Source organism: Dipodomys spectabilis, unplaced genomic scaffold (genome assembly GCF_019054845.1).
Source record: "Dipodomys spectabilis isolate Male_0828 unplaced genomic scaffold, ASM1905484v1 ptg000095l, whole genome shotgun sequence".
NCBI classification, from domain to species: Eukaryota; Metazoa; Chordata; class Mammalia; order Rodentia; family Heteromyidae; genus Dipodomys; species Dipodomys spectabilis.
In genome coordinates this window covers 10,450,623-10,738,980 of record NW_024870772.1, presented here as the reverse complement: position 1 = coordinate 10,738,980, position 288,358 = coordinate 10,450,623, and positions in this window count along the sequence as shown.

The window sequence follows — 288,358 nt, the reverse complement described above, 5'->3', positions numbered from 1 at the left end:
GTGGTTTCTTCTGCACACTCACTCTAAGATTGCATTTACCATGAGGTTCTTATTAGAGATAAACAGAGTAAGCAACATGTCCTTGAATTTCGAGAACTGTGAGCTAAATAAATAGCTCTTCTTTAGACATTTCTCAGATACTTTGTTGTTCGACAAGAACAGGAATGAATTCACTGAATATCCATGATGTATAACAGCTAGACATATATAAATGATCCATCAAAAGATATGTACACGTGCTTCGGAAATGTACGTGGAATTGGCGTGTTCATATATATTATTAGTAATATTTAAAAACTGAAGTCAGACAGAATATCTTTTCAAATATAATAGAAAAACAAAATGAATTGAAATCAGTAACCAAAACAGCCTGTAAAATATTAAGTTGTACAGGTTAAAACTCATTCTTAACTATTATGAATAAAACATGGATTAAAAATAAATTATAAAACTTCAGTTATATTAAAACAAACAAAATTTGTGAGCCAGATAAAATGATCCAAGAAGAGATTTTAAAGAGGACTCATCTACCTAAAATTAAAAAAATAAGACCTTACTTAAATTAAGCAATTAGGCAAAGGAAAATAAATTGAAAGAAAAATTCTATTATGAAAGATTGAAACCATAGGAAATCATAGAAAACCGAAGGAAAATAGGGAATTGATGAAAACAGATTTATTTTTAGAAAAGATTTTTAAAAAATGATATTTAGGTACTCTGTCAAAAAGCAAAAAAGAGAAGGCATACAAATGTCAAACATCAAAATTGATATTAGAGAAAAGTTTAAGTAGAGAACAGAACACTGGTCTACCCAAAAAATGAGTTGCAGAAATATATCTTTCTACAATGTTTTGTAAGTTGAAAAAGGAGGCATCAATGATGAGAAAAATACGTATTTATCACTATCAGTCTAACCCAATGTGCCTATAGCATTTTTTAGAAGGAATATAGGACAGGCTTTTAAAATATCATGTTCTCTTGTGATTTTTCAGGCATATGACCTTGGGAAAGTAAAAGCTATCCATTCTGTAGAGAAAATAGATATTATAATTCATATTCATGAAATTCTAATACCTACTAGAACTTTTCGTTATTTTCAGAAAATTCATTTGTCTTTCCTCCTCCATAGATTATTCTAGATCCTCCCCTACCCCTTGCCCTGTTTGACTCAGACACTTGACATTTTCAATCAAGCCACAAGTTGACATCTCTAAAAGTTTTACTTCATTGACAAAGTGCTTTAAAAAGATCTCTTCCACCTGCCTCAAGCTAGCTAAAATAAAAGGAAGAAAAAAAAAACAACTGAAATTTAAAAAAATCCTATGTTTCATAGTTTGACTATATGTGACTTATATTACCTGAACCATTGCATATCATATTACCTAAGCTATCATACATATATATGAATATGTAATATGTTCTGACATATGATAAAATCATTACGATTTAAATACCTAGAAGACTTCAGCATAAAAAGTTACAGAATTAAAATTATTTTTGTTGTTGATATAATATGTAATTCACTTTTAAATATTTTCCTCATTGATATATATATCAATGTATGAATACATAAATATATATAAAATGATGCAGAGAATGAGCATATTCCAATTGTAACTTTCTGCTATAATTGATAGGTACATGGTTGGACATAGTCCTCATTGTAAAAAGAAATCTATTTGAAAAGGAGTATTTTGGTATGAAAATTAAGCTAAATATGGATCATGAATCTCGGGAGCCATTTTATTACCTTTTTTTGCTAAAATTGACACCGTTACTCAGAATAAAATTTGTGAGAACACTTATCTTAATATTTCATATTTAATTATAGAATCATGTACTTTGTACTCAACTAAATCTCACTTTCACATTTTATTAAAGGGATTTTTATGACTCAGTTTTTCATTCTGATAGTTAAATTAATAAAATATGAAGAAGTATTTTTAGAGAGATTTTTTTAGTATAGAGAAAAACTATTAAACTATTTTTAACAAGTTTGACCATAAAAGCTTAAGTGTCAAGTTGTGACCCCAATTTTCCTCATTTAAATTGTTAAACTGCTTCTCATATATGTTAGCATGTGGTGGGGTGTGTGTATACGTATGTGTATATATAGAGAGAGATAGAGAGAAACAGAAAGAGAACTAATAACTAAAGTATGATGTTTACATGGGAGAGTTTCCATGTTATAATTCTTTGAACAATAATATTGCATTCTAACAAAATGAATACCAAGAAGCTTGAACTTGAAATGTTAGGGAAGGCTGAGTTCAAGGGAAGGGGCAAGACAGAAGAAGAGAGAAGGGTTAGTAGAATGTACTGAATAGATTCTTAAATATGTGTAGGAAAATTGAGATGCTTCCATCTGAACTGGGGATGGAGAGATGGGAGAAGGAGGAGGGGTGGCATCAAATAGGATACAGTGTAGTCATAAACAAATATGTTGAAACCCTTAGTGCAATTAAAGATAATAAAATAATAAAAACATTGCTAAATTTATTTTTACTGATACTTCCATGTTTAGGAGTAAGAACAAGCATAAATGTAATCTAAAACCATAGTCTGGTTCAGATTCTTGAAGACACTTCTGTTAAGGTACAGATGTTAAATATCTTAGACTTTGTACAATATAATGTGCTTTCCTTAAAAAGTTCATATACCAAGGATGTGCTATTGTTATAAGAAACTAGTCATAGACATGCACAATGGAATGAATGATTTTTTTCTAATAAAATTTTATTAGTAACCCTAAAATTACTTGTGAATGCTGTTCTGAAACATGACCAAATCAGTCTTATGTAAGACTCCTTTTAGTACAAGATTATAGAATTAGTACATTTTACGTGATTGATATAATATATAATTACATATATGTCAATGCTATTAAAATAATATTAAAATTGATATCAATGTTAATACTGACTTTCTAATTCATTAAAATGATGGAACCCAGTGAAGAAAAGCATCATCCAACTGTTTTGGGCCAGCCCAGTCCTGTCCAATTGGTTGCCACTATCCAGGAGAGGGTTTTGAGTTTTATTATATCCCAGGCCAGCCTTCCTATCAGCCAGGGAAGAGTTTTGAGTCCCGCCATCACTCAGACTGTGTCTACCATACAGGGGCAGTTTCTAACACACAAATCACTATCTGACAAATTGACAAAAGGGAAGGGAAACAGATTGGGATGGGGGATTACAAAATTGCCAGTCCCTGACCACACATGGTTTCTTGGTTGCACTGATTACTCTCCTGAGTGGCCTTCACTTTCTTTTTATTAAATAAACTCTACAACTAAACTCAGTTTTTCCCGGTTTTTTTTTTTTTTTATACTACCAGAAACAACAATCCACCACACTTATGCATCACCAGAAAAGAGTCATAATGGGGACATCTTTATGTTGGTAGATTCAGAATAGAATATGATGTACATAAAGTTATTATTTAAAAATCATTGAGTGCTATAAGTATGACTTAAATGGTAGAGTACCTGCCTAGTAAATATGAAATTGTATGTTCAACCTCAAGTAGCCATAAAAATTTATATATGTCTGATCTGTTTTACATATTCTAGGCTTGATCCCCTGGTACCTACAGTTAAATTCTTAAAGAATGTAATCATATTTGAAACAAAAGGGTAGGTTGTATACAGTCTCTATTAGAATCTAATATTCAGTCTCAACAGTGGATCCAATCAATCAAGTATAGAGATAGTTTTCCAGTTTAGTTTCTGGTTTAGAACAACAACCAAAGCAAATCAAGTTAAAAATAAAAGGTGCATTTTCTTTGTGAGAAAATAGGTGAGAATTTTGCTGTAGAAAATCATCATTAGTTCAGGTTGTGTTAAAATAAAAATTGTACTCCATGTCCAGTGTTAATGTATCAAGTTAAGATGGAAAAGAAATACATTGAAAATAGACCACAAGTAATAGTTACTTGATTATTAATGGTTGCTGTTAAATACAAAATGGCTCATATAAAAGTTTAAACATGGGCTAGGAATGTAGCTTAGTGGTAGAGGGCTTGCCTAGCATGCATGAAGCCCTGGGTTCGATTCCTCAGTACCACATACACAGAAAAAGGTGGAAGTGGTGCTGTGACTCAAGTGGTAGAGTGCTAGCCTTGAGCACAGAAAGGCTCAGGGACAGAACCCAGGCCCTGAGTTCAAGCCCCAGGACTGGCAAAAAAAAAAAAAAAAAATTTAAACATCTGTCAGAATTGCACTAGAAAACAAAATAGGAGAAAGACAAAAATCAAATAATAAAACCTGGATTGAGATAAACAAATTGAAATTCTGAGTAGAAAGTATATTTTAATATTAAATTGTAAGAGAACAGATTAGTGAGCTGGAGGAAATCATAAACTATTGTAATTGAAGTAAAGAGAGTGAATTGGTTAGAAAAATGTAAGATAAGGACGTAAAGAAGAATTTTTAAGTGTCCTTGGAGTCAAAGATGACAAAAGCAAGAACATGTCAAAAATACTATTTCAAAAATTAATGTGTGTACCATCTGATCCAGAACCTTTAGAATATACAACCGTAACAATTCATCCAGGCCCATCTATTATTACATTAAACTTCATGTCCAATCCCATGTGTGTTCAGTTTTTCTTTTGTCAAAATACATTAGGAAATTCATTACTATATTATTAAATTATTTCCTCTTGGGTTGTAGCATATGCACACATGTATATACACACATATGTATGTATGTGTATATATATATATATAAAATCCTCCAGCACATGCTCATCTTTGAGCAATAGCTTTGGACTCTTTTTTTCATTCAGGATCTTGAGAAAATGAGCATCACTTTCTTTGGCATCTTCTGGAAGTAAAAACGCAAATGTATTTTTATAGCAAAAGGCTCATATGTTATCTATTCATTGTATTTAATGCTCACACATAATAGATCTAAGTACTGTACTCAAACTCAAAAATGCAAAACCATATTCTAAAACCACTCTAGCAGGTTCTCTTTTTGCAAGGACTCTTAATGCTAACTTTGTATCTGTCTCAGTTCAATAAAAAGATTTAAGACAGTGGTATTACTGAGCTTTCCAGTATAAATACTGGTCAAATGATAATAAAATAAATATTAAGATTTGATAAAAATATTTTATCCTGTTTTAGAGCAACAGAAGGTAACCAGGGAGCGTCATACTTACTTTTACAAGGCTATATTCAGTCCTACATAGAGATAGTAAAGTCACAAGCCCATCTGACAAGAAAAGTGTTCTAAGGTTTGGCTGGTTTATAGTTTATCCACAGTTGTGGTGAAATATAAATTGTGTGTAAATAGAAAAAAAAAACCTTAGTTTATCATTCAAAAACAAACCACCAAATTTATACTGAAATCTTTATTGCATTTAACTGTATAGTTTTGTGATCAACTACATTTATTAAAAGTTCTAAAAAGTTTTTACTCAAACATGTTTTCAATATGTAGATACAATTTGTTTGGTACAGCTGCTCAGCCAGCATGTGGCCACTAACACATCGTCTGCTTTGTCACAAAAGGTGACATGATTTAGTGAGAGAAGAGATTATTTCTCTTAGGGAATGATGTGACTAGGTCACCACTTGTCCCTTCTTAAAGCTTTTATTCAAAAACGTCTTTAATAAATATATGTGATTGGCCTGCTCTAACTATTGCTGATCTTGAAAGGAATAACTTACCACCTTATTTCAAGTAAAAATAGTTGTAGAGTTTAAGCCATTTTTGAACATCTTAAAATAAGTTGTAAATTTACATTTCCTTAATATTTGAATGTACATTATCCCCCTATATTTTTGAGCTCTTGTCCACTTACCCTTATCCTGTGTCCTAATTTTAGAGGTGAAAATACTGTAGCTGCTCTTCATATAGCTTCAAATCATTGATAAAATATTTCAAAATCATAATAAAATCCCAGACATCCAAAAGTACAAGAGGGTAGGATGGAACAAATTGAGGATGTTTTGTATTTTAGATTCATATTTTTACCATTAAAAAACTTGAGAATTTGCCATATATTGTGGGAAATTTCGAGGCAGAAGCAGTCATACAGATGTTTATGAAATGTTACCATTGTAAGTGAATATTTGCAATCCACATAATGTGAAACTCCATTACTTCGGTACGTAAATTGTTTTTTAAATTTTTTTTTAATTGTGAAAATACTGTACAGAGGGGTTGCAGTTACATGGGCAAGGTAATGAATACATTTCTTATCAAGCATTGTTGCCTCCTCCTTTGATCTCCCTCTACCATCCCTTCCCTCCCACCTCCTCAGCTACACCAGCCCCTCATGCAAATTGGAAAGTTCGTATTTCAATATAGCATCTTGTACTTCGAATCCCTATTTAAACTTTTTTTTGTTGTCAGTCGTGGGGCTTGAACTCTGGGCCTGGGCGCTGTCCCTCAGCTCTACAGCTCACTGCTAGCACTCTACCACTTGAGGTACAGCGCCACTTCTGGTTTTCTGGTGGTTTATTGGAGACAAGAGTCTCACGGACTTTCCTGCCCGGGCTGGCTTTGAACAGATCTCAGTCTCAGATCTCAGATCTCAGTCTCCTGAGTAGCCACGATTAGCTCTCAGCTTTTCCCTCCCCCTCCCCAAATTATACAGGCATCAAATACAGTGAAAACAGGAGTTATACCGTTGGGGAGGAACATACAAAGAAACAAAAGGAAAAAAAAATCACCTTATAAATACGTTAGAAATAATAGGAAGAAAGAAAGAAAGAAACAAACTTGTGTCCCTGTCTTGGGGTTCATTTCGCTTAACATCATCTTATCTGGTCATATGTACATAGCTCTTGACCTTTTCTGCTTGTCCCAGACATATACTAATTATTGCAAATAAGGGAGACCATGGGACCTGTGTTTCTTTGGGCCTGGCTTACTTCACGTTATATATTTTTTTTCCAAGTCTGTCCATTTCCTAACAAATGGAGTAATGCCATTCTTTCTAAAGGAGACATAGAATTCCATTGTATATATATATACATATATATATATATAAACATTTATATATATATATGTATATATATATATATCACATTGTCTTGATCTATTCATCTACTGAGGGGCATCTGGGTTGGTTCCATATCTTAGATATGGTAAATAATGCTGCAATAAACATAGTTGTGTCTTGTTTGTGATCATTTGGGTAAATGCCCAAAAGTGGGATTGCTGGGTTATAGGGGAGCTCTATGTTGGGTCTTTTGAGGAACCTCCATACTACTACTTTCCAAAGTGGTTGAACAAGTTTACACTCCCACCAACAATGCAGTAGGGTTCCCTTTTGGCCACATCCCTTGCGTCAACTATTGTTATTAGAGTTCTTGATTATAGCCATTCTATCTGGGGTGAGGTGGTATCTCAATGTTGTTTTGATTTGCATTTTTTTTGTGGCTAGAGAACTTGAACATTCTTCAAGTGTCTATTGGCCATTCTTATTTCCTCTTCACAGAAGAGCCCACTTATTTGTCTGGCAGTTGTTTCTTTGAGAATTTGTTGTTGGGGGATTTAATTTTTTGAGTTCCAAGTATATTTTAGATATGAGACCCTTATCCATTGTATGGCTAGTGAAGATCTTCTCCCAATCTATGGGTTTTCTATTGGTCTTGTGAACTATGTCCTTTGCCATGCAGAAGCTCTGTAGCTTCATGCAATCCCACTTGCAGGTACATAAGTTTTAAACATATTTTGTTATGTAAGAACCTTTCCAAATTTTAATTAAGATGGACTTTCAAGTGGAAATTATTATTCAAAAATGATATCTAAAAAACTCTACATAATTTTCAGTCTTCTATGAGGAGTATAAATTTTATTAAAGCTAATTGCTGTTTCTATTGGCATCTAAACTTATTGGTAATATCAGTTATATCCTAGAACTACTAAATTTGGCAAAATATTAATCAAGTTAATATGTGAGGTACAATAATTTAATTTGATGTGTAGAGATTAAATTTAAAGTGTTCCTTAGTTAATCAGTATACAGTATTTAAGACCTAAAAAATAGGCCCATTAAATAATTACCTTAGAAGCTTACGTTTAGTTTGATTTATAGTGAATATACCTGTGACAGTAAGATAAGTAGATAAAGAGAGAAATCATTGGGAGAATCATAGGATGTACTGGCTGAATTCTAGAAGAGGAGAAAGTCAAAGAAAAATGACATCCTACTTAATATGAAAATAAGAGGGGCTGAGATGGTGGCTCAGTGGTAGAGTGCTTTCCTTGCATGCATGAGGCCCTGGGTTTGATTCCTCAGTACCACATAAGCAGAAAAAAAAAAAGCCGGAAGTGGTGCTATGGCTCAAGTGATAGAGCGTTAGTCTTGAGCTGAAGAGTTGAGGGACAGCGCCCAGGCCCAGAGTTCAGACCCCAAGACCGTACCCAAGAAAAAAAAAAAAGAAAAGTCAATAAGAATATATAATAAATAGATATAGGAAGTAAAATTAGACTTCATCTGATTTTATAGAGATTGGCAGGTCAATCATGAAGGATTGTAGGAGTAAAATATTACTATTTGAAAAGTAAATAGGTTTATTTAAAGACAATGCTAATTATTGGTATTATTGAATTATGAAATAAAGTATAATTTATGGGGTCATTTAAAAAATAATGTAATTTATTATTTTCTTAATTAAATGAAACAAATCAAATTGTCCAAAGGGGTAGTAGATTTTTTTAACATGGACATGCATGTTTATCCAAAAATGGAAAAAAATATGCTCCAGACAGTATTTGATGTGCAGTGTTTGAAGGAAATAGCTTTAAATTTTCATATAATCTATTCATTTTGTTTATATAAGTCTCATTTACTTATCTAACATGATCAGAACAAAAGATGAATGAATAACTCAGAAAAGCAAAATGGGAACTTGGTTTTTATAAGAATAGGGTATGCTTAATATACAAAGTTATTATAGACATATGAAAAGTAATCAATGTAAGACAAGAAAAATTCACCTAATTCTTCAAAAACCTCAATATACAAGCAATGCTAGTTTTGATATACAGAAAGTATAGGCCATAGAGAAGAATATGTGTTTAGTGACCCTAACCTTATAAGAGGAGTTAGTGCTTATTTTCTAAATATACTGGAATATTAAAATGGATACAAATTGAGTGAGGACCAGATAGAGTAATGTCGGATAAAGTCACCGATAAGATAGTTGCCCTGACTTATTTTGCCACACCTGACACTCTCAGTTTTATTCCTAATGTAATAAAGAAAGTGTAACTATGAAGTGACATAATCTGATTATTCTTTCCATACTATTATTTTAGGTGGAAAGCTCTCTATACAAATAATAAGAAAGATTCTATGTTATAGTTGCCTTAGAAAACTATGCCATTTTAAACTGTAGAAAACTCTATTCAAAGACACTTGATTAGACTTAAAAAAAAAAGTTAAAACAGTGAAACACAAGTGGGTGCCTGCAATAGAAATTCCAGCAGATACTTCTGAAGAAATGCAGATAATGTAATTTAATCTGAGCAGAAGAATTAATGGAATCAGATAAAGGCAGTCATTTTGGAGAAGCAGATTTTTTCCTGTTATCATTCTTTATTATTTTTGTAAAGATGATATACAGAGGGCTTACAGTTATATGTCAGGTAATGATTACATTTTTTTTCTGAATGCTGTCACGTCTTCTCTGTTTTTCTCCCAGATTTTCCCTCCTGATCCCCACCCCAACAAGTTATATAGTTCATTTTCAATATAGTGGCTAGCAAATATCACTGCTGAATTAGTCCATGCTTGGTCCGACCATTTCTGTCTTCTCCCTTACCCTCCCCCAAACAGATAAACTTATATGCAAAACAAAAAATAGAGAAATCAAAAACAGTGATGAAGTTGGGGGGGGGTAAAAAACAAGAAAGCCTTTGTTTCTTTTTCTTGAAGGTCATTTCAATAAACATAATTTTATATGATCATATGGCACATGACTATTGAGCTTTTGTGATCCTCTCCTAAGAATATTTTCTCTGGTTTCACTGTGCGAATGTCTAAAATATGCCTATAAATCTACAAGGAACCACAATGGATGGTAAAAGACAAAAAAAAATTACACTTGGACATGATAAATTAAATGAAAAAGCAGATTTGACCTAGCAAGCACTGTGTTTTAGAGTAAGGTTAAGTGTTGGACAACGTGGGAAACATGTTTTCCAACACTTAACAGCTTTAAGGAAGGGGATAGCCTCTTACTGAAAACATGAAGCTGTTTGAACACACTGAATTTTAGTTCCAGGTAGCAAGTAGTTTTAGATGGAATGAGAGAATCAAGAGTACCACTTCTGAAGTTATTATGATTGTCCACTTGAGAGATGTAGTGAAAGCAAAGTAGAAAACCAAAAAGTTATGTAGTGGGCCATTTAGAATAAATTTTTGGTACACTCAGAGGATATAAAAATAGATGTTATGTTAATATTAGGTCAAGATAACTTTTTTTAACCAATTGATATATTTATTGTTTTTTTATTTTGAAAATACCATACAGAGGGGTTACAATTACATGGGCAAAGTAATGAGTGCATTTCTTATCAAGCATTGTTGCCTCCTCCTTTGTTTCCCCTTCCCATCCCTTCCCATCTTCACCCACCTGGCTTCCCCCTTCCTCACCTCCTTCCCCTCCCAAAGTTGTAAAGTTCGTTTTTCGACATAACATCTTGTACATCTCATTGTTACAGTGGGTCCACCTGTATCCCTATTTAAACAATTTGTTTTTTCCCTTCCCTCCACAAATTATACCAATATCAAATACAGTGAAAACAGGGGTTATATCGTGGAGGAAGGACATACAAAGCAACAAAGAAATCATCTTATAAATGTGTTAGAAACAATCGCAAGAAAGAAAAAAACATTTGAATCCTTATCTTGGGGTTCATTTCGCCTAACATCAACTTATCTGACCGTTTCTGCTTGTCTCAGACATATACTAGTTATTGCAAATAAGAGAAACCATGGGTCCTATGTTTCTTTGGGCCTGGCTTACTTCACTTAATATAATTTTTTCTAAGTCTTTCCATTTCCTAACAAATGGGGCAAGTTTTTATAAGTATAGATAAGCTTATTTTAAAATTTATGTGAAAGGACATAGGTCAATACATTTTAATTTTGCCTTTCAACTTTTAATTTCCAAATTTCTGCTTGTAATATTATTGTTTTATTTACTTTTTTTTTAGGTTATGGGACTTGAACTCTGGGCTTGGGTGCTGTCCCTCAACTCTTCAGCTCAAGACAAGCACTCTACCAATTGAGCACAGTGCCATTTCTTGTTTTCTTGTGGTTAATTGAAGATAAGTGTCTCACAGACTTTCCTGCCTGGTCTGGCTTTGAACTGTGATCCTCAGGTTTCAGCCTTCTGAGTAGCTAGGATTACAGGTGTGAGTCACTAGTGCCTGGATATTGTATTTCTTAAAGGCCTATTTTTCAGGAACCAGAGTGAAAGAGAAAAATAATAGATCCCTCTTTAGCTCCAGCTCTTACTTTCCATGGTGATATTTTGTTTTTTCTTTTTAAGATATACATGTATACTGCTGCACATAATTATACATTTTGGCTTGAACAAAAAATAGAACATTTGATGCCTGATGAGTATCATAATACATTTTCTTATAAGCAAACTTCCTTGCAGTGCCAGACACAAAATGTCAAGGCGTTCTTTAGCACTTTTCTACAGACATCAATGTTTTTATTCCCTGCTCAGCTGAGTTCTATATTCAGTGACTTTACAAAGTCATTTGAAGGGAAGTTGCCTGGTGAGAGAGAAGATGATAGACCTCTCCATCTTTTAAGTAACTGAAAAATGCTTCAGCAAGACAAATTTCATAGCATTCTCATTCTTTCTCCCTGCCCTCCTCTTTTTGTCAAGTGAACAAGTAGAGACAGGAAAAAGAAAAAAAAAAGAAATTCCTATTCGTTGAAGATATTGAAACTGGAGAGAGACAATAGTTGATTTAAATCAGACAAATTTATATTTTCAATTTTATTTATGTACTATACAACAAATACTGTAAAATAAAGTGAGCAGTTTCCTTTTTCTTCCTAATTAAATTTCAGTTGAATTCCTTGCACTCATATATAAAATGCTTTCAGTATATATCTTAAAGAATAATTAGAATTTCATATAGAGGACACAAAGGGACAGGGGAAAATGAAAGCAAGGAATAAATGTTATTTAAGACAAAAATAAATCTAACAAAATAAAGTATTTCATGAAATTTTTATACAAGATTGTTAATAGTAGAGTCAATTCTGTTGCAATAGAACTGAGAATTTATCTTCCATGGGAAAAATGTGAAAGAATTTTTATATATTTTAAGGGTCAGGGTGATCTATTGAGTAAAATACCAAAGGCCATCAAAATGGAGTTTGATCAATTTTGTCAGACTTTCTGTTTATTCATTCATACTAGTGAATTTAAGTTCTTTCTTGTCTGTAGAGGCAGTGAGAGGCACACTATTTCCTTGATTGCATTGTAATAAGAGAGCCTCCAGTTCTCAAATATTGTTGGGTTTCAAAAGTAAAAATAAGCTGAAAGAAGACTTATATCACAGTGATGTAGAAAAAACATTCAACTTTGATGTTTCTAATGTAAAAGCTGTGAGCACAGGGAGGGCCAAAGACGTAGAGCAAGAAAGCAGCTGTCTCAAAGTTTAGTCAAGCTGAGGATAAACACAAGGCCATTTTGATTGGTACCAAATGGAAACTTCAGAATGTCACTAGTGGAAGGCCCAATGTATCAGTTTAGGTAATCCTACGAAGCCATTACCTAAAGGCAAGACATGTGGTATTAGAGGTCATGCAAATGATCCCTATTGGTTTTTTCTTTTAGACTTTTAGATTTTCTTTCTGATACTAAATTCAAACATTTTTAGATCAACTTTTTGTCATTTAAACAGCATTGTTGTTTTGATTCTTTTGCATCTGTTGGCATTTTTAAAAAATATGCTCAGATTAACAGAAATCCATCAGTTAAGATAAAAGGCAAGTAAAACTTTTTAGCATTGAGTTACTGAAGACTGTAATTAGTGTGGTGCTAGGGTCCTTATAGTCATTTGATATTCCTGCCCATCTGTGTATGGTTATTTAATAACTTTTCTTCTGACATGGAAAATGTTCTTTCTAATAATGTTCATGGATCAGGAGAGAAACTTGAGAGTCATTTTACAGTCAAGGATATTAACAGTCTATTCTGGACAATTTTTGAGGTTTTAGCATAGCAAACAAAGAAACAAAAAAACTTTATAGATTGGTGCCACCATGTTTTCTGTGGAGTTTAATTTTATTTTTTGTGTCTGACTATATGATAAATAACAAAACTACAATGGAACAAGAAATAGATATGCATTGTGGCACATTCAGAAAAGTTTATTTAGGGTTTTGAAATGATTAGCATTGTCCATCTTTATTTACTATAGAAAGAGTAAAAGGGTAGATTTCACGACACCAAAAATAAATAGCTTAGTCATCCTAACTGCTATAATTTTATCTTTTATTTTATTCAAAATTTATTGGACTTTTGAACAATTAATCTCTTTTATAAAAATTGGCTTTATATTTCTTTCTTATAAGCAACATCTAAATACAATTTCAGACTTAGGTTAGAAGTAATATTTTTTTCTGCAGAATATGTATATGGCTTTACCAAATTTGATATGAATCATTTGCTATTTCCTTTTTCATTTTTGCATTGAAATGGATCATTCAACTGGGATATGCTAAGACTACATAAGTGGTTGGAAACATATGAGTGTGTACACACACACCCCCATACACATACATACACTCTTCCTCCAAATTTGAGAACATTGAAATATTTTTCCAATAAGCAAGTTATAAATTAGACCTAATTAAAATACAATCTAGTTAAAATTAAGAATAATTTAAAAATATGGAGATGTAGAACCCTTGACTTTTGCCATCTTTTAAATGAGTGAGCAGAACTTCAACCAGTCAGAATAAACATGACAATCACAAAACAGAGTTTTATTTAAAGAATATTATGTAAATAGTACTCTTGTAACTTGTAAAATTATGTATATATCTATCTCTTTCTCTGTTTATATCGTAGATATATGTATGTATCTATCTAGATATAAATATTGAGATATCTATAGATACAGATCTATATATATAGATCTATATCTATAGATAGATCTTTTTATGTACTATAAATATTTAACAATTATATATAATATATAAATAGATATCTATAAATGTAGATAGATCTATAGATATCTATATCTATAGATAGATAATTTATATATTAATAAATATATCTATAGATATCTATATGTATACAGAGATCTTTTTTATATACTATAATATAATATATATAACATATTTATATATTTTATATATTATATATTTACATAGTTTATATATTATATAATGCATTATATAATATATCATATATTATATATAAAATATAAAAATATATATTTGTATATAAATATATAAAATATCTATCTATAGGATTACATAGCTATAGATAGATCTATCTCTAGATCAGATATAAATATTTATTTACGTAAATGTAGATATCTATAGATATCTATATCTACATCTAATGATACATCTATGTATAGATCTATATAGAATTATATAGCTAGATATTTATATCCATATTCATGTAGATACAGAAAATATAGATATATAGTAACTGTTTAGTGGTATAACTAAACCTTGCATTTTATTTCATTTATCCCATGTGTGGTGGAGAAATTATGCAAAACAAAACAGAATTTTGTGAACAATTTTATTTTAGACAATATTCACTTTAAATAGACTATAGAGTACTGAACTAATAATGTAGTATATGCAGGACTGCAGATTTTATCTCAGTTGCCTTGGAAATAAGTATAAATGTTTCTGAAAGCGATAGAAGAGATTAATTTATTATACATATGTGCTTTGAGCTTATGTACTACTTTAAGAGATATATATATGTATCTTTTCCTTATAAGAATATCCTTTTTAATATGATGCTTAATATAATCTGTATTCTCATTTATTTTGCATTTTAATACTATGTCCTTAATTTTTTTCTTTTTTTCCTTTCTTTTCTTTTTGTTTTTGGCCAGTCTTGGGGCTTGAACTTAAGGCTTAGGAACTGTTCCTAAGCTTTTTTGCTCAAGGCCAGCATTGTGGCCCACAGAGCCACTTCCAGCTTTTTCTGTTTATGTGGTACTGAAGAATACAAACTCAGGGTTTCATGCTTGCTAGGCATGCATTCTATCACTAAGCCACATTCCCAGCCCAATATGTCCTTAATTTCAAACCAAAGATTCATATAAACTTATGGTAATACACATTATGATTAATGTATATATTTGATTTAATTTGTGTTAAAAATTGAAGGAATGAATTTTTCAATGATTTTTTCGACTTGTGTGCTCCAGTTCAAGGTCATCAAAAATACAAAGTAAATAGTTACTAAAAAAGGATTTAAACAGGAATTACATATATTTCAATTTACATTAAACAGTATGTTTCCATTAATCAGTATTAATGAAAAGATTAAATGACCACTGCAGCTATGGGCTTACTTCTGAGTGAACTTTTAAAATAAAGTTTAACAGTTGTGTTGATAATATATTTTACTGTATTATTCAAGGAAATCACATGAGTAAGAAATTTATTTGTATATTTAATAAAGTCAAATTACTCTATGAAACAAATAGAGGATAGTTATACAATTCATCTCTTGAGCATTCTGAGCCAGTAAAAATGTGTTATGATTTCTGTTAATCAACCAACTATTGTTATTAGAATGTAAAGTAATAAAACAACAAAAATCATAACCCTGATCCATATATGTAAATTTTTTGAGCATTGAAAAACTCCTGCTTATTTGACTATAATTGACACTTTTAGAGGCATGACATTATTTTGTATTAAAAGCCATATATTATTATCAAATGCTATTAGAATGGCTAAAAATATAACTTCAAGCGATTTTGAAAGTTACATGTAGCTTCATACTTAGATTGAAACATGATTGTTTTCACAGCTTGATTTGTATATATTTACTATCACTTTAAATTTCATTTTATTTACCTTAATTTAGTTATTCGTTTTCAGTTCAAGCACACTTTGGTTAAACATAATTAGGAATATATAAATATATATACAGTTATATATGTTTTAATCACATGATTTAAAAATAATTGCAAATGAATATTAAATCAAAAATTATAGTAGAAAGGAAAAATTGAGAGTTCCTTTACCCTGTACATATTTGGCTTGGTAGTACATGTAGAAGAACAGAAGAGGGTTTAATTTCAAACTCCTGCAATATCAAATTAATTAATTGATTAGTTAACTAATATATGTACTCCTTCAATTCATAGGATTCATAAAACTTGAGAACTATGCTTCATTTTATTCATGTTATTTTTGTTTTTTCTTGCTTGTTTATCCTACCAAATTAACTAATGGAAACCTTAAATGGCTCAACATGTCCTCTTAAATCTCTCTCTTTCTGTAATGTGTGTTCATGATATTAAACAAATATGTTAATAAAGCTGCATGGCGACTATATCCCACTCATCAGGTAGTAAAGCACAGTGATTAAGCTCAAATGTAAATGTTTTGTAGACAAATGACATTATTATCATCTCAATATGTACTTTTTGAAAAAAGTCATTTGTAGTATTACAATTTTCCCGCTTTAGATTTCATTATAAAATATTATTTGGCTGGTTTTGAATTATATAATTTCATATTCTCACATAAAATATGCTTGATTTCCTTTATCTACTTTTTGTGTATAAATATTAACAACATGCAATTATTTCTCTCTAAAGTTCATACATACTTAATTCTGCCTACATTTTAATATACAGTAACCTGTTCATTTGGAAACAAGAAGGTAAAAACATTTATCAAGGAAATAGACAAAAAATAGTAAACACTGAACCTAAATAAGCCTATAAACAAAAAATAGTAAACACTGAACCTAAATAAGCCTATAAACAAACCATTAAAAAAATAGGTCAAGGTGTAGCCCATGAAGTGGGATCAAATGGGCTACATTTTCGCTTATAAATAGAAAGCAAAGTTGATTGCATTCATCTTCTATTTATTTATTTTTATTTTATTTTATTTTATTTTTTGTCAGTCTTGGGACTTAAACTCCGGGCCTGGGCGATGTCCTTCAGTTCTTCAACTCAAGGCTGGCACCTCTACCACTTGAGCCACAGTGTCACTTCCAGTCTTCTAAATGGTTTAATGGAGGTAAGAGTCTCTTGGACTTTCCTGCCCACACTGGCTTTGAACAATGAACCTCAGATCTCAGCCAGCCTCCTGACTAGCTAGGATTACAGGCATGAGCCACTGGCTCCCAGATCATCTTCAAATTAATCAGAGAACCATCTCAAATTAGCAGTTTATACTGTTATATTGTACATTTACTGAAGCACATTTATTGAATCAACTTTATTTTGTAATATTACAATCCTATGTTTGATGGAAACTTTCATGTTAGTATTCAGAGAATATATAGAAAGCTCTTGACTACTAAAGCTCTAGAAGATCCTATATATATATATATATATATATATATATATAAATATATTTTCTCCCCATTGTCTCATAGCTAAGACACAAATATGGTCATAACTTGTTTTTAATTGTTGGATGTCCATTCAATGCTATCAGAGAGGATGGATTTATGTGATTATGGAGGGTGTGTTTGCAGCAGGAAGGCAAAGATTGTTAGAGATGTTTAAGAATGTCTTGTAACTGGCTTTTCCTCTCTGATAATGAAAAAGGAAGAAAACACTGTTCTCATTTCCTGGATGTAGACAATGCAACCTCTCTGACTTTCTTATTTTCCTCTTAGTTTTTGTTGTTGAAGAAATATAATTTGCTTTGTGATAACTCATTTAAGCTCCTGTGATAAGAAGTAGACAATCCTCTGGATTTTATTTTACAAAATATATTTTATGCTTATTTACAATATAACAATATGATATAGAGCCTAGAAACCTTCCATGTGTAGATAGATGCTGTTTAGTAGGGTTACTAGACTGTTTAATATTTGGTTATTTTAGAACTACTTTTAATTAGAATTGGTGGTAAAGTTCAAACGTATTTATTCCTCTGGAATAATTATCATCTGTGGTTGAGTAAATTACTTTTTGCTACATAAACCATTAATTGATGCAAATTATAGGTTTGCAACTGCTTGTGATAAACTTGTACACTTGTTCATTTTTATTCTTTCTTCTTTTTTTAATATTTAGCAGTACTTGGATTTCAACTTGAGGTTATGAGCTTCTCCTGCAACCTTTTCCAACTTAAACCAAGTCCTCAAGCACTTAGTTCATCTCTTGTTTACCAAAATACCCAGGACATGCAGATGGTTTTTGTTGCTATATGTATCAATTATCCCCATATGTGTGAACTTTAAAGTCTAGAATCTGAAATCACATGAGTCTTAACTTGATATAGATCTGAAGAGAGACAGAAAAAAAAATGTAGCTTTAGTGATAAGCTATGCTCCTTAGTGTCTGAAAGTCTGAGGAATAAGATTGTTTGCTGGGCATTTCATGGTGGAAGACGTGTTTGTGAAGGGGTGCAAGTGTTTATGGTCAGACTCTTGTCCCTAAGAATTTTTATCTAATAGAATCTATGGATGTTTTTAAAATTCTATTTTTTCTACTGTTTCTCAGATTGTAAAATACATTGCTACAGGATTCATTTTAAAAAGCAAGAATTATAAACACACATACCTCTCCACTTTGACTGCAATTTTATATCCTTTAAAAAATGTAGTTTTTTTATACCTTTTATCTTTTATGTTTTCTTTGGTTCACTTGTCTTTCATAGGAGAATAAAAAACTGTTTCTTCGAGTAGATCTTTCAAATAAGTGAATCAAAATTGTGTTGCAATGTGCAATTTGTTGATGACAGTGCCTTTGAATGTGTATTGGTTCTCTGAAAGGGTATTGTGAGAAGATAGCAGGCTATATTTACTTCCTGTTTCTCTATTGTATAACTTTCTTCTCATATTCTACTGAAAATATATTAGATTGAACTGGGAAATCCAGCCATAACAACAAAATCCACTTCTGCTTATTTTTTTTCAGAATTGTTACATACTCTTGTAATTATGTAACTATAATTTGGATATTTTATTCTTTTAGCAACTCAGTAATGCCAACTATTTATTAAATATTTGTTTGAGGAGATGTACTCAAGTTATATTTCTATCCAAAATTTAAATGCATATTACACAAAATGTACACTTATGCCCATTATTTTAAAAAATGTTAATTTTAATCTTTGCTTGTTCTGTGTCTCTTAAATTTTGACTCTCAGTGACTTTCATCCTGACAATTCTACTTGTTTTTCAGCTGGGTGACAGGGGCTCACTCCTGTAATCCTAGCTAATCAGAAGGTTGAGGTCTCAAGATGGCAGACTATAGCCATCCTGGGAAGGAAATTCTGTGAAACTCTTATTTCCAATCACAGAAAAAGCTGGAAGTGGTGCCTTGGCTCAAGTGGTACAGTGCTAGCCTTGAGCAAAAGAAGCACCGGGACAGTACCCAAGCCCAGGGTACAAGCCTCACGACCAGCAAAACAAAACACTTGTCTTTCCTTTTCCTATTAGAACTTAACACTTTCTAGTCTAACTGCCTTGTAATATAAGATAATTACCTTATATCTACAGTTGTTATAATGTATAGTTTTAGTTGTATAGTTACTCCTCAACTCCAACAGCACAGTGGTCTGACACTGCTTGATTTACCAATGTACCTATAGTTCCTAAACCACTAACTAAAAATGTCTGTGCAACATTAATCTTTCAAGTTTAATGGAATTATTATCCTACAAGAAAACTTTGTGAATTAAGAGGTTTTTATCTTGGAAAAAACAAGAGAGGAGGTGGCACTGTTCAAAAAGAAATGTATGAATTATGTGACCTATGTAACTATAAGCCCTCTGCATATTGCCTTTACAATTTAAATTAAGAAAAACATAAAAATACAAAAAGAGAATATTATAATATTTCTAATTTTCTCATCTTATTTTCTTTTTATGTCATCCCTTTCCTTTTGATCAATTACTGAGTGCAGTAGTCCATTCTGTATTGTCTTCCCTCCAAAATCTAAGCCTAGATAATTTTTACAGAGTTTAAGGGTCTCTGGATTTAGGTGAGTAGAGAATCCAGTTTGGTTCATGCATTCTAGCAAGGTCTGAGGCTGTGGCTCTACATCATGAGAAGTGAAAAGTTACCTGGCTGACTACAGAGGGCTTGGCCCTCATCCTGTAACAGCTTGTTCTCACCAACTTTACTTAACTACCAGGATATCTGACTCACTCCTGAATGACTACATTAGATCTTCATGATTGTAGAATCTAGGTCTATGGTTCAATTATTTTCCATTATCCACTACATATTAGTGGTCCACTCTGTCAACGGAAGGCTCTGTGGTTGACAAACCACCTTGAAATTCAAACCCTTAATGTTAATGTTTTTATCAGTTTAGCTATAAAATGCTGAATTCTGAAATTTTATTTTCTTAATTTAGAAATATTTTTTGATTGTTCTTTCTGAGTAAATATGTTATCACTTAGACACATACATATTTTTCCAATATTTACATTTGTTTCCCATCTTTATTTTTTCTTATTAGTAGCTTTGATTTCTCATTTATATTGTGTTTTATCAGCAATTACCTCATGATCCTTGAAAGTTCATCCACCTTGGAAAAAATCAGAATCAATTTGAAGACTCATACGTTGCTTCTTCATGCATTTGTGTCCCTGTAGCAATTGCCTTATACATGTTGAGTTTTTACTGAAACTCCAGAACTCAGCCAGTTTGTTCTGTTTAAAGTAAATGTCTGTTTGTTCTGTTTAAAGAGGAATTTGATATTGTTCAGACTATTGTCAGAACTGCATAAACATGGCTATGTTAGAGGATTTGAAATAAGAGGTACCCTGAGCACTGGATATGCATACCTGATTTGCAGACTTACAGGTAATAATTTTCTTTTCTCTCCCAAGTTAGCTTTACAATATACGAACCTCCTTATTGTAGAGAAAGTCTGGAATCTCTATCTTCAGTTAACTGATCCAGCTATTGAATTGTTTGGTAATTTCAGCTGCATTTTATATGTATATTTCAGCTACTACATAAGTTTATATATCTGTATATATGTATATGTTATCTATCTATCTATCTATCCAAAGTCTTACAGTCTTTGAGTAGTTTCACCTTCCCAAAGTGTTCCAATCAATGTTGTTGTGCTATAAAGAAAACATGAGCAGTGGGACCACATGCTGTTCCAAAGGGAACAGAAGCTTAAGTATATTAATCATCTTCCTTGGTTTTAAATAAAATGCTTATAATATCTTCCTAATTTCCTAAGAAGCTAATAAACAATATAATTCTACTGTTCCTTAAACTTGCAAAATTAAGAAACATTCCATTTTCTGACTTTGGTTGCACTTTTTTCTATAATCTATTTTTTCTTTTCTGTAAAATGGCTCCATCACATTTGTCTGGAAGAGCTAAGTATTATCATATAAAGTAAAGATTAAAAATTATAATGCAAAGAAAAATGAAAATAAAGAGCATATTATTCATGTAAGAAAATATTTGAATTACCTACTTTACTTTTGTTCATTCTCAGATAACCAACCATGTTTTTCTTAGCTTTGCATTTTTGTTGTTGGTGGTGGTGGTGGTGGTGGTGGGGCTTGAACTCTGGGCCTGGATGCTGTCCTTCAGCTCTTCAGCTCAAGGCTAGCACTCTACCACTTGAGCCACAGCAACACTTCTGGCTTTTCCTGTTTATGTGGTGGTGAGGACTCAAACCCAGGGACTTATGTATGTGAGGCAAGTACTTTACCTCTGAGCCACATTCACAGGCCCTTAGCTTTGTATTTTTATATTTATTATAAAGATAAGGAAATAAAAGTCTATTTAAATAATTTATCTAAAATTACCTAGTTTTTTTAATACAGTATTTGATATTTTCTCTTAAGGATTTTGTAAAGCGAGCTATTCTTACATGCTAAACAACCTTTGTACAAAGGGAGCCCTCATTTATCTACTGAGCAGGATTGTTCTCTTCTTTTCTTACTTCTTTAATAAATCACTGCTCAAGCACTTTTGGCAAACTTTTCCTGAAAAGACTTCAATTCTTGCTTAAGAATTTCACAGCAATGATGTATAACATGTAAACCTGAAGAGACATATCAACAAATCCAGACAAAATCCACACTTGCTAAATAGAAGGATCAAGATGGATTTTGCATGTACCTGACACTAACACAGTTTGACTAAGGTATTCATTTCCACACCTTTTCTATTCAATCAAAATAATTCATTGATTTCACAAATAACCTACTAGTTATACCATCAAGGTTCAAAAATAAGGAAATGTTTAATTCAATCATAAATATATTTCTTGCCATTTGGTTTCAGTTACATGAAAAATCTTGAGTTTGTGTACATTCAGCATTGTAATGCTGAATTGCTTTGTCTTATCCTAATTCTGATGTTAGATTTTATTATTGTTAATTCACAGCAGCTTTCAATATATTATTCTATTTGAAATATCTCTTAATAGCATTGTGATAGTCAAATTTGATATATCCTACCATTTTGGAAATTTGGCCAGTAGATATTTAAACTTCCATTTTAGATAAGTGATAGCTATGTCTTAGAAAGTATCATTAGAATTACTTTTTCAAATTGAGGAAATATTTTTAATAAATCATAAATAAAATCTCAATATCATGAAAGCAATTAAGATTCATCTTCAAATACCTTTTGGTATATTACACGTTTTAAAAGGAAAAGCAACAATTCATCTCTTTGATCAATGTTATTGTACCAAACACCTTTTTATTTGAAATCACTGTTTTATCAATTTGTTCTCTGGAAGTTATCTAAACATCCAAATGATTGTTATACCTGACACTAATATTTTGTCTTGATAGACATTAAAGGAAGCTCAGAAGCATCCATTATCCATTACTAGTAGAATATTTTTTTAATTTCCAAAAGTTCCTTTAGTCACCCCTCTTCCCTACTTTATACATTGTATTTTTATTTCACCAACCTATATGCAAATGTCACTTATCATATTTCAGTAAACATCTTTAGATTATTTGCTTAATAACCTTTTAGTGCATTATTTTTTAGATGAAAAATTCAGAATTTTCAGTTATTAATTTCCTTCTTATTATTTCCTAGATACTTCACACTTAGTTCAGACTTATTCAGAAAAATGTTCATAATTTCACTTTTAGTAAAATATATCTGTATTTCCAATCTGTACAAAAATTTCATAAATCTAGACAACATAGAAATAAAAATTCTACTATACTCCTTTTTTCATTATTTTGGATATTCTTATATATGCATGAAATACACACACAGGCACACACACACACACACACACACACACACACACACACACAGCTTTCCATATCTGTGGGACATAACTTCTAAGAATAAGTCCAAGGTGCTCAAGTCTATTATATTAAATTGCACAGTACTTATAATGTAAATTATGCATACCTTTAGTTATATTTCAAATCATTGCAAGAATACTTCTAATACCTAATGCAATGTATATGCTACACACATTCTGGATATACTGTAGTACTTCAGAAATAATATCAATACAATAATTTTACATGCTCTTTGTTCTATGATGTCTTTTTTCAACTGTTTTCAATCTATTATTAAATGAATCAACAAAATGAAGAATCCAAAGATACTGAAGACTGATAGTGTCCTACACAAGCATTTATCCATATTGCACACTCTTCAGTTCTATGTGCCTCTTTCCAATAGACAATCTTACTGAAAAAGGTCTCATTCACATCCATACTAGTTTCTTACATGATGAGTGGTACAGGAGAGCCATGTATGGGAGGAAGGGAATAAGGGAATGAAAATGAGCTGAGAGGTAAGGATGGGTTTACTCATTCCAAATGCTTCAAAGACATCTTCATTTGTCATCTGTCAAAAGTCTTTTCCAACTACATTCTCTCCTTTCTATTTTCTATACTTGACTCATAATGGAGCTATCTATGAAATAGTGAGGAAAGCTTTCACAGTATCAGAACCAAAGGTTATCTCTCTGACCCTCTTTCACATTCTGCTAGCTCTGGTCTTTCCTCTTCAGTTAAACTTTTTCTCATTGCCTTGTTGACTCTTTCAGTGGGAAGGCTCAGTAAAGAGACCGTACAGGCTTTTATTAAGTGGAAATTATTTGTGAAACTCCTTGGATTTTGGTTTAACTTTGTTATTAAATAGTCTATCAGAACTGAAAGTCTAGAAAAATGAAGGCAAGGCTTACCTTAACTTTTCTAGTTCTAAAACACAGTGCTTTGTTTTTGATATACAATATTATTTTGAAAAGATTAGTTAGAATCATATGTATTGCCAAAGCAGACAACTTATGCTTAAAAATAGAGATTTGTTACTCATTTTTGACTTTTTATTTTCAAGAAACTTGATGAAATATCTCTAAGATGAAATCATTGTTCTTTTTAGTTATACAGGAGGAAGCAATGATGCTTGATAAGAAATGTACTCATTACCTTGCTCATGTGATTGTAACCCCTCTGTACAGTATTTTCACAATAAAAAACAGTTAAAAAACTTACAGGATTTTAAAAAATGGATCATATTCTTTAGGCTTAAATCTAGTAAGTAGGTATTTTCTTTTCTTCAAGCAAAAATTACGTAAACCCATTTTTATCCACTATCAGTGCTGAAATATTTTAAGTTTTTAGATTCATTAAGATCAACTTATGTAACTTAAAAATGTTCATCTTTAAGCATTTATTTGTGATTTCTCTACATTGCATTGTAAAACAGATTAATATCTGATAGACAAACTACAGATATTCATGAAGTCACTATAAGTAAACTAAAATGTACATCCACAAATTTTCCTTTCACTCAACATTTTTTGACAGCAAAGTAAGATCAGTTTTCTAATGGACTAAATATTGAATTCATACCTTTAAATGATGTGTTTACTATCAAGAAATAATAATATAGTGGAACTTTAAAAAGCATGCATATGTTAAAATTATAATTAATGAAATAGAAAGTGTAATCCTGAAAATTTTAGCTTCATTTTGAGGTATTTGGGGGGAGGACAAAAATGTGTTAGAAGCCCAGCTGTGTTTTCAAAAATGACATTTATTTTAATTTAAACTCAATCTATTTTTACTTTAATGACATTGCCAATGGCTATTTTATGAACAGTTGCTTAGATGCAAAGTACATTGTAACTTTATAATTAAAAAGTTTCATTTCTTTTAACTACAATAAAAATAATTTCATTGTGTGAGCTGTTCTGAAAGTTGTTAGTTTTTCTGTACATATTCACTGCTGAATACTCATTACAAGAAAAACGCTGAACACAAAAAAGGGCACATATGCAGATATCTATGGAATTTATTATTTTTATATTCCTAAATATCATTCCATTTAAGATTGTTTACAAAAATACACATTTGGAGACATAGATTTTGTGTCATCCTAATTATATGGTTTTTAAAAAATGTTTTTAATATATATTTTTATTGTATAGATACTGTACAGAAGAGGTACAGTTACATGAGTAAGGTAATAAATACATTTCCTCTCGAGCATTATACCCCTTCCTGTGTTTTACCCCTACCATCTCTTTCCTCCTCACCTACTAAATTTCTCCCACCCTCCCCCCACTCTGAAACTGTCAAGTTTGTTTTCAAAATAATGTCTTCTACATCTCATTGTTACAATGGATCAACCTGTTTCCTTGTTTCAGCATTTTGTTATTTCCCTTCCCCTACCCAAATTAGAACAATGTATATACAGATACAGGGTACCAGAATCAGAGTGGCAACAGGGGTTACACCATAGGGAAGAACATATAAAAGAAACAAAAAAAATCATAGAGTACATAATAAGTACTTTAAAAACAACAGCAACAAAGAAAAACCCTCTTGTGTCCCTATCTTGGGGTTCATTTTGCTTAACACCATCTTATAGCTTTTGACCTTTTCTGTTTGTCTGGTAAGATTATCCTAGATGTATACTAGTAATTGCAAATAAGGCAAACCATGGGACCTATGCTTTTTGGGCCTGGCTTACTTCACTTAGTATAATTTTTCCCAAAGCTTTCCATTTCCTAACAAATGGGGCAGTGCCATTCTTTCTGATGGAGGCATAGAATTCATATATATATATATATATATATATATATATATATATGTATATGTATATACATAAGTGTATATATATGCCACATTTTCTTGATCTATTCATATACTGAGGGGCTTCTGGGTTGGTTCCATAACTTAGCAATGGTGAATAATGCTGTGATAAACATAGTTGCTGGTAGCTTTGGTAGGGCTTCTTTGTGATATTTTTGGGGAAATGCCCAAAAGTGGGATTGCTGGACCATAGGGGAGCTCTATGTGGAATCCTTTGAAGAACCTCCATACTTCTTTCCAGAATGGTTGAGCAAGTTTACACTCCCAGCAACAGTGCGTAGAGTTCCCTTTCGCCACATTCCCACCAGCATCTGTTGATTATAACCATTCTAACTCAGATGAGGTGGAATTTCAAAGGTGCTTGATTTGCATTATTTTATGGCTAGAGAAGTTGATCATTTCTTCTTGTGTCTATTGGCTATTCTCATTTCCTCAGAGAGTACCTCTTTAATTCTTTAGCCCACTTATTTATCAGGCAGTTGTTTCATCGAGGATCTGTTGTTGGGATATTTCACTTTTTGACTTCTAAGTATATTTTATTTTTATTTATATATTTTTTTGGGGGTCCGGTCGTGGGGCCTGAACTCTGGGCCTGGGCGCTGTCCCTCACTCTTAGCTCAAGGCTAGCACTTTACCACTTGAGCCACAGCACCACTTCCGGCTTTTTTCTTTTTATGTGGTGCTGAGGAATCGAACCCAAGGCCTCAGGCATGCAAGGCAAGCGCTCTACCACTGAGCCACCTTCCCAGCCCCTAAATATATTTTAGATATGAGACACTTATCCATTTGATGGTTAGTGAAGATTTTCTCTAACCCATGGGCTTTCTATTGATCTTGCTAGCTATATCGTTTACCATGCAGACGCTCTTCGGTTTTATGCAATCACATTTGTCCAACCCTTCTTCGATCTGTTGTGTTTCTGGGTCTCTATTAAGAAAATTTCAGCACTTGCCAAGGAGCCCTAGAGTTTCTCCTATTCCTTCCTGTAATGTTTTCAGGATGTCTGCTTTGACTTCAAGGTCTTTGATACAATTGGAGTTGATTCTGATGCAGAGTGATGTAGAAAGATCTAGCACAAGTTCCAACCCCCCTTTATGATGAAAGCTCTGGAAAAAACTAAGAATCGATGGAACATTCCTCAATATAATAAAAGCTGTATATGACAAACCTACAGCCAGTATTATACTTAATGGTGAAAACTATAGCCATTTCCTCTAAATTCAGGAATGAGACAAGGATGCCTACTCTCTCCACTACTCTTCAATTTAGTATTACAATGTTTAGCTAGAGCAATAAGATGCAAACATAAAGGGGATCCAACTAAGGAAAGATGAAGTAAACCTTTCCCTCTTTGCAGATGACATAATCTTCTGCTTAAAGAACCCCATGGACTCCACTACCAAGTTATTGGTGATGATCCAAAATAGCAGGCAAAGTAGCAGGGTATAAAATTAACCTTCAAAAATCAGTGGTTTTCTTGTATGACAATATCAAGAAGAGCTCAAAGCAGGAGCTGAAATCAGGAAATCAACTGCTTTTTATAATAACCCCACAATAAATAAAATACCTAGGAGTTAACTAGATAAGTGAAGGACCTCTACAATGAAAACTTTAAAAACCTGAAAAAGGAGATTAAAGCAGAGCTTAGGAAGTAGAAAAACCTCCCATGTTCCTGGATTGGGAGGATATTTAACATTGTGAAAATGTCAATACTACCAAAGGCTATCTAATGGGATACTTATCAATATCCCAACCTCATTCTTCAATGAAATATAAGAAATAATAAAAAAAAACTGGAACAATAAAATACCCCAAATAGCATAGGCAATCTTTACTGGAAGAACAGTGCTGGAGGAATAACAACACCAAATTTCAAATTCTACTACAAAGCCATCATAATCAAAACAGCTTGATACTGGCACAAGAACAGACCTGAGAACCAATAGAATAGGACTGATGACCCAGAAATGAAACTACAGACTTATAGCCACCTAATCTTCCACAAGGGAGCTAAAAAAAAATAGAATGGAAGAAAGACAGTAAATCGTGCTGACAAAATTGGCTAACCACCTGTAGAATACTTACATGGTTTTGACAGCAACCTAAGCTATTATTTTAAAATAGTTTTAAGTGTTTTGAATTTTTTTCTTCAAACCATTCTTAGTGAAGTTGTTATTTCTATATTTACAGGTTTAAATAATTTGCTGCTAGAGAAAGGCTCTTGTTGCAAGGATTATAGTTAATCATGCTAGCAGAATGTCATATACACATTCCTAAAAAAATGATTATCAGTGTGGAGTAACATGCACACCTTTCTAATGCCACTCTACTAGCACTTATGATAAATCACTTAGCATTTTTCATTTTAAAGTGAAGTGTTCTCTCCTATTTATCAGTTACATTGTAGGTATAGATGAGATTTTCTCCCCTTTGTGAGACAATTATGATTTATCAGGCTACAGATTAATAATTGTGTTCAGGCAGAGCAAGGTGTAAGTAGAAACAAGAAGTAAGATTGATCTGCTTGGCTGAGATGCACTAGATATGAGTGAGAGACCTGTACAGAGATAATGTGTAGAGAACATACATTGTGTTCATTAGGTGAAAACAGAGTTCATTAGTAGTTTTGATATAAAGTAAGTATAAGCAAGATTCAGGATATAATAAAGAGAGGGTAAAACAGTGATGGTGAACTGAGAATTGATAATATTAGATTTAATCATTTGGACAGATTGTCTGTCATGAAATCATTAGTAATCAGTGGCATTCCTCAACGGCCTTAATCTCCACTGACTGCACAAAATAGCTGCTGGTCCTTCAAATGAGAAGTGATTTGATATTCCTGAAAGAGGGTTTAGTGCTACATGCAGAGGAAAGTATTAACTTAAAAGGTCGCAAAGTCAGCCAAAAGGGAACATTTATAATATTAAGATTAGTCTTAATGTGTTGATACCTTTATTTACACACAGAGTAGCAGGTTGTTATTCTATGGCAATCCCTTTCCAAGTGTGTAAAACTTCAGTTGTGTGATTCAGAAAAATATTCTGGGAACACTAAGGCTTTTTTTTTTCTTTGAAACTCTGTTATTAGTTCTCATTCTTATAGGAACTCTTTCACTTATTCTCAGTGGCAAATTTCATTATTTTTGCTAAGCACCGATTTAATTAACCACTGTGTTAAGAAATGGTGTATATCTCCAGTTTATTTATTTATTTTTTGATTGTGTTCACTTCCTGACCATGGCAAAACTTTGTTAGTAAAATGACGTGTTCCCATCAGATTATTCCAGTTTTAACATAACTATAATTATACATGGTGTGTGTGTTTATTTATGTGTGTGTGTGATTGAGATATATCTATGGAATTATTTTTACATATATGGTAAATTAATTCCAACTATTAATATAAATATACTTTCAGATATTTTGCTTCATTCTCCAAGAAAGTCAAAATTAAATACATCTACTTTACCCTGAATGTTCAATTTAAAATTTTAGCATTTTAGAGATTATAATGAAAAATATCATTCCTTAAGAAATAAACTTGTGACTTATTAAAATTTTTGTCCCTAACTGTGACACAAATTAGAGAGGCATTTTAGTATAGTATTTATTGAGGTTAAGAGAATGCTTGCCACACAAAATACAGTAATATCAGACTAATTTTTATGTGGCCTTTTGTCACTTTGAATCATGTTTTTCTGTTCTTTTTATAGGGCACCACAGTGTTATTCATTTACACTAATGCAATATCCTTACATTTTTCTTCAACTCTTATAGATAACTCAATATACCTGCTTTTAGCAGATATCTACTTTTCAAAAGGTGAGTATTTGCCCATTTGAAGCAATGTGTCGCATTTCTGCTCCACTGGCTAGCATTGCTTTAAATCTCTTGGATCCCATCATTTTGTGTTATGTCAAATCACATTGGCTTTTCGATGTGACAAAATCTGCAGTGATGGAAGGTGACAGAAGAAATGTAATGCAATATGACACATCAGAAATTTAAAGGGTAAAGAGATTAGCTCTTTGGTGTCAAAGTATATAGGGGATGTCAAATCCAAAATGAATCTGGCAGTTGCTAATGGAGTGAAAGTTATAGTATTCACCATATCTATGAAACAATGAGCCCTCAGTCTCCTCACACCATATTTTGCAAACTCAGAAATACAGTCTGGATCATTAGAAAGAGTTTTTAAGATCATGGTCCTGTACAGCTCTTCCAAGTTATTTTATGATGATGATTTGAACATATGGAACTTCTACATAGAATGCAAATGTTATTAATATCACTGAAATATATATATTGTTACATTCAAACATGATATTTAAGTTATCATTTGGGAAGAGAAATGGTAAGGCTATAGCTTCATATTGTGATTGGCCCAAAGACTCTTTATCACACAAATAAGCAATGACATTTAAAAGATTGATAGTAGAATACTACATACTGAACATTTACCATCATAATATGATAGGTAGACAAAATTATTAATATGGTCATGACGAAAGAAATTTGAGAAATTATTTAAAATTAATCTTCCATAAATCTTATTATTGTAATATTTAACAAATTTTCTATTATTGCAATATTTAACAAATTTTCTATTTACCTGTTTTCTTATTCTTTTTGACAGAAATCTTGCCTTTGTCTATAAGCTGCATTATTCGTTTTAAAATTATTATATTTTAAAAAGAAATGAAAAAGTTATATACTTGCTTAGCCTTATGGGATGATTTTTCATTTTATAACTGTTATCTTTATTATGACATTTTGAAATAAAGTTTATTGCAGAAGTATAACAACATAAAATACGTAAGTACTTTCCTCATATATAAATGGCACCTACTCTCAAACAGAATACTATGGAGAAAAACAAATATTAAATTAGAAAAAAAATTGTCTCATTCATTGTTGAATTTTACCTTTATTAACTCATGATTGTTGACCCAAACAAATGATTATTGCTGCTGACCTTGAACCCTCTGAAAATCAGAAAAAAGACACTGAAGCTCTAGAACTCAACCAGAGCAAACTCGAAACTGTTTTAATTTACTTTCTCTGCATTGGTTAATAGTGTGCAAGTATCTAATGTGAAAAGTTGACTGTAAACAACACAGATTGATTACTTCAAGTCAGCTATTACTGCTGTCTGCTTTTCTTTATTCGAAATGTGCTGTTTTAAACAACTAGGGAGTTTCTGAGGAAGAAAGTTATGAAGAAATCTAAAGTCTAAGCAACTAATTGCTTTGTGACTCTGGGTAAATAATGACTTTTAAGGCTGTTAGGATAAATTTACCAAAGATAAATGAAGTATTGAGAGTTTACAAAATGAGACTGTTCTATTATTCCCTGCCTTTTTTCACTCAGATTAAATATATCATCATAAAATTCTTATTATTTTATTTAAAAATTCCCTGTTTGTTCATAATAATTTTAAGGAAATTTATATTCTAAAAAACTCATTAAAATGTATTCAAAACTTCTAAATATTTTCCAAATTAAGTATTTCCTTAAAGAAATTAAAATATTGGGTTGATATTTTATTCCCATCAGTGCCTGTTCCTCCCCCCAAAAAAATCAGCAATGGTGGAAATTGAAATCTGAAACAAACCTGAAAAAGATAAGTTGCTCAGTTCATCTTAAAAATGGAAATTATAACTGTATTTTAATGTACTATCATCATTTGTAGTTCCAGTTAATTTGACATGGTATAATTACAGTTATAAAATTTTAGTTTGCACAAATTATACTTAAATATACATTGTTACATTTGTTAGAATGAGGTTAAATTAAACAAATGGAATATTAATTAGACCAAGGAAAAATAAATTTTAACTGGGACAAACAAGTCCCCGGTAACCTGAGAAACCTAAGTACAGACACTAGGAATAGAGACCTTGCATTTACTGAAATTTGCAAAGTGAGTAAGAATAGGGCCAAACTTGCCAGGCAGGATCTCTTGGGAGAGAAAAACTCCAGGATAGTCACTAAAAGGAAAAATTCCAAAGATAAAGGTTTGAAGTAAATTATAAACTCCAGGTTGCTGGAATTCAGTAAATAACAGTGAAACTTAGAAAGAACCAGAAAACATGGAAAGTGGTTTGATGTTGGGGTGTGATAAGTAAGAAATTTGGATTGTGTTTTTTGCTTTCAGGACTTATTACTTTGCTTATTGAGACTGTAATTGCTATTTCAATAACTTGCTTCTTTGATGGTGATATGGTGGAGGAAGTAAAGATGGAATATAATATTTGACTTGGATTGTGTAAAATGGATAATGAATGACTTTAAGATATAAATGTAAGTGTGTTGTGGATAAGACTTCCCTAGTAACTAGCTATTTGAGCTAGTAACTGTAATTTTAATTCTCTAACCCTGTAACTCTGTAACTGTAAACCCTGTAACTATAACTCCGCTTCTGTTTTTTTTTCAACAATGCAAACACTAATCCAGCTGAACCATCACCATCTTTTGTTCTATACCCCTGCTTCCCACCAGCAAAACCATGGAAATTTAAATTTAAGGTGCAAATGTCTTGTAACAATCATTGGCTAAATCCAGCACCCAACCCCACCCTAGCCAATGTGATTAAAAGCTGATGTGGGCTGGCACTCTTGACCATTTCCTGGAATCTGGACTCCAGGTGGTTTCTGGCCACATCAGCACTCTTCACTCAACAAAATCTTTTTTTTTATAAATAATTTCTTTATTGTGAAAATACTGTACAGAGGGGTTACAATTACATGGGCAAGATAAGGAGTACATTTCTTATCAAGCATTGTAGCCTCCTCCTTTGTTTCTCCTTCCCATCCTTTCCCATCCTCCCCCCCAATCCTCCCCGCTACCCTTCCCCCCCACACACCAAAGTTGTAAATTTCGCTTTCAACATAACGACTTGTACTTCTCATTGTTGCAATGGGACCACCTGTATCCCTATTTAAACGATTTCAACAAATCTTTTACATCTTCACTGGGGATTGAGTCGTCTCATTGCACCTCCCCACTACAATGGGAAGATTTGGGATGAGGACTTTGCCTTGTGACTTCTGGACTTGGTTATTGGGATGACACTGGCCACCTGAGAGTGCTCCCCCCGCCTCCATCTTGCCTTTAAATACCCTGAGCTATTTGACTTTATTCTTGTTTTTCACTGTCTTGGTATAGTGAGGAGGGCAGCCACTGCAGCAATAAAGAGTCCTAACCTATTTGTCCTAGTGTTGGGGTGTCTTGTTGGGAAATCGGGGTACTACAATATTGTTTGGGCTTATCGCAATAGTTTCCTTTATTAATGTGTACATTAAAGATGTAAATATAGCAGCTGCACTGGGGACGCAGGTAGTCATGCGCTCTGTCCTCCCCTCGCCAACTCTCTGTCTGTGCCAGGCTGCCCGCCATGGATGTCCTGAAGCAGGTGGTCAACTTCGGCCTGGGGCCTGCCAAGCTTCGGTGCTCAGCGTTGTTAAAGATACAGAAAGAATTATTAGAATACAAAGGAATTGTCATTAGTGTCCTAGAAATGAACCACAAGTCATCAGATTTCGCTATGATTATTAACAACACCGAGAATCTCGCACTAGAATTGTTAACCATTTGGGACAGATCTTCTAACTTCCTGTCCAAACCAGTGGGTTTTTCCAAATTTGGTGTGATTTTTGCTGGTTCCCAGAAGAATGTTGGCTCAGCTGGGGTCACGGTGGTGATCAGCCAGGATGACCTGCTGGGGGTTCTCCCTCAGAGAGTGCACCTCGGTCGTGGAATACAGAGTGCAGGCTGGTAATAGCTCACAGTCCAACATGCCTCCAGTGTTTCAGCATCTATGTCATGGGCATGGATTAAGAATGGTGGGATGGCAGCCATGGAGAAGCTGAGCACCATCAAATCTCAAATGACCTATGAGATTATTGACAATTCTCGGGGATTATACGTATGTCCAGTGGAGCCTTGAAGTAGGAGCAAGATGAATATTCCTTTTCATATTAGCAATGCAAAGGAGTTGACGCATTAGAAAAATGATTTCTGGATAAAGCACTTGAACTCAACATGGTCTACTTGAAAGGGCACAGGTCAGTGGGCGGCATCCGGGCTTCTCTGTATAATGCTGTGACAGTTGAAGATGTCAAAAAGCTGGGCACCTTCATGAAAAACTTCTTGGAGATATATCAGGTATGAACACACCGCCCAGCATATACTCTGCCTTTGACCAATGTACAGAGTTTAGAGTAATGTGGGAATGGCTACAGAAACTTAACTATGGTTTTTGTTTTGTTTTGTTTTTTTCTAAGTGAACATACTTATGATAGCGTCTTCTTTTCAAAGAATAACAACAAAATAACCAACTATGAGACCACTAGCCAATGGCTACCTCCCCATTCTAACTTGAACTGGAAGCATTTAAGAAAACAACAACCAAAAAACAAAACAAAACAAAACAAACCTTCTAACCAATTCCCTTTGCTGGTCGTTTTTTTCCCCCCTAACTAGATCTCAGTCTTTGAACTTGTCCAGACTTAATTCTGCCTGGTGCAGTTAGTTCCAATTCAAGTCATGTGAACTCACCACATGAAGGGTGGGGGGGGCTCTTAAGTGCTGAATATAGACAGCAGTGGGTCTCCCCAACTATTGTGTGGGGGGGAGCATCCCAACTATTATTGAGGCTGGCGTTGACCATTTGTGAGTTTAGGAAAAAAGTGTAGATCTTTTTACTGTTATAAAGATATAAACGCAATTTGCTACGTACATATTTATATAGCAAGGTCTTTTTTAAATCCCTGTTTATATGTCTCAGCCTTTGTATTTCTTTCTTTTTTTTCTTTTTTTCTATTTCTTATAAAGCCGTTCTCTGTGATGAATGTAGAGACTTCCTTCCAAGTGAAGACCCAGCCTCTACTTTCTAAGCTGCTTCATAGACAGTCCACAAGTTACACCTTCTCCTTTCAATAGGTAGAAGAATTGGCAGGTTTGTTCATTTTTTTCCAGTATGGCTCTGCACTAAACTGTGTGGACTCCTTTGTGCTGCCATCACTCAACTGGTTTCTATGTAGAGTTTGACAATATTGCCATTTTAGTCTTTCCCCCATTGTGTATCTGTTGTTGGTATTTTATGTTGAATATGTAAAGAAAGTTAAAGTCCTAAATCATTGAAAAATGTATATATATATATATATAAAAAACTCTCTCTATATATTATTCAATGTATACATATATTATCCAATAATTATTCAGTGAAAATAATAAGTTAAATCTGTTTGATAAGCTAAATCAGTGTAGTGTAAAGAAACAACATTTCTTTTCTATTGTTTGGAACAGGAAAAATAGAATTCTTGTGACCAGGATAATGCATACAGAACATTTGCTTTGCTTCTTGTTTTCTTCCATTTGCACTTAGGGTAGTTTCTGGTTTAAACATTCTGATGTCTAGACTCACGTAACACAACATTATTAAAGTTACCCAGAAGACTAGTGTGCAGGTTGTGCACAGTGGGTGCAATGGAATAATGTTATCCCACATTGTCTGGTTTCCAGGGTTGATTTCTCTCTCTCATTGATGCTGCCAAGGCCTTTGCAGCTTTGTAGATGGGAGGTGTTTCACTCTTACTAAGCCTGAGCCTTGAGGAATGTTTAGCATCCATTTCAACTCTGCACTACTAAAAGCAAAGTAAGTGGGTGGATGCAGACTTGCTCTGCAGATTCTGTAATTAGAAGAAATAGGTAAGTTGTAGGATTGAAACACCCTCTTAAAAAGTACCTCTGACAAAGATTTATGCAAATTGCTTTCATGTGGCAAAAATGGAGAATAAGTGGAATAAAATTGGAATAATAAAAAAGTGGAATAAAAAAAAGTAGAATAAAATTGAGGAATAATGTACCTGGCTGGGAAATTGGGTTTCTGCTCAAGGTATGTACTAAGGATGTGGCAGCATTCCTTTGGTAGTGATGGAAGCATTCTACCAAATGCAGCCATAGCCATAATCTTAAAAAAAATGCAGTGATATGGATTTTGATAGTTACATTACTTAAATATTCACCCTAGGTATATTAATCTCTGTTACATTTCTGAAGTTAACTAACCATTGCTAAGATATAGATTTATTATTAGAATAATCAAAATCAAATAACTGAGCTTGGCATACATTTTTAAAAGCACAAATTAGTCTGTAGAGAAGAAATTTTAATATAAATTATAGCAGACAAGGTGAAAACTATAGTATTGATGTGTAATGGGCTTTTTATTTAAAAAAAGGTCTAGAGTGATTCAATGAATATATATTATTGACTGATTGCTCTTTAAACATCTTAGTAAATGTGAGAAGGGTATCAGCATGAAGGAATTGTAGACACTTATTTTGGTAGATAAAGTAAGCTTTTCAATCTAAATACCACAGAATAGCCTTTGTAATTACAAGGAATGAAAGGAAGGATTTTCTCAGCTGGAATCCTTTTTATAATACAATTGACAGAAAACTATTGGGACTGAAAATTCCACTCTATTCTTACTTTGTACCGAATAATTAAAATTTTAAAGTCATATCAATGTCTGAAATTTAATTTTGATGGAAAAATAAAAATCGTAAGTGAAATAGTACGTTCTCTCTACTATATCATTACAATTTGATTCAAATATATACACACTAGTCAAGAAAAGTTGTCCTTCAAATGTTTGTAAAAAAAACCCACTATTCCAGTTTTTCTTCAGAAGATAATACATAATTAGGCACCTGTGTTACTATCTTCTCAGCCAAATTTAAGGCAAGGCGTTTCTTCATTGGCATGTCATACACCAGACATTACTGAACCTTCTAAAGGGTTTCCAAAATTTATCCCAAATTCTGAACTATATCAATTTCTGAGTTTTAGGTAAATTCAAGTTTAAGGAAAACCATTAGTAATTTTATTTTGCACAATTAAAGGCAAGCTATGAATCTGATAATTTAGCTCAGTGGTAGAGTAGTCCCTAGCATGCACAAAGTCAAAAATTTGATCACAAGCAAAGAAAAAAAACATGGCAGAAAGAAACAGAACAGGGGGTGGGGGAGGGAGAAAAGGAGAGAGGGAGAGAAGGAGAGAGGGAGAGAGAGAGAGAGAGAGAGAGAGAGAGAGAGAGAGAGAGAGTTTCCTGAAGTATGATATAAATCAACACAAAACAAAAACTTGAATCAAATACAATGTTAGCAAACTCAGAATTTACAATAATCTTACATTAAAATGGATTTACATTCTAACTTATTTTGAAAATCAATAATTTATTTTTAACCCAATAACATATTGATGAACCTTTGCAAATAAGTTTTAAATAATAAACATTTTGAAACATGAAAAAAATACCATATTGATAAATTTATAAGCTTTTTATAAACATGCATTCATTTTTATTAAATTCTTTTCACTAAGTAAAAAGCCATAATTAATTTCATTGCTGTTTACAACATGTTTTTGTACATTGGAATACTTTATATTTGATATTATTAGGATCTCATATGTAAATTTGATTAAGAGATCACTTACGGATATTGTAATAATTATAGCAGCATTTGATATTTCTGAAGCATCTAACATTTCAACATTAAGGCAAAAACTGATAACATTGTTTCTAATTTGAGTTCAGTTTGTTTTCAGAAAAAGCTGTGGGTGTATTTTGTGTATTTTCAAAAATTTACAATGACAGCATCTGCTATTTTTTCATTATCAGACTATTTGACTTGCTTTGAAAAGGTTCTTGAGCAGCCTTTTATACCATCTGCCAGTGAGATGGGAATGTTTGCCTAAAATTATTATTTTATGCACTCATTACAAAGTGGGTAGTATGTCACCCTTATCACTTGCATGAGGACATAAGAGGCTGTTAAATAGACTATGCTGCAAATATATGTAATTTACATAATGTGATAAAGTAATATTTAAAATAAACAAGGCTAAAATGGATTTTAAATCATTTTAATTTTCCATTATTTTGGTCAGTGTCATAGTCCTAAAGGGCTTGAAGCCCTTGAAATTGATTCTGATTACAATCATTATCGTTTTACAATGAAAAGTGACTTTGCACAGGAACACACCATCCATCACCACTGAAAATGTAATTCTAATAGACTAGAACCCAGCAATGCTAATTCAATCACACAGATATTTTAAAGATACTATATTCAGTTGGCAGCATTCAGAGCTGCCAACTGAAAAATACCACCAGATTTTCTGTTTATATTGTCTAAATGACATGTAGGACGCTATACTGAATAAGCAAAATATAATTTCTGAGGAATTATGTATTGTAGGGAGCTAGCAAATCAATTAACCTACCTGCCTTTATTCCCTTATGAAGAATTTATAAGTTTGTTTGATGGTTATAGAAATGAGAAGACTTTTCTTGAATGCCAATATGATTAAGGAGTTATTGTTCTTTGAAAGGCGCATTTGAAGTTTACCCTGAAGACAATCAAGAAATGGATCAACTTTTTGTATTTACTGCACACACACACACACACACACACACACACACACATTTTCAAAAAGATAAAAATGCATATATTAAGTCTATGATTCTCTGGAAAGAGGTTATGTTTTGTTGTTTGTTTAATACTTCAGTTCCCATATGTGTAGTTATATAGTTACTGATATTTTTAGTTATCCCAAAATAAATAGTACAAACATATTTTTTTGTAGTAAGCTTCTTTTTGAGGTCCATTATCAGAATGGCTTTTGACAGTTTCATCTACAGCCTAGCAATCTGAAAGCCTCACTTGTGACGGAAGTGAACAGCACAGAAAAGTCAAGTAAAATAAAGGGGAAGGAATATGAGAAAAAAACCATGGTTCAACTCTGAAATTCTATTTATAAAAGCCTAGGAAATCCAAGCTTTTGTTTGTGACATTTACACCAAGATCTTCCTAGTCTTAATCTCTTTTTATAGGTTACATTTAAAGTCTACTTTCTATTTAAATTCGGATAATTTGGATTGGCTCTAGCTTAAGCTTATTCCATTCAGCAGGATATTTACATGGAAGAAAGCAGTAGGAATGGAGTTGCCCTATCTCATATCTAGTTTTAGACCATATTTTTGGGGACCCGTTGCAACAATGAGAAGTACAAGTCGTTATGTCGAAAACGAACTTTACAACTTTGGTGGGGGGGCGGGGAGGATTGGGTTGGGGGGCGGGCGGGGGGGGGGGGGGGGGGGGGGGGAGGGGGATGGGAAGGAATGGGAAGGGGAAACAAAGGAGGAGGTTACAATGCTTGATAAGAAATGTACTCATTATCTTGCCCATGTAATTGTAACCCCTCTGTACAGTATTTTCACAATAAAAATTAAATAAAAATTTTTAAAAAGGCCATACAAAATATATTTGCTCACAAAACTTTTATTTTCAAAGTGAACTTAAATGAATTTGTATGGAAATCTTGTTCGTTTTACATAGCTGTTGATAGTAACGATTACAACATATTCAATACCAAAAATATAAGTGAAAGGACATTCTCTAATATTTAAAAAGTGATGATTATTAGTGAATGTGACTGGAACGCATATTGCTACATTATAGGAGCTGAGATCTAGGAAGATAATGACTTTTTTCAAAAACTAATCATAAATATAAAAAGTATTTACTGTCTGTTGAATAATTTAACGATGGATGATTCATTTTAAATACAATCACATTTGTAACAACAGAATTCCTAATCAATAACAAGGCTTTCCTGGGGAGGTCAGCTTGTTGATATTATACAGAATAGCAAAAATTATTCCCATTATTATAAAAATCCTCAAGAAAATATGTTCTTAACTTTCCCATAAATTCTACATGTACTTTATTGTGTGTGTCCTGTGTTCACATATATTTGCTAGCATTTTTCTTAGTTTAAATATTTTTAGCATATATACTTATCACAACATAAAAGGTCAAACATATTTTTATGATTATTAATATTCATGGATTTTTTTTATTATCTTCAGTAGCAAGCACACTTTTGATTTAGATCTACATAGGGCTTAAACTTTGCATTTTATACATTCTTGTTTTTTCTGCCTGGGATTACTTCTGAATTACACTGGAGTGAATTATATTGCTTACTTGATATTTTCATTGTTGTTATCTCATGCCAGCTTCATTTCAACCCAAGAAGACCTGACAGCATGAATGTAGAAATAGTACATCCAACAAGACGGAAGCTTACCAGCACATTTATTTAACATCACTCTCCTGTATTGCATTTTCATAATACTGACAGTTCTCATTGCCATTGTACTCCCTCACACCCAGTGTACTGACCCTGCTGCGAAAGACCTTCTGTTATCAAAAATTGATGCTAAATCCAAGCTGTTAGCAGCAGCTTTTTATGTAAGTGCAGTAAATTGAACAAACAGTTCCAGTGCCCTAGAGCCATGGAAAGGTCAGAAACAGCACTGACCATTAAGTGATATCTATTAATTTTGCTCTGGAGAACCAGCTGCCCACTTAGGCAGTGATAAAGATAATTGCTTTGACTGTGGGGCCATTAAAGGAAGTTTTAAAAAATTTAAACAGTCGAAAGTGTGATAATATTACTTAAAGTATTAAGGTAAACATTAGGGTTCAAGTGAAAAGCAAGAAGGCAGGAAAGGGTGCATCTCTCTCTCTCTCTCTCTTTCTATCTATTTTCACCTGTGAAACAAACTCTCATGTGATTTGTGTCATAGAAACAGAAAGTTAAAATCTCATAGACTTAGTTTTCTGTTGTGGAAGCAGTTACCAAAAATTGTCATTTGAACATTTGGTGTAGAGTATGTTGAAATAGATTTACAGCCAGTCGTCGGTGGCTCATGCCTGTAATCCTAACTATTCAGGAGGCTGAGATCTGAAGATCTCGGTTCAAAGCCAGACCAGGTAGGAAAGTCCGTGAGCATGTTCTCTCCAATAAACCACTCAGAAAATTGGAAGTGGCACTGAGGTTCAAGTGGTACAGCACTCGCCTTGAATGCCCAGTCCCAGAGTTCAAGCCCCACGAGCTATATACACACACACACACTCACACACACATTAATATCTATAAACTATATATTAGAAAAAAAGAAAACAACCGAACAACAACAGCAACAAGCTACTTGTTTTCTACAATGACAAGTATATCAATTCCATCCTCAGAGCACATGAATTAGACATAATTATGTCTTCCAATTTAATGATAATCTAAATACTGAAGAACTCTCCATTTTTGTTTTTCATAGTGGGGACCAAACTCACAGTCTATTATATACCAAACAAGCACTCTGACAAAAAAGAAATAAAACAACCCTGTCCCTCATCTTTTGAAAGAGCAATATGTAATTAGAAGAAGCTGAATTGTCAATTGCCATTCAATCATGAAATAATGGAATTACATTTGAATACAGCTAATATTGTTTTAAAAACTTAAAGCTTAAATACTGTATTTTATTGCAGAATGGAATTTAGTGGTTTCTTTCATCTATCTCCTGTCTCTTCTTTATTCCATATATATACATATATATATATACACATATATATACATATACACATATATATACATATATATGTATATATATATATACATATATATGTATATACTCCTTTATCCATTTGCACCTGAATTCCCCTCTTTGCTCTCTATTCTTTTCCTTATTTTCATCTTTTCTTCTTTTATTTATTTTCAACATTGCATTACAGATTCTTTTGATATGATTTTGAATTTATGGACAATCTGCAAAATTTTTCAATGGTACATATGAACCTAGTAAATTATAAAATATTAGAAAATTGGCCTTGTTTTCATTCATTATTCTTTGGAGCACCAAAATAAAATCCCTTGCACAAAGAAAACAGGAAATCTACCACCTTCTCAAAAAGACAACATTAAATAAGGTAGAAATGCATTCCTTAGGTATAAAGCAGACAATATTTGTCATTCCTCTGAGGAATAACCCAGGAAGTGTAATCTTTTTGAGTATAAGTAATTTTCCATCTCTGTTGACTTTGCCCCAGTTCTGTGCATGAGTGAAAAAAAAAAGTATAAGGTAATGCAAAGAGAGAAAACAAATGTATTTGCTTTACTTTGTTTGCTTTGCATACAATCTATAAATTCTATTAGTAAAAATGATTTCCTCAGCATGTCAAACCAATTAAGTCAGCCACAAATGGCAGGGTGAGAAATAATCCAGTTGGAAGTGATGTCCACTAAAATAATGTTTGCTGACAACATTTAGTGCCACAACAGGATGGGGAAAACATGTGGCTTTCATGTCTCATACCCCTAATTATAACTAATTAGGATTTGATTGTTCCAAATGTACTCACAATATTAGCTGACTGCCTTCCCCAACAATAAAAAGTAGCTATAATGGGAAGTAATGCTTCTGTTTCATAAGTTTCTTCCAATAAGTGTCTTGGGTGAACAAATATTTTAGAAAAATTAAACATGCAGCATCTCTACTTGACAAGATTTATCTCTGGAGAAATCAATATATACAAGATGCCATCGGATTCATTTCACATTTGAAAAAATATGTAATTGTTTTTATTCTTGGAAGCTTAAGTGTAGTTACCAAATAATATACATGGGTACCTTATAGAATATAACTATTTTAACATTTCTATAATCTTAGTATTTGCATACACATGCATAGTAAATACCTATTGTGATTTTCAATTGCTCTAAGGCAAAGAGAAGGTCCTTCCTAAATTGTAAATGCACAATAGAGTACTATTTACTATATAGTCTTGCAAATATTCTGCAGTAATTTTCTAGTATTTACTTAAAACAAACTGAAACTTTGTTCCACTTGTAAGCAAGTCCTCCCTCCCCCTCCTTTAGCTCCTGAAAACCACCATTCTACTACTGGTATATAAGTATGACTCTCTTAGATAGCTCATGTTAAACAACATTTGTTTCTGTGACTACCACACTATATTTACCATAAGCATTTCCAGGCTCCTCCATGATGCTGACTTTGACAGAATTTCCTCATTTTTTAGGATAAAATAATATTCCCTTATATGTAAGATTTTCATTCTTCACACATAGTGTACGGGCATTCTTTTGCTTCCTTTGAGTTTTTATTTCCTTAGGGATATCAACAATATTTTCTTGTCTTTCAGGACTATTTTATATAGAAGAAATGAAGTAGGAATTATTGCCTTACTCTGATCTTAGCTTCTGTTTTGACACCATGAAGTATGATGTTAATAGTGAGTTTTTCTTATATATAATTTGTTGTGTTGAAAAACAGTGGCTTCTGTACAGTGATCCCTCACCTACCACAAGAGTTACATTCACTCTGTGATAGGTGAAAATTCGCAAAGTTGCAGCATTAGATAGTCATTTGCAGTTCACTTATTATTACTTCAAGGATTTTCATCTTTCTCTGGAATGAATTCTCATGATAGGTGAGGCATAACTAATTACTTTTTTTTAAACTCCCCATACAGTGAAGCCTCAATAAGTAAGGGACGGCTGTATTTCTTTAGTTATGATCTACTGTTATTATACAAACATTAAACTTATGATACTTTTTCTGACTCCATAGAGATGATGAGGTGATTTATTTCCTTCATTCTGTAATTTTGTTTTACAGCACAAGTTGATTTGTATACATGGAACCATCCTTGAATCTCAGGAATAGGTCCCACTTATTCATGATATATGACTCTTCTACTATATTGTTAAGTTTGTCTTGCAAGTGTTTTGCCAATACTATTGGCATGTAGCATAATCTTCTTTTAGTGTTTGTTTCTAACTGTGGAATTACTCTGTGTGCATGATTGTTAATTATATTACTTGATATATGGTGTTTTGGGATGCAGGTATTTTGCTAGTATTTAATTATTCTGTAAAAAAATGAAAAGGTATTCTAACCATCTTTTTTTTTTTACCTTTGGGTCCGGTCATGGGGCCCGAACTCTGGGCCTGGGCGCTGTCCCTCAGCTCTTCAGCTCAAGGCTAGTGCTCTACCACTTGAGCCACAGCGCCACTTCCAGTTTTTTTCTTTTTGCTTATGTGGTGCTGAGGAATTGAACCCAGGGCCTCAGGCGTAGAAGGCAAGTGCTCTACCCCTGAGCCACTTTCCCAGCCTCCTATTCTAACAGTCTTAATGAATGTTCATATAGTTTTATTGAATTTCCATTGATTCTTTGGATTATAGATTACTTTATCTATAGCTGTGTTATAATTATATTTGTTAGCACATAAATGTTCCTAATAACAAGTGAAGTTGCTATGTTTCATGGAAGAGAAAAATCAGGTCAATGCTTAATACACCAATCTATCTTTATACATTATTTCAGTTTGCAGTGTAAAAAATGATTTATTGGGGGCACCATTTTTTCATTTTCTTAAAAAAATTCCAAATCTGCATGAAAAATGTATCAACTTATTTTTAATAAAACCTGAAAGTTTTTAAAAACAGCTCCATATCTTTTTTATTTAGAGTGTACATAAAAATATTTTTTCTTGGTCATAATAATTTAAAAACCTAATTTAGTACACTAGATTTCATGAAGGTTACACATGATTAAATGCAGTTTGTCAGTACCAGGCTACTTTCAAAAACGTATTTAGACTTCTCACCCTGACAGCTGTTCTCTTTGCACTCTGCTTTTTAAGTAATACACTTGAGGCAGGGTGACACGAGTCAAGCCATATTTGAACAGAAGAGACTTCCCTGTGTTAGAATTTTCACATTGCATCATTGAACTTGGAATGATGCATAAAGCATGGGTTTAAAAAATCTTAAATTGTGCAGTCTTGACAGTATTCTTTAATTGCATGAAAGCAATCACACCCATGCCATGCATTACTCATTCTTCTTTAGCTTAGATAGGCAAGAAATAACTAATAAGTAAGGACATTTTTGATTAAAAAAATCTGTAATAGCCTTATGAAACACAATGCTCCTTTTCTCTTTCTCTCTTTTCCTCTCTCTCTGTCTTGATCAGTCCTTCCATCCTCTTTGCTTTTTCTTTCCTTCTTTTATTTACTTTAAATCAGGATTCATTGATATGTGGCATAAAAGCATATATTAGTCAAATAATATACAAGAACTATAAAAACTTCATTTACCTTGAGCTGAATAGCTGAGGGACAGCGCCCAGGCCAAGAGTTCAAGCCCCAAGACCAACCAAAAAAAATCCCCCAAAACAAAACAACAACAACAGCAACAACAACAACTTCATTTAAAATTTCACTAGTATTTAAGAAAATCAGATTAGGTTAATATTTAATAATAATGAAAAATTGTTATTTGTTTTGTTTGCTTTTGATTATAAGTATGTTTGAAAATGATGCCAGTATCAATATCAAGATATGGATAAAGAGAGTTAGTCAAGAGAGGGGAAGCCAAGCAGACACATCTGAGCGCCTGCCAGCAGCTGCCGCTGCAGCGGCAATGTCGCGGCAACGACCACCGCCGCGGGGGCATACCTGAGACACAGTCAGGGTCGAAGGAACCAGATGCAGCTGGCAAGCAGAATCTACTCAACACCAGCAAGAACCGAAAAGGAGCGGACAACTTCATCCTGCACTTTGCAGACCAGAGACGACCCAGGATCCAAGACTCAGCGTGAGTAGAAGCCCGACTTCCTCACTCCTTCTCAGGGAGCAGAGGAGGGAAGGCCACCCCTCCCCCCCAGCACAGGTGATCTCCATCTTGGATACCGACAAAGCTCGGAGGAGCGGCTAGCTCCAGCTCAGGCCTTGGAATAAAACGAGTCATTTAGCAGGTCACAAGAACTTAACGGCGAAGTGACCTCACAGACTCAGTTTCATCCAGGGAAAAGTCACCCAGCTCAGGCACCAGCCATTGGAGTGGCTCTCCTCACCCGGTAACCAGAGCCAGAGGCTACCCCTCCCTCTAGCAGCAACCACAATCAATTGAAAAACAGAAACCCTGAGAATGGCTCCAGGCTGGGTGCTGTGAGTTTTTTTCAAAAAATAGCCCCAGGGAAAAGCTACTGTTTGTTGAAAGGCCTCAACTCTACCCAGAACCTAGCCTCATCACTGCATCCCCCTATTTTGTGATTCTCAAAGCAGATCACCCTCCCAGTAAACTAACCTGGGAGGGGGATCTCAAAATCTTGGGTAAAGCAGAGCATTTTTCTGCCTGTTCCAACAAACTGACTTAAGAAACCAATCAAGCCACAGGACCTCAAGCTGACCAGAGACTCCAACCAGACTCTGGTTACAGACAAAAGGGAGATACAGGACTCTTCCCACCCCTTCCAAAAAAAAAAGAACTTTTTTTTTCTTTTTCTTCTTTTCTTTTTTTCTTTTTTTTGTTTTGTTTTTTTTTTTTCGTTTTTTGTTACCTTATATATATATATAAAAATTTCCCTTTTCTAAAACTTTTATTAATCTTTAAATTTTGCCTCTTCTGAAAAAATAATTGTTTTCCAGTAACTTTTTTTTTTGTTCTCCTCTTATAATTTTTATTTTAGGAATATGTGAATGTGTGTTTTCCTTTCTTTTCTTGTCTTCTTTCTCTTTTTCTTTCTTTCTTAATTATCTTTATGTTTTTTGTCTAGCTCTACTGAACTTCTGATCTTTTCTTCTCACTTTCCTATCCTTTCCACCTTTTCCTCTTTTGTTCTTCTTTATGTGACTTAACTCTTGTCCTGCACATCCTCAGATAAACCCGTAGTTAACTAGTAGACCCTATCCCCCATTGTGTACACACTTAATCCACAAACTTATTACTCAATTCAAAACCTCTGAGACTTAAATTCATTAATAGCAGTACTACCTCTTTATACCTATATAATATTTTAAGCATTTTTTTAAAGTTTTTCACATCTCCTCTATGTCCCTCCCTTTCTCTCAACATATTCACATTCCTCTCTAAATAGATGGTCTTTTAATCTCTATAATAACATTAATTTTTACGTTTCTATTTTTTTCTGGTCTCTTTTCATTCCCCTTTCCCTTTCTTCTTTTTCTCTCTCTCTCTACTTGCATCCTACCCAACCTATTTCCTGCATTGTGATTAGGACATAGTTAACTCTCCCTGTGCCACCCCACACCAATCTATTCCTATTTGTTACCCACATCTCTCCCTAACCCTAATAATTTCTGGTTTTCCAAATTCTTCTCTGCGGTTTGAAGTCCTTTAACATATAGTTGTTTGATGTCGAATAGATGTATCTGTTGAACTAGATTGTATCTGTAGACTATTGACTGTACAAATGCAAACTTTGGTTGATGGTTGCCTTAAGATAGTGTTCTAGCACAAAACTGGTGCTATCTTCATCTCAAATGGGCAGAGTAAGCCGGAAAAACACAAGAAAAATGGCAAATTTGGGTATCTCAATTCCCAATCTTGATAATCAGGGGTTAGAACAGATAATGAATAATCCACCTCAGATTTCTCAGCAGAGACAATCAAAGCAAGAAGAGCCTGGAATGATGTATGCCATGCCCTAAAAACAAACAACTATCAACCAAGAATACTGTACCCAGCTAAACTCTCCTTCATAACTGAAGGCCAAATAAAAACCTTCCATAGCAAAGAAAAATTGAAACAATACATCTCCACCAAACCAGCCCTACAAAATATTCTTAAAGATGTCCTACACATAGAAAACCAACAAGACCGCAATAAAGGCCAAGAAACTACACCCAAACTGAGAATCCAAGAACCATAGGAAGAACCCAGTTTTCGCAGCCCCCAAGAAGGTATATAACATGGCAGGAACTCCCAAATACCTCTCAGTCCTATCTCTTAATGTTAACGGACTGAACTCTCCAATTAAGCGACATAGACTCTCTAGTTGGATTAAAAAACAAGACCCTTCTATCTGCTGCCTGCAGGAGTCACATCTTGCCCGTAAAAACAAATACATTTTCAATGTTAAAGGCTGGAACAAAATCTACCAAGCAAACAACCCCCATAAACAGGCGGGAGTTGAAATCCTAATACCAGATGAAATAGACTTCAAATTAAAATTTCTGAGAAGAGATAAAGAAGGTCGCTACATACTAATTAAGGGATCTCTCCTTCAGGAGGATATTACAATTCTAAATATCTATTCGCCAAACAATGGAGCACCCAAATTTATCAAAGAAACACTACTTTCCCTCAAATCCCATATAGACCCAAAGACATTAATTGTTGGGGATTTTAACACACCACTCTCCCCACTAGATAGATCAACTCGGCAAAAACTCAACAGAGAAACCGCAGATCTAAACAGCTGCATAGATCAACTAGGCTTAACAGACATCTACCAAACATTTCACCCAGCAGCATCAGAATACACGTTTTTCTCAGCAGCACATGGAACGTTTTCTAAAATAGACCACATTTTAGGCCACAAAGCAAACTTGTCTAAATTCAGAAACATTGAAGTTATACCTTGCATTCTCTCTGACCACAAGAGAATAAAATTAGTACTAAACACCAAAAGCCACCAAAGAAAGTCCGGTATCACATGGAGGCTGCACAACACACTGCTGAATCATGAGTGGGTCATGGAAGAAATTAGAAAGGAAATTCAAATGTTCATGCTATTCAACAAAAATGAACACACAAAATACCAGCTCCTCTGGGACACAGCAAAGGCAGTACTCAGAGGCAAGTTTATAGCTCTGAGCTCCTACATCAACAAATTGGAAAGATCTGAAACTAACAATTTAATGACACATGTAAACCTCCTTGAAAAAAAGCAGCAAGATAAACCCCAATCCAGTAGAAATAATCAAAATTAAATCAGAATTAAATGAATTAGAATCCAAAAAAACTATAGAAAGCATCAACAGAACAAAGAGTTGGTTCTTCGAAAAACTTAACAAAATTGACAGACCCTTAGCAAATCTTATCAGAAAAAGAAGAGAACACACCCAAATTAATAAACTCAGAGATGAGAATGGAAACATCACCACGGAAACAACCAAGATTCAGAACATTATAAGGGAATACTTCTCAAAACTTTATGCTAATAAGTTTGAGAACTTGACGGAAATGGACCTCTTCCTAGCAAATATTGACATGCCAAAACTAAACCAAGATGAGTTAAACTATCTTAACAGGCCCATATCAAGCATTGAAATAGAAACAGCAATAAGAGACCTCCCAGCTAAGAAAAGTCCAGGACCAGATTGTTTTACAGCGTAATTTTACAAGGCCTTCAAAGCAGAGCTCACACCAATTCTCCTCCAACTCTTCAATGAAATTGAGAGAGAAAGCTCACTACCGAAGACATTCTATGAAGCCATCATAACCCTCATCCCAAAACCAGGCAGGGACTCATCAAAGAAAGAGAACTATAGACCCATTTCTTTGATGAACATTGATGCAAAACTTCTCAACAAAATTTTGGCCAACCGACATCAACAATTCATCCAAAAAATCATACACCACGATCAAACAGGATTCAATTCAGGGATGCAAAGCTGGTTCAATATATGCAAATCAATTAATATTGTTCATCATATCAACAGGAGCAAGAATAAGAACCACATGGTTATCTCAATAGACGCAGGAAAAAGCATTCGACAAGATCCAACACCCCTTTATGATGAAGGTTTTGGAAAAATTAGGAATGCATGGAACATTCCTCAATACAATAAAGGCTGTATATGACAAACCTACAGCCAGCATTATACTCAATGGTGAAAAACTAAAGCCATTTCCTCTTAACTCAGGAACAAGACAAGGATGTCCACTCTCTCCACTTCTCTCCAATCTAGTATTAGAATGCCTAGCTACAGCAATAAGACAAGATGCAGACATAAAGGGGATCCAAATAGGGAAAGAAGAAATAAAACTCTCCCTCTTTGCAGATGACATGATCTTGTATTTAAAGAATCCCATAGACTCCACTCCCAAATTACTCAAGCTGATTCAAAACTTTGGCAAAGTAGCAGGTTATAAAATTAACCCCCCAAAATCAATGGCTTTTCTGTATGCCAACAATGAGAAAAGTGTGGCTGAAATTAGGAAAGCAACTCCATTTGTAATAGCCCCACAAAAAATAAAATACCTAGGAATTAACTTAACTAAAGAAGTCAAGGACCTCTATGATGAAAACTTTAAAATCTTGAAAAAGGAAATCAACACAGAATTAAAAAAATGGCAAAGCCTCCCATGCTCCTGGATTGGAAAGATTAACATCGTGAAAATGGCAATACTTCCCAAGGCTATCTACAAATTCAACGCAATACCTATCAAAATTCCACCCTCATTCTTCAAGGAAATAGAAGAGGCAATCCAAACATTCATATGGAACAATAAAAGACCCCGAATAGCAAAAACGCTCCTCAACGGAAAGAACACTGCTGGAGGAATATCAATACCAAATTTCAAACTCTACTATAAAGCCATAGTAATCAAAACAGCTTGGTATTGGCATAAGAACAGACCTCAGGACCAATGGAATAGAATTGAAAACCCAGAAATGAACCTACAGATCTATGGCCATCTAATCTTCGATAAGGGAGCTAAAACAATAGAATGGAAGACAGACAGCCTCTTCAGTAAATGGTGCTGGCAAAACTCGTTAACTACATGTAGAAAACTAAAGCTAGATCCTTATATATCACCTTGCACCAGAATCAACTCCAAATGGATCAAAGACCTTGAACTCAAAGCAGACACTCTGAAAACATTACAGGATGGAATAGGAGAAACCCTGGGTCTCCTTGGCTCAGGCCGAAATTTTCTGAATAGAGACCCGGAAACACAACAAATCAAAGAAAGGTTGGACAAATGGGATTGCATAAGGTTGCAGAGCTTCTGCAGGGCAAATGACATAGCTAGCAAGATCAATAGAAAGCCCACGGATTGGGAGAAGATCTTTACTAGCCATACAATGGACAAGGGTCTCATATCTAAAATATACTTGGAACTCAAAAAATTAAACCACCCAACAACAAATCCTCAAAGAAACAACTGCCCAATAAGTAAGTGGGCGAAAGACTTAAAGAGAAGCTTCTCTGAAGAAGAAAGAAGGATGGCCAATAGACACATGAAGAAATGTTCAACATCCTTAGCCATAAAAGAAATGCAAATCAAAACAACATTGAGATATCACCTCACTCCAGTTAGAACAGCAAAAATCAAGAACTCTAACAACAACAGATGCTGGAGGGGATGTGGACAGAAAGGAACCTTACTTCATTGTTGGTGGGAATGTAAACTTGTTCAACCACTTTGGAAAGCAGTATGGAGGTTCCTCAAAAGACTTCACATAGAACTCCCCTATGACGCAGCAATCCCACTTTTGGGCATTTACCCTAATGTTTACAAAAAAGACCACACTAAAGCTACCAGCACAACTATGTTTATTGCAGCATTATTTACCATAGCTAAGATATGGAACCAACCCAGATGCCACTCAGTAGATGAATGGATCAAGAAAATGTGGTATATATACACAATGGAATTCTATGCCTCCATCAGAAAGAATGACATTTCCCCATTTGTTAGGAAATGGAAAGGCTTGGAAAAAATTATATTAAGTGAAGTAAGCCAGGCCCAAAGAAACATAGGTCCCATGGTTTCCCTTATTTGCAATATCTAATATAGGTATGAGTCAAGCGGAAAAAGTCAGAGAATGTGATGTTAGGAAAACGAACCCTCAAATATGTATCTTAATGTTTTTGTTTCTTTCATGCATGTGTTTCTAACGCATTTATAAGATTATTTCTTTGTTGCTTTGTATGTCCCTCCCCCACAGTGTAACCCCCGCTTTCACTATATTTGATGTCAGTATAACATGTGGAGGAGACGGGGACAAACAAGTCGTTTAAGGATTCAGGTGGACCTGTTGCAACAATGAGAAGTACAAAATGTCATGTCAAAACCAGCTTTACAATTTCGGTGTGGGGGGGGTTATGATTGGGTGGGGTGAGGGGGGAGGCTGGGAAGGGAGGTGAAGGGTAAACAAAGGAGGAGGCTGCAATGCTTGGTAAGAAATGTATGCATTATCCTGCCCATGTAATTGTAACCCCTCTGTACAGTATGTTCTCAAATAAAATAAAATAAAATTAAAAAAAAAAAAGATATGGATAAAGTCATAAGAAAATCAGCATACATCAATAATAATAATTTTGAATAGTAAATGTCCATTTTATTCATCCATCACTTATAATGAAGTAGATGTTTACAAACACAAAATTAAAATGTTAAACTAAAAAAATGATAAGAACAAAACAGCATTTTTATCTACAGATACAAATTATTCCATATATATTTTATAGAAATAATAGAATATAGATAGACATTAGAAGACCTATTTTCATGTTATTTGTAGTATTTATATATATAATTTTAGATATGTATTTCTTTAACTCATCCATATCTTCACAACAACAACAAAATCAGCTTCCCACCCAATAATATGTATACCACAAACAAAAAATGGCAAATATAGAAAAAATACTTCATATACAAGTATAAAAATAATTTTGGGATACTTAATGGCACAGTACTGGGAGGGGTAATAAAACTATTTGGTGTCACAGTATAACCCCTGTTTCACTGCATCTGATTCCAGTGTCCTACATCTTGTATGTATATTTTTATAATTTGGGGAGGGGAAGGGAAATAACAAAAATTTTAAATAAAGACACAGGTTGATCCATGTAACAATGAGATGTACTGAAAGATTAAAATTGAGGCTATGTCTATTTTACAATATGCTAACTGCTAATTCTGCTTCTGTAAATCTGCTTATGCTAACACTGACCCTTCCCCTCCCAGAAATAAGTAAAAAGTTACAAAGTCCAGATGCAGGCCCAGGGACAAGGTCTGCAAACATAGATAAAGAACAAAAGAGTATGTTCTTCTAAATTCCTGTTTAGAAGCTCTCAGCAAGGGGCTCAAAATAAAGACCATCTGGCTAGCCCAGCAAACTAAGGAGCCTGTAACTATGTGGACACTTGTTACAAAACTTCAGGCGCAGAGCTGAGCCAATCCTGGGGAGCCTGGGGTCTTATGCTAATCCTGTGGTTTTTGTCTTTAAAAGTGCCTGTAACCACTGCTCGGGCTTCCAGTCTGCCTTGGACAGGGAGCCTGTTTGCTGCAAACGCCTAATAAAATCCTCTTGCTTGTTGCATCTGCTGGTTTGGAGTCTTGGTTCTTGGGGTGCCTTCCCGTTGAAGAAAGCATCCCAGTGGGTCTGGGGTCTTTCAGTACAAGACACTATATTGAAAAACGAAGTTTACAATTTCAAGGTGGGGGAGGAAGGAGTTAGGGAAATAAGGAGGGAAGGGATGGTAGCGGGAAAAACAAAGGAGGAGGTAACAATGCTCGATAGGAAATGTACTCATTACCCTACTCATGTAGTTGTAACCCCTCTGTACTATATTTTTACAATAAAAAAAATGAGGAAAAAAAACAGCAAAAAACCCAAAAACCATGTGGTGTCAATGTATTTTTTTTTCAGTCAAACAGTGCAAGATCAAAGATGTGATTACATTCTGAAAACATTTTACTTTCCTCAATAACATTAATTATGATCCTGATTATTTAGTGTGTCCAGCTCAGTTATCCTCAAAACCAGGTTTATCATCAAACTTGTTTGTCATTTTACTTGGCAAATTTATAACTTACCATCTAAAAAGAAACAGTGCTATAGTTGAACATAACTTCATAAATGTTCTGTTGTAAATATTATTTGCTGTAAATTGTATATATGTACATGTATATGTATATACATATATATGTGTAACTATATATGTATATATCAGAATTGGGGCTTAAACTCAAGGCACAGGCACGGTTCTTAGCGTTTTTGCTATAGGCTAGCTGCTCTACCACTTGAGCTATAAGCTTTACTTCTGGCATTTTGGTGATTAATTGGAAACAATAATCTGATGGGCTTTCCTGTCTGGACTGATTTCAAGCTGGACTCACAGATCACAGCCTCCTAAGTAGCTAAGATTACATGCATGAACCCCTGGTGCTGCCTTGTTTATTATTACATTTTTAAATAAAAAGTTAATCTATCAGCAATTAAATAATATTTTAAATCCCCATATCTTCATTCATAATTAAGTATAGATAAATGAAAAAATAATATGTTTATAATTTTGCATTTCACAGGATTCTTGTTTCTGCTTAGCCAACATAAAAAAGAAGATAACAGCAGAACCAAGAAAAATATTTTTCCATAGACATGTTAGAAGAATTAATTTAAATCTAAATTCCTCTTATCTATGACTATTCCATATCCCATGTCAAAATGTATTTATATAGTGCAGCCACATACTGACTAAAACAAATGTCATAGTATTATAAAACATAAATTAGTTAAATATGGTATTTCAAAAATGTTATTAGAAATGAACCATATTTAGATTGTAGTCAGTCAAGAGTATCATAATGTTGTCAATGATGTGTTCTCATACCATTACTAAAAATGTGTTATTTTATATATTCAAAATGCTAATCCAATAATAATGAAGAAAAATATCCATTATCCATTGTTAAAGCAGAATTACAGATATGTCAGACATGTTTCCCAGAGCAATATGCACACATATCTCATTAAATTAAGACTAACATTTCTTTGAAATTGCCATATTTTCCTTCTGTTTACATTTCCCTCCCATGGCAGTGGTCATAAATTATGAAATTTAGGAAGTTATGATAGCTATTTATTTTCAGATCTCTGAGGTAAGGCTTGTTAATATATATTATCTATTTAATTTCATGTATAGGAAAATTAAATATGTTCAATTCAATAAAGTTCAATATGATCAGTTTACGAATGATACCACCCCTTCTGTTGGTATATAGAAAGACTTGGAAAAAATTATATTAAGTGAATTAAGCCAGACCCCCTCAAAAATAGGTCTCATGGTTTCTCTTATTCGCAATAACTAGTAAATGTCTAGGATAATCTTATCAGAAAAGCAGAAAAGGTCAAAATCTATGTACGTATAACCATATAAGATGATGCTAAGTGAAATGAACCCCAAGATAGGAACACAGAGGTTGTTTCTTTGTTGCTGTTGTTTTTAATGTATTTATTATTATTATTATTATTTTGGTTTGTTTCTTTTGTATGTTCTTCCCTTTGGTAAAACACCTGTTGTCACTGTATTTGATTCCCATACCCTGCATCTTGTATATACACTTTTATAATCTGGGAAGGGAAGGGAAATAACAAAATGCTGAAACAAGGATGCAGGTTGACCTTTTGTAACAATGAGACATACAAGACACTATGTTGAAAATGAACTTCACAACTTTGAGGGGAGAGGGAGGAGCTGAAGAGGTGGGGCAGGAAGAGATAATGGGGGGAAAACAAAGGAGGGGGTAACAATGCTGGATAGGACATGTACTCATTACCTTACTCATGTAACTGTAAGCCCTCTGTATAGTATCTTTACAATAAAAAAAGAAAACAAAAAAGAATGTGAATTTAAAATTTACTATCCTCATCATCTTCAACTTCTGATTACATGAATAGGCATCTCTTTTCATAAATTTTATATTAAAAAACAGAAATACATAGGGAACAAAAGTCATCAATTAAAAGACCATTCACTATGATTATGATAGTTACTACTCATTTATCTTTTTTAGACCCTGCAGTATGGAAGTTGGGCTTTGAGACCATAGTTAATCTCATTTGAATCACTGATTTTGCATCATACAAAGGCAAGATTTTAACCACAATATTCCATGATTTTTACTCATTATGAATAGTCCTTGTACTTGCAATTTATTTCAGGAAAGTTTGGCGTTGGTGTGTTTGCCAGTCCTGAGTACGCTCCTTGAGCTTTGTTGAGCCACAGTCCCATTAAAGAGCTCTTTGGTGGTTGGAGATGTCTCATGGACTTTCCTTCCAGGGCTTGGCTGCAAAACCATGTTCTCAGATCTCAGATTCCTGAGTAGCTAGACTTACAGGTGTGAGCCCAGCATATGGATATGTGGGGGATGGAGGTTGCACACCAGTATCAGGTCTTAAACCCAGGATCTCTAGTTCTCATTCCCCTAACTTGCTCAGGACTGCTCTCGATGCCTCCAATCTAACATTTACATGGCTTATTAGAGAGGCATTTTCACAGACTTTTCTGCCCTTGCTGACTTTGACCACTGTTCGCTAACCCTCAATCTGTGAAACAGTCTGATTACAAATGTGAGTAATGTACATGTCAAATTTTGTCATTTTAAAATCCTTGATGTTGCTTAGTTGATAAAAGAAACAGTTACTTTTGCCAAATGGATATTTTATTTCACATACTCAGTTCCATTTTTAATAATTTCTTAAATATATTATTGTTAAAAGCCAAATGTCCTAAGTTCAGTCATATTTGATGAAGGGAAACAATGTGTATGTGCTATTTGAAGCAGGACTGGCTATAAATCTAACATATTAATTCTGAAATTTAAAAAAACAATCTTATAATAAAAATAAACTATGAACTTTCAAAGAAATTTTGAAAAAAGAGTTTGCTTTTTATAAAACAAATTTTTAATGAGAAAATATATTAAGAAAAAGCAATTACTCTGCTTTTCTGTTACACTTACATTTTTTAAGAACTCCATTTTTACATAAAATGAAAGATTCACAAGAGAAAGGATCTGTCAATAAATTTTCTGCCATAGAAGGGATATTCTAATATGCCATTTAAATGCTGCATTCTATTCATTGGGTTTAAGCCAATTACTGTCTGCTAGTCACAACAAAGAAATTCCTTTGAATTTTCCCTTTTGGGTTTTGTTTTTATTTGCTCATTGTGTGCTGGAGTTGAGAAAACATGCATTTAAAGAATTTGTTAGCTCGCTAAGCATAGACTGTTCTTGTAAATCAGAGTCACGAATCCTTATATATAAAACCCTCAGAGCCATAAATACATTAGAACCTTAGGAAATTCATTTTATGTATATATCTTCGTTTCCAATAGAATGTAATATGATGTTTTAATTTAAAAACGTGATTCTACTGTAATTGCTATAGAAATATTTGAGCAGAGATTAAAAAAAAAAACAGAAGATTAATCTGTGTCCAGAAATGACTTTTAAAACTAGCTAACTGACCCTCAGGATATCTAATTTCATCTATTTGGTGAGTTTAACTGGGTAGTGGCTATTTTGAAATATAATATATAACCTTAGAGTGAGGACACAAGTCAGTAGACAGAAGACCTACAATGTGATAGTTGCTTTCTAATACTGTCCTAAAAAAAGAAAAGTAGCCTAAGAGGCAAACCTAATTTTAGATTCACACACTGTTGAAATATAGTAACAACTAATTAACAACAATGACTACCACAGCTTAAATTCCTTTAGAGGAGTAATGGAGTACAGGAAGTATTAGGTTAAGTTTAACAATATTAATTATTAAGGGTAACAATGATGGATTTAAAATGAAGCACTAACACTAATGAAGGAGACAAAACCTCATGAAAAGTAAATGGGAGGAGGTATCAAATAATGAATGAGAGGTAAATAAGGCAAGAACAAAGGAAGGTAAAGTGACAAATATAAATATAAAATAACAGCAAGACTAAACAACATTAACCCCAACAACTATAATCCCAGCAGCATGTAAACTAAGTATAAAGAAGAATTTTAGAATCACAGATAGGGAACAAAACAGAAAGATCTGCTGATGACAGAATAAGAATGAAAATTGAAGTAGAGAGAAACAAGAGAATGAATAAAGGGAAGATTAAAAAACTTTCAACCTCTTAGAAGGATGTTAACCTGCATACAGTTGACATAAGTAGGGGTTCTGTAACTCTCAGGTCAAGCTGTATGATGAGTCCATGTTGGTGACAGAATAAAATATACAACTAAAACATAAATGATATAAATATAAATCATGTAATAAAATGAAACCACAATATCAACATTAATTACAAAGAAAAAACATAAAACAAAGAACATAAAAGATATCAAAGAAATTCAATATTAAGCAAATAGATGACAGAAGGAAAATATAAAAGCAAACAAATAGGAAAATCAGATTCTATCAAAATTTTCTCTTAATATTTAATCCATTGAAGTTTATGTCTTTATATTGCTTGAGCATAGTGGCTCATGCCCGTAATCCAGTCTGAACAAGATAAAGAAGTAGGAAGATAATATTATGAGGCTAGCAAAAAGTAGAAAAAAGACGAAAGTTATATATCATTTACCTAGCAAAAATTCAACTGGACCTAGACTTCACAAACGTCACTTCTGTTAAAATAAATAAATAAATAAATATATTAAAGGGAAAAATGTACTGTCCAAGTAAAGAAGAAATTAATTAAAAGAAACAACAAACACAACTAAAGGAAAACAGATTTCCATTTCTCTAGGATATTAAGCTTGTGGAGTGTAGCAGAAAATGCCAGCTGGTTTCTGTTTCTTTGGCAGATTTGATACCAGATAACTAGTGCCAGTGTGGGTTAGGTTGCCTTGTGTTATTCATCCCTCAACAATCAGACACATTCATTAGAGCAGGACATATTTATCAGGCACACTGACAACTATAACCCACCAATCTGGATGAGCAGACTCCAAGTTTTGCCTTCAGGTCCTCATCTTTGGTAGCGTCTCACATGAGATGAAAATACATACTGATTTGGAGGTAGCTGTGAGCTCTGTCTTTCAAGTCTCCTATCCACAATGCTGTTGTAGTTGGAAACTGACTTCCGCTCCTCAGTTTGACTGAATGAGAACTTTATGACTTTCCTCTGTTGATAGGCAGGTCTGTTGGTCAAAAAACTATGCATGAAAAAGTACTTACATTTTGCTGTCTATCCCCTCAGATAGGATGGCTCAAAGAATTTTAACACAAAAAGGTCAGTCTTACCACTGTTTAAACTCAGAGTTCCTTAAAAATGTTTCCACACATTTCTCAGAAGAGACAACTTTTCCCAGAGATTGATGCTGTGAAGTCTCCAGTACCCCTGTCTGTCTAACGTATTAATCTGTCAGTATTCAGTCCAAGGTGTTTGTTGAGTATCTCATTTTTATTTTGTTTTATCTATGCGTTCCTATTCTGTTATGCAACTTATTTCCAAATCTTTACAGATTTGTGAAAGTTCATCCCCTTATTAACTACATAAAACATTCCTTTATTTATATATTCAATTATTTATTTGTTTGTGTCTCTTCAGATCTGAAACCCCAGTACATGTTTGCTGAAGCTTTTCTTGATCTTATTCCACAGTTCCCATACTCTGCGGTTGTGTGTGCTCCTCCAGGTTGATCTATACATTCTCACGCCATCCATATCTTCTCTGTCCAATCTGCAATGTCTTCACCTCCTGTTTCAGATGTGACTCCAATTATTCACTACTGAAACTTCGCACATCTCACTATCACGTGCATTGAAGGTTCTCTGGCTTCTCCTAGCCACTTCATGAAATATGCTAGGTTGCTTTCTTATCCTCTACAAACATATTCTTATGTGTCATATTTTCCTATACTCAGTATGAGGAGTTATTAATAATGACTGTGTTAAAGAAGTTAAACATCATTTTGAGTAACTATTTGTCTTAATCTCATGAATCCGGTATGTAAAAATACAGCAGAACTATAAAGAGATTATTATTGATTTCCCTTCTCTGCCATTGGGAGAGCTAAGATCATTAGGTGTGGCATTCTGTCTTGGTCTGAGGCATGTACAGGACTCTTTTTCAAGATAGCCATAACAGCCTTCTCCTTTCCTCAATTCTTCATCACTTGGGTCATCAGAGGTGTCTTCAGTAATAGTTAATTGGCTGCACAAAAAAGTGAATTGTGGCTTTGACTTTGTTGTATTCCTAATGAAAGATATTAACAAGATTGAGTCTAACTTCAAATTTTCCAAAGATCTTTCATTGATTAGAGCTGTAGAAATTAATTTATGAGAGCAAATTAACAGACTTTTTTTTTTTATTTTTGGTCGGTCGTGGGGCCTGAATTCTGGGCCTGGGCGCTGTCTCTCAGCTCTTCAGCTAAAGGCTAGCACTCTACCACTTGAGCTACAGCTCCACTTCCGGTTTTCTAGTGGTTTATTGGAGATAAGAGTCTCACGGACTTTCCTGTCCAGGCTAGCTTTGAACCGTGATACTCAGATCTCAGCCTCCTGAGTAGCTAGGATTACAGGTGTGAACCACCAGCGACTGGCTAAATCAACAGACTTAAAAGAGGGAGAAATCCATCCACAGATGGGTAGAGGATGATATAAAGTCAATTTATAAGTTTTGGAAATTAAATTTCTGTATTGCTTGAGTTAGTTTTCTTAAGCCTCTTCATGAAATGATACTTCTAGTCACATAAACTCTTTAAGAGATTGTGTGGCTGGGTGTGTCTGTGCATGCATGTGCGTGTATGCACGCATGCACATATATTTCCATACATTCATACTTATTATATTTCTTTTTCTCTCTTGGAATTCAAAATATGTATTTCATATCAACTATAAAGTATACCAAGAATTTGTCTAGTTATTAGTTTGTTTTATGTTGTCTAGCACATGGTGTATTTTCTTAAAGTTTTTAGATGTATAATTGCAAAAACTATATGTAATCAATAGTACTGTTTGAGTGAAATATCTACTTAGTGTAAATATATTTAAATACAAATGATGATTTAATAAAATGTCTTTAATTATTGGTTAAAACAGTCTGATTGCCAGTGGGCCATGTTTGTGATCGTATAATCAGAAGGAAGAGATCTGAAGGAATATGGTTCAAAGCTAATCTGGAGAGGAATGTCTGTGAGTCTCCTTCTCCAAAATATATATAACCAGTGAAAAGCCGTATTGGAGAGTTGGCTCCATTGTTAGAGCAGTAGCAAAGCAAATAAGCCAAGCAAGCATGATAAGCCCTGCACCCTGATAATATCAAAACAAATAGCACAAACAAAACCTATATATGGTATATAAAGCATGGGAATAAACTTTTTATTTATTTATTTTTTTCTAGGACTGAGGACCGAACCCAGGGTCCTTGCGCGCGCCGGACGGGCGCCTTTCTGCTGGGCTAAACCTCCAGCCTCGCTTTTTAATTTTTTTTTTTTGCCCATCCTGAGGCTTGAACTCTAGGACTGGGTGTTGTCCCTGAGCTCTTCTTTTTCAATGCTAGCTTTCTGGCACTTGAGTCTCAGTACCATTTTGCTTTTTTGTGTGTGCGTGATTTAATTGGACATAAGAGTCTCACAGACTTTCCTGCTTGGGCTGGATTCAAACTTCAATCCTCAGACCTCATTCTCCTAAGTAGCTAGGATTACAAGTCTGAGCCACTGGCTCCTAGCTGTGCATAATCTTTCAATGGCATTAATGAGACATCTATGAAATGGAACATGAATATAGAGTTAGTATACATTTGAGTTAGTATACATTTTCTGATCTCAGTTTGTGTGTCTTTTGCAGTGCTTTGTACGGCTGTTTTTATTATCTCTTACAAATGAAAAAAATTCAAGAAGAAAAACTAACTTTACAAAGGCAACAAATGAAACAGAGTTAGAAAATGGGTTTGAATCTTGTTAGTGTTCATGAATTCTCAGTCAGTGTTCATGTATTTCTCTATGGAATCATTTTGAGTACATTTGTACACATTAGTACATAACACTTTGAAATAATCTCAATTGAAATTAAATGTTTTCTACCAAAGCCAAAAATTTGGCTGGGTTTCCTTGTAGTAGTATTTACCATTTATATTCACTTCATGTTATAAAAAATTATTTCTAACTTTTGACTAAATGCTTAATCTTTTACCTACAATGTTTAACAAGAAATGTACTCATTACCTTACTCATGTAACTTTAACCCCTCTGTACAGAATCTTTACAATAAAATAAAGGTTAAAAATTATTTCAAAATTTCCTTAATGAATTATCTATTCCCCAATGCTGTGCTATATGCTGTGCTAATAGGAATCCTAGAAAATTACAACCTCGACATTTGCTGCATGAATTGATGAGGCAAAGCAGGGGAATGAGACATTTTTCCCTTCACTCCTTGTTATATCAGTATCATATTGACTAATTCCTATGTGCCAGTAGTCAGAATAGTGGTACCTCCAGAATTCCCCAGCTACCTAAATTAAAGCCAGTGGAAATTGCACTGTGTATATCACAATAGTATTTTGGCAGTGTCGGATAAAGAGATAACACAACATAAATAAGGTTTCAGAAAAGTGCACAAAAAACATAATATGACTATCACATATGTTATCCTTTTTACTTATCAGCTTTCAGCATGTGGTTGATTTAAAATGTTGTAAAAGAGTCAGAAAGTTTATTTATAGATTTCTTTAATAAGAAAGCCTCCTGTTATGGTAAAATATGAAATATGAGAGACTACTTTTGCCTTCATACCAATATGTTTTAAAATGTAATATAACAGAACATTCTGACACAAGGTCACTATTTTCATGAGACTAAAGCTAGAAAGTATTTCTTAAAGATAATATTCATTTTTTAATTAGGTAGATGTTCCATGAATGATTTTGCTATTCCTCTAGTTACTAGAAAATATATTGGTGTTTTAAAATTTTGACTTAGGTTGAAGGCAAAAAAGTTATTTTTGACATATACTTTTATGTGGAAAGAAATCAGGTTTGTTGTTATAATCAATATTTATATGATAGCCAATTCTTCAAAATGAACAATTTTAAAAGCTCCATTTTAATGTATTCATTGCCTACTTACAATAACCAACTCACTCCAAATTTAAGGATTTTTTACTAGCTTTGTTTACAGTGGAATTCACTGTGTATATACTCCAATAAAATAATTTTATTAACATATTAAAAATGTGAAAATCTTTTTCAAATATAAAAATATATGAAAGCTTTTTCATATATGAAAAGTTTTTTTAAATATATTAGTTGAAATATATTCTCTTGAAGTGATTTATTGGGTGAAAATGCTCATGAGCTATATTATTCTGTATAATAGTATGCTGCTTTATGATTCAAGTGATTGTCCATATATATAATACTTAGAGATCTCACTTATTAAAAGCCAGACTACATAGCTGAGAGGAAACAACCTGAAGTAATAATAATATTCTGAAGGCAAGATTATAGTTTTATTAAAAAAGCAAACAAATCTATAGAGGAAATATGAGCAAAATATTCTATTATACAAATTTTGAAAGAAAACATGATTAATAGCTTTTAATTCTAAACTAATTTAAATAAGATGAAGTTTAAGAAGTAGTTATTAGATTTAGAAGTATAGAGGTCATAGTTGATTTTGTTAGCTACTTTTTCAGAGTTTCATACATGAAATTTTAGTTAATGATTTAATCATAGAAAATGTTATGAGATAAAATTTACAGAGAATATAAATAAAACTCAGTTTCAAGTGTAAATCTTAATGTCTAGAGAAAAGAACTAGGCTACCACAGGAGATAAAAATAATCAGAGAAAATAGTTTCTATTTTTTCAAGAAACAATATGAATGTGTATATATATTCAAAAGTAATCTAGCAGGAATTGAAGAACATCATAAGATATTAGGATATGCATGAGAAGAAAAACAGTAAACTGGAACAAGGGGTGGGTCATTTTAGATAACAGCACAGACAATTAATATAGATATCTGCCCGGGCTGACTTCAAACCATGAGTCTCACATCTTAGCCTCCTGAGTTGCCAGGTTGATAGGTAAGCTACTAGGCTGTAGCTATACAACATTTTCAGAGCTTTTGATAAGTATTGGCACATGTGTAGCTACTCATATTTTAATGTATTTTTATTTTCTTTAGGTAGTTGTACAAACGAGTTGCCATTCAACAAAGCAGTTTATTATTGCAGTGCCTCCTGTTCAGTGTCACCCCTCTTAACATTTTACTCACCTGACATACTCCACCGCTTCCTTCACTTGTCTTGATTTTTAGGTATGTATTGAATGCTTTTTTTGCCACTTAACAAAGCAACTCATGTATATAATTCATCTTGATCTATGTCACCTTTTCAACATCTAAATCCACCCTTCCCACCTCTGCCTTTACTTTTTTTGAATTCTGTGGCAGTTACAATGAATTTGCCTGCATCTTAGTCATTTCCCATATACATTATACTACTCTTCTCTTGCCCCTTGCTCCTTGCAAACACCCATTTCCTAGTACTTATTTTGTTGGGCTTTGAGTTCGGCTTTCTAAAGAATTATAATGTTTGTGTTCTCCAGGGATTCTAGTACATGGCAGTTAACTCATTTATAACCACTAGAGTGCCACTCAGTTTGTTTTCTTTTGGATTTATAGGCACACTGTAGTTCCCACTAATGAGAGAAACCATGCTACCCCTGTGTTTCTCTGGGTCGGGCTTACTTGGCTTAACACAATCCTCTCCAAGTGTTTCCTTTTCCTTAAGAATGGTTCAGTGTCATTCTTTCTGATGGATGAGTAGAATTCAATTGTATATACAATTTTTTGATCCACTCATCCATTCAGGAGCATGTGGATTTATTCAACATCTTGCCTATTGTAAATAAAGCTGTGGTAAATGTAGTTGTGGTAGTGGCATTAGTATATCCTTATTCATGTTCTATTGAATAAATGCCTAGAAGTGGAATTGCTGGGTCATAGGGTAGTTCTATGTTATTGCTTTCCAGAATAGTTGAACAAGTTTACATTCCCACCAACAATGTAATAGAGTTATCTTTTGGCTATATCCAAACCAGCACTTGTTATTGTTAGTTTTCTTGAAAATGGCCATTCTATCTGTGGTGAAGCTGAATTTTAGTGTTGTTTTGATTAGCATTTCCGTTAGCCAGAGATGTTTCAAAGATGTTGCAATTGCCTCAAAAATTAAAATACCCAGGAGTTAACCAAAGAGATGAAGGATATTTATAGTAAAACCTTTAAAAAATTGAAAAAAATGAATTAAAGAAATGGAAAGATCTTTCGTGTTCCTGGATAAGAACATATAACATTGTGAACATGACAATGTTTCCCAAAGCAATTTACCAATGTAATGCAATACTGCTAAAATTCCCAAAAACATTCTTTAAAGGGATAGAGTTATCAGTACAAAATTTGTATGGAATAACAAAAGACCCCGAATAGCAATAGCAATCCTTAACAGGTGTAGAAGAGTGTTGGAGAAATAATAATATCAAGTTTTAAACTCTATTACAGTGTCATAGTAATGAAATCAGCTTGTTACCTGCACAAAAATAGACCCGAGAATGAATGGAACAGAAGTCCCAGAAATGAACCCACAGACCTATAGCCATCTAGTATTCAATAAAGGAGCCAAAGTATATGCTGGAAGAAAGATAGTTTCTTCAACAAATGGTCCTTCCAAAACTTCAGATACCCATATATCACCTCACACTGGCATCAATTCAAAATGGAATAAAGACCTCAAATTAAGGCCAGAAAATGAAACTTCTACAGGAAAGTGCACAGGAAACACTAGGGATCCTGTGCACAGATCAAAACTTTCTAAGTGAAAATCCAGAAACACAACAACTGAAAGAAAGATTGTTACATGGTATACCTCAGTATTAAAAGTTTCTGCATGGCAAAGGTCATAGCCAAAAAGTTAAATAGATCACAGAATGGGAGAAAAATTTTAACAGCTATCAACAACATAAGGGCTTAATACCCAAAATATATTTAAAGGTTAAAAAAAAACCTGAACTCTCAAAAAATAAATTCTCAAACAAACAACAACCCAATCAATTTATGGTCTAATGACCCACAGAAAGACTTTTCAGAAAAGTAAATATGGGCAGTAGACATATGAAGAAATGTTGTATAACATTTACGAACGCCATATTATAGCTATTTCTAGAAATTATTGTATTTTGCTATTTGTCTAAGAGTTTATATTATTTTAATATACTAATAATATTCCTTCTATTTGTTATGAGGTGTAAGTATTGTTGTATTTCTTTTTTATTTATGTGCTATAAGTTAACTTGTAATAACATGGTGGACTTCATGATCCAAACCCTTATTTCTTTGAAATTTCTCTCTTACCCAACTGGTCCTAATAATGACCATGAGTTACAAGTCCTTATTTAATTTTATATTTTATTCATGATATCTTCTTTTACATGAATGGCACAAAATTCAGAATTATTTTAAAAATGAATTATTGGCCCTAACAATAAAATTTACAATGATAATAATAATTCTAATAAATATCTTCTTTTTTACTGTGAAAATACCTTACAGAGGGGTTACAATTACCTGGGCAAGGTAATGAGTGCATTTCTAATCAAGCATTGTTGCCTCGTCCTTTCTTTCCCCTTACCATCCCGTCCAATCCTCCTCCCGCCCCCGCTCCCCCACGCAAAAGTTGTAAAGTTCATTTTTGACATAACATCTTGTACACCTCATTGTTGTAATGGGTCCACCTGTATCCCTTTTTAAACGATTTGTTTTTTCCCTTCCCCTCCATTGTAAATAAATGTTTAAGAGGCAATAGTTTAATAAACTTCCTTTGCTTATCATAATTCTCTATTATTAAATTTGGTCACTATCTTCGTCAGGCTTTTCATATTGGATATTTATAATCAGGTTTAAAAATTAGAACTTATGATTTTTATATACATGTAATTATTTTCAGTAAGCTAAATGTTCATGGATGAAGTTTGTTGGCATCATCTAGTGTGATTTATTAAAAAATGCCAAAGTGGAAATTCCAAAGACTACTTGAGAATTTTATGTGCTCTGCATTTTTGCAAACTCTGCAGGTGATGTGTCAATTCACTAAGGTTTGAATTTTACCATTAGAACATTCACGGACATATTTTCAAAAGTCAATTAGGTTAGAAATTGTGAGAAAATGGTGTACCACCTTTTATTTCTCTAAGAAGGGATGTCAACATGTGCACTGATACACATTGAGAGGAATAGTTAAAAATAAAGTCTCAGTAATACTCATTTATATGATATGTTAAGAACTTTCCAAGCCATACAACAGATGGTAAATGCTTTACTCATGAAACCTGGGGAATTCAGCGATCCCAAAGCAAAGATCCCTGGAAAATAATTTGTGTCACTCAAACCAATGAAAGATTGATGAATTGTACTCAATCTTCATGAAGAAGACAGGATTCATACTGAGAAGCTTGAAATGTGGCAATCAGGGCATAATTTAGTCATAAATAAATATCTCTCACAATTATCCCATATTAGAGAGTCAAATAAATACTAATATAAAGGTTTCATTTAAGTTTTGTGTGTCAAATGATACATACATTCATAATTGTATATACATATATGGGTTATTCTTTTCATCTATTAGAAATGAACATTAAGTTTAAAAATTTTAGATGTTCAAAATCTACTTGAATATTTAGGTAAGATAGCACCGAATAAAGAATACTATATTGTCTGTTATTAATAACACTTTAATGTGAGGCACTGACACTTTATTTTAGTGGTAATCATAGATTTTATCAAAAATTAATTTTACAATGCATTACTTTAAACTATGTAATACTCTAAGGGTAAAACACAATTTTATACAGAAACTAATATTTATTGGACATTGCTCTAGACATTTAACGTAGATTTTTTTTTTCTCATTTGTTTTTGGAATCGAGATAGGGGATCAATTAAAAAAAACAATTGATGAGTAAAAACTTTAAATAATTCCAAGTTAGGGGCTGGGAAAGTGGCTCAGTGGTAGGATGCTTGCCTTTCATGCATGAGGCCCTGGATTCGATTCCTCAGCACCACATAAGCAGGAAATAAAAAACCAGAAGTGGCGCTGTGGCTCAAGTGGTAGAGCGCTAGCCTTGAGCTGAAGAGTTGAGGGACAGTGCCCAGGTCCAGAGGTCAAGCCCCACGAATTACAACTAATAATAATAAATTTAAAAAATAAAAATAATTCCAAGCCCATGTTTCGATAATTATAAACAAATTTTACACTAAATATCATAAAATATGATAATCAATTTTATCTTGTATCTTTTATGTATTCATTTGGAAAAATATGGGGAATCCAGAGGAGAGACCACGCAGACAAAAGATATAGCCAGTAGAAAGTCTCCATTAGCCAGCCAGCGACTACACTCCTGTATCAGGAACCCAAGTGTGATGCCTGCCTTCCAAAAGGTTAACACACCTCTAACCCCAGGTTTGGAAATTCCTTTTTTTCCTCATTCTATAACTGCAGGCAAGCAAGCCGGAAATATCCTTATCAAATCTAGGTGCATTGTGTTCATCTACCCAAACCAAGCCATTTCCTAAAACTAGGCTCTGTCTAAAGCTATCAATACCAAGCAAACAGGAACTCAAATGTTTCCTGAAGCTTATTATCCCCGGGAAGCAGGAACTAGCAGGAAGGAAGAAGCAGAGTATTTGTGATGAAATGGTGCTTAGTTATAAAATGGAGACATTGTGTTCAATATGCTATCACAATAGATATTTGTGTGTGGGTGCATGTATCTATCTACCATTTAAGTATATTTTTATTATCAATAATCTGTCAATCTCTTACACACTTGAATATCATTTACAGTCTTTGTATTTATGTTTATTTGATATTGGTTTTAACCATATTTTTTTTCTTTTTGGAAAAAGCCCAATGAAATAATGTATTATCTATCCAGATATAAATTTGTGATGTAACCATTCTTAAGTGACTCCACTATTCTAGTAATGTTTAAATAGTTTCATGGGAAGAAAATGACCAGTTTTCAGAACGAATATAGAAAAATTCATTACAAGTAGTAATTATAAATACAAGAATTGTCTTACCAAGTGGAGAAAAACTGCATATAATAGTTTGGTAAATACTATGATGCATATTGTATTAGAATGTTGCACATCTCTCTTAATTTAATGCCATTTAATCATGAATGAAATGTCATAAATTGTTTTTGAATTCTGTTGGAAAAAAATCTACGTGAAGAAAGGAAAATACATAATACTGTGAATTGCACATTTATAAGGATCTAACTTGAATATTAACATTCACTATAAACTGATAGATTTGACAGTTTTCTCAAACACCTATTTTTTTCTTTTCAAAAATATTTTTAAGTAGTTCTACAAGGGAGTTGCCATTTAACAACAAAATTTATGAATACAATGCATCTTGATCAGTGCCAACCCTTTCAGCATCCATGTCTCCTCTACTCATCCCTTCCCTCACTCATCTTAATTTTGTAGGGAATCCATTGTATTCTTGACTACATTTTCTACCTCTTCATCAAAGCCTATCCCCTTGACCCTTCCACATCCCTTTCAAATACCTGTTTTCAATATGTATCTTCAAGGGGAAAATTGAGAGAAAGTAGCTATTCATTCCATACCATTCCTGTTGCTGCACAAAGTTTCCCTACACCATATATCAAAAGTGACAAGAAAGGTGGAGCACATCCATTTTTAGAAGGGATCGTTAATCTTCACCTTAAAAACCTCTAAAATGGTTTTATTGATCAGTCTCAACTCAGTGAACTATAACAAGAAACGGTTTTAGTTTTCTGCAATCTCTACTTTCATTATTGCTTTGTAGAAGTTTCCTTTCCCCTCTACAATTACAACTTGGCTGAATTCCATGATTTTTTTTTTTTTTTTGCCATTTTTTCATTCTACTAGTTAGTTTACTTGGACTTTATGTTTTATAGTTTTTTTTTATTGTAAAGATACTGTACAGAGGGATTACAGTTACACGAGCAAGGTAATAAGTCAATTTCCTATGGAGCATTGTTACCTCCTCCTTTGTTTTTGATTAAAATTTTTTAAAAAAATATTGAGCTAAAAAAATAAAATAAAAAATATTGAGCTACTTTTAAGCTTAATTTTAAGCTTAATTGTATGTTAACATAAAATACAATATGAACAGAATTCTTTTTCTTCAAAAATTGTTTTGTATAATTATGCATTTATACAAATTATACTTGTATACAATTATATACTCTAATTTCCATAAGCTTATACTCCAAAAAATATGTTCAAGGGGTTGGGAAGGAAATAGCGCCGTGGCTCAAGCGGTAGAGCGCTCGCCTTGAGCTGAAGAGCACAGGGACAGGGCCCAAGCCCAGAGTTCAAGCCCCAGGACCGAAAAAAAAGAAAAAAGGGTGGGGGGGGGGGCCTGGGAAGATGGTTCAGTGGTACAGTGCCTGCCTTACATGCGTGATTGCTCAGCACCACATAAGCAGAAAAAGCCAGAAGTGGCACTGTGGCTCAATTGGTAGAGCCCTAGCCTGAGGGACAGTGCCCAGGCCCAAAGTTCAGGCGCCACGACCCACAAAAAAATTAAAAAATAATAATAATAAAAAATAATAATATACATATGTTTAAAAGGAAGCTAAAGATTTTTTCATGAAATTTCATGGATGCAAATTATTAAATTAGACAATGCACAATGAATATATACACAATCTGATATCTTTGATTGTGTAAGTTGTAAATATTTTATTACTGGAATATGGTTGCAAGTGTTCAATTATCAACCCAACACCCAGGTCATTGTAAATTTATTCAGTAACTAACTTAAATTAGTTTAGAAGTGTGATGTTGGGAATGTCATTTTGGTTTTCACAATCTGTGTTGAAAATTTTGGATCCATGAAAGTATAATAGAATATTGATGAATTTTGTATTTCTTACCTGAGGTTAATTTTATTTCCTATGTATAGACATAATTAATATTGAATGAATCATTGATTAATTGACTGATTTTTGGATAGTAGGGTTGGAATTTAAGGCCTTAGGCTTTCTTGGGTTTCCCTGCTTGGTTGGTGCTCTACCACTTGATCCAAACCTCCAGTTTTACATTGTGTTGGTTATTTAGGAGACAGAATCTCAAGAAATTTTCTTATTTCAAACTATTTGTTCCAGGATGACCTCAGGATCTCATTATCTTAGTCTCCTGAAGAATTAGGCTTATAAATATGAGCCATTGGTGTACAGCTATTTATTTTTTTCTTTTTGGTATTATTCTTCTTTATACAGTGGCCTACAGAAATTCTATATTACAAAACTATGACTTTTGAGTAATATTGCATTTTTGAACTGCACATTTTTTATTTTTTTCTAATATATCTTTTCATTTTAATTCTATAAGTCAGCATTTTATCAATAATTAATTTATCTCAAATTCATAGGTTTTCTACACATAGTTTTTTAAATTGTTGAACACTTAATTTATTTGCACAAAATTTATTATGAAATATTTTAATTTTATAAATTTATTTTTAAAAATCAAATTTTCTCCCAAGATTTTAAATATTATTTATATATCATTAATGTACCTACTTATTTTTGTTTTAAAATTTTTATTATGTACATACAAAAGTATATATCACATTTTTATTTTATTTTTATGTATATTTATATGTCACATTTTACTACCAAATTTTTATATAACTATTTTTTAAATGTGTTGGTTTCTATTTTAATGTTAGTATGGTTACTTAATTTTCAAAGACATTTCCTCTTTAATTTTATATTTCTATATGAGACATTTATATAATTGACTTGTGTTGTTAGTGGCGCTGTGGCTCAAGCACTAAAGTGCTGGCTTGAGCTGAATTGCTGAGGGACAGTGCTCAGACCCAGAGTTCAAACCCATGACCAACCAAAAAAAAAAAAAAAAATTGACGTGTTATTTTATGCCATGGACAGTTTAATACTTGAGCTATGCCTCCAATCTTGCTCTTTGGTTATTGTTTTGAAGATATAGTTTTAGAGACATTTCTACCCAGGCTAGCTTATAACCATGATCCACTGGTTCTTAAACTGCTGAATAGTTAGGTTTGCATGACTAAGCCAAAACTTCATCCATTATGATTTTATTATTCTTAATGACTGTCTAATATTCTGTTGAGCACATGTGAAAATGCTGATTTCATCTATTTATCTACTCAGAGACATAACTATAATAAATAAAACCAAAATGAACATGATGTGTAAGTATCTCTATTTTATGTTAGCTTTATTTCCATCTGGTATATAACTGAGTATGGTCTAACTAAGTCATCCATAAGTTCTATTTTCAGTTTTGAATTATTTCCAGACTGATTTCTATACTGTGTGGATGAATTTATATTCACACAAGGGTTCACATATAGCTGAATCCTTGATATTATTTTAGATTCCTTAGTTACCATTTTGATGGGAGAAGTGGAATAATTTTGATTTATATTTTCCTGATGATTGAATGTTTTGAATATTTTTACAAATACTATTAAATAATTTTCATTTTGTCATTTGTAGAATCTTGACAGTTCATTTGCATCTTATTGACTGGATTATTGCTCATTAGCACTGTAAGAAAATTGTAACAATGTAGCTTGGATTGCCTTCAGTTGTGTAACACAAGTTGGCTTCAACCTCATGATTCTTCTTTCCCATCCATCCATCCATACAAAGGGATTAGAGCCATGATTATGTATTGTATACATTGTTTGTATTTGTCATCAATGAAGTTTTGCAGATTTATTGACATTATATCTAAATATATTATACATGTTTATATTATAGTATATATAAATATAATTAATACTTAAACATATAGTTACATATTTATATAATATAAATTAGTATATGTAAATATATACATATGAATATAAAATATATTTATGTCATATACACTTATAAAATTTATATATTCTATATCAAATATTATTTATTATATTACATACAATACATATGTATATAATATCTACAATATTATGTTATTGCATAATACATTATATAATTTATGCTTATTTTCATCATTGTTTTATTATAATTTGTCACAAATGATAATTTTCTCTTACTTTTGATACTTTTACTCTATTTCTGAATAACTGAGTACTGAGAAAATGACAAATTTTATCTAACAATTCAGAAATAATTTATTAACAAAGGACCTTACATATTAAAGATATTTAGTAAGTACAATAATATTTTCAACAACAAATACACATTTGACAAGTTAGATAATGTCTTTGTACTTTCAGATTCAAAATGTAATGAAGATTCAGTTACTGATTATAGTAATAATACACATGAATATTTTCCCATATTATTAAAAACTCAGATGCAATACATGCAAGTTTGAGTTGACCTTCAAAACATGAACATTATTTTATTTATAAAAAATGGTGTTTTTAGATGAATAACTCATGCCTGTGGTGTTTCTATTAAATTAAGGTCTTGAATTGCAACATAATCATTGTGATACCATCTGTGATATTATCTGTTTAAAGTGATGATTTTGGTTTGTCCATTAGAAGATATTGGCTGACAATTTTTTATTTCATTTCATAAACATTGAGAGAAAAACTGCATGAAAAGATTTCTTCTTTAATTGTCAATTCAGAATTTTTAAAATTTTACTATAAAGATGACTTACAGAGGCATGAGTAAGGTAATGTGTACATTTGTTGTACAGCATTGTTTACCCCTCCTTTGTTTTTCTCCTAATATCCCTTCCCTCCCCCAATGGGGATATTTCTTATGCATCACTAGGTAATTAACACAAGTAAAGTATTATACTGATTTTAACATATATTCATTTGTTTAGCTACCAATACTAGTTTGATATCAGGAATGACTGGTCTCATATCTAGAGTATCAACATTTTTGTCTCTGAAATGAAAATTTGTGGAGTTTACTAAGACCTCTCGCTACTCATGGCATTTCCCTCTGGCATTATCTGATGAATGTTCACCTTCTGGAACTCACAGGTATACATTATGCTTAGAAAACTCTTCAACAAATGAAATCTCTATTTGAGGTTCACCTATTTCTTTTTCTTTTCTTCTTTTGTTTCAGCTCTTCAAGCTCTCACTTCTTTCAAAGATGTATGTTAGTGCATTTCTTTATTAGTTATTCATTTGGTAACAAGCTATTCAGCCAATACTGAAAGTAAATTTTCTCAGTGAACATTTCACAAATATCCATCTCCTTTTCACTCAAACTTGTCTATTGAGTTAAATCAGCATGAAACAGATAGGGAACTCTGTTTTGACCTACCTTAATTATCTCATTTATATCTGATGATTCTCTTTATTAAAGAAATCATAGGAGTTTGATTGGGTTCCCAATAAGAAAACATCTTATTTTTAATTTTGAGCCTCAGCTCTTCCATTCATTCATAAACATAATACATTGTTTTAATTCTCTTATTTTTCATCATAGGGTAAATTGAATTATTATGTCAATATTAAACATTGTGAGAGAAATGATATTTTTCATAAACACCTTTGAATTGTTTATCTTTATATTCTTGATAATTTCAAATTATTTAGTATTCTATGGATATTTCTTAGTACTTTACTGCTCACAAGATTTCCTGATGCATTTTGTGGTTTCTACCAAATTATTTCTCATATACAATTAATTGAACTTCTCCTGTGGGATTATATTTCATTGACTCCCTATATGCCACATGAAACAGTATGTAAAATTTGGTGTCTAGGAACAAAATACATTACATTTTAAGCTGTGAAACATGTCAGCTTTCATCAAATGTTTAATAAAGACTGAATTTATAAAGGAGAATACCTTTAAAGAAGGTTATTGTTTTTGTTACTATTGTTTAGATGTAAACAATTAGTCCTTTGAACCTAAAGTATTTTTCATTTATTTCATAATGTTAAGATGTAACTCGTGTTATATTAGGTTGAAAGGGATTTAAATATTGAAATGACTGTGTACTTCTACACACACACACACACACACACACACAAACACACACACATACACATACACACCACATATGCACGGATAATGTAGCCGTGAAAAAAGAGCCATCATTAAACATCGCTCTAAACATTATCTATCGCAGTGAGAACAAAGGAGGATATTCTTAGCAAGTGCTCAATAGCTTTGTGCATATGATCATATAAAATGATGCTTAACTCCAAGAAATGGAAGCTTTTTGCACTATTTAATTTTTTTCTTTCCATTAGTCTTTAGTTTATTCCTTTCTGTCACTGTTTTTGATTTCTGTACATTTTGTCATGTAAAAAATTTTATCTGTTTTGGCAAGGGGAGGGGAAAGCACAGAAATAGTGGGACAAAAGGTGAATTAATTCAGCAGTGATGCTCATTAGACAGGATGTTGGAAATGAACTATACAACTTAGGGCATCAGGGTCAAGAGGGGAAAACTGGGAGAAAAAAGGGAGGGAGTGACACTGTTTTAAAAGAAACATACTCATCATATTTGTATAAATATAAACCTTCTGTACATCACCTTCACAATAATTATTTTTCAAGAAAATGTGGTACATATACACAATGGAATTCTATGCCTTCATGAGAAAGAATGAGATTGCCACATTTGTTAGGAAATGGGAAGACTTGGAAAAAATTATATGAAGTGAAGTAAGCCAGGCCCAAAGAAACATAGGTTCCATGGTTTCCCTTATTTGCAATAACTACTCTATGTTTGAGTCAAGCAGAAAAGGTCAGATAAGTTGATGTTAGGCAAAATGAACCCAAGGTAAGGATTCAAATGTTTTTTTTTCTTTCTTGTGATTGTTTCTAACATATTTATAAAATGATTTCTTTGTTGCTTTGTATGTCCTTCCCCTACGGTATAACCCCTGTTTTCACTGTATTTGATGTTGGTATGCTTTGTGGAGAGGAAGGGGAAAAACAAATTGTTTAAATTGGGATACAGGTGGACCATTGCAACAATGAGATGTACAAGACATTATGTCGAAAGAAGAACTTTACAACTTTGGCTGCGGGGATCTGGGAGAAGGCTTGCGGTGGGGGTGGGGGAAGGGGGAGATGGGAAGGCATGGGAAGGGGAAACAATGGGAAGGGGCAACAATGCTTGTTAAGAAATGTACTCATTACCTTTTCCCATGTAATGGTACCTCCTCCTCTTTTCACAATAAACAAACAAACAAACAAAACAAGTTAATAAATAATAGTTTATTCAGATGTGGAGAGGATCTCTGATCATCTGAGTATCTTCTATCACCATATGATAATGTTTTTGTTTTGCTCATTTACAGCCTATCTCTTAAGCATTGTTTGTCTTCAAGGGAATACAATACACCTTTTCTTGCATTCTAAGCAAAAAATTTTATTTATTTATTTATTTTTATATTTATGATTTTTAAAATTCTATTGTAAAGGTGATGTACAATGAGGTTATACTTACATAAGTCAGGCAATAAGTACACTTCCTTTGGAACAGTGTCACTCCCTCTTTCATTCCTTTCCTGTTTATCCCCTCCCAACGTTCCTCCCCCCAATTTTATAGCTCATTTCCAACAGTTTTTAGTGGCTTTCACAGCTGAATTGGTTCTCCTTTAGTCCCAAGTTTCTGTTCTTCCCCTTCCTTTCCCCAAATCAGATAAACTTATATACAAGATAAATGGTACAGAAATCAAAAACAGGGACAGAAGGGAATCAACCAAAGAAAAAAGAAAGAACAAAAAAAGAAAAAAGAAGAAAGTCCTCACAAACAGTACAACAAACAACCTCTTGCTTTCATTTCTTGGAGTTCATTTCATTAAGCTTCTGATCATATTCACATAGCTATTGTGTCCTTGTGATCCTAAGACATACTACATATAGAAAACCATCAAATAACACAATATTGGAAAAGAATAGCTCCCTTATCAGAGAACCCATAAATATAGTAAGAAATGATATACAGTCCCTAAGAAGGAGAGTAACATGACAGGAACTACCAAACATTTCTCAGTCCTGACTCTCAATATTAATGGACGTCACCTTCCAATTAAATGACATATATTGACTAGTTTGATCCAAAAGCAAAATCCTTTTTAAAATTGTGTTTATTTTTGCAGTATTTTTTTGATAAACCTTTTTTTAAAATTTTGGTTGCACGTATATATGTATATATACATATATATGTATATATATTTGTGATATATGTATATATGTATACAGATATTTGTTATATATACACATATATGTGTACACATATATGTGTATATACACATATATGTATATATTTGTATATATATATATACATACATACATACATATTTGAGCTGGTGCTAGTGGCTCATGTCTATAATCTTAGCTACTCAGGAGGCTGAGATCTGAGGATCATGGTTCAAAGTCAGTCTAAGCAGGAAAGTCCATGAGATTCTTATCTCCAGTAAACCACCCAAAAAGCCAGAAGTGGGGTTATGGATCAAATGGTAGTAAACAAGCCTTGAGCACAAAAATTCTGGGACAGCAACCATGACTTGAATTCATGCCTTAGGACTTTACACACACACACACACACACACACACACACACATATGCACACGCACACGCACACACACACACATATGCACACGCACACGCACACACACACACACAATGTTTTAATTAAAAGGATGATTTTCAAGACAGTAGGACATTTTGAATCTTTAATATATAAGTCTTTATGAAGAGAACTGAAGATACTTTTAAGCCTAGGAGCAAAGGTCCAATTTCTCAGGCTGTTAGATGACATCAACATATTTAAGGAAAAGAAACAAAGATGTTCTTTAAAGTGTGAAGAATACTACCTCCTTAACTAGATTTTATTGAACCTATCAGAAAGCAGTCATTTGATTTGGCTATGCCGGGTATGACGTATAGTAAATGCCCTCTACCTTGAAAAATTTAGTGAGATGCTGATTTATTTCATAAGTGTGTCTTATTTATTGTTCAGCACATTAATGCAAAGATGATATAGATATAAAATATGACTATATAATTCAAGAGCACTTTCTGTTGACATCATGACTTATTAGTCTAAATGTGTGTTAAATTGTCATGGAAGGTTTTATAAAATTAAAGTAAATTTAAGCTATTAAGAAAGGAACATAATTTTAGTCATTCACATTTTACATAATAAAATATGATATAATCTCTTTGAAAGTAGTAAGATATAATATAAAATCAAAAGCTAATTAGAAATAGTATATTATAAAGTATATTTTCAGCCATTTTACCTTTCCTTTAAATCAGAATTGTCGAAAATTGAGGTACCTGAAATATTTTTGATGAATGAGCTTTACTCCTGGTAGAATTAATATAAATATAAAAATGATTTGCAAAGGGAAAGGTTTGAAAAGTTTAATAACCTACATTTAAAATATAGTGAGACTTTTAGTACTTTCATCAATTTGGGCATTAAACTTGTCCCAGTCATTACTGAGACTATGATAATGTGTCCTCAAATAAAGACTTTCAACCTTTAAAATGTTTATGATCTTTGTATGTGAACAAGTATGTATTCAATGACACCAGTTACCCTTGAAACATATAGAAACTTTGTTACACTGTACTTGTAAGTGACTTTATCAATTAGACTCACGTAAGATGTTTGAAACATAATGATACATTCTTGTAAATCATTTACAAGCAATTTTAATTTGTGACTAACCAACTAGTAATGCTATAGAATGTTGAAAACTAGAATTACTTCAAACAGTTTATAAAAACCTCATTCTGTAATTAGATTTTAATTAAAGTTGTGAGGTAGACTTTCTATATTTTGTTCAAATTTAAATTTTCATTTCCCAATCAATTTGGTGATTACAAATCATAATTCCCTTTGACTGGGTAATAGAGAAAATGATAGCATATAGTATTTTTAGCATTTAACTAGTGATTGCATAAGAGATTATTGTGCAGAAGGTTAGTTTGAAGAATTATATGTTTCAAACATTGCTATGCTTAACCTCAAATAAAATATAACTTCATGTAGGTTTTATTTGTAGTTAATTGGAAATAAGAGTCTCATAATCTTTCCTGTTATAGTTGGATTTGAACATCCATCCTCAGGGCTCAGCTTCCTGAGTAGCTTTAACTACAGGAATGAGCCACCTCCTCACAAAATTTTATGTAGCTTTTATCCATCAATGCAATTCTACTGCAAAAGATATTTTAACTGTTAATACTGTAGTTGCTATAATAGAGTCACCTGCAGTGTTCAGAATATATTTTAATTCAATTCTCTCATTGAAATAAATGATAAATATTTATGTGCTTATAAGACATTTAAAATAATAAACATATTGTCATATCTAGTTACTGATTGAGAAATATGCTAGTAGTAATGGTATTGTAAATAAGTTATATGATAATTTTTAGGCACATTATTTGAAAAGTAACATACTTTTTAACTTATAAAAATTATTTAAAACAATAATTTTATAGTGTCATTCTCTACTTTAAGGGTTGTACATAGACACAAAGTACACTTTGGCACACTTACTATTCCAAATACCTGCAAAAAGAAATAGGAATAGGCTAGGCAAGACTAAAAGTTAGAGAGAAAGCCATCTCAATCCATGAATCAGGATTGGTAATATAAACCTGTGACCTCACATACTCAGAGACATAAGCGAAAGGATTTTTGTCAGATGCTAGCACCAGGGAGGAAAATATGACACATTTCTGAAGGAGACACATAGCAGAAATGCCTGGGTGTCTTACTCATTGATATAGTGCTTATATAAATATAATATAAAAGTAATATACACATTTAAGGTAAATGTCTTTTTACCAAATGTAGATTTTTAGAAAATTAACATGATCAATTTGTATTATTATAAAAATGGAGCAGTATTGTAATTGAGCCATGGTAAGTGGCTGGTAAAATATTCCTTCTGGATATGCTGCTTTAACAATGTTCCACAAGAAATGCACTCTTTACCTTACTCATGTAACTTTAACCCCTGTGTACAGAATCATTGCAATAAAATAAAATTAAAAAAAAGACTTACTCAAAATAGCTTGTTCTTTAAATCAGTGGACTGAAAAGGAAGTTCAGTATTCAAATTGGGATAGGCAATATTTAATTTTGTGAGTGCCTAGATAAAGCAAAAAGAAAAATTTCAATCTCTGTTTTCTGGAAATAGACAACTTATGGAGAATCTGAAATAGCCCAAGATAAAGTCTGCTTATTGCATAGAGCACATGATGCTTTGTGAATTATTCGTTTAGAAATATGTAGAGAACCAAAATAAAAAGACAATGCTGCATTTGTGACAAATGTCTGTTCAGGTGTTGACAATATATTCAGTCTTCCTGTAACAAAAGTTTAATATCTGGCTAATGAATTTTCAATAATAAAAACAGAGACAATAGTGACTTTTTTATATGAAATAAATATAGTATAAATGGTTTCCTATGTAAGAATGATCAATAAACACATGAAGAAATGCTCAACTTCTCTAGTCATAAAAGAAATGCAAATAAAAACAATATTGAGATGCCACTTCACTCCAGTTAGAATGGCTATAAATCTAATATCAACAGATGCTGGTGTGTATGTGGCCAAAAGAGAACTCTACTGCATTGTTGGTGGTAGTTTAATCTTGTTCAAACACTTTGGAAAACAGTACGGAGGTTCCTCAACAGCTTACATACAGGTCTCCTATGACCCAGCAATACCACTGTTGGGCATTTAACTAAAGGATCCCAAACAAGTCCATACTACAGCTACCAGCACAATTACGTTTATTGCAGCGTATTTAACAATAGCTAAAATATGGAACCAACCAAGATGTCTCTTAGTAGATGATGGATCAAGAAAATGTGATACACACACACACACACACACACACACACACACACACATATCAATGGAATATATACAGTGGAATTTTATGCCTCCATCAGAATAACACCACCCCATACATTTTTCTAATTTGGGGAGTGGAAGGGAAATAACAAAATGCTGAAATAAGGATACAGGATGATCCATTGTAATAATGAGATTCACAAGACACTATGTTGAAAACGAATTTTACAACTTCGAGCGGGAGGGGAGCAGAGGAGTTGTGGGGTGGGGAGGAAAGGGATGGTAGGGGAAGAACGAAGGAGGGGGTAACAATGCTCTAAAGGAAATGTACTCATGACCTTACTCATGTAACTGTAACCTCTCTGTACAGTATCTTTATAATTACAAAAATATATTAAAAAGATAAATGGCTTCCTATGAGGAGGAAGTAGAAGTAGCACTGAGGGACAGTCATATATTGATAGAATACAGTATTTCATCTTAGGATTTGAGTTGGGTTGATGGAAACACAGCAGAAAGGCATTCATTTCTCTCTCTTTCTCCCCTCTTCCTCCCCTTCTCCCTCCTTTCTCCTTCCCTCCCCATTCCTTCCCTCCCTCCTCTTTCTGTCTCTGTCTCTCTGTCTCTGTCTCTCTTGTTGGGAGAAGGGAAAGAAGACAAGATTACACGGGACCTCAGTTCTTAATCTACTTGTAAATCCTTTCAATTCCATTTAGATTAAATTTCTCACCATGTCTTTTGCAGTTATCATTCTCTGAGTCTTAATAAAAGTTGTGGAGTAAAGTCAGGCTGTGGAGCATAACTTGGGAAGGTAAAGCGTAAACCGCAATAAATGTCAGACAAAAATAGAAAACAATACAACACAAAAGAAATAAAATAAATCAGAAGAGATGTGTGTGTGGGGGGGATGTTGTCATAAAATTCAATGCATAGCCTAAACAAATTAAGAAAACTGAGGGAAGGGAAGAGTTGGGATGCTATTGATCAAGATTCCTATGTGTATAATACTTTCTTGAATTGTGACTTATTTGTTCAACTTCTTAAATATAAAAATATATTTTAAAATAGCAGTAACAACAAAATATATCAGATTTTGAAAATCAGATTTTAAAATCAGATTTAAAAAACCTCCTAACAGCACAGGTGCAGAATATATATTTCAAACACACACACATACATACACACTCACACACACGCACATTAACATTGTTGAAATAGTTCTGAAATGTAGTATTTAATCACAAAATTTTTATCAGAGTGTTGAAAATTTCATAAAATTATGTTGTAGTCAAACTAGTCTTCCTGCAATCTTCTATAGTGAATATGAATACAGCAGTATTAAATGAGAAATATATTGAAATATGAAAATTCTCTTGAAGCCACTGAAGCATATGCTTTGGTATTTGCAGGAACGATGATAGGAATGATATTGGAGCTACAATGCATGTCAGAGGATAAGTACTGATGGTTACTACAAGAGCTCACGTGCAGGCTTGTAAGGGTCTATAGGTCAAGCACATTTCTGGTTATGAAGGATAAGAGAGCTGACCTTAAAACTGATTTGCAAGTAAGTCATCATTTCTTTACAGGATTTTATGAGCACTGACATAGTTTTCACACCTTTAGTAACAACATGGGAATGGCAGAAATGCTCTTAAAAATAGATTTTGCTTATGTCAAAACAGAAATCTAGAGCTACAAAACTACAAAAAATAAAAAAATGACAGAGACCCAAAACTGATTGAAAGTGTATAGATAGATAGATAGATATCAAATTTATTACAGGAAATGTATATACAGTTTAAATATTTAAAAATCTTAATATTTTTGCCTTGAAGTTAAAAATTACATATTTTCTGGATACATGTATATATATAATTTCTAATATTTGAAAGCAATGGTATTCTTTTGTTATCTCTTGGACTAATATTAAAAACAAACATTTGAAACTGCTAGCTTATACACAAGAAAAATTTATTTCTCACAGTTCTTGGTACTGAACTCTGAGATCAGGTGCAAGTTGGACTTTGGTGAGGGCTCACAACCTGTTTATTGTTTATTAGCTTCTAAATCTATTGTCCATATTTTTACTTCTTCCAGAAATATAGATGATCCAAAATGGTAACAACATGAAATAAAATTCTCACAAAGAAAAAAATCATCTCAATCAGTACTTACTTGACAGAAACAAATCATTTATGTAGTCATACTATTATTAACAATTATGTTTTTAAATGGATACTCTATTTAAGGTAAGATAATTTTTATAGAATTTATTTTCCTACTCCTAGATATCCAATACTAATCAGAAGTCTTCACAAATGTTTTTATCTGTTACTCTGAGTTACAGAATGATGCTTATGATTTTAAGATGGGACAGGATACTCCAGTTGACCAATTTACCATGTGTATTTATGCAGGTTTTGTAGACTTAATGAGTACTCTGCTGTTTAAGCAATGTTCTTTTCCCTCTGTCTTGAATAATAATGGCTGAGCATAGACTCATCTAGTTTTTATTGGATAAAATATAAACATTTTTTCCATTGTTGTGGCAAGTGTCAATTTTTTTTTATTTCTATCCACTTATATTAAGGAGAACTGCATACAAGAAGTAGAAAGACGTACAGCTGTATACTCAAAGAAAATATAGCCATTTATAAAGGATTGTAGACCTGTGGTGTATGGCCGGACTTTGATAATTTCTGGTCTAAATAAGTAATAAATAAATAAATAAGGTAAAAAATACATAATATAACATTACCAGTAACCTAACATAAAATTTCCAGTACTTCAGTGGCTATCTGTAATAGTACTTTATCTAAGGAAATGTCTTCTGTTTATTAACGTAATTGTGGATTGTTTGGATAATTTATATAAATATTATAGGACTTCATTATTTTCTCAGTCTTTTTCTACACTCAACCTCTTAATCTGTGAGGTCATCATTGCAGTTGCATGTACAGAAATTGAGAATTTTTTTAACATCATAGACATTTTTTTTTTGCTGTGTTTAATTAGGTTTTACCCATTCCCCTTCTACTGGAAAAAACTTGAGACATTTTAGTTGAAAATGGCCTCGGTTAATATTCCTCTATATTTCTGATAAGTATATTTCAGTTAACATATGCAGTCTTATTCCTGGTTCAGTTTTAAAGATATGTTTAAGTATTCCAATTACATAGAAGAGTATAAAGTTATTTTATTCTACAGCTTCATCATACTTTGGTAAGAATCTTTTAAATGTTAGCAGTTCTCAGTAAAACTGATGTAATTTTGAGCATTCAATTTTCATTTCTCTGATTGTAATAAAATAAAAACTTTGTAATCCTAGATAATCAGGAGGCTGAGATCTGAGGATAGCAGTTCAAAGCCAGCCCAGGCCGGAAAGTCCATGAGACTCTTATCTCCAATAAACCACTAGAAAACTGGAAGTAATACTGTGGCTCAAGCGGTAGACCGCTGGCTGTGAGCTGAAGAGCAGAGGGACATGGCATCCAAGCCCAGAGTTTAAGCCCCATGATGGACCAATTTAAAAAAAAAAAAAAAAAAAAAAAAAGGTCCTCACTACCTTACTTATGTAACTATAACTGCTCTGTACATCACCTTCATAATAAAATTAAATTAAAAGAAAATAATTAGTTGTATAAATATAGGTAACTATTTTCTTGCTATATAAAAACTTTTTATTAATGTTATGTTCTACTTTTTCTGTAATAACCATGTTTTAATTGAAAGTTTATTTTTCAGAATTTTCCTTGCTTTCTTTTGGTTACTATTTGCATGGAATATCTCTTTTTCTCGACCTGTTCACTTTTAACTTATTTTTGTCCTTTGGTCTAAAATGAATCTATTATAGGCATTGTTCACTGGTATCATATGTGCTTTCCCTTTAGTCAATCTGCTTTTTCAATGCTAAGTTCAATCTATGTGTATCTAGAGTAATTACTAATAAAAGGGTTACTACATTTTGTCAAAAAAAGCTTGTATTATACAGAAATCTACAACAAGCCTTTCTTCAAATCATAATTTTAAATAATCCAAACCCTAAAACACTCAATATGTATGAAATATTTAAAGGATAAATAAAATTTTATGTAGGCAATAAAACAGTATAAGGAACTGAGAAATAATCATGTGCTATATTATTAATACAGTTGTATGCTGAAGAGGATATATTTTCATTAATACAAATTTGTGATTCAGGTAAAACATATTTGTAGCATTTATAATCATGAAACCATTGTCTTTAGAAAATTGTAAATGGACAGATATACTGATAATGTTGTAGTTACTAAAGTGTAATACTGTAATTTCAACACTTGAAGATATGAACTTATTTGAAAATATCAATAAAGATTTAGATAATGAAAACTTGCCATGTTGTTTTTCATTTCTAGGGAATAATTAGTACAAAGGTATATTAATTCCCAAATTTTACTATAGTAAGTTGGAACAAATTCCTGGAAAGTCTCAAAAATTTTATAATATCAATATTAATCTAATTTCAATATCATTGATAATTATAAGGACCATTGCTCTATTAAGTTTTTATAAGGAAAGATATAATGTTTATCCTCAGTGAAAAATAATCTAAGTACAATAGCACTAGAACACAATGTATTTAGATGGACAAGATGGTATTTGTATTTCATATACAATTTGTAATTTATTCTCTATTTGTTTTTCATCACAATGGTGTGTCATAGTGCCAGTAAAATTCACTGTTAAAGTAATTGTTCTTAAACTCGTATTTTCCCTCAATCAGCTTAGTTTTGTCTTCACAGTAAAGTCTTATACAATATTCAGATGCATACGAGGAAATATTTTAGAAGAGTATGTGAAGCTTCTTGAATATTCATAAACATGGAAAAATAGAGTGCTTACAATATTTAGTTCCAGAAATAGAAGGAAAAATATTTCTCTGTAGTATGTTACATGCAATTTTAATAAGTATTATTTTAAGAGAAAAATTATATAAAATAAAAACTCAGATATAAGCAAGAAATATTCCACTGAGGATAGTTAGAACAAACTAAACACAACGTTTCAGCACATTCTTGATAAATTCCAGTGCTCACTAAGTAATAACCTAAAATCAAATGCATCATTTAGCAGAATATGAATGCAAAATCACTTTAAATACGCCATTTGGACTGGTAGAAAACATGTAACCGTGCATTGAAGTAAAAGTGTGCAATTTTATGTTAGAAAGAAATAATAATGTTTCTAACTTCTGCAAATAAGGGAAATTATTGATGACTTTTGGTCATTTTATTTGAAATTCGTTTTTCAGAACATGCAGGTAAAACTGAATTTACATTTTGAAACTATCTTTTGGGCATTAATCTTAAATTGACTGTGCAGAATTCTTCCTTTTGATAAATAATTGCAATCATTGGTGAAAACAGATGGACTCTGTTATGTCTTTTAACACTATTGTTAATTTACAATAAAATATAATTCTAGGTCAATTTTTGTCATTATACAAAATATTTTTTCAAGCATACATGTACATTCAACAATCATCACAAGTATGTTCCGAAATTATGTCCTATGAATTTTGATAAGGTCTTGGCATGATGTCCTTTAACATTATTCAATGACTTATAAAATACGTTCAATCATATTTTTTGGCAAAACATTTTATCTACTGTTGTGAGTGAATTAAGGCTATAAGAAGTACTCCAGCCAGGTGCTGGTGGCTCATGCTGGTAATCCTAGCTACTCAGAAGGCTGATATCTGAGGATCACGGTTCAAATCCAGCTCAGGCATGAAAGTCCATGAGACTCTTATCTCCCATTAACTACCAGAAAACTGGAAGAGGTGCTGTAGCTCATGTGATAGAACACTCTCCTTGAACTAAATAATTCAGGGACAGTTCCCACGCCCACAGTTCAAGCCCCACAACTGACAAAAATAATAGTAATAATAATAATACAGCCCAATAGACGGATCCAATATTATTTAGTGATGAAATTCCATTCCTTTTGATATATGTTAAAGGCATTGTCATATATGCTGGACATCTCAAACCTACTTACCAAATGTGAGAATTTTTACCTCCAGGTTTTGAACTTGCTAACCAGAAAGATTATTATTTAGCTCCTTTGGTGTTAATAATTTTTGACAGAGTTTCAATATTTGCTTTACTGAAAAAAATAGATAGATAGATACATAGATAGATAGATAGGTATACAGACTAATCTGCAAGTGTTTCCAGGGTGCTCTAAAATTTACTCCTACTTTTTACTGTAAACCTGGCTAAAACCAACCCTAAGTACCCATGCCTAAGCTTTAGGTTTTCTTCTGAAAGATGAATCAGTTCTATCAGTTCTAAATTCAATTTCCCACAAAAACATCAAGACAGTGACAAAATGGAGACAGTGTGTTGTGTGTGTGTGTGTGTGTGTGTGTGTCTGTGTGTGTGTGTGTGTGTGTGTGTGTGTGTGTCTGTGTGTGTGTGTGTGTGTCTATGTGTTGTAAATCTTGGGGGTTGAACTCAGGGCCTGAGCACTGTGCCTCAAAAATTTGAGGCTTGTCACTGGAACACTAAAACTGTTTTTTAAAGCTATGTACATATGACCAAATAAGATGTTAAGTGAAACGACCCCCCAAATAGTAACACAACTCTTTTTTTTCTTTCTTGCTATTGTTTTTAACGTATTTAAAATATACAATCTGATTTTTTGTTTCTTTTGTATGTTTTTCCCCCACGGTATAACCCCTGTTTTCACTGTATTTGATGTGGGTGCCCTGCATCTTGTATATACATTTTTGTAATTTGGGAGGGGAAGGGAAATAATAAAATGCTGAAATAAGAATACAGGTTGACCCATCGTAACAATGAGATGTACAAGACATTATGTTGAAAATGAACTTTACAACTTGGTGGGGGAGGGGGGGAAGGAGGAGTCCTAGATGTGGGGTGGGAATGGATGTTTTAGGTATGAAACAAAGGAGGAGGTCACAATGCTCGATAGAAAATAATAACAAAAGAATAAAACTAGTGTATTCTACCAGTTGAGCCGCAGTTCCACTTCCAGCTTTTATTTTTATTTTTTGAACGGACTGACTACAAATTGTGATCCTCAGATCTCAGCTTCCTGAACAGCTAAGATGCAATGCAATAGCTCTGATGCAATGCAACATGCATGATTTCTTTTCCAATTACCAAGAATATTTCCACCAGAAACCTCATAAACCTGGCCTCAGTACATGTAGCTCCCACCAGAATTGCCACGAAGCTCTGTTTAAGGTATTTTTTTTAATGTTTTTTAAACTCATAACATTTTATTTTTAAAATTAGTGTTATTATTATAAATGTGAGAGATTACAGTTAGTCAGGTGATGAGTACATTTATTTTGGACAATATTTCTAGTATTTCCAGTATTTCCTTCGCATCTTCACCCATCCTTGACAGCATCTGTTATTGTTAGTTTTCTTGGTGCTTGCTATTCTTACTGGGCTGAGGTGGAATCTCAATCTCACTGTTTTTTGATTTGTAGTTCTGTCACAGCCGGAGATGTAAAATATTTCTTCACTTGTTTATTGGCCATTCTTATTTTTTCTTCTGAGAAGTCTCCCTTTAAGACTATAATACATTTGTAAATTGGGCTGTTGTTTCTTTGTTTTCCATTATTATTATTTTTTGAGAGCTGAGTATATTTTAGATATACAGCCCTTGTCTGATGCATAGCTAGTAAAAGTCTTCTCTCATTCTGTGGGCTATCTCACTAGCTATGACCTTTGCTATACAGAAATTCTTTGGTTTGATGCAATCCCATTTAAACAGTTTTTCTTTGATGTGTTGGATCTTAGGAAGTTTTGACCTGTTCCTAGGAGTCCTATGGTTTCCCTTATCCCTTCATATAATATTTTTATGGTATCTGACCTTACATTTAAGTCTTTGATCTATGTAGAATTGATTCTAGTGGAGGGTGATATAAGGATCTAGCTTCAGTTTTCTGAATGTGTATAGACATTCCTGCCATTACCATTTGTTGAAGAGGCAGTCTTTCTTCCATCTGGTGTGCTTGAAACACTTATGAAAAATTATGTGACTACCAATATGTCTATGTGTCTTATTGTTTTTTTTTTCTGAGTCTTCTGTTTTATTGGTCCTCAAACCTATTCTTATGCCAGTGCCAATATGTTTTGTATTACTGTGGCTTTGTAATTGAGTCTGACATTTAATATTGATATTCCTCCAGTGCTGTTCTTCCTGCTGTGAATTATTTTTGCTATTTGAGGTTTTTTATTATTCCATAGGAATTTGTGGATTGCTTTCTCTTTGTCATTGAAGAATATTGCTGGGGTTTGGATGGATATTGCATTGAATTGGCAAATTTCTTTTCATTGTATTGTGATTTTCACCATTTTAATCTTTCAATCCAAGAGCATGGAAAGATTTTCCATTTCCATAAGTCTGCTGCAATTTACCTGTTCATATTTTTTAAGTTTACACAATAGAAGTCCTAAGGATTTTAATAACTGTTATTCTATAATTCTTTCATTATTCTAATTTTTATCAAACCCTAAAGAGAATGGGCTCTGTGCATTACCTCATCTCAAGCATTAATTTAATATTATGTCCTGTGTGTCTTTTACTTTTCTTTGTGTGTGTGTGTGTCCTTTTCATCATAACTTCCTGTCTGACAACAAGATCCCCATAATTTATCCCAGCAAACAAATGCCAATAATACATACAAACATAATAACTCATTAATTAAATATAGATTTATTTATTTTTATTTATTTATTTTTGTTGGTCATGTGGCTTGACGATGGGCCTGGGTGTTGTCTCTTAGCTCTTCAGCTCAAGGCTAGTGTTCTACCATTTGAGCCATAGTGCCATTTCCAGTTTTCTGGTAGTTTATTAGAGATAAGAGGTTAACTGATTTTCCTGCCTGGGCTGGCATTGAACTATGATACTCAGACCTTAGCCTCCTGGGTAGCTAGGATTACATGTGTGAGCCACCAGCACCTGGCAATATAAATTGATTTTATGAGTTCAAATTGTTATTAGTTTTATATAACCATTTTAAAGAAAAAATATTTAAAATACTATATGAAGTTGAGCATATTTAAGTTATGTATATTTAAGAAAACATTTACATATCTTAACTCCCAATACAAGTTGTGAATAAAAATCTTTCAAGAAACTTGAATCAAATTACTTTAGCATTATTAATATAATCAGTTAAGAGTCATTTGTTAAATAAATGCAATCAATTCCATCTCCTGTCATGATTTATTAAGTTCTATTACTGCAAAACTCTGTGTTGGTCATAGGAGAAGATATTAATCACAGGTGGCACTGACAAGGAACTTACACATAATATGGAAATGCACAGTGGCATAATTAAATTCCCAGTATGTGTACAAGTCAAATTGTAAGGTAGTTTTCAGTTCCTAAAACAATATTTAAAAGCTTTATGTAAATATTTATTTTCACTTATTTTTTAATATTCAAAATGAATTCTAAGGAGATTTTTGAAGTAGACATGTAAAAATATATGCAACTTTAGAAATATTTCTTTATGTGCAGTTTCAGATATTGGATAAATAGCATAAAGTCTCTACAAAGTCATTGCCTTCCAGATTAGTGATTTTTATTCACATTAGTCTGCATTCATTTATTTTTGAAATATACTCAAAAACAAAATTTTTCTGCAATATATATAGGTACAATAAAAACTACATAAAACCTGTATAAAACACATATCATATGCATTCTATATGAATTTATTTTACATGTTTACTTTTGTTTTTATTTTGTTTTCTTGATTTCCTAATTTGTTTACTTTTAAAGTACTATTCCAAAATAACAACTCTAAATATAGAATTTAGAGTGATCATTTTTTATTTCTAACATTTGTAGTTTTGAAAAATATAGTACATTAACATTTTATTTCATATATATATATTTTTTGGGGGGGTCCGGTCGTGGGGCCTGAACTGTGGGCCTGGGCGCTGTCCCTCAGCTCTTCAGCTCAAGACTAGCACTCTACAACTTGAGCCACAGCGCCACTTCCAGCTTTTTACTTTTTGATTATGTGGTGCTGAGGAATCAAAACCAGGGCCTCATGCATGCAAGGCAAGAGCTCTACCACTGAGCCACCTTCCCAGCCCCTAGTTCATATTTTAAAGAGCCTGCCTCTCAAAAAGTTCTTTATATATATATGTAATTGTAAAAAAATAACTGTACAGAGAGGTTACAGTTATATGAGTAATATAATGAATACGTTTCCTATCCAATATTGTTACCTCCTTCTTTGCTTTTCCCCTACCATCATTTCCCTTCCCACCTCCCTAACTCCTTCCTCCACTCCCCCCACCAAGTTGTAAAGTTTGTTTTCAACAGTGTCTTGTAACTCTCATTGTTACAATGGGTGAACCTGTATCCTTATTTCAGCATTCTGTTATTTCCCTTCCCCTTCCCAAATTGAATACACACACACACACACACACGCACACACACACACTCACACACACATACACACACACACACACACACACATAAGATGTAATGCATCAAATACAGTGAAAAGAGGGGTTACCCAATTGGCATACAAAAGAACATACAAAAGAAACAAAAAAGATTTAAATCACATTGTTCTGTTTTAATCAAATATTTGATTTTAAATGCAAGTATTGATGTAGTTGACATGTATTGTTATCAGAATGAATTGATTGTGTTATATCAAGGAACATTACAATCATCTTTCTTGCTAAAGACAAGAAAACTCATTTCAAACTGAAACAAATTTTCCTGAGGCTTAGATTACGTTCTTAGATTACGTTCTTTGTAATTTTATCCTTTGTATAGTGCCCTTCTGGTATATTAATTGTGACTTGTGCTTCCGTAATAGAATATCCAAGAAAGCATGAAGGAACATTTTACCCCACCTGAGTAAAATTATTTGGCATAGAGTTGAAAATTACATTTTTTACTGTTATTGTTCAAAATTATCAACTAGAACCTCAACTGAGGAATTTAAGGAATTGTAATTGCCCTTTCCCTGATTATGTCCAGACCGAAACTTTTCTACTGAGTTCTTACTACATACAGATCTCACGGAATCTTCAACAATACCAGAAATAAAACCATACCTAAGCATAATAGAAATTTTAGCAATGCATTGTCTAAGTCTGCAAAGGGAGACATTGATAAACCTATAATCTCTCCTTCTTGAGATATGTATACATTGATATTAACACTCAGAATTTCAATGAAATAGGAAATCATGACAATATATTCAATCTTATATCTTTTTTTGTAGTAATCATACCTCTCTTATTAACTGGCTTCCTCTCTATTTGTTTAGAAACAAATGAGAGGCTTCAGTGCCTCCACAGATTTGAGATATGATACATTTAGTTTCAGTCCCAGGATTCTATTGTCTTGTAATTGTAAGTGACTACAAAGGTAGTAAGATATAATGAAGAGTTTTGTAACCATCCACTCAAGTAGTTAACAGCTGAAAAAAATGGCCAAGGAAAATGCTCTCTCTTTAGGTTTCATTGTGTGTCTCCCCCTAATCTGTAATTACAGCCATTCTAGCTGCAAGTTTCAGATTTTGCAGATGAGAATATCCCAATAATAGTACATTTTGCCTTTCATTTGCCTTTAAAAATACACTAAGGCAATTTACTTCTATTCTCTCCTTCCTTCATTTTTTTTCTTCCTTCCTTCCTCTTCACTCACTGCATGCTATGTAATCTTTGGAAGAAACAGAATAAGAAAACATGAAATAATCATATTAAAATGTCCTATTAAAAGTCCATAAAAAGATATTAAGAAATTAAAATCTGTGGGGCACAGATGACTCATGCATATAATCCTACCTATTCAGGAGACAGATCTGAGGATTGCAGTTGAAAGCCAGCCCTAGCAGAAAAGTTTCCATGAGACTCTGATCTCCAATTAACCACTCATAACCTGGAAAAGGTTCAAGTGGTAGAGCTCTAATCTTGAACACAAACAGGCTCAGGAACAGCACCCAGGCCCTGAGTTACAGTCACACAACAGACAAAAAAAGTAAAACTTAAAATAAAAAATAAAACTTTGACAGGCTTAGAAAGATCATAGAGTCAATATACATATGCATATTGAAGTATAGAAGATAAAATTTCTAGTACTTTGTTCAATTAAAATTCTGTAAATATCCCTGAACTTTCTTGAATAGGTAAATATAGAGATCAAAATCCACTTAGACTTCTTCTGTGGAAGTAAAAGTCTGACTTATTTTTATAGCTCTCTGTAACTTCTAATATATGTTTGCATAGAAATAAATTTTACTTGAAATAATTTCACAATGTTTTTCCGCAGTATTGTGCAGTACATGCTTGATAATCAGTTATCAAATACAAAAATATGTTATGTCCATAATGAACAAAATATATATTACATTCAATATGTTAGCTTTTGTTATTCACACATTATAACACATTTTTGCTATTTTAATTATGATTCTAAGCAGTTGAAAAATTTTGATAATAAGGTCCTTCATGATCCTTTCTTTTTTTTATTTTTTATTTTTTTTAATTTAATTTAATTTTATTTGAGAACATACTGTACAGAGGGGTTACAATTACATGGGCAGGATAATGCATACATTTCTTACCAAGCATTGCTCATGATCCTTTCTTGCTAGCTAGATTTCCTGCATAACTTTATGGTCAATGGAATGTTTTCTCTCTAGTGTGTATTCAGCTATGCATTTTCAATGTTCTGATGAAAATTCTACACCAAAATATTCAAAAATGAAAGAAAAGTTTTACTCAGAAAATTTCACTTTTAGGTACAAGGTTATTGAATACTTACGAAGTGAAAACTAACTTAAATAACTCACTCTTCAGTAACAGATGTGAGAAAAGATTAAGCACAGTAATTGAATACACATGTACCAAAAACAGATACATAAAACTCTTACTGAGGAACCTCGGCACTGCTTTCCAAAGTGGTGTAACAAGTTTACACTCCCACCAACAAGGCAGTAATATTCCCTTCTGTCCACGTCCCCTCCAGCACCTGTTGTTATTAGAGTTCTTGATTATAGCCGTTCTAACTAGGATGAAGTGGTATCTCAATGTTGTTTTGATTTGCATTTCTTTTATGGCTAAGGAAGTTGAGCATTTCTTCATGTGTCTATTGCCATCCTTCTTTCCTCTTCAGAGAAGTTTCTCTTTAAGTCTTTAGCCCACTTATTTATTGGACAGTTGTTTCTTTGAGGATTTGTTGTTGGGGGATTTAATTTTTTTGAGTTCAAGGTATATATTAGATATGAGACCTTTGTCCGTTGTATGACTAGTGAAGAATTCTCCCGATCCGTGGGGTTTCTATTGATCTTGCTATCTACGTCCTTTGCCATGCAGAAGCTCTGCAACTTCATGTGATCCCATTTGTTCAACCACTTTCGAAAGCAGTATGGAGGTTCCTCAAATGACTCCACATAGAGCTCCCCTATGACCCAGCAATCCCACTTTTGGGCATTTACCCAAAAGATCACAAGCAAGACCATTCTAAAGCTACCAGAACAACTATGTTTATTGCAACATTTTTATTATTATTTTTTGGGGGGGGTCCAGTCGTGGGCTCTGAACTCTGGGCCTGGGTGCTGCCCCTCAGCTCTTCAGCTCACGGTTAGCGCTTTACCACTTGAGCCACAGTGTCACTTTCGGCTTTTTTCTTTTTTGCTTATGTGATGCTGAGGAATCGAACCCAGGGCCTCATGCATGCAAGGCAAGCTCTCTACCACTGAGCCACCTTCCCAGCCCCAGCAGCATTATTTACCATAGTTAAGATACGGAACCAACCCAGATACCCCTCAGTAGATGAATGGATCAAGAAAATGTGGTACATATACACAATGGAATTCTGTGCCTCCATCAGAAAGAATGACATTGCCCCATGTGTTAGGAAATGGAAAGAGTTGGAAAAGATTATATTAAGTGAAGTAAGCCAAGCCCAAAGAAACAAAGGTCCCATGGTTTCCCTTATTTGCAGTAACTAGTATATGTCTGAGACAAGCAGAAATGGTCAGATAAATTGATGTTAAGCCAAATGAACCCAAAGTTAAGGACTCAATTTTTTTTTCTTTCTTGCTATTGTGTCTAATATATATATATAAGATGATTTCTTTGTTGTTTTGTATGTCCCTCCCCCACGGTATAACCCCTGGTTTCCTTGTATTTGATGTTGGTATAATTTGGGGAGGGGAAGGGAAAAAACAAATCGTTTAACTAGGAATACAGGTGGACCCATTGCAGCAATGAGACGTACAAATCGTTATGTTGAAAATGAATTATACATCTTTGGCGCAGAGGAGGGGGTGGGGGGATGGAGGAGAAATGGGAAGAGATGGGAAGGGGAAACAAAGGAGGAAGCAACTATGCTTGATAAATGCACTCATTACCTTGCCCATGTAATTCTAACCCCTCTGTTCTGTATTTTCACAATAAAGTACACACATATATATTTATATGTTAATGATTCACTTTAAGATTTTAGTACTTCTAATCTGACTGGTGCCAAACACAGAAACATAAAACAAATCATCTGATAAATGGATATATAAATATATTTTCAATTGAAAAAGTACATATCATGCAAATTTATTTTCTAAATAATAAGAGCTACTGTGAGGAAGTAGTGCTGTGGCTCAAGTGGGAGAATGCTCGCCTTGAGCTGAAGAGCTGAGGGACAGCGCCCAGGCCCAGAATTCAAGCTCCACGACCGGCAAAAATAAATAAATAAATAAATAAATAAATAAAGCTTCTGTGAGATAATCTGCTGCTTTAAGCAATGTTCACTGGATTTGGTGCACTATGGAACCTAATATTGTAAAGCTATAAAAGTGAGTGCATTTAATCTCAACTTTAAAAATTCCTCCTTCTCTAAGATATAGAACCAACCCTAGATGCCCCTCAGTAGATGAATGGATCAAGAAAATATGACATATATATACAATGGAATTCTATGCCTCCATCAGAAAGAATGAGATTGCCCCATTTGTTAGGAAGTGGAAAGACTTGGAAAAAATTATAAAGTGAAGTAAGCCAGGCCCAAAGAAACATAGGTCCCATGGTTTCCCTTATTTGCAATATCTAGTATATGTCTGAGTCAAGCAGAAAAGGTCCGATAAGGTGATGTTAGGGAAATGAACCCTAAGATACATATTCAAATGTTTTTTTTTTCTTTCATGCGATTGTTTCTAACACATTTATATGATTATTTCTTTGTTGCTTTGTATGTCCCTCCCCCACAGTATAACCCCTGCTTTCACTGTATTTGATGTTGGTATAATTTGTGGAGGGGAAGGGGAAAAACAAATCGTTTAAATAGGGATACAGGTAGACCCATTGCAACAATGAGATGTACAAGTCATTACGTCGAAAATGAACTTTACAACTTTGGAAGAGGGGGGGAGGTGGAGCTGGGAGGATTGGGTAGGGGGGCAAGGGGAGGATGGGAAGGGATGGGAAGGGAAACAAAGGAGGAGGCTACAATGCTTGATAAGAAATGTACTCATTATATTGCCCATGTAATTGTAACCCCTCTGTTCAATATTTTCACAATTTAAAAAAAAAATCCCTACTTCTTAGATTTCTTGCTCTTCTTTCTCTGGGATCCAAACTTGATCAGCTAGTTTCATGAAGTCAATAAATACCACTCTAATTTTACACCAAAGTATAAATTCAGTACATGTATGTAATTACTCCAGGCTTATAACAAGAATAAATTTCACATGTTCTGATTCATTGCAATCTGTAATGCTGCTCCATTACTTAAGGACTCTGAATACTCAAGACACCCACAGCAATGCTTTTCCAATATGACAATAGATATAGGAACAGGAAAATATTATTTTTCCTACCTTTTCCCCCATGTTCCAATCCCTTTCATGTTTGTGTTATTCACTTTGAACTCAGGGCCTTCCATTTATCATCAGGGATTCTGTCACTTGATCCATGCATTCAGGCCTCTTTAATGTGTTGTTGTTATTGTTGTCTTGCAATTATTGCCTGGGTGAGTATCCAAACATGATCTTCCCACAGTCAGCTTTCAAATAGCTGGAATTATAGGCCAGACTTACTGTAACTTCAAGGTTTCCAAATGTTTCTAAGTGCCCACAGTTGAAAACCTAATTAGCTAACCTTACTAACTACAAACTAACATTACCATTACATATAATTTGAATGTGAAAATGTCAAGCATATTTTCAGGTACAAACTTTAATAAATTATTGTTCTTACACATTAATCCATAATTATCAATATTACCAAATTTCTTCTGTTATCCAAGAAACCTTCCTAGGTAAATTGATTTGGTAGTTCATGGTACTGCTTTTCAACTGGGGTCAGATGGGTTGTTTTTGTGATGAGCTTTCCTGAACTTATTCATGCTATTGCAGCAATCTAACAGCTAGACTAGATTGACTCTTCAAGCATGGTTTCTGTTTTATGTGTTGTACTAAACTAAGCCTAATTTTGTCATTTTTCAAATCCATTTTTGTCCTGAGAACTCTTTAATAGATCTATAAACATAATATAATTTATTTTCATGATATTTGACAAGAAAATTTAAATGATGATCATGATGTCTACTTCTGATTAATTCACACTAGGAGGCATGCTGTGATTGATTATTTCACTCTTAATGATGCTAGATTTGATCAATCAATTCAACTATGCACATGATACCACCATTGTAACTGTCTTCATCAAAATGAAATTCAACAGAAATTCCCTATTACCTCCAAGAGCCATAATTGAATTAAATATTTTTAATAGATTTTCTTCCCAGGTACTAAGGTAAATAGAAAATATGTTATAGTTAGTTATCCTGCTTTATCCTATTCACCACTTCAAGTTATATTCAAGAAACAGGAAATTAGTGACATGTAGAGATTCAATAAATGAGAAATTTTATGATTAGAGTTCTGTTTAACTTACCATGTTCAAGTGCATTTTTTTGTCTTTTACTATCCATTGTATTTATTTGCACATTTTAATTACTAAACATAAGAGAAATCATACAACCTATGTTTCTTTGGCTAAATTCCTATTATTTATTGCTCAAAACACTTACATGTTTAACCCTTTGTCAGAGTTAATTTATCTAGGGATACTAGTTCTATACCAGTTACTTAATCAGGGTTATATGCTCAGCATTTCAAGCTCTAGTTTGGCTTTCTGGCTTACAACTGGCATTCTTTCCACTTTAGTCTTGCCTCCAGTCTAGAATTATAATTAAATATGAAGTCTGATGGACTTTTCTGCTCTTTCTGGATTTGAAACTCAGATTTTCAGGGCTCAGCTGCCAGAGTTACTCGGACTAAAGATGTGAGACAATACAACTGTCTTATTTTTTATTATTCAAATTAAAGATTTTGATATTAAACTTCAGACAGCAATATTAAGATGTACCCTGATCGAATAATTTAATCCTATGTCAATTTATGTTTTCAAATATCACAGACTTTGCAGGGTTCTCCAGTATGTACAAGTAAAATTGTACTCTAATGAGCTGAATTCTATCTCACTGTATAACAGCACTTTGAAAAAGTATTTTCAAGAGTTAAAAACTGTCATACATTTAAGACATATACTAGCATGGAATGTTGTATAACTAGTGATTTTAATTTATTTGTAGTAATTTGATCACCTATTAAGGCACTAAAATTTTTAATAGAACTTCCTCTGTCATTGCTATTCATATTCATAAAGTGATGTAAATGGAATTACTGCTTCAGAAAGGTTAGCATGGAGATAAATCCATGCCCTGAAGAATTTATAATTCTAAAATCTTTCCAATAAGCTCCCCAGCACTCAACATAAGGCATAAATTAGAATAAAACAACTTTTGATCAGCATTTGGCAATAAAAAGAAATTCAACTAAACAAAAGTTATATGATATTTCACAATGTACTTTAAAATTTGATAAAAATGTTATACACTCATGGATCTGCCACATCTTTTTCTCTTAATGATTTGATTTGATCATTAACTTCATTATTCTCTGATTTACCAGATGAATAATATATCATCTCAAATATCATGCTAGGGAAATAATTTATTTTCTAATGACATGCAAGTTTCCTAGAGACAGAAGTAGCAACAGATGATTTTTCTGTACTTGAACAACTGGATTAAGCTAAATGAATTAGATCATTTTCTGAATTTTATAGCCTAGTAAGGCTTGTTTTCTCAAACTGTGATGACAAGCACATGTGAATATATTCTTGTAGCCCTGTTCCTGTGACTACATTTCTACTTGATATTTTTAGAAGCAAAGATGATGAATCAAAATAGCTAAAAAATTCACTTACATTAAAAAATCTTAATGAATATTACAATAATGCCAGCAAGTTCATTTAAAATTCATCTTTCAGACAGAGTGGAATGTATGTATCTTTTTATGTAACCATTAAGAATGTGGAAAATCCTTTCCCCAGTTTAATTCTATTCAGTGGATAATCTGAGAAATCCTATTTAATACTTTATCATTTGAGAATAATATATTTTCCTTTAAAAACATATAAATGGAGAGTACAGGTTTCTTACATTAAAGAAATTTTCTTTAAAGAATGTTTTTGTCTTTCTTTCTATTTCGTGCTAGTGACAAAATCATATTTTACAGTTGAGAGTATTTTGTTTACTAGAGAGATGGTTTTCTTTTAAACTCAATGTCACTGACATAGGATATAGGAGTCAGTAATATCCTAGCTGTTACTCAATATTTTTCTTAACCAAAACTACACATATTTTCATTTCTGCTTGATAGCAAGACACATTCTTGTCACTCCTTCTCATTTCATAGTAATAATTGTCAATTTCTCTTCTCTTTATTTTTGTGATGGCCATATTCTTTCTGAACACGTACCAATTTTTCTCATGCCATTTCCAACATTGTTGCCAAAATGTCACTTGACAATATTTAGAGTTACTTTGTCCAAATTTTCAAGGCTAAAATGTCAAAAGAAATTCTGGCAGAGAAATTTTCTTTTTGGGGGATTAGAACTATTCCTACAAATTTATTTTGACTCTAAGATCCATGAATATTTTAATCCATTCCAGGTAAAAAATCATTTTCAAAAACTGGATGGACCTAGAAAAAAATATGTTACGGGAAGTACGTCAGGCCCAGAAAGTCATACATTGCACAGAGTCATTTTCTCTTATATATAGAAGTTAAATTGTATTTATAAAAACATATGTTAACAAATACAGGTCATTTGCAAATATACACAAACTTAATATCTAAAGTATGGTACATGCAGGGCAGAATACTAGTAGAGTAACTTTTGGACAAACTAATATATAGTATAGCCAAGGAAATATTAAGAAGCATAACTTGAGTGCTCAGAAAAGATTGTGGTCAAAGGTTATGGGTAGATGAATGAATAGGAGAAGTGTGGAAGAATGAAGTCATAATATTCAATGTATATATATGAAAATAGAATTAGAAAATTGAGTATTTTGGTGAGAGAATGATGAAAGAAATGACATTAAAGCAGTTGTACTGTACTTATGAAGTGACATGATAAATAAAATCCTTTTGGTTTTTAACTGGTTGCTTATTATTAACAGTTATACAGTTTCCTTAATGTTTAAGTTATACACACACACACACACATTCAGTTTGCATGTTATCCTTAATCATGTTCTCTATAAAAGTCATACAGGGATCACATTCTAACTTTATCTATTTCTTTCAGAAGGAATGCAGTTGTTTGTTCTTCTTTCCATTCATGATCTGAACAAGAGGGAATACCACAGCCTTGCTGGTCTAAAGAGAGGAGGTTAAATGGTCAATCAAAGAAAGAAGTCACAATGTTTGACAATTGCACAAATTAGTTTGAAAGCTAATCATGGAAAAATTATAGAAAATTACTTCTAAATACTCTCCAAATTCATTCTGCATAATTAAACCTTCATATTTTAAGAAAAAAGAAGCTTTTCCTTTCTATTTTTTGCCATCTACATTATCACTATGATTACTATTTTAAATTTATTAATGACAAATACTAGTATGTTTATACTGTTGGTTTTTATGGATACTGCAAAGAACAATGAAGAACTTTAAAGATCATTAGAACCAAGGCCATTACTCAGCTTATCATTTAGTTCAATTTGCGTGATATCCATAGTCATGTTCTTCACATATTTAATTTCATTCTTTACATTTTTATTATTTTATATGTACAATTTAACTATTCTACTTCAATATGTACACATTTACTGCACATGTGTCTTATTTACATATGCATGTGTATATTTTATGCATATTTTTATTCCAATCTGATATTTTGTTTTCAAACTTTCAATAATTCATTTCCAGTAAGGAAGTTGGACTGATTTGTTTTTGGTGTGTACTAATCGCAGCTACAAAATCCATTTGCTATGCTTTGTTTCAGTCATTTTGTTTGCTTTTTATATACTTAAAATATGATCTTCAGGATAATTTTTCCTGTTGTATACGTATGTGTCGATTCTTATTTTTTGTTTTTCATTCCTTTTACTATTCTCTTTCACCTTTTACAAAAAATTAGGCTTTGATATTTTATATAATTTGGGAAATCCTACCTTTTCTCTAGGCATTGCCTTGATATCTTTTCCAACATGTAAATTGACTATGTCTATTTCTAAACAGTCTATACTATTAATCTGAATGATAAAATCATTTGGAAAATCCTGCTTTCTATTTACTGGAGTAGATTAAAACCCCCAATTTTTTTCTTTAAAAAATATTTAGGGATTCTTATATATTTGTTTTACTGTTATCAGCTGTGCATATCACTTGTTAATACCCACAAACACTCGAGAAGGAGCTCTATTGCCAATATCCTCCTGCATGCTTACAGTGTTCACTTTCTTTGGTCTTCTACCTAACCTTCCTTCTGTATCTCCAGCATCATAAGCAAGTCTCCGTTGATGTGAACTCCCCTGCTCTGAAATGATTCCAGGATTACTCTGTCATCAAAGTATCTTACAACTGACACTTGGATTGCTGTTAGAATTTCAGCTTGTTTCTTCTTAACCTGCTTCCTTGGGAGACTGTCCCTCCTCATATGACAGGCATCCCACACAGTCTTCCCTGGACAGAGGAAGGTCTTTCTTGAATCGCATACTACTCCGCATCTGTGGGATCTTATCTCTGATAACGTTCAGAAAAGCTCACATTTAATAGTTTAGCCTGCTTTTTCTCATTATGGTGAACAAAATTAATTCTGGTTTTTCTACTTTGTAAGTGGAAGCAAAGCTGAGGGATGATACTAATAATAATTTTGTGTGTTATAATTAGAGATGATAATCATTTTCAAAGAATATGTTAGTGAAAGGATATTAGGGGAAAAACAAGGGAGGAGGTCACAATGCTCCATAGGAAATGTACTCATTACCTTACTCATGTAACTGTAACCCTTCTATACACTATTTTCACAATAAAAAACATTAAAAAATCAAGTACACACAAGGTTTTATAACTGTTTCTTATTGAACACACAAGTAAGCACAGCAGTTCTGAGTCTCGTTCAGGAGGACAAGCCTGGGCTATATAGGGAACTTTCTCCATGGGAATAAAAAATTACATACTACAGAATTATCCTATTTATTTATTTATATTTATATTTATTTTCATTTATTTTGTCGGTCCTGGGGCTTTGAACTCTGGGCCTGGGTACTGTCCCTGTGCTTTTCAGCTCAAGGCGATCTCTCTACAGCTTGAGCCACAACACCACTTCCAGTTTTCCAAGTTTATTGGAGATGAGTCTCACGGACTTTCCTGCCTGTGCTGACTTTGAACCATGATCCTCAGATCTCTGTCTCCTGAGTAGCTAGGATTACAGGCGTGAGCCAACGGCGCCCGGCTTATCCTATTTGTTTTTAATTGAACATTGTTAACTTTGTTTTAAAAATTTAAAACTGTTAGACTAATTGCTGTTTAGTGTTATGTTTATTTTATTTTGCTTGGTACTATGGATTGAATTCAGGCCCTCACACTTGCTGGGCAAGCACTGTATCCCTTCAACCATACTTCTGGACCCTTTCAGGATTGGTTATTTTCAGGGAAGAATTGCATTGTACATCCTGGACAGCTTGGGCTATGATGTTCCCTCTTGTATTTCCTAGGTATACAGGTGAATGCCAGTGTGCTTAAAAATTTGTGAGATGGATTTCTACAAAATTTGTCCCCATTAGCCTCAAACCATTACCATTATGGCAATCTTCACCTCCCACACAGACAGGATTACAGGCTTGAGAGAATGCCCAGCTATAGTGATACGTTAAAACCTTAGGAAAAATATATGCATAAAACCATAGTAACTTCATTATTTCCAACATTTTTCAGTCTAACATTATTTAGCAAGTTATTTTATGAAGAGCTTATTGTATAATATATTATATGAAAATGTATCATAAACAACCAGTATCAATGCGATTGATTCATTTGTTTCAAAGAAGTGCTTAGAATGGCAAAAAGAAATTTAAATACAGTGAAAACAGGAGTTATACCGTGGGGGAAGGAAATGCAAAGCAACAAAAAAATTACATGGTACCATATAAATACGTTAGAAACAACAGCAAGAAAGAAAATAAAACATGCTTGTGTTCCTATCTTGGAGTTCATTTAACTTAACTTCACCTTATCTGGTCATATATACATAGCTTTTGCCCTTTTCTGCTTGTCCCAGGTATATACTAGTTATTGCAAATAAGGGAAGCCATGAGACTTATATTTCTTTGGGCCTGGCTTACTTAATATAATTTTTTCCAAGTCTTTCCATTTGTGGAGGGGAAGGGAAAAAACAAAATGTTTAAATAAGAATACAGGTTGACCCATTGTAACAATGAACTGTATAAGACACTATTTTGAAAAATGAACTTTACAATTTAGTGAGGGAAGGTATGGGGGGAATGTAGTTGTGGAGGTGGCAAGGGATGATAGGGGGAAAACAAAGGAGGAGGCAACAATGCTTTATTAGAAATGTACTCATTACCTTGCTCATGTAACTGTGATCACTCTCTAAAGTATTTTCAAAATAAAAAGAAAACATTTAAAAATAAAAGAAATTTAAGAAAAGCGATTCGTCAATTGTAGATATATAAGTAACATAGTACAGAAATCCAAAAGGAAATAAAGTTTAAGTCAAATGAGTCTTACATGAGGTATTTGCATATAATTAAAATTTATGTACTTACCTAATACCCTTCCTAAAACCAAAATTGCTAAATGTTAGCATTATCCCCACCTCTGGTCCTCAATTCTACCCAGTCCTGAGCTCCTCCCTGCCCTAGAGTTCTGGCCAGATGTCAAATAGCTGACTACTCCCTCTCTCCACCCAGATATACCTGTGCACATCACTTGCCCCAGACCTATCTGCTACCTGGATGGGGGGGAGGAGCTATATGCTCCCTTTCCTGGGTAAGATGTGGATCCTCTAATAAGCCTTATGACAATCTTCTCCTGTGCCTGCCTGCCTTCACATGGTCCACTGAGATGGTCGTAATCGATCTCAATACTAACAGTTTGATCTTTGAAATGTTTCTGTTGAATAAACCATGTAGGAATATTTTATAGACATCAACATAAGTTTTTGTTTTTGTTTTTAATTTTATTGTGCAGGTGATGTATGTAGGGACTACAGTTATATAAGTAAGGGTAATGAGTACATTTCTTTTTTTAACAATGTTAATTCCTCTTACCCCCAAGTTGTAAAGTTCAAGCCTCACAACCAAAAAAAAAATGGAAAACAGAAAAAAAATTAAGTCATTTTAATTTATATAAAACACAAATATTAACTTAATCTGTCTCTCATTATAAACATGAAACCTTAGCCTCCTTCAAACCTCAAATATTATTGGTATATAGACTCATGAAAAGCCATGCCTCTTTGTTTATTTTATTCACTGTTCAAATTTTCAATTTCAGTTTGTACACAATGAACACAGATGGTTCCAAATTTGGTTGACTGCCTCTAAGTTATTTTTATGCGGACATAATTTTCTAAAAAATGACATCTCATCACAGTTGTGAATAATTTAGAAGGGAATGTTGCAGGCATGCGTGTGCTTATGTGTATGTATTTGTCTCTGCAGAGCTGAATACCTTAGCTCTGCTCATCCAGATAGAACATCACTCATAATAATAGTGACTTGTAATGTTTTAAAATCTGTTGACCAACTCAACATTATGTTTTGTTAAGCTTTAAATTTATCATGTCTCTAACAGTGGGGATGATACAAATATATCTCTGAAGTTAACTTAGAGTTGTAGTAAGACACAATGATACATTATATGCCCTGGGAGAATACGGAAAAGCACACTGTGGAAAACACTGATTTTGTTGGATATTCTATATAAATATGCAGCCTGTCAATATAGAAGTTCTTTCTATTAAATGAAAAAGTAAATTTTATGATTCACTAAAATATACAATATGCATGTTTGAACTGGTTTTTCTTTCTAAGCCCAAATCATTTTGATAGCATTATAAATGCAGCAGGGCTGCTTCAGGCCCAGCAGCAGGGCTGCTTCAGGCCCAGCATTAGCACTTAACAGTGTTGTTTTAAAATCTGAGGGTCTCAAATTATAATAAAATTTGAATGTATTAGGATAAATATGCTAATTGTAATTACCTTGAAATAAGATATAAAAAAGGAGAAAAATTGTATTCATGTGACTAAATACACCCTCACTGAAGTATTGACTACTATTTTACAATGAAGTGCATCAGAATCTCTACACAGAGTATTAAATAAGTTCACAGTTTAAAATACTTAGGAATTCACCTATAATTTAAGAAAATTATTAAATTATTAAATTGTTAAATTACATTATATATCACATAGCCATTTTTGAAAATAAGATATAGAGTTTAATTGGATACTGTGACCCATATTTACATGAAAATCATTTTTGAACTTCAGAGAGGAACAGAAAGTTGAACTTTCATTGTATTCCACTAAGAAAGAAAAATAAAAAGCCAAAAATTTTCATTAATGTAATACATGCACTAACATTGTATTTTTGCTATCAGTTTCTAAGCCATAATAAAAATAAATATGCAGCTGGCACAACTTTGAAGATCTCACTCTCCATGTCTCACTTGTAAAAAATTAATCATTCTGCCTAATACCAACCAATGCAAGTAACTCAAGGACAGCTCACTTTGTACTAGCACTACATCATTTCAAAAAGCCTATAGCCAAAGGATAGTTTTTAATTGTTTATGTGATATATGACTTGATTGTCTCTTTTTTTTCCCTGCACCTAGGAAGAACAGAGTAAATTAATAATAAGCCTAGGCACCGCTGCAAAAGAAGTTGCTAGAGAATTCAAGCGATTTATATCATCATCATGATGGTTGGACATTCCATGAATAAATAAGAAATACACATTTTCTTCTGCATCTCAAATCACAATGTATTTTTTGAAATTCTAGTTAAAATAACAGCCTTTGAATTGTGAAAGCTAAGAAGTATACAGTTGTGTACTATCATTGATGGGAAAAATAGATGAACTCTGAAGGTCTTTCTGTAGTAAGTTATCAGTTTTGTCATGTATTTATTTAGAACAGCAGGTATTGAATTCCTACAAGCAAGTAATAATGAAAGTAATGCAGACAGAAATAGCTTGCCTCCAGCTAGACTAATGGCAAGGTCGTATTACATCAATTAAATCACAAAGTCTCGGAGTTAAATTTCACTAATGCACTTAGGAATTGTATTTTCCCCCAATAAATGTCTACTTTTATAAGTGTAGGAATTTCACTATGAATTCAAAACAAGATAAAGTATGATAAAAAGTATAAAACAACAGACAATAAGTATATACATATACAATTATAGACTTTTTATAAATTATATTTATTGTAATAATACAAGTTAAAGATGATTATATTATATATAATGTAAAATATGTTCAGCAAGCTCAATTATACAATAGAAAATAGTATTTTATGAAAATATCATTACATGTATTCTTTGTATCAAATGCATATTAGAGAAGCACCAAAGCCCATTTATTTTTTAATTAAGTTTTTATGGTGAAAATACTGTACAGAGGGGTTACAGTTACATGAGCAAGGTAATGAGTACATTTCTTATCAAGCATTGTTGTCTCCTCCTTTGTTTGTCCCCTACCATCCCTTCCCTTCCACCTGACCCACCGCCTACATTGTAAAGTTCGGTTTTCGACATAATGTCTTGTACATCTCATTGTTACACTGGATCATCCTGTATCCCTATTTAAACAATTAGTTTTTCCCCTTCCCCTCCGCAAATTGTACCCACATCCAATACAGTGAAAACAGGGGTTATACTGTGGGGGAGGGACATACAAAGCAACAAAAAAAAAATTATCTGGTGCTTTATAAATACGTTAGAAACAATAGCAAGGAAGACAGTTTTGCTTTTTGAGAATGTGTGAAGTAATATTAATCTTTTGAGATATAAAATACATATTTAAAGCATAGTATTTCGATATACATAAAAATTGAGTTTTGCATGTCTTGATTGAAAAATATTTTTTGTTAATAAAATGTAACGAATAATTTTATATAAAAGCAACACACAGCCAGGTACTGGTGGCTCACACTTGTAATCCCAGGTACTCAGGAGGCTGAGATATGAGCATCACAGTCCAAAGCCAGCTCAGGAGGAAAGCCATGAGACTCTTATCTCTAATTAACCCACCTAAAAACCACAAGTGGTGCTATGGATCAAGTGGTAGAGTGGTCACCTTGAGCTGAAGAGCTCAGGCACAGTGCCCAGGCCTAGAGTTCAAGCCCTATGACACACAAAATGCAACAACAACAACAACAACAAAACACTTTTGAATAATATAAGTCTTACAAGTGACACATATTAGCAACTATTATGTATCATTGGATTTTACCTATTGCCTTCTATATGCCGTATATGCATATTATGCAATGCAAAAAGCAACGAACACTAGCTCTACATGCAACTATTAGACAACTAAACAAGTAGTGATAAAAGGAGAAAAGCATGGAAATAATCCCATCAAAGTATTATAGAAGGTCAAAGGTAAAATGTTAATTGCAATTAAATACTATTTGAATGGATACAATCAATTTAAAAATATTATTTTATTAAACAAAGCAGCTTGTAATATGAGCTCAGTTAAGTAGTTGACACGCTGGAGGATTTGGGGGTATCTGATCAAACTTACAATGCAGTAGGTTCTCCAATGCAGTAGGTCTCAGTTCATTTTATAAATGAAACTAAACTTATAGAAATCTTTGGGGATACACAAAACACAACCAAACACTTTTCCAAGGGATAAGGAAGTTTAAAAGCTGTCTATAAACAGAATTATGTTCTCAGCTGGGTTCCAATGGCTCACCTCATTCAGGAGGCTGAGATCTGGAGGACTGCAGTTTCAACCCAGAGTCTATGAGAATCTATAGGCAAAATAACCAACCAGAAATAAAAAGAAGAAGAAACAAACAAACAGAAGAAAACAAGGCTGGAAGTGTACTCAAGTGATTGAATGCTATTATACCCACAGCAGGAAGTGTAATTCTCTGAGTTCAATCCCCAATACCAACAGAGAGAGTATGTCTTCAATGAACTTAAGTTCCAATTACATGTTTATATTTCTGCAATAAAATAAATTATGTACTTCTATATCTTCTCTTGTTATTGTAAATGTGATGGAAAGAGGGATTACAGTTACATGTCAGGTAATTTTAAAATTAATGTTATTACAGTCAACAATAAGAGTGTTATGGAATAGCATTCTTACTTGAATTGGTTTTGAGTCAGTCTAAAGTATCGAGACTGGCAATATGGTTTTTGAGTCAAAAAATTGTTTTGTGGCAATACCTAAGAATAAGTGTACACAATTTATGAAGTCTAGAGAAATATTTGTTAAATTTTATATCTTTGCATTTTGTAGCACTCACTAATTTATTTTTTAAATGTTTACTTCAATTAAATGCACACAAAAGTTTTAATTAAATATGTTGATTCATGCTTATATGAGACAAGCCATTTCTTCATCAGTCTATTCCCCATCTATTTTCTCATGTTTCTTAAATTATTCCTAATGTATATTGAGTATTATGCCTATATTTGCCCCCATTTCTGTTTATATTTGTCTGTCTCCTCCTTTCAACCTCCAACACCAAAATCATGACATGTTTCAGCAACCATATTCATTTCTATTAACTTCCTGTTGATTATTTAAGTGGCTTCACCATGAAATCTTATCTCATTCTAATGCATACTACCTTTCAGTCAGTTTGATTATATATGTAGGTATGTGTGTGTTTAATGCATATTTTTGCTTATTATATATGTAGGTATGTGTGTGTTTAATGCATATTTTTGCTTTAGTTCTATTCCCCACATTAAAAAATATGTGTCTATTTTCTCTCTGGGTCTGGCTTACTTTAGCCAATGTCATTATTTCCAAGTTCACCCATTTCCCCACAAATGACATAATATTCTGGTGGATGAATAAGGTTGTATTGTTTGTATAAATACTATACATACATATACAACATATATATACAGTATTCTCATATTTTCTTTATGCATTCATTGGTAGTGTATGGAGCATCTGAATTGTAAATACTATAGCAATGAACATGAGTGTACAGGTGATTTATATCTTGAAATGTAATCTTTTTGCTAAATACCATTGCCTGATAGGGTATTTCTGATTTTAGTTTTTGAGGAATCTCTATACTCTTTTTATAGTGACTATATTTTTTAACAGTAGTATTTGTCTAAGTAGTTGTGCATTGTACAAGGGAGTTGCCATTCAGCAGAGCAGTTTATGTATATGGTCATCCCTTTTTGCATTCACATTCAGCCTTCCCACCCACCCTTTTCCTCATTTTTCTTAAATTTTAAGTTTAGTATTGAACTTTTTGTCATTTAGCAAAGATATTTATAAACTCACGGTGTTTTGATCTGTGTCATCTGTTGAATATCTCTACCCCTCTTTAATTCAGTCCTTTCTTTAGTCCTGTATTAATTTACATTGCTACAAACTCTCATTATCTTTTATTGTACTCAGAGCCACTTCTGGTTCTGTAACTTGTCTTTTTACATTTTATTGAATCATTTTACGTTTATCTATTCAAACCCCACTGTGTTACAATTTACTACAGTATATAGTATAAGAACATTATATAGGGATTTTTATCCAAAGATCATTAGGCTATATTTTACAGGATAGGAATGTAGAATCCAATTAGTAGGGATGAATTTTTGTAAGTATGAGGTATAATGTTCACATACTATCTACTCTTCTCAGAATGCAATTTTCTTATTTCTGATTTGTATTTACATGAAACCTTATTTTTTATTTTTATTTATGTATTTATTTTCATGACTTTTATATCATGTTATTTATTATTTTATTTTGCAAATGATCTCACTAAGTGTAAAGTTTAGGAAGACCTTGAACTCCCTATATACATGTCTAGATTATTCTCATTATGCCTCTGCACTGCAGGAAAAGGGAGCCATTGCCAAACTCTGTGAGTGTGTATGTCTGTGTGGGTGTGTAACTCATATATACATATGTAATATTTTATATAAATTTATTTGTGTTTTATGTTTATTGGTTTATTTTAGTGTTACTGGGGATTTAATTGAAAATCTCATCCTTGGTAGCCAGATAATTTAACACTTGAGCAATAATCCCAACCCCTTAGGTTCTATTTTATTTTTCAGCTCTGATACCATATTTTTGCCTGGGACTATCTTTGACGGCAAAACTCCTACCTAAGCCTTCTTAGTAGCTGGAACTATAGTGCAACCTACTGTACTTGTCTACAAAGTATTTTTATAATTAACTTAATTAAACTTTGTAATATTTGAAAAATGCCAGTATTTGCATAAATATTTATTCAGCTGACAAACGTGCATTATTGGCTGTTGTGGTAAGTGTTTTATAGTCTTTATAAACTAATCTAAGTATCCATATAGGTCTCTTTCTCTCTCACACACACACTCTCTCTCTCTATATATATACATCCACATAGATATATACATATAAACTCATCACATATACATACTTATTCATATAACCATTTCTATTCTAATTCTTTGCTTCATTATCCTTTTTCATCATTGTTACTGATTCTCCTATTTAATTATCTCCTTGGAAATCATAATTTGTGGATCTTTTTGTACTTTTAAAACTTTTAAGTAGTTACACATAACTTTCTAAATAATCCTCAATCTATTAATGACAAATATTTTATTAGGTTAACCTTGTAGTATGCTTTTATTTCTTCTTGGGATTTTTTATGTATTGCTGTGGATTCTTGAGGTACTGTTATTCCATATAATCAGTGGTAATTTTTGTCTGGTTTCATTTCTGTCTCTTGTGCAGGAGCTTTCATGAGTTTCTGTGCAGTTAGGTGCACATTTGTAGTCAAACAAATTCTCAAACTCATTTTATATGTCTCTCTTGGACCACAGGCTGAAAGACTATATAAGTTTTGGCTTCTCCTTAATTCTATAGACATGGTGAATAAAACTGAAGATATCCTTCATTAACATTTATTTGTTATTTTAAATTCTCTACATTTGATTCAGGTTCTTATAATAATACTTTTCCTTATTATAACTCTTTTTTTACTATACAAATTAATGACAACCTAAAATAGATTTTTACTCTCTTTTCTCTATAATCCTCTATTTAATTTCATATTGTTTTTCCTTATTCAGTACTCCTTTTCAATGTATTCTCTGAATTGCATTTACAATAGTTTTTCCTAAATGCAGAAAGATTTATAAATCATGTACAGCACTGGCCATTTGTGTCATTTAAAAGATTAAGATTTCTTTCTCAGTACAATCAGAAACTATTGGAAGGTGATCACCTTCATTGGAGGTACAGAAATTTAGGCCATTAGTGAATTCAAGTGAGAATGTGAAAAGTGATGTTAAAATGTTATGAGTGAGAAAATCGAAGAAACAGTTGGCTTTTTATACAGACTAAATATTTTAAATATATTTGGAACTGAGAAATACAAAGGTAAAAGAATTGTGTTATAAAATATTAAAGGGTTTATATTAAGGTTGGTCATATAAATAGCTAATGGCCAGCCCATACTCTAACCAATGACCTATTTTATTTAAAATATATCTGGAGAGAATTTTCAACTAAGGCATTTCTAACTCTCGATTTAAAAATAGGGATCAATGCTTATATATTTACTCATTAGTAGCCTCAAAGTTTTACCAGTACACATTTATAAAACTGTATAATATTGAATATTTCAGCTCCTAGTGTGAACTTCGAGCAATAGGAATTATTATTTTTTTTTTGCTTTTTTTTTAATTTAATTTTATTTTATTTGAGAACATACTGTACAGAGGGGTTACAATTACATGGGCAGGATAATGGATACATTTCTTATCAAGCATTGCAGCCTCCTCCCTTGTTTACCCTTCACCTCCCTTCCCAGGCTCCCTCCCCCCCCCCACCCAATCATTCCCCCCCCCCCCACACCGACATTGTAAAGCTCGTTTTTGACATGACATTTTATACTTCTCATTGTTGCACCAGGTCCACCTGAATCCTTAAACGACTTGTTTGTCCCCATCTCCTCCACAAGTTATACTGACATAAAATATAGCGAAAGCGGGGATTACACTGTGGGGGAGGGACACACAAAGCAACAAAGAAATAATCTTATAAATGCGTTAGAAACACATGCATGAAAGAAAAAAAAATTAAAATACATATTTAAGGGTTCGTTTTCCTAACATCACATTATCTGACCTTTTCCGCTTGACTCATACATATACTAGATATAGCAAATAAGGGAAAGCATGGGACCTATGTTTCTTTGGGCTTGGCTTACTTCACTTAATATAATTTTTTCCAAGCCTTTCCATTTCCTAACAAATGGGGAAATGTCATTCTTTCTGATGGAGGCATAGAATTCCATTGTGTATATATACCACATTTTCTTTTTTTTTTTTTTAATTTTATTTTATTTTATTTGAGAATATACTGTACAGAGGGGTTTCAATTACATGGGCAGGATAATGCATCCATTTCTTACCAAGCATTGCAGCCTCCTCCTTTGTTTACCCTTCACCTCCCTTCCCAGCCTCCCCCCTCCCCCCACCCAATCATACCCCCCCCCCCCCACCGACATTGTAAAGCTGGTTTTGACATGATATTTTGTACTTCTCATTGTTGCAACAGGTCCACCTGAATCCTTAAACGACTTGTTTGTCCCCATCTCCTCCACATGTTATACTGACATCAAATATAGTGAAAGCGGGGGTTACACTGTGGGGGAGGGACATACAAAGCAACAAAGAAATAATCTTATAAATGCGTTAGAAACACATGCATGAAAGAAACAAAAACATTAAAATACATATTTGAGGGTTCGTTTTCCAAACATCACATTATCTGACTTTTTCCACTTGACTCATACCTATACTAGATATTGCAAATAAGGGAAACCATGGGACCTATGTTTCTTTGGGCCTGGCTTACTTCATTTAATATAATTTTTTCCAAGCCTTTCCATTTCCTAACAAATGGGGAAATGTCATTCTTTCTGATGGAGGCATAGAATTCCATTGTGTATATATACCACATTTTCTTGATACATTCATCTACTGAGGGGCATCAGGGTTGGTTCCATATCTTAGCTATGCTAAATAATGCTGCAATAAACATAGTTGTGCTGGTAGCTTTAGTGTGGTCTTTTTTGTAAACACTAGGGTAAGTGCCCAAAAGTGGGATTGCTGGGTCATGGGGGAGTTCTATGTGAAGTCTTTTGAGGAACCTCCATACTGCTTTCCAAAGTGGTTGAACAAGCTTACATTCCCACCAACAATGAAGTAAGGTTCCTTTCTGTCCACATCCCCTCCAGCATCTGTTGTTGTTAGAGTTCTTGATTTTTGCTGTTCTAACTGGAGTGAGGTGATATCTCAATGTTGTTTTGATTTGCATTTCTTTTATGGCTAGGGATGTTGAACATTTCTTCATGTGTCTATTGGCCATCCTTCTTTCTTCTTCAGAGAACTTTCTCTTTAAGTCTTTCGCCCACTTATTTATTGGGCAGTTGTTTTTTTGGGGATTTGTTGTTGGGGGGTTTAATTTTTTGAGTTCCAAGTATATTTTAGATATGAGACCCTTGTCCGTTGTATGGCTAGTAAAGATCCTTTCCCAATCCGTGGGCTTTCTATTGATCTTGCTAGCTATGCCATTTGCCCTGCAGAAGCTCTGCAACCTTATGCAATCCCATTTGTCCAACCTTTCTTTGATTTGTTGTGTTTCCGGGTCTCTATTCAGAAAATTTCGGCCTGAGCCAAGGAGATCTACAGTTTCTCCTATTCCATCCTGTAATGTTTTCAGAGTGTCTGCTTTGAGTTCAAGGTCTTTGATCCATTTGGAGTTGATTCTGGTGCAGGGTGATATAATAAGGATCTAGCTTTAGTTTTCTACATGTGGTTAACCAATTTTGCCAGCACCATTTACTGAAGAGGTTGTCTTTCTTCCATTCTATTGTTTTAGCTCCCTTATCGAAGATTAGATGGCTATAGCTCTGTAGGTTCATTTCTGGGTTTTCAATTCTATTCCATTGGTCCTGAGGTCTGTTCTTATGCCAATACCAAGCTGTTTTGATTACTATGGCTTTATAGTAGAGTTTGAAATTTGGTATTGATATTCCTCCAGCAGTGTTCTTTCCGTTGAGGAGCGTTTTTGCTATTCGAGGTCTTTTATTGTTCCATATGAATGTTTGGATTGCCTCTTCTATTTCCTTGAAGAATGAGGGTGGAATTTTGATAGGTATTGCGTTGAATTTGTAGATAGCCTTGGGAAGTATTGCCATTTTCACGATGTTAATCTTTCCAATAAAGGAGCATGGGAGGCTTTGCCACTTTTTTAGTTCTGTGTTGATTTCCTTTTTCAAGATTTTAAAGTTTTCATCATAGAGGTCCTTGACTTCTTTAGTTAAGTTAATTCCTAGGTATTTTATTTTTTGTGGGGCTATTACAAATGGAGTTGCTTTCCTAATTTCAGCCACACTTTTCTCATTGTTGGCATACAGAAAAGCCATTGATTTTTGGGGCTTAATTTTATAACCTGCTACTTTGCCAAAGTTTTGAATCAGCTTGAGTAATTTGGGTGTGGAGTCTATGGGATTCTTTAAATACAAGATGATGTCATCTGCAAAGAGGGAGAGTTTTATTTCTTCTTTCCCTATTGGGATCCCCTTTATGTCTGCATCTTGTCTTATTGCTGTAGATAGGCATTCTAATACTAGATTGAAGAGAAGTGGAGAGAGTGGACATCCTTGTCTTTTTCCTGAGTTAAGAGGAAATGGCTTTAGTTTTTCACCATTGAGTATAATGCTGGCTGTAGGTTTGTCATATACAGCCTTTATTGTATTGAGGAATGTTCCATGGATTCCTAATTTTTCCAAAACCTTCATCATAAAGGGGTGTTGGATCTTGTGGAATGCTTTTTCCTGCGTCTATTGAGATAACCATGTGGTTCTTATTCTTGCTCCTGTTGATGTGATGAATAATATTAATTGATTTGCATATATTGAACCAGCTTTGCATCCCTGAAATGAATCCAGTTTGATCGTGGTGTATGATTTTTTGGATGAATTGTTGAAGTCGATTGGCCAAAATTTTGTTGAGAAGTTTTGCATCAATGTTCATCAAAGAAATGGGTCTATAGTTCTCTTTCTTTGATGAGTCCCTGCCTGGTTTTGGGATGAGGGTTATGATGGCTTCATAGAATGTCTTCGGTAGTGACTTTGCTGTGTCCCAGAGGAGCTGGTAATTTGTGTGTTCATTTTCGTTGAATAGCATGAACATTTGAATTTCCTTTCTAATCTCTTCCATGACCCACTCATGATTCAGCAGTGTGTTGTTCATTCTCCATGTGATGCTGGACTTTCTTTGGTGGCTTTTGGTGTTGAGTTCTAATTTTAATCCCTTGTGGTCAGAGAGGATGCAAGGTATAACTTCAATGTTTCTGAATTTAGACAAGTTTGCTTTGTGGCCTAAAACGTGGTCTATTTTAGAAAATGTTCCATGTGCTGCTGAGAAAAACGTGTATTCTGATGCTGCTGGGTGAAATGTTTGGTAGATGTCTGTTAAGTCTAGTTGATCTATGCAGCTGTTTAGGTCTGCGGTTTCTCTGTTGAGTTTTTGCCGAGTTGATCTATCTAGTGGGGAGAGTGGTGTGTTAAAATCCCCAACAATTAATGTCTTTGGATCTATATGGGATTTGAGGGAAAGTAGTGTTTCTTTGATAAATTTGGGTGCTCCATTGTTTGGCAAATAGATATTTAGAATTGTAATATCCTCCTGAAGGAGAGATCCTTTAATTAGTATGTAGTGACCTTCTTTATCTCTTCTCACAAATTTTAATTTGAAGTCTATTTCATCTGATATTAGGATTGCAACTCCTGCCTGTTTATGGAGTCCGTTTGCTTGGTAGATTTTGTTCCAGCCTTTCACATTGAAAATGTATTTGTTTTTACGGGCAAGATGTGACTCCTGCAGGCAGCAGATAAAAGGGTCTTGTTTTGTAATCCAACTAGACAGTCTATGTCGCTTAATTGGAGAGTTCAGTCCGTTAACATTAAGAGATAGGACTGAGAGGTATTTGGGAGTTCCTGCCATGTTATCCATCTTCTTGGGGGCTGCGAAAACTGGGTTCTTCCTATGGTTCTTGGATTCTCAGTTTGGGTGTAGTTTCTTGGCCTTTATTGCGGTCTTGTTGGTTTTCTATGTGTAGGATATCTTTAAGAAAATTTTGTAGGGCTGGTTTGGTGGAGATGTATTGTTTCACTTTTTCTTTGCTATGGAAGGTTTTTATTTGGCCTTCAGTTATGAAGGAGAGTTTAGCTGGGTACAGTATTCTTGGTTGATAGTTGTTTGTTTTTAGGGCATGGCATACATCATTCCAGGCTCTTCTTGCTTTGATTGTCTCTGCTGAGAAATCTGAGGTGATTCTAATTGGTTTCGCTTTATAGGTGATTACCCTTTTCTCCTTGACAGCTTTAAGGATCTTTTCCTTGGTCTGAGTTGATCCTGTGTGGATTATAATGTGAAGGTGGGATGTCCTATTCTGGTCTGGTCTATTTGGAGTTCTAAAGGCTTCTTGTATCTGAATAGGCCTATCTTTTTGCATGTTTGGGAAGTTCTCTGCTAGGATCCTGTTAAACAAATTTCCTAGACCATTAACTTCTGTTTCTAGGTGCTCCTCTACACCCATTATCCTTAGATTAGGCCTTCTGATGGTGTCTTCCAGGTGTTGGATAGATCTATCATATTTTTTGGACTTGTCTTGGATGGTTGTATGTTCTTTCTCTATAATATCTAGGCTGTCTTCAATCCCTGAGATTCAATCTTCTGCATGGTCTAACCTGCTGTCAAGAATCTCTACTTTGTTTTTTATCTCTTTTCCTTCTAATTGGTCAGCTATGATGGCTTCAAGTTCTTTGTTGAAGCTCTGTTTTAGGTCTTGTATGAATTTCTTTACTTCCTTAATTTGGTGTTCAGTGTTTGTCCTCAAATCACTTAGTTGATTGGTTATGGTTTCTTTGGGCTCCCATTCCTTCTGTTGGGTTCCATTCAGCATTCCCTTTGTGGTCTCCCTGACTTCCTTCAGCTCTTTGTTAATGGATGCCATGAATGCCTTTAGTGATCTTTGTGTGTTCTCTACCTGGTCTCTCAATTCCTGTATTACTCTTTGATTAGCTTCCTCCCATTCGTGGGATTCCTGCAGTTCTCTTTGAGTGTTCTCAGCCTGCTCACACCATTCCTCCCTTTCTCTTTGAGTATTCTCAAGTTGTTCACGCAAATCCTGTATCAGTTTTTGAGTAGCTTCCTCACTCTTATGATATTCCTGTATAAACTTCTGCGATGCCTCCTCTCTCTCCCTATCACGCTCATACAGAGTCCTTTGTAAGTTGTCAAACTTCTCATTTTTCGTGTTTGCCATCAGTGTTTGTAGAGCTATTTTGAACTCTCCTCTGGATCATTCATTATCTGTTCTAACCCCTGATTATCAAGATTGGGAATTGAGATACCCGAATTTGCCATTTTTCTTGTGTTTTTCCGGCTTACTCTGCCCATTTGAGATGAAGATAGCACCAGTTTTGTGCTAGAACACTATCATAAGGCAACCATCAACCAAAGTTTGCATTTGTACAGTCAATAGTCTACAGATACAATCTAGTTCAACAGATACATCTATTCAACTTCAAACAACTATATGTTAATGGACTTCGAACCGCAGAGAAGAATTTGGAAAACCAGAAATTATTAGGGTTAGGGAGAGATGTGGGTAAAAAATAGGAATAGATTGGTGTGGGGAGGCACAGGGAGAGTTAACTATGTCCTAATCACAATGCAGGAAATAGGTTGGGTAGGATGCAAGTAGAGAGAGAGAGGAAAAGAAGAAAGAGAAAGGGGAATGAAAAGAGACCAGAAAAAAAAATAGAAACGTAAAAATTATTGTTATTATAGAGATTAAAAGACCATCTATTTAGAGAGGAATGTGAATATGTTGAGAGAAAGGGAGGAACATAGAGGAGATGTGAAAAACTTTAAAAAAAATGCTTAAAATATTATATAGGTATAAAGAGGTAGTACTGCTATTAATGAATTTAAGTCTCAGAGGTTTTGAACTGAGTAATACATTTGTGGCTTAAGTGTGTACACAATGGGGGATAGGGTCTACTAGTTAACTATGGGTTTATCTGAGGATGTGCAGGACAAGAGTTAAGTCACATAAAGAAGAACAAAAGAGAGGAAAAGGTGGAAAGGATAGGAAAGGGAGAAGAAAAGATCAGAAGTTCAGTAGAGCTAGACAAAAAACAAAAAGATAATTAAGAAAGAAAGAAAAAGAGAAAGAAGACAAGAAAAGAAAGGAAAACACACATTCAAGTATTCCTAAAATAAAAATTGTAAGAGGAGAAAAACAAAAAAAAAAGTTACTGGAAAACAATTATTTTTTCAAAAGAGGCAAAAATTAAAGATTAATAAAAGTTTTAGAAAAGGAAAAAAAAATTTGTATATGTATTGTAACCAAAAAAAAAAAAAAAGAAAAGAAGAAGAAGAAAGAAAAAAAAAAGTTCTTTGATTTTTTTTTGGGGGGGGCAGGGGTGGGAAGAGTCCTATATCTCCCTTTTGTCTGTAACCAGAGTCTGGTTGGAGTCTCTGGTCAGCTTGAGGTCCTGTGGCTTGATTGGTTTCTTAAGTCAGTTTGTTGGAACAGGCAGAAAAATGCTCTGCTTTACCCAAGATTTTGAGATCCCCCTCCCAGGTTAGTTTAATGGAAGGGTGATCTGCTTTGAGAATCACAAAAGAGGGGGATGCAGTGGTGAGGCTAGGTTCTGGGTAGAGTTGAGGCCTTTCAACAAACAGTAGCTTTTCCCTGGGGCTATTTTGTGAAAAAACTCACAGTGCCAAGCCTGGAGCCATTCTCAGGGTTTCTGTTTTTCAATTTATTGTGGTTGCTGCTAGAGGGAGGGGCAGCCTCTGGCTAACAGGAATTATTTAACATTGGTTACAAAATGTTTTCAAATTCCCTTTAAATTTATGCCCAAATAATCAAATTTATAGGTGCTTGCTCCAAATAAATGAAGCTTACAATAATATTGAAAGTATAGGGCTGGGAAGGTGGCTCAGTGGTATAGCGCTTGCCTTGCATGCATGAGGCTCTGGGTTCGATTCCTCAGCACCACATTAGCAAAAAGAAAAAAGCTGGAAGTGGCGCTGTGGCTCAAGTGGTAGAGCGCTAGCCTTGAGCTGAAGAGCTGAGGGACAGCACCCAGGCCCAGAGTTCAGGCCCCAAGACCGGACCCCAAAAAAAAAATTATTGAAAGTATATATATCCTAGAAAATAAAGTGCGGGAAGTAGTGTGTTGGAAGTGTGTGTGTGAATAGAGGTGACACTGATCCATACATGATGCATTCATAAATTGCTTATTGAATGGCAAATGCTTTGAAGAATGATAAAAGGGTAATGAAATATAAAAAAAAAAACAATGAAATAAAGCCTTCTCAAATAGTTTAGGAAGGAGAGAAAGAAGGAAAGGAAAACAATAGAAGGGTGCTGATTGGAATACAGTATGAACATGGGTAGATATATTTTCTGTATAACAAACATGCTAATAAATGCATAATACGGTAATAGAACGTTTAACGTGTCAACAGGTTTCATCCACTTTTACTCATAATTGATATGATAAAAGTCCAAATGCTCTTCATTTGGTGAATGCATAAAGAATAGAGGAATAAAAGCTAGCTATGCTTATATCATGAAGTAAGCTAGTAAAAAATATATGAACTCCTAAAACAAATATGGATATATCTCAATGGAAGGTTTCTAAAGGAAAGAATCCAGTTTCAGCTGGGTGATGATGGCTTATGCCTGTAGTATGAGCTACTGAGGAGCCTGAGATTTGAGAGTTGAGGTTCAAAGCCAGCCTGGACAGGAAAATCCACGAGACTCTGATTTCCAAAAGAAAAACTACGTAGAAAAAGACAGAAGTAGAACTGGGGCTCAAATGGTAGAGAGCTATCTTGAGCACAAAGAATCTCAGGGATAGTGCCCAAGACCACATTCAAGCCCCAGCACTGAAAAAGATAGGGGGAAGGGGAGACGGGAGAGAGAGGGAAGAGAGGGGGAGACAGGTAGGAGAGAGGTGGAGGAAGGGAGAGAGGGTGTTAGGGGAAGAGAAGGAGAGAGGGGTGAGAGGGTGGAGAGAGGGAGGGGGAAACAGAGGAGGGGAGTGGGGGAGAGAGAGGAGAGGGAGAGAAAGGAAGAAAAGAAAGAAAGGAGGGAAGTGGAAAGGAGGAAGGGAGGGAGAAAGGGAGGGAAGGAGGAAGGAAGGAAGGGAGGAAGGAAGGAAGGAAGGAAGGAAGGAAGGATGGAAGGAAGGAAGGAAGGAAGGAAAGAAGGGAGAGAGAGGGAGGGAAGGAGGAAGGAAGGAAGGGAGGAAGGAAGGAAGGAAGGAAGGAAAGAAGGGAGGGAGGGAGGGAGGGAGGGAAGGAGGAAAGAAGGGAGGGAGAGAGGGAGGGAGGGAGGGAGGGAGGGAGGGAAGGAGGAAAGAAGGGAGGGAGAGAGGGAGGGAGGGAGGGAGGGAGGGAGGGAACAAAGAAAGATCCTTTTCCTTGGCGCTGGTGGCTCATGCCCCTTTATCCAAGCTAATCAGAAGGCTGAGAACTGAGGATTGCGATTTGAAGCCAGTCAAGGAAGAAAAATCCCCATGCGACTCATCTTCAAATAACTACTCAAAAAGGGCAAGTGGAGCTGTGGATAAAAGTGGTAGAGCACTAGCCCTGAGCAAAAGAGCTCAGGGGTAGTGCCAATACCTGAGTTCAAGCCCAACAACTGAAAAAGTAAAAATTCAGTTTCAAAGTCATACATGACACAAAAGTATGTTTCATGTCATGAAATTTTTCCAAGCAAATGTACAGGAATAAATATCATCTCAGAGGAGTTGACAGGGGCTGGGATAAGAGGATGGGCTAATTGTATTCAAGGGTGCAAGGAAATTATGAAGTGGATAGACATATGGAGAGATTTGAGAATTTATCGATTTTCTTCATTTACATAAATATTTGAGGTAACAGTTTAACTCTAGTATAGAAAATGCTTTCAAATTGATGATATATTAATTGTTAACCAATTATTACCTGATCACTTCAAAACAACAATGATAGAAATAATGGTAGATACTGATTTTAAAATGTTATAATAAAGAATATATTCAAAATTCACATCAACTCTAAAAATAACAATATGACAATAGTAAATTTATAAACTTTATTCCAAAACCCTAACATTTAAACTTTTATTTCACATGAAATATTAGATATTTAAATCTTTATCCTTATCTCTGAAAGGAAAATCAGTGTTTTTGATATTAAAAACAACTGAGGCAATATTTTCCATTCTCTTTTTTGGTCCTTTTTTGCTTTCTCTTTCTTAAACTGTGGAGCTTTGGAATGTACTTGTGAGCATCAAACTAGTAGAATAGGAAGAAATAGGTAAACATTTACTTATTTGATGAGTTATGAACATTTTTGACTATTTTAGCTTGCTTATTCTTTCTTATTCTAAATCCACCAAATTAAAATAATTTTCTGATAGACAATAGAAAATTCTCCCTCATGATGCACTGTAAATATATCTCATATTGTTACTGTAGGCTATAACCTATCCAGAAACTATTCAAATATTGAAGTAATCTTAGATAATGCCTCAGGCCTGAATGTTTCATTTGAACTTAATGTGTACAAAATAATATTTGTCGTAAAAGGTTTATGTGATAGAAATGAAAGAACATGTTGCATCATTTTATGAAATATTTACTGAATTTGTTTCATTCATAGCCATATGATTCACCTACAGAGGAAAATTAAAGAGGACCTAACAGGTGTTAACACTGTGTTGTTGCATGCAAATGGAAAATTTATTTCTAAATAAATTCAGTTTGTAATGGCAATAGGTTGTTCAAGTTTAGTATTTCTAGAACAATAAGCAGAAATTTTACAACTCTAAAAAGATAGTTAACTCTATCCACAATATTGGACTTATTGGTCTTGTAAAAACTATCAGTTCATAATGGCCTGCACTTCTGCTCTATAGACAAGAGTTCCATTTTATTTCAAGTCCCACTTTGTAAATTACAATGTAACAAGAAAATGTCATTTACTCCCTTGACATAGCAGCAGTACTATTACTAATGGAAATTAACCCAACTAATTTTACAAAATTAACTACTATGATAGCTACTTTTAGTACTTAGATGTTGGAACAAAACACACTAATAGGTCTTTCATTTGTATATGCAGATCTTAAACTTATGGAACCTGTTGACAAATTGCTTCATATGTCTCAGTTAATGTAAATGTGTATAAGTTATTTTTACTTTTCTATTGACTATGAAATGATTACTAGCAATAATGCAAATGAAAGTTTAAGAATAAAAGGCTTTTTAAAGTGATCTCTAGAAAAAATTATTTAACATTTGCATTGACCTAGAGATACTTTTTCAGTATTTTTTATTTGTATAGTACAATGTTCAGATTTCATGATGCTGACAAGAAGTTAAAGGGAAAATATGTTATTTTTTCTATGTAAATTATGCTTTTGTGACATAATTTTGCTAAAAGGTATCCATCATAACTTTGAAAAATACTTGTAAGATTGGTAAGCTGAAGAAAATTCAGAGTGTTGAATATACTTTCATCAAATAGATGAGTAAGGATGAATTACTACTAGTAACTAGTAAGGAGGAGGGTGTCCTGACAACAATTTTACCAGTCTTCTAAGTCATAATTTTTGTTTTATGTTTATTGCTCAGAATCATGCATCATGTTAGTGTCTATCATTTCTCTTTGAGTAATAATGGTGTCACAGGAGAATAACTTGCCAATTTTCAACCAGGTTTTATGGTGGCCTTGACCAGAGATGGCCATCACTTCTGCTATAGGTGTTTCTGAAACCCTATAGTGAAGCTCAAATGAAGTAAATCTTGAATTTAAATGGAAAGTATGTTTCTTCTTAATATATTTGTAAGATACAAAGATCTCCCTGAAACATCCTCAAGTGAAGCTTTGAAATCTTCCTGAAATCTTTCCTCAATTCTATAATGAATGAAGTGATATTTACCCTTGAGTACCAGAAAGGAAAAAAAAAGTCCAGTATTTTGCTTTCTCTCTCCTTGCCTCTTTCTATGGCTGTGTGTTCTCTAATGCTCTTCATTACATTATTTACATTTGTTTTGGATTGCAAAACGAGGATGTTAGAGATTGTCTGTTACCTATATTTGGCTCATAGATTCGGGATACCTGAGTAGTTTAAATCTCCAATGTACAACTGAAATGTATTTTAATTGATCAATGAACGTATTTCCTGGGTAATGTAAATAATTTGTAATTTTAGTACTAGATATTTATACTTGGGATTTAGTTTGATCCAACATTGTTTTCAATCTACAAATTGCATATTTTACTTTCTGATTTGTGTTAAATCCATTTGAGTTCACTAAACATTCCCATGATACTGGAATTTTATGCAAGGTATGTTAGCAACTTTCAGTCTAAATAAGCAGGTTAAGTAGGTTAATTAGGTTTTCACTTTTCCAATTACATCCCTGCTTATTTTAATGAATATTGTTAACGTACATTGATATTATATTAGCATCTGCTGTATAATTTTATCTAATTCATGTGCAATTTATAATGCCTGCCCTTTACTTGTTAGAAGACGTTCTTTCAAGAAAAAATTATAATTCACAAGTATGGATACGGTTTTTCTTCGTTCCTCCTCAGGTCCAATTAAATCCAAAAACAGGTTTTGCCTCATGTTGAAACACAACAGATTTCATATACTGCCGTGTCATATGTTTATTGGTCTAAATTCTCATATTTTACTTGCCTTTTTTTTTTTTAACTTACACTGGGAAATTCAAGAGAATAAGTATACAATCAGTCACAGATTCCACCTCTTCAAATCAAAATCCTAAATAAAGAACATGTAATTAAAAAAATTTGTGGGATTATTCTTCATTCTTCACATTAAATCATCTATTCTTCACATAAAGCAATTAGGTAGATATTTGTTGGTTAATTTTTTTTCAGAAATATTTCTTAAAATGTGTATGGTACATATTAAAGTAGCTTATATTCCTGTACTCATCACATTTTCATCACGTTATTTCCAAACATATTAATGATGAATTATATTTGAAAGATCTTTATATTTACATAATATATATGAAAAAGTGTTCAGTTAAAGTGAAATGAACTCCAAGACATGGACACAAGAGGATTTTCTTTGTTGTGGTTTTTTTTAATATATTACGTAATTTTTTTGTTTCTTTTGTATGTTCTGCACCCTATGGTTTATCCCCTTTTGTCACTATATTTGATTTTAGTAACCTGGTATTGTATATATGTTTATTAAAATTAGGGAAGTGAAGGGGAGCAACAGAATGATGAGACAAAGGACAAAGGGGAACCAATGCAACAGTGATATTCACAAGACAATATATTGGAAATGATCTGTCTAACTTGGGGGGGAGGAGGAAAAGTAGGAGAAAAATAAAGAAAAGTGTAACAAAAGAAATGTACTTATTACCTTACTTATGTAATTGTAAACCCTCTGCATATCACCTTAACAATAAAAAAGAGAAAAAAAAAGAACACTCGTTCATTGCACACTAGACCACTACACAAATTGATTATAAACTTACAGTACTACCAAAACAAATTAGCCTCAAAGTGAACACAATATATTCTTTTGAATTGTACTCTCAATCTCTGTGATGTTAGTATTCAAAGCCTGATTCTACTTTTGTAACATTGCTGACCAGCATTAGCAACTTAGTTTATCTTCTGTGGTAATTTCTTCTCCCTACTAATTGTCATGAGAGTAACTGTGAATAACAATAGATGTGTTGTTTTGTATATTAAAAAAAATCCATTAAGGGGCTGGGAAGGTGGCTCAGTGGTAGAGTGCTTGCCTTGCAATGCATGAGGCCCTGGGTTCGATTCCTCAGCACCACATAAGCAAAAAGAAAAAAGCCGGAAGTGGTGCTGTGGCTCAAGTGGTAGAGCGCTAGCCTTGAGCTGAAGAGCTGAGGGACAGCGCCCAGGCCCAGAGTTCAGGCCCCACGACCGGACCCCCAAAAAAAAAATCCATTAAGTGGTGAATAAGTCTTGTATTTATTCTAAGTGATTAAAGAGAACTATTACAATATCATATGGTATATAGACTGATTTATCTTGGGATGGCTATGTATCTCATTTAACACTATAAGAACTCATTTAAAAATATTGTCAAGGTGATATACGGAGGGGTTACTGTTACATTAGTAAGATAGTGATTATATTTCTTTTTTTGGGGGGGGAGGTCTGGCCATGGGGCCTGAACGAGCCACAGCGCCACTTCCGGCTTTTTTCTTTTTGCTTATGTGGTGCTGAGGAATCGAACCCAGGGCCTCTGGCATTCAAGGCAAGTGCTCTACCACTGAGCCACCTTCCTAGCCCACATTTCTTTTTATTGTGAAAATACTGTACAGAGTGGTTACAATTACACAAACAAGATAATGAGTACATTTCTTATCAAGCATTGTTGCCTCCTCCTTTGTTTTCCCCTACCATCTCTTCCCTCCTAACTCCACAGCTACATTCCACCCCCCTGCCCCACCTAAATAGTAGAGTTTGTTTTTTGACATAGCATCTTGTACATCTCATTGTTGCAATGGGTCAACCTGTATCCCTATTTAAACAATTTATTTTTTCCCTTCCGTGATTACATTTCTTGTCTAACTTGTTACTCCCTACCTCATTTTTCTCCATCTTTCCCCCTCTTTATTCCCCTCCAGCAACATCATTTCGAACATATTGCCTTGTAATTATTGTTTTTGTATAGGTTCCTTTGTCTTACCATTCTGTTGTTCCTCTTCCCTTTCCTAGACCAGATAAATGTATATATAATACCCAGGCTACCAACATCAAATACAGTGACAACAAGGGATACACTTTAGTGGGGAAAACACAAAGGTAAAAAGAATCACACAGTACATTGACAATAACAACAACAAAGAAAAACCTTTTGTGTCCATGTCTTGGAGTTCATTTCACTTAGCATTATCTTAAATGATCATATGTACACAACTATTGAGATATTCTGTTCATTTGCTAAGATTATCTTACATGTATACTAATTATTGCAAATACGGGAAACAATGGGACCTGTGTTTCTTTGCATCTGGCTGACTTCACTTAATATGCTTTTTTCCAAGTTGTGCTGTTTTATGCTTATTAAAAGCATGAAACATAGAGTCTATCTTTAGAACTCTGTTCCTAGATGGATTCATTTTGTTTCCTTCAATTTTCCAGTAATTATGTTCTAATTTATTCACTAAACACTTCCTTTCTACCATTCCCATTTGACATTTAAAAATTATTTCAACTGAATATTATACAGGGTATAATATTTTTGACCATTTCTTTATCTTTACATCATCCCCTGTACATTTATTCTCTAAACATTCATCTCCAAATTCATCTATTTGTTTTTTTCCCCATTAAGTGTAAATAACTTAACATTATATGTGTGTGTATGCAAATTCCCCAAAATGAAAAGAATGAGGAAGGAGGAAGAAGTATTTAACATGAGTTAATATGTATGTGGTGATTTTTTTTGTGTGTGTGTTGGTCATGTCCTGGGCATTGTCCTTCAGTTCTTCAGCTCAAGTCTAGCTATATACTACACGAGCCATTTTTGGATTTTTTCCTCTTATGTGGTGCTAAGGAATCAAACCCAGGTCTTCATGCATGGGAGGCAACCACTATACCACTGAACCACCTTCCCAGCCCCATATGTGGTGAATTTTGATCAACATAACATTAATGAAAGTCGTAAATAACATCTTCTCTTATATACCTATTCTACACTTTATTCTTTTGTTAATACATTTTTATTGTAAAAAAATACTGTACAGATGGGTTACAATTACATGAGCAAGGTCATGAGTACATTTCCTACCTAGCAGTGTTATCTCCTCTTTTGCTTTACCCCTACCCTCCCTTCCGTCCCACCTCCACAAGTACACTCCCCACTCCCCTCCCCCCTTAGCCCCCCCAAATTGCAAAGTTTGTTTCCCAACATAGTGTCTTGTATATCTGTATCCCTATTTAAGCATTTTGTTTTTTCCCTTCTGCTCCCAAAGCTAGAGAAGTATATACACAAGATACAGGGCACCAACATCAAATACAGTGAAAACAGGATTATACAGTGGGGAAAGAACTTAAAAAGAAACAAAAAATCACATGGTAGATTATAAATATGTTAGGAACAAGAGCAAGAAAGAAAAAAACCACTTGTGTCCCTATCTTGGCATTCATTTCGCTTGACATCATCTTATCTGGTCATATGTGCATAGCTTTTGACCTTTTCTGCTTGTCCCAGACATATACTAGTTATTGCAAATAAGGAAACCATAAGATCTATATTTCTTTGGGCCTGGCTGAACAATAAGAAGAGCATGGCTGAAGTCAAAAAGGCAACTCCCTCTGTAATAACCCCACCAAAAAATAAAATACCTAGGAATTAAGAAGTGAAGGACCTCTATGATAAAAACTTTAAAAACCTGAAAAATGAAATCAAAGCATAAATTAGGAGGTGGAAAAATCTCCCATGCTCCTGGATCAGAAGAATCAACATCATGGAAAAGGCAATACTTCCCAAGGCTATCTACAAATTTAACAGTGATACCTATCAATATTCCAACCTTATTCTACATTTTATTCTTTATTTCAAAGTCTATAACTCTCTTGAATTTGTTCACTGTCTCTTCCTCCTCAAGAATCATTAATTGTAGAAACATCAACTTTTTAATGGTTACGTCATTGTAGACCTAGAAATTCTATGAACTTTTGGTACTTGCAGCAGTTCAAAAAGAAAAAAACAAAAGGCTGAAAAGCATCTTGCTTACATTATTAGAAGGGATTGGTGGAAATTCTCATATTGTAAACCACTTTAAGATTTCTAAGAAACATGTGTGTGTGAGTTTTGTAGTTATGTAACATATCAATTATATTCCTCAAACGGAGGGAACAGAAGTGTTTAGTAATGTCAGGTTGAATTGAATGAGTAATCTTCTGAGGTGATGCTTTTCATATAGTGGTACAGAAAATGTCTCCCATATGTCATCAACAGATGTAGTTTCTTCATGTATTTCACTACAGTCACATTTAATAAACTATGAGGATTTTTCCAACATCAATTAGTTGGAATTGGACATTATGGAAATTCAATTTCTTCAAAGGATTTCTGTTGCATAAACAACAGAATACTATAAATGATCAGTGATCTTCAAGGGCATGGTTTCCCTTATTTGCAATAGCTAGTATTTATCTGAGATGAGCAAAAATGGTCAGATAAGTTGATGTTAAGTGAAATGAACCCCAAGTTCAGGACTCAAATGTTTTTTCTTTCTTGCTACTGTGTCTAACATATTTATAAGATATTTCTTTGTTGCTTTGTATGTCCCTCCCCCACGGTATAACTCTTGTTTGCACTGTTTTTCTTTCTAAATTTAGTAAAACCACATTCAATTCTTGCATTAAAATAGTTTTTGTACTGTAAGTGCTATTTTAGAAAAATATTTGTTTCTTCACAAAAATAAAATACATATCTTAACATTAAATTGGCCATAATAATAATGAGTTTAATAATGTTGCCTCTTTGTTTATTTGTTTAAATATATTTTTTATTGTAAAGATACTATACAGAGGGATTACGGTTACATGAGCAAGATAATTAGTCTATTTCTTTTTTTTAATTTATTAATTTTCTTCTTTTTTATTGTGAAAATACTGTACAGAGGGGTTTCAATTACATGGGCAAGATAATGAGTACATTTCTTATCAAGCATTGTAGCCTCCTCCTTTGTTTCCCCTTCTCATCCCTTTCCATCCTCCTCCTGCCTCCCCCCAATCCTCCTCTCTCCTCCTCCCCCCAGTCTATTTCTTACTGAGCACTGTTACCCCCTCCTTTGTTTTCCCCTACCATCCCTTTCCTCCCCACCTCCCCAACTCTTCTTTCACCCTGCTGCCCGAGGGCAAAGTTTTAAAGTTCGTTTTAAACATAGTGTCTTGTACATCTCATTATTACAGTGGGTCATCCTGTAACCTTGTTTTGCTTCTTTTACTAGAATAGGAATTTAACCTAATTCTAGAAATTGGTTTCAGTGAAAATCTTTCGCAATTTTATTATACACATGGAAAATTTGTACTAAAATCTACACTTTATTCTTCTGAGGTTTCAATGAATTACCTTTTTATTCATTTAATTTTTAATTTTATCTATCTATCTATCTATCTATCTATCTATCTATCTATCTATCTATCTATCTATCTATCTATCTATCTATCTATCTATCTATCTATCTATCTATCTGTTATCACTTGTGGGCTTGAACTCTGGGACAGGGCCCTGTTACTCAGTTCTTCAGCTCAAGGCAAGCACTCTACCACTTGAGCCACAGCCCCACTTTCAGTTTTCTGAGTGGTTTATTGGAGACGAGTCTCACGCACTTTCGTGCCCGGGCTGGTTTTGAACTTCGATACTCTCAACCCCCTGAATAGCTAGGATTACAGGCAATAGTGTCTTGCGCCCGGCTATCCTATCTATCTACCTATCTATTTATTTATTTAATTTTTTGTCAGTCATGGGGCTTGAACTCTGGGCTTAGACCCTATCCCAGCGCTCTTCAACTCAAAGGGAGCGCTCTACCACTTGAGCCACAGCGCCATTTCTGGTTTTATAGTGGTTTATTGGAGATAATACTGGCTTTGAACCATGATCCTCAGATCTCAGCCTCCTGAGTAGCTAGAATTTCAGGTGTGAGCCACAGGCGCCCGGCTCCTTTCTTATTTTAATTGCAAAAATATCTCAAAGGAGTAGTATTCTTACAAAATTGATGAGATTACAGAATAAAAATGGAAGAAAGAACAGAAGGAAGAAAGAAAAGGAAGGGAGGAAGGAAGGAAGGAAGGAAGGAAGGAAGGAAGGAAGGAAGGAAAGAAGGAAGGAAGGAAAGAAGGAAGGAAGGAAGGAAGGCAGACAGACAAGGAAGGGAGGAAGGAAGGAAAAGCTGTGATAGCAAAGCATACTCTAATCAAGGACTATTAATCATTGAATCTAGAAAGTAATGTATTTGTATAAGGATATCACAGAACAACATTGGATTTTTATAGAAATTATATTGAATCAGAATGTTATTTTTGGCTATATAGCCATATTCAGGAAAGTAATGTTATGTGTTGTGCATATATGGGCATGTAAAAAAGTGACTATCTTGTACAATTTACTGCTGCTATTAAAAATTGTTGGAAAATAAAGTCATAGAATTATGGAAACTTTCATGTGTATGAAAATTCATGTCTATGTGCCTCCATGATAAATTAGTTGGCATCTTTGGAAAACAGCTTAGCGAAAATGAGTGAGATAGACTGACAATCAGATAGATACACATTTCCTGGTGCCTGTTTTGATAGGAGTTGATTTACTCTTTCTCAAGAATTTTACTACTTGAGCTCTGTTTAGAGTCTATTATACTTCAGTTAATTCATTTGTCCATGAGATATTGTATTGATACAAAGCCTTTAACAAGTCATATCCTTTCAGCTATTGTTGAAGAGGTTGAATCATCTTAGATAATTTTAAATATACCGTATAGTGTTTGTGGCGTTCAGTGTCACATAATGATGTGAGCAACAGTAATATAAGGAAAATAACAGAAGCTTGCTTCGCTGTAGTTTATGGGATTATGGTCAGAGTAAAATTTGGATCATGATGATCCACAGAAGCACTGTCATATGGAAATACTTTCTTTTCATAATTCCAGTAGTGTTTTGTAAGTGAATTTACAGATGTCTTTAAAATTTGTTTTCCATGAGGCAGAATTTATGATGTTATGCTTGATATAGACATTAGGATTACCAGTATCTCATCTTACTAGAGGTTTTTATTTACATATAAAATTAGACTTATTCCCATATTTCATGGTTTTTCTTCCATTATATTATACATCAAGCTCTAACCCAACCTTAAAAAAGACAAATGTTTTTATGAGCCCCAAAGCACTGAATATCAACTATAATGTTTTAACAGTTATTATTAGACTAATTTAACCTGTCCTCTGAGTACAAACAAATTAACATTCTTTTAAATGGTGCATTTTTTATAAACAGCAGATGTTCTGAAGTTGCTAACTATATACAAGTTTCTCTAGAAGAAATAGTATTAGCATACATATTTTTCTTACAAGACATTTTCCATTTTTAGTAGTTACAACAACAAACTAATAATCAAGTGAACTGTCCCTCAGTAGGTGAATGGATCAAGAGAATGTGATATATATATATATATATATATATATATATATATATATATATATATATATATATATATATATATATATGAATTCTATGTCTCCATCAGAAAGAATTACATCACCCATTTGTTAGGAATTAGAAAGACTTGGTAAAAATTATATTAAGTGAAGTAAGCCAGGTCCAAAGAAACATAGGTCCCATGGTTTCCCTTATTTGCAATAACTAGTATATGTCTAAGATAAGCAGAAAAGGTCATAAGCTATGCACATGTGACCATATAAGATGATGTTAAGTGAAATGAACATCAAGATAGGGACACAAGTTTTTTTTCTTGCTTGCTATTGTTTTTAACGTACTTATAATGTACTATGTGATTTTTGTTTGTTTATTTCTTTGGTATGTTCTTTCCCCATGGTATAGCCTCTGTTTTTACTGTATTTGATGTTGGTACTCTGCATCTTGTGTATACATTTTTATAATTTGGGGAGGGGAAGGCAAATAACAAAATGCTGAAATAAGAATACAGGTTGACCCATTGTAACAATCAGATGTACCAGACACTATGTTGAAAATGAACTTTACAAGTATGGGGGTCACAGAGGGAGGAGTTGGGGAGGTAAGGAGGGAGGTTATGGTAGGGAAAACAAAGGAGGAGGTAACAATGTTCAATAGTACATATACTCATTACCTTACTCATGTAACTGTAACCACTCTGTACAGTATTTTTACAATAAAAACCTATATATATAAAAGGAATAGCTCTATGCAGATATAACATATGAAACTGCTTTTATATTTGAAAAAATACCAAGAAAACAGTAAATCCTGATTGATAATGGATATATTTGTAGCCAGAAAGATAGTACATAAAGAGAAAATATACATATAAACACAGATACACAGATTGATTATTAGAAAATTAGCATTCAGTTACTTGGAAGATGATCAATCTTCAAATGATTAAAACAGAACTGAAGGAAACAAAGTGGAAAGGAGATGAGTAGTAGCAGAATTGGGAAAAGAGGAAATAGGAGTGTAATTTTGAAAATACTCACCATATTTATGGGGTAATCTGCAGCCAAAATATCAATAGATTTTATCTTATGACATAGAAAGTACTAGACTGTAGTGGATCACACCTGTCCTCTTATCTACTTAAGAGTTTGACATTTGAAGGCTAAGGATTTATGGCCAATTCTGGCCGAATGTCCCCTAGACCACATCTTCAAAATAATCAGCAAGGAAACCAGACTGGAAGTGTGCCAGGCAGGCAAACAAAACAGAGCAAGTGAAGAGTTGTGAATTCTAGCTTCAGAATAGGACCAAAATAAATGTATTCATTTACTTTTAGGAATATGGTAAGTCCATAAATGTGCCATTCACCAAATAACTATTGAAGGTCAACTATAGAAAACTGCTGATCAAACAGCATTAGGACACCCGGAGGTTACAAGTTATAGCAGCAAAAATCACAGGATTGTTTCTGATATGACACTCAGGATACTGTGAGGTTGAAATAGAAAATTAAAAACAGCCCTCATTCAAGACAAAACATGTCATTTCCACTTATGTTTTACAGATATAAAATATCTTTGTGATGATATTAAAAACAGAATTTTAAAAGTTTTAATATGGAAGGAGTAAATTATGTGAGTTCATGGTTTTAAATACTACTATCAGTGTACCATATCCATATATTGTAATGTCATAATGACACCTGGTAACTGATATCAAACACATTAATAAATGTGTATGATCAGAGAAAGTTGAGTGGTAAAATATTTTATTTAAACTTTTAATCATTTAATCAATTATCAAAGGACAAATTCGACTTTGTTTTTCTCATCCAGACAAGGTATTTCATCTTTATGAGCATTAAATTTCTCATGGGTAAAATGGAGCTATTAATTGCATTACTTTAAGCTTGTTTCAAAATCTAATGATACAATGTACATTAAAATATTTTTAGAAAATCACAATGTGCTGTACACTTTGTATTTCCCCCCTCAGATTACTAAACATTTATTTATTGCACTATTTAATACTATCATGAATATTTTTAAAAGGCTATTCTCTTTGTGAATATAGCTAAATAATTTAATACTTGCTCAATGTACAAAATTCAATTGTCAAAAATCCATAATATATTACATTAATAAAGCAACTATTGTAAGAGCACTAGTATCCAGTATTTCTCTATATCTAACTTTCCTTTTTCTTTTGTACTTTAGTTTTTCTTTGTTTTGTAATAATCCTTTTGAAACTGTCTGACAGTATTTTATTGTGGTACTTATATTTTTACTATTGGGAAACAGAACTAAAAATATTATGTAATGTAGTCATTATTAAAATATGCATTTAGCATATCTACAGCTTTTATATTTCACTTTTAATGACATCATGAAAATAATAAGAATTTTTTACTTTTATAAAGTAATAATTTTATTTTGATACAAATCAACTTTTCACTGAATATGGTTCTCAGGAGTGTTCCCACTACCCCTTCCCATGGCATCCATTGCAGAAGTAATATTTTATATGTAATCTTTTTCAATGTTCTGTATTTATTAAATAAAATAATAAATGTGATCTATTTGCATAATATTTGATATATGAACTATTTCATTCTATCCTGTTCATAATGTGAGATTAACATAGCTATTTCTTTTTATCTCCTTTGTGACATTTGTAGCTTATTTTCTTTAAAGATTTTTTTTTCTAGTCTGAATATCTTGCTTTAGTACTTTTTGTTGAAAATCAATTGATTACAAATGTGCTGTTCTATTTCTAGGCCTTTTATCCTGTTTAATTAATATGAATGTCAATAATCTTACCATTATGACTCTGCTGTAATTTGTCTATAATGACAATAAACCTAGAAATCATGTTGGCTGAGCCTTCACTTACTAGATGAATTCCTTTATGAATTTTAGTCTTCCCGATCATTTCTTGTTATACAAGACATAGAATTGGATGTATGTCTTTGGTCAATTTTTATTATTCAATATTGATTTTTTTTTTTAGTGTAAAATAGTCTTCAAGTGGCAAGATTGATACAGCTTGCAGATGGAAAAGAAGAAAAAAAAAACTATTCTGTGCAGGGCTGTTTCCTCTATTGCAGACTTTTTAATTAACTAGTCTTGGGCATTTTTTTTGGGAGGGTCCAGTCGTGGGGCCTGAACTCTGGGCCTGGGCGCTGTCCCTCAGCTCTTCAACTCAAGGCTAGCACTCTCCACTTGAGCCACAGTGCCACTTCCGGCTTTTTTCTTTTTGCTTATGTGGTGCTGAGGAATCGAACCCAGGGCCTCTGGCATGTAAGGCAAGCGCTCTACCAGTGAGCCACCTTCCCAGCCCCAAGTCTTTGGCATTTTTATACCATGACAATTTATAATTGCTAGCTATAGTCCAATAATCTCTAGAAAACCACAGCTAAATTAATCTTGGGGTAATATATTCTGTATCATACATTTCACAGATTTACTAGCTCTGTGGAAAATAGTCTGCCATTTCCATGTCAGAATTCCTATTGGCTTGTCCTTCCATCTCTATGTGTAGAGCACATGGGCAGCTAAGATGGCGCTGGGAGAGAGTAGAGTGAGCAGAGCCCAATTGACCTTCCGATCAGTGCCTAACCAGCCCGTGAAGGCTCAGGTGCATGATACGGTGGTGTGACCTTGACAGAGATTGGTTCCTCTTCCTCCCTTGCCGTGCCACCCACCCTTTTTGGCTTTAAAAAGGGCTGCTCTCTTTTAATAAATGAGTTTTCTACCTGCTGGATTTGGCTCCCCGCTGTGTCTGATTGTCTCCTGGGCTGAGGGAGGCTGGGGAACCAGCGAGCACGGCACTTACCTTTCCTAGGACCCCGTCCGTCGTTCGTGGGATGGAGGAAGACCCAGCATCTATGTAGTGCTAACAATAAATCAGGCCATTTATGAAAGGAGAAGGCTGAACTAGGTAGGATGCATGGGTTTGAACTCAGTATCTGACATTCTCCCTTGGCTTTTTGACTCAAGTGTGTGCTCTATACTTGAACCACATCTCCACTTTTGGCTTTCATTGATTAATTGGAGAAAAGCTTTACAGATCTTAGTTTTCTTAGTAGCTAGAAACATTGACTTGAGCCACTGATGCCCAGCTAAGCCAAACCTTTACAAATAGTATAAACATAGAAGGGTATGATGAACCATTCATAGACCTGATCTAGTATATTTCTAAAATAATTTTAATTGCATCCTACAATGCTTCTTTATTCATTAATTTTCTATGGGAATCTCAATATTACAATGGAATAGTTGAATAATTGAATTGTCAAACAACCAATAAATTCTAAAGTATTTTCTGTTAGAATTAACAGTAGAAAAAATGGTATTTATTTCTTTTATTTGGTTGCAGTGAGGTGTGAATTCAAGAACCTGAGTTTGGCAGTGTCCTATGCCCTAGATGCCAAGCTAGACTTGATATTAGATACGTTGTTCCATTTTACTTAGAATATTCTGGAGATGATCTTATCTTGCAATATCTTTTGTGTGTGTGTTTTTGTGTTTATTTTTCTTATTGTCAAGGTGATATACAGAGGGGTTACAGTTACTTAATTAAGGTATTAAGTATATTTCTTGTCAAACTTGTTACATAGAGAAAATTCATGCAAAATAGAAATGTCTGGTTGAATAACTTATTTTCACCAGGGTCCTATATGCAACTCAGCACTTGGTCTTTAAGACACATGTATTTTGCATGGCTAAAGCAACTTCTCTTGATATAGAAACCAAAAGCCTACAGAATTACAGGGAACTTTCACATTGTTGGAGATGTCAGTAAGAATGTAGGACCAATTCATAACACTCTATTATGTATTTCATGAAGATCTAGAAAAGAGGCTCTAAAAGTCTCCAACCACAAATTACAAGAAAAGAAAACTGCTAAGTCATTTTATTTGATATTACATTTTTGATGCCTGTGGTAAAACAGCATATTGAGTCTATATTAACATGCATCCTATTACATGATAAGAAACCTCAAAATATTAGTTATAGATGTTTCTGTTTCTAAGTGATGATAGTCATACTAGTAAAACATCCAGTATTGTTCTTCCAATACTATGATCTTAGAAATTTTGCTTTGGATGACAATAAATTTATGTGTATATTACTGATAAAAGAACATTAAATAATATCAGTAATAATCATATTTATCTCTGGTATTTTTTTTCATGTATCCCAGTTTTCAGATTATTGATTTCAACTCCCAGGGTACTCTTTTTACAAATTTCCTATAATTAACAAGAACCTGTCTTTAAACATTTCCAGTTTCAAGGAGGAACAGGGCTAACCTCTTTAGTTACAGTGTAGTTTTTTTTTTTATTGTGAAAATACCTTACAAAGGGGTTACAATGGGCAAGGTAATGAGTACATTTCTTATCAAGCATTGGCGCCTCCTCCTTTGTTTCTCCTTACCATCCTTTCCCATTTTCCCACCCCCTCCCTGACAAAGTTGTAAAGTTCGTTTTTAGACATAAAGTCTTATACATCTCATTGTTGCAATGGGTCCACCTGTATCCCTATTTAAACAATTGTTTTTTTCCCTTCCCCTCCCCAACATCAAATACAGTGAAAACAGGGGTTATACCATGAGGGAGGGACATACAAAGCAACAAAGAAATCATCTTATAAATATGTTAGAAAAACCGGTAAACAACAGGTGAATAGTATGAGCGCTTGAATGAAGTTTTTGCAGAATTTTTTTGTCGGTCATGGGGCTTGAACTGTGGACCTGAGCGTTGCCCCTCAGCTCTTCAGCTCAAGGCTAGTGTTCTACCACTTCAGCTACAGCACCACTTTCGGTTTTCTGATGGTTTAGGGGAAATAAGAGTTTCTCCGACTTTCCTGCCTGGTCTGACTTTGAAAGGCAATCCTCAGATCTTAGCCTCCTGAGCAGCTAGGATTACAGATGTGAGCCCCGTTTTGCTGTTATCTTTGCCAAACCCTGCTGATCTAGAAAGCAGAGGCATCAGATTCTCCAGAGAGAGTTTCCTGTTGATTGCCTACGACATTCAGACAAGCTCTCCTCTTGATGAACCAATAAAATTGTCTGCTATGAATAGGCTAGCTTCTCCAGGAAGAGGTCACCCTGCTGTAATGAATATGCACCTTGAGAATCCCCAGAGATCTCATGTGTTGGCAATTAATCTTGTGAGGTATTAAGAAAATTGATACATCATCCTATTATTGTGTTAAGCATTTGGGTCCTCTGAGAAGTGATTAGAGGTATGGAAAGCTGTTATGCTGTGTAACTCATGATTGAATCCTAATTCCTTTATAAATAGAAATAAAAAGAGACCTGATACTACTCCATGCATATTTCCTGCCTTTTGCCATGTGGCACCATATATGGGAACGGTCAATAAGAAAATAATTATCCAATGTGGCCTTTAGTCCTCTACAGTATGAATCAAAATCAGTACCTTTTCTGTGTAGCCTACCTTGTTTATTAGGTTTAACACTGAACAATTGTCTAAGGCATCTTTTGAGTATTTTTTTAAATTTTCCTTCTGCAGAATATGTTATGTAATATTTTCCTATCTCATATAGTTTTATAATAGACAATAATTATTTGTTAATTATTCTGTTTAACTTAGTGTTCTTTCTCCCTCTGATTTGATTCAAACTACACACATTTTTTTTTTAAATTCGGAAGAGTCACAAGACTAAAACCACAAAGAGAAAGTATTAAGACAAGTTTGGTCTTGCCCTTTGTCTTGACTAAAGTGCTGAGTTTCTTTGCAATTAGACATGGAGTCTTACTGGAACATAGCACATGATGGCTTCATAATTAATCATGCTGTTGCCTGTGGTTGGGTTTGATAAAGTGCCAATTGATGCACAAGCCTAGGGATCTCTAGTGCCTGCTGAACGTGACTATTATGAAAGCGATTATGGCTATAAAGATGCTGGTGTGGAATCTTTATTGAGGTACACTTGACTGCTAAAGGGAGGAAATGAAAAGCTCAGGTCTTTATCCTCACCTCAAGTCCCACTTTAAGAGTAAGAATGTCTCTCTAACAGCCTTAAAAGAGCCTCTGATTCCTTAAAAATACAAGTTTTTTTTGCTGAAAATTAAAACAATAACTAATGGTGGTAAAGAATTATAATGATAATAAAATTGACAATTTCTTGTCTTACATTTGAAAGTTAGGGCAAAATAAATGATGTCATGAAAAGCTAAATGCTTAATGCAGAAAATAATTGGTATATAGTCCTGTGTAACTGTTAGCCTTGCCTACTAATAAAATAGTAACACTAGTAAAACTTACTCTTCATTGTTCCCAAATCTCCTGGACATAGCCTCATTTTCATTTTCCTCTTCTAGTTCCCATTGGAAGTATTATTCCTCCTCACAGAGTGTCTAACATTAAAGGATGGCAGTCCTTGGGACGCCAAGGGGAAGCCTACCAGGGTTTTACAGGAGTCTCACAACAGATACTAAACAGTCTGAGGGATACATAGAAGGGTCATCCTGTGACAGTTAGTGATGGATGTCAAACATGAATCACTTCTGCCTGATGCCAGGACAGGTCTAGAGGCTACATCTCAATAATTCTTTTTGTTTTTAATTATATTGTCAAGTTGATGTACACAGGGATTACAGTTACATAAGTAAGGTAGTGATTATATTTATTGGCTAACATTACCACTTCCCTCACTTTTCTCCTTCTTTCAATCCTACCATCCCCGCCAAATTTTATAGATCATTTCCAACCTATTGTCTTGTGAGTATCACTGTTGCATAGGTTCCCCTTTGTGTAGGTTTGTACTTTGTCTCACCATTTTGTTGTTCCACTTCCCTTCCTTAGCTCAGATAAAGATATATAAAATACTCCAAAGCAGTAGAAATAAACTATGACTTCATGGTCAGGACAATGTCTATTTCTAACAAAAATAGATGAAAAAATTTAGAACAAATACCTTACTGAAATAAACGAGCAAAACCCATTATCTAAAGAAAACATTAAACAAGAATTTTCAGGTTTTATCTGTCATAACAAACTAGTGTGGAACCATGAGGCAATGAACAAACAGGTTGCCCATTCTATTATCTTTGGGTCTAGCCTGAAATACGTTACTGACACCAGCAAATAAAGTGAGACTTTGGAAGGGACTAGAGTTGGTGCAATGAAGGAGGCAGAGTGAGGAATATGGAGAGGTGAAGCTTGTTATAAAACCTAGAGCTCAGGATTCTGAGAAGAAAGCTGCACAGAATGTCCTACACAGTCCTCTTTCCCTTTTTCCCATTTAGTTATTCAACTATCAATCAGCCTATGAAATTGAAAAAAATGACTAAGTAACATGTATTTTGTTTTGTTTTGTTTTTATTTGTTGTGAGGCCTGAACTTTGGGCCTGGGCACTGTCCCTCAGCTCTTCAGCTCAAAGCTAGCACTCTACCACTTAAGCCACAGCACCACTTCAGGCTTTCTTTTTCTGCTTATGTGTTGCTGATGAATTGAACCAAGGGCTTCCTGCATGCGAGGCAAACACTCTACCACTGAACCATCTTTCCAGCCCAAGGAACATGTACATTTTTAGAGATAAGGAACCTATTATATATAGTTTTTCAAGTCTCTCATCCTGGAAATGACATATAAGTTCTTGCTTCAAAATTAATTTAAAAAATAATTTTGCTTGGTGGCATGCAGCAGCTCTCTGGATTGTTAGATATTTTATAGTTGTCTTCAGTTTCAAGCTGAAATTTACTTTTACCTCTCTGTTTAAATTTCCTGAATGGCTGTTATTAAATGTAAATATCTTTTAAAGTCTGCAATATTTAAAACTACATACTTTTGACAAATAAAGAATAAATTATAGTTGAAATTGTGATTCACATATTTATAGACTGAGGCAATTATTAGAATCTGGAAGATTTAAGAAATATAAGCAATATCTTTGTCAACTTTGGGAAACAAGGAGAAAAATGAACAAATTATTTGGACCCAAATGCTACACTACAGTTTCTTGTTTATAGGAATCCACTAGAAGTCTGCAGTAGTATTCATTAGGATCAGACTATTCAGCAGTACACCAGAGAAATAGCTAAAGTACTGACTAAGGAGATGTTATGAAAATAGCCATAGCAATTAAAGAAATTAAACAAGTTAGGAAGAGATAAGACAATGTTCCATACACTCATGGTTTTAATTGTAAAAAAATATAATGTGAATTATTTCAAATGTGTACATATGTAATTGTTTTATGCCATGAATAATCGATTAAAGCAAGAGAAGAAATGCTGAAAATTTGATGAGGGAATACTGGGACCATCAATAAAATCTGAATATATCCTTATTGAAGAATCATCTTAACACAAATTGAAATGTTACAAGCTAATGTTCTTATGATTGGCACCAAAACTGCGGATTATCAAATACTGATGACGTTAGCTTTAAAACTTCCCTCTGAAATATGACTCTTTATGATAGTTTCACATGGAGTCTTTAACATTCATTAGAACAAATTATTTGTTAAAACAAAAGGTAAATAATCTAAGAACTTTTGATGCATCTTTTTGCCCATATTAACTAATGCAAAAATTAAAATGAACATATTTGCTTTAATCAGGCTTTTAGAACTTACTAGCAGGAAGGGAGCTTTCACATGCACTTATGAACAAAATCTCATAGAACAATTACACAATTACAATTACAGATGTTCTTGCTAACAGGGGGCTGGGCCTCATTCCTGTACATCTAGCTATTCAGGAGACTAAGGTCACAAAGATCACAGTTAGGTCAGCACAGGTAAAAAGTTCGTGAGATACAATTTTAACAGAAATTGCTGAATGATATAGCACATACCTGCCATCACAAGGATGTCAGGAAACACAGGCTGGCCTGGGGGAGGGGGGGAATGAGACTCTATTTGAAAAATTAATTAAAGCTGAGTTTATGGCTTAAGTAGCTGAATGCTAAAATTGCAAGTACAAAGCTCTGTGTTCAAACTACAGGACTTAAAAATAGTGTCATACTAAAGGCAACCATGCCAAAAGTAGATATTCTAATACCTTTTTCAAGGTTTGAGAGTACAATTACTTCCCCTCCTTAGTTTAGTTACTTGATTGTTTGAGACTTAAGACAATAACACAACCTACTATGATTGGTACATAGGGCACAACATTGTGGATGAAGCAGCTGTGACCACAAGTTAAATAGCAAACAAATAAAGGTGGAAAACCAAACAAATACTGAACATTCAAAATAATGCTTTGGCTGTCATTCAAACTGAAACAATTTAGTAAGCCTGATAATTCCATCATAATAACTCATCTGTTTTATCAGGCAATTTTCATCCACAATTCTTCACTTTCTGTATTATGTGATTAACATTTTAATCTATCATAATTCATATATCAGTACAGAAATTAAATAATAGGATTTGATTTAGGGACTTGATAGGTCTGAAATGTGTGTCCCTTACATTTATTTGTCCCAGTACTGAAATATAACTGCATTGGAGACAAACTCTTTTAAGACTTCTGTAGGTAAAATAGGTTCATTAGAATATGCCTTTATCAAGTATAATCTATATCCCTATGAGAAGAGAATGTAAGGATGCTGGCAAACAAAAAAAAAAAAGGAAAGCCTTTAGGAACTATTGGGGGGAAGATAGTCATCTGTAAATAGAGGCTCCTTAGAAATAACTGACCTAGGGGCTGGGAAGGTTGCTCAGTGGTAGAGTGCTTGCCTTGCATGCATGAGGCCCTGGGTTCGATGCCTCAGCACCAGACAAGCAAAAAGAAAAAAAGCCGGAACTGGTGCTGTGGCTCAAGTGGTAGAGCGCTAGCCTCGAGCTGAAGAGCTGAGGGACAGCACCCAGGCCCAGAGTTCAGGCCCCACGACCGGACCTCCCCCCCCCAAAAAAAAAGAAATAACTAACCTCCTACATTTAATCTGCAGGGATGTGAGCAATGCATTTCTAATACTAAAAGCCATTCATTTGGTGGTATTTGGTTATAGCAACCTTACCATATTAATGCAGAACTAGACTTAAGGAATAAGTGTGAATGAAATATGTGTTATATTTACATGCCGCAAACATATGGTAGTTTGTTGGGTATGGAATCAGTGAACAAAACCAACTTACTTGATTTGTAGTAAGATTACTTGTTCCTTTCTCAGATTTCCGAGTACAAATGTTTAGTACATAAATATTTTAGTTACTGAAAAACTTTGTATACATGCATCACCAAATTTTTAGTTAATTATGTTACATTATAAGGCAAATAAATATATATGTAAGGCAATTATATATATATAAAATTTTCAGAAAATATGTATTAGTTTGGACCAAAATTTTGTTATGCTGTCAGAATATTTTGAAATCTACAAACAATAATAGCAGTATTAAAATGTAATTTACAATTAAAAATAAAGTGATCACCATTTTTTGTGTAATTGTATTTATTTTCAAATTTTTTATTTTTTACATTTTCATTTTTGATTATAAAATAAATGAATAGATGCTTCTTTTTAAAAAAGTTTTTTAGTGTGAAAATACCGTACAGAAGGGTTACAGTTACATGAGCAAGGTAATGAGTACATTAAATGTCTCCTACTTTGTTTTTCCCCTACCATCCCTTCCATCCCACTTCCACAACTACCCCCCCCCCACCTAAGTTGTAAAGTTCTTTGTTCAACAGTGTCTTTTACATCTCATTGTTACAATGGGTCAACCTGTAGCCCTATTTAAAGATTTTGCTTTTTTCCTTCCCCTCCCCAAATTATACCAACATCAAATATAGTGAAAACAGGGGTTATACCATGGGGGAGGAACATACAAAGCAACAAAAACATCACGTTGCTTTAGAAATACGTTAGAAACAATAGCAAGAAAGAAAAAAAAAAAAACACTTGTGTCCCTATCTTGGGGTTCATGCTCCTTTTTAACAGGAAAATTAGTATATAATAGTTGTACACTTAGATTTGTGTTTAATAGTTTTATTTATTTTATTTTATTATTGTGAAAATACCGTACAGAGGGGTTACAATTACATGGGCAAGATAATGAGTACGTTTCTTTTTTTTTTTTTAATTGTGGATACTGTACAGAGGGGTTACAATTTTACATGGGCAAGATAATGAGTACATTTCTTATAAAGCATTGTAGCCTCCTCCTTTGTTTCCCCTTCCCATCTACCCCTCCCACCAGTCCCCCACTACCCGATCCTCCCTGCCCCCACCAAAGTTGTAAAGTTCCTTTTTCGACATAACATCTCATTGTTGCAATGGGTCCAACTGTATCCCTATTTAAACAATTTTCCCTTCCCCTCCCCAAATTATACCAACATCAAATACAGTGAAATCAGGGGTTATACTGTGGGGAAGGGACATACAAAGCAACAAAGAAATCATCTTATAAATATGTTAGAAACAATTGTTTTGTACATTTTTCCAATTAATGAAATAAAAAATTTTCATAAAACAAGTAAGAATATAAATTTTGTTTACCCAGATGCAAAGCTTCCTATTATTGTTCTTTTCCAATTTTGATATTTGTCATGAGAGTTTAGAGTTTCTTGAAGAAAATATACTAGAGTCATTCTAACATACAAGAGAATTTGAGAGTTAGCAGAAATTTATAAGCAGCACACTAATTATTACTAAAACTGCATTTACTATTAAATCTTAATTACTGGGAGTGCAAGATTCTCCAGAGTCCTACCAAGTCCTATGACCAAGTGGTTATTAACATACCTGTTTATAGGGTCTTTAGTTTTTCTCTTAGAATTTTATATAAAAATCCACATTATATTTCTGTGAAAATAATTTGCCTCCTCATTGATAGTGCCAGGTTTTTGATTAAGATATGTAAATTCATCTTCTCTGGTCTGGTAGATGAATAGGAAGAACAGGAACTCATCATGCAATGAGTCCCATAATAGTACAAAAGAGAGAAATCAGACCTTAATTAATTATAAGCTGTTTCTGATACCATGTAATATAAACGTACCCATGCAGAAATTATTATAGCTTAATGGATAGATAAAAATATTAAAACAAGTTTTATATAGAAATTATCAGCCAATTGTGAAAGACAACAGGGCTGTAAATGGTCTGAAGTAGTTAGAAATCCATAAACTTCTACCTTTATACATAATTAGTAAGTAAAAGGAAATTAATATGAACTGCTGTTGAAAATGAAGTGAATGAAAATTAATATATCCTCTGGCCAGAAGTTTTTAAAGTCAGAGTTAAATGAATATGAATGTGAGATATTGAAAAATGTTGAAAATTTCTATATAATCATTTATGATGTAAAAGGGATTGACTTGACTAGAATTGTCTGGATAATTACATTTTCTAATGAACCAGATAATAATGAGGCAATGAAGATCAGTTTAAAATTATGGAGAAAAATAAATACCATATAGCTGAGTGAAAATCATTGTCCATTACTTGCTCTACAGGGATAATGAGTATGAGAATGTTTCTATTCAGCAATATTTATGCAATAACTGAAAGGAACATTTATTTTAATAAAATATGAAAAAGTTTTGCAGTATTAGTACTTTCAGTGGATATACATGGAAACAATTCCATGCATACAAATCATTTTAGATAGATATAGAAAACTTTTAGGAAGATAACTTAAGCAAAGACAATGATCCAAAAGGTAACCCTTCATATTGAAAAAGGGTGCCATGGTTTAGGATCTCCATAGTGGAAAATGAAGTGAAATGTAAACAATAGATTAACATCAGGGCATTAAATGAAGCAGCTATAATACTTAAATGTAATTAAATAATTATAGCCTCATGCATCATGGTCCCCTTTTCCCGTATGTTTGTGCTCTTCTAAGAAAATACTACAATCTCAGGAGCCTTTATAACACTTTTATTTTTCCTCACAATTCCAGGGTTTAAGAAATCCAAGTTCAAGACATCAATTGATGTTATATCTGAGAAAGGTTATTTTACTCTTAGATAGTGGCTTCCTATATCTTTAAGGTGGAAAAGAACAGTGATAGTCTCAGGTTTCTCATATAATGTCACTAATCCTATGTGAAAAGGTGGAGACCTGGGACCTGATCACATCATCAAAGCCCAACCTTTACATATTATTGGCTTGCTGGATAAATTGGGGAAAGACACCACCGAATATACAACCAAATCATCTCTTTTTGTATTACATTTTAGAGTTGGAATTCAAGGTATAATTAGTAATTCATTCAAGTCTGGAAAGAGAGAGAGAGGGAAGGACGGAGTGAAGGAGGGAAGGAGAGAAGGAAGGAGGGAATGAGAGAAAGAAGGTAGGAAGGGGGCTGGGAAGGTGTCTCAGTGGTAGAGCGCTTGCCTTGCATGCATGAGGCCCTGGGTTCGATTGTTCAGCACCACATAAGCAAAAAGAAAAAAGCCGGAAGCGGTGCTGTGGCTCAAGTGGTAGAGCGCTAGCCTTGAGCTGAAGAGCTGAGGGACAGCGCCCAGGCCCAGAATTCAGGCCCCACGACCAGACCCCCCCCCCCAAAAAAAAAAAAAGGTAGGAAGGAAGACAAAGAAAGATCAATTGTATTTGGATGTCCAGTATATCTTAAAATAAATCATAATTCAAATAAGAAACATAATAATTATTATAAATAATTAAATTAGTGCATATTTATATTGAAATGGTGCATGACATTATTTTGAAGACTGTCATCTTACAAAAAGTAAGTAAATAATAGTTATAGTCATACCTTTGAATCCATATTAACTAATATACTCATTGAACATATTCTTCATGAGTCACAAGTGGCTTAGCTTTTGGAACTCTCACCCTATTCTTATATGTAACTATAATTTATAAGTAAAAAGAACTAATTTTATTTTTGAAGTCATTTTATATCTCCTCATATATTTACAAACTGTAAAGAAAAGTATATGGAAAGAAAAACAGTTGATATTTTATTTAACCTCTAAGTGCAAAATAAAATGTCAAAAATATGACATATTATTTATATTTTTAAGGATGTTATTGTAAAAATGAGGAGATTGAACTAGAAAAATAATTAGAGGAGTGGAGATATCCTCTTCTCTGTAAGAGAGGAAAATAGCACTGTATCAGTCTAGAGATTATTAAAAAGAAGAGAAAAATTATAAATAATAGATATATCATGCAACATTAAAATGTTATTTGTATGTAAATTTGCTTAATTATATCAATATAAGGAATGATCCATAAACAAATCAGTATTGTGATGTGAAAAATACTATTTTTATTTGTATAGTCCTTTTGCTAAACAGATGTTTAATTTATAGTAATTGATTTTAATAATTGTATACCTTTAATAGGAATTTATCATATTTATTAGATGAAATGAATAATTTCAATAACCTCTGGTCCTCTTTTTAAATCAAAAGAGATTGTGTAGCTCTTTTTTGTTTATTGATATAGAAGCTCATATTTAAATATAAATTTAATAATTACAATTTGCAAATATATAGTCTTTTTAAAATGATGATTCATTAAACTCAGAAAATTATTTAATTCAGAAATTCTTTGTCTCATTTTTTAAATATAAGATTTGATCTGCTTAACAACAAGATTTAACCTGACAGGTTACCTCATGGAAGTTTATTCCTTAGTGAATAAGTGATTCACTAGTTATCAGAGTAGATACCTACTTATTATTATTATAACAAATATTTCAGAATGATCAGATTGTTGATCTTATATTTCCTTAGTTTGTTTTCAATAAGATTATATATGAATTATGGTTTATATGAGGTTATACATGAATTAGGGTATCCGTATGCCAAATAATAAATAAAAACCAATTAGTTGGAAGTTTTCATATGTTTTCTGATTTAGAGCCACTAACCAATTTAAATGTCTCAGGTTCACAATTTTTAAGTCAAGGGTAAAAATAATCACACACTGAGTGATATTTAGTGGGTAATAAAAATACCATTTGAACAGAGAATTAATAGTATAACCTTTAAGCTCACTCTCTCCTAGACGTAATAGATAGCCTTAGGGGAAATAGTTTGTAATTAATTGTGTAGTTTCAAGTTTTGTCTTTTCATTGCCAACTAGCTCTGCTCCAATTTCAGACTCAGTGCCATAATTACAGAATCAGTTGAACAGAATTACCTATTATTAATAAACATAACCAAAAAAAGTTCCAGAAAACTGAGTTACATATTGCTTTTTGACATTTCTGTCCCTCTCATTCTCTGAGGAAAGGAGATGAAATTATTTGTCACAAGTGATTATTTTACATCATTTTTTAGTATATTAGGTCAAGTATTATGTTGGGACACAGATGAATCATCTCAGTGCTTGCTAATTAATTCAGAGATGTTATTATGCTTTCAATACTAATAGTGTGTCTCTATAGCTTTGCTTTCTAGAAGAATCAAAGAAAATTCAGGTTTTGAAAAAAATATTATTATAAATATAAAAAATATTTTCTTTATAAATATCCCAAATGATGCATTAAGAGGTTATTTCTGTCTTAAAATATTTACATTATTTATATTTGTATAGTTATATAATATATGGTTATCAAAAATTTGAAGGCGATATAGAAAAAGAAATAGAATACTTTCAAAGTATAACAAACATTTTTTAAAAATGGAAAAGATGGGGTGAGGAAGGTGGCTCAGTGGTAGAGTGCTTGCTTTGTATGCATGAGACCCTGGGTTCAATTCCTTCGCACCACATAAGCAGAAAAAGCCGGAAGTGGTGCTGTGACACACTGCACTAGCCTTGAGCTGAAGAGCTGAGAGACATCATCCAGGCCCACAGTTCAGGCCCCATGACTGACAAAATAAAATTAAAAAATAAATAAAAATGGAAAAGAATTGAATAAATAAAATTATAAACATTGATAACTGGTAGTAAAGCTAAGGAACCAAATGCTATAGTTTAATATATAGTTTAATATTTAATATAGTTTAATATTTATTTAGTTTTTGTTATATATGTTCAGTTTGTCCTGAATGTAAAGTTACAGTGTTACTTCAATATTACATAGTCAAAATCTTTAACAGCTTGTAAAAAGCAAGACAACAGCAACAAAAATTTGCCCAAATATCATAATATAAATGCAGTTATCTCTTTTGTCTTTCATTATTTTCTCCTCAGGTTGATTCCCTATGGCTACTGTTTCTGATTTTGGTACTCTTTTTCTTGTATGTAAGTTTATCTGATTTCGTGAAGGGAAGCAGAATAATAGAAACAGAGGGACAAAGGGTGAACCAATGCAACAGCAGTATTCACTAGACACTATGTTGGAAATGAGCTTTACAACTTGGTGCAGGAGCGGAGTTGGGGGAGAGGGAAAGCATGAGAAAACAAGGGAGGGGGGAACAATGTTCCAAAGGAAATATATTCATTACCTTACTCGTAACTGTAATCCCTCTGTACATCACCTTTACAATAAAATAAAATTTAAAAAAGAAGAGATGAGGATTTAAAATATTATATATATATATATATATATATATATCACCATCATTCTAAGAGCAATATTTCTATTCAATTGCAATTTATATGTTGATATTTCCCCCTAATTCCAGGTAATAAATGGAGTTCGCTTTATATTATGGCAAAGAATGACATAGTAAAATCATGGTCATATATGCATAGAGGAAGAAGTACTAATTAACTTCATGTGAGGCACTATTTTTGATACCACGTAAAATTACTAATCATTGAGTTAAAATTTTAAAAATGAGAAAAACAGGGCAAAGTTAAGATGTTGTAATGATGTAGTCAATGCATTATTAACTATATAGTTCAAACTTAATACTTTACATTGCTCTTTGCTTCCAAAACCTCATATGAATATTCTAGGTTATATTTTTCATGATTTTTAGAAGCTGGTAAGGCCATTGGATTAAAAACAGCTATTATACAATAAAATTGTTACTTATATTACCTAGCTTTTATATTATTATTTGTGTTAATTACATATCCTATCTATCTAGTGTTGCTCTCTTCCTTACTTTCTTTCCTTTGGTAAAGGGATTTAAAATCAGTGTATTCTTAAACCTAGACTCTTTTTTTAAATTTTTTTTTTCAGTTTTCTTCATAATAGGCTCTTGCTAACTTTCAGACTGACCTGAAACTACAGTGTCTACTTCTCTGCTTCTGAAGTGGACAGCATTACTTGTGCGCAAACCTCCAATTAGTCGGGCTGCAAACTTCGAATCCCCAAGCTCCAAAGAGGAAGGCTTCTCCTTTTCTTCCCATCCTAGTTCCCTGCAGGTCTCCCCACTCTCCACAGGCCTGCCCTGCTCTGCTCCCTGAGGCGCCTCTCCACAGACTTCTCTAGGGGGAGGTCCCAAATGGCTTCTCCAGGAGGCTTCCTCTGCCCTCCACAGGCCTGCCCTACTCCTCTCTCTTTGGCTCTCTACCTTCCTCCCGGACCTCACACAGGCAACCTATATATAGGCTGCATCCCTCTCCACTCCAACAGGACTAAGGGTTTCATCTGCCTAATGGTTTCCAACTGTCATTCATGCTTCTCCCCTAAGATGCCCACTGTCCAATCACTTCTTGACAGCTTGCCATGTGGGGTTTGATGCCCTGCCCCTCCAGCAGCATGGCACGCCCCATGGGGTGGTGACATCAGCCTCTCAATGCTCCTCAGGTGGCCTGGTCTGTGGAGGGGTGAAGCTCTGATGATCCGTCCCCTTCAGCAGGCCAGGCCATGGAACCAAGCTGATTATTGGGCTCCAGCTGGTTATTACAGGAACAATTCTTTATACATAGATAATTGGTTTGAGAAACTCCTTAAGGTACAGCCAGAGTAGCAACTATTACATTGTGAGTTCTGCTGTCTTGTATCTATTGCCTTCCTGCAGATCTAATGTCTTGGATAATGTCTTCACCATCTTTGCCCATGGAGTGAATCCCGGCCCGGAAGCATTTTATCCCCATGATGTCACAGATCAGAGAGGAGCTGGGGGTCTTGTGTTATGTAAGCTGTGGTAGGTGGATGTGTGTGGGGGGTGGAGGTAGAGGGAATGAGTAGAATATGATTCTCTCAAGGAAACTGATGTCTTCGGATTCTGGGGTCCTCAGAAAATGGCTGTAATCCTCCCAGGAATACACACAGGGAATCAGAGAATTAAAGTCCAGCCGCAAAACGTGAGTTCTCAAGGCCTTGGGGATGGGGGGAGGGGGGAAGGCTGGTGATTCCTGGGCTAAGGTAGGAGGAGGAGATGGGGAGACTTCTAGGTAAGGAGAGGGCCAAGTGAAGCTTGGAGAACTTTACTCTGGTTTTCAGGATGTAAAGATAAGAGACTCAAAAATGCTGCTTCTGGAAAAAAAAAAAAAACAGGAGGCAGAGATGGCTAGCAAGCCACACCCTCTACTGAACTCTTCCAGGAACAAGAGATTCTCTTGCGTCGAGTCCAACAGGGGGACAAAGGACTGATTCTGCTGCAAAACGAATCCTTCCTTGTGGAGTGAAAATGATTGCTTACCTATGTGCTCGATTTTCTAATATATCTATATCTGTATCTATCTATCTAATCTATCTATCTATCTATCTATCTATCTATCTATCTATCTATCTATCTATCTATCTATCTATCTATCTATCTATCTATCTATCTATCTATCTATCTATCTATACAGAGAGAGAGAAAAGGGATGGGGGAGTTTCCATATTCTAGATATACCCTTCTATTATTGTTTCTCCAAAATTGTTTATCACTTAGCTGTAAACTTTCTTGTTGGAAAGTATTATCTTTTCCCATTCAACTTTGCATGGCATCCATTCTCAATTCTCACTCAGCTATACATATACCTGAGTATGGTGGGTATACCTTAAGTTTTGGAACTTGGGCTTACTGGTACAGAAAGCTTACTCTTTCTCCCTTATTATCCATCTATCAAGTGCCATGCTATCTAACTTCTACATCATGTTATTCATGTCCTCTTTAATAACTTTTTAATCACAATTTTTCACTACTTTGTGACTAATGTTACTTTGTGTCATGCTATGACACCTTATGAAGTGTCTTTTCTGTTTGCTTCTTCATTATTTTCAAATAGCACTTATTCCAGAAAATTAGAATGATCACTTTTATTTGTCTGTATTTTAAAACATTTGCTTTCTTTGAATCTTCTGGCTCAGCATAATCACCTGGAAGAAAAAAAGTGGTACTTCCAAATTAGAAAGACATACACATAGGAGGTGGAACTGTTCATATAGATAATTATATAATTAGCTATACAGTCCTTGCTATCATTGCAGGATAAAGTAAGGAGGTGGTCTAGTCTGAATAGATCTTTAAAAATTCCAGCTCCTAAATAAAGGCATACATATATAAATATTTATTGAGGTATAACAGGATTATACAAATCTTTAAAACAATATTTGTAAAAAAATAGACACATTATGAGAATAAACCGACTAAACTGATGCATTTTAATTAATCTCAAATATGTAAATTCTGCATATTATTACCATATTTTTAATCCATACTGTATTTAATACTACTTTTCTTTTCTTTTTTTTTCCAGTCGTGGGACTTGAACTCTGGGTACTTTTCAGTTCAAGACAAGCGCTGTTCGACTTGAGATATTTCTGGTTTTCTGGTGGCTTATTGGCAATAAAGTCTCATGGACTTCCTTCCTAGTCTGATTTAGAATTGCAATTGTCAGATCTCAGTCTCCTGAAAGCTAGGATTACAGGTGTGAGCCACCAAAACCCAGCTACTACTACAATTTTTATTTGAATAGAAATTTTTTCTTGAAATTTTACATTAAAATTATTATGAAATTGATGCACAGAAAGGTTACAGTTACATGTCAGGTACATTTCTTTTTAGATATATGTGAATCCTTCCTTTACTCTCTCCCAGTTTTTCCCTCCCATTCACCAGCCACTAGTTGTAAAGTTCATTTTTAATATCTCTTGCCCATCAGAAGCCAAGAGGAAAGTTAAATCTAAGCAAGTAATTTACCTATTTAAGTTTTTAAGCCAATTCCTCTATTCCTGATACAGAGTTCTTACATAGGCACAGATCTATAGTTATACAATTGAAGGTATTTAGGTGACTTGAATTTTTTTTTTTTTGGTTCCGGTCGTGGGGCCTGCACTTTGGGCCTGGGCACTGTCCCTCAGCTCTTCAGCTCAAGGCTAGTGCTCTACAACTTGAGCCACAGCGCCACTTCCCCCTTTTTTCTTTTTGCTTATGTGGTGCTGAGGAATCAAACCCAGGGCCTCATACATGCAAGGCATGTGCTCTACCACTGATCCACCTTCCCAGCCCCTTGAATTTCTAATTTATAGTAAGACATGGTAAGGAATGGTAAGGAATGAGTAAAATATCCTAGATTCACTTATGTAGAACAGAATTTTGTAGTTCAATGTTTTAATCTTGTTGCAGATCAAATTGCCCAAATGTACACTTGCTTGAAATTTTAAGTTCTGTTCTGCAGTATTCCATTCATTTCTGTCAAATGAGAATGTTAGCATGCTACATTAGGTGACTTGTCACTGGTCACTGTGGTCATTAACCGAACCGATGCCCCAATGGATGAGGGGGCTCATTGAGATACTTAACTTGGAAAGCAAAATGTATTTGGGATGTTTTGATTCTCAGCCATATAACTCAAGGATTTTTTTTTTAGGTTGTAATACTCTTCATCTGCCATCTTTATTTAATAGTTAACCTGGTTCCAAAGAGAATGTGAAAGTGTTAAAATGTTTGCAATTATGCCAAAACATCCTAATGCTATTTTCTACACTGCGTTTTAAAATTCTTCTAAATGTTTTATTCACATTTCTATTAGCATTAATTTTGGTTGAATGCTTTTGTGGGAAGTTAATAAAAAGTATTCTTAACATTGAAAAAAAAATAAACATAGTTTCCAGTGAGTACCAGTGGTACATTGTTTTTACCCTTTAAAATTTACTTTTTAAATAAGTTTTAAAAAGGAAGAGATATAAGCAGTTGATAATTTTATAACTAAAATGCATTTAAATCAAAAACAAAATGAAAAATTGTCTCAAACATTTAATTTTAGACTCAAATAGACTAAGCCTAATTAAAAATCAAATATTAGTCTGTCCAAATGAAAATACACATATGAGAAAATATAGAAAAATGAGAACACTAGTGTTCAAGTTGTATGAATATGGATACTTTTACCACTAGAAACAGATTGTATGAATTGTATGCATTTTCTTATCAATATTGGCTCCAATTTTGGAATACATGTTTACTTTCATTTTTGTACTGTGTTGTGATTAAATTGGCCTTGGTTTGATCCCATTATCTATATCCCTTGATTCACATTCTCATAACATACAACAGATAGTTATTTCCTAAATGCAAGTAGATTAGTAAAATTCTTTTTAAAAGCATTTAACTCAAAGGAATTGTTGAAAGCAACACAGACCGTAATTTTAGATTCTTTTGTCAAATCTACATTCTGTTCTCTATTTTCTTCTAGAGCTTCCAAAGCTCTTCTAAGTAAAAATACTGCATCTATTTATTTTGATACATTCTGAACATGGTAAGAATTAAGATACAGTTATACAAATGGGATTTGAAAATTACATATTTTGGTTTTTGGTTTTGGTTTCCTTAGTCTGGGACAGACTTGTAACAATATCCATGGCTAAAAAATAAGATATACAGATTTTGTGGCAGGTTTTGAGTTCCCTGAACACTCTATAAAGACTAGTTTTTGTTTGTATGTTTTTATTTGGGCTGATTTTTAAGGAAAGATAAATAATCTTCCAATGAATATATAATAGAATTTCAGTGAAAAACAATTAAATTCAGACTTGGTTGTTCCCTGCAAATTTATATCATTCTCCTTTGAGGTTCTTGTTTCAAGTCTACATATATATATATATATATTCTTTACATTTTTATTTCAATTATACAGGGTTGCTTAATATTTTTTACCAATTAATTTCTGTCCAATGAATCTTTCTACTAGCAATTAATGATATGGAGTTAAATGGAAAGTTCTGGGAAGAGCTTATCTTCTCACTATAAAACTAGAACAATCAACTGTGCCTCTAGGTTGCTAGGGGCAGATGTCATTTAGATTTACTTAAAAGAAGTAATGACCTTTTGGGACCTTGACATTAATCATTTCGATCTGACTGAAATGTGCCTCTTTGGAAAACCCTATATTTGTCCAATATTAGAAAGAAACCTTTTTCTAAGGAAGTTAAATCCCAGATCCCCAAATGATTTAGATTCCTCAGTTCTGTGAAAAGTTAAAGTGGAAAATGATAATAAGATAAAATACGAACTTTGTTGTTTGTTAAGTACCTTTCAAGTTTGTAAAATATTTCTTTCTTAGACTACAAGAATATCAAAAGTTAGAAAGAAGTTAATGCATATATTTCTTAACTTGGAAGTAGAGTTAATTTAAAAAAGGGAGGGCAAGGATGGTGGGGAAAAACAAAGAAGGAGGCAACAATGCTTGATAAGAAATGTACTCATTACCTTGCTCATGTAATTGTAACCCCTCTGTACGGTATTTTAACAATAAAAAACTTATTTAAAAAAGTTAAATAACACATGGAAAACATGATTAAATGAAAATGACACTTTTTAAATACTCATATAGTGATTATTTTTATTGAAGTAAATATTTTTACCATAATTGATATTGTTATTATTATTTGCATGATAACATGAATATCTTGTTTAATTTTGATAACAATATCCCCCATTAAATGTGTTAAATTATCCAGTTGAAAACGTTATTGTTATAACCTTGGTTAAAATCATCTATCCTAAATTTCAGTTGAACTTTCATCTCACCACCTTAAATCAAGTTTCTTTAACTTTTCATTTGAAAGAGCTTAAATTATTTCTGTCAATGAACTATAATAATTTTCCAGGAACATTTTGATCTACAAGCTCTGAAACCATGCCTATGTTTTATATACAGAATTTCAAGACTTACTACAATTTTGTTTATGTGATTTTTGTCACCAACTAAAAAGTATAGCCCTTAGGACGAACATTTTATTACTATTCATATCTCTAGGTGATAGCAAAAAAAAGTTGGATAATGTATAGAAAATAACATTTTTGACACTCAAAAAATTTCAGAATACTATGTAATGCTAAGGAAATATTTAATCAATTCCTCCCATCATTAATAAATCAGTGCCTGTTTCAAAGCATGCCTTTAATGATTAATATTTATAGCATACCTAACCTGTAAAAGTTCATCTTTAGATATTTACTTCTTCACCATAGGTCTTGCTTATTTACTAAGTGAATGGATAGTAAACCCTATTTCAAATGTTTACATGTTGAGGGTTGCTATGGTTTGGGCATGGTTATATATGTCCCCTGAGGGATAATTGTACAAATGTCTGGTTTTGTAGGCACCTTCAGTTATGTGTTGATGGAAGGTTTGGAAGATGATGGCGGAATACTTGAGAGGTGAGATGTCCTTAAGGCAGTTTCCATATGATTCTGAGATTTCTCCCAAGAGGAGGGACAATCCTGGCTACACTACTCAATGTTTCCTTGACTAAAAGAACAAAACAGATGATGCTAAGCGAAATTAACTCCAAGATATGGAAACCAGAGGTTTGTCTTTTTTATTGTTGTTAAAGTACTATGTGAAGTTATTTGTTTTTTTTTCTTTCTTTTTTTTTTTCTCCTCTCCTTCTATGGTTTATCCCCTATTGCCACTCTATTTTATTTTGGTAGCCTGTATATTTATATACCTTTATCTAAATTAGTGAAGGGAAGTGGAACAAAAAATGGTGAGACAATAGACAAAGGGAAAACTAATGCAACAGTGATGCTCTCACAAGACAACATGTTGGAAAGAACTTTACAACTCAGGGGGGCATTGGGGAAGAGGGAAAGTGAATGAAAAATTAGGGAGGGGCTAACAATGTTCAACAAGAAATATATTCATTACCTTACATATATAACTGTAACCTCTCTGTACATAACCTTGACAGTAAAATAAAATTAAAACAAACAAAAGTTAAAACAAAAAACAAAAAATATTACTATATAATCCTGACTACTCAGAAAGCTGAGACAGTTTGAAAGCAGCCACAGAGTTTCTCCAAAATTATCAGTTAAAATTGGACTGAAGACTAGGTTAAACTAGGAGAATGACAACAAAGGAAACAATATGAGAAACTTCAGTGCCTGAATTTAAAAATGAATAATAATAATAATAAAGAAAAAACATACTCTACTGATCATTTTCAGCATGGTTATTCCATTTCCTTTGTTTAAAGTCAAATATCTCAAATTATCCTATACCTTTGAGGTCAATTACCATACCGTTGAAATAATTACCAAATTATTCTTATTTCTACTACATGTTTATGTATATATATATATATATATATACACATACATAATATATGTATGTATATATAATTGTATGTATGTATACTTATATGTGTACACATGTATATATGAATATGCATACATATGTATATACATATATGTATACATGCATATGTGTGTACATATATCTGAATATTAGATTTCATACATATACATGAGCATATATATGCATATATGTATACACACATACACTTATTTAATAAACATTAATTTTGCTATTTTGAACAAACTAGCTTTCTTGAGATATCAGCTACTTGGGAGACAGAGATAAGGAGGATTGCCACTGAGACAGGAAAAAGCACAAATTTTCTTGAAAAATAGCTAGATGATCATATAAAACTATATTCTATGAAGTGAACTCCAAGAAAAGGAAGCAAGACACTTTATTTGTTGCCATTGTTACTGTTTTTGTTTTCTCTCTTTTTTGTCTCGTTGTTTGCTTGTGTTTGGGAGGCCAAAGGAGGACACATAAAAGATGGAACAAGGATGAACAAATATAACTGTAATACTCACTAGATACTATGTGAAAAATGAACTGGATATCCCTTGGGTGGGGACAAAAGGAAAAAACTGGGAGAGAGCAATGGAAGGGAAGACATAGTTCAGATTTGTTCTCAGTACTCGTTACTTGATTCATGTTACAGTAAGCCCTCTGTATATCAACTCTACAATAACAATAAATTTAAAATGAATCTGATATCATAAGGCTAATATCAATTTTAATATCATTAATCACTTTTACAATATCTTTCTCTAAAATGACCAGTTAGATAGCCTATAAAATCATATGTCACTTTGGCTATGTATCTTGTGTTAAGAAAAACATTGTTTTCCTAGTTAAATAAATATAATAAAATGATCAATAAGACAGGCAAACAAAAAGATTGTCTCAAAGATAGAGAATTCAACTAGCAAACACAAGGCTCTGATTCATCCAACTGTGTATATTTACTGTGATGTACTGTCCCACGACAAGTCCAAAGAAACCAACCAAAAGAATATATTCTGTAACCTCTGATCTGTGAGCCAAAGTAATTCTTTTTTAATACGTTTTTTATTGTGAAAAATATTGTACATGAGTAAGGTGATGAGGACATTTTTTATCAAGCATTGTTGCCTCCTCCTTTGTTTTTCCCCTACCATCCCATCCCTCCCACCTCCTCAACTACACTTCCCCCCTCACCAAAAAAAAAAAACAATTCTTTTCTCCTCTAGGATCTACTAACTTACAGAGCTACCCATTGTTCAAACGGAATTATATTATGGCATGTATTATTCAGCATCATGTCATTAAGGAAATATGCATATATCTGGACAATCAACATAGATATAACAGTCAGGAAACAGAGGAAAGAAGAAAAAGGGAACCAGTGTCTAGATATTCAAGACCTTTACCCCAGTAGCCTTTTTTTCTTCTACTAGTCCACCAAATCCTAATAGTGCCAGAAGAAAGAAGAAATTCTTAATATACGGGACTTTAAGGCAAATTGTGATTCAAGACATAACATTTTAGGAGATTCATTAAGATATTCCTTGGACAAGAAGATTGCTTGAAGAAATAGTATATGAATGATAAAGTGCTGAAAATAGAAATTGTGCTTACTAAATGCATATTTAATAATATTTACTGCAATTCACATGTATACCACTAAACATTTGTTGTTTTTCACTTCAGAAAGCTATGTGCCATGAAGAATAGTCATATATATATATGCATATATTTCAACTACTTCTAACTTTAATACATCAGTGATAAGCCAAGATATAAATCTAAAATAATATTGTAAAATTATCTAAGTATTCATGCTTCATATAAGGGTGTAAAACCAACATAATTTATATTCCATCTTATAAATATGTTAGAAACAATAGCAAGCAAGAAAAGTCATTTGAGTCCTTATATTCTATTTAGGAAAGAAGAATGAATTATAGTATAAAAATACTAAATAAAAACTTAAGATGAATTTTTAGTGAATACTTTTTAAATTTAATTTTACTCTCAAGGTAGTATACAGAGGGGTTACAGTTACATACATAAGGTAGTGAGTACATTTCTTGTCAAATATTTTTACTCCCTACCTAGTCTTTCTCTCATTCTCAATACCCCCTAGGCCCCTCCCACCAAATTGTAAAGTTCATTTTCAACATATTTTCTTGTGAGTATTGCTGTTGCTTTGGTTTGCCCTTTGTCCTTTGTCTCACCATTATGTTTTCCCCTTTCTTTCCCTAATTCAGACAAACATTTTAATTTCTTTTCACATTCTATTCATTCTTTGATAAAAACTTCCAAAGCAACTATTTATTGTTGCTCTCAGGTAGTCATAATGAGGTGATGTGAAGACCCAGGCAATAACCATGGGGTGGTAGTGACAAGATGCCTTCCTCCATACATGTTCTATATGAAAAGATACAGAAATATAGAAAATATGATTTTTATATGAAAATTTCAAAAAATATATCAACGACAATTCTAGAAATTATGTGACACTGTGTTCTCATGAAATCATGCAGGCCAGTTTATTTCCAGCCATTAAACATTGCTGAAGCCATTTTCAATTTTTAAAAAATGAGGTACATCAAGATAGCATATTAAAAAATAAATTTCAAAAGAAGATAAACTAAACTGTCAGGTAGTACATAAGAACAAATATTTATTTTCTTCTTAATAACTAAGGCTCTATTCAGTGACAGATATTTGGTCTACTGATCCTTAATGGTTAATGCTAAAAATGTCCAATAAACTACCATAAAATAAAAATTAAATATATTATTTTATAATGCATGTGGAGAAAATTATAAAAAATAATGAAAAAATTTAATGATAATGTATTATTTATATAAATCCACCTATTATTTGACAATATGATATTTACTTGGAAGTTATTGCATATCATTTTCAACAATATTTTTATTGTCTTTAGTTGTTCAAAAGAGTTACCATTCAACAAATCATAAAGGAATACAATGCATCTTGATCAATGTAAAACCCCTCAACATTCTCACTCGCCCCTCCCAGCCTACCCCTCCTTCACTTTTCTTAACAGGGGCAATTGCAAAAGGAAGAGGTGTGGCAAAGAGGCAAGGGGTAGAGGAATGAAAGAAAACGAGCAGAATGCAGTCAAGGATTCATTGTTATACCATAAAATTAGGAAAAATAAGGGAAGTGGTTGTTCCAAGGGGATGAAAATATTGAGACTGAAACTAGGTAACTTCACATGATGGTTCCCATTCAAGTTAGAACATTCCAATGTTATCTTTCAAATATCATTAAAAATTTATATCCAATTATAAACTAATTATAAATCATAAATTGATATATTAAGACATCTGTCTCTTGGTATGCACATGAATCTTAATTACATACAAATGATGTATTAAATTGCTTGAAAAGTGAATTCCATTACTTCTAATTAGTTCATTAAAACAATTTAGGAAATCTTTTCATTCTCTATGAACCACTCTTCTGCCCATTTGTTTAAAATATAACAGTTTATTTTCTTTATATTACAGATTATTTTTTTTACTAATAACCACTATCTAGAAGCATGTTTAAGCTATAATGATGAAACCATTCCATTACTGATCCCATTTAAACAATATTTGGCAAAGCATTGGCAGTTTTGTAACTAAGTAGAAAAATTATCCCTTTTTACACATCACATGATCCTATAGCTAAAGGATGTAGTCTCCATCCCTAAGAAAGCAAAGCTGATAAATAAATTTGGAAAAGAAGTGGTTCATTAAAACAATCCACAAAAATTGATAGCTTTTGTTATGCCAACAATTAGCATATAGTAAAATTAGCAAAACAACTCCATTTGCAATAGTCAAATTAAAAACAAAATTAAAAACAAAACCTACAAATAATCATAACTAAAGAATTAAAAGAACATTGCAACAAAACTATAATACTTTGAACAAAGAAATTAGAGAAGACATAAGGAAATTGAAAGTACTCCCATGTTCCTCAATTGGCATAAATAATATATAGAAAATGGCAATTCCTTTCCTTCGATAAAATAGAAGAAGCAATCCAACAATTCACATGGAACAATAAAAGACACCAAATAGAAAAAAAATCCTTAGCAGAAAGAACAGTGCTAAAGGAATAACAATACCAGACTTCAAAGTCTACTTCATGGTCATAGTTAATCAAAACAGCTTGCTACTGGCAGAAAAATCAGATCTGAACACCAGTGGAATAGAACTGAAGACCAGAAATGATCCTGCAGACTTATAGCTGCCTAATCTTTGATAAGGGAGCCAAATTAAAAAAAAAATGGAAGAAAGACAACCCCTTCAGTAAATGGTGCTGGCAAAATTGGCTAAACACCTGTAGTAAACTAAATCTAAACCCTTATATATCACTCTACACCAAAATCAACTCCAAATGGATCAAAAACTTTGAAGTCAAAGCAAACACCCTGAAAACATTACAGAAAGGAATAGCAGAAACTATAGGTCTCCTTGGCACAGGCTGAAATTTTCTTTAAGAAGACCCAGAAACACATCAAATCAACACAAGGTTGGACACATGGGATTTCTTGAAACTGCAGATTTTCTGCATGACAAAGGACAAAGCTAGCAAGATCAATACAAAGCCCACGGATTGGGAGAAGATCTTCACTAGCCATACAACAGACAATGGTCTTATACCTAAAATATACTTAGAATTCTAAAAACTAAATCCCCCAACACAAAATTCTCAAAGAAAAAAACTGACAGATAAGTAAGTGGGCTAAAAACTTAAAGAGATACTTCTCTGAAGAGGAAAGAAGGATGGCCAATAGACACATGAAGAAATGCTCAACCTCCTTAGCCATAAAAGAAATGCAAATCAAAATAACATTGAGATTTCACCTCATTCCGGTTAGAATGGGTATAATCAAGAACTCTAATAACAACAGATGATGCAGGGGATGTGGACACTGTCCCTCAGCTCTTCAATTCAAGGCTAGCGCTCTAGCACTTGAGCCACAGTGTCACTTCCGGCTTTTTTTTTCTTTAGGCTTATGTGGTGCTGAGGAATCGAACCCAGGGCCTCATACATGCAAGGCAAGCACTCTACCACTGAGCCACCTTCCCAGCCCACATTATTACTATTCTTTTAAATATACTAAGTGCTTTCTTTTTTGTTTCCTTTGTATTTTCTTTCTCATATGGCATGTCCCCTGTTGTCACTGTACTTGAATTTGGTATCCTGCATTTTGTATATACATATGTCTCATCTGGGGATGGGAAGGGGAATAACAAAATGCTGAAAAAAGAATACCAGATGACCCATTGCAACAATGATACCCACAGGACAGTATATTGGAAACGAACTTTACAATTTGGACAGGGCGTGTGGGGTGAGGAGTGGGGCGTGGGGGGGGGGGGAGAGGAATGTGGGAGGTGGGGGAGGAAGGGATAGTGGGACAGCAACCGGGAAGGGGTAACAATGATCTACAAGTAATGTACTCATTGCCTTGCTCATGCAACTCTAACCCCTCTGTACAACATCTTTAAGATAAAATTCAAAAATGGCAATATAGCCTAGGCTATTTACAAATTCAATACAATACACATTAAAAAAAGTTATTCTTCATTGACAGGAACCAATCCAAACATTTCTATGACATCACAAAGGGCCCCAAATTGCAAAAGAAATCTTGTGAAAAAAACATAGAACTGGAGGTGCAACAATTTCAGACTTCAAAATTTATTATAAAGCTATAAATCTTCATATTCATGCTTTACATTTTAGCTAAAAGATGACTGTAACATTTGGATCATGCCTATGTGTCTATAATTTGGTTAATTAATTACAAATAATAGTCTCTTAAATTTGACTACCTGGACTGGTTTTTAACCACTATCAAATTCTCAGATCTCAAACTCCTACCACTTAGGCTACAGGTTTAAGTTACTAGCACACAGCTAAAACTTCAATTTTAAAATAATTTTTCAATCATCAGTTACTTTTAATGTCATTACTTTTTGGTCAGGAACATTTTAACTTTTGGAAATTATGTAGTGCTTTTGTTTGTTCTGTTTTTATTTTCCCAGAGCTCTGAACTAAAACTCAGTGCCTGAGACTACCAATCATTGGCTGGCACTATACTGCCTGAGCCACACCTCCAACCCCACAATCTAGTTTTGCCATGTTTTAAGTTCTTGTTCTTTTGTTTTTATTGACAATTATTTGTATTGTATTGATAAATTTCTTCAAAATTCTAAATTTTCTGTTTATATTTGGGTATAATTTCCCCCTGATGATACTTGTGTTTAACTGCCTTACTGTTATTCTTTTTTTCAATCTACCTATTTGACTTTCTCTGGATTTGTTCATATAATACTTTATGATTTGTTCATACTCTATGTACTTGTTCCTAAAAATAAAATGATATCCTTATGTGTTACATTTAACAATTAACATTTTAAATTCAATCCTCCTGACATTTATCTTTATGTTTTCTATATATAGTATATATCTTGATTAAGGGAAACATGCATTCATAAGAGATTCCTTTGGGCATTAATCACTTAAAATATTAGTATATTCATTTCATTCTTGAATGTCTCATAGGTAAATGCCTTCAAATTTATTAATAAGTATTTTCTGTGTTGCAGTCAAATGATTCCAGATATCTTTATTTCCGATAATAAACAGTCACTAATTATAATATTGTTTTTCCATGGTAGTTAGGTGTTCTTTTTTGTTGTTGTTGATTTATGCATTTTCTTTCTAGCTCATTCTGAAATTTCTGTTCTCTTCAGCTTTCAGAATTTTGGCTATGTATGCCTAGTTGGAATATTCACTGTGTTTACATTGGAGCTTGACAAGTTGTCATTCAGTATTTTTTGAAATATATTTCTTCTTCCTTTTTCTCCCTTTCTCTATAGGAATACAATTACAGTGTGTTGGACTCTGTGGCTAGGTATCTTGGAATACATTTATTTGCTGTTGTGCCATCATCTTATATTTTAAATTTTATAGTCTCCTGTTTGGTCTCTTCTGTTATCTGTAGTCTTCTAGTAAGCTCATTTAGTCCTTTTCTTCTTATCATTTAGTTGACATTTCAGCTCTAAGATTTCTTTTTTATCCTCCCATTTTCTGTTACAATTATTTCACTTGTTAAGATGATGTTTCTTTATATTTTAGGCATTATTGCACTTAATTATATAACTCGGTAGCATCTGTGAAGAACGATTGTCAAATCAAAATGTTGGTGTTACTTTGAGTTAATTTTTTTTATTCAGAGTATTTTCTTCTTTATTGTCAATTATTATGGTGAATACTTTTGCCTTTATTGGACTATGACACTTCCATTTTTTAATGCATGGAAATTTTTCCTGAAAGCTAAACAATGTAAATAATATATCAAAACATTTGAATATTTTCAGAATTTTTATATTCCGGCAAGCAGTAAATTTACCTAGACTGAGATTGCTACTTATTATTGTCCACATGCTAGGCCGCAGCATATTTATCTAGCCTGGCTTTTCAGGGGGCTATCTGTCAAGCAAGAACTTTCCTGATCGTGAATTAATTTAAATCATGGGAGACAATTATATGACTTGTGTTTAATTACTCATGTAATGTGACACTTTATAGGAATGCAGGCTAGGAATCTTAACAAGTTGATCCTCAAGGCTCTAGATAGCTCCCAAACACACATGGGTTCTAACCTATAAATATCCTGCTGGAAATGTAGGTGAAGGGCCCTATAAAATATCCTGAGCTTGAGTTTTGACTTAGAGTCACTGAAAGCATTAATAGAGCACAGGCTATTGCAGAATGGTACATTCCGATAAATTTAAGTTATCCTTGAGAACTAAACACAAAAAAAGGATTAAGAGTCGGTCAGGTCAAGGCCACTTGGAGAACTATCCTGCAGCATTCACTGTTTCTGATAACTTTGTCTCTCAACATATAGGATTATATATAGGGTAGGATATCTAGGATCCTATATATAATATGGTCATGTGTATGTGTGTGTATGCAATACTCAGATTTTGAGTATTATAAAGATATTTAATATATTTTCAGATTTTGAGTTGTGTATATATACATATGTATATACATTTATATATATAATTATGTAGGTATTTAATATAAATATATGCATCTTTATAACACTCAATATATCACATGTATGCAATGTATATATTATTATGTGTACATATACATGATATTAAACAGATATGCACATATTGATAATATTTAATATCTGAGAGAACCTTTCTGTCATTCCCAAGTTCCTCAGAATTATTATTAACTTCCATCTGCTCTCCAGGTCTTGGTTTCTTTCTTCACTTCATTTTTCAATATTGTCATCATTGTTTCTCTTGTTCAGATTTTGGTTTTTTTTTTGTTGTTGTTCTTGTTCAGATTTTGTATGTTTGGAGAATGCCATCTAATATGGGGACAACAGAGCTATTGAAATCATATAATAGCCTTTTAAAATTATCTCCAAGTAGTACAAAGGACTTGCCAGTTAAAAAAATATAAGTACACTTCATCTTGACTAATATCACCGTTTTAACATTCTCACCCATCTTTCCCCTACCCTACTTAATTGTGTAGGATATGCATTGAATTATTTCCTGAATTTTACCCATCTTCTTCTCTCTCCATGAATCCATGAGACACTGCAATTTTAAGAAAAAATTCTCCTTACTGCATTTCTCTTTTTAGCAATTTATATGAACATATATTAGTTGTATGTCAGGATTTCACTGTGATTTTTTTTATGCAAGCATATATATCTCAATCAAAATAATCTCAATGAATTCCCAAAAAGTTCTCTGCATAAGAAATAAAAATGGCCCATCGATACAAGAACATTCAACATTTGTAGGCATAAAGAAAAATTAAAATTAGATTAAAATCCAATCTCCACCCAGAAAGAATGGCTATTATCAAGAACATGAACAATTAAAGCTAGTGAGTATGCAAGAGAAAAGAATCCACACATATAGCTGGTACTTGCTAGCTGCTTGCAGGGAGGTTCCTCCAAAAAACAAAAATTCCTCAAAAGACTCCACATAGACCTCCCCTATGACCCAGCAATTCCGATTTGGGACATTTACACAAATGATCACAAACAAGACCATACTAAAGCTGACAGCACAACTATGTTTATTGCAGAATTATTTCCCATAGCTAAGATATGGAAAAAACCCAGATGCCCCTCAGTAGATGAATGGATCAAGGAAATATATATATATATATATATATATATATACATATATATATATATATATATATATATTTAATTCTATGCCTCCATCAGAAAGAATGACATCGCTCCATTTGTTAGGAAATGGAAAGACTTGGAAAAAATAATATTAAGTGAAGTAAGCCAGGCCCAGAGAAACATAGGTCCCATGGTTTCCCTTATTTTCAATAACTAGTATATCATTCATAGAGAAAAATTTTAACATACAAATCCTTTTTAAAGCCTAGTAGGTTTTACCTAATTTTTGTGTTTACTAATATACTCAGTGGTTTATACAAGAAACTCAACTTTTTCTATTTAGTTTTTCAGAAAATAATTATGGATTCCCACTTATTGTCAGAATAACTTTATGTATTGGAACTGTAGAGCTGTGGCTAAAAAAGTAGAATTCTAGCCTTGAGTAAGAACATTTAAGGACATCACTGAGGACCTGATTCAAACCCCAGGACAAGATCAACAAATAAATAAATAGGTAAATAATAAATGAAGGTTATTTTCTTTTTTCTGTTTTTTCATTTAATTTTAAGTTGATGTACAGAGTGGTTATAGTTACATATGTAAGGTAATGAGTATATTTCTTGTCAAACTTGTTATTTTCCTAAGTAAAATAAAAATCTTTTAAATTTTACAGATAGATTTACACTATGTTTATACTGAACATATTATACATGTGTGATATTGATTGGATGATAAACTATTGACAATTTCTGATTCATAACTGCAATGTGTAGACAACTTACATAAAAGCATAGAGAACTGTATTCTAAAACTATATCTTTAGAGAAAATAACCTAATGCTAATGAACTCACTTATTCAATCACATATTATTAGACCAACAATGTTCAGGATAATAATTACCAAGTTGAGTATATAATTTCCATAAACAATAAAAATAAAATATACTATGTGGTTCAATAATGCAAATGAGGTTAACACTTAGAAAAATATTGCAATGTTGAAAGAGCAAAGTATTGTGAAATTGGATTTTGCCAAAGTTAATAAAGATTTGCTGAAGCAATCACTCTGAAAATGATTTGATTCTTGGATGATATGGTATTCTAATTGAAAAGTTACTTTTAGTAATTATATTTCTGTGTCCACATGTTCCTGCACATGCTTGTGTGTTTTAGAGAAGCTCTGACTGAAAAAGAGAAGGAAGGAGATTAAGAAGGGTGAGGGAAATCAGCATTTAGAAGTTTCCAAATTTTCTCAATTTTCTTCCTTTTTTTTTTCTTTTTACAACCAACTGCTGTTGTAGCAAAGGTCATGCTGAAAGACATTTATAATTGTATACTTTACTAAAAGAGTGTGATATGAATATGCAAAATCTTAATAGAATAAAAATGAAAGGAGAAACTTCATTAGCAAAAATAGATTTCCTTACAATATTTTCTTTTAAGACTATGGTATAAAAATGCTCTCAAATCTTGAATATATTGTGAACTAAGTTACAGAAAACTTGGGTTTTAATGCAGTGCCATGTTTAACTTATCTCAGAAGTAAAAGAGTCCTTTATGCCAGAGATTTTCCTTAACATAATGTCTCACCTTTGGCTCTTAAACTTTTCATACCAAATTTCTTCTCCTTTGAAGTTTAAGGGCTATCTTTCAACATTTAAAATGCAGAGGTTCTCCTGAGGGATTCACTGTTAAAAGCCATTAGCGAATTTGCTAACATAAAAGTTTCAGGATTCCATAAATTTTTTATGGAATGTCTTTGGAAAACGTGTGCTTGTGTTTGTATGTGTGCATGCAAGTGTGTGTGTGTGTGTGTGTGTGTGTGTGTGTGTGTGTGTGTGTGTGTGTAGGTGAAGGAGCGATCAGATGGGATTTGTAAATTGTGTGACTTGAGCTTTCAACAAGAGCTCTCAACATTACACTTTTTGACATTTAATAAAGCTGGATCACAAAATGGTATGTCCTTAGGGACATTATTATGCCATCTTATGAGGGAGATCTACACTATAGGATTAGTAATTCACTCTCTTTTCCTAGAAGCACTAAGTCTTGTCTGTCAGCTGCAAGACTACACCAATAATTCTTTGGATAATTTCTATGTGCATGATGAGTATAAAAAAGACTGGTAAGGTCATGAACTGTGTGTATTTAAGGTGACTTGCATTTTATTTTAGCTATCTGGATAAGCAAAAATAAATCAGTGTAGGAAGGAATTACATAGTATGAAATAATAATTTCAATTTATAGAGTTATAATTAAATGAATAGTATTTTTGAAAGAATAGATCTATGTGCATGTAATTATATGGCTGGAAAAAGTCAAATAGGTTCTGGTTTGTGGGAAAGTGTGACTCACTATTCCTTAGTTTCAATCTTCTACACATAACACACACACACACACACACACAAGAGGGGGGAGGAGAGCAAGAGAGAGAGAGATTTTAGTTGGCTTAGTGGGGATAGCAAATCTTGCTGTACAGATGTAGCACAGCTACCCAAAGGTCTGAATACCCCTAACAGAGCAAGTGTACAAACTTAACGGAGTATACTCTTGCCCCCAGTTGTACATAGAGGCTTCCCCATCCCCACTTCTAGCAACTGGTGGTGAAATACAAGGTGCAAAACATAAATGTTAACATTTTTAAAGAAATTCATATTTTCACATGTTCCATAATGCTAGAGGAACTCAATTTTCAACTATTTTTTTTTGGGTCCGGTCATGGGGCATATGAATGTGACAGAACCAACTGAAGGCTCTTTTATAAAGTCTCTAAATACAAATGCACATTTCCCTTGGTACGCATATAGTCTTGATAAATGGAATTGAAACCAACATGTGCACAGATATTCATGTGAGCCTTATTTATAATAGTTTCAATCATATAAACCACTAAAGTATTATTCAGTCAAAGATAAAATTCATAAATTGTGGTACATTTTTAAGAACAGCAATATAATGAAATTGCAGATATAATGGTGCAAAAAAAAACATGCACAACAGAGTAATACGCTCTTTGGTTCCACTTATATGATGATCAAGGATTGATTAAACATCTAAATAGTGATAGATACTGAAATACTAATTACCTTTGGGATTGTTACTAGGTAAGACTGATGTTTATAAAAACTTTAAGTGATTTGTTGTGTTTCTGGGTCTCTATTAAGAAAATTTTGGCCTGAGACAAAGAAAGGTTGGACAAATGGGCTTGCATGAAATTGCAGAGCTTCTGCATGGCAAAGGACATAGCAAGATCAATAGAAAGTCCATGGATTGGGAAAAGATCTTCACTGGCCATACAATGGACAAGGGTTTCATATCTAAAATATACCTGGAACTCAAAAAATTAAATCACCCAACAACAAATCCTCAAAGAAACAACTGCCCAATAAATAAGTGGGCTAAAGACTTAAAGAGAAACTTCTCTGAAGAGGAAAGAAGAATGGCCAATAGACACATGAAGAAATGCTCAATCAATTTAGACATAAAAGAAATGCAAATCAAAACAATATTGAGATGCCACCTCATCCCAGTTACAATGGCTATAATCAAGAACTCTAATAACAACGGATACTGGAGGGGATGTGCCCAGAAGAGAACCCTACTGCATTGTTGGTAAAAGTGTAAACTTGTTTAACCACTTTGGAAAATAGTATGGAGGTTCCTCAAAAGACTCCACATAGACCTCCCATATGACCCAGGAGTTCCACTTTTCTAAAGTTAGCAACACAACTATGTTTATCACAGCATTATTTACCATAGCTAATATATGGAACCAAACCAGATGTCACCTCATTAGATGAATGGATCAAGAAAATGTGGTATATATACACAATGGAATTCTATGCCTCCATCAGAAATAATGACATTGCCCCATTTGTTAGAAAATGGAAAGACAAGCAGAAACGGTCAGATAAGTTGATGTTAGGTGAAATGAACTCCAAGATAAGGACTTGGTTTTTTGTTCTTGCTATTGTTTCTAACATATTTATAAGATGACTTCTTTGTTGCTTTGTATGTCCGTCCCCCCACGGTATAACTCCTGTTTTCACTGTATTTGATGTTGGTATAATTTGGGGAGGCTAAAGGAAAAAAAAACTAATTGTTTACATAGGGATACAGGTAGACCCATTGCAACAATGAGACATACAAGAAGTTATGTCAAAAAACGAACTTTACAACTTTGGTGGGAGAGAAGGTGGCTGGGAGGGAGGGGGGAGATGGGAGAGCAGGGATGGAAACAAAGGAGGAGGCAACAATGCTTGATAAGAAATGTACTCATTACCTTGTCATGCAATTGTAACCCCTCTATACAGTATTTTCAAAATAAAAAACCTATAATTAATAAAAAAAACTTTAAGTCAATGAAATACTATTTATATGTTGATGACTATAAATAATGTCTGAATATTAAATGCTTGAAATATTGAAACTGCAAATTAAAATATGTGGGAAACTAGATGATTGTATTAAGTATGTTAAACATTGAAAAAGTCTTAATAGGTACCTTACTTATTTCTCTTAATATTATTTAGTGTAGAAAGAGTTGAAAATTGAGTTCCTTTAGCATTCTGGAACATATAAAAGTATGAATTTATTAAAGTATTTAAGCTTAATTTTTCCCACTTTATTCCACTGTCCACTGTTAGAGGTTGGGTTGTTGTAGCCTCAATGCAAATTTGATGAGCAGGGGTAAACTCCATTAAGTTCACACACTTGCTCTATTAGGGCTATTCAGGGCCTTTGTGTAGTTCTACTACATTGGTGCAGAAACATTTGTTATCTCCACCAAGCCCAACTAAAATCTTTCTTTAAAAGTTTTTTTATGCCAAATGGTATATGTTTTCTCTAATATGTGGAATCTAGAGCTAATATATAAATAGAATATTGTCAGTTATTCAGGACTCTATAGACTTTCACACAGAGTGAGCCCAAAGGAGGATATTCTTAGGGGAGGAACAGAAAAACACAATGCCTATGTGAACCTCATCATATAAAATAATAGTTATCAGAGTGAATTTCAGGAAATTGAAATAAATAAAAGTTTTTCCTTCATTGCAGCTTTTGTTTTCTTTCATTTTTGTCTAATTAGCTTAACTGTCTTTAGGAGGGGAAATGGGGCACAGAAATGGCGGCAAAGGGTTAGCAGATACCACAGTGGTACTCACTGGAGACTATGTTGAAAATGAACTATACAACTTGTGGGTGGGGACAGGAAGGAAAACTTGGGAGAGAGTGGAGGAATGGGCGACATTGTTCAAAATGAAAGGTATTCTTTGCCTGACTTATATAACTGTAACACCTCTGTATATCAGATTTATAATAAAAACAACTTTACAGAAAACAAAAAAGAAAATATTTTGTGTATGCTAATTTTGTGCTCAACTCTGTACATATGAAATTTCTACTTGAAAAATGTAAATGAGATGATTTTCACTTTTTACAATATTTAAATTATTATAGTGTCAGATTTTAAGATATTCACACTAGCATAAAACTACTTTATCCTTCATATAAGTAGAGTTACATTAGACTGGTTTTTGACATAATTTTCTAATGTATGCTTTCTAACATGCTCATTAGTTGGCACTCATAATAACTTTTAATGAGTAACATTTTTAGTAGTTTTGAAGTTAGGAGGATGTTATTTCCAGATTGAAAACTTTTATTTTTTTAAAGTTAAAGAGTAGCACTGAATAACAATAGTCAAAATTAGGATATGAATGTACTCTGCACCAGAGTCAATATAGTAGGATATCATTATTTTGTTTCTTTCTATATTTATTCTATATCCCCTTGCATTTTATAATCAAAACACATACTCCAGATATGTAATATATTATATACATAGTCAATATATACAGACATCTATATGCCAAATTCATATAAAGATACATCATTTAGTCATGGGCATATAGATTTAGGTATTTACGTAAACCAAAAATAAGTTGAATTCTTATGAAAGATAAAATATACTATTTTGAGTGAATAAAAACATTCAAAGCAGTTGGCACTAACAAATTAAATTTAAAAATTAATTGACAGTTTTTTATTAAAAGTACCTGAGCTTCATTTTGCTCTCGGGGAGAAAGTAGTTGATAAATGAAATAGCTGGAGACATCAATAGTGATTTGAAGCAAACAAAAGGAACACACTAACAGAGATGCAAGGTTGAGTTATGAAATGTCGTTTGGTCAGACAGCTCTTAGTTTTGGGAAAACATAAATTAGTTTAGTTGGTCCTAAAACCAAACTGCACACATTCAGGTCACCCTGAGTGATTGTAGTGTCACCAAAAGAAAACAAGCTCAGATACATTGCAACCATACTCTGGGGCAGGGAATCCCACAGGTCTTTTTGGACAATGTCTTTTCAGCTGGAAGCTTTATGAAAGCCATAGGCAGGAAGAAAAATTCAATTTTCCCTGAGCTAAAGTTGGGACTTGAAGCCACTCATAAGAATTCTCAGGCATCCTATGAGATATAACAAAATATATTAAAAAAATAATCTCAGAAGATTGAACTTTTATAACTGGTATAAGAGTAAGTTGAGTGTTCATGTTACAAATTTTCAAGGAAGTTCTACAATCTTGTGATTTCTGGTCTTTATGTAATATTGCAGGTAATACGAGCACATTGCACTCTTAATACCATTGACTTGAGTGTGGGAACAGTTACTGATTTTTCCTCCTCTTTTCTCTTGATGACGAGATAATTCAAATATTTTTACAATAAAGTGGTTTCATCCTTTGTTATTAATTTCAGCTTCCACAAATAATATTTTTCATAAAGAAAGATATAAGATTCAACCCTTAAAACAAAATTCATTTTAGAATAAATGTTTTGCTGTTGTTATGGTTGCTGTTTTTTTTTTAAATTTTTCCCTGGAATACCATTGCTAGTTGGCTTTATAAACAAATAAACAAACTAACACATAACAAATAAGTAACAGACTAATAGGATGGAAACTAGAAACAGCTGTTTAGTGGGCCAGAAGAATTGAAGCTCACAACTCAGTGAAGCCAGCATAGCTGGAGGTTCAAGACAGTATCACAGAGTGAGGACAACCACAAAGCTGAGTACTCAAACACTGTATGTGAGCTTTTCTCAAAAGATGGCCTTGCATAAAAACATACATTTAAGAATTATTGAACTCCTCTAGGCAAAAAAATCAAGGAGTGTATTGGAAAGAACTGCTTAATGTTGAAAGACATGAACAAAATTTCAAAGCTGTGCTGTGATGGAAAGTGAGAATAGTTAAATACTTTCGACTTTTCACTTAAACCCTGGATTTGCTACTTGTAGATCTAAATTTTCCTAGAAAATATATTTAAAACACTAAAATAAACATTATATACAAAGTCTAAGTGTCAAGTGTCAGTGTTCCCTAAGGAACAAGGCATTGTTTCAGATTTTGAAATTAGATGGAGAAAAACTACATTGTAAATGATAATACATGATACTATTCTATAATACATAATATGTATACTCTATAACACGTAGGTAACATGAAGTATATACAAACATATAAGAAACAGAAATGTGAGCTGATATCAAGAACATTATTAGTGAATGGAAATAAATTCTACACACGCCATTGTTGGAAACAGTAGAGATGACTTCATAATGATTCACAATTATTGACAGTGTGTGTAAGCAAAATAGTATGATAAGTATAAAGATGAACACTTTCAGAATAGAAATAAACTGTATAACAAGAATTAAGTAAAACTTTTATAGGTAAATAACTCATTATCTGAAATTAAAAATTTAATAAGTGTGATCAAATAATTAGATTGGAAGGAATATATTCATGAGCTAGAATGCAGATCAATAGAAATGATAAAATCTAAAGAATATGAAGAAAATTGTTGAAATTTATAGGAGCCTCAAAAGATTTGAGGACAGAGTTAACATACTCAGAATACACAAAATAATACCAAAAGAAACCAAAAAGAGAACAAGAAAAATGTATGAATCAATTTGGATGGTGAATGTTTTCTTACCATGATTAAATACATTCTATGAAAGCCATTCTCTCACTCCTTACTGAAAGAAGTGAATATTTTCTTCCTTCACATTTTCTCTTGGAGATAATTTGAATGATAAAACACATCATTACTTGATGCCCTATTACTTACCCTGGTTAAATATGGCATTATATTTGTATTTAAACATATATGTATTACTGGTTTGTGATTGTTAAACAAAATTAACAAGGAGTAGGAAGCATGGCTCAGTTGGTAAAGTCAATGATCAATGATCAAAAGTCAATGATCAAAAGTGTCAAGTACTGAGTTCTAGTTCCAGTCAAGCCTTTAAAAAACAGAAAGAAAAAGAAACAAAACAAAACAAAACAAACAAAAATAGGAAAAGAAAAGAACATGAAGCCAGGAACAGGTGGTGCATGATGCTTATCTTGACTAGTCAGGAACTTGAGATCTGAGGATCGTGATTCAGAGCCAGGACAGACAGGTAATTCATTGTGAGTTTTTTTTTTAATCTTACCTTTATTTATTTATTTGTTATAATATTCTTTTTTTGTCTTTAAGTAGTTGGGCAAATGTGAACAAATTGTTACCACTTAACAAGGCAGTTTATGAATACAAGATATATTGATCAATGCCTTTCTTTGCAACACTCTCACCTAGTCCTCCCCAATTTTCCACTCCCTCACTCTTGCTAATTTGTAGACTAAAAGGCCAGAAATGGAGCTGTGGCCCAAGTGGCAGAATAGCCTTGAGGATAAGAAACTCAGAGACAGTACCCCAACCCCTGAGTTCCAACCCCAGTGTTGGAAAAAGAAAACTCAAACCAAACAAATATATAAAAAATGAGACATTTTCTAAAACTCTATAAAATTATTATGAAATATTTGCAGTTGAATGAAAATTTGCAAAACATAATCATCCATACCTCTACATGTATTTCATTTCTAAGCAAAAGGTTCAACTGAGATAATACCTTATATTTAAATAAATTTACTAATACTATTTACTAATACTAATCATGTTTAGCTTAAATTTTATAGAAAATATTAGAGTTGAGAATATTTGGAAGATGCATATACTTATATCTATGACAAAAGTATGGTAACTGTAATATGCTAACATTCAAGAATTATTTTAAATGTTTTTTAATTTTTTTATTGTGAAAATACTGTTCAGAGGAGTTACAGTTACATGAACAATGTAATGAGTACATTTCTTATCAAGCATTGTTGCCTCAAAAGGGTTTTTTTCTATTTTAATTCAGGAGCAGTCATTCATATATTTAAGGCACAAAACATATATTTTGAACTGTTGTTAAAGTTTGAAACATATTTGACATCATAAAATGTTTCATATTGTAAGGAGATGGAAAGCATGAGCTAACAGATTAGACCTAAGGAGAAACCGGGAGCTTAATACAACTGTAAGAAAGCCATGCACTCCTGAAAACACATAATAATGAATTTGGGGGAGGTATATAAAAAGCAACCAAGAAATCATCTTATAAATATGTTGGAAACAATCGCAAGAAAGAAAGAAAAAACACTTGAATCCTTATCTTGGGGATCACATCACCTAACATCAACTTGTCTGACAGTATGGGGGTAGGGGACTGGAGAGGGAAGGGGATGGTATGGGGAAACAAAGGAGGAGGCTACAATGCTTGATAAGAAATGTATTCACTATCTTGCCCTTGTAATTGTAACCCCTCTGTATGGTATTTTCACAATAAAAAATAAATTAATTAATAAATTTTGAAATTAAGCTAAACTTAAAACACAGAAGCATTACACATCTTTTGATAGATTATTCCCAATGTGTTGTAAATGACTCATACTATCTTCATGATTCATATCTAAACAAGACACTTGAAATTGAAGAAATTATGGTGCTTTTCTGGAAAAAAACAAATTCTTAGGGATTCAGAGGTAGACAATAATCTATAACTAAATAAGTCATATTTTAATCAAATATGAGTTAAATCTACATCACAGTAGATTAAATTTTCTTAAAATATATCCTGATCTAGGTTTTCCTACTTTGTAAGCATTCATTTTGAGAAGAACCTTATGGAAATATGAGGTCAAACATTTGTACATGAACAAATTATTGTACAAAGAACAAAGTATTTTTTTAAAGAGGACTTACATAGTATCTTTGGAAGTCTAAATCCCTAGCAAAAAACTATTTTTTAACCAGATCATTGCAAGTATTCATGAGTTGAAAGTTAAATAATCAAATTCAAATATCCTTTGTCAGAAGGTTGATTTTGAAAAAAGAGTGAAGTCATTTTGTAGGTGTAATGCAAGCATAAATAACTATTAAAGATTCTCCCCTACTGTGAAATGGGAGCAGGATATTAAACTTCTTAATTCATTATTGATTGAATTGACAAAATTTAATTTCTAATCCATACCAATCACCAATTTTCATTCTTTTAAAAATAAATGAGGATCTTTACAACCATCTGACAGTGTTCCTTATGGATTATTAATTATTTTCTCCTATCTCTCTGAAAGACATCACATTGGAAAAAGTTGTATCACATATGAAACAATAGGACTTTGGAAAAACATGGTGTAAAAATGAAAATTTATCTATCTATCTATATCATAAACTTTTTTCATTAATCTTTATGGAGAGCTTGTACTCTGTGGTAATGGTAATGCATGCCTTTCTGAATGATATTTACAGTGTCTCCCTTTTGCATTTCATCATGTAGAGACACAGAGAAAGTCATTAATGGAAGCTATTAAAAATGTAAAAAGACTATGTTTATCACATATAAGTCACACTCACTTGCCAGGAGACAACAGTACAGAAAAACATATTCAAATTGTGCAGATAATAGGCTGAGTACATCTATTACTGGAGTTTATAGCCCAGAAGAGTTCTGTACCCCGTATAACTGCAGAGTATCAAAGTGATACATGTAGTCTATCACAAACCACTGAAAAGAAATCATTACTATGATTTGGGAATGCATTTTTACTTTTTAGTAAGCGGATTGTGAGAAACAGTCCATTTGTTTACAATTTCTTGTCCAGTCTGAGTATGTGAGCTAAATATCTGATCCAAATAGCACATTTTAAACCATAGGATACTTCTACCAATTTGTTATAATGTATGCTGTTTCCATGAAAATTCATTCCATTACTAAACAGAGAGACTTGAAGAGAGAAGAAGTTGTATGCATTAGAATTTAAATGAGGAGTGTTCAACTTCCCAGCATGCAACCTCTGGGATGCCTTGCCAACCAGCTTCCAAACACTTTACATGAGCAGAATTCCCTAAGACCAATCCAGTGAATCAAACTACCTGGAATGTAGTTAAATGTTGGAAATAAACAGGTGTGACAGTAATTCAAGTATTTCAAATATTTTCCTTTTCTGTCTGTTTAAAAATGAGTTATTTCATGTTATTTTATGCAAGTGTCCAGACAGGATTAGAAATTTATAAGATTTACTATAAAAATTCTGAAGATGAAGTGAGAGTTAACAAGAAGAGTCAGGGAGTGAATCCACATTATAAGCCAGGAAGAAAGAAAAAGAAAGAGAGAGAGAGACACACACAGAGAGGGGGTCGGAGGGAGGAAGGAAGGAAAGAAAGAAAAGAAAGAAAAGAAGGAAGGAAGGAAGGAAGGAAGGAAAGAAGGAAGGAAAGAAGGAAGGAAGGAAGGAAGATGAAAAGAAAGAAAGAGAGAGAGAAAGAAAGAGAGATGAATAGGATGAACTTCAGAATACAGTGCATATTAAACAAAACTAAATTATTACATGAGTAAAATTTCCTCTTAAGACTTCCTAGTGAGAAAGAAATAGGCTGATTCTAGGAGCACCCCTTGGTGCATGGTGCTGTCTGGGCTCCATGGAAGGTTACCTGAGTTGCACATTTCCAAAATGACCATGCCTCACTTCTTGTTGAGATGAAGGTATCATTCACTAATGCCTCTGTACATGTTTTACCCAGTTCTAGACTTGAGTGTTTTAGAGTGTTATCCCCAAGTGTCTTCTTCGCAACTCTCAATATCCCATTGCCTTTATGCGTATTCTAGAGTAGATACATGTATATTTATGATGTAGCAAAATCTGTTGTAGTTCTATAATTCTCACCATTAATAATTTGTGCAATTTTCAGTTTCTGTGCTCTAATAAGATACAATTAAGAGTTCTTCAAATGTTATTTTTATTTTTTTCTGAGATGCAGATTCACTAGCCAGCTATGTTTCTTTTTGAAGATATCTTTAGTTAACAAAAGTGGAACTATTCTATAATGATTCATTATCTTATGTTTCTCAAGTGTTAGAGCTATTGCACACATCAAACCATTACACCTTACCTACTTATTACATACAAGTCTTTATAATTTTGAAGGGAAAGGTGCATGTATGTCAATACTCAACCTATTAATATTGATATCTTAACAGCCATTTTGTTATTGAAATAAAAATATTTACTATGTTCTCTGATTCTTTTGGCATGTTCTATTATCAACATAACACATTGCTTTTTTGGGTTCTCTAAAAAGAAATCCAGAAGAAAAAATTCACTAAATTGGATTATCTGGATGATGATTCCTGCAGACACTGATAAGAATAGGAAGGTGAAAGATGAGTCAGAAAGATGGCCAGAAGGTGCATTTTTCAAATTTTTTACCACATAAGCAAATGCATCTGAGTCATTGGGAAATGATAGTTTTGTTTATATCATGGGCTTTCTAGTTTTCCCACCACAGAGGTCAGAAAGTTGAAGCTTTTTATCTGTCACCTGCCTACTGGCCTTCTGTGAAGGGTAAGCGCTGAATTGTCAATACTGCCTCAGTAATACTTGCATGTCCTGTGTCTAGAAGAGGAATTGTTCTGTGAACAGAAAAAAGACTTTAAGAAAAGTGTAAAAATAGTTCACATCATGGAGCTTTTGGTGTATAGGAAAAAGAAAAAATAGTTTAAAGAGAATGAATTCACCTGCAGTAGAATTTTCAACAGACTACTGATACAGAACTTCAAAAGTGATGTTTATAGTGGAGAAAATATAGCCATATTGCAATGAATGAAAGGCAAAATGTTTCATTTTTTGAAACCTGAAAAGCATTGTGTGGAATAAAATAAACCAAAGGACAAGAATTTCTACTCACATAAAATGGTCTGAATAGGTATGTTCACAAGGACATAATATAGATTAGAAGCTACCAGGAGAAGGTAAAGAGTTATAGTTTAATGGGTACCAATTTTCTGTTTCTGTAATGAAAATACTTTTAAAGGGAGTATGGTTATGGCTACAGAATATTGTTAATGGAACAAGTGACAGTGTATGTTGTAAATAAGTTTTATGTTATGTGAATTTCACAATGAGAAAAAAGTCAATACACAAGTTAAAAATGTACTCAAAAAGAAATCATGTGTTATAAGTGTAACCAAATAAATGCAATCATAAAATTCATTTTATATCCTAAAAAAATTAAAAAAAAATTGAGGCACTGTTCAGGATGAGAGGGATAGGAAACAATGAAAGTGATGACACTGATCATGATTCATTGTATTCATAAACTGCTGTTGAATATGCTAAAATATTGTCAATGAAACAAAACAAAAATTCAGGATGTACAGTGAATACTTACAAATTAAATACTCATTTCTAACATTTTTGTTATTATCAAATGATTTTCAATGAAGAATTTAAAAAATAAATATCAAATAAACACATAAAGGAACTTCAAAGTTATCTATACCCAGGACATCATAATGTCTAAAACAATATCAACAATAACAAAATCAACAACAAAAATGCCTACTATCTTCCATGACTATCAAAGATGCTCCTAACAGGTTATTGTGGACCCCTTGTACCAAATGCTTTTAAGGGCCATTGATGTGAGACGGAAAGTTTAACATTCTTTAATACTTATATCTCTCTTTCCAGGCACATTCTATTTCCTCAGAATTCAGTATCTTTTATCTTCTAACATGACTTAGGATTCTAATCATCCAGTCAATCTCTTTGATACTGTATAGCATCTGATATGAGTCACAAAATTTTCACTGTATATCAATTGGGGAACAAAGACTAATGGATCCAGTATGATGGATTGAGAGTTTTTTCCATTAGTGTATCTTAGAGCCTGCACTGGTCAGTGCAATACTATAATTGCTATTTTCATCTCATTTCAAAATAACAACCTGTGCCATTTGTAAATCAGAAACAACATATTTTGTATCTTATGATATAATTATAGGAAATGTTCTCTTACCCAATAGGTTATAAATGCAAGTTGATGTTAAAAATGTAAAAAATAGGTCCAAGTATAACTGCTGCTGGTTCATGGTATTTACCAATGTGCAGTAGACATGTTGTACTCAGATACTGAATTGCCACCTCAGCTATTTGATGGATTACTACTGCACTGGATTTAGGAATTGAGTGTGTTAATGCTATGTGTTCATATTAATGGACAGTCTCAGTCATATTACCATTTAATTGTTAAAGCCAGCTATTGGGCTCATCTAGGATTGACTCTAACATCTGGTTTGCAACCCTGGACATGGCCTGTATAATCCCCAAACTTTGATTATATGGATCATTTGTCATAAACATGGAATTTCATTCCCATGATTCAATTGCATTTTGTAGAAAAAGTGAAGAGAGTTTCTATTATCAAAGTCACAAATCAGATTAAAGGCTCTAGTAAACAAATGAAGCAACAATATTTTTGGAAGAAACAGTATAAAAAGTAAGAAAACCTAAAAATATGAGCCTAATTTTGTTAATTTTTTTCCTTTTTTATATGCATGACAATTTGAAATAGTGAGAGAGTTGCTGAGATAAGAATGGTAGCTGTCAGTGTTTTTATAACACTGGCCGGATGGCAAAAACTAGAGCACATCTATCATGAAAGAAAAGCCCTAATTCAGATTTTCAGTTAGAGTTTCATCAAGAATACATCTTCTAAATTAAATTGTTACAGAAGAAAATAGAAATAGAATTAGTAAAAGTATAAATTACATTGATGACCTTAAATATTATTATCCAATTGTTGTATTAAACACTAAATATGCTAGGTGTTGGTGACTCATCCTAGCTACTCAGGTGGCTGTGATCTAAGGATCATAGTTCAAAGCCATCCAGAGAAAGAAAGTCTGTGACACTCTTATTTCCAATGAACTACTTACAAAAAATTGAAACCAAATATGTGCCACAAGTGATAGAAAACTAACTTTGAGCAATAAAGCTTGGGGACATAAGTCAGGTCTGAGTTTAAGCTCCAGGACCAATACACTCACTCACACATGCACGCGCACACACACACACACATACACACCCACACACACACACACATACACACACACACTGTACACATCCTTGAATATTAAAATTAAGAATAACATTTATAATCCATATGATTAGCTTACAATGTTAGACGACATGTATCATGAAATAACTATTATCTCAAAGAATAAATCACACAGAGCTTATCTGTGCATAACAATTAAATTAGAAATCAATAATAATAAGACACTTAGAAAATCCCCACTTGATTTCAAGTTACATGACATTGTAAGGAATATCTGGCCAATGAGGGAGAAAAGCTTTTATAAGGGAAATTAGAAACATCTTATAACAATGCTTTAGCATGCTGTCAATACAAAGTTTAGAAAAATGTACAAGAATAAATACATTTAGTTATTGGATTAAATCAAAGTTTACATTTCATGTCTACTGAACATTCACTATACATTTTATTGCAAGAGCATTTTGTTAAAATTCTTAAGAAATAATGCATTTTTGAATGTCAACTTTATTTTTAAATACTATGACAAATATTTTTGTTGTTTGTATTTAACAAACTCTGGCAGTGTATTCTTCAAATTGGTACTGTACAGAAGAGATAAGGAAAGGGTCACTATGATGAGCACAAGACCAAAAAAAAAAGTAAAATAAAATCAACTTTTCTCCAAGGTATGCTGACTTTGGGTTTCTCTAGTGCTTTAATAGCATGTACTCCAAATCAGGGATTGCAGGGTAAGAAATGTGTTCAGCACAATTACACCTAGGAGATGTTCCTGCTTCAATGTGCTGGGCTGTAGTTTGCAATAAATAATAAATAATAGACCTAATCTCAATATAGCTGAAAATCTGTCACCACAGCTAACAGTAGAGCCAATCACAGAGTCAGACCCCCTCCTCAATAAAAATGTAACCCAGGAGCAGTTCAGAACCAGCTGCAGGGCTCACACAGCACTCATTGTTTTGCATCTGGAGGCTGCAGCAGCCAAACCTTTCCCTCAAGCAGCTTTGTTTATTGACTTCAGGCCCAGTAGAGAGAAAGCTGGAAAAGTACAATTCTGCACACTCAACAGTGCTAGAAATAAAAAAGCCATAAGCAACTAGTCTGTGTTGAAACTGTTCATGTCATGTTAATGACTTTATTTTTGTCAGTAAAGACATGTTACATTTGAGAAGTTGTTTAGTTCAACTTCTACATCTCTTATTTGCTATGCAATATTAAAAATTGGAATTATCATTTGACATGAGAATATTCTGTTGAGAGTCCAATTATTTCTGTAGAAGTTAACATAGACATACTACTTATAAATAATGCTACTAAATGTTCATCTAAAGCTGACTGACATGCTGTAGTTAACATGAGCAAACTGAAAAATACAATAACATTTGTTTAGCTGTCTTAAGATTATGTAGGCAGCCTTGAACATGTCTTCCATTTTAGGTTTACTCTCGAGCTTGAGGTCAGCATCATTGTTAATGCTGGTATACTGTAAGTAGGGTAAAACCTTGAACATATTATGAGGGAGCTTTTTCTTTTTCCACTTCAGACGATAGCTAATCACTTTTAAGGCAATCATGCTTTGAAGTCATCGTATCATAAATTTTCTCTTTTTTTTTTTGTCGGTTGTGGGGCCTGAACTCTGGGCTTGGGCGCTGTCCCTGCGCTCTTCAGCTCAAGGCGAGCGCTCTACCACTTGAGCCAGAGCGCCACTTCCTGTTTCGTAGTGTTTTTTTATGGGAGGTAAGAGTCTCACGGAGATTCCTGCCCTGGCTGGCTTTGAACCGTGATCCTAAGATCTCAGCCTCCTCAGTAGCTAGGATTACAGGCATGAGCCACCGGCGCCTGGCCATAAATTTTCTTAAATGGAATATTACCTAAATAATTTAGCCAATTATTACTAGAAATAGAATATAGGATGTTTTATTTTTATATGTTTTCTATTCTAAAAATACTGTGCAGAGGGGTTACAGTTACATGAGTAAGGTAATGAGTCAATTTTCTATTGAGAATTGTTACCTACTCCTTTTTTTCCCCCTACCATCCTTTGCCTTACTAATTCCAGATCCTCCCTCCCTCCCCCCGAAGTTGTAGTTTGTTTTCAACATAGTCTTTAAATTGTATTTTTTTTTTTTTTTTGGGTCCGGTCGTGAGGCCTGAACTCTGGGCCTGGGCGCTGTCCCTCAGCTCTTCAGCTCAAGACTAGCGCTCTACCTCTTGAGCCACAGCATCACTTCCGGCTTTTTTCTTTTTGCTTATGTGGTGCTGAGGAATCGAACCCAGAGCCTCAGGCATGCAAGGCAAGCGCTCTACCACTGAGCCACCTTCCCAGCCTCTGTATTTTTAAAGATTTTATTTTCAGGAAAAAAGTTGATGTATATAACATTAATTTGCATATGAAAACGTTTCCCCAATGGTAAAACAAGATATTCCTATTATTAAGTTGGACTCCAAGCAGATTTCTGGTGCACTCTAGCATTTTTCTCTTGCCCTTTCAAAATTTTGTATTTCCAGAATTAAAAACAGAAGTGAAGTAGGTAGTCAAATAGCACCATATTTTTTCTTTAAAATTTTAAACTCACAGGAAAATGAACTGTCCAACTTGGGGAGTGAGTTAAGGGAAAGTGGGAGAAAAATGAGGGAGGGGGTTACAAGTTTGGCAAGAAATGTACTCAAGACCTTACTTATCTAACTGTAATTCCTCTGTACATCACTTTGACAATAAATTACAACATTTAAGTCATATCAAGTATCTTTTTTCTGTTTCAATTTCTTTATTTACTTTGCAGTTGTGATTTCCTGCGTATGTTATAGTACACATTCCCTTGTTAGCATTATCTTAGATTTCTTACTGATTTATATACTGACATTTTTACAGATGTGAAACTAAGCATCTTAGTCTTTGAATTATCTGGATTTTATAGTATCTTGAAGAGTTAAAAGTATGATAATTTCAATATATTTCAAATAATTTGTCTATTGTGATTTACATTGTATAGTAAGTTATACAATGTCTTATGATTAATTTTGAAATACTTAGCTAAAAGTAGTGAAGGACAGGATCCAGAGAAATGACTTTACATATTTATTAAGAAAAAGTTAATTTGATGACATTTTTTCAAAAAACAAATATAAAATGACATATTTGCATTTTCTCTTCAATTGAAAATGTGTTGAACTTTCTGTACATATATTAAATATGTCTAAGTATGTTTGATTAAAGAATGTATTACATGACATTTTATCATGTGAAGTATACATGGCTTTCGTTTGATTTCACACAGCTGCAATGCCTGGTTTAGTTGTTAGGAAAAACTGGGATATAGGTGTACCTGTGGTTCAAGTTCAAACCATAACATTACTTTGATGTAACTCATATGAGTTGGAAGTAATTGATAATTATTATTTGAAACTTATGAATTTTGCTTCAATTAAATTTTTCAAAGAGTTCTATTAATATAATCATAAATTAAATCTTCTTTCATGTTTTCTAGGTTCAATTCCCTTTGGTTGTTAAATAAATATTCATTTTATTTTGTCCCTTGGTAATTTACAGAGATTAAATTCACATAGGGGAAATTCCTTATGAAACATTTTACAAAATAGCCTTTCTTCTTTTAATCTATAAGCTTTATTGTAAAGTTTATAAAATAAACATGCATAAAACTATAAAATCCCTTATCTTTTTCTTACATTACTCACCAGATCCTGCTGCCTTTACTTTTGTTTGTACCTTTTAGAGCAATAAAGCTGTAGAACTATGGTATGGGATGAAGCTAAAAACATAAACACGAATGTAAGTCATAATTTTAGTTATCTACATCTGTTACTAAAGTAATTGGTTATATATTTTTCAATAATATTCAGGGGAAAGGAAATTAATATAGTTTTCTCTATGGTAAGTATAGTTTTGAAGTAAATAATGTTTTACAATAGTCATAATATATAAAAATAGGAATACTTTCCATCATTTTATTCTAACTCAAAATAATGTGTTAATGTTAATAAGGCTTAGTATAAAGTCTATTAGTTAGGTGTGATTTTTTTTCCTTAAGGCTTTCTTACTAATTTCAAGCTGTGTGGTTCCCGTAAAGTACAATAAAAGAGAAAGTTAGTGTTTGTATGAAGTTTTATAGGGCTTTGATTTCAAACATTCAAACCCTCTTAGCACTTTTCATGAAGAAACTCATCAGGTAGAATCAGAAGTTGAGTTCTGTGTGTCCCACAGTTCAATTTCTAAATCAGGTTTTCCAATAACCAAGATCCAATAGCACAGCTCTCTCACAATTTCAAGTATGCAAGTACTGAGCCTTCTTTATATTTCATTGCATTAGAAGACTTCTTGAAAAGAGTTTTTGGTTTTACGTTTTTGATGAATCACTCTTCAAAATATTGACTTATTAGCACCCTTCCACTGATTTTTTAGGCATTTGTATACCAAGAACTAAATCATGCAATACATTTCAATGATTCACGCCCAAGATTCTTGCAGGGAAAAAAAGGATATTTGACAAAGACTTGTAAGAGTCAAACCTGTTACAACCCAAAATGGACAAGAGGAGAAATACAAGTATGGATATTCCAATCTTTCTGTGATTCCTCTTCCTTAGGACTCCCTATGCACTGTTAACTTTTTGCCAAACTGTTCTTGAAGTCAGCTGGAAACAGCCTGAGGTGCGTAATCTTTTGAGATTAATATGGACTCAGTAGTCAAGCATTTGATATGAGAAGCAGAAAACAATTAAAAGTGCAGAATTACTATTCTTTTCTGATTTGGATAATATTTTCAATTCATACAATTTATTACTCAAAGAGAAGTTAATGCCTGGCTTGCTCTATAACTATGTACATAAGTTGATCTTTTTGTCTGGCTTAATTCCAGGGGGAGAAGAAATAAAATAATTATTCCAAAGAGCCTCATGAAAAAATGTCAATATTAATGTCATATAAAAGGCATACTGACTGAATAAAGGATATATAAATACAAAGGAATAGTGAATTCTGCTTCAACAAGTCAAAGAAAGCATGTAAAGTATAGTATTAACTGCTTATTTACTTAGGTAAGAGTCATAAAAATGATCTGGTATGTTAATGTTTAAGTTAGAAAAAACAGGAGAGTATTTTAATACAACATAAATGTTGGCTCCATTGAAGAAACTACCAAAAGCACAGTAACACAGTTAAGCAAAAGACTAAATATGAAATTGCAATAGGAATGCAAATTTTATTCTACTCGTTGAAAGAAGTATACTGGTGAATGACTTGGTGAGCTTTTTATGAGAGAAACAGTCTCTGCCAGAAAAACATAGTGTGTCAAGTGACAAATTAAACACTGAAAGTCATCTGGAGGTTAATATATTGATAAACTATGGATGTGAAAATGAGTAAGGAAAAGAATGCATATTTTAAGGGGCACAGGTTTAAGCTGTACTATCATTTCTCAAAATAGCTATGCCTATTTTTAATAATACCAATAGGTCATTGTCTTTTCCAATTTCATAAGTATCTATAAATACATTAGTAGTGTTTGTTGGTGGATATTTGTAGGTAAACATATATTTTCTTGAGAAAGTGAACTTAAATGTATTATTTACGGGGCAAAAATAACCCTAAAAGTAAAGCAATACACTGTGGCTAATGTCCATCAAGGTTTTTTACCAGGTGCATAGAGTCTATAGCTCTTATCTAAATGACTAGATTAAAATAGGCATGGGAGAAATACTTTATCCAACCCACTTTCCTGCCTGATGCTACTCTGACTTGTATTCGAAAGTGTCTAAATTCGCTGAACTGAAATAAAAAGAAAATAACATTGAATTGCCAAAGATATTCTAGCTATGTTAAGAAGCTATTGAAACATCATATATAAAATACAAAGCTACAAAGATTTTTAATGTTGATCAGAGTATACAATACAAGGGATATTTATAATGCAAATAGATGGTAGGCAGACAGATAATAGACTGATGGAGCAATGATAATTTCCCCATTAATGTAAAGATGTTATTATAGTGATGTTTGTTTTAGTTGAACAAGCTGGCATTTTATTGTCTTATCAAATCAATACTAAGTTTTCATACTTCTCTAGCATAAAACAAAGATGCAAGTTTATAGAAACTCATCTATTCAGCTATTCACTCACAAATAAAAATACTGAAAAATTTTATTCTATGCCTCCAAGAAAGCTTTTCTTTAGATCAATTCATTTGAAGAATTGCTTAGTACTGCACACAGAACTGTAAATATAGCATTTTTACTAGAAGAATATTGTTTAAAGAAAAATACCTATTGTATATTTTTAACTCGTTAATTAAAAATAGCAACATTTTTTAAAGGACAAATAGATTTTTCTATTTGAGGGATTTTTCAACAAACCAGGAGAAAGGAGACATTTCTTTTATGATCAATAAAAGTCTACATAACAAATAACGCTTTGCTCTTTTAGTAAGAAAGAAGATTTTCTTCCCAGGAAGCAATATCTAAAAAAAAAAAAAAACAAGAATAGAGCAGAAAGATATATTGCTCAAACCAATTACAATGAAGAGAAACATAAAGCTGTGGCTGTGTGTCAGTTTCAAACGTGTCTCTTTCATAGAAATTCAAGACATTATTGGTATGAAGCCTCAACCACAATAGGGAGAGCACGTAAACATTGTATAGAAATCTAGTTTTCTTTCTCATTTCTATCTTGAACCAAAGATTAAGAATAGAAACATCAAAGAAATTTGATCATCTTTAAATGATTACTTTTTTATTTGCAAAAGATCAGAAAACATATAAAATGATTATATATTAGTAACTTCATACTTTCCAAAATGTATATTTCTTTAATTGTATACATTTGAATTATTCTGATTTCTTTTTAATTTTTTTCACAATTTCCAAGCATATTATAAGTGGCATACTTTGTCAGTCTTGATCAATCCATCTAGCTAGCTACCTATCTACCTATCTATTTGTCTGTCTATCTGTTCTCTGTATTACTAGCAATTGTATCATCCTTATCTATCTAACATTATCTGAGTTTGATTATGTATTAAGTATCAGTATTAAGTGTCATATTAATGAATTTATTGATAGATTTTCTGATAGAAATGTGAAAACATATAGTGTGTGCTATTGTTTGTTGTGACATAGCATGCTAAAGAGAAGATTTCTGTGGAACTATATTAATTTGAGTGTAGGAAAAAAAGTCTATTGTTCTTGTGACTTTCTAATTTCAAATACCTTATACCAGCTCAGGAAATTTATATACAATTATGGGCAAAGTAAAAGTTGGACGTTATTGTCTCAGGACAGTAAATATAGAGAAATTTGATTTTTAAATAAATAAATACATATTAAAATAAAATGAACAGCTGGGCGGCTGGGGGCTTATGCCTGTAATCCTAGCTACACTGAGGCTGAGATCTGTGGATTGTTGTTCAACCTCAGCCCAAACAAAATGTCCCTGTGAGGTTTTTATCTTCAATTAACCATTCAAAATCCAGAAGTGGAGCTGTGGATCAAAGAAGTAGAGGTATAGTCTTGAGCTAAAGAGCTCATAGATAATGTCCAGCCTGAATTGAAGTCCCACGACTGATAAAAAAAAAAAAAAGAGAAGAGATGACATTGTCAAAATACAAAACAAAATATAATAAAAAAACACAACTTTTTTTCCTGACCTGTGTATCTGTAACTCCTTTATACATCATCTTTATAATAACATAAAATTAAAAATAAATTAATTGAACACTACATCAAAATAGGCTTTAATATAGTTAGGAAGCCTAAATATTTGATCTATAAAGGAATTGTTATTGTTTCTTTCTGGTTTTAAGTCTTTCTGGAGACCTTAAATTAAAACATAATTTTAGGTAAAATCTTTGTTATAATATTAGAGCTCCTAATTTAATAACAGTAGAATCATTAATATGCATAAAATATTGGAATATAAAAGCACGTCTTTGCTTTTCCTTTATATAACATAGTAAAAAGATCGACTGCAGTGATATTGGATCATTTTATACCATTTGTGGCTCTTCATTTAAGAATGAGTTATGAGCCAAATGGAAAAGAATAAAAACAAAGGAGAAGTTTAATAGGAGGGTAATAACAGGCTTCTCTTAGAAGGGGTCTAGAACCTGTGACCTTGATAGCCTCTGTAACAGTTGTGGGTACTTTAATTTTTTTCCTTCAACATGTGATCTGATCATTTGCACTTCAAGAATTAAATTCCAAGGACAAGCTCCTTTTCCACTAGCCAGTAAACACATACTTGTTTTGACCCCAGAATACCACACATACTATTTACAATTTTCAAATATTTTCTAATGCAATTTTCTTTTCTTTTTTATTTTATTGCAAAGGTAATGTACAGAAGGGTTACAGTTATATGATTCAGGTAATGAGTATGTATCTTTTTGAACAGTGTCGCCCTCTCCCTCATTCTCTCCTAGTTTTTCCCCTCCTGACTTTTCTCCCATCAAAGTTATAAAGTTCATTTCCAACATAGTTTGTACTGAGTATCACTGTGGAATTGGTTCACCCTTTGTTCCACCATTTCTCTGCTTTCTCTTCCCTTCCCCAAATCACATAATCTTATTGTAAGATAGAAATCAAAAGCAGTGACAGAGGGAATAAACAAAAGGAAAAGGGAAAGAAGAAAGGAGGAAAAAAATTAAAAATAAGAACCAGCTAAGTTCTCTCTTAAGAAGGAATTTTCTTAAACTTAGGTCAATAGAGCAAAACATATTTCTAAATACTAAAACATTAAAATTAGGTGTTTTTAGTGTGATTTTAACTATATTTCTCCCTTCCTAATGGAGGGAAATATATTTACTTTTGTTTTACCATTGTTAGGATAGATAGAAAAATTACATGTGAACAGAATTCAAGTATCTTTGTCGAATGCTTCTCAATTACACAGAATAAATATCAAAGTAAATGTCACTAAATCAGAAATAGATGTTATAATAATAATCTCCCAAATTGAAATAATCAGTTCATAAGTCAATGACAGAGTTCAATGTTTAGTAGACTAGTAATTTCAGCCATATTCTAGTCATTTAATTAAATGACTAGAAAGTTATAATATAACACTGTATTTAATTGCAATGCAGAATTCCAAAATTATAGATAATTATCTATAGCCTTTAGACTTGGAAATTTTCTTGCTGTTTACTGATTTATTCCTCAGTTCAGAAGTTTAATCACCTGTCTCAATCACTGTTCATTCTTCATCCAGGAAATTTTTAGTGCAAGGTGCACTCAAACTGTTGCTGAAATGATTTCAGAGATTAGTAATATCAAAAAAGATTTTATTCAATCCATTTTGTATTTATTCAAGAAAATAGAGGTTAAAATTTTTGTTTTACAAGGTATTTTAGACTATTAAAAAGTACTGCATGCTGGGGATACAGTTCATAATATAAGATTTTTTGTTTTCTGAACATAAAGAGCTAATAATGACCCTGTTTGAGTTAATGGAATGGATGGAAGTTTAAAAGAGACCAACAGAACTCAAGAAAGAAAGTTCAAAGAACTTGGTAGGAGAATGAACCCCAAGATAAGTATTCAAATGTTTTCTTTTTGTTTTTTTTTTTCCTTTCATGCAATTGTTTCTAACATATTTATAAGATGATTTCTATGTTGCTTTGTATTTCCCTCCCCCACAGTATAACCCATGCTTTCACTGTATTTGATGTTGGTATAATTTGTGGAGGGGAAGGGAAAAAACAAATCGTTTAACTAGGGATACAGCTGGACCCTTTGCAACAATGAGATGTACAAGTCGTTATGTGGAAAAACGGACTTTACAACTTTGGTGGGGAGTGGGGGAGGATAAGGTGGAGGAAGGGATGAGTATGGGAAGGGATGGGAAGAGGAAACAAAGGGGCAACAATGCTTGATAGGAAATCTACTCGTTATCTTGCCCATGTAAATGTAACTACTCTGTACGGCATTCTCACAATTAAAAAAAAAATCAATAAAAAAAATAAAAAAAAAGAACTTGGTAGGAATTAAGGATTTTTTTTAATGTATAAAGTTTTGTTAGGATTTTGGAAGATCAGTAAAATTTTGGTTAAAAAAGGAAGAGACAATAGCTAAAAATTAATTAAGAATGAAGAGGTAAATGTAACCTCTTTATGTATAAAAAGGGAAGCCAAATTTTTTATTTTTCATTCATTTCAATGTTTTCTTTAGCCTCAGAAATCATCATAAAACTAATGCTTCCTAGCTATCCACAGATGGCTAATACCTGTAATCCTAGCTACTCAAGAGGCTGAGATATGGCAAACACAGTTCAAAGACAGCCTAGGCAGGAAAGTCCACAGTCTTTTCTTCATTTAACCACCAAAAGGCTGAAAATGAAGATACATCTCAAAGGTAGCAAAAGTCTCAATACCAGCTCTAAAAAATACCCCGAACAAACAATGATGATTCTTTATAATATTAAAGTTGCTTAGAATATTCTCAAATTTGAAATGATAATGCAAAAAATGCAGCAGTAATAATCACTAGATACTATGCTGAAAATGAACTATATAACTTGTGGGTTGGGATGAAAAAAATAATGGAGAAAACTCTGACCAAGAGATGACTCTGTCCAAAAAAAATGCACAATACTCATTATTTTATGTATGTAAATCTAACCTCTTTATATATCAACTTACAATATAAAAGGATTCCACTAAAATGAATAAAATTCTTGAGCATAAAAAAGGAAAGTAAAAATTACTTTTATAAAGGAAAGGCTCATATGATGGTATAGAAGCATTCTTATCCCAAATACTTACTCAATGAGTATATATTCAAACACCAACTTTAAAAAAAAATTTTCTTAACAGCTAAATCTTTGAAGATAAAATAACAACTAAGAGAATAGATCTTTCATATATGTGTGTGCATATATTTGGAAGTCCATCATTTTTGTTCTCCAAAAATATGCCTTATAGATAGAATTATAAGATCCTATTATGTTAATCCTATTATGAATATGAGGGAGAATATAAGAGATAAGCAATTTAAAAAACATTTTTAGTTTTACAGCCCATCTCATGGGAATAATTACATGAATATTAAAATATACTGTTTAATTTTATCATCCACTTGATGTTAATGCATTTGAATTTCACATTTAGAAATCTTTAACATTTGGTTCATTTTTGTTTTTATTTTTTTGGTCGGCCGTGGGGCTTGAACTCTCAGCTTGGTTGCTATCCCTCAGCTCTTCAGCTCAGGGCAAGCGCTCTACCACTTGAACTACAGCGCCACTTCCGTTTTTCTAGTGGTTTATTGGAGATAAGAGTCTCATGGACTTTCCTTGCCCGGGCTGGCTTTGAACTGTAATCCTCAGATCTCAGCTCCTGAGAAGCTATGAATATGGGCAGACTTGAGCCAGAGCCCGGCTTAACATTTAAATGAATTTACAGACTTCCTTACTCTTTACCAAGGTCTGATAAAATTTATGTTAACAATGTATAGTAGATGATGCATCTGCTCTCAAATCCTGATTTACTCACTTCTAACAACCACTCTTCCCTTCACTTCAGAATCCTATCCCCTAGAGATAACATTCTGTACTTTAAAATTGTTTAAGTGAGAAGCAAATCACATTATTACTTTTCTCCCTAAATTCTTCATTTTCTAACCTATATCTCATTTGCTCAGCTCCTCCTGAACTGACTTTAGCAGAATTCCACTTTTTAAAAAATATTCTATTTCACATTTCAAAATTCTTTTCTCCAACTATGATTTTTTTCAGTTCATATACCATGGTTTATATTCCAAGACAATATTTTAATTATCTTAAAACCTAGTGCATTTTCTCTTTATATTCATGTGATGAATAAAGCTATTTCATTTCTATCACCATGAGTTAAAGCATTTCATTTCTAGTATAAACACCAAGAAATTGAAATAATCCCTCATCCATTCTAGGCAAGGTATTTGACCAACTTATCTTCATCTAATTTCAACTATTTCAAACATTGTTTATGCTCTCCAAATTGACACATTCTATATGACACATTCATTGTCTTGAAAATCACACATAGAAACACTTATTTTTTATCCATAACAACCAGCTTAACAAAATGTCTATTTATTCAATCATTATTTGTGTAAGATTCCATACTTTTATCCCTCAAGGAAATTGTATTAATTTTGTTTCCTCTTCTTTTTTTCTCTTTCCTCCTCCATTTAGTTTCTTACTTTGAAGTTTTCAGACATCTACTTGCTTAACTTATCCCTCTTGTGTATTTGTCTTGGTCTTCAACATTTAACAATTAGAAGACGCATCAATTTATTTCTGGATTTTCAATACTATTGTTTAAATTTATATGTAGATGTGATTATTGCAATAATACAATAATACATAAATGTTGTCTATGTATGAAGGAGGAGATGAGAAAAGTCACTGAAAGTGACTGAAATATAATGAATAGGGGGAATAGAAAAGAGACCAATTTTAGTTCACTAAAATATACATGTCTGAACTTCCATTGTCAAGCAAAAGGAACCCTTTTGTACAATTAAGATACACTTAAAATGATAAAAAAAAAAAAAAAGCAAAAGGGCTGATTGTGAGGGCAGATATTAGCAAGAGAGAGGGTGAGGAATTATTCCATGTGTAATTCTACTAGAGATTTCATTAGTCCTGTCTTACATAGAAAAGAGCTGCATTGGGAACATATACATTTTATCTTCAGTAATGGATATAGGATGCTTTAGAGTGGAAATTCACAGGAGCATAATTTCACACATTTCCTGTTACTTCTGTGACAACACATTCCCTTATTAATGCCAAAAGAAGCAGAATTATTTCACTTATATTTTATTGTTTAATAATCATACAAAAATTAAAGAATATCTACATGGTCCCAGATGGACAATCAGTAGTTTGATATACAGAAAAAAAATTGCTAGAAACATGTAAGTGTACTAATTCTCAAAAAAATACCCAAGCAAGTGTCAATCCATTTTAAAACTTAATTTCTCTCTTTCAGTACTTGTTTTTCTAATAAGTGAATAAATATAGAAAGGAATCCTTCCTATTTAAAGATGTTGTTCATTATCTTAATTCAAAAATAGATTCTCCATAATAATCATTAATTATAGCATTAGTGATTCGATTAGAAAAATAATTGCCTAAATATTAAAACATATTTATAGATCTATAAATGCTTCTAAACCATAAACTTATCCTAAAAGAGTTCATCATTAGCAATCTTTCATTTTAGATGTACTGGAATTTGAACTCATGCCCTCACATCATATTTAGCCCACTATAATGATGACCTAAATCTTTTGTTGTACTGATTAGTTTTGAGATTGCATCTGACTTTCTGCCTTGGCAAATGCCTAAATTTCAACCCCACTTTTTTTTCCTCTTTTTCCAGGGTAGCTGGTGTGAAATGTATGATGTGTATCACACATCATCATGACAAATTTTTCCATGTTGATGTAATCTCCAGGCTGGCCTAGAATCTCAATCCTCCATATTTCAGCTTGCTAAGTAGATAGGATTATTACTATGAGCATTGGTTCCAAGCACTCATGTTCATTAAAAAAATAAACTAAATTATAAATGTCATTCATAACACAATAGTAATTATATAATTACGTCAAACATTTATTTTCAATTATATCCTGTCAGTTGATGATATACATTCCTAGAACTAATGATTTTTCACCAAGTAAAGTCTATTAACTCAGAAACAGAGCACATGTTATTAAAGAAAATTGCTCAGTAGTTTGCAGAGGTCAAAAAGTCAGATTTTAAGTGCTAGAAATTGTGAGTTCATGAAGGTTGTGCTAATTAAGCACTAAAAAACTAGTATCCTGGGGAGGAAAATAATTAGTCTATTGATCTAAGTATAGCTGGAAAAAAATGAATATCATTGTTCATTGATCTGGGGAGAGTCTTTATTTTATGTCTACCAAGAGTTTTCAGTGTTGGACTTGTTCATAAACTTAATGTGTTATAAGCTACAGCTACTTAATTAGTACACTGGAAAAAAATAATAGTATATTGTACATGGGTATTGCTATGGGTTGTTTGGTATTAGTAAGGAAATTTGTCCTTAGAGTTCTAGATTTCTTCCCTTCATCTATCTTGTCTTTACACAAGAGGATGATACCTAGAAATTATGTATAATCGAATTATTGATCAATAATTTTATATTGGTATTTAGATCTTAATACGTAAGATTTTATCCTCATAAATGCATAATAATATTACATAAGCGCATATAAGTAAATGCTTCTGTTATAACATGTGAACTATTTCTAACATTATGTTGATACCAAAGATTAGGAATCACCTTTTACATGACAATTGGGAGTCTTACAAATAGACACCACCAGCAAGTATCTCATGCTTTAGATGCTATTTTTTCTCTTTCTTATTAGCATTAGAATGAAGTTTCACAATTTATAATCAGGAATGATGAACTTTCTAAAAGTATAACCTACTTGTAATTTATCCTATGATAGTTTCAAGAATAATGTGAGAACACATGACGCTCCTTGTCAGTGACAAAAAAATGCATTGTTTCCAACAGTATAACAGTATGTACTGTATTTCTTTCAGTTTTCTTTATCCCCATATCCCAGGGAGTCACATATAAGCTCTGATCATAGACAGTACACACAGCAGGTTTCTATAGAAAAAGATGAGATTAGGGAGCCTGGATCATTAATGATATTTTTAATATTAGGTCACAAGTATTTATTCATGCGCCTTTTTTCTCTAGATGGAGAAACAATCTCCATTTTCTAAAATGCTTAAGCACCTCTTTGGCCAATTAAATATGAAACAGTATGAAACACACATAAAATAATTTCTTATATTTACTTTAAAGCTAAAGTAAATTAAATGCAGTTTTGCAAAAATAGAAGTAGTGTGAAATACATGACAAACTAATTTGATTTGGGTTGCAAATAAAGTGATTCTGTTGTCCGACACTGTTGCAAGAAAAGGGTTCAAGAAGTTTTATTATGTTTGATATGTAGACATAATACATATGTTTATTAGGTTACATTTGTGTTATGAATCTAAAAAGATATACAAATGTATTTAAAATTGTACATTTATTTCTCCTCCTATCAGTATTATGGTTACGTGACAATATCTTCTTGGCACATATGCTATATATGAAAAGTCATAAAGAGCATAACCTATTTAGTCACTTCCTGACATATGTGTCATTTAAAACAAATATGTCTAAATTCACATCAGAAAATGTCTAATTAATCTAAAGCATTCAGTGACACACATTCTAGTTAATTAGTTGAGTTCAAATCTGTTGTTAATGGTTTCCTGTGATGTTATCATGTTATGTATTTTAAGGTGTTTGTCTTTACAGAATGAATGTTATATTTTATAAGTATGACTTTGATTTCCAGAAGTTTGAAACTGGAAGAAATGTTAAAATTGGCATTATTGTTGGGTAAATCAGAAAGAAGAATTCTATTTTGTGTGACTTTTGTCAGAAGTTAAATTCAATATTTTTAGCACTGTGCTAGTGAAACACCACATTTTACTTTCCTGTATAAACTGTAACCTCACTGAATCAAACAAATGCTTGATTTACAAAATACTTTTTTAAACTGTTATTTTTGTTTGAGGTATAACCGCACTAGATGATTCTGATTGGCTTTATTCTTTACTTATCTTTAAGTTATTATTCAAACAAATTTCCAGTTAATAATTCATTATATGAGTACAAAGCATCTTGATCAATGTTACCCACTTCAATATTCTAACCTATCTCATTTAACCCTTCATCTTTCAATTCTATTTCCTCAGCCTCCTCAGCATTGAAATGATATGCTTGTATCACCACACTTAGTTATATATATTAAGTGTATGTAGGGTCACCTCAAACAATTATAGAATAAAATATTATTCAAACATTTACATTTCCCTTTATACAGACTAACATTGCAAAAATATATAAATATAAATTATCACTTAGATTTTTTTATTTACCATCACATGTGTGCATGTAATGCTAAAGAAAATAATCAGAAGAGAAGAATATGTAAGTAAACTATGTTAACATTATAGTACAATTGTGCTAACTTTATTTTCCATCTTTTTAATTTTGATGATTTAAAAAATCTCTGTGTGTTTATCTGTGAAGCCACATGTGGAAGTGGTATCTGCCATTGGAGACATGCAGGAGACTGAGATTGGAATTTTGCACTTCCAGGGTAGCCTATACAAAAATGTTTGAGAGTCCAACTCAGATAACTCTGAATACAGTGACATAGGCTTTTTATCCCAGAAACTGGGGAAAGATTATGTAACATTTTAAGTATTTTGCCAACCTGGACAAAACAACCAGAGTAAAAAGGTTGGGGGTGTGACTCTGGGGTTAAAATGCTGGCCTACCTTTCCAACAAGTATAACAATGTGGTTCCAAAAATTGTTTGTTTAGAATTAGTTTAATTATTTTCATAATTTTTATCATATCTCTGAATTAAATATTCCTAGATTTTCAAGATTTAATATGAGACTTTAAAATAATAAAAAGTGGTGGGTCTTATAAAATATTCTCTATGCAGTGAGAAATGATGACTTAAACTATGCATCCCTATACAATCATCAAATCAACCAAGAACAGATTTCTGGGGCAACCAAAAGAAAGATTCAGGAAAGTACCAGAGAGATAGTAATTGGTTTTCTATTCACTATCATAGATTTGAAAAACAAAAAAAGAGTAAGACTGAAAGCTCAATGGCAGAAGATGATAGTCAAAATCATAAAATAAGTCATGAGACACTGTAACTCAAAGTTAGAATACCTTAAACAATGTCTTTACATGTGATAAATTTAGGGAAAGCTCAATAAGAAATCAGATCTCAGTCAGTCACTACTACAAGCCTTACAGAAAAATGTTCAGGTAAGCAAGCAATTGCTGCTCAGGAGTCTGGCAAGTACTGAATCAGGCAGTGAAGTCAAAAAGTACTTGGGATGTGTAGAATGTCTAATAAGGAAAAATACAGACACTAAGTACTGATATTCCTACCATAACTTAACAATTAATGACAAAACTGAATCTATCCATTTGTCAGGCCCTTGCCTGATATCAACAGGCATAAGAAATGCTTTAGCCATTTCTAAGTGATAATAAGGGAAAATTCATGTGATTTTGCTAATTGAAGCTAAAAGAAGCACACATAATGAAAGGGAAGTTATTCATACAGCTGGAAAGAAAGTACATTTAGTTTTGTCGAATAGTTACACATTTATTCATGCTACTATATTAACATAGTTTACATATTTTACAGTATTCCTTCTTATATATTATAATAGGAAATATATTTATATGTATAATAGACAATATAGTCTACAAACAACATATTTATATATATATATAAACTGGACAGCAGTGTGTAGTCTTGGTAAAATACTTAAATACTGCAGTTAAGACATTGGGAATCATAAAATTTATAGAAATTTCATTAACTTTGATTCCCAATTTTTCAGAATAAAAAGAAAAAAGCTGTTGAGAATTTTTATAAGGAATTATTGGGTGAAATGGGTTAGAATTAATGCTGTTTTCTTCCCTTTCATAGAGACATATAAGAAAATAAAGCAAGGTGGCTCACAACTCAAATACTAGCTACTAAAGAGGCTGAGATATTAAGATCATGGTTCAAAGCCAACTTGGGCAGGCAAATCTGTGGGGCTCTCACCTACAATTAAGCACCAAAAAAAAAAAAGGAAGTAAAGCTATGGTTCAACTGGTAGAGCAGTAGCCTTGAGTAAAAAAGCTCAGGGCAGCACCCAGACGCTAAGTTCAAGCTCCAGGATCAGCACACACGCAAACACAAACACACAGACACACACAGACACAGACACACACACACACACACACACACACACACACAGTTCTTTCAGTTGTATAGGAGAATGCAAAGATAACTGCTATAATTTTCACATATTGTTAAAATAAGTGTTATTAATTTTTTGAATAAGGAAAATGTCCCAAGGTTTTATCAAAAGATTAAATTAAAAAAAAATTATTTGAGTAATACTAAGTGAAAATATGAACCGCCTGAGCTTCCATTTTATTGCTCTTTTGCTAAGCATGATGAGACAGGTGTCAAATGGAAATGTTTGTAGACAAGTGAGTATACATTTAAAATAAAGAAATCATTCTGCATGGAGAAGCTTAGTATCAGATGGTCACAGCATGCTAACTCATTAAGAAGGTTCCTTCAGGCTTTAGATTGTAATCAAATATAAGGCAAATAAATATCTAGGCAAGAGTGCTTAGGCCTAAATATTCAAACACTGATTATCTTTGAAATATTATGTGTTCCACTGAATTTTTTTTACTTAGCTATGCTTTAAATATCAGTCCCAAGAATATTTCTACAAGTTGTAAGTGAGCACTATGCTTTAACTCACTTTAGAGTTTTTATGAGATTTGATATTTAAATAAGCAATGTTCAAAGTAAATTTTGTTTCTGAATATAATTCTTATTGCTTTAATGTCTCAATTTTCACTCATAATTAATTAATTATTAATTTAATGTCATCTCCAAAAATTTTCATAGTTTACAATATTTAAGCATGTTTATTTTCAAAATAGGTCAGAATTACACAATCCTTATCACTTTGCAAATTTATGTTCCCTAAAATTATCACTCTAATATGTTAAATACATCTCAAGAAATATTTAGAGCAGTCCTCAATTTTGAGAAAGTTTAATTTTAATTTATAGACACACATATATATATTCATTTGGAAATTATGTACAATTGAGTTTAGTTAGATTTTTTTTTAACAAGACCATACTAAAGCTACCAGCAACACTATGTTTATTGCAGCTTTATTTACTGTAGCTAAGATATGGAACCAACCCAGATGCCCCTCAGTAGATGAATGGATCAAGAAAATGTGGTATATTTACACAATGGAATTCTATGTCTCCATCAGAAAGAATGACATTGCCCCATTTGTTAGGAAATGGAAAGACTTGGAAAAAAATTTTTATTAAGTGAAGTAAGCCAGGCCCAAAGAAACATAGGTCCCATTGTTTTCCTTATTCGCAATTACTAGTATATGTCTGAGACAAGCAGAAATGGTCAGATATGTTGCTATTAGGCAAAATGAACCTCAAGATAAGGACTCAAATGGTTTTTCTTTCTTGTTATTGCTTCTAACATATTTATAAGATGATTTCTTTGTTGCTTTGTATGTCCCTCCCCCACAGTATAACCCTGTTTTCACTGTATTTGATGTTGGTATAATTTGTGGAGGGGAAGGGGAAAAACAAATTGTTTAAATAGGGATACAGGTGGACTCATTGTAGCAATGAGATGTACAAGAGGTTATGTCAAAAATCGAACTTTACAACTTTGGCAGGGAGGGAGGGGGGAGGCAGAGATGGGAGGGCAGGGATGGTAAGGGGAAACAAAGGAGGAGGCTACAATGCTTGATAAGAAATGTACTCATTACCTTGCCTATGTAATTGTAACCCCTCTGTACAGTATTTTCACAATAAAAAAAGAAAAGATTTTGTATCAAATAATATAGTATATCTCTATGCTTGATTACCAATATTTTGTCTCTTCCTTTAGAAGAATTTGAGTGTTTACATTTTAATTTTAATTTTATTGTCAAGGCAATATACAGAGGGTTTATAGTTACATAGGTAATGTAGTGAGTATATTTCATGTCAAACTTGTTATCCTCTCCATCTTTTTCCTCCCTCTTTCCTTCCTCCCATCCCTCTCCCAAGTGTACAGATCATTTCCAACATAGTGTCTTGTGAGTATCACTTTTGCATTTGTTCCCTTTGTCCTTTGTCTCACCATTTTTTCTCCTTTCCTTCCCTTCCTTAATTCAGATAAACATATATGCAATATACAGGGTAACAAAATCAAACACAGTTAAACAAGGGATAAACGATAGGGGGAAAACACAAAAGAAAAAAGTAATCATGCAGTACATTAGAAACAACAATAATAAAGAAAAGCCATTTGTGTCCATGTCTTGGAGTTCATTTCTGTTAGCATCATCCTACATGGTCATATGTACATAGCTATTGAGCTAGTCTCATCTGCTAAGATTGTCCTAGATGTATACTAATTATTACCAATAAGGGAAACCATGGGACCTATGTTTCTTTGGTTCTGGTTTACTTTACTTAATATGACTTTTTCCAAGTCCTTCCATTTCCTTATGAATAAGGCAATACCATTCTTTCTGATGGAAGCATAGGATTCCAGTGTGTGTGTGTGTGTGAAATTCTCTTGATCCATTCATCTACTGAGCAGCATCTGGGTAACATATCTTAGCTATGGTAAATAATGCTGTGGTAAACATAGCTGCTCTGGCAATTTTAATATAGTCTTGTTTGTGATTGTTTGGGTAATGCCCAAATGTGTGATTGCTGGATCATAGGGGAGGTCTATGTGTAGTCTTTTTTCTTTTTCTTTTTTCTTTTTTTTGGTCATGGGGCCTGAACTCTGGGCCTGAGCGCTGTCCCTGAGCTCTTCAGCTCAAGCTAGCACTCTACCACTTGAGCCATAGCATCATTTCTGGTTTTTTCTGCGTATGTGGTGCTGAGGAATTGAACCCAGGGCCTCATGCATGTGAGGCAAGCACTCTACCACTGAGCCACCTTCCCATCCCTAAGTGTAGTCTTTTGAGGAACCTCAATACTGCTTTCCAGAGTGGTTGAATAAGTTCACACTCCCACCAATAGATAGTAGTGGTGACTTTTGGCCACATCACCTCCAGCATCTGTTGTTACTAAAGTTCTTGATTATGGCCATTCTAACTGGAGTGAGGTGGTATCTCAATGTTGTTTTGATTTGCATATCTTTTATGACCAGAGATGTTGAACATTCTTATTTCCTCTTAAAGAAATGTCTGTTTAGAGAGACTTCTCTAAAATATAAACCCTAAGTATTCACTGTTCAACCAGCTATTTTGGAGTGTAATTTGTCATTTCATAAATAAGTGAATTTTCAATTTTACTGAATGAAATATTATATCTTACAAACATGTATTAGGATTTGAAAAACTGAATTTGAATAAGTGCATGAGGATATCAGAATTCTCATTCCTTTTATAAAAAACAGAATAGATTGCCTAACTGATACAGTACATATCACAGCATTTATTTAAAACATTGTTTATCCTTTTATTATTAACTCAATATAAATTTTATTATTAAATTAAAATAAATGTTGGCAGCATAAAGATTTGAACTCATGGCCTAAAAGATTTGCTAAAGAAGAGTTCTTTGAGCCATGTTTCTTAGCTGACTTTGCTTTAGCTTGTCAAATAACATCTTTCAGTATTGCAGGGCTGATCTCAGTCTTTGAAGTTTTTTCCTTTGTTTCATAAAAAGCTCTGGTAATGGAATAACCCACCATATCCTACTCTATCATATTTTATGAGGACAAATAACCTTTGCAACGTCTACATAAATAATAATAGTTTATTAAATGGATAAAATCAATGCTCTTTTTATTTATTTTATTTATTCCTTAACTGTAAGGTCCTTTATGTTCAAGATACAAGGTCTCTTATAATATTAATTTACATGTATTAATGTGTCAGATCTTTCCCCTTTACCAAGTAAGTCAGCAAAAGTAATTAGAGTGGAGAGGTTAACTTTGTAATTGCTAAGAATTGCTAAATGTTTTAAAGGAAAATCATTGGTGGGAAACAGACGTGCCACTACTTAAGAGGCCAGTCTGAGAGTTTGTATTGGAGAGCCAAGGACTGCTGGGGACTCTTATCACAAAGATCAGCAGTCCCCAATGGGCTAGCACAAAGCTTATGTAGGCCAAGACCACATAAAGTATGTGGAATTAAATCTAATAAAAATGTTATATATACATAGGCAAAGAAAATGACAGGCTGCTGGAGGCAGCCAAGAAAACCCACTTCCTTATACACCACCTGTCCCAATTACACACCACCTGTCCCAATCATCCTGTCCTTTGAGGGCACTAGACTAAAACTGTTCAAACTTGCAAAGCAAGTTACATGCTAAAAGTTCCTGCTGACCCCACCATATACACCCTGCTACAACCAGACTCTCTGAGACCTCTCTCAACCTGACCAGGGAGTTTGCCTGGGAACGTATTCCAATAAACTTTTCTTTCTTCACCTTTACCTCCTCCTGCATATTCTTTCCTTGCCTAAAACCTTACATCTGGTGCTGAACCCAGGAAGGTGGCAATGCTTCCCTTCACTCTAGGGCGAACTAAAGGTATTTCCCCTTTTCGGCCTCTCTCGTCCCTTCCTCCTTTCTGAAGGCCTCCTCCAACAGAACACAGAGCCCACCCAGCTGAGCTTACTTTGGGCTAAATAGCCACCTGAAAAGACCTTTTGGTCTTTGCCTCCCTAAGTGAGGCATATCTCATATCTAGTGGCTTGGGATATTATTGGTTATCTGTGTAAACCCAGCAGAGGCCTCTCCCTCCCTCCCTCCCTCTCTCTCCCTCTTTCTGTCTCTGTGTCTCTGTCTGTCTCTGTCTCTCTCTCATCTCTCTGTCTCTGTCTCTCTCTCTCTCTATCATTGTCTCTCTTTGTCAGACTAGGATCTCAGCCTGGCCTTCTGCACATCCACCGCATTTGGATTGGGTGAGTCCCCACCTACCTCCCCAGGGTGTCCTGGGTTACTCCCTGGGAACTGGGTTCCTTCTATTTCCATTCATAAAAGTCATTAGCACTCGTGCCTGAGTCTTCCTCCAGCCTTTGGCCTAGATGCTGAGAACGATCAAGGGATGCCTGGTCTTCTCTGTCATCCCTGTTTTATTTGGTAACTCTTTGACTAAGACAAGGAAACCTTCTTCAGCCTTAGTTTTACCCTGGGCTGCCTAGGCACCATGGGAAACCAAAATTCCAAACCAGACCCACATATTCCTCTGGGTTACTTACTGGTAATATCAAACCTCTAGGTATAAGACCTGACTTTAGACCAAAGAAATTAACTTTTCTCTGTAACCAGGAATGGCCTATGTACCAGCTCGATAGCCAGTCATGCTTGCCTGATAATGGGACTTTTGAAAATTATTAACTGATCTCCACAATTTCTGTGAGCGGACAGGGAAGTGGATTGAAATTCCTTGCATGCAGGGATTCTTCTACTTACCCTCCAGTCTCTCCCTCTGTCTCTCCTGCTCCCCATCTCAAATCTTGCTCATGCAGCAAGAGCCCTCTAAAAGCTCTCCTCCTTTCTCTCCTCCTCGACCCTCTCGACTCTCAGTTATTCTCCTCACTGGTGGCACATCTGTCTTATGTGACACCTAACTCCATGTTGGGACCTGTTCTTGCTCCACAAACCCATGCATCTGCCCCTGCCCCAATCCTCCCCTTAGATCTCCCTTCCTCTATTGCTAGCTGTACTCGTGTTCAAACTAAGCTGCCAGAACATTTGCTTCCCCTACATGAGGTGGCTGGGGCTAAGGGCCTGGTATGAGTCCACGTGCCTTTTCCATTAGGGAATTTATCTCAGATTGAGGCCCTCCTGGTGTCTTTCTCCAACGACCCGTCCACCTGTATCAGGGAGTTTCATTATTTGACCCAGGCCTAAGATCTTACCTGGCATGACCTCTATATTATACTCTCCTCCACTCTTTCCATGGAGGACCTTGAGCGAGTCTATCAGGCTGCCCAGGCTCATGGGGAAGAGATCCACCTTACAGATACAAACATGCCCATGGGAACTGAAGCAGTCCCCAGACAGGCCCCTTATGACCAATATCAGATAGACACAGCTGAAGGTTGTGATGTCCACTCGTGTAGAGATAAGATGATGCAGTGCCTTTTGGCTGGATTACAGGTGGATTCCATAAGGTTATTAACTTTGACAATCTGTGGGAGACTACTTAACTTTGTGGTGAGAACCCTGCTACCTTTCTAGCTAGACTTACTGAGGTACTGACTAAGTACATCTGCTTGGACCCCACCTCTCTGACTGGGGCAAGGTTTTTGGTCTCTAATTCTATTTCTCAGTCAGCCCTAGACATGAAGAAAAAAAAAACTTTAAAAAGTTAGAGGAAGGACCTCAAACCCCAATCCATGACCTGGTGAATATGGCCTTTAAAGTTTTCCATGCCTGGGAGGAACAGGAAAAGGCTCATAGGGAAGCCCACTCTTGTCAAAAGAGCCCAAGTCCTGGTTGCTGCCCTAAGGCCCTCTACAATACGCAGCTCTGGAGAAAAGCATCAAGCACTGGGACCTTTCTTCAAGTGCAGCCAGGAAGGGCACTGGGCAAGGCAATGCCCTAAACCCCATCCTCCCCAGGCACCGTATCCACTGTACAATCAAAAGGGACACTGGAAGACCAACTGCCCTCTGCACCTAGCTGCAGAGGTACAGTCCTTCACTCCCCTGACTTGCTGCCTTTGGTTACAGGCCTGGCCCCTGAAGAGTGAAGATACCCTCCTTCACCGACCCCAATCACCCTCTTCGAGCCTAGGGTAATGATCCAGATAGCGGGTAAGGCCATTTCTTTCTTGGATGATATGGGGGCTGCCTATTTGGTCCTCCCTTCCTGCTCAGGCCTCTTAATCTGTTCCCAGGTCTCTGTTATGGGAGTTGATTGGCTTCCCTCCCAGTAACCAGCAATGCACCCTCTTAGTTGTCTGATATACAATGGAGGTAGTAAGAGGAATGAGACCCAGACCTGTTCTTAGCCTTAAAAATCTAGCAAGCTTTTCCACCCAAGTGGTGCCTTGAGTCAGTTCTGAGATAACACAGTTCCACAAGCCAAAGAAAAATGTGCAGTTTTAAACACTAGCCACAAAGAAGCTCAAAGAGGAACTATAAAGAGGGTAGTAAAGAAAGTCTTAGGAAAAAGAATTGAAAAAAGAAAAATAATGGTATCCTATAAGAAAGGGTTTGAAAATGTTCCAAAAGGAAAGAAGACAAACCTCAGAAAGTTTAAGTATGAAGCAAATGGTATGAGTATGTCTTACACATGGAGCTTATGGGTAAAGCTGGTATGAAATTAAGTTGGCTGTGATATACAGAGTCAGGATTGGTGAACTGAAGGGCTAGGTGAGTTGGCTCCTACCCCATGATCTCTAGCCTCACTCCAGTGCCAACTTACCTCTTAGCACCTAATCCATGACCAGCCATTTTTCCATTCCTTCCTGGTTATGCTTTCCTGTCCTACTCCTCTTATGGGGCAAGACATACTTGTGAAGTCACATGCCACCTTGACCTGGGGACTTCCTAATTTGGGCCTGGCAGCCCCTCTGTTATTAGTTCTATCCCCCAATGAGCCTCCATTCTTCTCCTCCTCCCCTTCCTCCTTTTATTCCTCCTCCCCTTCCTCCTTCTCCTGCCCCTCCTCCTCCTCTTGCTCCTCTCCCTTCTCTTTCTCCTCTTCCTCCTTTCCCCTCCCCCCTCCTCTGATTTTGTGGATCCCATTGTATGGGACATCTCCTCCCCTGTGGTGGCAACACACCATCAGCCTGTTCTTATCCACCAAAAAGACCTCTCCTCTTTTCCTGCTTGATCTCAATTTCCCATCTTGGTAAAACCACCAGAGTCTGTTGCCTATTACTAATCACCTTAAAAGTAAGGGCATGGATTCATAGGAAAATAGCCTTCCATGATATTGCCTTCATCCAAGGGCAGATAGAGGCCCAACTCCTCCCAGAGGGAACAACATCCCCAAAAGCTGAACTAGTGGCCCTCACTAGGGCCCTCTATTTGGCAAAAGGGAAAAAGGTAAGCATTTATACTGACTCTAAGTATGCCTTCCTCATTGCCCATTGTCATGCAGCAATCTGGAAAGAACGGGGCTCCTATCTACAAAAGGGAACCTTATTGTTAAAGCCCACCTAATTTTAAAACTGATTCAGGCCCTTTCCCACCTGTCTGCCATGACTATTGTCCATTGTAAAGGACAGTGGATGGATGATTCCCTTGTTTCCCTATGTAACAATAAGGCCAAGGCAGTGGCATGCCAGCTCACTCAACAATCTGCGGCTCCAGCCCCCATTTTATTTTGTATAGGTCCCAGATTTGATCCCCCAGTATTCCCCATCCCAAAACAAAACAAAACAAAAACAAAAAACAGAAACACTCTTCTCTATGAGAAGGCTGGCATGGATGGAGAACAAGGATGGATCTTTGTGGGAAAAAAGCCGGCCTTGCCTCCGGCCCAGGCTACAGTCCTCATACAACAGGTTCATGTCTCACTTCATATTGAGCCCAAGACACTGGTTCAGTTTTTAAAGCTCCTCCTTTATCACTCTCAGTTATCACTCTCAACTATGGTGCTCCATCACCACCCCTCAAGGGGAGCTCAGGACAGCCTTTACAAATTGTTAAATGTGGGGCTATTTGCCTGGCCAACACTGCCAGGTTGATATTACCCATATGCCGACCCACAAATGGATGAGGTACCTTCTTGTCCTGGTAGATATCCTCACGGGATGGGTTGAGGCCTTTCCAACTCCCAACAAGATGGCAGAAGTTGTAACTGTATTTTTACTTTTAGAAATTATCCCTCGTTTTGGCCTTCCTTCTTCCCTTCAATCTCATAAAGGCTGGCTTTTATTTCCCAAGTAGTACAACAGGTTTCTTTGGCCCTAGGACACAGTCTGGTCTCAGCTCAGGGATTTTCAGATAAACCCCAGGTAGCCATGGAATCCACCTTGGTATCTCTAGCCTCACCAGTGCCATCTTACATCCCAGACACAAGTTGCTCTCCAAAACCGTTGAGCCTTGGACCTTGTAATAGCTTTAAAAGGTGGGACCTGCTTATTCTGTGGGTACAATGTTGTTATTTTGTTAATCAGTTTTGGTAGAACAAAACATTGAGATCCTAAAAAACTTGGAGCTCAAACATCAGCAGTCCAGACAGCCTATCTGGAGTGGATCCATAGCCCCCTCGCTGGATGGCTACTACCCTTAGTAGGCCTATTAATTTTAATTTGTCTTTTCCTTTTATTTGCCCCATACCTCTTGAGGTTCATCCAGAGCTGCATCCAAGAAATGACCAGAGGAGCAATTAATCAGCTTCTTCTCCACCCATTCACTTGTCTGCGGACTACATGTCTGGCATCCTAGACAATCTGCATACAGCCCCATGACGCCCATGAGGTAGCCAGGAAGTAGCCAGATGACTATCGAAGCCCTATTACCAAAGATGCTGGAATGACAGTCTGGTGGAGGGTGGAGGCAGCCAAGAAAACCCACTTCCTTATATACCACCTGTCCCAATTATACACCACCTGTCCCAATTGTCCTATCCTTTGGAGGCACTAGCCCCAAACTGTTCAAATTAACAAAACAAGTTACATGCTAAAAGTTGCAGCTGACCCTGCTACAACCAAACTCTGTGCAACCTTTCTGATTCCGAGGGAGTTCGCCAGGGAGAGTTCCCCAATAAACTTTTCTTTCTTCACCTTTACCTCCTCCTGCGTGTTCTTTCCTCACTTAAATATCAAATGCAAACACTTAAACCTAATAAATGAGGTAATAATGAAAAACTTTTATAGATTAAGTCCTTCACACACACACACACACACACACACACACACACACACACACACACACACACACACACACACAGAAATTACAACCCAAACCCAGAAACAAGTTTGCTAAAGGGAGAAAAGAGAGATATATTTATTGTACATGCCATTTGCTCTTTTCTAAGTTCAAAGAGAATCATAGATAATTTACATATGTATATGATTAAACCCTATAAACAAAGGGTTGTCTTATAACCTTTAAGTGTTGGATAAAATTCTGACTAAGTGACAGATATTCAAGAAAGTATGTTATTTTTGGAACTCACTATTTACTTCAGTATAATGGACTCCGGTATTTTTACTTCTCTAAACTACTTTGATTTTTGTGTGTGTGGGGAGCAGTCAAAGCAAGATACAAAAAGAGAAACAGTATTTAGTTCTAGAAAATATTGATAAGGGAACAGTTTTGAGTCACAATAGAACATCTTTCAAAATAAGCACATTTCTACTTATAAAGAAACATCTCCATTCCTTGGTTCTATTTCAAATGAACAGTCTTGAAGCAAATATTACTATTGCACTGTGAAACAACAGGGAATTCTTAATTTGAGATATTACAATAGGAGTGAGAAGAAAGAATACAATCAGTGCTGACATCAACTAAAACAAAGAGCAAGAAACTTGAGAAATGGAGTTGGGGAGTCACAGCCCACTTTAGCAGAAATGAGAGCAAGGGAAATAACAAATTGCTGAAATAAGGATACAGAATAACTGATAACAATGAGATGTACAAGACAGTGTGTTGAAAATGAACTTTACAACTTTGTTGGGGGGAGGGAGGAGTTGGCTTGGTGGTGAGGAAAGGATTGGTAAAAACAAAGCAGGGGGTAGCAATACTGGATAGAAATGTACCCATTACCTTGCTCATGTAACTGTAACCCTCGGTACACTATCTTTACAATAAAAATATATTTAAAAAAAGAAATGAGAGCAAGATATTTCATATTGTCATGCCAAAGAAAAAAGTTGTTTGAGTCAGGCATCTCTTCTAAAGTTGGGCTCCTATGGCTCCACAGAAACTTGGCTCCTTACTAGGAGCATGAATTGTTCGATTTCAAAGGGATAAGTCTCAGTTCCTTGAGGCCCTTGAGTTGTCAAGCTGGTAACAGGCTGGAAGAAGATTAACATCCCCCAGGGATAGAAAATGAATTTAAGAACAACTCTATGCTATAATAAAAAGTTTGAAAAGAAAGAAGGAAAGAAAGAAAATCAAGGATCTAGAGTGAAAAGCAAATAAAGCATATGTAAAGGTGGCTCAAGCTATGGGGAATGAACACTGAGCCCTCTGATCTGGGATATTACACAGCGAGTATCTGATCCCCAAAGGTGGAACAGCTCTGCAGCCTAAGAAACGGCCAGGGCTGAATTCATCTTGTGGTTTGCAATTGACTGAGAGCCATATGCTATAAATATTTTATTTTGCTTTTGTTCACAATAGTGAAAAATCAAGATGACAACTTTTAGATTTTGAACGCATCAAGATGATTTTGTTAAATTTTGCCCATGTGACCTACTGGGTAATTATTCTGCGGAATATGAATCTAATAAAGATATTTCGGTGGTGATGACCTCACATTATCACTTCCATCTACCTTTCACTAACAAGGGTGACATACAAGGATATAGAGAAGAAAAATAAAGTTGGCTTCATTATTTTACTTGCTTCATGAAGAATGGTCTAGCTGAGTACTGGTGGCTCACACTTATAAAATAGCAACTCCAAAGTCTGTAATGTAGAAGTCATAGTTGAAAGTCAGCTCAGGCTGGCTACTTAAGACTCTTAAGTATAATTAACTAGCAAACTCTGGAAGTGGAGCTATGTATGGCTCAAGTGGAGGGTGCCAGCATTCAGCAAACAGCTTATGGAAAGCACTCAAGCCTTGAGTTCAAGACCCAGGAGCAGCAATAAAAAAGAAAAAAAGAGTGTCTTTGTTTTTCTTTTTTGCTAGGTTTTGTAAGGGAGTATATAATTTAAAATTTTAGGGGTCCTTTCTGTCCACATCCATGCCAGAATTTGTTGTTATTAAAGTTCTTGATTATAGCCATTCTAACTGGGATGAGGTGGTATCTCAATGTTGTTTTGATTTGCATTACTTTAAAAAATTTTTTTTAAAATTTTTTTATTGTGAGAATACCATACAGAGGAATTACAATTACATGGGCAAGAGAGGAGGCAACAATGATTTGCATTTCTTTTATGGCTAGAGAGGTTGAGCATTTCTTCATGTGTCTATTGGCCATCTTTCTTTCCTCTTCAGAGAAGTTTCTCTGTAAGTCTTTAGCCCACTTACTTATTGGGCAGTTGTTTCTTTGAGGATTTGTTGTTGGGTGATTTAATTTTTTGAGTTCCAGGTATATTTTATATATGAAACCCTTGTCTGTTGTATGGCTAGTGAAGATCTTCTCCCAATCTGTGGGCTTTCTATTGATCTTGCTAGCTATGTTCTTTGCCATGCAGAAGCTCTACAACTTCATGCAATCCCATTTGTCCAATATTTTTTTGACTTGTTGTGTTTCTGGGTCATTATTAAGAAAATTTTGATAAGGACACAATTGGTTTTTTTCTTTCTTGCTATTGTTTCTAACATATTTATAAGGTGATTTTTTTGTTGTTTTGAATGTCCCTCCCCCACGGTATAACCCTGTTTTCACTGTATTTGATGTTGGTTTAATTTGTGGAGGGGAAGGGAAAAAACATATTGTTTAAATAGGGATACAGGTGGACCCATTGCAATCATGAGATGAACAAGATGCTATGTTGAAAAACAAATTGTACAACTTTGGCAGTGGGGATGGGAGGGGTTGGAGTGTAGTCATGGAGATGGGAGGGCAACAATGCTTGATAAGAAATGTACTTATTACCTTGTTCATGTAATTGTAACCCCTCTGTATGGTATTTTCACAATAAAAAACATTAAAAATAAAAAATCATTGTTATTCTATACTTCATTAACTTAAACACATTTTATATCTGGAAAATTTTTTTCAGTATATCGCCTGAAATTCCACCAGGTGACTTATATTATCACTGATGGACTACAAAATATTTTATATTTGTTTCACAATTTATATCTCACTAGAGACTCAAATGAAATTTTTGTAATCAAGTTAGAAGATGTAAGTTGAAAATTGCTTGGCTTTTTAGCGTGTCTGAACCTTAACATCTTGAATTAGAAGAAATTGCCAACTATTGTTTGTTTGTTTGTTTTTTTTTTGTGTGTGTGTGTGTGTGTGTGTGTGTGAATAGATGCATATATATTAACCCATATACATTAATTCATTAAATGATTTATTCTCTACAAAACAATCATGACAATGTAATTATTATCAGTTTGAACTAAGCCTACTGAAGTAAGATACAAAGATTTATCTCACATCAGTCTTCATCGTTTGGCAAAGTTTAGGTTTGATCAATATGTCATGAAATTTTAAAAATTAAAAACTTTATAGACTGTTCTTCATCTATAAAATGCTAAAAAAAAACTACAGAAAAATTACATTCTGAACATTTATTTGGAATATGTTATTTTCCTGAGTGTCTGAGTGTCTAAAACAATATAAAATGAAATAAATTTTTTGGTTGTTGCTGGTTGTGGGGTTGTTCAGGCTTTGCTCTACACCATGAATCATAGCTCCACTTTCAATTTTTGAGTGGTTAATTCTACATAAGAGTTTCATGAGAGTTTTTCTGCCTGTGCTGATTTCTCACCAGATTTTCAGATCTCAGCCACTTGACTAGCTACAATAATAGGTTTGAACCACCAATACCTTGCCTCAAATAGATTTAGATACTATCAATAACTTAGTTTACTGATACACATATAGAAACAAGAGGCAACACAGATTGTAACATTTAATATTCTCAGTTTTTCCCATTAGCATCTAAAAAAACATGCATTTTATAATTTGTCATATTGTAATTTTGTTTTAAATGCCACTGTAAAAATTCTATTAAATTTGTATACCAATTATTTTAAATTGAAATATATTTTATTATGAGGTTTCCTGGTATATAGATCACTTTATAAAATCATTTCCAGGCTGGGAAAGTGGCTCAGTGGTAGAGCACTTGCCTTGCATGCATGAGGCCCTGGGTTCAATTCCTCAGCACCACATAATCAAAAAGAAAAAAGCCGGAAGTGGTACTGTGGCTCAAGTGGTAGAGCACTAGTCTTGAGCTGAAGAGCTGAGGGACAGCACCTAGGACCAGAGTTCAGGCCTCAAAACTGGACCCACCCCCCGAAATAAATAAAATCATTTCCTCACCTTATTCTTATTCCTTGTCTCACATTTTACGCTTTAACTAAATTGAATTAATTTCTAGGTGAGATCAGCATTATAAAATAAAAATCCCTATCATAATTATACCTCTGTTTGAAAATAAATAATCACATTTAAAATTACTAATATAAATGTTAATTTATTAATGGTGAGTTATTTTGTATACATGTAATATATATATATATATATACACGCACACACATATATATGTATATATATATATATATAGAGAGAGAGAGAGAGAGAGAGAGGGAGGGAGATGGTGGTCATAAATGTTTATACTTCAATAAAGCTGAAAATAAATGACCAATGATTAAGCCAATTAATGGACACATGAAAGGCAGCATAGAATTTGATAAATAAGTATTAATTAAAGCATATTCTTAAGGTAATCATATTTTAAATATATGTAATTTGGTAATCATATTTTAAATATATGTAATTTGTGAATCTATTTTTGTTGTTTTGCTTTTTATTGAAAAATATACTGAAAACACTTAATTGGTTCTTAAGTGTTCTGAGAGATAAGCTGCTTCTTTCCCTCTTAATATTTTATCTGGTACACAATGCTAACTGCTGCATTTATTAGTAGGTCCTATGTATCTGTTTGTATGTGTAAGAAGGCACATTGCTTCTTTATACTAGGCCATGTAGATTAATGGGAAAGTCAACTAAACTTGAATTTAAGGGTCAGAGTTTCCTGGTGTCTCCCTTAACATTGCCTAGGGGATTCCTCTTGCTGCAGAAAATTTCACATTCAATCACAAGATATTTTGGGGGCATTTGTCATAGCCTTGACAGGTTAGATAAATGGTTACTTAAAATCAGGGGAGAAGGTCAATAAGGACAAATGTGAAGTAGCCAAATTAAAAGCAAAATATCAGCTATAGCTCTGTTATGAAACGCATAGTTATGTTTAAATAGGACAGAATCACTACTGTCCAGTAATAGATTTGTAATAGTAGAATACTACTCTGCAAAATAGGAATTAGAATTAAATCTTTGTTGTTTGTTTATTAATATATGAGATTGCACTCTCATCTTGCTGTGATATTTATGATTGATTCAATGGAATTGTTAAAGAGAATGTATTGAAGAGAAAAGTAATTTTTTTGATCATTTTATTAAGACATTAAGCAAGAATAACTGTTGTGGGAAATAATGCCATCTGTTAGTTGAAAATAATCATTGTTCTTTACAAGATACTTTCATGGGAGAAACTATGAGACCAATTTTTAGTGTATAACATATATCTACTTGAGATTTTCCTTAAAAGTTTTTCTAAAACTGATCCGTTTATATCACATATATTACTCAAACATGTTAGTGTGAAAATGTATTCCTCTACTTTTTTTCATTTTCCTCATACCACCATCCGGAAGAACTATTTGTGTAACACATACAAACTAAAAATATTGGAAATTGTGTAGATTTAACTGTATCTGTCTTCTTTAATGACAGCTTAGTTCTATTTAGCAGTTAGAGGGTTGTTTGTTTGTTTTTTGTTTTGCTTTTTAAATTTAAAATATTGGTTATGCTAGGAAATCATCATTTCTAAGTGAGGGCTAAATTTTCAATCTCCTCCATGAGTCCATACAAAAAAAGCTTCTCCCCACCTTGACCCTGTTAGGAAGTTTTGCATCTCTAGAGTCATGTAGTTGAAGCAGGGTAGTAGGATGATGTTCTTTTTCTTTTTCTTTCTTTCTCTCTTTCTTCCTTTCTTCCTTCCTTCCTTCCTTTCTTTCTTTCTTTCTTTTTTTTGTCAGTAATGGGATTTGGGCACTGTCCCTCAGCTCCTCAGCACAAGGCTAGCGCTCTACCATTTGAGCCACAGCACTATTTCTGGTTTCCTAAGTGGTTTTATTGCAGATAAGAGTCTCACGGACTTTACTGCCCAGGCTGGCTTTGAACAGCAATCCTCAGATCTCAGCCTCCTGTGTAACTAGGATTACAAGAGTGAGCCACAAGCGCCCAGGAGCTCTTTCTATTCTTTATGCCATAGATGGATCAAAGGTGGAGTGAGCAGTCTTCTTGTCTGCTACAAGGTCCCACAACAGATCAAAACAATGAAATCCATATGTCCTTGAGTGAAATCTTTAAAACTAAGACATGTCAGCTTTTTTCTATGTTTACTATCGCAAGTGCCAGAAAGCTAAATAAAATACCTTTTGACATCAAATCCAGATAGAAAACCTAAAACAATGTTTTTCTTCACTGAGAATACAAAACTTAGCTTGATGAGTTTGTACACACTCAGAATGCTGTTGCAATTATAAACTGAAATGATCACTCAAAAATTGTTCACAAAGGCCAGGAAAAGTATACTCCCAAAAATATGTGATAAAATTCATGTAATGTACAAACAGAGGCTAAGTAAATCAATATAAAATAATAAAAAACAGAAAATTGAAGCAAAAGAACCTTAAAATTATGCCATCAGTGTCCTCAGAGAAGATTCAGTTTCCTATGAGAAAATATAGAAAGCAAGATAATTGTCACTGAAATATGGAAAAATAGAAATCCATCAATTATGAGCATTTAAGATCAGTAAGAAAAATTCAGACTTAAATCTAAAAATAAAAATTGTAGGCAAATAAATAGACCCATCAGTGCTTAATGATAAAGTATGGAAATATGGAAAATCTTCAAAAAGTTTCCTCCAAAGAACTTAATATGTTAAGGAACAAAAGTATGTACACTCACATAGAAACAAAAAAAATATATAATGAAATTTTCCACAGAATTTTTCTGAGTGATATTCTATAAAAAGAAAATTCCATGTGTATCATAAATGCCAGAAATTGAAGAAATTGAATTTAACTATCAGTAAATTTTCTTTCAATCTATAAGTTGGTGATATGACAACAGATATGACCATGGCAAGATATGTATCTAACATGTAAAACAGCTAACAAAGCTATGTAAATAGATATGCTAATATAAAGAAATAAAAATAAAACTATTACCAATATTCAGGAGTCTATAATAAGTTAGGTATTCAAAAAAGCACCATGATATGAAAACAAAATTGAAATATCAAACAGAAACCATAAGCATTAATAAGCATATTAGAGGGAAAATTTTTAAGTAAATTTATAAATGACAGAGATTGGAAGAGTAAATTTAAACAAGTAACTCTCTAGTTACAATTCAAAAATAATATGGATGGGTTAAAAGTTAAATAAGACTTGAGTGCCAATGGTTCATGCATCTAATATTAACTCCTAAGACTCAACTCTGAGGATTGTGATTAAAAGCCACCTGGTTAAGTCTTTGAATCTACTAACTACCAAAAAGCCAGAAGTGGAGCTCTGTCTCAAATGGTAGAGCACTAGCCCTGAACAAAGAAGCTCAGGGACAGCACCCTGATTCTAAGCCCCAGTACTTACACACACACACACACACACACACACACACACACACACACACACACACACACACACACATAGAGGCACACAGAGACACTATATGTTTATGTCTCTCTATATATGTAATGATAAAATAAAATATGCAGATATAAATTTAAAAAACATGATTGACTATATTAAGAATATAGTAGTTCTCAGAGCAATCAAAATACCCTTAAACACAGCAGTATATTACATTGTGACATAAAAAGCAATCATTTAAGAGAAGAATTTATCTAAAATGTTTATATAGTGAGCAACACATCTATTCAATATGAAACAATATGCTCCTATAAGCTAGTTTAAAAACATTTATGCATATACATAAGCAATACACTTACATATGTACTCTTGTACATTTGTAGATTATTATTTAAATCTTAATACATGAATATTTTTATAATCTCTTTAATGGATTACAAGTGTGATTCCCTTATTTTGTTCTAGAAACTCAATGTATTATTTTCTTTTAAAGAAAAATAAAAGCCACATAGCATTTCCAAGTATCATCATTGTTAAGCTGTCACCTAATTTACAGTAGTGGCAAAATTCCTGGACAGTGAGAAAGCCTTTCCAGAAAAGGGAGAGACTTCAGAAAATGATTTGAGAGAAGCACTTTGAAGAGCTGAAAGCAGTAGCCACATGGAACAAAAGAATGAATGGCCAGGCCCCCTTGTGATGTTCATATTGAAGTCTCTTCTTTGATAGCCCAACAGATCAAATGTGATGAGCCACTTGTCCCACCACTTGTTACTAAATAAAAGGATGTGGAGCTTTCTTTTTCACAAGTCAAAAAATTAAATTGTTCTTCTTTTATAAGTACCATGGGGATTTAAGATTTTGATTTTAAAAGAAAATGGTACCATTTTAGCAGCATCCTAACTTCTGCTACCAATTATGGTTTATGGCCAATTAGTGCCCTAGATAGATAGGCTTCTTACTAAAAAAATATTCTGAATATGCTATATTTTTGTAATTTATTCTATTTAGCTGTCAAAACCACAAGAGCTAAAATTATCTTATTATAATCTGCATAAGAATGCCTGAAGTTTTTCATTATCTTTTGATTTTTTTTTTTTTTTTTTTTTTGGGTCCGGTCGTGGGGCCTGAACTCTGGGCCTGGGCACTGTCCCTCAGCTCTTCAACTCAAGGCTAGCGCTCTAGCGCTTGAGCCACAGCGCCACTTCCGGCTTTTTTCTCTTTGCTTATGTGGTGCTGAGGAATCGAACCCAGGGCCTCAGGCATGCAAGGCAAGCTCTCTACCACTGAGCCACCTTCCCAGTCCTATCTTTTGATTTTTGAATTGTCAATTAAACTAGATACATTGCACCACTCATTAATATCAAGCAACATTTATTTTACTTAATTCGAATATTTGATTATATTTGGTTTAAGTTATCAAAATTTAGTCTGATATACACACATATGTATATGATCACTATGCAATTCTTTTTTTCTTTTTCCCCCTCCCTTTCCCCACAATTCTTAATATGAGTAATATTCATGTTCTTTTCATCTATCCTGTTTCTGCCCTGACCATTCATAGAAATATTCCTTCCTGATGTTCTTATAGATCTTTTGGCCTGACATATTTTATACATCTTAGAAGTTTGTACAAGGTTTTGCACTTGAATAAAATGTACTTTAGGAAGAGTAGCTGTGGTTTCCCAAATGTAATAATTAACCCACAGTTTACATTTTGTGAATTATCTATTATATATCTACCACCTCTCAATGATCAGTTTTGTGAAAACAGTTTCATTTTCTGCTTTGTTTATTCATTCAACATTCTTATTCAAAATAATTTTTAACTTTTTACAAACTATTCAAGTACACTATAGGAAAATTATACTTCTGCCATCTCACAATTTAGTTTTCTTCATCCTATCTACCAATTTATCTTATATAAGCATCAAAGAAATAAAGGGAGGATAGTTAGCACAACTGTCTCAAGAACAAAGAATGTAATTGTTAAGATGAAACCTCATTCACATATATTATATAAATTTACACTATTAAATAAATGTCCCTCCCCACGGTATAACCCCTGTATTTGCTGTGTTTGATGTTGGTATAATCTGGGGAGGGGAAGGGAAAAAACAAATTGTTTAATTAGGAATACAGGTGGACTCATTGCGAAAATGAGATGTACAAGATGTGTTGAAAAGCAAACTTTTCAACTTTGGGTGGTGGGGAGCTGGGAGGGTAAGGATAGTAAGGGGAAACTAAGGAGGAGGCCACAATGTTTGATAAGAAATGTACTCATTACCTTGCTCATGTAATTGTAACCCCTCTGTATGGTATTTTCACAATAAAGAAATCTTATTAATAAAAAATGTACACTATAAACATCCATGTACATGTACATATGATGATTTTAGTCAATGTGTTTTAAAATTCTCTTCATATGAAAACTATATATTTAAGCAACAGCATGACCTTTACATGCGTCTGATATGAAAATAAGAGTTATGCATTTATTTGATAAAATCACACATATGTATAGAATAATTAAAATGTTCCAGCTAGGACTGTTGAACTGTTCTATAAATTTATGTAAGAAAATAGTCAAGACTGCTCTGTCCCATTTTTATTTTGAAATATATTTTTAGAATTAAATGTAAAATAAATTGATGAATACAAAATTTTTTCCCAGGTAGCAAATTATTTGCAGTCTATGTACATTTACCCAAGAAGAGACTCTAGTAAGAAATAACTTTCTAGATGATATTAGGGAAATGAACCCAAAGATATGTATTCAAATTTTTTTTCCTTTCATGCGATTGTTTCTAACACATTTATAAGATTATTTCTTTGTTGGATTTATGTCCCTCTCCCACAGTATAACCCCTGCTTTCACTGTATTTGATGTCGGTATAATTTGTGGAGGGGAAGGGGAAAAACAAATCGTTTAAATAGGGGTACAGGTGGACCCATTGCAACAATGAGATGTACAAGTGGTTATGTCGAAAACAAACTTTACAACTTTGGTGGGGGGGGGGGGGAGGATTGGGGGAGATGATGGCAAGGGATGGGAAGGGGAAACAAAGGAGGAGGCTACAATACTTGATAAGAAATGTACTCATTATCTTGCCCATGTAATTGTAACCCCTCTGTACAGTATTTTCACAATAAAAAATAATTAAAAAAAGAAATAACTTTCTGGAAGATAATATCCATATAGGTACATTTATTAGACAAAATTTTCACAAATTTTTTATGTCTTTTCAAATAGTTCAGTGGTTATTCATTATTCTGTCATGGCTTGCAAGCCATGGTGAATATATTGTGTATAGTTTTAAATTTATTTATATGTGGTAAGTTATTCTAAAGCTACATAGTCTATGATGAACAGAAGTAGAACTGTCTGTACTGTTTTATAAAATAAAAACTTAGGAATTAATGCTTTTGTAGAAGAAAAGTGTGCTCTATTTTAAGGACATTTTAAAAACTGTCAAGTAGCTATAAGGAACTAAGAAAATTCTGAAATATGAAGTCACAGACAAATGGATTCTTTCCTTGGAAGGTCATCTGACAAAGAACAAGATGATAGAAATGGAGATCATTTGAAAATCTTGAAGTTTTACAAACAAGCAATGATTAGAACATGAAGTAGGATGATAGTTGTAAGAGTAAAAAGTAAGAAAATGTTCAATGTAGTAATATGAAAATGTAATACAATTTGTCATTTCCAGTATATTTCATCATTTTTAATGTACCAAACTCTGGTGATTCTGAAATGCCTAGAGCAGGAAATATTTGTCATAACACTATTTATTTTAATATAGACCATCAAAATTTTAAACTAAACTAAACACACTGACAGTTCTAAATTCCCCTTGGGTTTTAAAACTATTAAAAATGTTCCTCTTGTCCTTATGCTATTCCATGAATCTATATATTGCAATTTCTTTTTTTACAGCCTAATTAGAGAAGTAAGATTTGCTAAGGCCCAGAAGTCAAATCAATTCCATAAGAACACTCTAATTTGTTTCACTGGGTCAAATGGGTGAGTCATGATCAAGAGTGAGAAAATTATGGTTAGAATTGTTTCTAGTGACAGATTAACACCCCAAGGATTGGAACTTTAGATAAGCCACTGTACTGAAGTAAGCAGGTAAGCAGGTCATTGAACTGCATGTAATTAAGGCAGGAGACTGCAGGTATTGACAAATGAAGATAGGAGACAACTACTTTCTGAGAAACTGCAGTTCAGGACACAGAGCATTTTTTTGAATTGCTCTAAAAATATCAAGATACAGAAAATGTATTATGCCTTCAATATGTTACAGCTAACCATGAAATTAATTGTCTTCCCTCTTTGACAAATAGTCAAACAATAGTTTCTGTAAAGGACAAAAGTAATCAGAAAAGATATTTTCCTTGTAGCTCTTTCTCTTACCAGGTAGGCATGTATCAAACATTAAATTTTACAGCCATTTGTAGTCACAGTTCCCTGTGATGAAATGTTTGTTTGTTGGACCCTTCTGAGAGTTACCAAATCAATTGGAGCCAATACTCTAACAAAACGACTAAATTACTGACGGTGGCTTCTGCTACATAATAGTGTACCTGGGCCAGTGTACAAACGCTATTGAATATCATCATATGCATAGGTCTGGCTTTCAATGGACAATGAATAGATAAAAACACCTTTATTATGAGCATCCTAACTTGAACTTCTTACCTGTGGTGCCTCACTAATAGTGGGAACAAACTGGAACTCTAACACAGATGCAAGTAATGTCAGGGGGAATTATTAGCAAAGGTGAAAATTGAAAGAAACCTCAGAGAAAACAATGCAAAAATCAGAGCTTACATGATAACCATGAGTTGGAGCAAAAGACTAATGAGAAACACTGAATGTTTAAAATGAATGTCTCAGGACTATAAGAATTACCCAGCTACTTCTGATCCAGAGGTCTCTGAGAACCTACATGTACTTAATATAAATGTTAATTGACTGTGTGCTAACATACTCCAAAGGAATTGCTGGTGACAGAAGGAGTAATGGAAATAAATGAATTCCTCATCAATTAGTAACTACTTTTGATTTTCAAACCAATCACAGAATTACATTAATTTTGATTTCCAAACCAGTAATATACATTAGACAATCCCAAAGAAATGGGTTCCTTGAAGAAAAAAAAAACTTGGGCAGAAATCAGTGAATCTATTACCACACTGAAGAGCATTAGAAAAAGAATTACATAGAAAGTTCACATGTGCTGTAGCAGTAGACACTATCACCACCAGTCACAGAATGGAGCACTCGTGGGGTCAGCGAGAGTCCTGCGTTGCGGTGGCACACCTCCAACACCCTGGGTTCACCGGCCATGCTGGCCTCTGCCAGGCTTTAACAGTGTGCCGTCTCCCCTCCCCCACACTAGCACCGCCCCCAGGCCCACTGTCCAATCCGTATCCTAGAAAAAGAAGTACATAAAAGTGTAGATAGAAGCTGTCAACAAACAGCTTTCAAATGGTCCGATGATCTCTCACCCAACAAATGTTGAGTGATGGATCCATGACCACAGTGGCTTCCGTCAGGATAGTCGAACGGGATCCCTGGGTATATATCCAACTGTGGACCCTAATTGCTTAACATCCTGGTGGAAACTGGTGTTGAATTATTTGGTTATGAGTTCTAAATTAGTCTTGGAAGGATAATTGAAGAAAGCAAATAATCTATCATGGTACTGTCTCTCTAGTGCAAATTGAGGAAAAGACTAAGAATTAATTTTTCATACATGACAGTCTATAGTATTTCCCTTGTGACAAGAAAGTTACTGTGCAAATTAACTCATTATATAACGTATTGGCTTGAAGCCAGAACAGGCAAAAAAAAAAAATGTAAGAGACAACCTCAAACAATAAAGGCAACATGATGAGCATGCCTGGAATTCCAGAAAAACATCAGATATATCTAAGAATTTTGCTGTACAGGCTCTTTCTTTAAAGTAACCAAATTCCAAGCTGCTGGCTAGGACTCAATTGATGGAATATTCCTAGCAAGTATGTTGCCCTAAGTTCAAAGTACTACATCCTAGAATAGAGAAGGTGGAGGTGAAAGAGAGAGGGAGAGAGAAGGGGAGGGCGAGCGGAGGAAGGGAAAGGGGAGAGAAGGAGAGAGAGAGATAGAGAAAGAGCAAGAAAGACAGAGAGGAAGGGAGAGAGGAGAGAAGAGACAGCTGAGTTCTAACATCTATACTACAAGATAGCTCCAGTTCTACAGAGAAAGGGATAAAGGAAGAGAGAGGAGAAAGAGAGGAAGGAAGGAGGGAAGAAATTGAGGGTGGAAGAAGAAAAACCTTTTAGTTTTTGTGACTTAATCATTTTTATAATTTCCAGTAATTTATGCGTCACCCAGACATACCTTCTAAGTGCAATGAAAATTGTTCAGTCTGATTACAAAAGCACAATACTATTGTCCAAAGTACAAGATGATTAAATATCATTTCTTCTCTATATTAGCATTCAAGGTGTCGGATTCCACAGCAGTAATGAAGTGGGTAAAATAGCATTTTCCTCTTTTACCTAAAAATGTTTGCTTTTCAAATGTCCTTTTCTCCAATCCTTCCTTCTTATTTGTAACAGCACAATGTGTTTCCTGTTGAATGGATTCATGCTTATTTTCATGAATAATTTAGGAACAAATAGATGGACTAGATCCAATTTCAGACATTGTTGTATCACATTTTCTAGAATGAAAGGGAAAACATATTATGAAACTGACAAAAGTAAAATGAAATATGACGATTTTCATATAAACATATTTTTTGGAAAGAGAAGCAAAATTTTGCTGAAATTTTAAGAGTTGCAATAGAACAGTAATACCTTTATTATAACATTTAACATTCTCTCAATATTTATTTCATTTTTATTTCAATTTGATTAGTTATAGTTATTATCACCGGCTGATTTGACTTTCTATACTTTTTTTATTAATAACCTAAGAAGTTTCCATAAATATTTTTCAAGTTGCTGAGCCAATGTCTCTGTAGAGAGCTTACCTTATCACATCTTATCAACCAAAAGCACAAACATTTTAATATATAACTCTCTCTAAAATCAAACTATAATGAAATTTACCTTAAAACCACTTGGATAGCTGCCATCAAGTAAACAGAAAATAAGAAGCAATGGTGAGAATGTGGAAACATCAGAACTCTACTTCTTCACACTTTGTAGGAATACAAAGTGGTATAACCATTTAGGAAAGCATGTAGTTTTTAACAAAAAAAAATATAAAAAATGGATTACAGTATGACTAGTCATTCATCTTCTTCATATAAAATGAAAAATTAAAAGCATAATTTCCAATAGGCATTTGTATCCTCACATTTGCTAAAACATTATTCAGAGTAACATAAATTTTTGGAGTAAGCCAAATATTTTTATTTACATGAAGGACAGGCAAACAACAGAACATCAACTGGATTTAGAAGGAAAGGTAAAATAAATTAAAATTCTTTGTAAATTACATAATTTTGACACTAAAGAACTTGGACTGTTAATGGCTTATTCACTCCAAATATTTCTTAAAAATTAGAGAGAAAGGACATGCTCTTTTGTTTATGAGACATTGGTAAGCAGCAATAGCAATGGTGATGAATATAGTAACTCAAAATTCCATCTGAAATTGTTGTTGAAGAAAAAAATGACAGTTTCTTTTACAAACAACTAATCTCATTTGGGCACTGGTGTCTCACACATGTAATCCTACTATTCAGGAAGCTGAGATCTGAGGATCCCACTTGGAAGGCAGCCCTGGGCAAGAAAGTCCATGAGACTCTCATCTCCAATTAACCAGCAGAAAACCAGAAGTGGCAGTGTGGTTCCAAGTGGTAGAATGCTAGCCTTGAGCAAAAGGATCTCAAGTACAATGCCCAGGCCCCAAACCTAACTTTGAAATGAATTTTAACTTGATAAAACTTTTGTCTCAGAAATGTTCCCAAGTTTCTTTCTGAGGATTCATTCAATTTTCCATTTACATTAGAATTAAATATATAAAACAGTTAGGTAATAATAGCTAACTAATCATGTCTCTCATTTAGAAGAAAAGTTTAACATGAAACTTGAAATATTAAACTGATAGTGAAAGAAAATTATACAGACATTTTATAATTAATAAACTATACATTAAGAAACTAAGATATTCTTCTCACTTCCTCTCCTACAGACTTAAATTCTACTTGAAAATAAATACACACATCATAACAGACACCTAAAACTATCAGAAATATTTATTCTTATTTCACGTTTAGTTATGTTGAAAGATTCTCAAGTTATTTTATTACTATACAGAAAGTATATTGAACTGCAAAATTCATGGTTAAGCAGATTGACAAAAAAATTTCCAATTTAAACATTAATGAAAATTAGAGAATAAGGCATTAATTCTAATGCCTTAACATAATTCTATAAAATTCATGAATAAATAATGCTCAATGATAACTGTTGGAGACAGACAGTAGAATGTTAAATTCCTTGTTCATAAAAATCATATCTGTGCCAAATCACATAGCTGGGATTAGGTTTAGTTAAATCAATTTCCCAGAGCCATTTGCTGTACTTTACAATATTATACTTTTAATAGAGTTTTGGCTGCGTTTTATAATAGAGAGAGACCAAGTCGGAGAAATTTTTGCAATCTCATCAAAGCCAAAAACAATGTTGTGGATAAAGCCCATATTAGAATCTGGTCACAAATCTCTTATATTATCTACAGTGGTTAGAAAACGTAACTGAAACAATGATGGCTAGAATGCTGGTTTGAACTAGATTTATCCAACATTTATGATGGATACTGAAACAATATGGATCAGTTTTTGATAAATATATGCAATATATTGTAAACAATAGTATTGTAAAGTGGATCAGTGACTATTTTGTACAAATAGGACAAAATTTACTATATTTAAAAATATTACATTATTATTAATATTATTATTTCACAAACTATCTCCCAAATATGGAGTAGGTAATTATATTTAGTTTAAATAAATGTTCATTTGGTTTTGTATCATGAAAAGTGCCCTAACATCGTTAAAATTTTTAATTAAGAAGAAATCAATTTTTTATCAGTAAATATTTGACATTTTCAATTAAATTTAAAAGAAAATATGAAATATAGGCAATAAATATTTGTCTAATTTATACAGGGTTTAAAGAGTGCCAATCTTCAGATAGTACTTAGTCAGTTGAAAGGCACTCAATGATACTTAAGAAAAACAAATAGATGCATATTTGGTATAAAAGACTGATCCTTGTTCAAAAATTGTAACTTTAGGGAAAAGCCTCAGACATTTCAAATTTATGGGAATATTAATTTCAGGCAAAAATAGGATCATATGAAATTTTCCTAGTATATTTCCAATTTAAAATCTCATATTTATCAAATAATATATGATATATTGCTCTTAGCTGTTCCAATTTTCAAGTAATAATTGCAACACCAAGAGTAAAGTTTGGCCTTGATCTCTTTCTTTTATCTTTTTTGGTAAGCCCTTGAAAATGTCGTCACCATTGTGAGTAAATATATCTCTTCCAAAGGCTGAACATTTATCTTGTAACAGAAATTTTGACAAACTTACCATTTAAGTAAATGAGTCTGGAAGTGTTCACAAACAAAACTTAGGTATGAAAACTAACAGGCCCTTATTTGCAATATCTAGTATATGTTTGAGTCAAGTAGAAAAGGTCAGATAAGGTAATGTTAGGGAAATGAACCCTAAGATATGTATTCAAATTTGTTTTCTTTCATGCGATTGTTTCTAACACATTTATAAGATTATTCCTTTGTTGCTTTGTATGTCCCTCACCGACAGTATAACCCTTGCTTTCACTGTATTTGATGTCGGTATACTTTATGGAAGGGAAGGGGAAAAACAAATCGTTTAAATAGGGATACAGGTAGACCCATTGCAACAATGGAAAAGATGTACAATACAAGTTATTATGTCGAAAATGAACTTTACAACTTTGGTGTGGGGGGGAGAGAGAGCGGGGAGGATTGGTTGGGGGGGGGCAGGGGGAGGATGGGAAGGGATGAGAAGAGGAAACAAAGGAGGAGGCTACAATGCTTGATAAGAAATGTACTCATTATCTTGCCCATGTAATTGTAACCCCTCTGTACAGTATTTTCACATTAAAAAAAAAAAAAAGAAAACTAACTGGCTAGATTAGAGTTGGCAGGTCTTGTGACACATAAAAGGGATTTTTTTTTTTATGTTGTTGTTCTTGTTCTTGTTTTGTGCTGGTCTTGTAGCTTGAACTTAAGGCTTGGGCACTGTCCCTGACTTTTTTTTACTGAAAGGTAGCACTCTGCCACTTCAGCCACTTGTAGTTTTGTTGGTTAATTGGACATAAGAATCTCACAGATGTACTTACCAGGACTGGTTTTGAATTGCAGTCTGAAAAATCTCAGCTTCCTGAATAGGTAAGATTTCAAGGATGAGCCACTGGTTCCCAGATACACATATTTTTTTAATTTGGAAAAAATAATTGGTAGCTCTTGCATGTCTATGTCTTTATCTCCTTGCATTATGTCTAGAATATTTTTTTAGTTTTTTTTGTGTGTGCATAAGCATAAAATGTATATATTTCTTCTATGAATTTAAAATGAGTAATGGCCATTTGAAAATATAATTATTACACAGAAGTTGTTGAAAGATAATTATGATAATTATGTTTATATAATATTAATAGAGGAACGAGTATGTCTACTGGATAAGCTAAGTCTCAAATAGGGAAAAGTAAATTTACTAAATTATATTCTAATAGAGGCAGGTAATAAATACACAAAAAACAAAAAAATCATATTAATTTTATATACTTTTGTGATGTATTAATTTTGTTTTTCAAAGTATAAAAAGTAAAGATAGAAGATAGTCTACACAAAACTATCTAGGGAGAATCCTTGTAGACAGCTGGATATGCAACCCTAGTGCCTGAAAATTACCTTTCAGAACAATGTGCTTCATTATTTCAAGTAGAATGTGACACAGATAGATAAGGAAGACAGACCAATCACATCTCAATAAACAATACTTTCAGAATAATGTAGAGGTTTGGAGACAATTTGAGCACATAAAGAGCACAATTTGGAGTATGATACATTGATTTCAAAGAGGTAATGTCTGTTGTCCATTCACCAAGTTTTTGTGCTTCCCAGAACTAACACTCAAACACACACACACATACACTGTAGGATAATATTTCACAGCCTGTTTGCTGTAATGTGTTAGTATTTGATTAACTTCTCCACTATGAAAAGGAGAAAATTTACAAATTTGGTCAGGTTCTTTTTTTAATATACATATATATATATTATTGTAAAGATACTGTACCAAGAGATTACAGTTACAGGAGCAAGGTAATGAGTCTATTTCCTGTTGAGCATTGTAACAACCTCCTGTGTATTTCCCCTACCATCCCTTTCCTCCCCACATCCCCAACCCCTCCCTCCTCTTATAAAGTGTGTTTTCAATACACTGTCTTGTATATCTCATTGTTACAATGGGTCATCCTGTATCTTTATTTCAGCATTTTGTTATTTCCCGTCCCCTCCTCAAATTAGAAAAATGTATATACAAGATGCAGGGCACCAGAATCAAATACAGTGTGAACAGGGGTTGTACTATAGGGCAAGAACACAAAAAAGGAACAAAAAAATCACATAGTACATTGTAAGTACATTAAGAAGAAGAGCAACAAAGACAAAACCTCTTGTGTCCTCATCTTGGGGTTCACTTCACTTAGCATCAGGTTATAAGGTCATATGTACATAGCTTTTTGGTCAGGTTCTTAAAAACATAAATGACCTTCCCATTAAGACTATTTTCCGTAGACTTGCATACTAATCACTTTAAACTTTAATTACTCATCAACTGACAATATATCTTTTAAAGCTGATCACAGAGTATGTATTTTGATTTACCTGGCTACATGTTTATCTGTATACCAGTTTCACTATCTGTATTAGTGCAACCTTGTAAAAAGCTTCTTATGTCTACTCCCTGCTCCATACACACATCTTGGCCTACAAGGCAGAAGCTTATTGAGTATACTAGGATGGTTCTGAACTTATGGTTTTATGATTTTCACCCTTGTTAGTGATAACAAGAAATGTATCTACATATGAGCTTACAGGAAATTAGCTTTCAAGGTATAAGAATTATTGTTGATTTTCCACAGTTGTGTTAGGTATTTAAGTCATCAAATGTTTTTTTTTAATTTAAATTGTATAATTTCAATGTGAAATTTCTTAACAAAAATATCTATTGGCTGTTTGGTTTGAATACGTGTAATCTACAAATCAGTTTGGTAGTAAATAATGTTAAAATTATGAGTTTGTTTATTCATGAACATACAACTTCCTTGCTATTTAGGTTTTATTCAAATTTGTACAAGTTGCCAAAAACTCAGCAATTTAAAACATACCAATTTATTTTCATATTACTGTATGTCAGAAATCATACAAATATCTTTCTGGGGTGAAATAAAGGTTTAAAGGAAGAGTTATTTAAGTTTTTTGTATGGTCTGTGAAAGAAGTCCTATCCTTGTCTCTCAGGTTTTTGGAGGGTCCATGGTCCTCAGGTTATAAGCAACACAGGACTGAGTACTTGTTTCTTGTTCTATTATCATTGTTAAAGGGCAGTGAAACTATATTGTGCACACCCAGATAATTTAGATAAACTCCTTCTGAGCCTGCTGATTAGTGTTCTTAATTTTTTTTTTTTTTTTTTTTTTTTTTGGTCCGATCATGGGGCCTGAACTCTGGGCCTGGGCGCTGTCCCTCAGCCCTTCAGCACTCTACCACTTGAGCCACAGTACCACTTGCGGCTTTTTTTTTTTTTTTTTCTGCTTATGTGGTGCTGAGGAATCGAACCCAGGGCCTCATGCATACAAGGCAAGTGCTCTACCACTGAGCCACATTCCCAGCCTAGTGTTCTTAATTTTATCTGTAACTTTTTTCCTCTTTGTTATGAATTATAAAACATATGGATTTTAGGCAGTGGGAGAGAGAACAATTTTTCCCTACCATATTGTTTTTACTTAAGGGGAAACAACAGAAAAGATTGAATGATAATCATCCTAGAAATAAAAAAAATTAAGTGAAAGTTCAAAGTAGAGTAACAAATGCATGTAAAGTGAAAGAGGAGTATGTCGTGGAGATGGCTGAATAAGCATACCATAAGTAAAACAGTTTGCACTCTAAATATAATTATGATTCATTGAAAAATTTGGATTATGCCACAGTATATGCTTCCAGGATTAAGTGTGTATATATATATGTATACATATGTATGTATATGTAATTATATACATACATATATATGAACGCGTGAATTTTTTATATTTGATGGCAACAATGATGATGAAGGATTACATTAGCTAAATAGTTCATCTGGCTTACATCCTACTAGTGGCTATAACTCAGGGCAGGAAATTGAGGCCTGGCTGCTCTCCTACAAGCTTCCAACGGGGAGAAGGTTCCAATCAAACCAGTCTCCATCTGACAAAATCAATGCCAAAAGGGAGACAAAAATGATTGGTTGGAATAATACAAAACAGCTATTCCCTGATGACCAGGCTGGACAACTGGTTATAAGGTTCTGCTTCTCACTCTCCTGAGTGGCCTTTTCTTTCTCTTTATTAAACAAACTCTTGAACATTTTGTTCCCCTTTCCTGGCTTTATTTCTGGACTATTGGAGAAAAAGATTGCACCTGCCGGGCACTGGTGGGTCATGCCTGTAATCCTAGGTACTCAGGAGGCTGAGATCTGAGGATCATGGTTCAAAGCCAGCCCGGGTAGGAAAGTCTGTGAGACTCTTATCTCCAATAAACCTCTAGAAAAGCGGAAGTGGAGCTGTGTCTCAAGCGGTAGAGCGCTTGCCTTGAGCTGAAGAGCGCAGGGACAGCACCTAAGCCCAGAGAGAGCTCAAGACCCACAACCGACACCCCCCCCCCCCAAAAAAATGCACCAAACTCACGCATCAATTATTTCAGAAATAGCAATGAACTCTTCCTAAATATTGTTTTCTTCCTACCACTTTCATAATTATCACATCATTCTTATTTTCTTTCTATTTTGTTCAACTTTTGATTTTCATGTTTTATGATTGTGTTTTTCTTGTCAAATTCCACAGAAAAACAACAACAACAATTTTTGTTGTTGTTGTTGGCTTTTTGTTTGTCTTAAGTCTGACATTCTTCAGTCTGCTGAATAAAAAATATTCTAAAGTGAATCTTCAACATTGACTTTTAGATCACTTATTTCCTTTAAGTTTCTATAATGCAGATGGGCTAGCATGTGTCTAGAAACACAGAAATCTCACGTTTCTTGTGTGTTTTCTCATAAAGTAAGTGATGTCCCAGTCTACAGTACAAACTCATAGGAGATTATTAAAGAACATGCATTAAGTGAATTTTTATGAATTGTTTTGAATATCATGTAGGGAAAGCCCAAATATACCCTGAGAGTTGCTTAAGAGTGGATGGTTTAGGATCTGAGCTTGTTTTTATATTAGGTATACAGGAAGCCAGACATCATCAACTTTCAACCTGGACAAACCTTTGGCTGGAGAGAATTACCTAATACAGATTGAGGAATTATATCTCAAATTCAGGGACACAGAAACTATTTTGCCTGTCTAGGAAGTTAGCAGAGAGTTAATACAATAATTTAACATGCTAAAGTATATATACTTAGCTATCTAGATATATCCACATATAGAGACTGTATAAAGATAGATATGTTCGTACATATCTATTTGTATACCTATCATAGATATAGCTATAATAGACATACTACATATGTCTCCATATATATTTAATTTAAACATTTATATAGCATTGTGAATTATATAAATATACACACACATATCCCTCCTTCTATCTGCCTATAGGTGCATATAGAGGATATAACATTTTGTGATCTTAAAAATTTAATATGCTTCTTTGCTCTTAGTTTCTTTGGATTTATTTCTACTTTAAATAAATTATGTTGTCAAATGTCAAATCTTAGTACAAGATTAGGTAATACTGATCACAATTTTTATTAGAAACGTATTTCTTGTTGGTAGAAAAGGAGAGGTAAAATTTCTAATAAATTTGATTATTCAACTCTGAGTGTCAGGACATTTTCTACATATTATCAAAGATTGGTAGTGCTGGGTATATTGGAAAATTAAAATTCAAGATGGTACCTGGCAGAGTTGAATTTTGAATAAAGGTGGTTAAACTGAAACCATTTGGTGTTTTTCTAAGATATCTGAAAAGGCAGGTTATAGATATTCTAATGAAGGAGGGTGACATGAAAAATTGGCTAGCAGAACAGATGACAGTCAAATAACACTTCTTTTTATAAAGAGGACAAATTGCTGGCTATTGCCACCTAAGAGCCAACATTTGAAAGAAAGCATAAAAAACATAATCAAGGCAAAAGTGGCATACATCATTAAAGTATAAGTCTCTTTTTGGAATTATTAAAGCTATTCTACCCTTTGAGAATATAGGGGAAAATGAGTTGAGAGAACCAGATACAATCTGCACTTTTTGTGTGTTGTGTCGAAAGACAGTATGTATTTACACTATCAATATTTTATTTCAAACATCCATTATGTAAATACTTTAAATAGAAATGGAAAGTTTAATCTTACTATATTGTTATTTGAAAAAGAAGTTGAGTAATGGGCATGGATGTCATATTATAAAGAAGCCCCGTTGTTAGTATAAGACAGCCTTTGATTCAATAGGGAAGAATATAACCTTTTAAACAAAGAGCAAAGATGTTTCAACCACTCTCTTCACTGTGTTTCCACATTTTGTAAGAAAACTGGCATCCTAAATCAACACATATAGAAGAGTTACCTTGCTTATACATTGTTGTTGGTTATCCCTAGAGTGCTAACATGGATGTTTTTAAAAGAAACAGATTGAATAGTAAGGTTATTATTGTGCAATGTGAACTCCAGGAGATACCAAGATAAACTTTGAACATGAATTAACCCAAGCTGTAGTCTTTCTTGAACCTCCAGTGATTTGAAGTAGTTGTTAAATAACTGGATCCTAAATGTGTCTGGAGACCTTGAATCATATTCCTCAGCCTACAAACTAGAAAGTTAAGTTACCTGAAATCAGAGTGATAATTTAATATGAAACATATAAATAAGATTTTAACAGGGACCATCAAATTTTGTTATTGCTAATAATGTTTGGCCATCTTTCTTTAAAATCAGTGATAGAGCATTATCCCAACTGGCTTTATTTTCTTAAAGTATTATTACATTTAAAGATACTCCCTCTTGGGGCTGGGAAGGTGGCTCAGTGGTAGAGCGTTTGCCTTGCATGCCTGAGGCTCTGGGTTCAATTCCTCAGTACCACATAAGCAAAAAAGAAAAAAGCTGGAAGTGGCGCTGTGGCTCAAGTTGTAGAGGGCTAGCCTTGAGCTGAAGAGCTGAGGGACAGTGCCCAGGCCCAGAGTTCAGGCCCCATGACCAGACAACCCCCCTCCAAAAAAAGATACTCCCTTTTAGCTGATAAATTCATAGAAAAGATCCATCATCTTTACTATCTTGGTCAAATTCTCAAATAATTAAGCATATTATTAAAACATTTTTAGTCATATTGATATATTGAGAAGAATTCATAAAGAAGCTGTAGGGCTGACTGAAGTTGGAAAATCTGCAGCTCAAACAAAAATCTCAGGCTTTGGCTATTTGTGATACGTTATTCATTTGTTGATGGATAACCCAATGTTTAAATGGTAAGGCCATTATACACACTTGTGTACACACACATATCCATACACAAGAGCATCCACACAGACACATACACACAAACACACACATACAATATAGACTGCAAACTGTGTTACTAAGTTAGGGTGTTCGCTAGAATATTTCATAATGAATCTGTGATATTAAAACTGAAAAGCTAAAGGTAAAATGTAACAGTTTGTCACAATTATGTTTCATATTGGCAGGTGTTCTGAACTTTCTGTTTGATAACTAGACATATAAATTTCAGTTCTTAAAGCTCTGCAGCCAATTTAAGGGCTCATTTATTTCACTGACAGCAAGATGTATGTGCAGCCTGGCATTCTGGATGTCTGGGGCCAAAATCGGCACTTTGTTGCTTGCTTGTCTCACAGGGAGTAAATAGTAGCAATTTTTCAGCATAAGCGTGCTAGCACAAGGTGTTTAGCAAATAAATGAGCATAAGATGACCTGTGGTGTCCTGAAATTACTAAAATTCATGAATAATAAAATGATCTATAGATTGTTAGCAGAGGGCTACAGCATAGGCTAATTTGCAGCCAGTGAAGCTTTACAGGATAATTTATAACTTTTGAAAATTTAATGACTTCATCAATTTTTACCTATTTTTTACCAATATAGTCTCTCGCATACCACTTACTGCCATGATAAGAAAATATCTAAGTCACCTGAATACTTATGTTATTAAAATTAAGTGCCTTATTTAGATATGTTGATTGATTTAATGCAGAAAAAGAATTGAGGAGAAAACTTCAGTGATTGTATATATGAAAATTTATACAGAAAAATGCATAATGAATGTGAACAGAACATTGCTGTTTTATAAATATTTGTGTTGTTTTCAGCCACTAATTCAAGGTAATGTCATTTTGTTTTAGACAATTAAAATTTTCACCATTCCTACTTTTTAAAATAAACTTTATTGATAAATATTCATTAAAGAAATGTAAAGACAAATATTTCTTAAAATAAAGTTATTTGCAGAATATTATGGTTTTCTTTTTGTTATTATTATCAGTAAGTAATTTAGAAATAGATTAGAATTCTGTGAGGTTATAATTACAATGCCCTTGGTGATGTCACTCTTTCCTTCCCCCACCCCTTTGCCCTACCCTGTCCTTAGTGTGGAAAATATTTTTAAAATAATTTATGAAAATTGTTTAAACTTAAGTTTCATACTCTCTTCCGAAGTATAAGCAATTGCTTTATCATTCAAGGATAATTTTACAGGTATATGTAGGTTTCATCCTATATTTTTATATTGTGTATAAGTAAGTGGTTCCATAATTAAGTTCTACAACTTATGCTATCAAATTTTTTCTTAGATTTTTTTTGTATTTTTGAAATATATGTCTCTCAAATATTGAAACATATCCTTGTAAACAAACATTGAAATGAGTTTTTGATTATTCTTGATAAAAAATATTTGTTCATTAAAAATGAAACCAACACAGGTGGCTCACTCCTATAATCTTTGCTACTCAGGTGGCTGAGATCTGAGGATCATAGTTCAAAGCCAGCCTCGGGAGGAAAGTCTGTGAGACTCTTATCTCCAATAAACCACCCAGAAGTAGTGCTGTGACTCAAGTGGTAAAGCGCTCTCGAGCTGAAGAGCTGAGGGACGTTGCCCAGGCCCAAAGTTCAAGCCCCACAACTGGAAAAAAAAAAAAAAACCTTATTGCAAGAAACTGACTGAAACTAGTAACAACAGAGGACTAAACTGCATGAGTGCTCTTGTTTTATTTTATTTATTGTTTCTGAGTTTGTCTTCATATTTCATTAATTCCATTGCATATCTTTGACATAGTTATAAAGTTAATCTGTTTTAATACTTTTAATTTAAAATGCATTAGAGAAATGTTTGATTGGTTAAGGTTGGATTATATAATTTCCTGTGGCTTAATAGGAAAGGTATTGTGATTATGAGTCTTTAAATAATATCAAGTAATAAAGAGTGAAGGAGAGAATTTATGTAGGTTGAACTTTGATAGTCAAGCTGTCTAATTCACATCTCTACTATCAAAAATTGTTAAGTGGAATCTTTTAGGTTTTCCTATTAATATAATGTCATATATTTTATGTTCAAATCCCATAAAATTAAAATTTGTATGTATTAGGTGCCATTGTTAGTATTTGAAGGTATTTTGTCGTCATAAAAATATGGATTTCACATATAAAATTTCTTGATAGGAGAATCATGCCTGGTAACTTGTCATTATTTTAAATTAGAATCCAACAATATTATCAACTGAGCTATCTAGGCCTTGACCTAATCCTATGGAGTTTATGTATGATTCTGAATAGAAACTAGAAATCAGAGCACTAGCATGTGGTACCTCCACAGAAAATTTTGTCATTTTATTCATATGATTCATTTTACCCTGGAACAAATTTATTAGGCCAAGAATACAAGAGAATTTGGAACTGGACAAAGCCTGTCCTCTAAAATTCTATAGAATATGTCTTTATTTATATAGAATTTATTTGTATAGAATATTTCTATGTTTCTATATTTCTAATTTCCATAACTTTCTGAGCAATTAAAATTCATTTGAAGGCATTGAGTAAGGCGATAGTTGACAGATGACAGGTAAATAATTAGATAGATTGATAAATGACAAATACATACATATATCTATATTAAAGATTATATGAATGGTTATGAATCTATGTGTTTGGATAGATAACTATATATATATATATAGAATGATTGATATGCATATGAACACATATAATCTCAAATTTCTTATCAGTGGAGATGAGAAATGGAACATTTTTACAAATCTCCCATGGACAGAATAGACATGAAACAGTACACTTACATGAATTTGAGTGATAAAGCTTAATGTAGAACTAAGCTGCATAGCTGAGTGACTATGTGTAGTTCATAACAGAAATCTAATCCTGGGCATATGTTATAAATAGTTGTAATGTTCTTCAAAATTATTCACTCTCCATTATTCTTTTCCCTCTTTACTACATTACTTTGTATTTTAGCTTTTGTTTTCAGAACTACAATATATATATCCATCTTGTATATTGTTTTATTTCTAGAATATATGTTTGCAACTGATATGGTGGGATCATAAAATAATTCTATTTTTACTTTCTTTTTTTAATACCACTACACTGATTTTGATAGAGGTTATACTAGCCATCAGTAATATATGGAGGATCATTTTCCCCACATTCTTAACAGATTTGTTATTGTTTTCTTTTAGTAATAGTCTTTAAAAAATGTACTCCTGCTAGGACTAGAAATTTGGGCTTCAAGCTCTGGTGTAGCTTTTCTCCTCACAGATGAAGCTCTACCAATTGGGCCATACTTCCACTTCTGACTTTTTATTAATTAATTGGAGATAAGGGTCCGAGAGTTTTATCTACCCAGGCTGTAATAATATGTAAGTGGAAAATTCAAGCTTGTAAACTATTGTAACTTGTATTACAAAAAATAAATGAATTTTAAAAATAGTATTCAAATTTTAAACCAATACAAAAATAATTATTTTTAAATCAGTATCCCATCATACTTCATCACTTTAATCTTGAATCTGTTGATTCAAGCAATCTAAACTTAAACACACTTGGCATGCAAGCTGGGCATCAGTGGCACAAGCCACTATCTAATCAGGGGGCTTAGATCTGAGGTGTTGGAGGCCAAATAAGGCAAGAAAATCCTTCAGAATCTTATCTCCAATTAACCATCAAAAAGCTGGAAGGTGATCTGTGGCTCAAATGATAGACATTAATCTTGATTGTAAGCTTGGGAACAGCACTGACGCCCTGACTTAAAGCTCCAAAACAAGCAAAACAATCAAATTAACAAATAATTTTTGAATACAATGTGAAATATATGCTGAACTTGTGTTGTTTTTCCTCATTATTATTTTATTAACAGCGAATTATAACAACTATTTAAATTGTATGTTCATCATATTGGTTATAAGTAAAGTAGAAAATATTTACTATTTGTAAGTAAAATGTAAATTAAATAATTTTCAAAATACTTTGCTTTTATGATGACTTGAAGACTTGTATATTTTACTCTCTAGTGTGATTGTGGAAGTGATTCTTAATATTGATAGCTAGGTATAATTTAGGCTCATCAATTTTCGAGATTTGAATATCAGCAGTTAGAGTTTTTAACTGAAAATTTCTGAAATTTGTGAACCTGTGAAATTTTCCACAGTAACTTGTTTATGGATTCAGGTATATTGACTTTCCATGTATTGAATTGTGTGTGTGTGTGTTTGTATGTGTGTGTGTGTGTGTGTGTGTGTGTGTGTGTGTGTGTGTGTGTGCATGTGTGTACCTGGTACAGTACTGAGGCTTGACTTCCTTGCCCACTGTTCATGCTCTACCACTTGAGCTATAACTTCAATCTTGTCATTTACAAGTTAGCTGGAGATAAGTCTCATGGATCTATCTTCCTTGGTTGGATTTGAATTCAAATCCTAACAACTCATCCTTTCAGTAGCTACAATGATGTGTGATTCATCTGCACAAAGCTCATATTAGACTTTTCTATGTTGAAAACATGGGTTCTTTGCATAGCTTTTCTTAGTTTTCTTTCTCTGTAGAGAAGTGGGCAGTATTTATGATGTCTTTCTCTAAATGTCTAATTTATATATAGATTTTAATTTTCTTTACATCAAATAGTAGGATGGTTCAACGGATTTCATTAAATATATTTAAATTGATCTATAAACAACCCACTATGTAGTCTTTACATGCTTTTGATTAGTGTTTTATATTATCTCAAATGACATATTGCCTGTCCTGGTTTGCATATATCTTATACAACGTAATTTAAATGTAAGCTTGTAAGAATATGAACATCATATTGGGGTCACATATTTTTGTCTCCTCTAGTGTCCAATAATATAACATTAAGTTATCATAGCTGTGAAAGCTGTAAAAGGAAGTATGTACCTTATCTATAGCAGGTTACAAAGGTAAAACTGCTAAATTAATTTGCTGCTGCATAAACTTTTTTAAGGCATTTGCTTTTATGTGTCAGATTAATTAAACAAGCAAGATTGAAAGTTGACACACAGAAGGTTTCATTCCTTGCACCTAATATAGCATATTATTTTGCTGAATATAAAAAGGACAATCGCTTGTAAATTTCCTTTTATTTTTTTTCTCTTCAAATACCTTTAATTTTATTCACCATCAAGGTGTTTGGTATACTGATCAGATGCATCTGCACCTAGTACCAAACTGTCATGACTGAACTAGAAAGGCTTTGTCTCTGCTAAAATGTGCTATGGGCAGTTTACATTTTTGCAAGCTTTACAAATAAAATAAACAAATATCTTTAATAACCAAAGTTATTAATGCAGATGAAGTAAAACATTTTTGTGTCATTTTTTGGCTGTTTACAAGAAACAATTATAGTGAAGTACTGCGACTAATTATGTAATTTTATCCAAATTGCAAGTTATAATCTATTTTTAACATTGTAGTAGCATCTGCACTGCTTATATGTTGTTTCATAGAACCTGCAGATATTTGAAGAATAAATTGTTTGGTTACTTAAAGCTTTAATATTGTTAAAGGTCTCAGAGATTTTCTTAAAATACTTTGAAATCTCACTATATATATATATATATATTTGTTAGTGCTCAGATTATTTTATAGGTTTTTCTGGTTTTAGACTTTATGCATATCCCATTACTGGTTATCCTGGATCCAGTTGGTGAATGAATGTCATTTATAACCCTGTGAGGAAAACATATGCTTAATCAGAAGAAAAAAAAAGATAAAAAATGGGCTTTTACCAGAAGACAATGTTGGTTATTTCTCTATTGTGCAAAGTAACTATTGTAAAAGAATAAAAATGTGGGGGGGGGGACTTATTTTACCATAAAATGTTTTACAGTAATTAATTTACATGAGTTGTAATTAGTTTACCAGAGTATTGTTACATATAACAAACATACTTTTAGCATTGCAGATCTATGAATATATTTTACAAAGGAACTTAAGAAACCTTGTATAAATTATTTTATCAGCATTTTAGTGATATCATTTAATTTTTTTCATTGCCACTAGGTGGAACCAGTAAACTTGGTAATTTTTATTAATGCATTTTTGTCTAATACATATTTCCTAGTATCTTATTCAAGTAAAAGGCCCCAAAATAGTCTCTGATTCATTAACTTTGGGATAAAGATCAAAAGTTAATTGCAAATTTAAAAATACTGTGAGCACATAATAGCCCAAAAATAAAAATGAGGTAATAACCATAAAAACTAAATAGTAACAATATATCTAGAAAATATATGTAGCTTTTGAACAATGAAGAAAGAAGAAAATCATACTTTGAAATGATACATGTATTTGCCGATAAACATTGAATTATGTTTTGGTAGTATATGTACAAAAATAGATATATATTTATTTGTCAGTATCTGGCATTCACTGGAAACCATTTGGTAATAAATCAAATCTATTTTAAGGAGTTCCATGTAAAATTATTGCCTGTGATCAATTTGTATTCATTTTAGTTCTTTATTTCTCAAATTTAAGACACTTTTATCTGGATCATGATTTTAAAAATACAATATGAAGAGGTAAATAAGATATAGGAACTGAGTGGAAGTTCATTTAATTTTTTTCTCTTTTTTCATTTAGAAAGATTGATTGAATTTTATTCTTTCAATATTTTGGGAAAAAGAAAGAAGCAAGTGAGATAAGTGGAAAGAGAGTAATAGTATTCATGGATACTTTCATAACTTCAACTTACAGGACTCAAAATACAAATTTAAATACTATCATGGTGGTTGAACAACTTTACACTCCCACCAACAATGCGGTAGAGTTCCCTTCTGCCCACATCCCCTCCAGCATCTGTTGTTATTAGAGTTCTTGATTATAGCCATTCTAACTGGGGTGAGGTGGTATGTCAATGTTGTTTTGATTTGAATATCTTTTATGGCTAGGGAGGTTGAGCATTTCTTCGTGTGTCTATTGGCCTTCCTTCCTTCCTCTTCAGAGAAGTTTCTCTTTAAGTCTTTAGTCCACTTATTTATTGGGCAGTTGTTTCTTTGAGGATTTGTTGGTGGGGGATATAATTTTTTGAGTTCCAGATATATTTTAGATATGAGACTCTTGTCCGTTGTATGGCTAGTGAAGATTTTCTCCCAATCAATTATATTAAGTGATGTAAGTCAGGCCCAAAGAAACATAGGTCCCATGGTTTCCCTTATTTGCAATATAGTATATATACTAGTATATGTCTGAGACAAGCAGAAACGGTCAGATAAGCTGATGTTAGGCAAAATCAACCTCAAGATAAGGACTCAAATGCTTTTTTCTTTCTTGCTATTGTTTCTAACATATTTATAAGATATTTCTTTGTTGCTTTGTATGTCCTTCCCCCACGGTATAACCCCTAATTTCACTGTATTCGATGTTGATATAATTTGTGGAGGGGAAGGAAAAAAACAAATTGTTTAAATAAGGATACAGGTGGACCCATTACAACAATGAGATGTACAAGAAGTTATGTCGAAAAACGAACTTTACAACTTTGGCGCGCTGGGAAGGGGGGTTAGATGGTAAGGGGAAACAAAGGAGGAGGCAACAATGCTTGATAAGAAATGTACTTATTACCTTGCCCATGTAATTGTAACCCCTCTGTATGGTATTTTCACAATAAAAAATACTTTCATGGCTTTCTTAATGAATATTATCTTTTATACTGATTTCTGATCATAAAGCAGACATTGTTATTCCCTACGCAAAAGAACAATGTGAATAGAACATAAAGCATCATTAAAAATAGCAAGCCATAGAAAAGGAGCCTATATTTTCCAAAGTTTGACATATAGAGGTATTACTTCACATTGAACATAACTGTAGCTACTATTTTGGTCAGTTGTGTCATGGAGAAGATAAAGATTCAAAATATGCAAAACCAAAGAATGGATGACCCAGAAGAACCATCTATACCAGTTTGCTAATGTCTTTACAAAGTACATCAAAACAGATGTCTTTAAAAAAAGGGAAATTTTTGTCCCACAGTTCTAGAAACTGGTAGTCTGAAATTAAGATTGAGTGAACTTGAGGTAGCCTGAAATTAAGGACACACCCTCCCTCCCCCCCCCACTCTCTCTCTCTAATGTTCAGAAATCACTGTCCTTAATTTCCTTGCTGATCCATTCATCTAACCTCCTACATATCCTCCTCATATGATTCTTTTCATACTAATTACTAGACTGACGTGTGTCCCAATTCCTCCTTTTTAAAAGGAAAGAAGTTAGATTTGACTAACCCTACACGATGAATTTCATGGTGATGAACTTCAAAGATCTTGTATCTAAATCAGATCATGGAAGGATTCCTCAAAATATGGGAGTCTAATATATTTTGGATGATATATAATTCAAATAATACAACTTGACCTTACTCTACTAGTGCTGATAAAAACATTAATGATAGGTGATTTATTTATAAAGAATAGAAATTTAGCAGGGCTCTGGTGGCTCACGCCAGTAATCCTAGCAACTTAGGGGGCTGAGATCTGACAATTGCTGTTCAAAGCCAACCCACACAGGAAAATCTATGAGATTCTTATCTCCAAATAACTTCCAGAAAACCAGAAATGAAGCTGGAGTTCAAACTAGTAGAGCCCTAGCCTTTAGCAAAGGAGCTCTGGGACAGAACCCAGTCCTCAAGTTTAAGCCCCTTGACTTACAAAAATAAAATATAATGGAAATTTAATTTCACCTGATTCTGGAAAATGAAGGAAACAGAGTCAAGATTAAGAGTAGGTTCTAGTACTGGTACTCATATGGAGGAAACAGATGGAAAAGAAAAGCAGAGAAAGCACCTTCACTTCAAATGCTGCAAGAGTAATTAGAAGAAGCCATCAAAGAGAGACAGTGCAGTTTCTTGCATTTGTATAAGGATGACATTCCAATTTATGGGAGATAAATCCTCATGAATCAATAAATATTAGAGATTAGCAGTAGAGATTAAATTTCAACATATGAAACTTGTACTGTGTACTCATAACATACATTTTTACTCAAAGTGATAGAACTTATTTTTCTTAGAGCTAAAAGAGAAGCTTGCCTGGGAGAGTGGAAGGAAAGGAGGGAGGGAGGAAGAAGGGAAAGAAAGAAGGGGAAAAGAGAAGATAAGAAAGGAGGAAGGAAAGAAAAAGAAAGAGAGCAGAGAAAAGTAGAAAGTGAAGAAGAGAAAGATATCGGGGAGGAGAGGAGGGAAGAGTGGGACCAAGAAAAGCAGAAAGAAGTATGCAGAGAGAGAGAGAGAGAGAGAGAGAGAGAGGATATACCACATGTAAATTCAAAATATTTTCCTGAGGAATCTGATATGGCATGTAAAAATTTGAATGATTTATTTTTCATAGTCTTTTGAGAACATGACAAATTTGCTCACTTTGTATGTTGAGTTTCAGTGCAGTATCTAATTATTATTTTTTAGAAGGGAGTGAAATAATTTGTAGATAAAAGTACATTCTGGAAAGAGTAAATGAAGTGTTGAAGGCTTGTGTTACCACTGTGCAGAATAAACAATATAGCAACCTTGAGTAAAATAGTTCTATTGCTTTAATTTTCCAGAGAATGGAAAGATTACCACTGCACCCAGTATTAAAAATAAGGACTGGAAATGCCACAAAATTAAATGATAGCTGCTTGGACTTAAGTGTAATTACATAGCTGATAAGATTATTGCAGTATAGAGACAAATAATTTGGTTTATGGATACTTATAAAAATAAATGAGATGTAAAATTACACAAGTAGAAAATTTAAGTTCTGTAGATGAAAAAATTACCTCATATTACTCCCTTGAATGTAGAAAAATACATGTAAGTATAAATATGAATGTTTTAATTTGCTTTTGATACAATAATATGCAGAAATAAAAGCCCAAGTAACCTTTTGTTTTTCTCTTAAAGTATATAATGAAGTAGTGATTTACAGATCATTTCAATAAATATGCTATTTCCATCTGAAATAAATGAATAAATATGAGCTTTAGGGCTTGTAGTTTTCTTAAAATATGGATGAGTATTAAAATGATTTCTTTTTAGGATGTTAATATTTCAAAATTATTACTAAATATTCATGTTTATAATCAGCACTTGCAGTTATATGATCACAACAGATTATTTATTTAACTAAAAATTCTCAAATGTAGAAACACAGCATTCTATCATGGTCACAATAGTGAGTAGATCTGTTGTCAGAAAACATGATGTAAAATTTCTAGATGAATTTCCATGTCTCCATCTGAGCTAAGAAATTGTTAAAGTTTGTTTTTTATTGTTGTTGTTGTTTTGTTTAGTTTTGATTTTAATGAAAATGTCATACAGCTATAGGTTGACTGTAGGATATAAAATCGTATGAGTAGAGCTGAAACTTCACCTCTTTTAGTTCAATTTGCAATTACACATAACCACTGAGACAAGAACATGAGAAGTATAAGGAGTAAACTCATTATTATAATGTATGACCTACACTGTACTAAGAAAGTGTAGAATTAATTATGGAATCAAGATATTACTGTCAAACTGGGCAGTTTGCAGATCCAAGAAAAATGCACAAGACTTATACGAGAATGATAAAAACTGAAATTAAGAACAAATGAATTAAGAGGGATCCACAATGCTGAAGAGAATAGAAAGTTTCAGTGTTATGCCATTACTATTTTGCTTACATAGGAGAAATCATTTTAACATCAGAACCCATACAAAAATTTAAGAACAGGAATAAAATATTTTAGTATGGTTTTCAGAATTTAAACAAGTAAAATATCATTTTTTTTCCTGTGACACATGTAGAGAGCTGCGAGAGGCCGCACCGATTTTGCCGAACTAGAGACCTCTGAGTCTACGGACTTAGAGGAACTACAATCACTCATAGAACAAATAGAAAAAACAAAGATAAGAAAGAGGAAGAAAGGGAAGGAGAGAGAGGACTCAGATAAAGACGAATGCACGCCTTCCGTGTGCCGCGCCGCACCCTCGGCCCCTCCGCTCTATGTGGAGGACCCCGGAAGTGGCAGCCCCAGCTGTTCTTTCAGCCCAGGCGTGTGGAAAGCGGTCAGAACCGAGTTACATCTAGCCTGTCCAATATTTCAGTATCCACAAGGACAGCGGTATCATGAACCCTTAGATTTTAAGGTGATAAAATCTTCAGCTGAGTCTGTGCGGACATACGGAATCACGGCCTCCTTTACTGTAGCCCAGGTGGAGGCCCTAAACAGACACTGCATGACGCCCGGTGATTGGAATGGGCTCGCAAGAGCTTGTTTGAGCCCAGGTCAGTATTTAGATTGGAAGGCCTTTTTGATTGAATTTGCTAGTGAAGAGGCTGCGGCCAATCAGGCTGCGGGGAAACCCAGCTTGGGACAGAAATATGCTGCTTAGAAGGGGCTGGGAAGGTGGCTCAGTGGTAGAGTGCTTGCCTTGCATGCATGAGGCCCTGGGTTCGATTCCTCAGCACCACATAAGCAGAAAAAGCCAGAAGTGGTGCTGTAGCTCAAGTGGTAGAGCACTAGCCTTGAGCTGAAGAGCTGAGGGACAGCGTTCAGGCCCAGGAAAAAACCTTTTCAAAAAACGCTGCAAATTTGTCTAAACAGTTGTCTAGTTATCTTTTAGGTAATTGAACTGGGGAGTTCGACAGCCTGATGGAACAGTTCAGGGTTGCCATCGTCACGGTGAACTCGACCCCTCGACCCGAGTGGATGCCGGATTGGCGGAGGGGTTATCTTCATGGATCTCCGCTGCTATGAATCATCTCAAGGAGTGGGCGGGTTTGGGAGCCCTGACAGGCCTCCTGGTATTAGCCTCCTTGGTATGTCTGTGGTGCATTTGCCAAATTAGAGGTTCTCAGCGTCGCAGTGCAGCCATGATTATCCAAGCCTTTACAGCCATTGGAGCAGGTCAGTCCCCCCAAGCGTGGCTTGCCACCCTAAAACAATGAACACAGATTGCAAAGCCAAAGTACTGCAGTCGAGAGGCATAAGTTTTGCCCTCGAGGAGAGCATGTTTGATTGCACACAGGTTCGATTCGCCTTTTCCCGTCCTTGTGAAAAACGAATCAATGGACAGGCTGAGTCATCCCTAGAGAAGGCGCCCTCTGGGAGAAGGCTTGTATGCAGTCCTTGCATTGCACAATAGGGATCAGACCTCTGTTCTCATCTGTGTTCTTTAAACAAAAAAGGGGGAACTGTAGAGAGCTGTGAGAGGCCACACCTGGAAGATGGCGCTGGCCTCCGCCCTCCGCCTTCCAGATGGCGAGTGCTCTCTGTAGTAAACAACTCCTTATATGGCTAAGGCAAAGAATCTGGCTTGCTTCCGCGCACCTGAGCCTATTGGTGGATCCCAAGTGGCGTATCAGGGTTGGCTACCCAGCGGGTACTTAAGGCTGTGGGGAATTCTCCCCGGGGTTGGGGTCAGAAGATTACTCAAAGGTCCTGAATAAACTGCAGAGAGAAGAGTTCGGTGTCGCGTCTTCCTTGCTGGTCGAGCGGTAGCGACAACAGGTCTTATTCAATTCATTCATTTAAAACGGAGATTCACCCAAAATATATGCAACTATATAAATCTTTGTGCCTACCTAAAACTAAGAAATATTAGCACCAGCTGCCCTTGGCTCATACCTGTAATCCTAGCTACTCAGGAGGCTGAGATCTGAGGATCATGGTTCAAAGCCAGCCCAGGCAGGAAAGTCTATGAGACTCTTATCTCCAATAAAGCACCAGAAAACTGGAAGTGGTGCTGTGACTCACATGGTAGAGTGCTTGCCTTGAGCTGAAGAGCTGAGGGACAGCGCCCAGGCCCAGAGTTCAAGCCCTATGACAAAAAAAAAAAAAAGGTTAAAAATAATCAGTTTGAATTTGATTAAAATATTCATTCTTTTGTAGCAGGCATTAGGCATGTGAATAAATAACATAACTCACCTCAGCTTCAACATAATGAGCATTATTATGACCAGAGGAAAATTCAAGAAGTATGCCTGGAATTAAATGTAAATAATTGGATGTAAGTAAGTCCATTGTTTCCAGTTCTTTTGATTCATGGCTTCAGAGTAGAACACTATACTACATACTACAGTATTCTAGGTAGCTAGGTGAGACTTTTTTACCTCAATACAAGTTCAGTTCTTTTACAGTTCACTAAAGAAGTGAAGAGTCAAAGTATTGTAACCAGGAAAGTGCCTTGGAGAAGATGTGCTTTGGAATCAGGTAACATAGGATACTGTACATGATTTTAAAGTGTGAGAGTCAATTAAAAACAAGTCACATATTTTAGCCAGGCTCAGGTAATTCTATTATATATATGTATATATATATATATATATATATATATAATACAAAGTATATATAGAGATATAGATGAACTATATAGTTATATATAATATATATACAGATATCTGGATAGTGCTATATAGGTATATATGTTTATATAAACTACTTAAAGTATATATATACAATATTATATATAAACTATATAAACTATATTTGTAAACTAAACTACACACATTACACACACATATATATCTAATTTGCAATTCACACGTCTAAGTGTACAGTGGGATGTACTTTGATTTATTGTTCCCTCATGAGCCTACATATCCAAAACGTCCATCAACTGTGCAGTTGGCTAAGCAGCCAATACCTATTGAAACCCCAGAAGCAAAATACATATAATGGGTTCTGAGGTCATAGATTAGTGTTGACTGTTGCTAACTTTTATGTTAATGGCGTATTTCTGGTTTATTTTTTGAATTAATTTTTTCATCAATTTCATATCAACATCTGTTCCATTGGTTCTAAATAGTATCTCTCACAATGTGCTTATAGATCTTGTGTCAAGATGCCCATTTTTTGCTATTATGAACAAAACTAGCCGGGCGCTGGTGGCTCACGCCTGTAATCCTAGCTACTCAGGAGGCTGAGATCTGAAGATCGCAGTTCAAAGCCAGCCCGGGCAGGAAAGACCGTGAGACTCCTATCTCCAATAAACCACCAGGAAACCGGAAGTGGAGCTGTAGCTCAAGTGGTAGAGCGCTCGCCTTGAGCTGAAGAGCTGAGGGACAGCACTCAGGCCCAGAGTTCAAGCCCCACAACCGACAAAAACAAACAAAACAATACAAGCATTTTAATCTTAACCTCTTTGAAGACATTCCATCTTTTTCAGCAATGGAAAAAATTGTATCTTTCCTTGGTCATGAGATAACATTATTTACAACTTCTAAATGCTGTCAAGAAATTTTCAAAGTACTTTTTCTCTACTCTGGACACCATTTAGAGTGTTGCTTTTCAATTTGTCTACATCTATGTTGAAAATTATTAATTTTTATATGTTCATATCAAATAATTATGATGGTATTCACAGCTCCTTTACTATGGTTCAAATGCACATTAATGATCAATGTATAAGTTCTATAAAATCTCTAGATTTCAGCTTTATGTAGAAACTTTATGATAGATTTCACTAAGTTCTAAAACTAAGTTTTGCCTAGTTTTTCTACATAAACAATGAAAAGATAACAATATTTTATTCCTTTACTTAATTCTTCATGATCTAGCCTACCATTCCACTATGTTGAAAGTTTTATTAAATCTTTTATCATATTCTGTGCCACAGCTAGTAGCATAGAAACACAACCTATATTTATTAAATAGAACAAATGTGCTCATGATTGAATGCATGTGTTTTCAGTCATACTTTTTGTCCATATTGACAGTAGCCTCTAGACTTTATGGAAACACACTGTGGAATCCTAGATATCACCCAGTACTTGATGGTTGAAACCATTTAAGGAGAAACAATAGCCACTTAGTCCATTCAGTTTTGCCTAGCATACAGTTGAAGAATGGTCATGAATATCTGAACATTTAAGATAGGCCAATAAATTTTTTTCTAATAGACTAGTTCTATTCAGGATCTATATACATCTAAGTGTTATAGATGTAATATTGTCACCTCCCAATTTTCTGTTTTCAATCTATCCATCCCCGCCCCCTGCTGTGGAGTATATTTAGGGTCAAGGTTTATAAGATGAGAGTTGAGGGTAGATTAGGTCAAAAGAGCTGGGCCCTAATCAGGATGGAGAAGTGCTCTTATAAGAAGAGGAAAAGAGAAAAACCTTTGCTCTCTATAGACATGCAGAAGAGCTTCTAGGTGAGGACACAACAACGATCAGTATGAGGAGACGCCTTGCCAGAAATTAATCTTTATGAACTTATTTATCTTGGATCTATCTTCCAGAAGGCAATAATACATACATAAATAATAATAATACATACATAAATAATAATAAATTATCCTTCCAGAAGAATAAGAATAAAAATAAGTGAATTTTACTGAGTTTTGTGACAACCCTGGCAGATAAATACAGCAAATCCTTTCCTACTTGGTCTAAGAGGAGATTGTTTGAGTAGCTCATTTGAGAATTAGGATTCCCAATATTTTTATTCATACATAAATACTCATAGAAACTTGGAGTTCACTCCTATGCACAATAATTTTCATCTCTTGAGATGCCAATTCTAGGAACTCTCACTTAAGGCAAAATGAACCATGTTGATTTAAAATATCAACTGACCTAAAGTTAGATGTCCTAAGGAAGAGCTGTCATACAAAGAGAACAATATTTTTTCTTTTTCTTTTTTTATTATTAAGGGGTTACACTTACATGAGCAAGGTAATGAGTACATTTCTTATCAAGCATTGTTGCCTCCTCCTTTGTTTCCATTACCATCCCTGCCCTCTGCCCTCCTATCCCTTCCCCCCTGTCCCCCTCCACAAAGTTGTAATCTTTTTCTTTTCTTTTCATTTCTTTTTTTTTTTTTCTTTTTCAGTCATGGAGCTTGAACTCTGGGCCTGGGCGCTTAGCTCTTCAGTTCAAGGCTGGTGCTCTACCACTTGAGCCACAGCCCCACTTCCAGTTTACTGGTGATTAATGGACTTTTCTGCCCAGGATGGCTTTGAAACACAATCCTCAGATCTCAGACTCCTGAGTATTACAGGAGTGAGCCACAGGCGCCCGGCTTTAGAGAACAATCTTATAGGATATTTTGAAATTTGGAAATCCTAACAAAGATATACATTGAGTAATGAATGAAGCTCTGAGAAAGAGCTCTCATTCTGTACCATTACATTCCCACCTCAATTAGAAAGCATTAATACTATAATGTTGATGTTTATATATTTGTTATGTAGCTTTCTTCTTCATAAGTAGCACATTTATTGCCTTTCATAACTGAATATCATTCATCGCTCAGATTAGTAATTGGTGAAGTTGATGCTAAATAAATTAATTCAATTAAATGAAGTCTGAGAAAAGGCTCAAAGTGTTTTTCAGTTTTGGAAAATCAGATGAATTTGATTTTAAAGCTTTGGTAAGTAATAGAAAATTCTAAATGGTCAAATATAATTTAATTACAAATATATTTAGTAAAATATCTAATTTATTTCTATTTTATATTTCTAGCATTTAAGAAATGACCAAATAAATACTATTTTGAAGAAAGAGTGAGTTAGAACATATAAAATATAACTTCCAAAATGGGAAGATTGACCCATATTATAACAGCAATTAACCTTCTGTGTAGTACAGGAAATATACATTTGTTAATGATCATCTAACAAATCTTTAAATTGTTATTATGTGGAAGATGTATAAATGTAAAAAAAAAGAAAATATGTATAATTCCTTGGAAAGACACACATCATAAATCAGGCTAATTCTGATGCTAAATCTTATTCTGTTTTATTGTATTCATTATAAGTTTTACTAGTACATTAAAATAAAATAATGTAAATATATGAAATGAACTAGTACTTGGTGTATTTCCATTAGCTAATTCAGAACTTTTAATTCACAATGTATTTTATAAATTTAAATCATCTCTTACATTTTTATTGAACCATTTCTACTGCATTCTACTTTTAGAATAAACAAGCAAAAGTTGAAAAAATCGAATTTAATATATTATTTTAATTAGCTCTACAGTAATTTCCATTATCTTGTAATTTAAATTTTATAGTCCATTTGGTTGATAACTTAGCTTGATTATTTGTCATTTTTAACTTAGGGATTAATATTGAAATTATATTGTACATATAATGTAATAATAATATTTAGGATATCTGTTAATTATCTTCAGTAACTGACAAATTTACTTAATATCCTTGTAACTCTTAAATATTCATAAAACAAACATTTGTGCTAATCAACCAGAGTGTAGTTTTCAAGTTCTGTTGACTTAGAAATTAATACATTGAAAATTATGTAAAAGCTAGATTTTAAGATAATGAAATATAGGAATGTATTTCCCAAAGGAAATCATTTCAAATTGATCCATATTACATTTTATTATTTTCCATATGAATACATCCACAGTGTATCAGTTTCTTTAAATAAAGAAATATATAGGAAGAAATTCAAAATTAATTATATTATTATTGCCTTCTGGTCTCTTATCAGATAATATTTACAAATACCAATAACCTGAAATAAATATTTTTTTTCCTTTGCAAATATTTTCTATTTTTCTCCTGAAAATGTAACTTCCTGTACTAATAAAAGTACATGAAACATTGTTTGACAGGAGATTTTTCTGTTCTTCAGTTGGACTTAAAATATATTTTAAGATATATTTAAGTATATTTAAAATATACTAAAGCAGTATATTTTAAGAAAATATAGATTTAAACATCATGATTTATCCTCTACATTGGATATATTTTTTTTGTTTTTTTAAATTTATATCATGAATACAGAACTTTTGTATTTTAAAGTATAGTTTATCATTTTAGGTAAAACAAGTAGCAATGAATGCATAAACAATTATATTCAAGTATAAAAGGCTATAGTCTGATTTACTCATATCTCAACTTGAATTTTTAAAAACAATATAAATATGGTGATGTAATTAAGATTAAAACTGAAGTCCAATCAAGGAATAATATAGATCTAGTTTAAATCCCATGTATCTATTATTCTAAACTTACATTTGGCCTTCCCAAATCAAAGATGTTAACCTGACTGAATTAAAGACATCTCAGCATTGAAATACATAAATAATGGAGAATAAATACTATTAATCACTTAAATGTGTCATTAGTTCTCTGAGACAGTTCATTAACTTAATCCCAAACTTTTAAAAGTTGTATCTTTACACGAATATAAAATAATCTTACTTAAAAAAAATCAGATTAGCCTATTGTTAGTAGACTTTCACTATTATACTTTCTAATTGTACTTTCTAATTGTAACATGATGCAGAAAAAACACAAATATATTTGCTGGCCTTAAAGGTTAAACAAGTACCATAGACCCTCCCTACCCCCCCCAAAAAATATATATATGTACATAGACTCTAGAATTAAGGGAAAAAAATCTTTCTCTGCAACATCCAGAAAGGAACACTGACTAACAACCCTGAGTTTCCAATTTAATGACATTCAATCTGCCTTTTAATTTTGAAATTTTACATATATTATTTATTTATTCAGTTTTTTGGTTGGTCGTGGGGCTTGAATTCTGGGTCTGGGCACTGTCCCTGCGCTCTTCAGCTCAAGTCAAGCACTCTACCACTTGAACCACATGCCACTTCCGGTTTTCTGGTGATTTGTTGGAGATAAGAGTCTCACAGACTTTCCTGTCCGGGCTGTCTTTGAACCACAATCCTCATCTCAGCTTCCTGTGTAGCTAGGATTACAGGCATACACCATCAACACCGGGCTAATTTTATTGTTTTAAGCCAGTAAAATCATGTTAAATTGTATGATACTTCAGATTGTAGAAAGTCATTTCCACTTGTTGAGTGAATGTGAAACTAACAGTGATGTGTGTCTTCATTAGGTAAAGATCTATTTAATCTGAAACCCAGGACATTAAAAAAAAAAGAAAAGAAAAGAAAGAAAGCCTTATAATCATACTATATTATTAACCATGTTTGCTATTTTCCAGTGCAGAATATTCTTCTGTATATATATATAATTATGATATTATAAATATTACATATTTCTATATTATACTGCACAATACTATATACAATAATATGCAATAATAAATACATATATAATAAAATACAATAATAGAAAATAAAAAACAAACATATAAATAATACATATATACATATATCACCCATTGTAGATACGTGAATAGCGATTGTCTAACATGGCATGGTCTTAAATAGTAATTTAATTCCAGTTCTTTTAGTTTAATTAATAGGTGAATAAATAAAATGCTTTCTTATTAGCTTGCTTTCTATAGCAAGATTATCTCAAAAAATATTATCAGGAAAATGATTAGGAACAGCACCTAGACCCTGAATTCAAACATTAGAGTTAGCACATACACACACACACACACACACACACACACACACACATACATACACAAATCGTTTTTAAACTACTAAATTGAAATATTTCCTTGCTGACCTAACAGTTTAATAAACTTCCTTAAAACGTAATCAGGACCGGTGTTTATGTAGCATAATCAGTTTTAACCTTTTTGCCATCTTCTCCCATTTTGAATGTCAAAACAGTTTTGCAGCTATTTTTAAAGTTGTAAAGCTTTTATAAAGAGCGTAATAGTCCGAAGGAGTATTAAAAGCAATATTTACATGAGGAATGATTTGGATAACATCATGGTTTTCTGATATTGTGAATATATTTATATCCTACTCTACAGAAGCTTGGTCAATGTGTATCCAAGTTTATCTTCCTTGTCTGTACTTCCTAAAATATTTCCAGACAAATTATGATTTGTCCTAAATAATATGATTCTTTTCTCACAATGAGTTATTTTTTATACTTCAAATCACTTTACGTATTCTGACCAGTATACTACACCTAATACATCAAAGTTATATTTAATATACATTCCTATTTGCAGCCAAACTATAATCAGTAAAAAATATTCAGCCTAATTGCTGAGTTTACTAACATTTAACTTGCAAACTCACCTATATTCTAGGGAATAAAATAGAAGACTTCTATTTCTTTAATCAGAAAATGGGAAGGCATATGTGTAAATATAAACAAAGATATTTAATATTAATGGAACTAATGTAAAAATCTTGAATATACTAATATGAAATTATAATTGAAGCATTTAATATAATTATTATAATGTGAGATATTCTGTTATATATTAAACATATTATAAAACCAACATTTCCCAGTGACTGTTATAACTTCTATTAAAATACCATTGCTTTTTAAAAAAACATTTCTGAAGGAGGGACAAGTTAGAAACATATCCAAGTATTTCATTTTAGATATAGTCTCCCACTATCGGTGAAATTCTGAATTTATTGTTCTAGATTTAGCTTGTATCCTGTATGTTTCTTCTACTCCTCTACAAAGGGGAAAACAATTCAAATCTATAATAAAGTTTGATAAATTCTATACCAATACAATAGTCAATTCTATAAGTAAATGCCTAATTACATGGGTTAATTATTAGATAGGTAAAAGTATTGAATGTATAGCCTCTGAATTAGAGCCACAGTCACAGTATCACACTGCAAGTTATAAAATCACTTTGTGCCCATTTATATTTCATGATCCTAATTATCTTCTTTTGCAACACAATGAACACAAGAAAACCTACTGCATAGTATTTTTATAAGAACTTAATATGAAAAATTTTGATGTTCTTATTGCCAAGCTCATAATTTAAGGAAACATATTAAGTGCAATAAATATTACAATTATTACTATTTTGTTCATGGTTACTATTATAAAAGCTGATCTATTTTATATACAAATTATGAAACACTCTCTTTTTTAAACTACAACAATTTTGAATTGTAATCCAAATTTACAGTTTTATTGTATCTAGATAGTTTTATAAAGGAGTTACCATTCAACCATGCAGTTTATGTACACAATGCATCTTTTTCAATTCTTCCTTTTCATTGTTCTCCCCATTCCTCCTGACCCCACACCTTTCCTCAATTTTCTTAATTTTGTAGGATATGCATTGACTTTATGACTTCACTATCATCCCTTGTTATTTAAGTCAAGCCAGATGGTAACTTGTCAAAACTGACAATATCTCAGAAAGGAAATTTCAAACTAATAATAAAAAAGTAGGTTTTAGAGTCTTTATGAAATCTACACCAAATTATTGAATTCACAAATTATATTTAAGTGACTCCAGTGAGACAATTCTTTGTATTCAAATTTTAGATTCATCACTGTTAGCTACATGAGTTCCTGATACTGGGAATAGGGAAAATGAGGAACTGAATTTTACAAATGGATTGATGATGCACTAGGAAATGGCAGTTCCTATTTAAAACAATCTTGTGAAATTATTATTTCACAAGGATTTTTTTAACTGATTAACTGTAGTTCCGCTAAAATATTGAACATCAGTACAAAAGTATATAAGATAATAAGCAACCACACATAGAGTGTTAGAGACAGTGTTCCTAAAGATAAACATATATGGCCAAATATAAAAATGTTTCAATATCAATCAAAAGTAATTGAAATGTTAACATATTAACAAGAAATAAATTATATTATGTGAAAATAATGTTGACAATAAACATAGGAGATTATATAATCCTGTTTTAAAATTTTCAACAATTGCAAGAAAGGAATTAAACAATTGGTAATTTATTCCTGAACCCACTCAATTATAAACTGATTTAATATCCAAGAATACTGGAATAATTCTAGAAATATCACTCAGATTTAGATATAGAGCCATAAATTTGAGAATAAGTTAATGACTCTATTGTTTTGTTTTCACTACTGGGTCTTGAATTCAGAGCCTTCTGCTTGTGAGGCAGGTACTTTATCAATTGAGCCACTAGCTCTGCCCATTTTTCTTTCACTAGTTTTTGCATAGAGTATCACTTTATGCTATGTCCTCTTGCTTACAGTTTCTACATAATGAGGATAACAGGTATATGCTAGTCTGCTCAGCATTTTATTGGTTGGGTGAAGTCTTGCTGACTTTTACATGGGCTGGTTTCAAACTGTAATCTTCCCAATGTAGTGAGTCATGATCCACTACACACAGCTAATAAATATACTCTTAAGAAGTTCACATTGTTTTGATCTTAAGGTAAACACATACACAAAATAAAATTCTAAATATGCTAGTTGTGATAAATAATAGTAGGTATAGGCCTGTCAGAATCCATGCTAAATTTTAAGCAAATGTAGAAAACCTAAAGCCAGTGTCAAAGGGAAAAGCCAAATGACTGATAGATAAAAAGTAGTGAGAAGGGTATTAGAAATTGGGACAGCAAAGTAAGAATCTTAAATAATGGAATATAGGCAATTTAATAAAGCAAGTTCTAATGAGAAATAGCCTAGTGTTGAAATCAAGTGATGGAAATAAACTGTAACTTTATATGTTTATATTAATTCTTTAAAGAATTAAAAAAAAAAGAAAACTCTAAAGTCAAAATGACAGAGATGGTGAAATAATGAGATTGACTTTAGGCTGTTCTGCAACATTAAATGTCAGAAGACAAGGACTCATTATCTGCATTATGTGAGAAAAGGTTGTGCCCTCTGTGACAGAATCTGTCAGGATGTCTTTCAGAGAGAAAGAGAGACAGAGAGAGAGAGACAGAGAAGGGCATTCATTGACAAGCAAGGAGTCAAAAATATCCCATCCTTACAATCTCTTTAAGAAAAATAATTGAGACCACAGGGCACTAATTGGTAGCCATGAGGAGAAATATTTGTAAATCTAATGTCACATATTGATAATGATAGGGACATTTATAGAAACTCTAAATGAGGAGAACTAACATGAAAAGGAAACAAGACTTTACAACCTAATATACGAGGAAAAAAAGTGCAATACACCCTGGGAAAAAATAGTATTTTATTTTGACAAGATTTTTAAGACTATGTGATTAAAGTTTCAATATATAAAAATATATATGGTGAAATGAACTCCAAGACATGGACCCAAGAGTTTTTTCTTTATTGTTGTTTTTAATGTCTTATGTGATTTATCTTTTCCTTTTTTTTAATGGTTTATTCCCTGTTTTCACTGTATTTGATTTTGGTTCCCTGGGTATTGTATATATGTTTATCTGAATTAAGGAATGGAAGGGGAACAAAAAAAATGGTGAGACAAAGGACAAAGTGGGGACCGATGCAACAGTGATATTCACTGGATATGAACTGTATAACTTGGGGGCAAGAGTGGGGGAAATGGGAGGAGGGAAAAAGGGAGAAAAATGAGGGAGGGTGTAGCAAGTTCAAAAAGAAATGTACTCATTACCTTACTATGGAACTGTAACTCCTGGGTGCATCACCTTGATAATAAAATTAAAATAAAAAGTGTATATGGCATAATGAAAGATAAATAATAATAATAATAATCATTAATAATTTGGAGAAAGGATCTGTTTTAAGAACCTTTTATTTAGGAAAATAAAATTTAATTTCTAAAAATTGTGACAGAGCTTTAGAATTGCCTCCAATTTAAATCTTTTTTTTCACCAGAAATGACTTGCAAGAAAAGGAAATAATTTTTAAGGAGAAAGAAAAAAAAATCTCTATTTTAGAGAAGGATTATAAGTATGGAATAGCAATGTTTATAAAAAGAAAAGTTGTCCCAGAACATTATTGGTGGTAAAAAACAATGATTTGTAGGAGAGTTCAAGAGAGTAGAAGAAAGCAAAGGATAGGGAAAGTAAATATTCCAAAGGGAATTAGTGATAGAGGATAGTTTTTAGAGAATAACTAGTGTGAAATTTCTGGTATAGATAGCAGAAACACAACCTCAGCTTCATCTGTGTTTTCATTCTCTTCTAGTGGAATACATCTTCACATGTCATTACAGTGAAAGATGAAATTGTTTTTGTCCCCAAGAGGCTTTAGTTTCTGATTTGTCTGGAGTCATTGTGTAAATCTGGTAAGGATTCCATAATTGGGAATTATAATTGGGAATGTATTGGGAAGTTGTCTATCACCAACAGCTCTTTGAAGATCATATTTTTACTGAAAATATTTTAAATATGATAGAATTAGCTTTTTTTCATTTTTTCAACTTATCATGATAACTAAATATTACTCATTCCTTCATTTTCTGTTACACAAAGACCAATTCTCTTGCAAAACATTTCTGTGCATCTGATTTACTCCAATCCTCTAAATTGTTCCTTACTCCAAATCATATTACTTCAACCATACACCAGTGGCTTATGCCTGTATTCCAAGCTACAAAGGAGACAGATCTGATGATTATTGTTAAAGCCAGCTGTTCACATAATCCAGGAGACTCTTACCCCTAATTAATCACCAAAAAGCCAGATATAAATCTGTGGCTCAAGATATAGAGGACTAGCTTTGAGAAAAATGCTTAGAGACAGTATCCAGGCCTGAGTTTAACCATACACACACGAACACACATACACACAAATATATATACATATATACGTATATATATATATATATATATATATATATATGTACGTATATATGGAATATGTCACATTCCCTGTAGTATAAGTATTGTTTCTCTTTTATATTGACTCATTACTTTAGGTACATTGTCCAAAACGTAATACATGTGTCCTTCATTTGGAACTTTATATTTTATAACTCACAAATATATTTTGGCAGCGCCCAGGCCCAGAGTTCAAGCCCCATGACTGACCAAAAAAAAAAATTCATTTTGGCCGGGCTCTGGTGGCTCACACCTGTAATCCTAGCTACTCAGGAGGCTGAGATCTGAGGATCACGGTTCAAAGCCAGCCCGGGCAGGAAAAGTCTGTGAGACTCTTATCTCCAATAAACCACTAGAAAACTGGAAGTGGTGCTGTGCCTGAACTGGTAGAATGTTCTCCTTACACTGAAGAGCACAGGGAAAGTGCCCAAGCCCAGCGTTCAAGCCCTACAACCGACCAAAAATAAATAAATATATAAAATAAATAAATTCATTTTGTATTCATGCTTTTAAATGCTGAGTATTTTAAATATGTTTGTATCCAACCAATGTATCATGAATACTGGCAACTAAATCTTAGATAGGAATATAGAATATTGAAATTTGAATTTCTTATTTTGATGGATAGTACATACTTTCTCAAATTCCTAAACAAATTCAAATTGACTGTAAAGCTGTAGGATATTTCACAATAAATTTACACTCTACCAGACCAGAACTGGCTAAGTTTTCTTTCTTTTTTTTTTTTTTTTGTCTTGGGGCTTGAACTCTGGGCCTGGGCGCTGTCCCTGCGCTCTTCAGCTCAAGGCAGGAGCTCTACCTCTTGAGCCACAACGCCACTCCCAGTTTTTTAGTGTAATGTTAGTTACTCAAGAAGCTGAAATCTGAGGATCATGGTTCAAAGCCAGCCGGGAGGAAAGTCTGTGAGACTCTTTTATTATCATTATTATTATTATTATTACTGTGAAAATACCCTACAGAGGAGTTACAATTACAAGGGCAAGGTAATGAGTACATTTCTTATCAAGCATTGTTGTCTCCTCCTTTGTTTTCCCTTCCCATCCCTTCCCATCTCCCTCCATCCCCCTGTCCCTTCCCCCCACCAAAGTTGTAAAGTTCATTTTCGACATAACCTCTTGTATATTTCATTGTTGCAATGGGTCCACCCATATCCCTATTTAAACAATTTGTTTTTTCCCTTCCCCTCCACAAATTATAACTTCAAATACAGTGAAAGCAGGGGTTATGCCATGGGAGAGGAACATACAAAGCAAAAAGAAATCATCTCATACATATATTAGAAGCAACCGCAAGAAAGAAAAAAAAAAACAAAAAAAATCTTTGAGTCCTTTCTTGGGGTTCATTTTGCCTAAGATCAACTTATCTGACCATTTCTGATTGTCTCAGACATATACTAGTGATTGCAAATAAGGGAAAACATGGGACCTATGTTTCTTTGGGCCTGGCTTACTTCACTTGATATAAATTTTTCCAAGTCTTTCCATTTCCTAACAAATGGAGCAATGTCATTCTTTCTGATGGAGGCATAGAATTCCACTGTATATATATGCCACATTTTCTTGATCCATTTATTTACTGAGGGGCATCTAGGTTAGTTCCATATCTTAGCGATGGTAAATAATGCTGCAGTAAACATAGTTGTGCTGATAGCTTTAGTATGGTCTTGTTTGTGATCATTTGGGTAAATGCCCCAAAGTGGGATTGCTGGGTCATAGGGGAGATCTATGTGGAGTCTTTTGAGGAACCTCCATACTGCTTTCCAAAGTAGTTGAACAAGTTTACACTCCTACCAACAATGCAGTAAGGTTCCCTTCTGTCCTCATCCCCTCCAGCATCTGTTGTTATTAGAGTTCTTGATTATAGCATTCTAACTGGTGTGAGGTGGTATCTCAATGTTTTTTATTTACATTTCTTTTATGGCTAGACAGGTTGAGCATTTCTTCATGTGTCTATTGACCATCCTTCTTTCCTCTTCAGAGAACTTTCTTTTTAAGTCTTTAGCCCACTTATTTATTGGGCAATTGTTTCTTTGAGGATTTGTTGTTGGGTGGTTTAATTTTTTGAGTTCCAAGTATATTTTAGATATGAGACCCTTGTCCCTTGTATGGCTAGTGAAGATCTTCTAATCCATGGGCATTCTATTGATCTTGCTAGCTATGTCCTGTGCCATGCAGAAGCTCTGCAATTTCATGCAATTCCATTTGTCCAAACTTTCTTTTATTTGTTGTGTTTCTGGGTCTCTATTAAGAAAATTTCGGCCTGTGCCAAGGAAACCTAGGATTTCTCCTATTCCATCCTGTAATGTTTTCAAAGTGTCTTCTTTGACTCTGAGTTGATTCTGGTGCAGGGTGATATATAAGGATATAGCTTTAGTTTTCTACAAGGGATTAACGAATTTTGCCAGCACCATTAACTGAAGAGTCTGTCTTATTTCCGTTCTATTTTTTTTAGCTTCCTTATCGAAGATTAGATGGCTATAGGTCTATGGGTTCATTTCTGGGTTTTCAATTCTATTCCATTGGTCCTGAGGTCTGTTCTTTGCCAAAACGTTGGCAAAGTAGCAGGCTATAAAATTAACCCTCAAAAATCAATCCCTATGCCAACAATGAGAAAAGCGTGGCTGAAATCAGGAAAGCAACTCCATTTGTAATAGCCCCACAAAAAATAAAATACCTAGGAATTAACTTACCCAAAGAAGTGAAGGACCTCTATGATGAAAACTTTAAAAACCTGAAAAATGAAATCAAAACAGAACTTAGTGGAAAAACCTCCCATGCGCCTGGATTGGAAGGATCAACATCATGCAAATGGTAATACTTCCTAAGGCTATCTACAAATTCAACGCAATACCTATCAATATTCCAACCTCATTCTTCAAGGAAAAAGAAGAGGCAATCCAAAAATTCATATGGAACAATAAAAGACCCCGAATAGCAAAAACGATCCTTAGAAAGAACAGTGCTGGAAGATTATCAATACCAAATTTCAAACTCTACTACAAAGCCATAGTAATCAAAGCAGCTTGGTGTTGGCACAAGAAGAGACCTCAGGACCAATGGAATAGAACTGAAAATCCGTGAGACTCTTTTTTCTTTTTTTGGTCGTGGGGCTTGAACTCTGGGCCTGGGCGCTATCCCTCAGCTCTTCAGCTCAAGACAAGCACTCTACCACTTGAGCCACAGTGCCACTTCCCCCGTGAGACTCTTTTCTCCAATAAACCTCTAGAAAATGCAAGTGGTGCTGTGGCTCAAGCGGTAGAGCACTGGCCTTGAGCTGAAGAGCTGAGGGACAGCGCCCAAGCCCAGAATTCAAGCCCCACGACCGACAAGAGAGAGAGAGAGAGAGAGAGAGAGAGAGAGAGAGAGAGAGAGAGAGAGAGAGAGAGAGAGAGAGAGAAATCAAATAAAATATTAGGGGCTATTATTTTCAAGATGGGTAACCAACCCTAAACAGAAACAAAACCAATAATGCTGAGATTTTGCCAATAATCCTGGGAAATTGTATTAAGAAGTTCATTTACCTTTGAGAAGTGGATAGAATAAAGCATCATGCAGAATGGTTTCAATTGTTCAGAAAACCAGGTGGTTTGGCAGGATGTATAATACTAGCATGTGGTTTTGAGGTCTAAAATACAAATGTAGAGATATTAAAGCTGAACCTAATTTAAGATGTTTGATGTCTTACTATTTTTAATACATGAATAGAATCATATATAACTGAGGAGTTTCTTCAGACATTCAAATTCACTCAACAGCTTGAATCTATTGGATCCCATCAAAGCATGATTTCTTTTAAGCAAATTCTACAAAATTTATACTTATCTATGCCATTTTTTAAAGTTCCTGGACCAAACATTGAGGCCCTTTGTCTGCCATTCTGTAATTTCCCAAATTAAGACTAAACATTGAGAAATAGTCATTGAGAAATAGTCTGAAGCCTGAAACATTAACTTATGGAAAGAAGTATTGAGTAATCTAAAAGAATGACATTGATTTTTGCCTTTGGAATTTAGGAACCATTTCTTTCAATTCTCCACATACACCATGAAACTTAAAAATGAGCAGCAGTCCAATGCACCATTGGGATTCAGTTTAGTCCCAATTCCATCAGTTGAAAATGTATAGTTATTGGGAAGAATCTAGATGAATTGACTGTATTTCCTTAGAGACTTGGAGTAAGGTATATCATCCAAAGGAATAATCGCCACATTTGCATTTAAAATCAAAATAACAGGAAACCAGCCTGGCTACATTCTTTTCAACTTATATTTCATTTAGACAAACTTTCAGGACCCTTACTATCTTTAAAATAACTGAATCTGATGCAAACCCATTCCACATGGAAGTATGAGTCCATAAATCATAAGGTCTTCTTAGGCCAGATGGATAATTTATATATTAATCTAGTATAGAGGGGGGCCACTTCCTTGCCCAAGAAATCTACTTTTCCCAAAGCTAAAGGGTGATTCTAGGCAAATATAATAACCCTTCTCAAAAATTTGAATTGGAAAAATAGTAATAGAAACTTGTGGCTTACATTTGCTAATTGGAGTTTAAAGCCCAAAGGACAATTTTACAACCTGACCTATTAATCTGTATCCTATGAGAAAAAAAAAAAAAAAACTGATCTGAGAACCAATTACAGTGCACAAGTATAGCATGCAACACATAGCTATCATTGTATAGCCTCATTTGACAATATGAAAATACATGTTATTCTGTAACAACACTGCAAAAATATTAAATTATATGTGGTTCATCATTTATCTGGTAATGACTGTCTCATTTAAACAGGGATAGAAATATTATCACAAAATGCAATATTAAAATATCTCATTCTGTATCCACTTAGTTACAACTTTTTTTGCAAATACAAATAATAATTGCAAATAATACACAATACAAAGCTCGTAGTTTTATGTACTTCCCTAATCCAATAGTATTTTGTCACACTTTTCCTTAATAACTTTTTACTTACAGAAAGGTATTATGCCATAACATAGTGCCTTAAATAGTGTTGAGAACTTTTATTTATTTATCCTGAAAATTAGATGTGACCAAACCAATCTGTATCTTGAACATCCTGCCTTAGTTCAGGCTCTTATACCAAAGTCCTCTATTAGAACCTATCATGGTGATTTTTTGCTGGAAACTTGTTACTAATTTGGGGGTTTTAGCATGTGCATTGTAGAATTTCATGGTAGAGGATGAGAAATCTTTGTGGAATCCCTATACTCAAGACCTAATTACTACCAAGAGACCCACATTTCAATATTATCAATTAGAAATAAGATTTAAACAAGTAATGTTTTCAGTTATATACTTTGTCTCCACTGTACTCATTCAACATTCTGCTTGGCACATAAGAAGATGGCCATAGATATTTACTGAAGTCAGAATTTACAATGGAATATGTAGGACATAACTAGAAATTTCTGCACAATATTTGACATATTCTGTAAACACTTGATACTTGTTATAACAATTTTCACAAAATATCCTGTTTCCATCCTTTAAATAACGACATGAGAAATGGAAGTAGCAGATGGATTTCCCCAGTTTGGACATGAAAAGTGAAAATCTGTGTGAAGTTTGTAAGTTCTATTTCCTTTCATGTTTTCATACACTGAAGGAAACTAATTGGGACAGCAAAGCATTTGATTTATGTCCAAAGGAAGCAAACTTCAACCAAAGAGAGTTGCAAAATAGAACAGAATTAATAACAAACTGCCAACTAGCTCTAGACTGCCTGAGTATGTCAGTTATGGGACCACTGAGATAAAATAAAATGAACAATTTCATTGGATAATGGAAATGCACTGAAAAAGAATTCTCATCTTTTTGGTTCATTTTAAATGAAAAGTATTGTCATTTCCATGCCACACATTTCTTAAATTACCTATCAGATTATTTTTAATGCTTACGTAGATGTAAAAAGTGATTTGACCTCAATATATCAATGGGTTTTGATCAAAAGTGACCTTGATCAAGACTCATCAGATTTTATTGTCTACACATTTCCACCTGAATATCTGTCACTATCAATATAAGATATGATATGAAATAACAACATGACTTTTTTATGTTATTGGATAATGAATTAAAAATATGTTCTTTGACATGAAAGATTAGCATGAAATACTTTAAAGTCATAGTTATTAATGGAAATCAAAGCTGAAATGAACACTTCCAATTTCAGGAAGCAAAAAATGAAAGTTAACGGGATGTAGAAGCAGTGAACTTGTGTTTGGGGCTAGGCTTGGAAAAACCAGTGAATTTCCATCTCAAAATATATCTGGACATGATGACATACACCTATAACCCCAACTACTCATGAGTCAGAGATAGTAAAAATTAAGAATTCAGCTAAGAAAATTGCTATGCGCATATGATCTTATAAAATAATATTTTATAAAATGAACTCCAAGGAATAGAAACAAGAGATTTTGTTGTCATTGTTCTGTTGCTGTTTTTGTTGTCTTTTCTTTTTGTCTTGCTTATTAGTTTGTCCTTGGGAGGATAAGGAGAAGCATAGAAAAGGTGGGGCAAAGGGTGAACAAACACAGCAGTGGTACTCACTAGACACTATGTGAAAAACAACTGTACAATTTTGGATGGGGATAGGAGGAAAAAACTGGGAGAGAACACGGGAAGGGGTGGCATTGTCAATAACAATGGCTATGCCTGCTGGGTCACACCTGTAATCCTAGCTATTCAGGAGCCTGAGATCTGAGAATCACAGTTTAAAGCCATCTTAGGCAGGAAACTCACAAAAAACTGGAAGTGGTTCTGTGGCTCAAGTGGTAGAGTGCTAGCCTTGAGCAAAGGAAGATCAGGGACAGCACCCAGAGCCAAAGTTCAAGCTTCTGGACCAGCAATAATGGAATGGAAAGGAAAGGAAAGGAAAGGAAATACATATATATATATATATATATATATATATATATATATATAAAATGAGAATTTATGTGACAGATGAGCTCAAAGTAGGGGATGTATTAAAGTAGGACTGTATTTTTCTCTCAAATAGCCTCTGAGAAGAATCCAACCTGAATTGATTAATTAACTAGTTAATTAATTTTAAAATACACAAAAATCAAGGATTCAGCCTGAACTTCAGTGGTGGTATGAACACTTTGATGGTATGAAGTCCTAGATTCAGTCCCGAACACCACACACACACACACACACACACACACACACAAAATCCAAATGAATTAAATCACAATAAACTTTTGTTGTTGTTGATATGTCAGCCATTATTAACTATACAATCTTTACAGTTATTTCAAATTAAGTATTATGTTTCTTTAGCTCAGTGCACAGCAATAATGTCCCTACTAACAAACATTCTCTGAGAATGTATTAATATCAGGACATACAAATTTTTGAGTGTATAAAAGATTATAAGATAATAAAGTTTCTTAGCTTAATAGGTCTGTTACAACTTTTAGCCCTCTGTTATAGCATAGAAATAGCCACAGACAATACTTAAATGACTGTTCATAGGCCGTACGCCTGTAAATCCGCATCTTGAAACATAGGCAGTAGGCCAGATTTTGCCTGCAGTAGAGCTTGTTGGATTAGGTAAATAACTAAAATCTCAAATTTGGGAAAAAAAAGTTTATATATATATGTGCATATATATATATATATATACACAGATATTTGCAATTAATTTTTACTTTAAGTGAAAATTGAATTGTTATGAATATGTAAATGTATATGACATTAATTACTAAAAATAGTAATGGCAAACAGCATTTAAAATTTTGTGGAAATAATTGAAATATATTTATGTTTAATGTTGTAAAATTAATGCTATAATTTTGTAATATTGATGTACATCATAACATTTATTTGACTACAAAGTAGTCCAGTCCAGTTTAGGCATAATTTTAGTATGTCATAAACAAAATGTCGAGTTACATGTTAATAATTTGCAAAGTACATTAAGAAAAATTTCATTAATAGCAATAATTATATTAAATGTAAGATACTGCATTTAATAAAATGTGATGTATTTCAGATTATATTTTTAGGAAAGCTTTATTTTGTTTCATTTAGACTTAGATCAGGAAACAGTACTTACTCAAATAAAATTAAGCTGAAATCCCACTTAATATCAATAAATTTTGTGATACATAATTTCTGTGTTCTCACTTTAGTGGATATTTTTAATAGATGCTAATTTTACTGTTATGTTAAAATCTTCAACACATTATGTAGACAAGGCTCTGGAAAAATAATCCAATGTACTCTATTTCCTGTAATTCACCATCAAGGGAACATAAAGTTGTGTGTGGTGGCATGTTGAGTTTTGGAACCCAGCGGGCAATAACACTTGCTATGTATGGGGACAGGGAACCAGCGGGAATTTTCGGTAAGAGACAGAGGGAAAACTTGTGATCACAAAACAGAAAAGCATATTGCTGATAAGACATAAGTGTTAGAGGTTTTCTACAACCTCAAGCTGTGTTTCTCCACACAAAATTCTCATACTAATTTACACAAGGCAATTTTCGTTGCACAGCTAGAAAGAACTGTGAAAAATGAAATTAGTTGTTCTTTTACTAGGGATGATTCATAACAAACTTCTGAAGTGCTTTCTCTTTTGAACTCAGTGGAAATAGCTGAATCTAGAATTGCCTCATGAAATTATTTTTTAAAGAAAACAATCATCCTTTTAGAATACATTTGGATGTTCTCTTGCCCTTTTCCATAATAAGTAATTTTCATGAAATTCACATACCTAAAAGAGAAGATTAAATCTGACAGCTGATTTTAGCTTAGAGCCTGTAGTCATTTTCTAATTAAAAATGCACCAACCAAGGACAGTTTGCTCTCTCTTGTTCACCCTGGAAATGGAAACCACCCTCCTGTGCATCCTTTCATTTGTACTGATTCTCTGTTAAGAATATATACACATGTTTACAGTAACAACTAAAGAGAAAGGGATAGCACCTTTTATCAAAGTCTAAGATGATCATAATATGAATTTAAACCGAAAATATGAGAACATTCTAGACCATCTAAGTGGGTTGTTATAAATCCCATGAAATGTAAATAAAGCATTTTTTCTCTTTATTAATTTCTAGAAGTAATTACTGATGTTCTAGGATATCCTGAGGTAGGGTTCCTTGTGTTTCATAAATGTTGTTCAATCTTGTCTAGAACTTAAAGCCCTGAATCAATTTCCATTTAGAGAAGTAACTTGCTAGTTCTGAGTTCAAACCCTGGTACTGTGTACATATGTGTGCACACATACATATACACACAGAGAAACACATAATCATACATACATACATGGTTGCATAGGATTGTAATAATGAAGTTTTTCTTTTTAAACTACTATATGCTCTCATCTAATTACCCATGATAAGAAAAGTTATGAAGACTTTTCAGCATAAATTTACTGTATACTTTGTACTATCCACCATGTCCTGACTCATTTACTCATTTTAACTCCCACTTTAGTTTCACAGATGAAAACATGGAGTTCTAGATATTTTACCAAATCACCCATGTAATAGAAAATGTACTTCCAGGTCTAAAAAGATTCCTACTGAATTTAAAGTCAATTTCTTAACACTGATCCTGAAAAGATCATACTTACCAATGCTTTTGCTGTCCTAATTATTTCCTCAACTAATTATTATCTCAGTATTTCCGTAATCTCTACTTCATAAGAGAAGCATACTTCCCACAATTGCAGTCTTTTGCTAACAACAAAGTGCTCAAACTCAGAGATATTTAACATCTTTTCCCTTTTGCTTTTTTCCCCTTAGTGTTTGACATAGCTAGTAGCTATAAATTAACTTTGGTGAACTTAATTTTCTTGTTCATCTATGAAGATATACCACACACTTGAAGAAAATCTCAGGTATTCTATGATGACTAGAATATGTTTAGGATATCCTCAGCAAAGGATTTTTAGAATTATACAAAACATTTTATCATTTCAAAACCTGGCAATATTAGTAGGATTTTGTTTTCTTCATATCTTTAAATATGTAATAATTACAGGATAATAATGATATGAAAACATTCAAGCTGAGATAATGCTTTTATTGCTAGAAGTGGAATATTGATAACTGCATTATTGATAAGCAAATATGTAAAGGGACTGGAAAGACAGAATAAAGGAGGTAGAATAGGTGAAAAAGTTTTTCTAAAAACAGTTAATTTGGAGATTAACAGATTATATTTGTACTACGATTTTGTTGATTAGAAGGTATCTTAATAATTATATTATGTATAAAAGATATATCTAGATTTCTCTTAAGGAAGAAAACTTGTGTGATGTGTGCGAACATATGTGCAACTGTTTGTGTTTGTGTGTGTGTGTGTGTGTGTGTGTGTGTGTGTGGTGTGTTCCTGAGCCTTATGGTCTTTCCTGGCTTTCTCAGGGCTGGCACTCTACCCCTGGAGTCACCTCCAGCCAAGTTATTCTTTTTCTGATTAACTGTAGATGGAATTTCATAGACTTGTCTCCCTAGGCTGGTTTCAAATAGGAATCACAGTCCTCAGACCCCTGAGTACCTAGGATTATAAGAGTGAGTACTTGGCACATAAAAAGTATTGCATTTTGAAACCATGGGGCATGGCTTACTTCACTTAATAATATTTTTTTCCAAGTCTTTCCATTTCCTAACAAATAGGGCAATGTCATTCTTTCTGATGGAGGCATAGAATTCACACACACACACACACACACACACACACACACATACATACACATATATACATATATATGTGATATACATATATCACATTTTCTTGATCCATTCATCTTCTGAAGGACATCACGGTTGGTTACATTTCTTAGCTATGGTGATTAATGCTGTGATAAACATAGTTGTGCTGGTAGCTTCAGTATGCCCCTGTTTATGATTCTTTGGGTAAATGCAAAAAAGCTGGGTCATAGGGGATCTCTATGTGGAGTCTTTTTCTTTTTCTTTTGTTTGGTCGTGGGGCTTGGGTGCTGTCCCTCTGCTCTTCAGCTCAATGCCAGCGCTCTACCACTTGAGCTACAGCGCCACTTCCAGTTTTCTGGTGGTTTATTGGAAATAAGTGTCTCATGGAGTTTCCTGCCCGGGCTGTCTTTGAACCGCTTTCCTCAGATCTCAACCTCCTGAGTAGCTAGGATTACAGGTGTGAGCCACCAGCACCCGGCTTATGTGGAGTCTTTTGTGGAACCTCCATACTGCTTTCCAAAGTTGTTGAACAAGTTTACATTCCCACCAACAATGCAGTAGGGTTCGCTTTTGTCCACATCCCCTCCAGCATATGTTATTAGATTTCTTGATTATAGCCATTCTAACTGGGGTGAGGTCGATTCTTAATGTTGTTTTGATTTGCAATTCTTTAATGGGTAGAGAAGTTTTGTATTTCTTCATGTGTCTATTGGCCACATCTAGGATAATCTTACCAAACAAGCAGAAAAAGTCCAAAGCTATGTACATATAAAATGATGCTAAGCAAAATGAACCGCAAGATAGGGATACGAGGTGTTTTGGGTTTGTTTGTTTTTGTTTTTTTTTTGTCGCTGTTGTTTCTAATGTACTATGTGTTTGTTTGTTTTGTATGTTCTTCCCCCAAGGTATAACCCTTGTTTTCACTGTATTTTATTCTGGTGTCCTGAATCTCATATATCCATTTTTCTAGTTTGGGGAGGGGAAGGGACATAACAAAATGATGAAATAAGGATACAGAGTGACCCATTGCAACAATGAGATGTATAAGACACTAAATTGAAAACGAACTTTACAACTTTGGTGGGGGAAGGGAGGGGAAGGAGGAGTTTGGGAGGTGAGGAGGGAAGGGATGCTAGGGGAAAATCAAAGGAGGGGAAACAGTGCTCCATAGGAAATGTAGTCATTACCTTACACATGTAACTGTTACCGCTTTGTACAGTATCTTTAGAATAAATACATTTTAAAAAAGTATTGGATTTTGGGGCTGGGAAGGTGGCTCAGTGGTGAAGTGCTTGCCTTGCATGCATGCGGCCCTGAGTTCGATTCCTCAGCACCGCATAAGCAGAAAGAAAAAAGCTGGAAGTGGCGCCGTGGCTCAAGTGGTAGAGCGCTAGCCTTGAGCTGAAGAGCTGAGGGACAGTGCCTAGGCCCAGAGTTCAGGCCCTACGACTGGACCCCCCCCATAAAAAAAAGTATTGGATTTTGAAGCTAATGAAGAATTTGTAAAATTCTATCAAGCTATTTTTCAATATTTTCATAGTTTCCATAGTTCATCATCATCAACCTACCTTGTTTATGTTTTGAATGATGGCCACTCTGATTGAAATGGGCTGAATAAGTTGTGCCGTTGTTTAAAAGCATGTACCAAAATTATGTCCTAAGTTTAATTTTTATTAACACTCATTGCCTACCCACCACATTTTCAAGGCTTAAATAAACAATTATAACATCTTAGTAACCCATCTAAATTTAAATTAAATGATAAATATCTGTTTGAACGTACAATGATTTGTTTCATACATAAAGAAAACTTACATAGGTTTTATGTCATGACAGAGATAACAGAGATCATTGAACTTTCCATTGATAGCATAAGATTTATCCCTCAACTGTAGTTATAGTGTTTACATAAGTATTCACCCAAAAATATTGATTTTCATTCCTTAAATAATGTTAACTTAGAGTGGCTGATTCACTCATGCAAATAACTATCAAATTAATTTAAGAATACAATTAAGAATCAATAAAATTATATTTTGTTTAAATGTGAGAAATGACATACATATCTTCAATATAAACTCAGTGACTTGCTAATTATTTTACTATTAAAAATGAAATGTATTCTCATCTATAGGCATTAACTCTACTCAGTCATTTGTAAACAATATTTCATATATTCAGGCTAAACCTTTAGTTTATGTCCTTGAATCAGTGCTAATTTTATCTTTGCTAGCTAAGCAGATGATAAATATATTTAAGAAGAGAACAAGATTAAATAAGAGAATCTCTATTAATTTGTACTTAATATTTCTTTTTATTGGTGTTAGCTTGATTACAGATAAATTAACAAGGAGCCTGAATTGCACCTATTTTAATCACTTCTGAAATAGGTACTTTTTCACTGAAGCCTTCATTTCTAAAGATAATCCAACTACATGAAGGCATAGTATCTGTCCCCATATGACATTTGTGGCCTTAATTAATAATATATGATATAAAGATTATTCCTTACTCTTTCCAATATTTCATAAAAATTATCAATTAAGATCATTTTAAATTAAAATGGCATAGTTTATCTGAGTTCATATAAGATAAAACAAATTTCTGGTATTAATTTTTGTATACTAAAGTTTTATTGTAATATCTATTACATTTTTTAAAAAATTGCTATGGTAAAGGTGATATCCAGTGAGGTTACTGTTACATAAATCAGGTAATGAGTACATTTCTTTTTTGTGGGAGGGGGGGAAATCTGGTCGTGGGGCCTGAACTCTGGGCCTGGGTGCTGCCCCTCAGCTCTTCAGCTCAAGGTTAGAGCTCTACCACTTGAGCCACAGCACCACTTCTGGCTTTTTTTTTTTTTTTTTTTTTTTGCTTATGTGGTGCTGAGGAATCGAACCCAGGGTCTCATGCATGCAAGGCAAGTGCTCTACCACTGAGCCACCTTCCTGGCCTGTACATTTCTTTTTGAATAGTATTACTTCTTATCTTGTCCTAGTTTTGCCCTGCAGACTGCCCTCCCAATAGTAGTATAATTCAATTTCAACACAATGTCTAGTAGATCATTCTGTAATTATGTATGTACATATGCATATATACATGTGTAAATGTGTGTATGAGATACATAAGATTACAGAAGTATTCTGATTATGATATAATATTAAAATAATTCATTTTATAATGAAAATGAAAACTTACTCATAAATTTATGGTTATATATATTACAAATTATATTTTAAATAATATATTATAAATTAAAGGGAAGTATTTTTTATGTTTTATCATTTAATTTAAATTTAGATGGGTTACTAAGATGTTATAGTTCTTTATTTAAGCCTTGAAAATGTGGTAGATAGGCAGTTAGTATGAAAGAAAGAAAGTTAAATTTAGGACATAATTTTGTTTTTTATCTCTTTATTGCCGTCATAAAAATTTCAAGTACTTGAACAAAAATTAACAAATCTATATGAAAATGCCTATCCTCTAATAAGCCACTACACATCTTGCTTGACATTTCTGGAGTCCTGTAGAATTAGTGATAATTTGGTCATTTCAATAATTGATACTAGTAACATCAGTATATTCATCAAAATCACAAATCCCATATGGATTAAGCATCTTAATTTAAAAAAAAAAACTTCAGATATTTAGAAAAGGATATACTAGGCATTATTTCCTGAGTGAAATTATTCCTGTTTTCATAGCATTTTTTCTTCATATAAAATGGTTTATACTTCTTTATGTATAGCGAACTAACTAGTATACAGTTTTCGAAATCTGAGAAAGATTTCATATGACTATAATCCCAGCTACTCTTGAGATAGAGATAGAAAAATCGTGAGTTTGAGTTCAGAACTGACACAGTTAAGAAGAACCTATTTCTAAAACAAACTACAAACAAAAGTTTGTGAACATGGCTTAACCATTAGATTGCTTGTCTCTCTAGCATGAAGACTTGGGTTCATGTCCCAGTATGTAAAATTAAACAAAAGAATAGCAGTATTGTTTTGTAGCTTAGATTTACTTTGATATGAGAAATACCTATACACCAATCATCTACCTATCTAATGATATGAAGTGAAATGAAAGAAAATTATGTTTACCACGATTTTTAAATGTCTACCAATCTATCTGGAAGTTGGTGTTTCACCCTTGTAATAATAGCTGCTCAGGATGCTGAAATTTAAGGATTGTGGTTCGAACAAAGCCAGGCATGAAAGTTCATGACAGTCTTATGTCAATTAGACCCCAAATCTGGAAGTGGTTCTATGGTTCAACATGCTGCAGAGCTAGCCTTGAGCAACAAAGCTCAGGGACAGAACCAAGCTGTGAGTTCAAGTCCCAGTACCAAACAAAAACATCAAAAATCTATCTGCTTATCTATCTATCTATCTATCTATCTATCTATCTATCTATCTATCTATCTATCATCATCATCATCAACCTATCCATCGACCTGTTTATCTATCTAGCTGTCTACCTAGCTATAAATACATCTTATATATCTCTGTACATAAGTCTATTCTCAATAAAAAAGATATAAAAGTAGACATTTGATACTTTAATATATTTAAACGTGTTTTACAAATAAAAGTTTCTTTTCTTCATGTAATAAAATAAATATCATATTGAGATTCACTATGTTTATTTTACATGTAAGTTTTGGACTTAGGCACATATGCAAAACCTCATTTATTTCACAGTGATTAGAATTTGGTTTTAAATTGGAGAATTCAGAATATACAATGTGTAGAAATGTAAAGAATAAATGTGCAGGCAAATAGTTTTAGAAAAGATCAAAAATAAGAAGCTTATGGTAAGTATTCATAGCCTGTATGAAAAATGTCCCCAACTGTGAATTTCTTGCTCTGCTATGTTTGGCTGTTTGGGAGATAGTGTCCTTGGACAATAAAAGGATCAGTAGAAACTTGTCCTACTGATAACTCTAAGCTGAGTTTTGGAGTTGTCTATACTCTGCTTTGGCCTTTTATTCCTCCCAGAATTCTCTACGTATTTTGTAATAGCTATAAAAATATTCTTTTTTAATTCCTCAAATATACTGTTGACTTCATAATCTTTTTGCCAAACTTTGAGGTGAAGGAAAATTTTTGAAAATGCAGAAATTCTGCACAAAAGAGATACATTTCTCTAACCCACGCTCTTGATATGAGACCTACTGGAAAAGTAAATATTCAAGTGAGGGAAAAAAAGAGAATTGCTATTATCAAACTATGTTTTGAACAGAAAAAAGTCAAACTTTCAAAATACTAAAATACTTTCATGAAAGTATTTCAGTAATGAAAATATAAATCATACCTGTATCTTTTAACCAATTAGGCCTAAGTGAAAGCCAGCAAGTACATAATAATGCCTCTTAACAGTGAGTCTGAACGGCTTTGATCACATCATCTAGGACAAACCTCTCCCTTAAGTGGACCTCAGAAAATCATGTTTCAGAAGAGTGAAGTTCCTAAGACAAGTAGAATAAAAAACAATGTCGGCATTTTAGTACTTCTGAGGAAAATTGCTAGCAAAAATAGACCTTGTATATTGTGTCTGTCAGTATGCATTGCAATTTCACAACATGTTGGGAAAAAAGTCACTTCAGTATCAGCTGTCTTATTCCAGTTTCTCCCAGTCTATTTGAGAAAAAAATAGTATCTGGGTTATACCATAGTATTATTCACATTTTTATGGTAGAGTTAGTACAATGAATCACTTGTAATGATTTTCTCCCACCTTCATTAAATGATTCTGCACTGTAGGATATCTATTTTGTTCGTGGTTTTACAGGACCACATCATTGCTAATGAGAAACCTTCCAAAATCATGATAAGATAGCAGGGTAGGTGGCTCTGTGCTAGCTTAGCACAATTGCTGCTCAAGGTTCTTTAATAATGAATTCTAATCAGGAGGGTTATTTGTTTTGTGCATTTGGTTTCCCTGAGACTATGATGGGAGAACCGTTGAGCAATTTTAAAAAGTCCAATTGGCAACTGCTGTTACACAGCCATTTCTGCATCTTTTACATGCCAGTGAAGTACTGCAAAAAGAATTAATACTTAATAGAGTCAGTTAAGTCTTGAATTCAAAGTTAAGAACCCAATTTTCTACTTGAAAAGCCATTATTACTACATGGGGAGGGGATCACAGACAGCAATAACTTAATCCACAAAATACTTACATTAACTCTTCTCTTGGTGCCTGGAATATAATTATTTTCTCATAAGCTATGCATGCAAAGATGGAATATTCAGCAAAATTTCTTTTTGTGTTGGAGTGCAACCAAAGCATGGGTTACTCATGAAGAATTCTGTACTTGAGAAATTCTCACACTCACGTTGTTTAATCTCAAGATGACAGAGTACTCTGAAATTCTTTAGAAAAACTAATAGTTCACAAGACATACAGGATATTCATTAAACAACAGGTGTTAAAACTGTCATTAGCTCTTTAAATAGCAAGTCATATTCCTTTTATAATGAAGTTTCTATATTACAGATTGCAAAATTCACACAGAGCTAATCTGTATTTTGTTTTCATTTTACTTGTTACATTTTGTATCTGAGATGGAATTTTAGAGATTCTGGCATGAGAGCCTATTAGTTTAATCATTGTGTTATGGCAGCTTGCTTTTGTAATTGTTAGTTTTATTGAATAAATGTAATATTACAGTAAAAGTTAACTATAATGGTATATTATTTACACAGTACACAGTAGTATATAATTAAGGTAATTATGACAGGTATTTGCTATTAAAATACAAATCTGACACCAATGGGGAAAGAATATTTTAAAATACAGTGTTTATCAAGGGTTTTACTATTTTATTGTTTATTTTCAAATAGATCAAAGAAAATGAAAGAGATAAAAATAAGACAAAAATTTAAAATAATTTTATTATTAAAGAGTCATGAATATAAAATTATTTTTTTAATTTTTGATACAGAGTGTGTCAAAATGAAATAAAATTCTTTTTATGAGCTTCTACAGAAATATTCCCCAAATTACAAATTATAAAGAAATTTTTGAGTACAGGGTAAAAAATATGCACACTATCTTAACCTAAAACTTACTAATTATGACATAACGATGGAAAATAAGAATGTACAATATCTCACATATTTAAGAACCTTCAAAGCCATGTATTGGTGGTTCATGCCTGTAGTCCTAGCTCTCAGGATGCTAAGATCTAAGGATTGTGGCTGGCAGCCAGCCCAACAAAAAAAGTTCCTGATAATGTTATCAATAATGTTGAATTAATATCCCAAAACAGGAAGTAAGTTATAACTCAAGGCTTTGCCTTGAGCAAAGGAAATAAAGAAAGAGAGCAAAAGAGAGAGAGAGAAAGAGAGAGAGAGAAAGAGAGAGAGAGAGAGAGAGGAGGAGGGAAGGAGGGAGGGGGAAAGAGGAAGGAAAGAAGGAAGGAAGGAAGGAAGGACAAATAGAATGCATTACTTTTCTTAGTTCTTCTAGGAAGGCATGCTACCACTTGAGCCATATTTCCAACAATTTTATTTTAACTTTTTGTGATAGATTTAACCTTTATGCCTGAGTCAACCTGGACCACAATATGCCTATTCAGGCTTCTTCTATATCTAGGGAAATAATGAAAACTATTTCACCCAGTATATATTCCATATAGATAGATAAATATAAATATATAGATATTTATATATTCCATATGTGTATGAAAGTATACATCATCTCAATTAAAAGCTTTAAATCAAATCAAATCTATCAATAATTAATTAATGATATACAAAATTGTATATAACATGAGAGAATGAATTATTACAATATGTCCTAAAAGCCTTGTCAAATACAATTTTATCATGATCAAATCAATAGGTGAAGAAAAACTATTTTCCAGAATAATCTTTGAATGATTAAGAAATGGCCATCAGACTAGAACAGAGATAAACATCAATTTGAACAATATTTATGACCAAGATACATCTACCATCATACTTAAAGTAAGATGAGTGAAATCTTTCAACATCAGGTCAGGAAAAAAAGGAGAATGTCTGCTCCGATCACTGCAGAGTCTAGCCATGGCAAAAAGTCAAGAAATAAAGTTTTATTACAGAAACAAAGAAAGAAATAATTCCTATTTACAGATAACACAATGAGATATGTAAAAAAATTCTAAGATACCCAGTAAAAAATACTTTTGAACTTTACAAATTGGGAGACCAAGGGGAAAGGAAAGTGAAAAAAATGGAGAAGTAACAATATTCCACAAGAAATATACTCACTACCTTACATATGTAAGTGTAACCCCTCTGTAAATCCTCTTCATAATAAGGTTAAATTTTTATAAAAAAGGAAAGAAATGTTGCAGGACACATAATCAGTGTGTGGAATTAACTGCATATAAATATCTCATATTCATAAACCATTCTAAATTGTTCAGATAAGTTTAGGATGGCCTTTATATAGTTTTGTCCAACCCAGATTTACCAATTTATTCATGTTTATCTTTTTAAAAAATAAATGAAAACATTACTTCTAAAGGGAAAACAGTCAGAACAACTTCAGATTTCTCAGCATAGATAATGAAAGCACGAAGAGCCTGGAATGATATATGCTATTCCTTAAAGACATCACAATCAACCAAGAATACGGTACCCAGCTAAACTCCTTTTCATAATGGAAGAACAAATAAAGACCTTCCACAGCAAAGAAAAATTGAAACAATATATATCCACCAAACTAGGCCTACAAAAGATACTTAAAGATGTTCTACACATAGAAAACCAACAAAAGCACAATAAAGGCCAAGACACAGCCCCCAAACAGAGAGTCCAAGAAGCATAAGAAGAACCCAATTAGGACAGCACCAAAGAAGGTAGATTACATGGCAGGAACTACCACACACCTTTCAGTCCTAACTCTCAATTTTAATGGACTTAACTCCAATTAAGCAACATAGACTGTCTAGTTAGATCAAAAAGCAAGATCTTTCTATCTGCTGCCTTCAACAATGCTTGATAAGAAATGTACTCATTACCTTGCTCATGTAATTGTAACCCCTCTGTATGGTATTTTCACAATAAAAAGCATTAATAATAATTAAAAAAACAAGCCTTGCCAACAAAAGCAAACATACTCTGAAAGTGAAAGGCTGGAATAAAATCTACCAAACAAATGGCCCCATAAACAGGTGGGAGTTGTAATCTTAATATCAGATAAAATAGACTTCAAACTAAAATTAAAGAGATAAAGAAGGGCATTACATGGTAATTATGGGACCTGTCCTTCAGGAAGATATTACCATTTTAAATATCTATTAACCAAATAGCAGAGCACACACGTTTATTATGAAACACTGCTTTTCCTAAAATCTGACATAGTCCAAATACATTAATTGTTGGGGACTTTAACACACCTCTATGCCAGGATAGATCAACCAGGCAAAAACCCAAGAGAGATCTAAACAAATGCATAAATCAACTAGACTTAAAAAAACATGCACTGAATATTTCACCCAGCAGCATCAGTATGCATGTTCTTCTCAGTAGCACATGGAACATTCTCCAAAATGGACCACACTTTAGGTCACAAAGCAAGTTCGTCCAAATTCAGAAACATTGAAATTATGCCCTGCATTCTCTCAGACCACAAGGGAATAAAATTAGAATTCAACATCAAAAGCCACCAAAGAAAATCTGTAACACATGGAGGCTGAACAACACACTGTTGAACCACTAGTGGGTCATAGGAGAAATTAGAGTGGAAATTCAAATGTTCATGATATTTAACAAAAATGAACACACAAATTACCAGCTCCTCTGGGTCACAGTAAAGGTAGTACTCAGAGGCAAGTTTATAGCTCTGAGTTCCTACATCAACAAATTGTAGAGATCTGAAACCAAAAATTTAACAACACACCTGAAGCTCCTTGAAAAAGATCAATATGCTAAACCCCAAACCAATGGGAAACAAATAATTAAAATTAAATAAGAATTGAATGAATTAGAGTCTACACCTCCATAGAAAGAACCAACAAAAGAGTTGATTCTTCGAAATAATTACCAAAATTGACAGACCTTAGCAAAACTTAGAAAAAGAAGAGAACACATCCAAATAAACTAACTCAGAGATGAGAATGGAAACATCAGCACAGAAACAAACAAGATTCGGAATGTTATGAGAATCCTTCTCTAACTTTTGCGGTAATACATTTGAGAATCTGGAAGAAATGGATGAATTTCTACCAAATATTAACCTGCCCAAACTAAACCAAGATGATTTAAACCAATGTAACAGACCCATATGAAACACCGAAATAGAAATAGCAATAAGCGACCTCCCACCTAAGAAAACCCCAGGACCCGATGATTTACAGCTGAATTCTAAAAGGCCTTCAAAGCAGAACTCACACCAATACTCCTCCAACTCATCAATGAAATTGAAAATGAAAGTTCACTACTAAACTCTTTCTATGAAGCCATCAAAACCCTCATCTCAAAACCAGGCAGGGAATCATCAAAGAATGAGAACCATTTCTTTGGTGAACATCGATGCAAAACTTCTCCACAAATTTTTGCCGATTGACTTCAAAATTTCATAAAAAAATCATACACCATGATCAAACACGATCCATTTCAGGGATGCAAAGCTGGTCAATATACACAAATCAATTAATATAATTCATCACATCAATAAGAGCAAGGATAAGAACCACATTGTTATCTCAATAATTGCAACACCATTTTATGATAAAAGCTCTGGGAAAACTAGGAATCCATGGAACATTCCTCAATATAATAAAGGCTGTGGATGACAAACCTACAGCCAGCATTAAACTTAATGATGAAAAGCTAAGGCCATTTCCTCTAAATTTGGAAATGAGATAAGGATGTCCACTCTCTCCATTTCTCTTTAATTTAGTGTTAGAATGCCTAGAAAGAGCAATAAGAAAAGATTTAAACATAAAGTTGATCCAAATAAGGAAAGGTGAAATAAAACTCTCCCTCTTTACAGATGACATGATATTGTATTTAAAGAACCCCAGAGACTCCGCTACCAAGATATTCAAGCTGATCCAAAAATTTGGCAAAGTTAGCAGGGTTTAAAATTACCCCTCCAAAATCAAAGGTTTTCCTGTGTGCTGATATCAGGAAAGCAACTCCTTTTGTAATAGCTCCACAAAAAATAAAATAACTAGGAGTTAAGTAAAGAAGTGAAGGACCTCTATGATGAAAACTTTAAACACCTGAAAAAGGGAATTAAACCAAGATTCCCATGCTCCTGAATTGGGAGGATTAATGAAAATGGCTACACTGTCAAAGGCTATCTACAAATTCAATGCCTTACGTATCAATATCCCAACCTCATTCTTCAAGGAAATAGAAGGATCAATCCAAAAGTTCATATGGAACAATAAAGGACCCAAATAGCAAAAACAATCCTTAGCCGAAAAACAGTGCTGGAGGAATATCAATACCAAATTTTAAATTTTGCTACAAAACCATATTCATCAAAACAGCTTGGTATTGGCACAAGAACAGATGTGAGGACCAATAGAATAGAACTGAAGACCCAGAAATGAACCTACAGATCTATAGCCACCTAATATTCAATAAGGGAGCTTAAAAAATATAATGGAAGAAATAAAGCCTCTCCAATATATCATTCTGGCAAAATTGTTTTAACACTTGTAGAAAACTAAAGCTAGATACCTATATATCACTCTGGACCAGAATCAACAGCAAATGAATCAGACCCCAAAGTCAAAGCAGACACCCCAAAAACATTACAGAAAGGAATAGGAGAAACTCTAGGGCTTTTTGGCACAGTCCAAAATTTTCTTTATAAAGACCCAGAAACAACAAATCAAAGAAAGGCTGGAAAAATGGGATTGCATGAATCTGCAGAGCTTCTGCATGGCAAAGGTAACAGAGATCAATAGAAACCCCATGGAATGGGAGAAGATCTTCACTAGCCATACACTGGACATATCTCATATCTAAATATTTCATTTAGATATCTCATATTGAAAATACACTTAGAACTCAAAAATTAAATTCCCCAACAATAAACTCTCAAAGACACAACTGAATCATTAATAAGACGGCCAAAGACTTAGATACTTCTCTGAAGAGGAAATAAGAATTGCCAATAGGCATATGAAGAAATACTCAACTTCTCTAGCCATAAACAAAATGCAAATAAAAACAACATTGAGATTCCACCTTACCCCAATTAGAATGGTTATAATCAAGAAATATAATAACAGGGGCTGGGAAGGTGGCTCAGTGGTAGAGTGCTTGCCTTGCATGCATGAGGCCCTGGGTTTCATTCCCCAGCACCACATAAGCAAAAAGAAAAAAAGCCGAAAGTGGTGCTGTGGCTCAAGTGGTAGAGTGCTTGTCTTGAGCTGAAGAGCTGAGGGACAGCGCCCAGGCCCAGAGTTCAGGCCCCACAACCAGACCACCTCCCCACAAAAAAGAAAAATAATAACAGATGCTTGAGGGAATGTGGCCAATAGGGAACCCTACTGCATTATTGGTGGGCGTGTAAACTTGTTCAACCACTTTGGAAAGCAGTATGGAGGTTCCTCAAAATACTACACATCGAACTCTCCTATGACCCAGAAATCACACTTGTGACCATTTACCAAAATGAAAAACAAACAAGGCCATACTAAAGCTACCAGCACAATTGTGTTTATTGCATCATTATTCACCATGGCTAAAAGATGGAACAAACCTAGATGCCCTTCAGTAGATGAATGCATCAAGACAATATGATATATATATATATATATATATACACATATACATGTATATATATATATATACATATATGAATTCTATGCCTCCATCAGAAAGAATGACATTGCCTCATTTGTTAGGAAATGCAAAGAATTGAAAAAAATTATATTAAGTGAAGCAAGCCATGTAAATGTGTTGTACCTATGGATGTATACATGAATCTTACAATTCTTTCAGTCAAAAACAAAGAATTATTATAAGTAATTTGTGCACAAGGTTATAGAAGCTGAACAGTCCCATTATCTTTTGTCCTTTCACAGTGAATTACCAAAAGCCTTAAATCTTCAGGAGGTGATGTGATGATTTTCATTTAAAAATAACACTGATGTACACTCAGGTGATGAGTTAGAGATAAAAAAGATATTTCATCTATACTCACATTATATATCCAGGCTATCAACTGATTTATTAATTCCCACTCAATTGAAAAGAGAAAGCATCTTCACTAAAATCTTACTTAAATGTTAACTTCATCCAGATGGATGGATGGATCTGGTCAGTCCCTTATCAGACACATTGACACATAAAATTGTTACATTTATTGAGAAAAATGAATAGATTTAAAAGGAAGTTAGACTGTGATCTTGGCTCCTTTTCCCACAAGCAGGTAGTGTGGATAAGGTATTTGATAATTAAACAGAAAGTTCAGCATTGATTCTTATTATCTACCCAGTCTCATAAACTTTCCCATTCTTTTGATGAAATGTTTTATCATTTTCAAATCATCAAGGTAATGAAAGTTGAAATTTTTAAAATTCATATAAAAGAATGGTATGTGAAAAATATCAATTGTAAATAGTGCATTTTAAATGATATTATCTAGCAAGTCACTACTTTCAGGGGTTATTAATTTTTAAAACTGGCTATATCATCATATAAAGGATCCAGTAACAGATGATATTTCCCTGTAGAGGAAGTTTAGATTCTCTATGCAACAAGATTTATTTGCCTCATCAAGAAAATATATGGTAGGTAAGAAAATACATTCCTTTGGGGGCTCTTAGTCATTAAAAAACATGAGGTTTTTCATTGTAAGAATTTCAAATAATTATTCTTTCAGACTTTTTAAGAAGAGAAGTCAGTGGATTGAAAGTTGCAGAACAAAAATATTTAGATCATTAGATATAATTGTATCATAATTACCATGAAATACACTAAATATAATTAAACACGACAAAGAATAATACCTAATTCCTAACTTTTTCTGTTAAGGAATATATAGTTAGTAATTGCAACGCAAAATGCTCAAGTTCTTTAGGCCTATAATCGTAGCTACCTAGGAAGATGTGATATGAAGATCACAGGAAAGCCAAGATATTCTTATCTCTAATTAACTACTCAAAAACCCCCATCTTAATTTAGAAAATACATTCTTTCTAGTATAATTTCTGAGTTAGCATAGCATAAAGTATATAACATGTTATCTAAAATACAGATATAAAATATCTTTCAGCTTCATTCACTATAAAATAAACAAAATGTCAAAACTGTAAATCTCAACTAAAATCTTATTTTCAAACTTGCATGAAGAATATAATTTTAATGTCAATTTTTAAACTTACAGGGGGGAAATGCCATATGTATATAGTATGTTGATTTGATACTGAAGGTCAAATTTACAATTCAGATTATGTCAGGATGAGCCTAATTAAAATATTATTCTTTTTTAAAATTTATTGATGATTTTCACTCACATAAGTAGCTGTGACATTGGGCAAGCTTCAGGCATCTTTTAAGATTGCTTATATTAACAGGTATTCACACTCACAGAAGTGAAACATTCTGGAAGATTGTGTTCAGAAATACTTGGTCTCTGTGATACTGAGAAGCATAAGTGGCCAAAATGCCTAACTGTTGGTGAATTTTTTTGTTTCTTGCCTAATTTCAGATTGATCACACCACTGATGGTTTCTCTTAAAGGTCTTCAAAGTCACATATCTAAATAGGAGTCCATAGATTCAGTTAAGAGTATAGAATACCATTTTTTCTGCATGGTTAAATCACAACATTAATCTTGAACAGAGACATAGGATACTTTAGTGTGTAATTAATTTTTCTCTTCAATATATACATGTAAATATAAATATATGTCAAATATCAGCAAATATTTTGCTAAAAATCTAAATAGTATATAATTTATATCTATCACCTAATTATATACAACTCTTTATTTTTAAAAGAGAAGTATAAAATAATTACATCAACAACAAATCCAATATCCAAATACAAAATCATCTTCATTCACTATAAAAATGAACAAAATGTCAAAACTGTAAATCTCAACTAAAATCTTATTTTCAAACTTGCATGAAGAATATAATTTTAATGTCAATTTTTAAACTTAAATGGGGTAATATCTTATGCATATAATATGTTGATTTGATACTGAAGGTCATATTTACAATTCATATTATATCAGGATGAACATATTTATACCTGCTCAGGAGGCCGAGATCTGAGGATCATGGTTCAAAGTCACTGTAAACGGACAAATCCCAGAAAAGCATATCCAATTAACCATCAAAAATTTGGAAGTGGAGGTATGGTCAAGTGGTAGAGCATCATGTTTGAGTGAAACAAAGAAGAAAATCCAGTCCAGATATTCATGCACAGAACAAGAAAAACAAATAACAAAAAGAAAAATGTCAAAAACAGAAGCAACCAATAGGAACATTCCACAAACATGATATTTCGAAGCCTGTTGGCTTCTTAGTTATTCTTTTAAATTTGAATATGAATGCTGATAATCTTGAATATTAATATTGGGTTTTTCGGCTTTTATTTCAAGTTAGGTTTTCAGCATTATTTTTTCCCCTAAATCTAATTGTCCGCTGTTGAGTAATTCCACTTTTGCATTCCACTTTTGTCATGTTATACGTAGTTCTTAGCCCACCTCATTGTCATGAGCAAACCCCTGTGAATATCCACCAGTATCCTAGTACATTCTGGTTAGGATGGGCAAAGTACAAAGTCTACATGATTTAACTTACACCATTTCTGTTGTGATTAGAGCAAGCAATCTTATGTGTTTAGCTATGACTATACTTAGTGACGATCAGAAGTGCTACTGAGTTGTAAATGTCTGTTATAGAATCTCAGAGATCTTTTAAAGTTATCCATACTATATATGAGACATTCCCAAGGGAGATTTGAATTAGAATTTGGGAGGACTGACTGGCCTGACAACCAACATAAAACTCTATTTAAGCTCCGTGGTTTTTTTGTTTGTTTGTTTTGTTTTGTTTTTTCCATGAATAACCAAGTGAATCTGTATTAAACAAAAAGTCTCATGTCCTCTTGTACTGCCCACCAAACAGGAATAGAAGTTATTATATAGACCCTGTACAACCTTTAGCAGGTTGAACTTTTGACGGGGTCAAAAGTATTCTCCAAAAAAAAAAAAAATGATGAGGACAGTAGACATGGAAATTCCTCCAAGGATCACTGTGACATATGGTGAGTATTCTCAATGAAGTAAGATGAGAATTGGAAGACAGAATAAAAGTGTTTGAGTATTTTCATGATTTTCTAATTAGAGAAAGATAGAAGTAAAACCTGCCTCCTTAGCAGTTCTTATTCATTCAATTTTTTTTTCTGTTCTTTGGAAAAGGAGGAAAACTTGTTAACCTTTATCAGACTTAAGTTTCCAAAGTAAAGCAACATGACTGGCTACTGAGGCTAAAGAACTCTCACATTAAGATCAGTAATTTGAATGGACCAAAACCCATTCTTAACATGTTGAGCAGCCGCTGGAATCTAAAAATTAATCAAGAGCCATGTTTACTGGAGCCCAACCTTTCTCCAATTCTTTGCCTCTCTGTCTTTGGGCTTGTGAGTATTGCATTTCTTCTCTTTTCAATTTTGTATACTTTAAGAAAACACATGCAAGGAGGTAGTTGAATCTTTTAGAGCCATTGGATATGGGAATATACAGCACTAGTAAGGGAAAAGATGGTGAACTCAGAAGACAGAAGTTATAGAAGATGGTGAGAAACCTATAGGAAGAGAAAAAGAGAGAGACAGACAGAGGCAGAGACAGAGAGAGACAGAGAGGAGGGGGGAATGCATGTATATTTATACATATATGTCTGCACATGTATATGTTTTTGAATATATGTGTGTACATATGTATGCTTATATGTATATGTGTATGCATGTGAATGTGCATGTTTGTATGTTCACATGGCCAGAGTGAAAGAGTCCTGATCTAGGGATTTCTAGACATGCTACTTGATGCACAGACGAGGAAAGGGAAGAAGGAGGCACTGTCTATGAAGTTAAGAGAAAGAGAGAATGACTGTCTTTGTCAGCCCCTGCAAGCTACTGTCCTCTGTAATTAATCTCACAGCCAAAAGAAGACTTGACTTCCTAACAGCTGTTGCAGGAATTAAAAGCTTCTAGATCCCTGTTCTCATGGGGAATACAAAACATGCACACATTCATCTGACAGTGGTTTATCAAAAATTGCGGTGAAGATGAAGTTAACTGCCATGTAAGTGAGGCATCTGGGTCTATTCAATTAAATTATACTCTTGCAGAAAAATGTAGTAGGGCCTGATCTTTTACAAACTTTTCTTGCAATTGCACATGAATTGCCAGATAAATATCCCATTGGGGCACTGATGTACTTAGAGAAGAAAGGACACATTCTCACAATTTTCTCTGGTGGTTGAGGAAGATTTAGCAGAAATGGTGATAAATAAAATATTTAAATAGATGTTCCATAGTTATAGATTAATAGATCAAAAATTGTTAATAGATCACATAGACACATCTATAGATTATATGATAGATAGGAGATGGATATCTATAGATAAAAGTAAAGACAAATACAGATGTATACTATTTTTTGGTTGGCATGGATCCATCTCAATGGGATAGTGTAGCATAATCACTGCCTTTATCAGCAGAAATTCTGATAAAAAATTGCAGGATTGTGTTGTTAACTTGCTGAACAATATTTCTAGTGATTATGTAGTAAATTAATAATACAGACACCTGACAGACAAGAATTAACTACTATCTCTTTAAACCTCTCACTTCCTCACCACCACCATGCAGAAATTCAGGATATTATTGTAATTTTAGAGTACTGATTATAACAAAAATCTTTATGTGTAATGATTTTATCTATTCAAGGCTATTCAAACAAGGCTCACTTATCTAACCTTGCATTTCAATAACTTTTTTTTTGGTAAAACCATCAAATACATTCTAAAATGCCTATTAGTTTGTAAATCAACTCTTGTTGAAATTGAGTACCTCACCCAGGGAGAAGAGTCATTATCGAGTTTGATGTTAACATTTTAGAGTAGTTGAACTTAGATTTAATGGTACCCAAGTAAAAGAACCAGGTAAAAAGTTTGCTGATCTAATGAAAAAGTAGGGCATTCAAGGGCACAGTTTGTTATATTTTTACTGACTATGGAGCTAGTGTTAATGGCTTAGGCATTTGGAATGGTACTTGAAAAAGTACAGGCTGGCAGATTAAGACATCCCTCATTGAGGCCACTAACTAAAGTTAATTACCTCTGCTAATTGAATCTTCTGAGTTAATCATGTAGATGCCAATGATTAAAGTCCTTCTTGATTAGATGAACTGAAATCCGTTTTCCAATCATGACTTCACTGCCTCAGTAATACCAGTGTGCAAACATATCTACCATCATACAACAGACATAAAAGAAAAACTCAAGTGATGTTGGTGCAAAAGAATCAGGCTAACATCCAATTGACTGAATATAGAGAATTTGTACATCAATTATTTTCAAGGTAAAATCTTGTTTATGCCACAGGTAATCTGAGCTTCAATCCTGTGTGTCCCAGTAGCTTTGGGAATCACAGATATAGACTTGAGCTACCTTATCTAGACATATGCATTACCTCCATACTTGTCAGTTAGCTAATTGTACAATTGTAATAGTAGCTTTCCAGGGAATTCTTTGCCACACAGTATTTTTATACCTTATATGCTCAGACAATGGTACAGTTTTAGTAATAAAGGCACACAGCAAAGACTAATCATTAAAATATTTCATGAAAAATGTTACACTCATTAACATCATTAAGAATTTCAACTACAGGAAGAGGTAGGGCAAATACTAGGGAAACAGAATGTAATCTTTTTGTCAAATATTGCAGTTCTTATGACTGATATTTTCATTCTTTTTTATATATATATTTTTTAGTCGGTCACGGGGCTTGAACTCTAGGCCTGGGCACTGTCCCTCAGCTCTTCAGCTCAAGGCAAGCACTCTACTGCTTGAGACACAGCTCCACTTCCAGTTTTCTAGTGGTTTATTGGAGATAGGAGTCTGACAGTCTTTCCTGCCTTGGCTGGCTTTGAACCATGATCTTCAGATCTCAGCCTCCTGAATACCTAGGATGATAGGCATAAGCCACCGGCATCTGGCTTATTTTCATTCTTTATAATTTCCATATTCATCCAGAAATTACAGTCTACCTTGTGCACTGAATGTGTCACATACTTATTTTTGCAGCTTTAATGATATTTTTATTTTTATTGATTTTTAATTAATTGATTATTTTTATTATAAAGACAATTTACAAAGGGATTACAATTACATGAGTCAAGCAATGAGTACATTTCCTTTCATACAATGCTTTCTTTTCCTCATTCTCTCTCAGTCTCTCCCTCCCATCTCCACCAATTGTATAGTTGTATAGTTCTCTTTCACCTGTGTCCAGTGAGCTCCACTGATACAATTTTTCACCCTTTATCCCTGATGATCCCAAAATATTTGATTTTTTTTGTTTTTACTGTGATTAAGTGATTACATAAATTTCAGAAATTTCATAGTCTTGTGAGAGAGTGGGGAAAATTGTCTTTATTGTGGCCTATAAAGTTTACGAATTCTATGAGCTTTGACAATACAGCTATTTCTTCCATGTTGGGTGATATATACATTTCTTTCCTTTTGCTTAGTGTTAGCAGTTCCCTCTTTCTCTCTCATTCCCTCCCTTCCATAACAGCCATGGAGTTGCTTAGTTCATTTTGATTGTGGTCCAGTGCAGCTGATGGGTCCTGCTGTTGTATGTTTTCCCCTGATTCCATCTGCTCCTGTGTCCTCCTGGTTTCCCCAGATGTGTGCATATATACTATATATGTGGTCAGCAGCGTGGGTTTATTTAGTAATGATATGACCAG